Source organism: Myotis myotis, unplaced genomic scaffold (genome assembly GCF_014108235.1).
Source record: "Myotis myotis isolate mMyoMyo1 unplaced genomic scaffold, mMyoMyo1.p scaffold_m19_p_3, whole genome shotgun sequence".
In the NCBI taxonomy this organism is placed as follows: domain Eukaryota; kingdom Metazoa; phylum Chordata; class Mammalia; order Chiroptera; family Vespertilionidae; genus Myotis; species Myotis myotis.
The window spans coordinates 115,733,466-116,021,823 of record NW_023416335.1 but is presented as its reverse complement, the minus strand read 5'-3'; the positions used below and the strand labels follow the sequence as shown (position 1 = coordinate 116,021,823).

Sequence of the window (288,358 nt, the reverse complement as noted above, 5' to 3'; positions counted from 1 at the left end):
AAACATCAACAACATTATGTGCTCATCATAAAAAGACCATCCTGTTCAGTATTATTAGTTTAAAAAAATCAAGTTTTTCAATATAATTACTAGCATACAAGAAATACAGATTGGTGGGAGCGAATTTAAATGACACTCAGGGCTGTCAGGGCTGTCAGTTAGCAGAATCCGGAATGTGGGAAACTGTACATCAGGTGATCCCTGTCATAGCTGGGTGATGGGTGCCTGGCAGAGGGACGGCGTGGGTGGGTGGGGGAAGCACCGGGGGGGGGGGGGCGGTTGTATAATTTGCTTTGCTTCTGTGAATGTAAAATTTTTACAACAAAGAGTTAAAAATACTTGCACATATTTTGCATACACACACAATCCAAAAGAAGATGCAATCAGACACCTCTCCCTCACCCATTATAATGGGAGACAGTGAGGATGAAAATCTGTAGAAAGAACCAAAATGTCCACCTCACTCACTCTCGCACCTCATCTTTCTGGGCTGGCCCATCAGACTCTGAATCAGAGTCACTGCATGACTCTAGGAGACACTGAGCATGGGGACAGGGGGCGATGCCAGCCTGTATCTCAGGTCTGAGTGATTTGGAGCAAATCACTTAAACTCCCTGAGCACCAATGGTTTCCTTTATCAAAAAATGAGAGTCATGCCCTAACCGGTTTGGCTCAGTGGATAGAGCGTTGGCCTGCAGACTGAAAGACCCCAGGTTTGATTCCGGTCAAGGGCATGTACCTTGGTTGCGGGCACATCCCCAGTAGGAGGTATGCAGGAGGCAGCTGATTGATGTTTCTCTCTCATCGATGTTTCTAACTCTCTATCCGTCTCCTTTCCTCTCTGTAAAATATCAATAAAATATATTTTTTTAAAAATGAGAGTCATTAATTCAACAAACATTTGTGGTGGATGTCAAGATGAGGTAGACAACCACTCCTGCACACTAGGAACAAGAAATAAGCACAAGGAATCTATTATACAAGGTTGGATGGCCATTAGGGGCTCTGAGCTAAAGAGGGTCACTGGTCTCCGAATATCAGGGAAAGCTCCCAGGAGAAGCTGCCATTTGGGCAGGACTCTGCCAGATAGGATTTCAGCAGGCCAATGGGAAGAGGAGGGCAAGGAGGCAGAAGGAGGCAGAGCCCAGGGCATAAGAAAGAAGTGGTATTGTAACTTACATAAATGGCTATACACTATGCTGTACAGCAGAAACTAATATAATATCGAATGTCAACTGTAACTGAAAAAGAAGTAAAAACACTAAGATTGAAAATCTCTTTAATTAATAAATAAATAGTCCTTCCTCCATCTTTGTTTGGTTCAATGTGTGTATCATGTCTGCATGTACTAGATTGCAATTCTTTCTTTTTCCTGAATAAATCTTTTTCGGTGACAGGGGGAAAAACTAAGATATAAACCTGCAAGGAGGTGAGGGCCAGGCTGTGAGGCCAGGGATGTGCCCGGTGTGCTGGCGCCTGTGGACGGCAATGGGGCCATAAGAGGCTCTGAGGAGGGTGTTTTGATCAGGATGGTCCTCTAAGGAGATTATTACAAAGGGTGCACTGGGGAGAAACACTTGGTCCTCTTTGCAGCTAGAAAGAGAAAAGGCCCCACTCAGCCTCTCTATGGGCCATTGCTGATAGCAAAATAGACAAGACATGTTCTACAATGCAACAAGATTCCTTCTCCAGGGAAAAAGCACACACACACATGCACACACGCACACACACACACGCATACACGCACACACACGCACACAGTCGTGAGGCATGGGGTTTGAGCAGAACTCCATGAAAAACATGTCAGAGAAAGTACAGCTAGGAAAAGGAAAGGTACCAAATGCAGACACAGCGAAGACCGAGGCTAGCGGGGAAATGTGGCCTCTTCTCTCCCATTTCAGAGAGATCCCTGCATCATGCCCTGGCTCCTTCTGGAACCAAGGTCTCCAGGAGCCTGAGTTCAGGGCTGGTCCCCACGCCAGGTGGCGCTTCCTGAGGGGAGGTGGGAAAGAGAGGCCACCCCAGCCCCGCAGCACAGGACACTGCCCGCAATATCTTTCTAGTCTCTCTACAGCAAATTACATTGCAAAATCAAGGCGCACGCAAGTGAGAATGTAAGAGAAGTGTAATAGAGTGTGCCAGGCAGTTGATTCATACACGTGTTCATTTGCTGTTTGTGGTATTTGGCAGCTTTTTAAAATGTGTAATTTGTGAATTTTTTCTCTTCTCACTCCATAAATGAAAATAACTGGTTAACTTTTTATTCTTTTTCTTAAAATTTAGATCCCCAAAATCTTCATCGCAAGTCCTCAGGATAGAGAGCACTCTCGATTTGTACAAGCCCTGTTCCCTAAGCAAGTGAAAGTGTAGGGGATTCCCCACCCCCCCCCCCGGCCCCCGCCATGTCCCCCAGCTCAGCTTTCCTGTGATGCCCAGCGCGGTGGGACATCAGGCAGGAGCTGGGCAGCTCTAACACTGCAGGCACTGGGACTGAGGGCCAACAGGACTCGCTGCCAGGGAACTGGGGACTGATGTGAAAATGTCTGCAGGATAGAAGCTCAAGGGTGTGCCTTCTGTGGGGGTGTGTCTACTGTGGGGATGTCTGCTGTAGTGGTGTGTCTATTATGGGGGATCTCTGTTGGGGTGAACCTACTGTGGGGTGCGCCTACTGTGAGGTGTGCTTATTGTGGGGGCGTATCTTTGTGGGGGGTCTCTGTGGGGTGTGCCTACTGTGTGGGGGGTGCCTACTGTGGAGGGTGCCTACTGTGAAAGTGTGTCTATTGTGGGGGTTTCTGTAGGGGTGCGTCTCTGTGGGGTGCACCCAGTATGGGGATGTAGCTACCGTGGGGGTGCAGCTGCACCCCCTCAGCTGGGCACACAGGAGGCCTGTTTTTATACATCAGTGCTTGTTCAGCGATCATCACCAGCTTACCAAACCCCAGATTTGTTAGCAAAGATGGTCTTCCTATTTCTAAAAACAAAGACAGAAAACAAACCAGATTCTCCTTCTTACCAGGGGCGGGGAAACTTTCTCCTGCCAAGGGCCATTTGGGTATTTATAACATCTTTCGAGGGCCAAACAAAATTGTCAACTTAAAAATTAGCCTTCTACATCTGGGCAAACATTTAATTAACTCGCCCCTAATGCCTTGGCAGGGCCAGACCAAATGATTTCTCAGGCCTTATACCGCCTGCGGTTCGGGCATTCCCGCCCCTGCACATTAACGTTTTCCCAAATAGTAGGGCAGGATGCCTGTTGTAAGACGTGAAGAATCTCAGGAGCAGGGACAGGCAAATGCCTTGCCCTCCTCCACAAAGGTGAGAAGCGCCCATGGCCCTGCTGGGGAAGTGCACTGTGTGAGAAGAGGGACCGCTGGGGAGAGGTGAGTGCCCGCACCTCCCCAGGGTCCCTGCCCAGCTCTTCTGGAGCCTCTGTGCCACTCGCAGGGCTCCGGGCAGTGAGAACCAAGAAAATGGAGGTGCCAAGGAGCCAGTGGTGGAACAGCGGTGGCCCAGGAACTACACAGGGAGGAGGAGGCTGGGCGGGAGGTGGGACTGGAAAGTCCTGCGGTGCTGGACTTTGACTGGCCATTGTGATGGTGGGGATGGGGTGGGGGTGGGGGACTCAGCTGGCTGCCATCCTGGGCTGTAGGCTGTGGCCATGGGATCCCTCAGGGCATTGCCTTCCATCCCCAGGACTGTCTCCCACCCTCAAAGCCCAGCACTGTGCTTTGCAAGAGTGGATGCTCCATAAATGTTTGCTAAACGTATTAGCCTTAAAAATCAATGCACCTATTCACTTCAGAGACTGGGCTGGTGTGGTTGTAAGGACCACAGGCTCTAAGCCCCCAGGACATGCATATTAATTGTCCTCAGCAGCCCGCCCATGGGCTGGAACACGGGAATGATGGGGCCCCTCTCCCTCCAGGCCCAGCAGACAAGCCTGCCTTTCCGCAGTCACACTGCACAAGGGCTGTGCTTAGGCATCCGCATGTATGCGTGAGCATAGCCGTCAACCACGTGTCCCCAGAACCAAGCCTGTCAAGACCTCCAGAGAGGCCTCCCAGCTTCAAACCTGCTGTGAGGACAGTTGTCACCTGGGTAATCGGGACCGCTGTTTGCTCTTGGGGCTGCCAGCTGTTCAAACCTTTCCTGGTCCCGCCCCTTCGGACGCCCAGTTCCTCCTCACTCTCCCCCATGGGCTTATCATCCCTCAAGAAATCCTTTCTGAAGTTCAGATGGCAAGGCTGCCCCGCTCGGCCCTTGTTCGCAATCCCAGATTCCCACTCCTTGGGTTTTTTTTTTTTTTAAATATATTTTATTGATTTTGTACAGAGAGGAAGGGAGAGGGATAGAGAGTTAGAAACATCAATGAGAGAGAAACATCGATCAGCTGCCTCCTGCACACTCCCCACTGAGGATGTGCCCGCAACCAAGGTACATGCCCTTGACCGGAATCGAACCTGGGACCCTTGAGTCTTCAGGCCAATGCTCTATCCACTGAGCCAAACTGGCTAGGGCCCACTCCTTGGGTTTTTACAAGGATTGTCCTCTGAGCCCTCCTGGGTGGCCAAGGGTGGATGTGGGACACCTTCCTCCTGGAGGCCTCCAGAGCCTGTGGCCAGGCAGGACTCAGTCAGGTATGCAGACAGGGACCAGGATGCAGAACGCCTAGGCGGACAGAAAAGGTCAGGAAGGAGCGGGCTGGCCCCTTCACGGGAATCACTATCATCACCACAGGCCGAGAGGATAAGAAATCTTACAGCCCTTTCCAGGCCCGGAGAACCCCAGGCAGCAGCCAAGGAGGGGAGGAGAAAGAAGACATGGGCGTACAGCAAGACGATCACTGGATGTGTGATCCCAGGCTGCCCAGGAGCCTCCCGGCCTCAGCTCCCTCATCTGCAAAATGGGAACAGTAACTGCTATGTCATAGGGTTGCCCTGAGGATTAAATGAGTTCATAGAAAGCCCTGAGACACCGTAACTAACAGATGACACTTGATTTTAAAGTATTTCCTAAGCTCTTCTTCCTGCCACAGGCATGAGGGGGGCAGTTAGTTACTGATACTGTGCGATGTGTAGCACAAAAAATCAAACTCATCCTTTGGCTGGGAGCCCTGGAAAAGCAGGCAGCATGGAAACAAGTCCTGCTGCGCTTCCGGAAGGCGCCGCCACAGCCACACTCGCCACCACTCTCTTATTTCTAACGAAGTGTGTTTAAGTTAGTATATTTTTTCTTCCTATCTTCCTTAAAGCCCTAAAAGCTATTGAACGTTCAATTCATTTTCACTGCGTGCCTTGGTATAACATACTCAGGAGAAAGTGTAAAAGTTCGCTGATTACCTGGACATTTCTCTTGTGCGGGTGGGGGTGGGGAGGGGCAGGGGACACAGCTCCTACGGCGTGGGCTCTGCTTCTCTGTTCCTTTGGCGAAGTGTGGATCCCGCTCATCTCCCCAGCCAGGCAGGAGGACTCTGTCGCTGGAACAGATGGAGAGGTTACAGAATTTGCCCCCAATCACACGGTGAGGACCTGGCTGAGACCCCAAAACGTGAGCCCAGGGCCACCACTGCCCCCCTGCACCTGCCGCCTCTCTTTCTCCCCTTAGTCAGGACCAGGGAACCCGGGACTGTGCCTGCCTGAGCAGCACCATCCCTTTTTGGTCTTGATAAACCAGCCTAAGCCCTCGGGCTCCTCACTCACCCTCCGGTCCCAGGGGTCTGACAGCATTTCCTTCGCTGGAACACCTTGTAGTCACTTGGACCAAGAACTTGCAACATGGCATCCTGTCCCCAGGGAAGCAGGACAGGCCAGCGGCAGGGGCACTCATCTGCAGAGAGCCTGTACTTGGAGATGCGAATTGCCCACCCCTGCCTGGGGACCACCTGCTGAGCCCGCACTGTCAGGGAGGGGAGCACGGGCTGAGGACCGCCCTCTGTTGGTAAGAGCCAGCACCGACACTGATAAAGAATAATTAGAAATGACAGCACCAAGCAGTTTAGGATCATTGCCGCCGTTGATGTTTGTCGAAGCACATTTCTGGGTTTGCTTGTTTTGAATTCGGGCAGCTCACACTGTCCTCACTTCCTGCTGTCTCCTAATTTTTACACCCCACCCCCCAGCTGTCCCAGGGAACTAACCCACCCCCTCCCCAGAGGCTCCCATCTCTGCCCCTGTTTCTGAACCCCCAGACCAAACCTTAGCCCAGGAAGAGATGGTTGGGAGGCAGAGCCTTGCTAATGATTGAATCTGGGTGATAGGTGTAAGGGAGTTCCTTAGACTAGTCTCTAGGTTTGTGCATGCTTGAGTTTTGTAACAAAATCCTATATAATAAAACCCTAATATGCAAATTGACCAAACTGTGGAACGATCAGTCGCTATGATGTGCACTGACCACCAGGGGGCAGACGCTCAATGCAGGAGCTGCCCCCTGGTGGTCAGTGTGCTCCCACAGGGGGAGCGCTGCTCAGCCAAAAGCCAGGCTCTCCCAACTCCGAGGCAGCACTAAGGAGCAGCAAGCTCAGCATTGAGAGGGCACAGGCCAGGCTGAAGGACCCCCCCTCCTCCCAGTGCCTGAATGTCTTACATCAGGCCTCTAGTTTTAAAATAAAATGACTATTGGTGTATCTCCAGGATTATGGAGCTCAGCACAAAGCTATTAAACAGTTAGAATAATGATTCATGTTTGTTGGACACATGACTTAGGCTAGGCTGATATTTGGCATTATTTTGTGACATGTGCCTTATTTCATGTAATTAGCACCTCGGACTCACAAGGCAGGCACCCACCATTCCACAGTTTGTCGAAGGGGAACTCGTAAGGAAGTGACAAGACCATACAAGGTGCCAGTGTGGGCTAAGCCTCGGCCTCTCAGTCACTCCCGAAGGGCTCACTGTGGGCCGAGCCTCAACAGGTGACACATTATCTCCATATTCAGCCACCACCCCCTGGGGAAGGTGCAGCGACCACCCCCACATCACAGGGAGGAGCCAGGGCTCCAGGAAGGGGCTGGCCCAAGGTCACAGTGTAGGATCCACACCCTCCTCCCCCGGCTCTGCCTCTGCAGTGACCTCAGCACCTCCCCGCCTCCTCACTGCAGGCCCACAGGAGGTCTCATCAGGTCATGGCCCAGCAGGAAGCCAAGGCCCGGAGGTGGGAAAGGCCCTGTGCCTTTCGGAGGCCGGCTCTCTCAGCACCTGTGCACTGCAGAAGTCTTGGGTCCTGGCCTGGGGAGCTGTGTTTTACAAGCTCTCCAGGTGACTCTTACGAGCACTAAAGTTTGTGAGCCATAGCAGTGTAAATTGCCTTTCCAAACTGCCTGCAACGCCATTTTTCTCTGGCTGTTCACTGCCTATCAGACATAGAAGTGTGCACTGGAAGGAGATGAGAACAGACAGCCAAAATGTGCACAGGGGTTCTCTCTGGAGGGTGACTGATGGGGGCTTTCATTTTCATGTTATGTTTCTTGTAGAATATTGTTTAGCACATGAATAACTCAGAAGAACCTGAATTGTTAGAACCTCTGCCTTGCAATGGATGAAGGAAAAGCGGATGTCACCTGGAAGGAGCACGGAACAGGATGTGACAGCCAGGAGGACAGCCACGCATTATGCTGAGCACTTTCGGGCTCACAGAGCCCCACAGGACTCTCGCCTGGAGTGTGTGCAGCCAGGCTTTGCAGGCACAGAACTGGTTTGGACACATTTTTCATATTTGAAAAAGGACCAGTGTTGGTGGGTCCCCAGTGGCCAGGAAGGACTGGGTTTTGATCCTGAGGAGTTTGGGAGCAGGGAGGGACTCAGTTTCCCGAGAGGGCATTTATGTTCCTAATTCACCGAGTTTTAAGAAACTCCATACTTTGAGGCAGGGAAAAGGTGAAGTGATATTTGAGGCCTTTCCCCAGCTTTATGCCCACGGTGCCTGCACAGCCCCCAGCCCTGGAGCAGGAAGTCAACGGTCTTGCTCAAGAACCAGTGTGACGGGTGGCGAGGCCATGACATGGCTGCCCCCCAAGGCTGCAGCAGACGCCGGGCCAACGTCCACACTGGAGGTTGGAGCTGTAATACATGTGGTTGAATGATGCCGAGAACTCGAATGAGGTTGGTTCTCCTCTGAAGAGCAGGTCTCGGCCACCACTCGTCCCCACACTCTTCCGCTGACCTGGCAAAGAGGGGACACACAGCTCCCTGAGCCTCACTAGTCAGAGGATCCTTTCAGGACCAGTGACAGTCCTTGCTCAGAGTGAAGTCACCGAGCTCCATAAAACGTGGGCAAAGCTCATCCTACCACCCCAGTGGGCATTTGCTCAGGTGGGAGGAGCAGGGTCAGCCCAGACACGCAGGTGCCGAGGGCAGTGTGGGCTCCAGGGCCCTCCCCACTGCGGAGCCCTGCTCACACTAGGGACTCCCTCGGGAGCCATAATCCATTGCTCAAACTTCCTTGGTTTGTCAGTTTTTCCTATTGGCAGCCATGTTCCAGTTAGGAGAAAAGCTTTCTAGAACTTTCCTGCTCAGCTCTGGCTCTCTTCCTCTTCCGTACCTGCTCCCCTCCGCATACCTCACCTCTGGCACCTGGGAAGGCGGACAAACTCAGCCTCTGATTTTCTCCATAAAAACCATCATCATCAGCTACACGTCCTTGTTGAGAACTCAGAAGGGAAACAGCTGATGAACTTAAGGGATGCCTGGAGGCTGTGAGTGAGGAAAGACCAGGACTCAGGACACCTGAGTCCCAGGCCCTGGACCAGACCCTGCCACCCCCAGGTAGTCACCTGCCTCTTCCCGCTGTCAGGTCACCTGCCTGCCGGCCATTCCCAGCATCCCGGGTGGCACATAGAGTCCACCCTGGCCACTGCACCCACAGCCCTGCAGCATGGTGGTCAGCAATCCTATATAATAAAAGCATAATATGCAAATCAACTGAACGGCGGAATGACCAGTTGGCGGGGTGGGCAGGGCCGGCAAGCAGGCAGTGCCAGGCCAACCAAGGCGCATGCCAGCGGGAAGAGGGAGGGAACGGCAATGGGGGAGGGGGAGGGTGGCAGTGACCAGCGGCAATGGAGGGGCGATCGGCAGGGAGGGGGGGCTGCTCGCCAGCCAGCGCCGGCCCCTGATCAGCCAGCCAGTTGCCTCCCGCAGAGGGATGCCAGATTGCTGCTTAGGCTCGCTCCCTAAGCCGTCAGTTGGACATCCGTCCCCTGAGGGCTCCTGGACTGTGAGAGGGCACAGGCTGGGCTGAGGGACTCCCCCTGAGTGCATGAATTTTTGTGCACTGGGCCTCTAGTCAATTTATAATAGTCATTGCTTCCACAGAGATCTCTTCCCCCCGCCAACTTATAATTTAAATTGTCTTCACTTAGAAAAAGAACTGTGTGTTTTGGGGCCCAAAGAGAGTAGTAACATCAGCAGGATAAAAATCTAGAGGAAAGGGGTTGGCTTTGCTCTGTGCTCTCCTTACAAACGCTGCATAAACAGCACTCAGGGCCCAAGTTTTACGGAGCCTCCTGTGTGCACTTCCCGAGACGTCCCCTGCATATCACAGCCTCCACAGTTTAGCTAAAGCTGCAGAGCTAAGCAGCAGCTGGACCAACTGCCCCCACATCAACCTGGATGCCACGCGGCTGCATTCCCTGTGCTCCTGGGAGCCATAGCCCTTCAGGGAATGACAAGCAGGAGGCCACGGCACAGGCAGCTCCCGCCTCTGGCTGGGGACACTGCTCAGCCTTGTTCCAGCAGCTCCCAGTGCATTGTTTCCATTTGATATCTGTTGGTTTTCACAAAACACATTTCATCCAGACTTTCCACCTAACAGGCATTTCAAGTGAGTCTGTCCCGTAGCCATTTTTGAAGGAGTAGAACAATTCTGATGGAATCTGAGACCTCAGTAAGCAATGCCAAGCTACACCTTGGGCTCAAAAGTGGTTCCCACCACCATCTTGAATAAAATGGTGAAACCCAAAAGTGTCCAAACACTCAGACCTTCTGCAATGCTTGAAAGATTGTTGTGAAATTTGGTTTTCAAGTAGGTTTTTAAGTAGGTCTCCAAAGCACCACAAATGCCACCAGGAGATGGCCCAGTGCCAGTGGTAAAGGAAGTGAGTAGTGGGTTTTCCACACAGGTCAGGCCTGCTGGCTGGAGGCCGTCTGAGATGCCTGCACCCAGACACTGTCCCCAGTGTTTGGTGAGGAGGGAGCAGAGTTTTCAGGTGAATTGTTTTGGGGGGCCAAAGAGAAAGGGGTGCCAACTGCCTGCAGCATTCTGGTCAGTCTTGTTAGTGGCATAAAAAAATGCAAGGTCCCCAAGATACTGTCAGTAGTCTGCATTCAAAGTCCTACTGGAACCGAGGCTGTCCCCTGTACCTCCTCGGTCTCACTCCTCACAACAGCAAACCTATCGCCAGGGCTGAAGTCAGAGAAGCTGACTATTGCATAAAGCAGAGGGGCCCTGCAGGGCAACGCGTCCTCCTCACCTCTGCTTGCACAGCTAGGAGCCTCGTCCTACACACAGTCCCTTCCAGTCACATTCAGTCGTTCCCACACGTATGTGAAATAAGAATTAATCTGCAGAATAGTTTCACCAAAGTCATTTCACTGTGCTTTATGGGGTTCAAGGGAATTTCAAAGGTAATTTTGGTCAAGCATCATCTTTATGAATCTAGCGTGGGTGTAGATGCCTCCAGAGGGTACTTGGGACACTGATGAGCGTGGAGCCCTGCTTGCTCTCTTTTCCTGGGAGGCACATCCCCCCAAACCTGGAAGGTCCATCTGGTGTTTTCTGCTGCTTCTGCGGTCAAATACAGAGAAGGAAAAGGACAGGAGGAGATCGTGCCTGAACACTTAGGAGATTTTGTTTTTCTTTCTGTCCTTTGCATAAATATTTCCGGGTCAAAAAAATAAGACATCATCCTACAATGTAAAAAAAAAAAAAGAAAGAAAGAAAGAAAGAAAGAAAGAAAAGAAAAGAAAAGAAAAGAAAAGAAAGAAAAGAAAAGAAAAGAAAAAGAAAGAAAGGAAATTCAGGACTCATGACACGTCCCAGGCGCCGCTCAGTCTGCGGCTAGCCCACGGTTATCTCTGACCATCCACTGGCAGTTGGGAGCATTACAGCGCGCTGATAACCAGAGATGAGTAAGCACCATGGCCGTTCAGCATGTCACCCTGAAGCACCAATAAAAAGCTCATAAACGTCTGTGCTGGCATCGTTATGTGGCCAGCGTGCCGATGAGGGAAAGTTTACATTACACGTCTTCAGGTTACAAATGACTATTTAACCCGCACTCTCCCCGCCTAATATGGGCTGCTTGGCCCTCAGGCCAGTCCAGCTCAGAGCATTCCACACCCACTGCCAGGCCTCCGATTCCTGGAAAATGGAACTCGGTGAACTGAGATTCCTGGTAGCGGGTTTGCGCAGAGCTGAGCTCCAGGAGCATTAAATCAGAAGCTAAGTTGCCGGTGCGTCAGCGGATCCCAGGGTCTGAGAGGGCCACTCCTGTTGGAAACGAGGGCCCAGCTTGCTCCAGGGGAGGGAGAGGCTTGCAGAGGTTTGTGACCGCAGTCAGGGCAGAAACCCTGGCACCGGGAAGGCCGCCACTGCCTGGTCATCCTGACGGACAAGAGATTGTTGCCATTTAATAAAGCGATGTTTGGGGGAAATATTGTCAATTCATTTTAAAATTGAGGGACTAGAATGAGATCTCTTGAGCACTCCTCTCTCCCCTCCTACCTCCCCACCTCTTGGTGCTCACACTCCCAGACAGGGCCTCTGCCCTCGCATGTGGGGCTGTGCCATGGCCATCCCAGCAGAGTGCGGGCTTCCGAAGACTCACGCCGACCCCGAGGCTGCACGTTCTTCCACAACTTCCGCAAGTGGTCAGTAAGGAGGCTTCCCAGTGATAATCATGACCATTTTTTTCTTCTTTATTTCTCTTGGTATAATTTACAGATAATAAAGTGCATAATTCTTAAGGGCACTTTACATCTGTACACATCTGTACAACCTGCAGCTGGATGAAGAGCATTTCCAGTCCCCCAGAGGCCGCCATGCACCCCCTCCCCAGTCACCCGCCCTCTGTGCACCCAGACTGGAGGAAACACTGCTCTGACATCTGTCACCACAGATTTGGGTTGTCTGGCTGTGAACTTGGTATAAATGGAATCACACACAGGTACTCTATGTGCCTGGCTTTCCCCTCCACCTTATGCCTGTCATATTCACCCACATTGGTGTGTGTAGTGTGATGAATTCTTTTCAAGGATGACTGGTTTTTGTTTTTTAATGAATTAGGTTGGACCTTATATGGCCCTCACTTCTCTGCTATTCCTGATCCCCCTTCTCCTTCTCTCTTCACATCAGCATGTGAACTTGTCCTCACCCAGTGATTTGGTAAGGATGGAAATATGGGTCACAGGAATCCATTGTGACACGGAGAAAATCCGCGTGCGTGCACTCCCACACACACAGACATGTACCTCCGTCCTCACAGGCTTTAGTGGGGCTCTTATAAGGGCTTAGCCTCAGCTCCAGGAATGTGAGGCATTGCAGCGCGTTCCTGGAAGCCTCTTTGGAAATGCCTTCCCTGAAGGAGTCTAACAATTGGAGAGGATCCAACTTGGTCATGGAGTCTGGAGGAAGAGTTATATTTAGGTCTTAGGTCATTGAAATGCTGTCTCCCTTCTGAGGCAGGGGTTGGAGTAGCAGCCAGCAGACAACAGCGCCATGGCTTGATGTTGGCTGTGAAACAAGATGGAAAATGAATAGGAGGTAACGAAGAGCAAAAAAGAAAAGAAAGAAGAAGGAAGGAAGGAAGGAAGGAAGGAAGGAAGGAAGGAAGGAAGGAAGGAAGGAAGGAAGGAAGGAAGAAGGAAGGAGGAAGGAAGGAAGGAAGGAAGGAAGGAAGGAAGGAAGGAAGGAAGGAAGGAAGGAGGAGGAGGAGGAAGGAAGGAAGGAAGGAAGGAAGGAAGGAAGGAAGGAAGGAAGGAAGGAAGAAGGAAGGAGGAAGGAAGGAGGAAGGAAGGCAGGAAGGAAGGCAGGAAGGAAGGAAGGCAGGCAGGAAGGAAGGAAGGAAGGAAGGAAGGAAGGAAGGAAGGAAGGAAGGAAGGAAAGGATGAAGGGAGGGAGGGAAGGAGAGAAACAAAGAAGGAAAATGTGAAAAGATGCTCCCTGTGGCCAACTGCAAAGAGAGATCAATGATAAATTAAAAGAGAAAGGAAGAGAGGAAAAGTCTTACTAGTTTTTAGGGTAGAGGGGGGAGGAAATGACTAGACATGAAAGTGGGGTGGTAATAGGGAAAAACCGACTTTTTATTTATTGTTTGTTTGTTTGTTTGTTTATGTTGATTTCAGAGAGGAAGGGAGAGGGAGAGAGAGATAGAAACATCGATGATGGGAGAGAATCATTGATCAGCTGCCTCTTGCACATCCTCTACTGGGATCAAGCCCACAACCCTGGGATATGCGCTTGACCAGAATCAAACCTGGGACCCTTCATTCTACAGGCTGATGTTCTACCCACTGAGTCAAACCAGCTAGAGCAAGAAACTGACTTTTTAATTAAAAACAACCATGGGCACTGTATATACGTACAGAAACCCTTAACTATACAAAATGTAACTATAAGGTTGACCACTAGATGTCAGGAAAAGACAAGCTATTTTCTGAAGCAAAACCACCAAGGGATTAATTCCTCTGAACAGAAACTTGCAGAACGACTCAGAGGTGTGTGACCCACTTGTCAAATAAGGCAATCTACATCGTTACATTCTAATAAGCAAAGGCCCTGCAGGAAATATAACTCCTTTCTAAGCTTTTGACTCTGAATACATTTAACTAGATATTGGAAGTCAGGAAAGATATGCTAAATTAGAAAAACAGTATAGTTTGAGCTGTAGTGCTTTGGGGATTTTTTTGAAGCTAAGTAAACTAAATTGTGGGGTACTGTCTTTGCAGCACAAGACCTCCAAACATTACCTCCACTTTGTCGTCAGTAAGAAGAACTTACTGAGGCTCTTCTGTGGCCTGGCTCCCCTGGAGAGCACAGAGGCCCTGAGGCACGGTCTGCCTTCTAGCTGTGAATTCCTCACTCACAGTTCCCTAGAGCACCTAGAGCAAGGAAATTCACTATTGGGTCTCCTGCCCTGAGGATTGCTTAGCTCATGGAAGGATTTTAATAAATACGCTTTGCTTCTGTCATCTTGTACCTAAGAACCAGCTAACAAGTAGGGGATATTGCTCCAAATCCAACATCACATAATTAACCACTAAATTTGTGCAGTTCAGGCATATTACATTTTCTGTCTCCTTGTTCCCAGGTTCCTTGTACAGCTAGAACCAGGATCTTGTGATTTTTGTACCACTTCCTGAGCAGTCCTTCTGCCTGGCCCTGTGAGAAGTACAGTGTACATTCTCTCTCTTCATTTTCACAATTCAATGAAGCAGTTGTCATTTTTCCCACTATACAGATTGAAAAACTGAGGTTTGAAAAGGTTCGATTTGCCCACAGTTACAGACTATTGAGCTTGTCTTTTAAATAAGGTAAAGGCAACTGGGTGTGTCTAATGCTGCACATGGCCAATGCCTGAGCCACGCTCTGTTTTAGATGAAGATGCCTGTTTGGTTCGGCGAGTGCGGCCACCTACAAGGAATGGAGCACATCGAGTAGTGGCATGCCTCAGATGTGTAACTCTTGCCCAAAAGCCTGATGCATGGACTCCTGGGCAATAGAATCTCCCGGATGCTCGCTGTTGCCATGGCTACGAGAAGCAGGAGTATCCACTGAGCCATGCCGGCTGGGCTCCACTCCTGAATGGATTGTTCAACCTCAAGGATTCCTAGAGATGGTTAAGAGAAAGGACACCACTTAACCAAAACCCTGATAAAATTAAATAATCAGATCTTTGGTATGTCACCAGACATCTCAGCTCAAGACGGAAGTATTTGTAAAGGAGAACCTTTGAAATATGGACATTTTCTCATGTTTTCCTCCTCAAATCTCCCATATCTGTGCTCAGCCCTCTTCCTGCTCCCAATCTCTTCTCTTGTTTTATGTTTTCAAAGGAAATGTACTCAGCAAACCCCTGGATGTCCCTGGCAGCAACAGTGATACTAACTAAACCCATCCTCTGCTTTGTAAGCACTCATGGTGCCCGATGCCCCAGGCAATGAAATCAGACCCCGGGGCCAGCAGGTTTGCACAGCAGTTTGTTCAAACCCAGGCTACTGCAGGATCTGAAAGTCCAAGAGGACCGTGTCGGGCGCACTGCCTTTCCCTCTCCCTGTGCGTCCCATTTAGTCTTCAAAATGAGCTTCCTGTTAACAGACTAGCTCTCTGTGGGGCTGTAGAGATATTTAAGGCATCGAGTTGACATTGTAAAAAATATTTTTTAATTTATTTCTGAGAGGAAGGGAGAGGGAGAGATAGAAACATCAATGATGAAAGAGATTCATTGATTGGCTGCCTCCTGCAGGGCCCACACTGGCTATCGAGCCCACAACCCGGGCATGAGTTCTGACCAGGAATCGAATCATGACCTCCTGGTTCATAGGTCGATGCTCAACCATTGAGCCACACCAGCCAGGCTCGAGTTGACATCTTCAGTCACTGTAACAAGGAAATCATAGATTTGAGAGACAGGCTGTCTTTCTATGGGGTCAATTGAAAGATGTTGCAAAGTACTGTGATTAAGAGCGGGCACTTCCCTGATTCTGTTGTTGGCCTTGAACAAGTCAGTCTCCCTGTTTACCCCAGTAAAAGGGGGTGATAGTGATGGTGATAATGAGAGCGCCCTCCTTTTAGAGTTGCAAGAGAACTAAAGAATGGGCTACTGTTTGTAAAGAACTTAGGACAGTATGGCACATTCCACTCATGAATGTTCAACCGACATCAAACCTTAGTAAAAGAACCCAATTCAAACCTTATTAAAATAACACAATGCAAACCTCAGATTCCGCGTTGAACTCATGAGCCATCGCTCCCTGCAGAGTAACTGCTAAGAAGAGCACAAATTTCTGAGCACAGATTGATACTGAGCTGCACACACGTCACTAATGCAGAGGAGGCCTCTGCCCTTCACCGCCCATGAGAGGGTCAGCCTCCGTTCCCTTGAGACCTGTTGCTTCTCTGGTCTCTGCTGCTGCTCAGATATCAAGGGCACTTGTCTCTTCGGCCCCGTTTCCAATGCTCTTTGTGTTCAAGCTGCTCTTAGTTTCTCCCAGTAAGCAGTTTGCCTCCTATTCCAACCCCGTCCAGCCCAAGCCAATGAACATTTACTAAGCACCTACTGGCCCAAAGCACTAAGAGGCATGCAAAGCTGTTCTGCCCACCCTTCCTCTCAAGCAAGGTGTGTGCGGGGCTCATTGAGCTACCACGTGAAATGGAGCAAGCAACCTGGCTGAGACCCAACGTGCTGCAGGCAGGCACACAGGGGACGGAACAGCAGGTGGCCTCACCGAGGTGACCTTTGATCCCAGCCTTAAATGGTGAGCTTCCAGCTTTTGTTTTTTTATATTTAAAATGAGCATAATACCTCCCTCTGAGTCTCCTGGGGGGAGAGGGGTAAATTAAATGATGTGTGTGAAAACCCTAGTACCATATATTGCACATAGTAAGCACTAAGTAAGTTCTGTGTTCCTCCCTCCCTGCTTCTCTTTCCCCATTTTAGTTCTGCTCTAGACAGCTTGTTTCCTTGCTTTTCTGCTTTTTCTATGAGAAAGACACAGGAGAATTCTCTCTTTAAAGAAATAAGAAACATTTGTTTGGCCCAAATAGAGGCTAACAATGCAAGGTCCAACCCTTGAGAAAGCACTGAGACCATAAGGGCTTGAGGGACTGACGTCAGCCTAAGGGTCACCACGCCCAGTGGCTCTGCCAGCCATGGAAGACCTCAGCACTCCACAGGCAGGCACATCTCAACCTAGGGGTTCATTCATGTATTTTTGTATTTGTTCATCAGGGAATATTTACTGAAGGTCTGCCACCCAGGCTTGTGCCCACCAGGAATCCCTGCTCATGGGAAAAAAGATTGACACAAAAATACATAGAGCAATGCATGCAGTGTGGATGGAGCTGGGTTTAGCAGCAGCCTCAATCTGTTTTCTTTCCTTGAACTTCCTTCAGAAAGAACATTAAAAACAGCATAAAAATTATAGCCCAGCTGGCATGGCTCAGTGTTTGAGCGTCCACCTATGAACCAGGAGGTCACGGTTCAATTCCCAGTCAGGGCACATGCCCAGGTTGTGGGCTTGATCCCCAATGTGGGATATGCAGCAGGCAGCCGATCAATGATTCTCTCTCATCATTGATGTTTGTATCTCTCTCTCCCTCTCCCTTCTTCTCTGAAATCAATAAAAATGTATTTTTTAAAAATTACAAGTGAATTGAGTCCAAGTGACAGAGCTACGTGTGTCAGGCCTACTCCTATTGTGTTCAGGACCCCGGCTCAAGTGGCAGATTGTTTGGGAAAGTGCTCAATACTCTCACCGGGGCTGCGCATGAGCTTGACTATGGAGTGATCCCAGGAAATGAGCTGGTAGTTTCCTCCTCTCTGCTGCCCAGACATGAGATAAGGAGAAAACCACCATATGTGCCAATGAAGTTCAGAGGCCAGAGTCAAGCTCAAGGTCCTTCTTTGTGTTTCCTCGTCACTTGCTCTACTTAAGTCTTCGTTCTGTGAAATAATGTGTGGTCATTGTTTTGGAAACACATCTCCTGATTCTGACACAAAAGAATGTGTTTGGCACCTTGCTTCATTTCAAAGGTAAAGCCAGTAAACACGGGTGATGTATTGATGTGAGCAGGAACAACACTCCCCAGAGGCCCTTTCTTATCACTGTGGGCTATTAAATACTGTACTATACCTTGAAAGAAGGTGAATAGAGTTGCTCTGTTAAGTTAATGAACAAATTGTCCTACCTATGAGCTAACCAATAGATTATCTTATATAATCCTAATATATAAAAAGCCAGGGGCCGTTACGACCGAAACAAGTGGACGGATGACCGAACAGCAGGCTGCATGGGACGACTAGGCCGGCAAGGGGGTTAGTGAGGGACAACCAAACGACTGAGCAAGCAGACTGCATGGGGTGACCAGGCTGGCAGGGGGGAGGCAGTTGGGGGCAACCAGGCCAGCCGGGGGGGGGGCAGTTGGAGGAGACCAGGCCAGTGTGGGGGGGGGAGGTGGGGGTGACCAGGCCTGCAGTGGGGGCATTAGGGGTGATCAGGCAGGCAGGCAGGTGAGCAGTTAGGAGCCAGTGGTCCCAGATTGTGAAAGGGATGTCCCCCGAGGGGTCCCAGATTGGAGAGGGTGCAGGCTGGGCTGAGGGGACCCTCCCCCACCCCGCGCATGAATTTCGTGCACCAGGCCTCTAGTATTCTATAATACTAAACAATGAGATCATTTTTAAAAATGACTTCATATTATTCTAAATTTGAGGGAGGAAAGCTATTTACAGATTCTACAGTAACCTCGACTTTTCATCCAATACTTCAAAATATAATTCTTTTTTTTTAATCTTTATTGTTGAAAGTATTACATAGGTCCCTCTTATTCCCCCATTAACCTCTTTCAGTCCACTCCTGTCCCACCCCAGGCCCTCACCACCTCATTGTCTGTGTCCACGGGTTATGCATATATGCATACAAGTTCATTGGTTGAGCTCCTCCTATCCACCCTACCCTGTCTTCCCTCTGAGGTTCAACAGTCTGTTCATGCGTCCATGTCTCTGAGTCTATTTTTGTTCATCAGTGTATATGGTTCATTACATTCCACATCTGAGTAAATTATGTGATACTTATCTTTCTCTGACCAGCTTATTTCACTTAGCATGATACTCTCCAGGTCCATCCATGTTATTGCAAATGGTAAGAGCCCTTTCTTTTTTATTGCTGTGTAGAATTCCATTGTGTAAATGTACCCAAAATATACTTCTAATGTTTCAGATGTATTAATATACTTAAAGATATAATTTTTTCACTCACCAAATAGAAAAACCAATGCCTATAAATCATTCATAAATTCTGAGGCCATGTGAAGATGATGGGTTTACAACAAAATGTGGAGACTGAAATTTACTAAATTGTTAGTAAAACACACAGACACACAGATAGAAACACGTATACACACACAGCCCACATCCCATACCATCGCTTACAAGATATTTACTAGTAATCTGTATTCTTTGCCATATCATTCAGTTTTACATACTTAGTCAAGCTCTTAATGATGGTGAAACAAGTCTACTAACCTTAGGAAGCTTTAGAGAATTCTTCAATGTGTTTGAATTTTTAACTTCAGGAAGCACAGAGCAGCCTTGGTTCTCTTCTTTTGCTACTCACATAATAAATTCTACCCACAAAGGATTCCACATATGGTTCATCCAGCACATGTGGAAAGTGAATTGGTGTCCATGGCCAATAAAAGCAATGAGCAGCAGAGTATAAACCAATCTGGGCATCTGGATCCTGGCTACTATGCCCTTGGGAGGATGACCAGTCATCTTCCAATATGTGGGGTACTTTTCTCATAACCTAAGTTGCCATTTCAGAGTCTGAGACCCACCTGGGATAAAAAGAACCAGAGAGGTACATGAAAACTGACATGAAACAATGGCCAAAAAATGTTTTAAAATGCAAACAATTCATAGATCATCATGTGGTGTGGGCTCATTTCTGCACAATGCTTGCATGTGTTAATGTGTATATATATATATATTTGGAGAATATCACCAAAAATATATAAATTTAGAGAATATCACCAAAACGTCATACGTGGATATTTCTTTGAAGCACAATTTTAAGATACTGTAAGTGTTTATTTTACTTTGATATTTAATTTTTTTTATAATGAGCATGTACTAGTTCTGAAACAGGGGGGGGGGGGGGAACGTTTTTTTAATTTTAAAGAAAAAATATGCCAAATAAATTTAAAGCCATAATTTTTAAATGTGCTCAGACATGCTTTTATTAATGGCAGAATGAGTGACTAAAAATAAGATTATATTTCCCCAAAGAAATACAGACAGCCCTATTTATTTCCTCATATCCCCATTTTTTATGGCTCAAAGAATATATGATAGTTAATAGGGTCCTAATTTTTAAAGGTGCTGATAATTGCTTAGCCTTGATATGAAGGAACTAAGCAAATGAATCAGAAGAGTTAAATAATTTCAATGTCTAAAATTATAAATTTAATCAAAGTTTATATCAGGATTTTCACTTATTGTGAGGTTCACTGCTGGGGTCTATCTCATTTTCCTCTTATTTTTTAAAAATACTGCCTACACAGTTCTATTCTCCTATGTCATTCAATGACAAATCATAAGCGTTTCTACACACTGTTAGAAAATTTTCAGAAACAGGCTTTACTAGCTGTGCAGTAAACAACAATAATAGCTGTGGAATAAACAACTGTGTCTTGGTTGATAGAACTACTTGTCTTTTAGGTCTTACATTAGCTTTCAGATATAATCATTATTTATTCATCAGTTCATTCATTTACCAGTTCAACAAATACTTTTTGCGTACTGGCTGTGCACCGAGCACTGTGATAAGCACTGGGGATGCAGCAATCAATAAGCAGACGTCTCCCCAGTGATGGAGCTTGTGGTCTAGTGCAAGACAAATATCAACCAGCCAAGTGCCTGCATTGTCACACACTATACTGACCACTTGGACAAAGAGTAGAGTTTGATGACAGGTTACAATTGGGAACCTGAATTCTATGGGCTGAATTGTATCGTTCCCCCCTTCTCCCCCCGTCCTCCCCCCCCCCCAAAGCCATGGATATGTTGAAGCCCTAACCTCAGTGCCTCAGAATGGAACTGAAATTTGGAAATAGGGTCACTGATGTTAAGATGAGGTCATTAAGGTGCGGCTTAAAAAAGAGGGAAATTTGGACACGGCGACACACATGGGGAGAAGCTATGTGAATATGAAGATGGTCATCTCCAACCCAAGGAGAGAGAACCACCCCGGATTCTCCCTCTCAGCTCTCAGAAGGCACCAATCCTGCTGGCACCTTGATCTCAGACTTCTGGCCTCCAGAACTTAAGGGAATAAATTTCTGTTACTTCAGCCCCCCAGTCTATGGTACTTTGTTACAGATGCCACAGAAGGTGGCTTTTCTGAAGAAGTGACATTAAGTTATGATCTGACAGATGAGGAGGACTCGTCAGGAGAAGAGAAGAGGAGAGAACCGTGAGCCGAAATGAAGATGAGGGGGCTAAGGCCACTGTGGATCCCGCACCCTTAACCAGCACACAGATGTTGTCTCTTCGTCGTCAGTCATTTTTGGCCTGTCTGACCTTGGGATGTTTGCAATTCCAGAATACCGGATGCCTGCCCAATGGATCTCGGATTTCAAATAGGAACGCTCTGCCTCATTGTAGTCATCCCACTGCTAAACAGAAGCCCTGTGCGGAGTCACATCAGACTCCTTCAGTTAGGTTTTCTGCCAAATTTTGTGAGAAATGTTGAACAAAAACCAATTACAGAAGATAAATAAATTTAACATTTTTATTTTAAAAAACAAGCCTCAGATATAACTTTAATCTCCTTCCCTGGGCTAAATCCAAGGATGCTCTGAGGTGGTTAGGATAGGAAGTCAGCAGTTCCTGGCTTGGTAAGGAGCCACCAATGCATTTACTCACCAAAACCCAGGTCCTCCCGGTCACTCCGACTCCTCATCAAACCAGTCACCAAACGTTGATCATGTGTCTCCTCCATGGCTCTCAGGTCTGTCCTTCACTCCATCCCACAGCCTCAGCTAAGTCTCCCTCTTCTCACACCAGGATTGCTACCAAGCATCCCCATTGCTCTCTTCCTTCTGACCATTCTCCTGGCTTCTGAGGGAGGGATTGTGATATAGCACAAGACTGTCCCCATTCTCAACAGCACCCTTAGCACCTTTGGGTGCAAGAATGGCTTCGCAGCACGGCACCTCCCGGGCCCCCATACCTCTAGGCTCCAGACCTGCAAACAGCTCATGGAATAGACATGATTTGTTCCTGTTGGTCCGATTGCACCAGCGGCTCTCTCTGCCTGTCTTAAGTATGGGTTTTATTATTATTCAGGTCAGTCATGAAGAGATCAGGAGCCAACTGCCGTTGATAAGATACTCTGTTACTCACAGTTCCCAAGAGGAGGGGACAGGCCATGCCATGCAGGGCCACATGCAGGGCATTCGGGATGCCGCGGGCCAGAGGAAAAGGTGGGCGAGAGCCTTGAATGCTGTTTCTGTGGGAGGGAGCCGCTGAGGCAGGGCAAACAGGCTTAGGACTGGCTGGTTTGAGTAGGTTCAGCAGGCTCCTGGGCATAGAAACGGTCTCTAGTTGTCTGGTGCCTGCCCTGGGTGGATAGTGGCCCTGGATGTGAGAGCTCTGGGGGGAGGGGGGGGGGGGGGCTCTGGGCTGATTGGTTTGCATATGAAAGACAATTCCTGGACAAGTCTTTTGCTTTCCCTAGGAATCAGCTAACCCAGGAGGGCTGGTCCCCTCCTGATCAGCAAGGCTCCAGATGTCAACACATTAAGAAACTACGACCCGTGGTTAACATGGCCTGAAAAGCCGCTCCCTTCATCCCTGGCACAACTGGTGGGCAGCATTCACAGCATAAGGCTCTGGAGGTTCCCCTGTGACCTGAGGTCAGCCAGGGAGCCTCTCTGAGCCTCGGTTCCCCTTCTGTGGAGGGGTCACGGGCAAAATGTGGGTGATGCGGCCAGCGCTGAGGGTACCAATCAGCACTGAAGGGATGTCAGCTTCCTCCTCTCCAGGCTTGTCCTTCCAAGAAACAGCTCAGGCGCTCCTTCTCCAGGGCGTTCTCCAACCCCTTAGTGGGGGGGATTTGTTTCCCTTGGACCCCGTGGCTGCCTCTCAGCACTGCCACACCCGATAGGACCTGTCTGTCTTCCCGCCAGACAGGAGGTCTTTGAGGGCAGGCACAGGTCCTCCAGATCTGAATCCCAAGGGCCCACCACAGACCTTGGCTCCTGGTCCCAGGGGCTTGCTCGGCAAACGTTTGCAAAGTAAATGAACTCATTGTGGCTTTGCCATTTCCACTGCCCCCCCAAAGGCATGTTCCCTCTGGGAACAGACACTGTGCTTCCTCATCCTGAGTCCTCGGTACTTCCCTCTGCTTGAAGTCAGACCAAGCCCTTAGCGCATCTGCACATCGGGCCCCAGCTGGCGGGAGCATCTCAGCTCCGGCGTTGATTTCCCGAGCACCCGAACAGTGAGCCGCCGGCGCAGCTGGAGAGCTCCCGCTAATGAGGGAGGCCTGTGCCTGAGCCGCTGGGGAATAAACAGCGCCATCTCCCACCACCTCTGCCTTCCCAAGAGAGTCCCTGGGCTCCAGCCTGGACAGCTGGCTCCCAGCTCCATGCCTGGGAGCCCCACACTTATCCCAGAATAAAGCCAGGCTGCTTTTGCAGAAAACCTCGGTGCATAGACCCAGATGGCACTGCATTCTAGCGAGGGAGAAATATCACATTTTTAATACTTTTTTAAATGTTTTTATTGATTTCAGAGAGGAAGGGAGAGGGAGAGAGAGAAACATCAACGATGAGAGAGAATCACTAAAGGTCTGCCTCTTGCATGCCCCCTGATGGGGGTCGAGCCCACAACCCAGGCATGTGCCCTAACCGGGAATTGAACTGTGACCTCCTGGTTCATAGGTCGACGCGCAACCACTGACCCACAGCAGCCGGGCTTGATCATTTCTTAATAAGAAAGTGCCATAAACACACTTAGGTTCCATAGTCTAACTGGTAGCGTTCCATCATGGCCCCATTCCTGTCAAGTTTTATTCCCATTCTACTCGGCTTCTAAAATGACAGCCAGAGCCTGAGCTGCTGGGTTCGGTTCACAGACCCGCGCCAGTGCAGGGCGAGGGCAGGGGCCTCTCAGCTCCAGGAGCTCTTACTGTGAGGCCTTCCCTTTGCCTAAGCTGTCTGTTGCGCTGTGACATTTGTTCCTAGGGAAGAGGGAGGAGAGAAGAGGAGGGAGAGGTAGCTTCCCCCCCCCCCCCCCACGCAGCTGCTTTTGATATGTGTGTTCTCTGGAGGGCGAGGGGGTGGGATGGGAAGGAGAGGCAGCTGCTGCACCAACAGGCCTCAGAATTCTCTAATCCCACCCCTGGCGTCCTGCCCCACTAGCGCCTCAGCTGCCCAGGGCCCTTGATGCCGGTTGGCAGAGCACCATTCATTCAGTCTTAGCCGCATGCATTCAGCTGTTAGTACGTGCCAGACAGTGGGCAGCAGAGGAGGGCACAAAGCATAAAAACAGGTTTCCCTCAAGGCGCTCGGGTTCTAACTGAAGAGTCAACGTAGTAAAGATGCAAATAAAACATGACCAGTACCGGATATCAGAATACCCCGATTCAATCTGGAGGGAGTCAGGTGGTCTTACTGGTGGGAACGATGCCTTAGCTGAGTCTAGATGTAGATATGTTAGCCACATGAAAACATGAGAGGAGGGGAGAGAGACCAGACTTTCCGAAGGAACAAGCAAGAGAGAAGAGGCATTGCATGGTCAAAAAACCACATAAGCCAAATATTCACAAAATATTCATAAACCTCAGTCTGTAGATCTAAGCGAGGTCACGTCAATTGTGTCAGTATGTGCTCAGATACAAGAAAAAGAATTCAGCTGAAGTCACTCAAGCCAGGGCTTCCCAAACTTCAGTGTGCGTACAAATCACCCAGGGATCCTGTTCAAATTCAGTAATTTTTAGTGTGGTAAAAAGTGGAGTGGGAGCTACATTAAGAAATAAAATTGGCCCGGCCGGCGTGGCTCTGTGGTTGAGCATCGACCTATGAACCAGGAGGGCATGGTTTGATTCTGGTCAGGGCACATGCCCAGTTGTGGGCTCAGTCCCCAGTTGGGAGAGTATGGGAAGCAGCCAATCAATGATTCTTTCTCATCATTGATGTTTCTATCTCTCTCTCCCTCTCCCTTCCTCACTCTGAAATTAATAAAAACATTTTTTTTAAAAAAGTGGTGGTACATATATACAATGGAATATTACTTGGCCATAAAAAGAATGCAATCTTATAATTTAGGACAGCATGGATGGATCTAGTGGGTACTACGCTCATTGAAATACTAGTAAGTCAGTCAAAGGCAAATATGTCTAACTTATATGTGGGATCTAAAGAATAAAATTTAAAAAACAAACAAAAGAGATACAGGCTCATAGATTCATAGAAAAGACTGATGCTTGTTAGAGGGGTGGGAATCAGGGACTGTGTGAAAAAGTTGAAGGTATTGAAAAGTACAAATTGATAGTTATAGAATAGTCATGGGGACGTAAAATTCAGCACTGGAATATAGTCAATAATACTGTAAAAATTATGTGTGGTGCCAAGTGGGTACTGAAAATATTGGGGGAACAATTTGTAATGTATATGATTGTCTAACCACTATGCTGTACACCTGAAACTACTACAAAATAATATTAAACGTAAGAAAATATATACTTTTGATTATTTTTAAAACTGGACATTTGTACCTTTTGTCCACTTTCATCCAACTTCCCCAACCCCCACCCCTAACTCTGGTAACCACACATATGATCACTTTTTCTGATTATTGTTTCATTTTGTTTTGTTTAGGATTCCACATATAGGTGAGGTCATACAGTATTTACTTATTTCACTTAAAGTATAATACTCTCAAAGTCCATCTATGATGTTGCAAATACCACATATTTTTCAAAACCTCTCAAAATTAAAGAATAAGAGAAACTTATTTTTTAATATATTTTTATTGATTTCAGGAAGAAAAGGAGAGGGAGAGGGAGAGAGGTAGAAACATCAATGATGAGAAAGTCTCATTGGTTGGCAGCCTCCTACTGGGGATTGAGCCTGCAACCCCAGCATGTGCCAAAATTGAACCCAGGATCTTTCAGTCCACAGGCTGACACTCTATCCACTGAGCCAAACCAGCTAGGGTGAAACAAACTTATTTTTAAATAGGCAAAAGTTATACAGATGTGATGGCCAATAAACCCAGTCAAAATGTTCAACAGCATTTGCCATTATGGGGAAAGCAGTTTAAAACCACCGTTACCACCAGACATCGGTTAGAATGGCTAACAGTGAAAAGGCTGGCCATCCCAAGTGTGGCAAAGATATGGAGCAACATTTGGAAAACAGTTTGGAAGTGCCTTAAAAAGTTAAACATAAACCTATAATATGATTCAACAATTCTGCTTTTAGGTCTTTACCCAAAATAAAAGAAAGTAGATGGCCATACAAAGACCTGTATATGAATATCTGTAGGAGCTCTATTTGTAATAGCTCCAAACTAGAAACAACCCAAATTGCCCATCAACATGTGAATGGAAAAATTTTAATCATACTTTTTCATGGACTTAAAGGGAATAAACTTTTGATGCATGAAACAACATGAATGAGTTGCAAAATAATTATGCTGTATGAAAGAAGCCAGATACAAAAGTGTAAATACAAAAGTGTATGATTCCATTTATTTAAAATTCTATAAAATGGACACCATGTTATAGTCACACAAAACAGACCAAAGGGACAGAGAAAGATGGAGAGACTAAGAAGGGGCACAGTGGCACTTCTGAGGGTATAGACACATTCATTCTCTTGATTGCAGTGATGGTTCCACAGATGTAAACACATGAAAAAATGTTTTAAATACAGAATGGGGCAAGTGTAGGTTTACAGTTGTGAGTATGCAAAACACAGTTTATTCCTGTATTTTTATTCATTAATTGTTGTATTATTTTCTATACCAACCACTGTAAACCTACTTTTGCCCCTCTCTGTATGTGCACTGTATTATGTCAACTTGACCTCAATAAAAACCATTTAAAAATTTCTCAGGTTAGATACTGAAGATGATTTCCAAGATGGTGGCATAGTACTTGCTGCCTCCCACAACCACATCAACATTACAACTAAAATACAGAACAACCATCGTTCAGAACTGAAATCTGGCTGAATGGAAGTCCTACAACTAGAGAAGAAAGCACTGAGACTGATAGGAGGGGCGGAGGCATGGATCAGACTGGTCTGACGACCACATGTGGCATTGTTTTCATCGGGAGGGATATCTCCGCTGCTGAGGCCTCCCGTGAGAAGAAAGGGGCCCTGCCCCACACCAGACCCCCAGCCCAGGGTTCCAGAGCTGGAAAGAGAAGTCCCCTATAACTCTGGGCTGTGGAAACTAGCAGAAATTGTGGCTGACCAGAGTCTGCTATAGATCCACACAGTTCCTCTTAAAGGGCTGGTGCACAGACTTAGGTGGCCCCGCTTCTTCTGAGTTCCAGCGCTGGGCAGCGGCTTTGGGGGATCCAGGGACGTACAGGGAGGAACTGGATTGTCTGGCATAAGGACAGGAACTCAGGGGAAGCTCTCTCCCAGACAGAGTGCTTGCAGGGATCATTGTTCCTATGCTGAGACCTCTCCCCTCACAGAGCTGATTGGCACCATATCTGAGTTTCCATCAGCCTGGCCCACACTGTTCATTCTGCCTTGGTGATTCCCTGAGACCACACCCCATCCAATTTGCAGCCCCACCCAAGCTGTTTGCAACAGCTTTTCCATAAGAATGGCCCATCCTGGTTCAGGCTTCAGACTTTCCTAAAAGTTCCCAAACAAGCAGCAGCTGGTATCAGCATGCCCATAACCTATCAATAAGACACCCAAGACCCAGCACTAGCATCAGCCTGCCTTGCTTCACAGCTGGGCCTCACCTGGGCACTTCTAAGCCCAATACAAGTAGCAGCCACCTGAAGATCTCCCTGTAGTTCCTGCTGGGTGGCCCTAGGCAGTGGCTGACTTTGCACCTCCCGGGAGGCCCCAGGGCCAGTGCACCTGGTGGACAGCTTCAGACCATACCAGATTATAATTCTACACACCCACAAGCAACACACACAAGGGGCAGATTCAGTGAGCACCAAAGCCCCACTGAAGCAAGTCCTGCTCCATAGGGGTGTGTCTTCCATTGTAGTTGCAGCTGGTCCTCACAGCCAATTGGCCTGGAGGTCACTTCCTCCCATTGATGCCAATAGCAATCAAGGCTCAACTTCAAAAAGACTGTGCTCACAGCCCACACAGCAGTGCACCTTGTCCAGCTAGGGCTAATGGGGAGGCTGAGCCACTAGACCATGGGCAAACTACGGCCCGTGGGCCAGATCCGGCCCGTTTGAAATGAATAGAACTAAAAAAAAAAGACCGTACCCTTTTATGTAATGATGTTTACTTTGAATTTATATTAGTTCACACAAACACTCGATCCATGCTTTTGTTCCGGCCCTCCGGTCCAGTTTAAGAACCCATTGTGGCCCTCGAGTCAAAAAGTTTGCCCACCCCTGCACTAGGCCCTATAGGACACCTACTACAAGGCCACTCTACCAATTCCAGGAGACATAGCAGCTGTACCTAATTCATAGAAACAAACACAGGAAAGCAGCCAAAATGCAGAGTCAAAGAAACCTCTCACAAATGAAAATAATAGAAGCAAGCAACCTTCTGCTGAATACAGAGTTAAAAACAAAGGTTATAAGGTTACTCAAGTAACTTAATGAGAGTTTCAAGGGACCTCTGAGACTTTCAGGGATCTTCGTGAGAATGTCACAAACATAAAAAAGGACCAGTCAGAAATTAAGCATACACTAAACTGAAATAAAGATTAATTTACATACCAATAATGAATCCTGAGAAAGAGAAACTAAACAAACAATCCCATTACGATTGCAACAAAAAAATTAAGATACTTAGGAATAAACTTAACCAAGGAGGCAAAAGACCTGTTCTCGGAAAACTACAGGATGTTAAAAAAAAAAGAGATAGAAGAAGATAAAAATAAGTGGAAGACTATACTGTGTTCCATAGATTGGTAGAATCAACATCATTAAAATGTCCATACTACACAAGGCAATCTACAGATTCAATGCAATCCCTGTTAAAATATCAACAGCATATTTCACAGATCTAGAACAAACACTCCAAAAATTTAGATGGAATAAAAAAAGACCGTGAATAGCTGTAGCAATCTTAAGAAAAACAAAGTTGGAAAAATCACAATACCAGATATCAAGTTATACTACAAAGCCACCATAATCAAAACAGCCTGGTACTGGCACAAGAACAAGCATATAGATCAATGGAACAGAACAGAGACCCCAGAAATCAACTCAAGCCATTATGCTCAGTTAATATTTGACAAAGGAGTCAAGAACATACAATGGAGTCAAGACAGTCTCTTCGATAAATGGTGTTTGGGAAAATTGGACAGATACATGCAAAAAATGAAACTAGACCACCAACTTACACCATACACAAGAATAAACTAAAAATGGATAAAATACTTACATGTAACTTGGAAAACCATAAAAATCCTAGAAGAAACCATAGGCAGCAAAACCTCAGACATCTCTCATAGCATACATCTCCCAGGGCATAGAAAACTAAGGAGAAAATAAACAAGTGGGATTACATCAAAATAAAAAGCACAGCAAAAGAAACCATCAACAAAACAAAACAAAAAAAAAGAGCCCACTATATAGGATAAAATATTTGGCAAGGACACATCTGATAAAGGGTTAATATCCAAACTATATAAGGAACTCATACAACTTAACAAAAGGAAGACAAATTATCCAATTTAAAAATGGGCAAAGGACCTAAATAGACACTTCTCCAAAGTGGACATACAGATTACCAAGAGACATGTGAAAAAAAATACTCAAAGTCACTGATCATCAGAGAGATGTAAATTAAAATGACAATGAGATATCACCTCATACCTGTCAGAATGGCGTAATCAACAAATCAACAAATGACAAGTGCTGGAGAGAATGTGGAGAAAAAGGAACCTTAGTGCACTACTGGTGGGAATGCAGACTGGTGCAGCCATTATGGAAAACAGTATGGGGTTTCCTTAAAAAATTAAATACAGAACTGCCATTTGACCCAATGATCCCATTTCTAGGAATATATTCTAAGAAACCAGAAACACCAATCAGAAAGAATGTATGCACCCCTATGTTCATAGTAGCACAATTTAAAATATCTAAGATCTGGGAACAGCCCAAGTGCCCATCAGTAGATGAATGGATAAAAAATCTGTGCTGCATTTATACCATGGACTACTATGTAGCAGTAAAAAAGAAGAATCTCTTACCCTTTGAGACAGCATGGAGGGACCTGGAGAGTATCATGCTAAGTGAAATAAGTCAGTCAGAAAAAGACAAGTATCACATGATGTCACTCATATGTGGAATCTAATTAACAAAATAAACTGATGAACAGAGTGGATCCAGAGACATAGAAGCATAGAACAGTGTGTGGAATCTTGGAGGGAAGGGAGGGGAGGGTGGGTAGGTGGGTGGGAGGTAATCCACCAAAGACCTTGTATGGCTCTAGCCGGTTTGGCTCAGTGGATAGAGCGTCGGCTGCAGACTGAAGGGTCCCAGGTTCGATTCTGGCCAAGGGCACATGCACGGGTTGTGGGCTCAATCCCCAGTGGGGGGCGTGCAGGAGGCAGCTGATCAATGATTCTCTCTCATCATTGATGTTTCTCTCTCTCCCTCTCCCTCCCTCTCTGAAATCAATAAAGAAATATATTTTTTTTAAAAAAAGACCTTGTATGCATATATGCATAATCCATGGACACAGACAATAGGGTGGTGAAGCCCTAGGATGGGGTGTGGTGGTGGGATGAAGAGAGTCAGTGGGTGAAAAGGGGGGACATATGTAATACTTTCAACAATAAATGATGATAATAATAATAATAATTTACAGGGATTCAAGAGTAGAGTAGAGGATTCTGGGAATCAAATCAATGATTTGGAATATAAGGAAGAAAAAAACACCCAATCAGAAAAGGAAAAAAATAATCCAAAATATGAGAATAGTGTAAGGAGCCTCGGGGACAACTTCACACATACCAATATTCGCATTATGGAGGTGCCAGTAGGAAAAGAGAGAGAACAAGATATTGAAAACCTATTTGAAGAAATAATGACAGAAAACTTCCCCTACCTGGTGAAAGAAATAGACTTACAAGTCCAGGAAGCACAGAGTCCCAAACAAGTGGAACCCAAAGAAGCCCACATTAAGACACATTATAATTAAAATGCCAAGGGTTAAAGACAAAGAGAAAATCTTAAAAGCAGCAAGAGAAAAGAGGTTAGTTACCTACCAGGGAGTATCCATATGTTTGTCAGCTGATTTCTCAACAGAAACTATGCAGGACAGAAGGGAGTGGCAAGAAATATTCAAAGTGATGATTAGCAAGGACCTACAACAAAGATTACTCTACCCAACAAAGCTATCATTTAAAATTGAAGGTCAGATAGAGCTTCACAGTTAAGAAAAAGCTAAAGGGTTTCATCACTACCAAACCAGTATTATATGAAATGCTGAAGGGTATTCTTTAAGAAGAGGAAATAGAAGAAGAAGGAAAAAATATGAACAATAAAATGGCAATAAATACATATCTATCAGTAATTGAATCTAAAAGTCAAAATAAACAAACAAGAAATCTAACTAACAAAATAAACTGATGAATAAAATAGAATCAGAGACATTGAAACATGGAACAGACTGACGAATCTCAGAGGGAAGGGGGACAAGGGGTAGGAAGAGATTAACCAAAGATCTTATATGCATACTAGAGGCCTGGTGCATGAAATTCATGCATTGGAGGGGTGTCCCTCAGCCCAGCCTGCACCCTCTCCAATCTGGGACCCCTCAGGGGATGTCTGACTGCTGGTTCAGGGATGTAAACCAGCAGTCGGACATCCCTCTCACAATCTGGGACTGCTGGCTCCTAACCACTCACCTGCCTGCCTGCCTGATTGCCCCTAGCCGCTTCTGCCTGCCAGCCTGATCACCCTCTAAATGCTCCCCTGCTGGCCTGATCGCCCCCAACTGCCCTCCCCTGCCAGACTGATCTCACCCCCAACTGCCCTCCCCTGCCAGCCTGGTCCCCCCTAACTGCCCTCCCCCACAGGCCTGGTCGCCCCCAGTTGCCCTCTTCTGCTGGCCATCTTGTGACAACGTGGGGGCAGCCATCTTGTGATGATGCAAGGGCGTGAGGGTCAATTTGCATATTACCTCTTTATTATATAGGACTAGAGGCCCGGTGCACAAAAATTTGTGCACTGGCAGGGAGGATGTCCCTCAGCCCGGCCTGTGCCCTCTCACAGTCTTGGACCCCTCGGGGGATGACCATCTGCTGGCTGAGGCCTGCTCCCTGGGGGATTGGGCCTAAGATGGCAATCAGACATCCCTCTGGCAGCCCAGCAGCTCTGGGGGATGTCCACTTGCCAGCGGGGAGCAGACCTAAGCTGCAGTCAGACATCCTTAGCGCTGCTGAGGAGGCAGGAGAGGCTCCCACCACCACTGCTGTACTGGCAACCATCAGCCTGGCTTGTGGCTGAGCAGAGCTCCTCCATGCGGGAGCTCACTGACCACCAGGAGGCAGCTCCTGCATTGAGCAACTGCCCCCTAGTGGTCAGTGTGTGTCATAATGACCAGTCATTCTCAGTCATTCTGCTGTTAGGGTCAGTTTGCATATTACCCTTTTACTATATAGGATAGAGGCCTGGTGCACGAGTGGGGACCAGCTGGTTTGCCCTGAATGGTGTCCCAGATCAGGGTGGGGGTCCCGCTTGGGTGCCTGGCAAGCCTGGTTGAGGGTCTGATGGTTGTTTTCAGGCTGCCTGCACCCCCTTCAGGGTGGGGGTCCCCACTGGGGTGCCTGGCCAGTCTGGATGAGGAGCTGAGGGCTGTTTTCAGGTGGGCCAAGCCTGCAACTGAAGCTCCCAACCTCTCCTTTTTTTCTTTTTTTTTTTTTTATTCTGGGATTTATTTACCTTCTATAGCTGTCACTGGAGCTGAGAGCCAGCTTTAGCTCTGAGGCCTGGCTTCAGCTCTGAGACCTCGGCTGCTGAAAGCAGGTATCTGGGGTTTGTTTAGCTTCTGTAATTGCAACATTGTTTCTTAGACTGCAGCTCAGATCCCAGCTGCGGCAGGTGGGGAACCTTGGCTTCCTCCATCACTGGAGCAACCAAGCTTCATGTTCGCTTCAGCTGCCTGGCTGCCGGCCGCCATCTTGGTTGGCAGTTAATTTGCATATCGCCCTAATAAGCCAATGGGAAGCATAACGGAGGTATGGTTAATTACCATGTTTGTCTATTATTAGTTAGGATATGCACTACCTATTGACACAGACAATATGGGTCAGGGCAGGAACTGGGTGGAAGAGGGCAATTGGGTGGGGGGAGGGAGACACCTCTAATACTCTCAAAATTAAAGGTTGTTTTTTTTTTTTAACCAAAAATAAATAAAATACAAATAAAAATTTCTCAAGTTAAACATGTATGGCAAACTTTTGAGGTGATGTGTGGACTTCATACTGCCTCATGTCAACAGATTCCTAATCTCAGGGTGACTCTGTATTAGTGATGCTAAGTTTTGATAACTTAGTAAGGTGATGACTGCCAGATGTCTCCATTATAATGTGGATTCTTTTTGCAGTTAGAGAATCATTTATAGAGTGATACATTGGCACCATGCAAATAATCCTCGTCTTCAATTCCCTTTCATCAAATTACAGCAGGAGTCAGTAAGCACTTTTGTAAAGTTCCAGATACTAAACAGTTTAGGCTTTGTGGGCCATATTGCCTCCATCTCAATTACTCAAATCTGCACGTATAGCACAAACACAGTTCTAGGCAGTATGTAGATGAATGAATGTGGCTTGTTCCAATAAAACCTTATTTATGGACACTGAAATTTGACTTTATACAAATTTAATGTGTCAAGAAATATTGTTCTCCTTTGGATTTTTCAACTATCTAAATATATTAAAATGTTCTTAGCTGGTGGGATACACAAACAGAGAGTGGGCTGGACTTCACTGGTGGATGGTAGTTTGCTCACCTCTGGTTTATAGACTCCATTATTGCCTAAGTAGATTATTTCATTGAGGTTTGCAAAATGTTAATTTTTCTAATTCAGTTATTTTCTTCCACATATATTAGCTGATGTACTTCTGTAGAGAACTGCTTCTCATCAATTAGGAATGAAATGCACTTTGTCCTCAAAAGGCATGATAAATGCTTAATTCTTTCCCTTTAATTGCAAATTTTTAGAAAAAGAAATTAGTGTAACTATCATAACTCATGGTGGTAAATGATTTCCTTCTCTCTCCATAAAATTATGGAGCCATGGGTTTTTATTTATTCAGTTTTTAATAAAAAATTCATTTGTTTTTCCAATGTTCAAATTGTCCCAAATTTGGCCATTAGGAAACCCCTTTGGGTTGGTTTCTATCTGTTTTTGGTACAACCTCATTAATCTTGGCAGCTTCCTGCTTTTGGACGCATGATACACCAGGCTTACCTTATTCCTTCTCTGCCCAACTCTGGAATCAGCCATTTCTCCAAAAGTCCTGATTCCTTTAGGGAGGATCAGTATTAGATGTAATTATACAAAAACAGCAATTTCACAGGTTTCAACCTAATACCAGAAACCACGGTCTGGACCCTAAATGTGCTCATTGCTACTACGGTGTCATTGTTTCTAGGCCTTTCCGTGGACAAAGCTAGGAAATGCTTTTATTGTTTTAATGTGAATTCACACCAGTATTACCAATTTAAAATTAACACAAACTTTTTTGTTTGTTTGTTTTATTAATCCTCACCCGAGAAAATTATATTTATTTATTTATTTTAATTGATTTCAAAGAATGACCCTAAAATAGGATGTGCTCAAACCAAGATGGCTGTCACCATCATCATCATCACCAGGAATAGTGATGTAACATGTTTGAAAGCAACATGTATGTGGTTGGCCCTATCAGTGCATGGGACATGGCAGAGCACAGAGGCTGTCTCTGCCGGGAAATGTCTGAAACGTAAACAAGTCTGTGGAAATGCAAACACACGAACTTCTGCTGACAAGAGCTGGTGAGGGTCGGGAGCAAGGGCACTCAGTCCAGAACAACATGAGACAGTGGAGAAGGAGAGTGTAAACAAGCCAGTCTTAGAGGACATGCTCCTTGTTTTGCATGTGTCAGCTCTCACCAGCTGGGTCTCTAGCTGGCTTATTATTGTTTATTATCAGTCTCCCCGAAGTCCTCAGGAGTAAGGACTTTGTTTTGTTCACAGTGCTGAATCTCCAACAACTAAAAGAGAGTCTGGTCCCTAAAAGATACTCCAAAAAGATTTGCTGACTGAATATATTTAATGCTAATTCAAGTTGTACAAAGCTGAAATGGTGCCATGTAAAATATTAATGACTCCTCACTTGGTGTGCAAAATTTGAAGTGATTCGAAGGTTCCCAAATTGTAAGAATTCATCAAGATTCACACAATTTCAAAGCCAGTAGGACAGGGAAATTGTAGGCTGTGTTTTTGCTGTTAACCACGGTTAAAGGAATGCCTCTGTCTCTGTCCTCCTAACACTTTTGACACCAAGTGTGTAGGCTTTTCCACACCAAGAAACGCAGTTCCTGGAGTACACTGACGGGGTGTCCTATGGCCTCACGCAGCTCTGACCCTAACAGCCCGGTGTTAGCCCTGACCCCACAGATTAAAGGTCAGTCCCACCGCTGCCCCCCAACCTCAGACACCAATTGCATGTATTTGGTCCCAGGTTACCCACAACTTCTATCCAACTTGGCTACAAATTGGAGCTTCCCACAAACCCTTCGTCGGGTTCAATAATTTGCTAGAATAGCTCACAGAACCCCAGAAAAGCTGCTATTACCAATTTATTATAAAGGATTCAGCTCTGAAGCAGCCTGATGGGGCAGAGGCCATGTGCTCAGAAAAGTGCCTTCTTCCCGAGCCCAGGCCCCTGCTGGCCACGCCCAGGATTTAACAAGACCCGACTTGCGCCTGGCCAATCGGCAGGGCCCACAGCCGGCTCCCCTCCCCTCACTATTCTCACGGGTGGCACTCGGTTTCCGGTCGCTGCGGCGACTGGAGGCCCGGGTCGGGTTAGCTAACTCAGATTGTCAAACTGCAGCAGGAAGGCCGGGGAGGGTTGGGGGCAGGAGGTAGGGGGGTAAGAGATCAACTAAAGGACTTGTATGCATGCATATAAGCATAACCAGTGGACATAAGACATTGGGGGATAGGGGAGGCTAGGGGACTGTCTAGGGCGGGGGGATAAAATGGACACATATGTAATACCCTTTGTAATACTTTAAGCAATAAAAAAAAAAAAAAAGGACCTTCTGCTTTTGCATCGGACTGACTCCCTGGCATGGTTTCTTGGGGATCTTGAATTCTGGGCATAACACAGCCGAGTGAAGAGATGCACAGGCTAGGTGTGTGGGAAGGGGCAGAGCCTCCATGCCCCGCTTCCAGGTGTGCCACCCTCCCAGCACCCCCACCGTTCACTAGATGCTCTCCATACACTGGAGGTTGGGGTGCTGTGGAGGCTTCATTGTGTAGGCCTGCTTGATTAAATCACTGGCTATTGGTGATTGAACTCTTGAACTCGGCCTCCAGGCCATCTCGCCTCCTCAAAGTCAAGGGGTGGGACTGAAAGTTTCAACCCTTTAATCACAGGTTGGTTCCTCTGTCGGCCAGCCCCCATCCTCCAAGAGTCACCTCTTTAACACAAACTCAGCTGTGGTTGACAGGGGCTTGCTATGAAAAACAAAAGCTGTTCCATTCGCCTCTGTCACTTGGGAAATTCCGAGGGTCCTGGAGGTCTGTGCCAGAAACTTGGGACAAAGACCAAACACATATTTTTATTATATACAGTATCACAATGGTGGCACCATTTTAGCTGCTAACTCTGGATTCAGTACACCCTGAGCCAAGCTGTTATTGAACATTGGAAATCCTATGAGTGATTTTGATGACTAGTGTGCTATTATCTTATCATTTGCTAACATTATAATTTAAAGTGTTTTTGGTGCCAATGAAAATGTCATCCAAGTATTCACTATGTGCATATGGTAAAAGATTTGCCTGCAACCCATTAACTTTGGAGAAGCTAACTCACAAAACTCGCTGTAAGACTGCGTCCTGACACCGCCTGTGGTTGCAGGGGAGAGGACTCTGCCAAAGATCAGAGCCAGGCTGAGAAAACTTAAAGGCAAAACTAAACAAAGGGCTTCAGAAGTTGTCCTGCTACTTTGTATTTATTTCTTTGGCAAAATAGACCTTGAATTCTTCCAGGTAAAGCCACCCCTTGTCTAAAATGTGCCCCTCCAGCCCCCACTCAGGCTCCTTTGCAGCTCCTGACTCTCCCGAAGGAGCCTGGGGCCTCATGTCTCCACCTGGAGGGTTTGTTGCAGGAGAGCAGACAGCCATCCAGCTATGAGGATGGTCCTCGAGGCTTGGTCCCCTCGGGGCAGTTCCCCACTGTCCTTGGCCAGCCCCTTAGCATAGGTTTCTTCGCACCTTGATTGCAGGGGCTCATATCAGCTACCAGACTAAACTGTACAGGCTTCCTGAGCCAAGGCCTTTGCTTACCCAGTGGTTCTCAACCTTCCTAATGCCGCGACCCTTTAATACAGTTCCTCATGTTGTGGTGACCCCCAACCATAAAATTATTTTCGTTGCTACTTCATAACTGTAATGTTGCTACTGTTAGGAATCGTAATGTAAATATCTGATATGCAGGATTATTTAGGCGACCCCTGTGAAAGGGTCGTTCCACCCCCAAAGGGGTCGAGACCCACAGGTTGAGAACCACTGGCTTACACCAATAAATGGCTACTCTAGGCAACAAAAGCCTTCATCAGGCCCTAATTGACGAATAGGCCACTCCTTCTTCCTTTGTTCTGAAACTGCCTCTCACTGGCTCATGCTAAACTTCAGCTGCCTCTTTCAGACACAGAACAAACTGTCCATGATATGTGCCAGAAGCTCACCGAGTGCTAATCTCCCTCACCACCTGGGGCCGAACACAGGCCCACAGTGGGGAACAGAGTTACGTTCGAAACTTGAGATGCATTGGTTCTTCGTGCCTCTTGCATCTCCCTGAGGCCTTCCTTGTGCTGCCTTGGCTTCCATTCACTGACCCAGACTCCCAGGGCTGCCCCACCCCTCAGGCTGCCCATGTGCCTCTGACACCCTCCATCCACGGTAAGTCTTAATCAAAGAAGGCTTTATTGATTTCCTGGTCTTTTCTTATATGCTATCCTTGTTTCCAATCCCTTTCTACACCTTTGCTTTCTAAATGCCGTTCCTTAGAAAAATGAAATCTTGCCACCATGAGGCTCATGTCTGCCTGCCCTTCCCTCTCCCCCATGTTCATGGAAGGTCATGGCCCCTGAGCCCATTCTTCCTCCTCCCATGGGTTGTGCTGTGATCCTGGCAGGTCTAATCCACTGCTGGGGTGGCCCTTTCAACAGGCTGGTCTCACTCATGGCTCCTTAGCTCCTCTGCATCTCAGCCGCTGGCATCTGTGAGTATACCTGGGCCCCTGCAGTGTCACCCTCCTTTAAACTCTATCTGGTTACTTGGCAGTTCTGACACTTTAAACACTCTCATTCTGGTGGTAGCCACCACACTTTGCTTGGATTACCGAGATGGCCAGTTCTTCAATCCATCTGTGCCCTTTCCGCAGCCCTTCCTTTCTGGGCAGCTGGACTTCACCAGCACTCTCCACTCCCCAGCCCCATGTTCTCCTTGCAAACCTACCCTACAAACCCCAGCTCTGGATGAAATCAGCTCTCTGCTTTATGTTCTCTCTCTCTCTCTCTTTCACACACACACACACACACACACACACACACACACACACACGCTGCTTGAGCTATCAGAGACTGTGTTCCCAGCATGAATGTAGTAACACTAGACATCGGTATAAATCTGTATAAATCTGTGGCCTCCGGTCACAGGTGGCCTCATGCTGCCTGGCAGTTCTTCTCTGTCTCCAGTCCACCCTCTAATTCTCTCAGAAGTTATCTCACACTGTCTTCAATCTTCTTGTGAGCCCTTTTCTACCACTTCCCCCATGCCCACCCCTAACTCCTTTTATGAACTTGTCTGCACCCTCACACATCCTTTCCTCGTCTTCCTCCAATCCCTGCGGCTCCCAACTCAATGTTTCCACCTGCACTTTGGATCCCTCCTTCGCTCCCCATTCTTCAAGGACAGTGGGCGGCTGAATAATGGTCCCAAAGCAGCAAGTCCTTGTCCCTGGGACCTGTATGTGTTACATGATTTAGAAAGGTCTTTGCAGATGTGATGAAGTGAATGATCTTGAGATGAGATTACATTGGATTATCAGGCAAACCCTAAATGCTGTCATCTGTGCCCCAGAGTTCCCAGGGGCTGGAAGAAGCCAAGAACAGATTCCCCTCTAGAGCCATCAGAGGGAATAAGCCCTGCCAACCTTGATTTAAGATTCTGGCTCCAGAACTAGGTGAAAATCCATTTCTGTTGTGTTCAGGTGGTCAGTTTGTGGAGGTTTATTACAGCAGCCACAAAAAACACACACGGCAACTTCGTTCCAGCAACAACTCCTTGCCCCTATACTTCACGTCTTTCCCTCAGAGGGAAAAGGTACCTTCAAAGACCTGGCAGCCCGAGGAGCAGGCGTGTTGAAGGCCAGGGAGGTGGCAATGGGGGCAGTCAAGACACTGGGACGAGGGAGAAGGGCTAATGGGACTAGTGGGAGGTCAGGAGGGCGGCTCTGTCCACACTGACTCTGCATGCAGTTGAGGCTCAGCCCTGGAAGGCAAGGATGAATAAGGCAGACTCTGCCTCCAGCAGTCCACAGCCCGAGGTGCGTGCTTATGCACGAAAACGAGAGAGGTCAGAGGTACCCACGGGATCTTAAAGTTGAGGGCAGTGGCAGGTGTTCGGGCTTTCCAGGACGGCCAGAGTGTCCCTCTAAGTAAGCAAGAGCTTCTCTCCATAGCTTCTCTGCTGAGCAGGAAAAAGACCAAGAGAATGAAAAAGACAAAAGCAGTCATGGAAAACATGCTGGCTGGGAGAATGGGAGCTCATACGCCTTAGGGCCAGAAACCCGGGGGTTACCTCTCAGCTCTGCTAGTAACTGGCTACAGGTTGTGGCAGAATTCTTCAGGATCAGATGTCTCTAGCTGTGAAAGGATCTGTCTTGATTAGGATTAAGCCTCATGTGCAAAGGGCCTGACCCGAAGACACAGTCATTGAGAGGTAGCTGTCACTATTATAGTCACGAAGATCCTCGGGTTCTGCTTCGGCCCTGCTGAGTATGGGTGATGAACACTTCAAGAATTCATCCACTTTCAACTTAAAAGCCGCCGCCACCTTAGAGTTATCCCCAACAAAGATGAGCTGAACATGCTCAGCCACATCCACAAGAACATAGGAGACATCCCAGCTGGTAATGCTGGTGTCCTTTTGTACCACTGGATTGTGGGCATTGTCCCTAGAGTTCTCTCCAAAAGTGAGGAAGAATTTCAGCTTTATACAAGCTCATGGTCATGTCACTCTGATTAACAATACTTACCAGCCATTTTAAATATGAAAATTTAGCTGTGGTCAGTACCTTGCACATAATAATGTTTAGTACATGTCTTGGGGGAAAGGAAGATATCCTTCACTGACTATACTTAGCAAGTAAATGGATGTGGGAGCCAGTGCCTCTACATCTTTTAAAACGAAGGATCTGCCCTGGTCGGTTGGCTCAATTGGTGGGAGTGTCAGCCCATGCACCAAAAAGTTGCGGGTAGAACCCATGGTCAGGGCACCTATGATAGGCAACCGATTGATGTTTCTCTCTCACTTGATGTTTCTCTCTCTCTCTCTCTCTCTCTCTCTCTCTCTCTCTTTCTCTTCCTCCCTTCCTTTCTCTCTCTCTCTTTTTTTTTATTGATTAAGGTATTACATATGTGTCCTTATTCCCCTTTTGCCCCCCCCGCACACCTCCGTCCCTTCCTCTCTCTTGAAAATCAACAAAAACATATCCTTGCGTGAGGATTTAAAAATGTATAATAAAATAAATAAATAAAATGAAGGCACTATGGCAGCCTCACCCAAGGTTATGCCAAGGGGGTGACCTCAGGTAAAGCACGTGGAAGAAAAACTGGTTCTGCCACCCTGGGAAAAACACAGGCGAATGAGATGAAACTTGTACCTAATTGGCCTAAGAACTCTCACAACCTGTTTTTCTGCTCTTTTGTGTTTTATAAGCGTCTGTCAGAACTTTCTCCTGCTGTCATCACCAGCAGCCTCAGGCCTGGACGTGCCTTCTAACATTTATACTGCTCTATTTGTACAGGTCCCTGCAGACCAGTCTCAGCTCACACAAAAACCTAATGGGTGGTTGTTGTTTTATGTCAGCCTAGAGGAGTTTAGGTACTTCATCTACAAATTCAAGGCAGAGAACAAGGCCTGGGGCTAAATGCTAACCTGCCCAATAATGTCTAACCATAGAAAAAAGGCATGCAGACTCATTCTCTTCTCTAACACTTCCATCCTTCGTATGTCACTCAGTGATAGGAAGGGGAGTGGTGAGGAGGGAGGAAAGAGGGAGGAAAGAGGGAGGGAGGGAGAGAGGGAGGGAGAGAGAGCACAGTGAAAGGCATCTAGGTCCCTAGGTGGGGATGTGGTTTGGACATTCAGTGGTTCTCAACCCTCCTAATGCCACAACCCTTTAATACAGTTCCTCATGTTGTGGTGACCCCCAACCATAAAATTATTTTCGTTGCTACTTCATAACTGTAATGTTGCTACTGTTATGAATTATAATGTAAATATCTGATATGCAGGATGTATTTTCAGGGGTCGCGACCCACAGGTTGAGAACCTCTGGATAAGCTAAGGAAGATAACTATATTTACTCCTTTCTTTTCAGTTTACCAAAAGCCAGTCAAGAATGCCTGGCCATTGAGACCCCAGCATAGAGGGCCTGACTGAAGTGGTGCACGGGGGGTTTTAAGCTCCATACTAGATTTCAGATACATAAAGATTAAAAACACTCGCAATTCCCAGTAAGAGTAAGACAATGTTGGCTGATCCCAAACTAGGCAAACTTACCTGTGGGGGAACAACAATTCAAATGACTATGCTTTCTCATAAAAACACAAGGGAGCAAGAAGGTAAGCGCACATCTTCAAAGTGCTTAAAGAAAAGAATTGTTAACCTTGAATTTATATTCAATGAAAATGTCCTTTGGTAAGATGATTAAACACAGACATTCTTAGATAAAGAAAATGTAAGAGGACTCATTGCCAGCAGACATGTTCCAAAATAATTGCTAATAAGAGTTCATCAGACAGGAAGGAGGGAAGTAAGACCAGGAGGAGATCTGGAATGTCAGGAATGAAGAACAACAAATGTAGTAAATGTCTGGCTAGACAAAATAGACTATTCTTTTTCCTATTGAGTTATTTAAATATTTTGACAGTTTGACAGTGAAACCCAAAATTATAACAGTGTCTGATGGGTTTTTTAATGTATGTGTAGATGTAATATATAAGACAAGAACAGTAAGGGGGAGGGTGAAGGTATCAGAGTGGTAAAGATCCTACACTCAATTTAAGTGGTAAAATATTGATTTTAAGTGGACTGTTAAAGTTAAATATTTATATTGTAATCCTTATGGTAATAAATAAAGCTATACAAGAGATATATTCAAATAATAAATAATAAAAAGACAATGTTGAAAATAGTCAAATAACCTAAAAGAAGTCAGGAAAAAGAAAACACAAGAATACAAAACAGAGAAAACAAATAATAAATTAGTATGTCTAATTTTAAACTATTATTAACTACATTGAATATAAATGGTCTAAACACACTAACAAAAAGACAGATTAGAAAAAATGAATTTTAAAAGATATGACTCACCTATGTGCTGTCACTTAACGTATGATACAGGTAAAAGTAAAGGAATGGAAAGAGACATGACACATGAACCAAAGAAAGCTAGAGGGTCTACGGTAACATCAGACTAACTAGACTCAAGCAGAGAAAATTACAAGAGATAAAAAAGGAAATTACATAATGTTAAAAGGATCAATTAACCAAGAAGACATAATAATCTTAAATGTGTATGTACCAAAAAATAAAGTTTCAAAATACATTGAACAAAAACTGACAGAACTAACAGTGTACCAGGGTAATAAAAGGAGAAATAAATAAGTCCACAAATATAGTTGGAATATTCAATTCTTTTCCCATTCATTTATAAATAAAACTAGTAGAAATCAGCAAGGATATATAGACAAATTAAACCAATTTTTTAAAACATCATTTGTCATATTCCCAAAAAATAAATTAATTAATTGAGGTTATCAGGTTTATTATATTAAAATATAGAATTTTATTATCTATAGAATAATTTTTTAGTATAAGCATGTCCCAAGTATTACATAGGACATACTTATACTAAAAAGTCATTCATTATTTATCCAAAATTCAAATTTAACTGGACAACTTGCATTTTATCTGGCAACCCTAATTTAGGAATGTATCTAACAAAACAGCTACAGGACTTAGATGTTAAAAACTATACAACACTGATGAAAGAAATCAAAGAAGAGCTAAAGATATGAAAGACATGATGTGCTCACAAATTAGAAAACACAACATAGTGAAGTTGTCAGTTCTCCCATAATTGATTTAGAGATTTTATACAATTTCAATAAAAATTCCAGTAGGATATTTTTATAGCTATAGACAACTTAATTTTTAAATTTACATAGGAAAGCAAAGGAACTAAAATAACAAAAACAATTTTGAAAAAGAAGAATGCCATTGGAGGAATTACACTACCCAGACTTACTACAAAACTACAGTAAATACGACGATGTGATATTGCTGAAGGGATAGACACATAGATCGGTGGAACAGAATAGAGAGTTCACAAATAGACTTCCATATATATGGCCAACTGTCATTTTACAAAGATGCAAAAGCAATTAAATGCAGAAAGGACAGTCTTTTCGGCAAATGGTGCTGAAAAAAATTGGACATTAATTTTTAAAATAAATGAACCTTGACCTATACCTCATATCTTATACAAAAATTAACTGAAAAAAAGGTGAGGAACTATTCTAGGGGGACCATTCCATGGGGACCATTCTGTGGGGATCATTCTATAAAGACTATTCCATGGAAAACATTTCATGGGGACCATTCCACTGGGATCATCATTATTGCTAAACAGTTAGGATAATTTTATATTATCTGTGAAATGGCAGAATCATATAAATGATAAGATATTTGCTATGTATATGTGAGGGCCACATGAGTTGGAACAGGAAGGCATGAAAATCTTTGATCTGCCTGAAAGAGGTTTTGCATTCAAAGTATTCATAGGGACACCTTGCCCTATGTAAGAAAACTTACACTAAAAACTATACAACACTGATTGGGGCATTGAAAAGAAGGGAAGACAAGAAAAGGGAGAATACATTTTACCTGAAAATACTATATCCCTACAGATACCTTGCCCAGGCATTACCTGCCTAGACCACTGAAAAGAGAATACAGAGGGGCTCTGAGAGCAGAGGGATCACCAAGGCCTCAGGCAGAGAGCCTGGACAAATTAGAAAGCGCAGTCTTATGCAGTTCAGAACATAAAAATGGTCACAACAAATGCAAATATTCATTCAACAATATTCATTCAATAAATATGTATTGAGTACCTACTAGGGGCCTAGCTATGTCCTAGGACCTGAGGACAAAATGCAATCTGAAGGCGTTCACATTCTGGAGTGGCACAGCAGCCGGAGAGAGACAAACAGGCAAGCATATGAACTAATAAAGAAAATAGACAGGTGGTGAGGCAGTGAGGGGCTGAGGCAGGAGGCCGGGAGGGCTACTTTACCAAACCTGGTAAGGGAAGGCCTCTCAGCAGGTCACAGAGGACTCACACTCTGAGATTGTGATGGGAAGTGCTGGCCTGTGGCTCAAGGCCAGAGGAGAAACTTTGGAAACCTGAGAGCCTGGGACTAGTTGGCCAAAAGGAGAAGAAAATGCAAAGAAAGAAAATTAAAAAATGCCAATTCACCCAGCCAGGTATTGGTATAGCTTGGGGGACTGAGCCACGCACAGACCGATTCCTGCAACAAACAGGTGAGAAAACTGGGTGCTGGCCTTGCTGAACAGGGAGGAGAGAATCCATTTTGTCTGTGCAATATAATGCAGAGACAAAAAAGAATGAAAGATTAATTTTTATAAAAAGTCATCTCAGCAGTTAAGACAAAAAGCCTTAATTTTAGTGTCAGCCTGAGGATGTGAGCAAGGCTCAGGGTGTGGCAGAGGACCAGGAGTAGATCTTCAGCCTCCTGGGCCTCAATGGCAGCCCCATTGCTAACATGAGCAGCACCTGGACAGTTGATGAGAGTCAAGTGTGGTTATACATATTGTACTTTGTTCTGTATGTGTCCAAGTTCATAGTTCATTCATTCAACAGACATTTTCTGAGCACTTATTATATGTGAGGTAGAAGAATAAGAAGTAATCTGTGTCCTTAAAAAGCTCATTATGCTATGACAATGCGAAACAAATTCTATTGTTACAGACATAATGTCATGGAAGCAAGAAGTAAAAAGTACTCAGGGACACCTTTGGTAAGGGTGCTCCAGAGAAACAGGACCAATAGGAGATATAGGTATGTAGGTAGGTAGGTAGGTAGATGGATGAATAGATGATAGGTAGATAGATGTAGTTGTATTTTTTATAAGGAATTGGCTTACATGATTATGGAGGTTGAGAAGTAAAAAGATCCGCAGTCAGCAAGCTGAAGACACAGGAGAGCTGATGGTGTAAATTCCAGTCTGAGTTCAAGTCTGAAGGCAGGAGAAAACTGATGTCCCAGCTTGAAGACAGTTGGACAGAGAGAGAAAATTCTCCCTCACTCCGCTTCTTTGTCTATTCAGGTCTTCAGTGGAGTGGATGAGGCCCACCCACACAAGGGAGGGCAATCTGCTCTACTGGGGGCTACTGATTCAAATGTTAATCTCACCCAGAAACCCCCTCATAGACACACCCAAGAAAACGTCAGACCAAATATATGGGCACCCGTGGCCCAGTCAAGTTGACACATAAAATTAACAAGCACAGATGGGCAGAAGAGAAGAGCCCTAGAGCAAACTGAGGAGGAGTGGCTACAGGGGTAGAAGGAAATCAAGACAAGGTAGAATGGGGAAGCCACAGGCAGGGAGCATTTCAACGAGGAAGAACGGAGATGGACACTGGGCTGGTCATAGGTTACAAGCGTGGGGCAGGGATGGGGCAGAATGCAGCAGACTGTGGAGTGACGGGAATGGAAGGGGACAGGGAACCAGGAGAGTTTCTTTCTAGAAGCTGAGTGGTGGGAGGAGGAAGCAATGATAAAGCAGAGGTGGGTGGGCTCACGGAAGGGGGCTTTGTTTCTGTTTCTTTTTCATGGGAGACTTGAGCACAGTGCTTCTGAGGAGAAGGGCCAACAGGGAGGGAAGATAAGGCTGCAGACTGAGAGGAGAATGGTCCCCGAGGGCACCACGCTTCCTTTTTCATTAAGGGGGGAGAATGGGAATAAACAGAGGATCTTCCTTGGTGGGAGCTGGAGGACTTTTCTGTCTGACTTATCATTGTCCTTTTGTCCTGTGAGTCAAGGAAGCTGTGGTCTACCTGGTGCCACTTCCAGCAGGTCTCCCCATCAGAAATGTGGGCTAATGACCCCAACCTCAGAGGGTTATTGTGAGGATTCACTGAAGTACTACATTCAAGCATGTTCAGTGAATGTTTGCTATTCTGTCTAAAAACTATCACCATCAACACTAGTATTAGTATATCTATCTTTATTGGTCAAAATCAATTACAGAGTCTCTTCTTTTGGTCATCATTTCTAGTTTTTAGAAACAAAAAAGGGACATAAAACCTTTCCTGTTGCCCTTCCCTTGGCCCAGAGGGTCAGGTGCACCCATTCTCCACAGCCACAGGCTCTGCCGCAGGCAGCTCTCTGCCCTTGGAGGAAAATGCTGGCTTTCCCAGGACTGCTTCAAACAGATTCATCGGTTAGGTGCAAAGCCCAGCCGATCTGGAAGGCTTTCACACGTGGTCTCTACCGTACAGCTTTCAGGCAACACAGGCAGACACTGGCAGGGGGTGCTGCTTTGGCTTTGGTGCTCCCTGTGACACTGGCCCACAGATGGAAGTGATGACGCGGTGCCAGCTCCATTCCAGCCCTGCAATCAAGTCCAAATCACAGTCTATTCCTGCCCCCCTGGACCAGCCAGGAGCCTTGCTTAAAGGGCCTTAGGCTCCTGTTCACTTGTTAGCAATGGCTCATGCTCCTCCAGGACCCACACACGTCCCAGAGCCATCCAGAGCAGAGGCGCAGCCCACGGCGGCTGAGTCACTCCACTGTCATAAATGCCTCCTCATTTTCAAATATCCTCTTCTAAATATACTGTCAATAACCACATCCGGCATGGAAGCCGGTCACTGGCCTTAGAAACCGAATCTCAGAGCATGGAACTCCCCCTAAGTCATATTTCAGCAGAACGTCTATGGAGCCCAGATTCTTAACCTTCTAGAAAAATGTCCGTGTGGAGTGGAGGCCTGTGTTCCGAGTCCAGTCTTGGTGCTATTTCCTCGTGGGCCTTTCACACACATCGTTTCCATGTCCTTCCCGGCCCTGAGGTCCAGGGGGCTTTATAAAATGGCCCTGACTCCCCAGGGTTCCAACATGTTCTCCCGGTAAATGTTCTGGAACGAGAGGGCCCCTAGTCTTGGAAGATCCCTGTTGGTCAGCATGAGTTCTGGGTCGCACTCCTGGAAGGCAGAGGGGAGGAACATTTTCCGTTGCAGGTTATTTCTGAAAAACTCCATTCTACGGAGGGTGACCATATGCCTCAGTTTGCCCCAGACAGTCGTGGTTTATGGCTGTTGTTTCTTGTACATATTAACAGCACCAGTTTCACTCTGAAAAGTGTCCAGACTTATCCTCAGTCTACATGATGGCAGCTATACCTTTAGGCTTCTAGGGCCTTCCTGGTAATTGGCAGTTGTTTTTACTTGAATTGTCTGCTAGGGGGAAGCCTAAGGAAGACGTTTGCCAGTTTGGGGAGGGAGAGGGGGCATTTGGTAGCACACTCCTCTCTGCCTGTCACCCTCACCTGCAGAGCCCCAGGTGGTTTCAAAGGGCATCTCCCTGTGACCAACCTTCATGGTTCTCAGAGCAGAGCACTTCCTCAGAGCAGGAAATATCCATCACAGGTGACTGACTTGCAAGGAGAGGAGTCGGAAGGTGGGAAGCCCTTGTCTCTTGCTCTCCCCGGCTAACTGGCCAAAGCCTTCCCGGCCGCCACAGGACCCCAGGGAGCAGTGCGGGCCTTTCGAGGACAGAGCTTTGTCTAATGCCCGTAATACAATGCCTAGGAAGTTCAGAGAGAAGAGCCTGACTGCGCCCAGTGCCTGCACATGGCAGGTACTAAGTATTTGTTGACTGAGCTCAGCATTTGCTGACTGACTGAATACATAGCTGAAGAAGACAATGGCAAAGTAACCAATATCTGGAGTTCTCTTCTGAGCTGGGATGGAATGCAGCACCCTCATACAGCACCTGAGAACATAGCTTCTGCCTCTCTCCCACCCAGAGCTCAAGGAAAATCAACCCTCCAGGCAACAACCCAGGACTGGGAGGCACTGTGGGGTGATGTGAGGAGCCACATATGCACACAGCTGAGTCTCCTGTGCCCTGAGCCCAGGTCCAGCAGGTGTTCTCACGGGAAGTGGCTGTCCTCAGGACTCTGCTCCACCTCCCCTGCCTCACCCCAGCCCCCAAGAGGGAGCAAACTGAGGATCTCATTTCCCTGAATGCAGAGGGCCGGCTTCTCTCTCTCCTGCCCTCTTTGCCTCACTCTTAGCAACTTCACTCTCACTCTCTCACACTCTTTTTCTCCCCGGGTCCTGCAGGGAATAGGTTAGAAGTACAAAATAGACTTTAAAGCAGAAAGCATGAGCAGAAACAATGAAGGGTCACTTCTCAGCGATAAAATGGTAACACTGAGTTTCTCATTGGGGGTGTGGTTTGGTACTGTTGGCCACCCTATTACTATTACAAACGTTTTTGAATGTAGCTCAAAACTGTTTTGAATACAATCAATTCACCAAGAAGACGTAACAATTTCATGTATTTAATAACATAGCTTCAAAGATATAAAGCAAACAAAACAGAGAACTAAAATGATAAATAGACAAATCCACACACATAGTAGGAGATTTTGTCATACTTCTCCCTGCAATTGAAAAACAGATAAAAATCAGCAAGGACATAGATTTGGACAACCCGATTGATCTCATTGGAAGCAGTTGGTATTATCTTTAAAATTATGGCTACGCAAACCCAGAACTTCCCATTCCAGGTACGGGCAGCAGAGACACTTGCATGCTGTGCTCCGTGACTCAGATGCAAAAAAAAAATGCGTGACAGCACTGTCCACTGCCAACGAGACCAAACAGCGGCCAATTTCCCAGCCACAGTCAAATGAACAATAACTGTGACATATTCATACGAGAGAAACCTGCACCACCATGGAAATCAGAGACGAATGCTGAACATAACAGCATGATGACTCTCAAAGGGAAAAAAAGCAAGATTTTAAAAATACGGAATGATTCCATTCCTATAAAGTTTAAAGCAATCAAAGCCAAAGTTTGCTGTGTAAGATACATACGTAAGTGATCACACTACAAAGGAAAGGAAGGAGGTGGCTCTCATGAAACTGAGGCTGGTGGTCCCGGGGGGAAGGATCTGATCTACTTCCTGACTACGCAGCAATGACCCAGCTTTCCCTGCCTAATGCTGTACTGAAAACTGCACAGATGCTTTTATGCAAGTTTATGTATGCTGCTCGGATTTACCAATAAAAACAATATTTGCAAAACGTAATAAAGGCTGGGTCTTGGAGGCTGTCCTGCCCAGAGAAACTCTGCCTGTTCTCACCTGCCTTCCCCCAAACCCACCCCCCCCCCCACGCCTCACACTGCATGCCCCCACTGCCCCCCTCGCTGCCAGGGTGGCCAGTGCTACTACCGAAGGGAAGGCTCCTGGCTCCAGCCTCCTCTGCCCCCAGGCCATGCGAGGCCCTTTCTTGACAGGAATGCCTGTTTCCTCCCCCAGGAAGGTCCCGGAGGAAATGCCCACTCAGCCTGCTCTGGCCCTGGGCCCGGACCTGCAGTAAGGACACATTCACCACAGGGCCCACACTAGTCTGTAGCATCCATGTGGGGCTTTGTTGTTGTGAAAAGCATGCATTTGCCTTCACCTCCCTGTCTTGGGCACATCAAGCCGGGGGAGCACTGTGTTGGGACAGAATTCAAAGATTTAGGGTAGTCAACCCTTTGGCATCGTCTTTTTCCAAAACTCGGTACCAAGGGGTGGAGGCAGAAATGGTGGAAAGTTAAAGGCAGGCCTCTGGGGTAAAATCTCTGAACCATGCTCCTTCCTTTCCTCAGTCAGAAACACCTGGTCCCCAAACACCTGGGTACATTTCCAGTCCATGCCAGGTCCCTAGACTTCCAGGAACCACTTTTTCTCCGGTTAGATTGCTGACACCTGTATATAAAATACATTCCCATAAACAGATATTTTTCAAAAGCTTTTAAAACACCAATATCGACCTGAAGTCTGAGAAATTTAAGCCTGGAGCTCAGCTTTCCCCAATGTGTAACTTGTCCACAGCGTTCCTCACCAGTGACTGCCCCACAAACGGGCAGGACCTGCCCCACGGGCACCTGACCATCTTCCCCGACACTCTGCTGGGCCCACCATGGGCCCTGGGGCCCCAGACAGGTCCACTGCCAAGACAAGCAAAAAGCAGGCTTTTCATCTCCCAGCTCTGCCCTTCTTACTGGAAAGAGAGCAAAGCGGAACTGTAGAAGACAATGCGGAAACAGCTCCCACGTTGGGAAAACCACTCCTAATGAAGGAACTCAAGCTCTGCCTTGTTCTCACATAAACAAAGCCATCCCCGCTCTAACCCACAGGGTCCTCCATGGTCCTGAGGAAGACACAGCAGGCTGTGGGGCTCTGAGAGGCCCACCTTGTCCCTCCTGTTCCTTCCATTTCAGTGACTCGAAGGGGGCCAGACCCTGTCTGTCCCCTGCTCCTGTCTCTCCCACCCTGGGCCTCTGAGGTCTCCCCACGGGTCTGGCCAGGCTTCCAGGGCACACGGTCCCTCCATAGCACTGGATAGTCCTGCTTGCTTTCTAGGAGCCCCTCCCACTGGTCCTCCGTGGACATCTCTGCCTGTTCCTTTTCTGGCCAATTGTGACATTTTGCTTCTACTCTTGTCCCCCATCCCACTTATAGTTGGTTCTCCATACAGCAGCCAGGGTGACCGTATAGAAACAGAAATCAGACCTGGCCAGTCTCCTTCTCATACCCCCCAGTGGCCTCCCCTCATTTAGAGAACAAGATCCAAATCCTTCCAAGTGTCCCCATGCCCTTGATGACTGGCCCTGCCTGTCTCCCCATCCCCTTACCTCTTGCCTTTCAACCTGCTCCTCCCAGCAGACCAGCCTTCTTGCTGTCCTTAAGGGCATACAGGTCAGGCCGGGCCTGGGGTCTTTGCCTTGTGGTCCCTCTGCCCCGGGCCCTCCTCCCTTAGGTCATGTGGCTCCCCACTCCCCAGTGTGAGTTCCAGCTCTGCTTTAATGTCTTCTCATTAGAGAGGCCTTTTCCACCTCTGCTTCTGCATCTGCTCCCCAGTATAATTCACATATGAGCATGATATATGTTACACACGTGCTTACTGCAATCTCCTTTGGCAGAATGGACATTCTGATGGCAGGAACTTCATTGGTCTTATTATTTCTGCTTTCCCAGAACCTAGCATGCTAACACAATAGGCACCCAATAAATATGTTAATGGATGAACCAATGATAAAAAAAAAATTATTTAAATACTTTAAACATTCTATCTTAAATTAAAACAAATATATGGTCATTTATTTGCCAATATTTTTAAAAGGGCCAAAGCCTCTTCTTTACCAATATGGTGTCCTCATTGGGGATCCTTGTTGTCTCCTTTTTTGCATATGTCACATTTATAATGTGTCCATAATTTCAAATTTCAATTTCTTTTAAGCAACATGAGATCTTAAAAACTCTTGAAAAGCAATTTCAGTATAGACTCTTTCCATATTTTTATTATTTCCCCCAATCTCCACTACACTTAATTTAAAGCAAATCTTTAAGTCAACCTGCCTTATCAAGTCTTTCCAAATCATTCAACTCAGTTTTTAAAGAAGTAGCTCTTCCTTTTTACACTCATTATAGTAGTTTACATAAGATTTAATCAGTTAACATACTTGTAATTAAATTACTCAAGTTTAATAGCATGTATTATGGGTATAAGCTGGTTTAGGAACAAACACCACTCAACTCAAAGGTGTGCAGGTGAACTGGAGAGCACCTGTGTCCACTACCGCCTGCCAGTGGGTTGTTATGGCGAGTTGGCTTAGAGGAGGTGAGAAAATAGAAATTCTTCTGTACAGTAACCCCTTATCCTCCGGACCCCCAGTGGATGCCTGAAACTGCAAGTACTGCTGAATCCTATTATATACCATGCTTTTCCCGATACAGACATACCTTTTCAGTTATATTGGTACATCCTAATTGTCAACATCACTATGCTTGTGCTTTGGGGTCATTAGTAAGTAAAATAAGGGTCACTTAGACCCTGCCGAGTCTGCCCCTCAAAACCACTGCCCCTCAACAGTGAATCTGATCAGTGAGACGACTACTAAGAGACTGACAAGTAGGGAGTGCATGCAGTGCAGAGATGCTAGACAAAGGGATGGTTCACATTCAAGTGAGAGATTTCACTGCGCTACTCAGAAAAGCAATTTAAAACTCATGAACTGTTTATTTCTGGAATTTTTCATTTACTATTTCCGGACTGCACTGACCGTGGGTAACTAAAACCATGGAGAAACAAAACCACAGACAAGCAGGCACTACTGTGATATACAAACCCCTGACAGGTGGCCATTCGGATGCAAACCGTGTGGATGCCACTGAGACTAGAAAAAGCAAAATTATGTCAGCTAAATGCAATGAGGACCAACAGAACCTAGGCAATGAATTTCCTTCTTCTGGCCAAGAAAATATTCTCATGGAAAGGAACTAAAGTTAATTTAGAGCCATATGAATGTTGGATTTCAATAAATAGAATTATCCTAAACCATTGGTTAGTAAACTGAACTTAGTTCTCATTCTCTAGTGAGAATGAAGAGTCATTCTCAATTTTTTTTGTGGTACTTTAAATCCTAAGTAAATTAATCCCTTTGGGTATTTTTAAAGACAGACATCTGAACTCAGCATGAACCTAACTTCTAACTCTTGCTCTCCTCACCTGGTAACATTTTATACAACATTTTATTTTATGTCTCATCACCCTGTTCTTCTGTTCATCTGTCACCTATGTGGTGCTGGGACAACCTTGGCCTCAGTTATGGATCTTGTCCCAACAAGGCTCCCCATCCTGCCTCTCACTGAGATCCTCTTCCTATGGCCCCACTGAGGATGCTGACCCAGGGGGTTAACAGTCATGGACGTTGGTCATGGGATGTTATCATTCATCCTCCCTTCTTCTCAGGGTCATGGGCTTCAGAAGCCTAGCAACTTTTCTCTACTGAATCCTGGTCCACCATGCTGCCCTCAGCCCAGACAGGCTAGGCAACTGAGGGATCTATAATGGGCTCCAATTATCGCTTTCAAATCCTCCTTTGGAATGAGAAGGATGGAGGTCAAGGCCAAGACCCTTTCCTTTTGGGCATTCCCCCGTATGGTTATGACACTTGCTTTCCTTAAAGCATACCTAAGTCTTCCCCCTTCCTGGTGCTTGGAAAGTCATTTTGTTAAATGCAGATGTGAACTAGATCTTCTGTTTTGACTCACATCATGGAGTCCGTTTCTGAATGACGTAATCATGGTGACAAGCAAGGGAGTCTCTGAAACACACAGGAAGGGACATGCCATGGAGAGAGACTCCATTCATGAGTGAGAAGGGATTCAGGTAGGAGGACAGACAGGTGCACCCCAGCTTCCTGGGGGCACATGCCCTTCATGGGCTCTCAGACCAGATGCCAGGAGACATTCAGAGCATGAAACCACTCCTCTGTTCTGAGTCATTGCTCATCATGTGGCTTCCTGTGGAGTTTGCTTAATGGAAGAACATGCCATTCTAGCTAGTGCGCACACTTGGTCTATTTGCAAATATATTTTTTATTATAAACTAGTGGCCCGGTGCATGGATTCATGCACATAAAAAGGAAATTAATTAGAAGAAATATTTTAATATTGCGATTTGCCCTTTTTCTATAATAGAAGTGTCAACCAAATTCAAGATCGACAACGAGAGATCAAAACGCACGTGTGCAACTGGCACTAGTGAGAACTTTATATGTATTGCACATGCGCGAGTCAACTTAGCCTTTTATAGACATAGAATAAACTTGCTTAATTAGACCTGCTTTCTGATTTAGCTAAACTTTTTCCAGCCCAGTGAAGCACCCAAACTTCTCTTTCAGGTAATTGTCAGCAACACAGCAGTAAATATCAACATGAAGCAGATTATTAGTGTAGATCACGCAGGGAGAACCAAGAGTAAACTATTTAACTGCAGCAGAGTTTGACTATATTCTGTGAAGTCATTTTTAAGGTCCACCATTTCTTACTTCTTTTCAGTCAGGTCAAGTTTCTAAACTTTCTAAATCTCCATTTTCTAGCTAATGAAAAGAAAATAGGATTCCACTGAGTCTTCTATCTACTTACTCCAGGATTTCTGTGAGGATAAAATGAGATAAGGCACAGGAAAACACTTCACAGACATTTGGTTAAAGTGTGAAATGTTTGCACCTGGCTATAAAGCAAGTCGTGTTCTGGGCTGGAGAAACTGCAAGGAAGCTAGTCGTAGCTAGGGAGAGGAAGCTGGGTGTTGCTACATGATGTCATTACCCAGCTGGACACTTAGCATATTAGCCTTTTATATATATAGATGGCCTATTGCTAGGGAGAGGAATCCGGGTGTTGCTATGTTATTACCCGATGCCCATAGCCACTGTTTCTGGGCTGGGCTGGCCTGGGCTGTGGCCTGCATTTTGCGCCATGGGGGTCTCGGCAGCATCGGCTGCGTGGGCTGTCACTCCAAGGTGGTGGCGGAGCCTGTGTCCCATTTTGGGGAAGCCAAGTGTTGCTTTGTGAGCACCAGGTCCACAGTGTCGTTTCTCTGTGTGCGTCACGGCAGCCTCTGCATTGAGTGTCTGCCCCCTGGTGGTCAGTGCGCATCATAGCGACTGATCAGACTGTCGAACTCTTAGCATATTAGCCGTTTACATATATAGATTAATGAGACGACACTCAGACCTTTTCATTCCACTCTTAGTATGTGTCCATCTCTCTGAGACCAATCACCTCGAGGATTCTGACAAGATAATTTCCAAACTTTGAAGCTAAAACCAGACCCCAGAGCACACACTCCATGGGCTTCCTGATATCTGTCAGTCAGCCCAGCGAGAACGCATGGCATCCATGTCTAAAACAGCGTGGACACTAGCTTCAGGCAGGTCAGTGAAAAGCAGAATCTTTGGAGGTGAGGCTAGGACAGTGGCTATTCTTCAAGTTCTCCAAGAGACTCTAACAAGCTGCTGGAGTTGAGAATCACTGGCTTTGTGTGTGTCTCTTTCTAAGATGAAGACAGAGCCCTCGATTCTGGAAACAATCTGAACAGTCTTCCAATCTCTGTTCTACTCAGCATTTGTAATAGTATTAGTACTGAGGGCCTAATAGTGCAAGCACCATGTTATGTACCTTTATATACAGTATCTGAAAACTTAAAACAACCCTAGAAGATAGATGTCATTATCCCCATTTTAATGTTTCATTTTCTTTTATAGCTAAGAAAACAGACTCAGAAAGGTTCAGTAACTTGACCAAAACTCACACAGCTGGTTAGCAAAGAAGCCATTCCTCACTCCAGGTCTATGATTCCAAAGCCCAGGCTTTTCCCTGATGCCATGTTGTCTCTTAGCCTTGAATGAGTATAAGAACGACGATGTGAATGTTCGCATTGGTAATGCTTCTTTCCAAAATGCCTCCCTAGGAATGGGGGCCGGGAGGATGTTCCTCCAGAAGCTGTTGATGTGAAGGTAGTTGGCTGTGTTCAGCAGGCCTGACTCATTTGTTATTGTCATCTAATTGTGGAGAACAGCAAACCAGAGGATAATTTTGAGCTAAATTACATCTGTGTTTTTAATCAAGAAGCCAACATTATTGATTATGTAATAACTATCCTCTCTGTTTATTTTAATCCTTGAGAAAACAATCACTTCCCCACTACACTCATTCCACCCCGGATTTGGAGATTTACTGCAGTGCCTGAATCTAACAACACTCGGCCATGGCGTGCTGCAATTAGGTGCATAAAGTATCAAAACAGACAGTTCTTGCAATTGTTAAGTCCTGAGATACAAAGACTCCATGGCATTACCCTAAATGTGTGTGGGGAGAGGCCTTCCTTCCCTCCACTCCCCAGACCGCCCGCCCTCTGAGTCATCAGAGGATCAGCTGCACCAGCTCTTGATTCCATACTTGCTGGAGAACTGAAGAGCTGGGCTGAGTTATCCAGACACCGCCTCCCATGGCACTCCGACGAAGGCACATGCTGCTTGTGAATGGTGGTATCCTTGTATAAACTGGAGAATGACGGTCAGTGCTGGAACCAGAGCCGGGGAATGTCATCCACAGAGCAGGTGCACAGGTGTCTCACTCAGCTCTACAAGTTTGTGATGACCTCTCCATTTTGGTGCTTTTGGGGTACTCCCAGCCTGAACACTGAAATACTGTTCCATAGAAACGGATAAATTCAGTATTCAGCACGGTGCCTCAAGTTTCATGGGCGGTTCTTAACTATTGTTGAGTAAATGAGGAAGGTGAGGACCTGCATGGCATGTTCCCAGGACTTTGGTCGGGACTTCTTATACACACATTGCATTATTGCATTATATTAATCTCACAGCAGTTCCCAAGGGAGAACACTGAGCTCAGAGAGCACATAGCTAATCAGTGGTGGAACCAATTTTCTAACCAGTTCCGTCTCCTTTGACCTCATACTCTGTTCTCTCTTTTTTTTTTTAATTAAATCTTTATTGTTCAGATTATTACATTTGTTCCTCTTTTTTCCCCCCCATAACTCCCCTCCTCCCAGTTCCCGCCCCACCCTCCGCCCTCACTCCCCACCCACTGTCCTCATCCATAGGTGCACGATTTTTGTCCAGTCTCTTCCCGCATCTCCCACACCCCTTTCCCCCCCAAGAATAGTCAGTCCATTCCCTTTCTATGTCCCTGATTCTATTATAATCACCAGTTCATTCTGTTCATCAGATTATTTATTCACTTGATTCTTAGATTTACTTGATAGATGCATATTTGTTGTTCATAATTTGTATCTTTACCTTTTTCTTCCTCTTCCTCTTCTTAAAGGATACCTTTCAGCATTTCATATAATCCTGGTTTGGTGGTGATGAACTCCTTTAGCTTTTCCTTATCTGTGAAGCTCTTTATCTGACCTTCAATTCTGAATGATAGCTTTGCTGGATAAAGTAATCTTGGCTGTAGGTTCTTGGTATTCATCACTTTGAATATTTCTTGCCACTCCCTTCTGGCCTGCAAAGTTTCTGTTGAGAAATCAGCTGACAGTCGTATGAGTATTCCCTTGTAGGTAACTGAGTTTCTTTCTCTTGCTGTTTTTAAGATTCTCTCTTTATCTTTTGCTCTTGGCATTTTAATTATGATGTGTCTTGGTGTGGTCCTCTTTGGATTCCTTTTGTTTGGGGTTCTCTGTGCTTCTTGGGCCTGTAAGTCCATTTCTTTCACCAGGTGGGGGAAGTTTTCTGTCATTATTTCTTCAAATAGGTTTTCAATATCTTGCTCTCTCTCATCTTCTGGAACCCCTATAATTCTGATGTTGGTACGCTTGAAGCTGTCCCAGAGGCTCCTTACACTATCCTCGCATTTTTGGATTCTTTTTTCATTTTGCTTTTCCGGTTGGGTGTTTTTTGCTTCCTCGCATTTCAAATCATTGACTTGATTCTTGCGCTCCTCTGGTCTGCTGTCGGGAGTCTGTATAATATTCGTTATTTCAGTCCATGTATGCTTAATTTCTAGTTGGTTCCCCAATATAACATCGAGGGTCTCATTAGTTTTCTTGTAGATCTCATTAAGTTTATCGGCGGCTTCTAAACAGTTCTTGAGAGACCTTAAAAGTGTGGTTCTGAACTCTATATCTTCCATTGACAATTTTGTCCTGTTTCTTTGTCTCCGCATTTTGTTATGCTTCCTTGGTGCACCCCCTAGTGGTCTTTGTTCGCAGTTTTATAGTTAAATCTTGATTGTTGTAGCTAATTCCAGGGAGGGTTTGACCTCCAGGCCAAGTGGCTATGAGAATCAGCTGTGTCAGCAGTGAGAGAACTTCTGTCCTCTAGGGAGGTGCTAATCTGGCGTTTGCCTGAGGCTATCCGGCAAATGCCTGTGTGCAGGGCTTGGGCGGGGCGGGTTGCACAGGATCAACAGGGTGGGCCGGAGAGAGCAGTTATGGCGGCTCTCAGTCCTGTCCCCAGGGGCTCTGCCTCTCTGAGTCCCAGCACCCGCTGCAAACCTCGGAGAGAAAGCTGCACTCGCTCTGACCAAAGCCAGACAGTCCCGCTTCTCCCGTTTGAGTCTGGGTCCCTAGTGACTCGCCTGTAACTGGAGCTGAGTCTGCGACTCCCTCCCGATTAAAAACGCCAACCGCGCCCTCCGCCGCCAGCCCGCTCCGCGCACTCCGCACCTCAGACTTTGACTTCAGCACTGCGCCTCCTCTGAGTGTCCGTATGCGTTTCTCTTTCCTCCTAGTTGTAGGACTTTCACTCAGCCAGCGTTCCTGTGGTTCTGGGTGATGTCCGTTCCGTTTTTTAGTTTCACTTTTGAAGTAGTTGTTCAAGGCAGCAAACTCCGTCGTTAACCTATGCCGCCATCTTGGTTCTCCCCAAATCATCATACTCTGTTCTTTGTACCACTTACTAAGAGTAGCCCAAAAGAGGACCTGTCTGTCCCAAACAGGGGTTCCAACCTTTGCCCAACTGTTCTCCCCACGTAAGATCTTGGGCTTGACCCCTAAACAGTCAGTTCAACACATCAATAAATATCCCTTCTGTGTGCAGGGCACAGTCCACGTGCTGCCGAGGATACACCAGCCGTGGCCCCTGCCCTGCAGGAGGTGGAAGGCTGGTAGCCAGGCTAGCTTGGGTGCACCACTGCCAAGCATGGCAGGTCAGGGGAGATAGAAGCAAGTTACTCCAGCTGAGGAATGTGTAAGGCTTCCTGCCATGGCTGGCGTCTCAGGTAGGCCTCGAAGGAAGCATGAGAAATGAGGGCAAAGGAAAGGCAGAAAGTCTTGGGACCCAGGTTGTGGTCTGCTGTGCCACAATGAACTCCGAGCCTGGTTCCCCTGGATCCAAATACTAGCCTCGCCACGTTGCCAGCAGTGAGTTAGCTGACTCCTCGCACTTCCATTTGCTCACCTGTGAGGTGAGATGCAATCTAACGTCAAGGCTCCTGCACTTTCTTCCGCCGCTTATGAACAGGCTGGAGCTGCTGCAGCAGAACCACCCAGCGGTGTGAGGGCAGAGTGGGACCGCGCGCGCTCGGCTAAGCCTGGCTCCTGCACGCAGAAGTGCTCCACAAAGATTAGCTGCTGCTTTTATTACTTGGGGTCCAGCAAGCAGTCCAATTTGACTAGAGCGGAGGACGTGGGTAGAAGTATCTTTTCATCCCCAGGTCTTAGCACATTGCTTGGTACATATTAGACCCTCTTTATAACATAGTCCCTGAACCTCTCTGCCCCAGGAAAATAGAGGTTAAAACACATACTCCAAGGGTAGGTAAAAAGGATTAAATGAGATGATATACCTAAAAGCATTGGGCGCAATGCCTGGCACATGGCAGGTGCTCAGTGAATGTGAAGTGAATCTGAGTTCCTCCAGGGTCACCTTCAGGCCTGCCAGAGCTCTCTGAAGCAGCAAGGTCTGAGTTTACAATTTCTCAAACTGAAATCTAGGGACCACACACGTCCCATAGGATGCTAATAGTGTTCAGTTAAAAAAAAATCAATGCCTATATATTCCTTTCTGACATGTATTACAACAATCTCACAAGAAAACTCTGAACACCCCTATATGGTTATCTGTATTATTTTTCAATTAGGTGTGGCTACTGCACTGAGGACAACAGTGATTAAAACAGTATGGGCCTGGGCACAGGTCTAGACAGGCAGATCAGTGAAACTGGAGAGGGCCCCAAAGAACTACTAGTTCATGTGTGGTTTCAGCACATGGTAGAGATGGCATTTCATCAAATCAATGGGGAAAAGAGGATGTATTCAATGAATGACATTGGAAAAACTAGCTAGCTGTTTGATTTCCTCCTTTGTTCCTTACATCAAATACTCTATGATGGGCACAGAAAATTAATGTAATAATTTTTCTGTCATTTTAAAATCCCTACCTAATGAATATTCAAATTTTTGCACTGAGCAAAAAACTTGCTATGTTTCAGACACAGCAGTAAAGCAACTCCTGTTTAGGAATCCGAGTGAACCAGCCACACCGCCTTGCTCTGCACCCCTACCTGAATAGTGTTCAGTTAAAAAAAAAATCAATGCCTACATATTCCTTTCTGACATGTATTACAACAATCTCACAAGAAAACTCTGAACACCCCTATATGGTTATCTGTATTATTTCAGGATACACGCACTCGCCATCCACCCAGGAACTGGAAGCTCTCCACCTAGCTCTTTGCATGGCTGACCCTTCCTCATCTTCCAAGTCTAGCTCAGATGCCACCGCCTCAGAGGACTTCCCCATCCACCCTATCTATAGCGGGCCGCCCCCATTTCAGTTCCTCAGCACACAGCCCTGTTCCTTCTCTTCATGCGCATCACAGCGTCTAACAATGTTGTTGTGTCTGCACCACTGGAACGTAAGTTCCATGAAGGCAGCCAGTCTCACTCACTTTTTAGTGCCAAGCACAAATCAGCTGCCCAATAAACAGTTCTTGAATGAGTTGGTGAATAAATGACTCTTCAGTTTAAGTATCTGACCTGAATGACCCTCTTTTTCAAGGTTACGTTTTTTTCTTCTTTTAACCATAATCACTAACAAACCTGTTTCTAATCTTCCGTTTCATTTTTAAATGTCAACTCACCCATGCTTGCTTTATCTCTTCTGTATCTTGAGTTAAAAGAAATTTTCTGCCCTGGCAGCGTGACTGGATTAATTGGAGCGTCATCCCGTGCAACAAAAGGTTGGGGGTTCAATTCCCAGTCCGGACATACCTACATTGTAGGTTCGAGCTCCTGGCAGGGAATGTATGGGAGACAACTGATAGATATTTTCCTCTTATATCGATGTTTCTGTCTCTCTCTAAAAATCAATAAAAAGATATCCTCGGGTGAGGATTAAAAAAAGAAAAGGGCCCTGGCCAGTGTTGCCCTGGCTGTGGTTAGAGTGTTGGCCTGTGCACTGGAGAGCCTTGGGTTCGATTCCTGGTCAAGGGGGGAATGGTAAGAATAAGTAAAAGGGGTGATCAGGAGCCAAATTATCAGGGACTTTGTTAAGAAGTTGGATTTTACCTCAAGGAACATGAACTCATTAAAATGTTTTAAGCAGGTGAGTTCTTTCAGCATTTATTCAATAAACATGTGCCCTCAAAGAGCCCTCAAATTTTACAGTGGAGGGTGAACTTACATAGGCTAAGGCTGGAGGCGGAAATGCTGGTGGGAGGCACAAGGAGCATGGACCAGGAGTTTTAGAAAGTAGTCCTGACAGGACTGGGTGTCTGAATGTATGTGCAGGACAAAGAAAAGGAATGGAACACTATTTCCAGTTTCTGACTTGTGCACATGGGTTAATACTGGTGCCATGATGGAGACAAGGAACACTGTGGGAAGAACGGGTAGGTATTGGAGCAATTTGGTTTGAGGTGTCGGTGACATCTGGATGGTGCTGCCCAGGAGACACAACCAAATGTATGGGACTGGAACTCAAGACTAGAGGCAAAGGTTTGGTAGCCACTGGCATCAGAGGGTAACGGAAGCCATGGAGTGGATGGCTGTCCCAGAGTGAAGAGAGAACAAATGCCTAGAGCATCCTGAAGAACACCAACAAGGACTCCTTCCTCCTGCTGACTTCCTTGGCGAAGTTTTCAATCAAGGGCTATTTAAATATATTGTATTTAAGGCCTGTAGATGGAACCTCAGTGTCTCATGTCCCAATCCCACGCCTGCATTCCCAGTGCCATCACCTTGTCCGGGCTCTCGTGCTTCTCAAATGGATCACTACAGTCTTCTCACTGGTCTTCTCTTGTAGGCAGGGGGAATCTGCTTCCACACTGTTACTATGATCTTCCCAAACTTCATTCTGAGAAACCAGTCATCGACTTAAAATCCTTTAAAAATTCCCTATGCCCATCTTAGGAAAATCGAAACTGCTTAGCTTGAGAAATTAGGCCTCTTGTAATTAGAACCCTACCTACTTTCCTTGCCTCATGTTGCTAACTGTACTTTGCTCTAGCCATAAACCCATGTACTTCCCAAACATATACTTTTCATGTCACTGTGCCTTCTCACACACTGCTTTTCTACGAATCCCCCACCTCTTTCCTGGACCCAAATAACCCTTACTTGCCCTAGCTGGTTTTGCTCAGTGGACAGAGCATCAGTCTAAGGACTGAAGGGTTCGATTCTGGTCAAGGGCACATGCCCAGGTTGCAGGCTCATCCCCAGTAGGGGGCGTGCAGGAGATAACTGATCAATGATTCTCTGTCATCACTGATGTTTCTTTCGCTCCCTCTCTGAAATCAATAAAAATTTATTTAAATAACCCTTACTTCTCCTTGAAAGCTTGGATAAAGTAGTATCCCCCCTCCCCCAAGAGGCCGTCCCTGCCCAGCAAAGATTTAGATGCTCTTCCTCTGTGTTCCCACCTTATCTTATGTTCCCATTATGGCTTTCAACACTCTGCATCACTGCAATTAATTGCTGATTTGACTGTGTTTCCCTTGCTAAACTGCATATATAAAGTCTTATTCAACTTTGTGTTCTTGGGAACTGGTACACAGGAGGCACTCAATCAATATGAACAGAACTGATACCCAATGGCTAACATTTATTGGGACTGGGATGTGAAGGTGGTCTGCCTGTACAACCTGCGCTCTTAACCACAGTGAGCTGCCTCTAATAACTCCTTCTGAACTCAACATTTGACATATGTCTTGTTCTTTAAAAATTAACTTTTCTACATTGTGAGCTTCATGAAAACAGCCATCTTAGCCATCTTTATATCCCTTGCAACAATTGTTATGCTTTTCATTATGAAAAGATGATATTCAATAGGTATCAAATAATAACTACTAAATAAGTATCTAAGAAATTAGTGTTGAGTTTCAGCCTGTTTCTAGACAATGCTATTTGAGGAATTGTTGTCATGAACTGTACTAGGCATATCTTACATGTACCCCCATTTAGCTTCACAACATTCCTACAAGAGAGCAGTACTTTGCCGTTTTACAAATGAGGAATGTGGGCTCAGGTGGGCCATGCAACCAGCGCCAGGTCCCGAGAAATGCTGGCTCGCTGTCTACTTACAGTGTATGATTAGCTCGACAGGCAAAGGAGAAGGCAATAAACATTATGACCACCAACTGATCCAGTTCAGATCTGGATTGGTACTGGGAAAGATGCCAAGAGGCCTGCATCAGAGAAACGTGACACGCTGCCAAAGTGATTTCTGACAAGAAATTCCTTGGAGAGGCTGCTGGCAAATGAGGCCCGCAAGCCATCACCCACGAGGTGGGACTGAAAGGCTGCACTGAAGTCATCCTCTGTCTTATGTGACTACAACTGCTGCATCCGACATCCAGATTCTGGGAGAGTTTCATCTGATTTCATTAGTCTGGGCTTTAATCTACTTATCTAGCAGTAAATTCACTTCACAAAATTTCTCTCCAAAAATGTTCAAGTTGCCCATCACCTGCATTTTTTTAAATTCTAAAGTCTCTCCAGGGTCCTTAAAATTCATCACCTTTCTATAGATGAAAAAAATTGTATGCCAGAGCAAATGATGCAGATTCAACTAGTTTTCGGTAAAACTTTCAAAAGGCATCCACCATTCTTCAACATGAGGCTGCTATTTATCAATCTGGCCTTGGTTATTAAATGCCTCAGTTACTGCAGACACGGAGTTCATCAGTAATTATCTTAGAAGCACAACTGCCACTGCAACTTCTGTTCAGTTGTAAGTTGCAGTGTCAAAGCTTTGCACTGTGGCACGTAAGGGAGTATATCCTGAGCATATACATTCTGATTATTCACAGCCATCATGGCTACACCTCCCAAACTGCCAGGCAATGTCAGTTTATTAAAAACAAATGCTTGTGCCAGGCCAGTGTGGCTCAGTGATTGAGCATCAACCCATGAACCCAGAGGTCCCTGGTTCTGTTCTTGGTAAGGGTACATGCCCAGGGTTGAGGCTCGATCCTCAGTAGGGGGCAGCCAATAGATGTCTCCCTCTCATCGATGTTTCAATCTCTCTATCCTTCTCCCTTTCTCTTTCTCTAAAATCAATAAAAACATATTTTTAAGAAAAGCAAATGCTTGCAAACCACCTCTGGTATATTCATACCAGGGAACACTATGATCTAATCCCAAGCCTAGATTTCTTTCTGGGTTCTCAGCAAAATGCTTTTCTCTCTCCGTGTGTAAGCCAGAGAAACCTAAGAATCCTCAACACTCCCACCAACACTCCCACTCCGCTGCCTCCCCCCAGCCCACTGCCAAGTCCCATCTTTCTGAGGACTCATCACACCCACTCTGGCTCCCTCCAAACCACAGCCCAGGACTATCTTCTCGAAGTATAAATTTCCTACCCTGTCTACTTTGGCATAGAACCATAAACCTATCTCAGTTTGTAAACTTTACATTCAGTGAGATAAATTAATGTAATTTCAAACCAGTTCTAATCAACAGTTTAATATACAGCAAAAAGTAGAGTCCATATAATGTACTGGAACCCTGACTACATTGACCACTGACTTCTGGAATGATAAATATATGTAACACTGGAAAAACAGATAAGATGCTTACCTATAGTCATGTTTTCTGAAGCTTCCATTATTACATTTCATAATCTAATCCACTAATATGCAATTTTGTAAGTCTACTTTCCTCATCATTTTATAACCCCTTTTCTTCTTTAAAATAAGTATAATACTCTGGCAGGTTAAAAAACTAGTCTATAAAAGTCCAGCCAAGAAAACACTCATTTTTGCAGCCTAAAATAAATGGTTTCCACCTAAAGGGAAAAGCTACTAGCAAACAAGTTTTAGTAAGTAGGTTGAAAACAACAAAACCTATCATTGCATTTATTATCCCAAAGTGTGCACAGACCGCATATCACTGTCCTGCTCTGGGCTCTGCAGTGAATGGACGGACTTTGCAATCACAATCAAAATTCCATTTTATTCTTTTTTTTTTTTAAATATATTTTATTGATTTTTTTACAGAGAGGAAGGGAGAGAGATAGAGAGTTAGAAACATCGATGAGAAAGAAACATCGATCAGCTGCCTCCTGCACATCTCCTACTGGGGATGTGCCCGCAACCCAGGTACATGCCCTTGACCGGAATCGAACCTGGGACCTTTCAGTCCGCAGGCTGACGCTCTATCCACTGAGCCAAACCGGTTTCGGCCCATTTTATTCTTCACATTTCCCACGATGTACTGGTACAGTATTATAAATAGCACAAACATGCAAACTGAGCAGGTCGCCATTCAGTTACTTTTTAATATGTTTTCTATTAAGTTGGCCACAATTCAAAGGCTCCTAAATGTAAGGAACCTGATTTTCTTCAAAGGAAAGTGTTTCTTAGCAATGGTGCAAAGTGCTTTACTTACGTACAGTAGACTCATTCAAAGCCATCTTGCCTGTGCAAAATGAAAGCAATATAACCTCAACTTCTGCCATTTATAGCATCTTGAGACTGGTGTTTTGTTCAACACAGCTCCCTAGTCAGGGGCTGGTGATGACCTAATGACAATTTAGATTCTTCCCATAGTAAATGATAGCACTCTATGTCCCACTGTTTTAGACGATAAAGTAGAGTGATGTAGAACTATGGACTCTGGAATAGAAAATATGGCCAGATAGATACCAGCTCTGCCATTTACCCTATCTTTGCTGCCAAATCTGGGAAGAAGCTAAAGGTTATCTAGCACACTTCCTATCCAGTCTAAGAACCCACCTACCAATGGTCAAATGTCATCAGCGTATCACATCAGCATGTCAGCATCTCTCACTGCTGAAAAACCATGAGCTTCTCCTAGGACTTAGTATAGCCTCTCTGCCCTTTCCTCATCTCATCCCAATTCAGTCTTAGAAACAAAATATCCTCTGGAGGTCAACCCTTCCAGTGCCACATGTAAAGACAAGTTTCCAGCTCTCACCCACTTACGTTTCCCTTGACCATTTCTTAAATAACTTGGTTTGGGGACAATGCTTCCATCAAGTTAACTCCAGATTAGCAGTGACCTTACAGAAAAATGAGACTATAGAACTTCAGATTAAGTTCTAATCCAGGGAGTCCCCAACCTGGATAATTAGAGTTCCCTGGGAGCTTCTGAAGCCATATTTCTTATCTCCAGTTAATCAAAATCATGGGGGATAGATCTCGGGAATCTGAACATTTGTAAAATCCCCCCATGATTCTGCCAATCATTCAGATTTGGGAGTGATTCAGTAAATTAGAATAATGGGACTATTTGTCTTGATCTTTAAAAAATTTTGCTTCTTTGAAAATAATCAGGCAGTATAAAGTTTCATTACTCAGTTTAATTATAGGGCAAATCATTGACAACAGTGAGGAAATTTTTAAAAGGAAGCAATTATTAAGGTGAATTATGGTAAGTGCTATCTGATGCAGAAGAGAACTCATTTCCTCAGGAATCAGGGGTTCATAGCAGGTGCTTGAGTGAGAATTCCTGAGAGAAATATAGAGTCTTTCCTTAGGGAAACAAGGGTGGAGAGGGTGGGATAAGCATTTTGAAGCAAGCTTAGAAATTCTATTACCAAACAATATCATTAGTTAATATTCTATTTTACTTAGTGTTTCTAGTCCCTTTGACTGTTTTTGATTTCCAGCTTCTCTCTTTGGGTCTAGCAATCTGTCTGCATCTCTGTGGATGTCAATGACACCTTTCTACCCCACATTTCTCCACCTATTCAGTATTCTGCTTAAGTGTACAGCTGTTGCCTTTGACTCCTCTTAGATGACAAATCCCTCCAGGGCAAAAACTATGCCTTCAACTTTCTTAATAATGATTTAAAGGGAGCATATAAATTTTGGTTCTTTGTAAAAATCTTCTGATATTCTCAAACTCTTCCAAAATGTTGAAAAAGAAGGAACACTTCCTATCTCATTCTCTGAGGACAACATAGCCCGAATACCAAAGCCAAAGACACTACAAGAAAACTACAAACCAGGATCCCTTATATTCATGGAAAAATCAACAAATTACTAACAAGCCAAACTTAGCAGCATAGTAAAAGGATTATACACCATAACCAAATGGGATTTATTCCCAGAAAGCAAGGACGGTTCAACATATGAAAAGCAGTAACTGTAATATACCACATTAATAAAATGAAGCAAAAAACCACACACGATCAATGATAAGAGAAAGCACCTGACAAAAAGTCAACACCCTTTAGTGTTAAAAACACTCATATTAAAATAGAGAAAAACTCCAACATGATAAAGGTTATACATAAAAAACTCACAGCTCAATGGTGGAAAATTGAAAGCTTTCCTCTCAGATCAGAAACCAGGCATGGATACCTGATTTCACCACTTTTTTTTTAATACTAGAGGCCCAGTGACCGAAATCTGCACTTGGCAGGTGGGGGCAGGGGTGGCGGGGGTGGGGGGAAGGGTTTGCGGCCTTCAGCCTGGCCTGTGCCTGGGAGTCCTGCATCGATCACCCCAAAGATGTAGGCCCTGCACACCCGGCCGGGGCTCTGCAATGGATCGCCCTAAAGAGGTAGGCCCCACTTACCCGCTGCAGTGCCCCTGCCGGGTAGCCTGGGCCTCCCTCCGCAGAGGGAGGCCCCGCCCACCCGCCGGTTGGTGGCCTGGGCCTCCCTCTGTGGGTCGATCGTGGAGCCCCCGGATTGATCGCCCTGCCATGCCCTGCCAGACCATGGCCTGGGCCTCCCTCTGTGGGGTGATCATGGGGCGAAGGCTGGCCCCCGTCCAATCACATCGCACCCGCCTCGGCTGGCCTGGCACCAGTGGGTGTCATAGCGTGGTTGTCTGGGCGGTTGTTCGGCTGTTCGGTCGATTTGCATATTATGCTTTTATTATTATAGATTAGAAGTTCTAGCCACAGCAATGAGGCTAGAAAAATAATTAAAGTCATCCAAATTTGGAAAAGATGTAGTAAAATTATCTATTTGCAAATGGCATGACCTTATATGTAGAAAACCCTAGAGTCCATCAAAAACTATTAGAATAAACAAATTCACCAAAGTTGCAGAATATAAAATCAATGCACAAAAATCAGTTACGCCTCTATACATTAACAACAAATAATCCAAAAAAGAAAATTAAAAACAATCCTACTGCATCAAAAAGAATAAAACACTTTGGAATAAATTTAACCAAGGTGGTGAAACACTTATATACCAAAAACTACAGAATGCTGCTGAAAAAAAATTAAATATGACACAAATAAATGAACAGATATCCCATGTTTATGGATTGGAAGAATTAATATTGTTAAGATAACAATACTACCCAAAGTGACCTATAGATTCCACACAATCCCTATCAAAATTCCAACAGCAATTTTTGCATAAACTAAAAAACCTATCCTAAAATTTATATAAAATCTCAAGGGACTGGGAATGGCCAAAATGATCTTGAAATACAACAGCAAAGCTAAAGACCTCACATTTCCTGATTTCAAAACTTACTAAAAAGGCACGGTAATAAAAACTGTGGGCCGGCCAGAGTGGCTCAGTTGGTTGAGTGTAGTCCTGTGCATTGAAAGGTTGAAGGTCCAATCCCCTGTAGAAGGCAACCAATCAAAGTTTCTCACATTGTTGTCCCTCCCCGCCTCTAAGCAGGTCCTCAGGTGAGGATTAAAACACACACACACACACACACACACAACAACAACAACAACAACAGTGTGATACTGGCATAAGGACAGGCATATTGACCAATGGAATAGAATAGAGCCCAAAAGTAAACCATCACATATATGGTCAATTGATTTTTGACAAGGATGCCAAGAATACTCAACGGAGTAAGAATAGTTTTACAAGTGGTGATGTACCAGGTGTACTGGTGAATAATGCGGATTTTGTAATAAAAAAAAAACATGATAATTTCAAGAGAAACATCAAAAGTGCTTTATTCAAAGTAATGTCCATCGCTAGTTACACATTTCCCCCTTCTTTCAGGTAATTGGTGGGTACCGTCCCAATAGAACTTTTCTTGTTTTAAGGCAAACCATTCGGAGACCCAATTTTTCACTTCTTCGTGCTCAGAAAGTGCGTGTGCCATCAATCAGAAACAAGTGATAATGTGAAGTAGCAAGGTCTGGTGAATACAGTGGGTGGGATAATACTTCCCAGGCAAGATCTTTTAATGTGTCTTTTACTGGTTTTGAAGGGTGTGATGGTGTATCATGAAACATAATTACTTTGCCATGTCTTCTGGAACATTCTGGCCATTATACGATCAAAGCGTGGTTCAAGTTGATTATTTGTTGTTGGTATCGATCAGTATTAATGTTTCACCTGGTTTTAGAAGCTCATAATACACCACACCTTCCTAATCCCACCAAACGCAGAGCACTGGCTTCTTTCTGAAGCCATCTGGCCTTGCAGTTGATGTTTGACCTGGATCAATCCATGATTTTGTGCATTCGGCATTCTCAAAATAAATCCACTTTTCATCGCCAGTCACAATTTGATACAAAAAAGACTTTCTTTTGTGCCGCTGAAGCAACATTTTACTGTTGTTTTTTGTTTTCCATTTGTCTTTTGTTAAGTTGATGTGGCACCCATTTTCCTTCTTTTAAAATCTTCCCCATTGCTTGTAAACGATCGGAAATTGTTTGCTGAGCAACGTTTAATCTTTCTGCAAGTTGTTTTTGAGTATGACACGCATCTTCATCTAATAATGCTTGTATAATTGTTGGTCTTCAAACTTTTTCGGTTGACCTGGACAATCTTTGTCTATCACATCGAAATCATCACTTTTAAATCATTTAAACCAGCATTCACAAGTATCTTGAGATGGAGCATGTTCACCATAAGCTTCTTGAAGCATGTAACTTTAAGCAGCACTTTTCTTCAAAATAATGAATTAAAACTTCCTGCAAATGCTCTATTTTTGGCACAAAATTCAACATTTTTAAGTGTAAAAATATCTACGATGTTAACATCTTCAGAAAATTTGACATATGAAGTTTTGAAGCTTGCTGTCAATACAACACAATAGCATGCATATCAAATTGCATATATATCACATATGTGTAACTCCATCTATTGGAAAAAATCCGCATTAACTGGTACACCTGGTATTTGAAACAGGATTAATATTAAGGATGTACAAAGAACACCTATATCTCAACAACAAATAAACAGCTCAATTTAAAGAAATGGACAAAGGACTTAAGAGACATTTTTCCAAAGAAGATATACTAGTATAAATGGCCAATAAGCACATGAAAAGATGCTTGACATCACTAATAATCAAGGAAATGCAAATTAAAACCATGAGACATGGCCTCACACCAGTTGGGATGGCCACTACCAACCCTGCACACCCCCCCCCCCCCCCAACAAAACAGCAGTAAAAGCAGAAAACAACAAATGTTGGCAGGGATATGCAGGAACTGGAACCTACTGCATTATTAATGGGCATGTAAAATGGTGTAGCTTTTGTAAAACAATATGGCAGTTCCTGAAAAAAATTAAACAGGGTTACATGCGATCTAGCAATTCCTAGTATATACCCAAAAGAACTGAAATTGGGGACTCAGATACTTGTACAACAATGTTCATAACAGCATTATTCACAATAGCCAAAGATGAATACAACCCAAATGTCCATGAAGAGATGAATGGATAAACAAAGTGTGGTGTATACGCACAATGGAATATTATTCTGTCTTAAAAAGTAAGGAAGTTCTGACATGAATATACCTTGAAAATATGCTAAGTGAAATAAGCTGGACACAAAAGAACAAATATTGTATGATTCTATTTATATGAGTTACCTAGAGCAGTTAAATTCATAAAGACAGAAAGTAGGAAAGGGTTAACTAGAAGTTGGGGAGTGGGGGGCATTAATGTTTAATGGGTACACAATTTCTGTTTGAAAAGATAAAAAATTCTGGAAATAGTGGTGATGGTTGCACATTGTGACTGTACTTAATGTCACTTAATGGTACACTTAAAATGGTTAGAATGGTAAATTTTATGTTATGTGTATTTCCCACAAATAAAATCGTTTGATAATGCCAGCCATAGTTAAGAACTTGGCAGTGAGGTCATACTTATCTGAAACCTGGATCTGCTACTTTCCAGCTGAGTGACTTTGGGAAAAATACTTAACCTCTGAAGAGCTTTAGTTTCCCCTTTTGTAAAATGAGGATATCACTACCTCATAGAGGTTGTTGTCAAGATTAACATTTAAAACAAGTAAAATGCCCAGCACAGGGCCTATCGCACTATCAACTTGACAATGATGGTTTGTTACTTTAGCAGCTCTGAAGATTAAACAAAAGGTAGTAGGTTATCATAGAAAATAAATAAGTGAAAAGAAGTGGAAAAGCTTTAAAATACATGCACAGGTACCAGGTAACAAGGGAATTTTAAAAAAGGGAGGGGGAGCCTTGGCTTTTCAACAGTTCATGAAAACTTGAATATAGAGAATTTCATTAACTCAAACTTGAAGGGTGTGATATAAATGCTGAGAAAAGAAAATGCAATCTTAGATCCCCAGTGACAGTCTAGTACACCTATTATTGTGTTTATTCTAAGAACACTTTTTCAGACATATGGATAAACAAAAGTGCTTCTAGAGGTGGGTTTCCAAGAATGATGAAGGATGGATTACATATAATGGAGACATAAACAACTATTCAAGTTACTCAACAATGGAACAGGCTTCAAGTACTAAAGCACAGATTTTACAGGAGCAATTACTACACTGAAAGGGAAGAGGAGTGCTAGGAACAGTGACTTTGAAGGTACTTTGCTGTAAGATTCTATGATTCTAAATTTAAATGTTTAAACTTGGGCTTTTTGGAAAGACAATGCTACTCCATAAAGAAAAATGCAATATGGAATGCTGTTCTGGGAAATTCTCTTTGGTTAACTAAAGTAGTAACTTTTGAGCAAAAGCAGTAAGACCATTTCCGAAGTGTGTACTTCTAATTTGCAAGTACACTTCAGGCAAAAAGGAAAAAAACACACACTTAAAACCCACAAGCACAAATAAAACAACTTTAATAGATATTATTTTGTATAGCGCCTTCTTCAAGAACCTTAGATGCTTTACAGACATTTTATCTAATTAATCCCCACAACAACCCTGTGAGGTAGGTATTACTCCCATTTTACAAGATAGGGAGACTGAAGCACAGAGGTTAAGTGACTTGCCCAAGGTCACACAGTTAAATTCACTGAAGAGCCAGGACCTGAGCGCCTTAGCCTCCCAGCTCCCAGTTAAATACCTCATGAGAGAATCTTTAACGAAAAGTATCTTTAAAGAAAGTATCAAGAGAAGTATGTTATGAAAATGAGATCTTTCTACTGCCATCAAGGAAAGAAAAACCCTATACTGATGGTTAGAGACAACAAGATCCATATATTACACATTTTCTTTTCCTTCTGGAAGTCTCATGGCTCCTGTCTTAAGTAATCTTCTAAAGATAAAGTTGCCAAGACAGAAGCCATATGACTTCGAAGTGAGACTTAATTTAGAATATTTACTTTTAGCTATGATAATTTATAGAAGTTTTATTCCAATATACAAAATATGGAACAGAACAGCCATTCCCAACAATCATGTACATAGACAGCAATCAGCCATCATTTACAACTGAAGCCTACCCTTCATTTCAACCACAGTCAACCAACAGACAACCTCACAATGCCGTCTATATGGGTCACTTTTCTTACTATATCTGCATTTCCCCCCCAACCCTAACCCTATATGTTTTTAAAGTATGTTGAGTTTCTGATAAGCTTGCAAACATTCTACTTAGATGCAGCTGCACTAAGAGTAAAAAGTAAATTGAGAACCATCATCCCACAGTCCCTACCCTGACAAATCATACCAGTACTATTAAATGCAGTATAGATGTGAACAGTGTGTGACTACCATGGAACTCAACAAGAATGCTATCATTTGCTTTAATATGAAATTTAACCTTGGCTTTTACTGTTTTTAAAATGCACAATGTGAAAACAAACAAAGTATTTCAACGCTGTACCTTTATGCAAATGACTTCATCTATCTTTCTTATACATGCCGTGGCCTGACTCACATAAAAACTGACTCAGCTTCACTTTACTCACCTTCTCTGTGCTGAAAACCACAGAAACACCACTTTAAAATCCAAGACAATTTGGTTTAAGCCCTCAAAATAAAAAATGTATCCAGTTCCACTGCTATGGCCTTCTCTACATTCTCGGTTGTGATTCTCTGTGCAATGCTGGTAAATCAGCCAGGCTATATGATTTGTACAGAACAATTCCAGCCAAGATAAGGCTTCAGAAACTATACCTTAAAAAGTAATTTATCAAAATACCTCATAATTTTCTCCCAGCACATCTGTTAAACAACCCAATTAACTAAGTGACCCTGTTAAAGATATGTTCATGGAATGAATAGGTGAAGTCATTTCCTGAGCTAAAAGATACAGATAATAAATGTTAATAATAGCAGCAGACAAAAGGATTCTTTTTTGTTTTTCGTATTCAATAGTATTAATAAAATAAGTTTAGAAAATTACAGCAATTAAAAAAATTACTGCCTGAAAAGACTCTGATAAATAATATCCAAGACTTGATTGCTATTATTTTGAATATATATTCAAATACTTTCCACAAATGACATTTGGCCATTGTCAGAGAACTTACTGATGCATGAAAAAGTGTCAATTGCAAAAATTTACTTATTTTAATTACATACATTACTTCTTAAAACTCCTAACAGAAGGGAGTCTTAACAAAGTTAATTTCCAAACACTCTCCCAGTAAGATCTGTAAAGGTGGATGGAGAAAAGGACATGTTTGTGTATTCCTGGTCTACTTAATTAAAAGTTAATTTTCAAAGGTTTTTTCCGCTAGCTACTGGGGTTATGATGAACGATTCCTTCTTTCCAAGGTAAAGAATGACTCTGGAAAATAATATAACTGCTATGACATGAATCTTCCAAACACGGCCTTAATTGGAAACATTAGAATATTTAAGAATTCTAACGACTGGTATACCATCACTGCACCAGAATGTCTTTTATCATCCCAACAACTATAGGGAATTTTTTATAGTTTCTTATTTTACTGAAATTAAAGCTGAATAAAATAACTGACTTATAAACTATAACAAAAGGAAAACATTTAGCCAGAGATATCAGTTCCTCCTGAAAAAGAATATTTACCTCATCTCATTGCAATTTTTCTTACGGTATCTTACTGATTTAAATAGAGTTTAAAATTCACCTTAAAAACAGAAACAAGCAAAAGGACAAGTTAAACTGACAAAAGCTAATAAAAATTAAAAATATGCTCAAATTTACTGACAGAATCATGGGCACTTCATACAATACTTAGACTCTAGCAGTTTTAAGTAAAATAAATAAGGAAAAAAATTATATTACAAAGCCAGTCTTTCCCCTTGGGGAAACAAAAAGCCACTTTTGACCAATTGTTCCCTACATATACATATACTGTATATTATTAAAAGCTTCTTTAGAGAAGCAAAACATATTTGTCTTCCTGACACTGGATTCTAAAACCTGTTAGTTTTTTATATCAGGAAGGCAACTGCAAGTGTTGGGCCCAAAAGTATTTCTGGTTTACGGTTGAAAAGACCACCAAGTATCCTTTCTGTACACATTCAACACAGGCAAATTTAAACAGTATGTTCTCTATCATCTCCTTAAATTATCTACATAACCTGGCACAGATTCCTATTCTTTCTACTGCACCCCCAAGGAGTTAAAATCATTACTGATGCAATTAATAAAGAGAACGTGTGTGTGTCAATTACCAGAAGGCTGCTTTACAGGAGGAGCTGCTATCTCTGATGTCACTTCCTTGTAGAATGGAACTGCACAGACAGCATGATACCTGAGCAAATAAATCAACTACCATAATAGGAAGAGCTTGTTAATCCATAGTCTTTGCTTTATTGTGTGCAAAGTGTGCCACTGCCCCCTGAGCTTCCTGCATTTCTCTTTTCTTGAAAAATTAGTGCTTGATCCTTTCCATAATAACCAAAGAAGAAATGAGGCAGAAGTCTCTTCATCGCGGTTCCCCTCAGTCTCGAGACTGATAGAAAAGGATGTAACCAGACTCAGAGTTCTTTGAGATATCTGATGTCAACCCGTAGAATTCTTCAATAGCTTGTGCATCTATTTTCTGTGAGGCAAAATGTAAACATTAGTACTTAAGCTCCTTGAACTGCTTTAATCGAGTAAAACCTTTCACATTTCTTTGAAACATACCTTTCATTTTCTCATTTGTAAAATAGCTCTGCACAACCAGAACAGCGTAAATTTAAAAGACTGATAATATCAAGTGTTGGTGAAAATATGGAGCAACTACAACTCTCATACATAGCTGGGGGAAATATAAAATTGTACAGATGTATTGGAAAAATGTTTAGCATCATCTTCTAAAGCTGAACATTCAACTACCCTTTAATCCATCAATTCTTTTGTAGATATGGGCCTGAACTATATGAAACAACTAATAGTTGTTGCTTAAGATTTGTGCGCTTTGCTATAGGTATATTATAGTTTAATACAGTTCTTTTTAAAAAATATGTTTTTATTGATTTTAGAGAGGGAGAGAGAAACATCAATGATGAGAATGAGCAACTGACTGCCCCCTGCACACTCCCTGAAACCCAGGCATGTACCCGAACCAGGAATCAAACCATGACCTCCTTGTCCATGGGTCGTTGCTCAACCACTGAGCAACACCAGCCGGCAAGATACATTTCTTCTTTAAATGAAAGTTTTTTTTAAAACTAGTTCGGTCATTGAAAGCTATCCCTTGTCATATTCTAAACACCATAAAGGTTAGCCAATAATTCAAGCATTGGGACTGGATGTTAGGGAGTACAAAGCAGAAATTAGATTACAATCTGAAGACCTAGATATTTGTCTAATACTCAACCTGTCATATATGAATGAGAAGCTGGGAGAAAAAAGTGAAGAGTAAAACACATAACACTTTGGAGAAAAATAAAAAATTAAAAAATTACTTACTTCTACAATATCGTCATCAAACAACAACCAAAAGTCATGACTCTTAACTATTGCGATGTAATGGCCTCTATTAGGACCACTGAAACAAAGAGAAAGAAAAATTAACTTTATAAAATGTTTATTATTACTCTTCTATTCCTTGAATTTCATTTTCTATAGAGTAGAAAACCCAAAACTGAAAAAACTACTCCTTACCTATCTATCCCTCCACCAAATCAAGCTATATTGATTTGAACTGGCATTCAATTTTAAAATCAAATGATTAGTACTCTACTTTGAGAGGTACAACCAGTATTCCATTTATATAAAGCTATGTTATTAAAATTCTTTATTATCTTTGTAACAGTTGTAATTATTTCTAAAAATATTTTTTTCAAATTTGCTTCTATGAAAGATTTAAATAAAATTTTCTAGTATTTTTAGTGGGAGAAAGGGGGAGTTACATGCAATACATACTGAGTTAAACTACAAAACAATGCATGTAGAATTATTTCTAAGTCTTACTCCCGTGGCAACAGTTTTTCTCTAGATCCTATTCATGATGACTGAAAAGGCAAAAAGATATATCAAACTCATGGTTCTGCAATCAAGCTCAAACTTCATAAACTTCTTTAAAAACAAATGACATTTGCCCAATGATCAGTATCATTAGTGCTATTTTTAAGTTATAATTATTATAATTGCCTTTGTGTCTCATTTTAAACAAATCTGGAGTATAGAAATCTAGATATATGTAAAAATAAAGGAGATTTCTTTTAAAAGAAATTTCTTTGCTTTATATGCTGAAGATTTTAACCTCTTAGTTTAAATATAACTCATTATAAAAATGTATAATTTTATTAAATTATAAATCTATAACTGATATAGCATTTGAAATAATTTTCAATACAAATTATTCTTTATGATGAATACTATTTTTAAAAAGCAGCAAGCTCAGACATTAGAATAAGTGACCTACTACATTTCCCATGTGTTGGATCCTTAGTCATACAGATGAGATGATTATCTTAGGTGACAAAATGGCACAAACAAGAGGGCTTTTTCACTGCAGAGGAAAACACCTCAAAACGGGTGTGGTTTTATTTTTTTAATGCCTCTAATGCTAAAATAAGTCTAATTTCTCCATTTCTATAGGATTCATCTAAAAAGTCATTTTATAGTGAGAAGTAAGAAATGGGGGGTAAAAACATTTCAAGGGGGTGAAAATAAAAATAAAAAAATCACAGAAAGGTTGAGCAACAGAGCCTGAGAAGGAAGGCGTAGGTGGACTGAGGACAGGTAGGTTTCAGACTGAAAAGGTTAGACAGCTTTTTCCTTTGGCTAAGAGCTAGTTTGAAGAATGGTAGGCAAAAGTTAATTACAGAAACTAATAAGATGAAGGACTGAGGGTAAGAAATTGATGCCTAAGGAAGTGGTTAATCAGTGATTTACATTTTGAACATAAAACATGTTCAGTTCAATATGCACAGATGCCTGATATGTACCAATGACTATGCTATTTCTGTGGGGGTTAAAGACAGCAACAATGTCCTGCCCTGAAGACATTGCCAGTTCACTAGGAAACTACTCCAGAGGCATATACAGAAGAAGATATAAAAGCAGAGCCACAGGGACAGTGAAATAAAACCTCATCCAGTGAGAGAGGAAGGGAATGGGCTGAGGAATCAAGAAAGGTTAGTTACACAAAGGAGTTGGGGTTTGAGATGGGCTGAAAGATCAGCAAATATTTGTTGGAAACCTATGATATACCAGGCATTAGGGATAGAGAGCGAGCAAACTGGCTGGCACAGACATGCTGAAAATGAGATCCCCCAATAATCAAAGGTTGCAGACAAAGGCAAACCCTTTATACTGAAATGAAATGTATCTACAGATAAGTATCATAAATAAAAAAGAAAAAACTTAAAAACATGTTTAATGTTTTGTTTAATGAACGAATTATTTCCCATTTTTAAAAATGCGTATTCTTGCCCTAGCCAGTTTCTCAGTGGTTAGAGTGTTGGCCCGCGGACTGTAGGGCCGTGCATTCAATTCCTGGTCAAGGGCATGTGCCTCAGTTGTGAGCTCCATTCTGGGCCGGGTTGGGGCATGTGTGGAAGGCAACCAATCGATGTGTCTCTCTCATATCGATGTCTCTCCCCCTCCCCCCCACCCCCCTGCTTCTCCTCTGCTCTCTCTTAAGAAAAAAAAAATCAATAGAAAAAATATCCTCTAGTGAGGATTACATACATAAATAAGTAAGTAAATGAATAAATAAATAGTGCCCATTCTCATAAGGAAAAACAGATGTATAAGTGGATAAACATAACACACTACAAAGCAGTAAGTCATGACCAGCAACACACACCTAGTAGTTACAGAACACAGAGGCTCAGCACCAAACGGAGACTGAGGCTGTAGAGAAGAGCACCGAGGAAGACACACAGAGGTTTAACAGGCAGAGCAGGGGACAGGAAGAAGGCATGAGGAGACCACAGTGAAAGAAAAGGAAGAATAAGAGACTAATATGGGGAGGGGTGTGAAATAGCTTCTGTGAGGAACTCAAGCAGGAATGAGCCCCACTGCAGTCAACCGGCCCATGAGGAGTCAATGAGCATCTCTCAACTTTACAGCATTCTGACAGCTAAGTTTGGAGACATGAACAGGCAGCAGGAGAATGTCACAGTTTTTGCGACACTATGCTTTAACTAAAGACCCAGTACACAAAATTTGTGCACCGGTGAGGTCCCTAGCAGCTGCCGGCCGGGTACTTCCTCCTTTCCCCTGACCGGCCCAGCCCCCTGGTTGAACTCCCAGATGAATTCCTGGTCGAGGGGACAATTTGCATACTACGCTTTTATTATAAAGGATAACTGACTGGTGGTAAGGCTGGGAGGAGAAGCAGATGTGGCCAAGGAAAGGGTTAAAAAGAAAGATCAAGAGATAAGAGGCTGTAAGGGGAAAAGGGTGGATTAAATTTTAAAAGACAACAGTGAGGGGAGGGAGCCCAGGGCTGTGATAAGGAACCTCAGAGTTCAAGATCTTGCCAGTAGAGCAATTCCATAAGATGGAGCAGAATTTAAATGGGGTAAAACTGTCACTGAATATAAAAAAATATCAAATGGTACAGTTACGGTGTGAAAAGCTAATATTATTATTGTTGTTGTTAAAACAGTAGCAGAAGCTAAGTTATTTACATTTCCCTTTGAATCCTGATAATGCAGTAAGACAGTTGATATTATTTACCTTTTATAGAAGAGAAAACGGACATTTGGGAAGTTCTGTATGGTCACAAGGACCAGAAATGGCAAAAGGAGAACTGAGACCAAGGTTTCTTTGCCTCTAAAGCCTCTGGACTGAATAACTACAGGTTCTTTATTTCTTATTGTTTTCCTCCATTCAGATGTCATCACTCTTACTTTAGAAATGGAATGCTCCAAAAATGGAAAGATGATAGCAAAGTATACAATACAGGGAGACAGGCTAATGAAGGTAATGGTGGTTGAAGACTGTTATGACAGAGCTGACTTCCAGCTGTCATTATATATTCTGAGCAGAGAGTGGGAAGGGGACAGCTAAAGCTGGGGAGGCAGGGGCTTTCTTAGTTGGATAAAACATACTATTAGTATAATTTTCCCCAAACCTGGGAGAAAAAGATGAGTGTCTTATTTTATAATTACTACAGGAAATTCTCAACAGTCAATGAAGACTGTATGTTTCAAGTATAAATTCAATCACATGATGCTCTTATAGTTTAAGAATTTTTTTACCTATTTTACAAATTAAGATACAAAGTGAGAAATCACACTAAATTGGCTAATGGGAAATAAACACACTGAGGTAAAAAGCAGAAAACTTATCTTCCCAGATTATTTCCAAAGCCATTTTAAATGGTTTTCATGACCATTAATACAATGACCATATCCAATGAATCTAAGAAACAATTTATTTTGCAAATCTATTTAGGCACCATCATTTAAAAATAAATAAATGGAAAATAAAATAGGCCTTAATGTTTTTAGAGTAATATTTAAATAACTAGAGGCCCGATGCACGGAATTTGTGCAAAGGGCTCAGCCCTCACAGCTGCAGTGGCTTGCCTTGGCCCTAACAACCCCGGCTTTGTCTGGAAGGTAGTCTGGAAGGACATTCGGCTGTCCAGTCTAATTAGCATATTATGCTTTTATTATTATAAACTAGAGGCCCGGTGTACAAAAATTTGTGCACTCGGGGGGGTTCCTCAGCCCGGCCTGTGCCCTCTCGCAGTCTGGGACTCCTCGGGGGATGCCCACCTGCTGGCTTAGGCCCGCTCCCGGGGGGAATTGGGCCTAAGCCGGTAGTCAAACATCCCTCTGGCAGCACGGGAGCCTTCGGGGGATGTCCACTTGCCAGCGGGGAGCAGGCCTAAGCTGCAATTGGACATCCTTAGCACTGCTGCGGAGGTGGGAGAGGCTCCCACCACCACCGCTGTACTGGCAGCCATCAGCCTGGCTTGTGGCTGAGCAGAGCTCCCCCTGTGGGAGCACACTGACCACCAGGGGGCAACTCCTGCATTGAGTATCTCCCCCCGGTGGTCAGTGTGTGTCATAGTGACCAGTCATTCTCAGTCGTTCTGCTATTAGGGTCAAGTTTCATATTACCTTTTTATTATATAGGATAGAGGCCTGGTGCATGGGTGGAGGCCGGCTGGTTTGCCCTGAAGGGTGTCCCGGATCAGGATGGGGGTCCTGCTGGGGTGCCTGGCCAGCCTGGGTGAGGGGTTAAGGGCCGTTTTCAGACTGGCCACACCCCCTTCAGGGTGGGGGTCCCCACTGGAGTGCCTGGCCAACCTGGGTGAGTGGCTGATGGCTGTTTGCAGGCTGGCCACAGCCCCTTCAGGGTGGGGGTCCCCACTGGGGTGCCTGGCCAGCCTGGGTGAGGGACTGAGGGCTGTTTTCAGGCTGGCCACAGCACCTTCAGGGTGGGGGTCCCCACTGGGGTGCCTGGCCAGCCTGGGTGAGGGGCTGTTTGCAGGCTGGCCACAGCCCCTTCAGGGTGGAGGTACCCCCTGGGGTGCCTGACCAGCCTGGGTGAGGGGCTGATGGCTGTTTGCAGGCTGGCCACAGCTCCTTCAGGGTGGGGGGTCCTGCTGGGGTGCCTGGCCAGCCTCGGTGAGGGGCTAATGGTTGTTTGCAGGTTGGCCACAGTCCCCAGCCACCCAAGCTCCCAGTGGAGGTTGGCTGGAAGCAGGTATCTGGGATTTATTTATCTTCTATAGCTGAAACTTTGTTGCTTTGAGCGGAGGCCACAGCCAGCCAGGGCAGGCGGGAAGCTTGGCTTTCTCCATCGCCGGGGCAACAAAGCCTCCTGCTTGCTCCAGCTCTGTAGCTGCCGGCTGCCATCTTGGTTGGGTTAATTTGCATATAGTCACTCTGACTGGCTGGTGGGTGTGACTTGGGGCATAGCAGAGGTGTGGTCAATTTGCATGTTTCTCTTTTATTAGATTAGATAAGAAAAAAATTCAAATCCAGAGAGGGAAGAAGGTGGAGGGGAATAAAGAGGGCAAAGGGAATCAAATTTATAGAGACAGAGGGAGACATGACTTTGGGTGGTGACCACAAAACAAAGCATACAGATAATGTACTATAGATATTTATAAATATTTTCATTTATAAAAGTTTTAAGGAGGAAATGATAAAATGTATCTGGATGAGAACCTCTGAAAGGTTTACCCTGGAATCCCTCAAGAATACCCTGAATTCTCACTGTTCACCGACCCATCCTCCCACTGCCAGGCCCCACAACTGCAATTACCTTCCACAGTGAACCACAACAGCAACAAGGTCATACATTCTGTCAGGATTGGTTGCATCGCCTGAAGTGTTAAAGAGACGAAGTTCTAAAGGAAAAACTACCCGGTAAGAAAGTTTTGTGTATCGATGAAGTTGATCCATATATTTAAATCTCTTCAGGTGTAGAGCTAGAATCATGGGCAGCTTTTTAACTTTCATCCTATTAAAATAAACATGAAAACAAAATTTCATAAAAGATGGACACTATATCCTTAAAAGAATGAGCAAATTTTATGATTCAATTAGCAAACGGTTAATGGTCAGTTTTAATAGCCCAGCACTGCCCACTTTGAATATTTCTAGCAATTATTTTTATATTGAGAAAGCAATATTCTGAACATCTTAAACCAACTCCAGCCCATCCTATCCATCATCACCAAACCACATAAATTGACTGAGCACTCAACATGGCTTCAAAGCACATGGAATGGCTATGGTCTTTGTTAAGAAATCTATTTCTGAAATATGATAAGGCTAAATGCACATGGTACCTATGACTAGTGGAGAGAAAACCAGTTCTTTAAAGCCATCAATTCTTCTGGATGTGAGTGGAGACTAAAATCATTGGTTTAATCAATCTATATAATTAATAACAGATTGAGAGTTTCTGGTCAAGATGGCGGAGTAGGTAAATGTGGTAATCACACCCTCCCACAACTATGTCAAAATTACCACTAAACTATAGAACAGTGGTTCTCAACCCTTGGCTGCACATTAGAATCACCTAGGAATCTTTTTAAAATCCTGATTTCTGGTCCACCTCCAGAAAAAAAAAATCCTGATTTCTGGGTAGAATTTCCAGAGGATGAGGCCCAGAAATCAGGATTTAAAAAGATTCCCAGGTGATTCTAATGTGCAGCCAAGGTTGAGAACCACTGCTATAGAACAACTATCATTCAGAACCACCTGAAACTTGTTGGTTGAATGGAAGTCATACAACTAAGGATATAAAGCTGTGGTTGGCAAACCGCGGTTCGCGAGCCACATGCGGCTCTTTGGCCCTTGAGTGTGGCTCTTCCACAAAATACCACGTATGGGCGCGCACGTACAGTGCAATTGAAACTTCGTGGCTCATGCGCAGAAGTCGGTATTTTGTGGAAGAGCCGGTATTTTGTGGAAGAGCCAAACTCAAGGGGCCAAAGAGCCGCATGTTGCTCGCGAGCCACGGTTTGCTGAGCCACAGTTTGCCAACCACTGATATAAAGAAGCTACATCAAGACTGGCAAAAGGGGTGGAGACACAAAACGGGCTGGTCCTACACCCATGTATGGTGGATAAAAATCAGGAGGGATATCTCGACTACAGAGGTCCCCCATGAAGAGTGAGAGGTCCCCGGTCCCCAACAGACCTCCTAGCCTAGGCTTCCAGTGCTAGGAAGCGAAGTCCCCATAACTTTGGCTGTAAAAACCAGCAGGAATTGTGGCTGAGTGAGACCGAGGGCTGCTGAAATCCCAGACAGTTCCTCTTAAAGGGACTGCTCACAGACTTACTCCATCTGAGCTCCAGCACTGGGGCAGCAGCTCAAAAGGCACCAGGGATATATGGGGAGGAATTGAATTGTTAGGCATCAAAGCAAGAGCTGGGGGGTAGAGGCAGCTTTCTCCCAGACAGAAATGCTGGCAAAGGCCATTGTTCCTTTTCTGTGCTGAAAGATGGGCTCCACATCTGAGACTCCATCAACCTAGCTCATACTCTTCACCCTGCTCTGGTGATTCCCTGAGACCCCACCCAACTTGCAGACCCACCCAAGACTTCCATTCTACTTCCATATGAATGGCCTGTCTTGGCTCATGCTTCTGACTTTTCTAAAACCTCTCAAATAAGCAGCATCTGGCCACCATGTACCTATACCTCTTGCTAAATGCCCCCAGGTTTGACACTAGCAGCAACCAGACTTGGTTCCCAATTTGGCGTCTCCTGGGCACCTCCAAGCCCAGCACAAGTAGCAGCCATCTGCAGATTGCTTTGTAGCTCATGCCGGGTGGCCCCAGGCAGAACAAAAGTGGTAGCTGACCTTGGTCTGCAGCTCCAGGAAGCCCCAGAGTAAGTGCACCCAGTGGACAACTTCAGACCACATCAAAGCAAAACCCAACAACCTTCACAAGTGACACACTGAAGATGAGAACTCAGTGGGCACCAGGGCCCTGCTGAAGTAAGTCTTGCTCCATGAGGTGGTCCCTACACAGTGGTCATAGGCAGTCCTTGTAGCTGATCAGCCTAGGGGTAAATCCCTCCCACTTAAGTGCCAAAAGCAATTAAGGCTCAACTACAATAGGAAGCTGTACACAGAGCCCACATAGTGGTGGTGGTGGGGCACACCTGGAGTGCCCAGCTCAGGTAAACTGAGAGGCTGTGCCACTGAACCCTAAAGGATACCTACTATATTAGGCCACTCTACCAAGCACAGGAGACAGCAGCTCTACCTAATACATATACACAAACAAAGGGGGGGCTGCCAAAATGAAGAGACAAAGAAATATGTCCCAAATGAAAGAAGAGAACAAAAACCCAGAAAAAGAACTATACAAAATAGAGGCAAGCAATCTACTAGATGCAGAATTTAAAGCACAGGTTATAAAAATGCTCAATGAAGTTAGTGAGAACTTCAACAGCATAAAAAAGAACATGGAAACCATAAAAAAGAGCCAGTTAGAATGAAGGATACACTAACAGAAATGAAGAATAATTTAGAGGGAATCAACAGTAGTGTTGATGAAGCCGAGAATCAAATCAGTAATTGGAAAATAAGAAAGGAAAAAACACCCAATCAGAACAGCAAAAATAATCCAAAAAATGAGGATAGTGTAAAGTGCATCAAGAGTACCAACTTTTGCATCATGGGGGTGCCATGAGGGGAAAAGACAGAGCAAGGAATTGAAAACCTTTTTGAAAACATAAAGATAGACAGTCCCAAATAAAATGAACCCAAGAGGCCCACACCAAAACACATAATAATTAAAATCCCAAGGGTTAAAGACTAAGAGTCTTAAAAGCAGCAAGAGAAAAGCAGTTAGTTACCTACAAGGGAGCTCCCATAAGACCATCAGTTGATTTCTCAACAGAAACTTTGCAGGCCAGATGGAGTTGGTAAGAAATATTCAAAGTGACAAAAAGCAAGGAACTATAACCAAAATTAGTCTACTTAGCAAAGCTATCATTTAGAATCAAGGGATATATAAAGAGCTTCCCAAACAAAAAAAGCTAAAGGAGATTGTTACCACCAAACCAGTATTACATGAAATGTGATAGGGTCTTCTTTAAAAAGAAGGAAAAGATAAAAATATGAATAATAAAATGGCAACGAACACATATTTATCAACAATGGAAGCTATAAAACAAAATAAATTAACAAACAGAACAGAAACAGACTAATAGATACAAAGAACCACTTGACCATTGCCAAATGGGAGAGGATTGAGGGAATGGGTGAAAAAGGTGAAGGGATTAAGTATAAATTGGTAGTTACAGAATAGTCATGTAAATAGGAGATGTAAAGTACAGCATAGGTAATATATTCAATAATATTCTAATAACTATGTATGGTACCAGATGGGCACAAGATTTATCAGGATGATCATTTATTAAATTACATGTCTAATCACTTGGTTGTACAACTGAAACTAATATAATATTGTATGTCAACTGTAATTGAAAAATAAAAAATGATTTAAAAAACTAACAGATTTTGAATAGGAGACAATGAGAAAAGCATTAAAGATCATTCTATTAAAGGTGTTTGCAAGAAAGAAGAAATCACTCCATATTAAGAATAAGGCTACATGTATCCGAGAAAGAGAATAATCAGGAAACTTTAGAAATTGTTTTTAATTGGGAAACATAGGTTATCCTTCACATTCTAAATAATCTTTTTATTATGCCCTGGGTTACCTTTGAAATCCCACTTCACCTAACAACAGTCCACCCTTTCAAAGGCTCATCTCAAAAGTTACACCCACTGGCACAAATAAGTGCTCTCTTCAATCTTCCACCAACACTTTACAGATTCACTTTATATACCAGTATGTACTAAAGGCCCAGTGCATAAAGAATTTTAAAAGGATTCCCAGATGATTCTAATGTGCAGCCAAGATTGAGAACCACTGCTATAGAACAACTATCATTCAGAACCACCTGAAACTTGTTGGTTGAATGGAAGTCATACAACTAAGGACACGGATGGAGTCCTTCGGCCTGGCCAGCAATTGGGGCCGATCTGGGCTGTCAGCCGGGAGGAGAGACTGCAAGGAGTTGGTTGTGGGAACGCACTGACCACCCGGCCAGCTGGCCATGGGAGGTTGGCTATGGGAGTGCACTGACCACTAGGGGGCAGCTCCTGTGTTGAGTGTCTGCCCCCTGGTGGTCAGTGTGCGTCATAGCGACCAGTCACTGGGTTGACCGGTAGTAACGGTCACTTAGGCTTTTATATATATAGATAGTTTATTACACTATAAAGTATTTAGATTATTCTTCTAGTGTCTGAACTGTTGGCAGGTTGAAACAATTTCTTTCATTTTATTTCTCCTCTATTTAGCAACATGTCCGGCACATGATAGATATTTGACAAACATTGCAGAACTAAATTCTATATAAGTGCAGTGAAGCAAAACATCTCGCCCCAACGTCCTGCCTCACTTTTAATGATTAAAAATGAAATTTACTAAGCCATGATTTCTAATGAAATTAAAAAAATCACTTTACAAAATTATACTAAATCTGCATTCTACATATCTTAAATGTGGTGGGCAGGTTATTATTCTGAAAATATTTACTATTCTACTAATCTGGCCTTTGAAAAACATTAGAAAAAACAAATGTAAACAGTTTATCATTCCTGGAAAGTAATCTACCACTATGAATTAAAAGACTTTAGGGCATTTGTCTTAATCCCATTGCTAGGAATTAAATATATCACAAATAGAAGACTTCTGAGAAATATTCACTTCTGGAGTTATCATGAAAAACAGGGGGCGAGATTTAAAATGGCAGCAGAGTAAGTGGATGCTACACTGACACACTCCCAGGACCAAACTGAAATTACAGGTAAAATACAAAAATTCCACCCTGAATAACCAACTGAAGATTTGCTGGAGAGAACCCTGATAACCAAGGATGGAAAATGGAGACCTAGAGACTGAAGGAAGGGCAGAGAGGCCTAAGGGCTGGCCAGGATCCCACAGATAGCAGCTGAAGTTCTGGAGAGAGATCTCAGCTGTGGGAGGTTGCCATTGACAACTCTAAACCCCAAGCTAGGCCCCCCAACAGAGAGCACCAGACCTGAAAGAGGTGCCCACATAATATTAGGCTATGAAAAGCAGCAGGGATGCTGTCTGCCAGGAAGAGGTGGCTGGAAATGAAGGTACCCCCTTAAAGGGCCAGCACACAGAATTTTGTGTGCAGCCACTCAACTTGGGCTCCAGAGGAGGGAGAGCAGAGTGGACTGAAGCTGTGTGAGCAGAAGCCAAAGTTGGGGGCTCTGGTGTTAGAGTTCAGAAGGCAGACATCCTGGTTCCCTATGCTAAATCATTCACTTATGCTGTAGAGGGTATCTTTCTCAGGCAGACCTTTGCTATCCAGGTGGTTTTTGCCTAGGGGAAAGGCAGTTGCCCCACCCTAATGGAAAACCCCTTCTCTGACCCTGTGGAGTTTCTGAGGCCCATTAAGAGCCTGAGAATAACAACTAGCTTCCAGGCAGAAGCAATTGTCCCACCCTGTAGAAAACCTCTTGCCCTACCTATGTACAATTGCGTTAGGCTACTCAAGACAATACAATCAGTCTGCAAGCAAAGGTGGTCTCTGGAGGTTTTAAGTCTTTGCCTGACCTAATAAGTCAGAAACAGCATTTGACACTGCACTAGAGATTGTAAGGCATAGCAGATCTACCTAATACATAGTCACAAATCCAAACAGGCAGCCAAAATGGAGACCAAAAGAAAAAACCCAAAACAAAACAAATCAAAACAAACAACCACAAACAAAAGAACAAGAGAATTCTCCAGAAGAGCTAAATGAAATGGAGATAAGAAATTGATCACACATAGAGTGCAGAATAATGATAGCAAAGATGCCCAAAAGCATGAGAAAAGATATAGTAACTATGAAGAATGACATAGCACTAATAAAGAACATAGTTGAAGGAATACACAGATTAGGGAAAGATGATGATAAGTGAACTGGAAGACAGAGTAGAAAAAAATCACTCCATCAAAGAAGCAAAAACAATTAAAAAGGACAATTAAGAAGGACAGCATAAGGGAGTTGTGGGACAACATGAAACGTAATAACATTCGCATAATAGGTGAACCAGGAGAAGAAAGTGAGCAAGAGATAGAGAACTTGTTTGAAAAAATAGTGGCAGAAAACTTCCTGAACCTATTGAAGGAAAAAAATCACTTAAGTACAGGCGGCACAAAGAGTCCTAAGCAAGAAGAATTCAAACTGGCCCATGCCCAAACACATCATAATTAAAATGCCAAAAATTAAAGACGAAGACAAAAATCTCAAAAGGCAGCAACTGAAAAGCAATTTGTTACCTACAAAGGAGCTCCCATAAGGCTGTCAGCTGATTTCTCATCAGAAACTCTACAGGCATGAAATATTCAAGGTAATGAAAAGCAGGGAACTGAAACAAAAATTATTACATCCAGCAAGGCTATCATTCAAAATAGATGGTGAAATAAAATAAAATAAAATGAAAATGGAAATGAAAAAAAAAAGCTGGGCAGCAATAATATCTGACAAAATAGACTTCAAAATGAAGGCCATCATAAGAGACAACAAAGGTCACTACATAATATAAAAGGGATCAATCCAACAAGAGTATATAACCCTGGTAAACATATATGCACCCAATATAAGAGCACCTAAACATATATTAAAACTTCTACAGGGCATTAAGGGACAGATCGACAATAATAACAGTCATTTTGGGGGAGTTTAATACTCTGCTGACTTCACTGATAGATCTTCCAGACAAAAAATTAACAAGGAAACAGTGACTCTAAATGACACTGGACGAGATGTAATTAATTGACATTTATAGAATATTTAACCACAAAGCTGCAAAATATACATTCTTTTCAAGAGCACTTGAGTCATTCACAAAGCTAGAACATATGTTAGGATACAAAACAAGGCTCTAAAAGTTCAAGAAAACTGAAATCATATCAAGTATCTTCTCAGATAACAATGGAATGAAATTAGAAATCAAATACAGTAAAAACACTCAAAAACATAGAGGCTAAATAGCATATTATTAAACAATAAATGGGTTACCAATGAGATGAAAAAATCAAAAATTTCCTGAAAACAAAAGAAAATGAACACACAACCACCCAAGTTGTATGGAACAAAGCAAAAGCAGTGCTGAGAAGGAAGTTCATAGCATTACAAGACTGCCTCAAAAAACAAGAAAAATTAATAGTAAACTACATAACCCTACAACTTAAAGAATTAGAAAGAGAACTACAAGAGAAGCTCAGAGTAAGTAGAAGGAAGGAAATAAAAAAGATTAGAGCAGAAATAAAGGACACAGACAACTAAAACGAATAATACAAAAATGAAACCAAGAGCTGGTTCTTTGAAAGGATAAATAAGATTGATGAACCATTAGCCAGACTCCTCAAGAAACAAAGAGAGAAGACCCAAATAAAATCAGAAACAAAAATGGAGAAGTAACCACTGACATTACAGATATACAAAGGACTGTAAAAAAATATACTATGAACAACTTTATGCCAACATGCTAGATAATGTGGATGATGGACAAATTCCTAGAAAAATACAATTTCCCAAAACTGAATCAGGAAGAATCAGAAAACCTGAATAGGCCACTAACAACTGATGAAATAGAAACAGTAATCAAAAAAACTCCCACTAATACCTTACGCAATAAAACAAATAAATAAATAAAGCTCCCAGCAAACAAAAGCCCTGGTCCACATGGCTTCACAATGGAATTTTACCAAACATTCAAAGAAGAACTAACACCTATACTCCTCAAACTATTCCAAAAAATTCCAAGATCTTTTTATGAGGCCAGCATTATCCTAATTACAAAACCAGATAAAGACACCACAAAGAAAGAGAATTACAGGCCAATATCCCTGATGAACATAGAGTCTATGTCATAGACGCTAACATCCTCAACAAAATATTAGCAAATTGGATCCAGCAATATATTAGAAAGACCTTACACCATGACCAAGTGGGATTTATTCCAGGGATGCAAGGCTGGTACAATATTTACAAATTAATAAACGTGATACATCACATAAACAAACTGAAAGACAAAAATCACATGATCATATCCATCAATGCAGAAAATCATTCCACAAAAATCCAATACCCATTTTTGGTAAAAATTTTCAGCAAAGTGGCAACAGTGGGATCATATCTCAACATGATAAAGACCATATGTGACAAACCTACAGCAAACATCATACTCAATGGAAAAAACTAAAACCTTTTCCAGAAGAACAGGAATAAGAGATGTCCACTTTCACCACTCTTTTGGTTAATCCTCACCAGAGGGTATTTTTCCATTGCTTTTTAAAGAGAGTGGAAGAGAGAGGGAAAGACAGAGAGAAATATCGATGTGAGAGAAACACATCAATTATTTGCCTACTGCCGGAGACCCAACCAGGGCCCAGGCCGGGGAGAAGCCTGCAACCGAGGTACGTACCCTTGACCGGAATTGAACCTGGGACCTTTCAGTCCACAGGCCACAGCTCTATCCACTGAGCCAAACCATCTAGGGCCACTTTCACCAGTCTTATTCAACACGAAAGGCCCGATGCACGACATTTGTGCACTGGGGGCAGGGGATCCCTCAGCCAGGCCTGTGCCCTCTCACAGTCCGGGAACCCTCAGGGGATGTCCGCCGAAGGGTCCTTAGTGCTGCCGCAGAGGTGGGAGAGCTCCCGCCATCACCTCTGCACTTGCCAGCCATGAGCCCAGCTTCTGGCTAAGCGGCACTCCCCCTGTGGGTTCGCACTGACCACCGGGGATAGTTCCTGAGTTGAGCATCTGCCCTTGGTGGTCAGTGCGCGTCAGTGACTGGTCGTTCTGCTGTTCAGTCGATTTGCATAGTAGCCTTTTATTATATAGAATAGTACTGGAAGTTCTAGTCACAGCAATAAGACAAGAAGAAAACATAAAAGGCATCCAAATTGGAAAGGAGGAAGTAAAACTTGTATTATTTGCAGATGACATGATACTGTACATAGAAACCCTAAAGGCTTCACCAAAAAACTACTAGATTTAATAAATGAATTTAGTAAGGTAGCAGGATACAAAATTAATACCCCAAAATCGATGGTATTTTTATACATCAATAATGAATTCTCAGAAAGAGAAACTAAATCCCATTTGAGATTGCAACAAAAAACATTACGATACTTAGGAATAAACTTAACCAAGGAGGTAAAAGACTTGTACTTGGAAAACAGCAGGACATGGAAAAAGACATAGAGGAAGGTATAATCAAGTGGGAGAATATACTGTGTTCATGGATTGGTAGAATTAACATTATTAAAATGTCCATACTACCCAAAGCAATCTACAGATTCAATACAAACCCTATAAAATACCAACAGCACATTTCATAGATCTAGATTCTAGAACAAACACTCCAAAAATTTATATGTTACCAAAAAAGACCCCAAATAGCCGCAGTTATGTTGACTAAGAAGAATAAAGTTGGAGGGATCACAATACCAGATACCAAGTTAATGCTATAAAGCCATCATAATCAAAACAGCCTGGTACTGGTACAAAAACAAGCATATAGATGAATGGAACAGGACACAGACCCCAGAAATTGACCCAAGCCATTACGCTCAATTAATATTTGACAAAGAAGGGAAGAGCATACAATGGATCAAGACAGTGTCTTCAATAAATGGTGCTGGGAAAATTGGACAGGTAGATGCAAAAAATGAAACTAGACCACCAACTTACACCATACACAAGAATAAACTCAAAATGGATAAAAGACTTAAATGTAAGTCATGAAACCATAAAAATCCTAGAAGAAACCATAAGCAGCAAAATCTCAGATATTTCTAGTAACACTATGTTTTTTTGGTTTTTTGTTTGTTTTTGTTTTTTTAGTAACACTATGTTTACTGATACATCTCCTAGGGCAAAGGAAACTAACAAGAAAATAAACAAATGCAACTATATCAAAATAAAAAGCTTCTGCACAGCAAAAGAAACCATCAACAAAATGAAAAGGGAGCCTAACATATGGGAGAACAAATTTGGCAATGATACATCTGATAAAGGATCAATATACAAAATATATAAGGAACTCATACAACTTAAAAAAAAGGAAAACAAACAATCCAATTAAAAAAAATGGGCAAAGAACCTAAATAAAATCTTCTCCAAAGTGGACATACAGATGGCCAAGAGACATATGAAAAATGCTCAAAGTCACTGATCATTAGAGAGATGCAAATTAAAATGACAATGAGATATTACCTCATACCTGTCAGAATGGCTACCAACAACAAATCAACAAATGACAAGTACTGGTAAGGATGTGGAGAAAAGGGAACCCTGGTACACTGCTGGTGGGAATGCAGACTGCTGCAGCCATTATGGAAAACAGTATGGAGTTTCCTCAAAAAATTAAATACGGCCCTAACCGGTTTGGCTCAGTGGATAGAGTGTTGGCCTGCGGACTGAAGGGTCCCGGGTTCGATTCCGGTCAAGGGCATGTACCTTGGTTGTGGGCACATCTCCAATGGGAGGTGTGCAGGAGGCAGCTGATCGATGTTTCTCTTCTCATTGATGTTTCTAACTCTCTATCCCTCTCCCTTCCTCTCTGTAAAAAATCAATAAAATAGATTTTAAAAAAAATTAAATATGGAACTTCCATTTGACCAAGTGATTCCACTTCTAGAAATATATCCTAACAAACCCGAAACACCAATCAGAAAGAATGTATGCACCCCTATGTTCATAGCAGCACAGTTTATAACTAAGATCTGGAAACAGCCCAAGTGCCCATCAGTAGATGAGTGGATAAAAAAGCTGTGAAATACTATAGAATATTATGCAGCAGTAAAAAAGAGCCTCTTACCCTTTGAGACAGGATGGAGGGACCTGCAGAGTATTATGCTAAGCAAAATAAGCCAGTTGGAGAAAGACAAGTATCACATGATCTCACTCATATGTGGAATCTAATGAACAAAATAGATCCAGAGACATAGAAGCATAGAACAGATTGCGGAATCTCAGAGGGAAGGTGGGGGAGGGTGGGTGGGTGGGAAGTTATCAACCAAAGAACTTGTATGCATGTATGTATAACCCATGGACACAGACAACAGGATGGTGATGGCTTGGGGCAGGCTAGAAGGGGTCAATGGGGGGAAGAAAGGGGGTCATATGTAATACTTTCAACAATAAAGATTTAATTTAAAAAATTTAGGGAAATCCTCACTATTCAACAACAGGAAATGTTGAAATATATTACATTATAAACATAACAGAATATTATACAACTTGAAACAATGATGGTGAAAGTTTCTAAATGGCATTGGAAAATACTTCCTGAATGTAAAAAAAGACATGAAATTTTATATCTAGTAATCAATCCAACTTTATATACATCAGACCCATGTAGAGTTGCTAAAACAAGTTATTCTTTAAAAATTTCCAGTAGAACATAGATCCAGAAGAATTTTCTCAACATTATACAAATAACTTAGATGTTGGACAAACTGCTTAAAAAAAAACACCACACAATTTATCAAAACTGAAAATAAGAAAGAATAAAAAAATCTAAATACTACATTATCTATTTGTAACTAACCCCTCTCCCCTTCAAAAGAAACAACCTGACCAAAGAGCATCACTGGGGAATTCTATCAAACATTTAAGAAAGAAAGAAAATGTATCATATAAACTGTTGAATAAAAGGAGAAGGGAATGATCCCCAACTCATATTTACAGTCAGCATAAACCCAGTATCAAAATCTGACAAAGGTATTACACGAAAATAAAATCACAGACCAGTATCCCTCATTAGATATCATATATGTGAAAATCATTAACAAAACATTAGCAAATTGGATCCAGCAACATATAAACCCCACTTGGTGATGATGTTACACTAAATGAATGGATGATTTCTCCCTCAGGTTCTTTCTAAAAATCAGTAACTGTAAAAATAACATGGACAGATTCCTTTATATTCCTAAAGTAATAAAGTAATAAATATGGAAGAGGCATTTAAAATTACTACAGCATATTCTTCCTTCTAAAGAGAAGCATCCTCACCCCAATGTAAATTCTCCAGAAACTTACACTGAATCAATAGTGTGATTTTTCAAAACAAGCATGTCCTCTTCCAACCTAATCAAAGTATTTTCCATGAGACAGGAATGAGTAGATAACAGGTATTATTTTCTTAGTAAGAATTTACCGTCCACATTACATACCAGGTTATAAACTCAAATGACTGCAGCCCCTATAATAAAAGGTGGTGAGACTATGGTGAGGAGTGAGCACAACCTCCCCATTTTGGGTCCTACTGGGAGATTTATCCAGGCAGTGCTCCAGGGCAGACTGAGGGAAGGTGAGGAAGGTGAGGAAGCCGAGGAAGGGGAGAAAAACTGGGAAGGGGTAGGTCACACACAGAATACCACAGAAGGCAGGCCCCTCCAGCCCCCCCCCCCCCCCCCGGGAACCCTGGACTGAATTTCTCTCAACCACAGCAATGACAGCTGGGCTTTCATATTCTATTCTCCACATGTCACTCAGAGATGAAAGAAATTCCCAGAAACTCCCTTCTGCAGTAGCCCAAGGGAGTCCTCCAAAGAAGAGCCAGAAGTGAAATCAAGCCAGCAGAGCAGGAGGGGCAGGAGAACTGACAGAGTATGCACCCAGTCCTAACTAGAACACCAAGGACTCAACTGCAGGCAACTGAGGGCAGCGCATGGTAGAATGCAGGCCCAGTGCTGTCTGCTGTTTTGATTTTTTCAAGAATAGTGAGAAACCATATTTTTAAAGTACAATTTTCCATTTGTATAAACTGTGTGAGCCAAGCAAAGAGGTCTATAGACTGAATTTGGCCCAGGGGGCACAGTTTGCAAACTCTGACACAGAGATTTAATATCCCAGCACAGGCACATAAAAATTTACTAAATACTGTTAGTAGAGGTCTTAACCACGCAGAAAAGCTTAAAATTATACAGACATAAAATTCCACACTCTCATAAACTGTAATGTCAACAAGAACTAACTGGAGCAAATTGGGCTGAGGAATGAGAAAGGAATATGATGCTATGATTTGGTATGAGGAGGACACTGAGGAGTCAGACAAGACAGAGCCTGACCTCCAGCCTGTGTTATAAGTGAAGGGCAGGTCAGTGGATGGATGAGGTCCATGGAGTGCCCCTACCACAGGTGGAACAAAATACTGAGCACTACCTAGAGTTGCTACCAGGTACGCAGCATCAACCTGTCAAAACAGAAAGACCCAGAAAAGCACAAACACAGGTCGGATTCAGGAGAATTCTAATAGGGTGGGGTCAGAGGGCTATGGTCTGAATGTGCCCCCTCCTCAAAATTCATGTTGAAATCCAAAAGCCCAATGTGATGGTTCTAGTAAGTGAGGCCTTTGGGAGGTGCTTAGTTATGAGGGTGTAGTCCTCATGAATGGGACTCGTGTGTATGAGAGATGAGGCACCAGACAGGTTGCTGGTACCCTCCTACCATGTGAGGACACAGTGAGAGAACACCAGCTATGAACCAGGAAGAGGGTCCTCACCAGAACAAGACCATGCTGGCATCTTGACCTTGGACTTCCCAGCCTCCAGAACTGTGAGAAAGAAATTTCTGTTGTTTATAATGCACCCAGTTCATGGTGTTTTGTTAGAGCAGCCTGGAATGGACTTAAGATGAAGTGTGTGCAAGGGTAGTTCGGGATGTGGACTAAAGTAAGACAAATTCCCATTGCTGAAAAGATCCTGACTTGATGCTTACTATATAAGACCTGGACACAGAGGATTAAGATATGGATCCAGTTACAAAAATGGAGCAAAAGGGAAGGACATGACTGCAGGAATAGAGAGAATCTCAATTATGAGATCTAGGACAGATAGAGATGGACATGTGGACATGACAACTTGATGCTGAGTCACCTGGGCAGTGCAGAGCCTTCTTCAATGCCTCATAAGGACAGGTTTGGTCCTAGAAGTAGGCTAAGCCAAATTCGGGATCAAGGGATAGCACAAATAAAGAGAAAGGAAGCATGTGTAGGCAAGGAGTCAGTCAGGCTGGCTTAGCTCCCAGTCCACGGTTATTCATCATCAGAGTGAGAGAGGAGCAACAGAAATATTACTCTTTAAAATCGGCATCATTCCCACAAGGCCCAGAGGACAGGGTAGCACTAACTGAAACAAAGCCATCAAATCTTTTCTCATTCCAGTTCCCCAGGGACAGCCTCCACTTTCTCCCTGTGCTCTGTCCTCCCGCTAGACAAAGGTCTATGACTGTTACATCCCATTTACCAAACTGGCATTTTTCCTGGACTGTGCTATACACAGTTCAGTAGGTATGCTGTATAAAAGGAGTCTATGTGCAAATAAATTCTTGAAAAAGCTAGATAAAAGAAATCTTTTCTGTTATGTGAGTCTTCTCAGAGTCTACAATATGAATCATAAATAACTATCAGGAAATTTTATACAGCAAATTCATTTAATCACAGAAAACTTATTTAGGGCATATTAAAAACATGTGCAGAAATCGTTCTTCAGTGTTTCCAAATTGAATCTTTTTAAAGACACTGTCTTTATATTAATTCAAACATATTTCATGAATGAAAGTCAAACTTTACATGGTTATTTATTGTTGTAAAAACACATAACATAAACTTTACCATCTTAATCCTTTTTTTTATTACCCTTACCTGAGAATATGTTATTTACTTATTTATGTTTTAAGAGAGGAAGGGAGAAGAAAGGAACATCAATGTGAGAGAGATACACAGATCAGCTGCGTCCCATACGCACCCAGACTGGGGATGGAGCCCTCAACCTAGGTATGTGCCCTGACCAGGAATTGAACCCATAACCTTTTGGTATATAGAACGACACTCCAACCAAGTCACCCAGCCAGGGCCCATCTTAATCCTTTTTAAGTGTGCAGTACAGTAATGTTAGATACACGTATTATTATGCAATAGATCTCAAGAACTTTTTCATCTTGCAAACTGAAACTAGGCCTCCTGTACAACCCACATTCCTCTTCCCCAGACTCTGGGAATCACCACTATACTTCCTGTTTCTAAGAATTTGACTACTTTAGATTCTTCATAAAACTGGAATCATACAGAATGTCATTTTATGACTGGCTTATTTCACTTGGCATAATGCACTCAAGGTTCATCCATGTTGTAGCATGTAACAGGATTTCCTTCCTTTATAAGGCTGAATAATAATCCCATTGTATGTGCATACCACATTTTCTTTATCCACTCATCTGTCAAGGGACATTTTAAGTTGTTTTCACCACTTGGTTAGTGTGAATAGTGTAGCAAAAAACCTGGGAGTACACATTTCTTTGAAATCCTGTTTTCTATTCTTCTGGATCTATACCCAGAAGTAGCCCTGCTGAATCATATGGTAATTTTATTTAATTTTTTGAGGTTCCTCCACACTGTTTTCCGTAACTGTGGCACCATTTTACATTCCCACCAGCAGTGCACAAGGGTTCCAATTTCTCTACATCCTCACCAATACTTATTTCCTCTCTCTTTCTCTCTTTTATTGTGGCCATCCTAACTGTGAGAAGTGATATCTTACTGTGGTTTAATTTGCATTTCCCTGATGATTAGTGGTGTCGAGCATCTTTTCATATACTTGTTGGCCATTTGTGCATTTTCTTTGGAGAAATGTCTATTCAAGTCTTTGCCCATTTTGTAACTGAGTGATTTGGTTTTTTGTTGCTGAACTATAGGACTTCTTTATGTATTTTGGATATTAATCTCTTATCAGATATCTGGTTCTTAAATATTTCCTCCCATTCTGTGAATACTCTGCAAGTATTTTCTCCCATTCATTACTTTTCACTCTTATTGCTTCCTTTGTAGTGCACGAGTTTTTCAGTTTGATATAGTACCATTTGTCTACTTTTGCTTTGTTGCTTGTGCTATTGGCGTCATAGTCAAGTAATTATTGTCACATTCAATGTCATGAAGCTTTCCCCCTATTTTTGTTTCTATAAGTTTTACAGTTTTAAGTCTTATGTTTAGGTGTTAAATCCATTTAGACTTAATTTTTGTATATGCTATAGGGTAAGGGTGCAACTTCATTTTTTTGCATGCAGATATCCAGTTTTCCCAGCACCACTTGTTGAAGAGACTATCCTTTCCCTATTGTGTAGCCTTGGCACGCTTGTTGAAGCCCATCTGACAATAAAGTGAGGGTTTATTTCTGGGCTCTTTATTCTGTTCCATTGGTCTACATATCTTTATGCTAGTACCACACTGTTTTGTTGTTGTTAATCCTCACCCAAAAATATTTTTCTGTTGTTTTTTTTGTTTGTGTTTTTGAGAGTGGAAGGAAGAAGAGGGGAGAAAAGGAGGGAAAAAGAAGAAAAGGGGAAAAGAGAGAGAGACAGAGACAGAGAGATCGATGTGAGAGACGCATCAATTGGTTGCCTCCCACACGCTCCCTGACCAGGGCCTGGGGACCGAACCTGCAACTCAGGTACATGCCCTTGACTGGGGACTGAACCCGAGACCCTTCAGTGCTCAGGCCGATGCCTCAACCACTGACCCACACCGAGCAGGGCAGTACCATACTGTTTTGATTACAGTTTTGTAATATGTATTTAAAAAATCAGGAGGTATGAGCCCTCCAGCCTTGTTTTTCTTTCTCAAGATTGTTTGGCTATTCAGAGTCCTTTAAAATTTCCCATATGAATTTTGAATGTTTTTTTTTCTATTTAAAAAAAATGCCAATGTGATTTTGATAGGTATTGCTTTGAATCTATAGACTGCTTTGGGCAGTATGGCCATTTTAATAATATTGTCTTCTAATTCATGAACAGAGGATACCTTTTCATTTATTTATATGTATCTCCTTTAATTTCTTTCAGCAATATTTCACAGTTTTCACAAGTTTTTCACTTCTTTGATTAAATTTATCCCTAAGTATTTTTTGATGATTTGTAAATGGGATTTTTTTTTTTAAGTTTTTATTGATTTCAGAGAAGAAGGAAGTGGAAGAGAGACAGAAACATCAAACATCTAACAAAACCTTGTTAGAACTAAAACAAACTCAGCAAAATACAGGATACAAAATCAATAAAAATCAGTTTTTATATATTAACAACGAAAAACCTGAGTCCTAGCCGATGTGGCTCAGTGGCTGAGTGTTGACCCATGCGCCAAAAGATCACAGGTTTGATTCCTGATCAGGGTACATGCCCAGGTTGCAGGCTTGATCCCCAATAGGGGCTGTGCAGGAGGCGGCCGATTGATTATTCTTTCTCATCATTGATATTTCTATCTCTCCCTCTCCTTTCTCTCTCTGAAATCAATTTTAAAAAAACATATAAAAATATTTAGTGATTTATATATATTTAAGATCACACCATCTGTGAACAGAGATCATTTTACTTTACTTTTCAGATTTGGAAGCCTTTTCTTTTTTTCTTCCCTAATTGCTCTGGCTAGGACTTCCAATATTGTGCTGTATAAAAGTGACGAGAGCAGGCATCTCTGTCTTCTTCCTGATCTTGGAGAAAAAGCTTTTTGTTTTTGACTGTTGAATATGATGTTTGTTGTAGGCTTTTCATATATGGCTTTCATTATGTTGAGGTATGTTCCTTCTATTCCTAGTTTTATAAGTGTTTTTCTCATGAAAGGGTGTTTAATTTTGTCAAATGCTTTTTCTAGCTCCACTAATGATGTGGTTTTTGTCCTTCATCCAAATGGACACATTTTTAAGTCAAATTAATTTTTGTTTCTTTAATAAGAGCTATGATCATATATTCAATACAATCTTATCCTGAGACCAGAAACTACAGAGTTTTAGAGATGATAGGGATCTTAGAAATCAACTAATCCAACTCAGACCCAAAAAGACTTCTCCAATATCATACTGCAAGGAAGAGTTGATACTCCATCCTAGTGGAAAATACATAATTTTTGTATTGGTGCCTTTCCATGTAGTTACACATAATTTATCCTACAATACAAGAAATACTCTAAAATCTGTCTGAAAATATATGGGTGAGGAGGTGTGTACACATACAAAATATCTGCATCAAAGCATCAAAACAGTGAAAAAATGGAAACAATCTACATAGAGGATTGGTAGACAGGTATGACCATAAAAAAAATACTATGCAGCTCCTGTTAAGACTGATGTTTTCATTGACATGGCTGCAATTCAGTAAGTGAAAAAAGTAACAAAACGGTATATGAAGTTTGATTCCATTTCAAAAATTGTGTGTACATACATATGCACTTAAAATATCTAGGATTTATACAAAAATGTAGTGTTTTCATGAATAATAATTCTTATGTGATTTATACTTAGATATATTTTCTAATTTCTGTACAAAGACAATATATTCCCCATGTAATTTAATAAAAGATTAATATTAAATAATGTAGAAAAATCTCATGTATACATCTTTAAAACAAACAGCTTAACCCTGTAGATAATTCCTAATTGCTCACTCATGTATGGTTCTTTTGTCATGCTATATGAAGACCAGCTTATGCTCACAGATGGGCTTTCCTCCATTTAATCAATGAAGTTTGAGTTACATTCCTTTTAGCTGACTCTACCTTCCTTAACCAAAAGTCTTAGGCATTTTCTACAACATTTTCAGGATTAATGTAATACATCAGCGCCTATGCCTCTAGTCAAACTTATTTGAGGTATTCCAAACATCTGAAGGGGATACTGAGTAGTCTGTTTTGATTACCTGTGTCCATTACCAAAGCACTTCCCTTACCAATAAATAAAGTCTGTGTCCAAAAAACAAAAATATAATCAATTAAAAATCTAAGTTCTTTCCCTTCCCTTCATGAACATTTCAGTTTAACCATAGTAGGCCCATAAAAGATAGACATCTGTACAGGTAGGGGCAGAGAGAAGCCCCCCCAGAGTAAGCAACACATCTACATGAGAGAGAATTGTGCATGTACATACATGTGAAGGGGATAAAATTACAACAACAACAACAAAGACACAGGAGTCAGCTTGTAGGAGCTCTTACTAGCCAAATCAGGGATAATCTGAACATGAAAAGAAATAAAAATGGTAATGGATCACAACCCACTGAAAATAAATAGGAATCTTTTGAGTTCATGCTGAGATTTCAAAAAACAAAAAAAATTAAGTTTAATGAGAAATGGGGATATTTAGAATTTCAAAATACCTTCACAACAAAATATGAATTACAAATGGGAAAAAGCACAGATTACAGTGGAGAATTCTGGGAGACATCACCATAATCAAGAGTTCAAAGACAACAGCATCAGTAATGGAGTGTGAAGAAAACAGTTAATACATCAGCCCTCACACAGTCCTCGGAAGAAAGATCTGCATGCAAAGATGGTCCACTGTTAACTACTGGGAACTTGGATTTAGAGCAAGCATGTCTAACTTAAAGGCTAACACGGGCCAAATAAGCAAATTTTAAGTTTATGTGGGCCGCAAAAAAACAAAAGCTTCAATTTTCTTAGAAATGCAGGTTTATTTCAATAGAGACATGCTGAATACAAAGGGCTAAAATAAATGAGTAATCATTAACATAAAATAATAGAACATTTTAATAAAATTAGTATTTTTTCTTGAACATTAACTTACCAGACACTGAATAACTGCACAATTTAATAAGCATAATGCAAATAAACCTGCTTTTCTTGTTCTCCGGAAGTGAAATACTTCCTGTTGTGCACCCCAAACAAGTCAGTACAAGACTAGTGACATGGCAATCGGCTGCTAAAATATTCACTGCTAGCATTAATGGAGAGAAATGGTGCACCTGTACTTAAGGTGCGTAAGAGAATTGAATGCAACACAATTATAGTAATCAGTCATTAGTGAACGTTGTAGTTTGTTATTAATAATTATGTATAATAGGATATTATAAAAATTAAGTTATGAAATTTTTATTAAAACATTTCTTACAAGCCATTATACTGGCTGGGCCACAAAAATATTCGTTGTGGGCCACATGCGGTTCGTGGGCTGCGAGTTTGACATGCTTGATTTAGAGAGTAGTCCCACCATTCCCTAAATGAGAAGGGTGTTTCAATGTGAAATTGTTCAGACAAACAATATGGTTTATGCAGAACACTGGAGGGGTTAAGTGTGTCTTCAGTGTGACTCCTCTAGGGCAAAACTCTTGGGAGCTTGCCTTAGCTTTCCTTGCTGAATATGCTTTGTCACCTTACCCTATAATAAATCTTAGCTGTGAACATGATTGTTATACTGAGTCTTTCTAGCAATAGCAACTACCAAATCCAGGAATGGTCTTGGGAAAACCCAGCAGAAGACAAATCAAAACCGGGTGCTACATAATAGGATACAATAAGAAGAATACAGCATCACTTCTGTAAGATCCCCACCCCAAATACATAACCTGAACCAAATTTTACAAAACATGAGATAAACCCAAAGAGGAACTTTCTAAATAATAACTAATCTGCAATTTTGAAAAGTGCCAAGATTATTAAAGTCAGGAAAAGACTAAGAACAGTTCCAAATGTGAAAGACTAAAGGGACGTGAATACTAAATGCACTGTGCGATTCTGGACTGGATCCTCTTTTCTCAAAAGGGCATTATTGGGACAGCTGGTGATACTAAAGTCAGATCTACAATAACAGTCACATGTCAGCGTTACTTTTCCTGACTTGGATGGATAAGGTACATAGGAAAATTTCCCTATTGGTAGGAAATAGCTACTAAAATGTCCAGGATCATGAAATCACACCAGGACCTTCGTTTCAAATGGTTTAGTGTATAAAAGCATTCTTGCTACTCTTCTTGCAACTTTTCTCTGAGTCTGAGATTGTTTAAAAATACAGAGTAAAATAACAAGAATGGTGATGTGGGTACCATTCCTTGGTACCCACGCCCATCTTTAGAATGACGTACTAAGTGACGGTACAAAGTCCTATGTAGGAATTGCAGAAACTAGGTTGGGGCTGAAAAAAGACCCTTTTCCCTCACCAAGAAAAAAGTTTACATAATCAAGAAAGCTTCTAAGCCAAATACTTTAACTGTACTGGCTCATGATTATTGAACAATCACTAAGCGCAGAAAAATCACTGAGGTTAGAGTTGATTATCATTTATCTAGTAAATTACTTAATAAATCTTAACTGTTGGTGATAAAATTAAGAGTTTTTATTCAGTGTAAATTTTCATAGATCACTTTCAGCTAGAAAAGCCCATCTACAACATGTACTGCCAAAGAATGACTGAAAAATTCCAAAATCACGAAATTACCGCTTGTGTGCTTCCTGTTTGCTGCGACATTCTTCACAGTAGTATTTATATTCACTGCATAGAGTTTCTGTGTTGCTAAAACCCCTGTGTAAAATTCAAAATAAATTTATTTTGTCTATTACCAGAAAATCATGTATTCATTTAGAAATACTCTAAAGATATTCATTAAAATTCATGATGAATAACTACACTTACCTTAAACAGTGAGTAATTGATGTATTTTGTTCCACATCAACAGAAAGGTCTAAAAAATCTTCATCTTTGCTGCTTATCTGTAAAAATAGGAAATTACCTTTGATTTTTTTCAAATATCAGTAAACCACTATTCCAAAATGATATAATTAAATGCATTCTAGTATTAGTAGTAAGTATATGAAGAATCCTTTTTCCCCAAGTTCAAAAGAAAAGGACTTGATTTGGATTATTCAAAAGAACACTGAATAAATAACTCTGATTGCCTGTGAATGATTCTCTTATTGGCAAAGGCTAGTATGATATGAAATGCCATTATTTTCCAAAGTCTTGGTGTTACTGTAAAGCATGAAACAAACTGTACCATATGCACCAATTCTTAAAACAAAAGCAGGCCAAGAATGAATGAGAATGCTTGGCAAAGGACATGATACCTGTATTGTTTTACCATTTAAGAAAATAATTTAGCCCAAAATGCCAAATCCCAATCTTCATTTATGTCCTTTTATATCTCAAAATAAAACCTAATATAAAATTCTGTTTGACTTATGGGCAAATCGCCTTATAAAAATGGTTATTACTTATTCATTTGAATTGGATTAGACCAGAACTTCTGACATCAATTTTCCTTGCTATTTCCTCCTTCAGTGACTTCATGTCCAAAGTGACCATACAATAGGAGAAAAGTCTGACTCAGTTCCCCTGTGTCTCTCACCTACAATGACTATACACCCAATCCAGTAAATGCTTTTCTGTTTCAATTGCATCGTTATAAGCTCAGAGTCATTACCTTGTGACATTTTGTAACTATATATATTAGGTACTTGTGCAAATACTAGTATGAGTAAACAGAAGTATGTGTATGCACTGCAAGCTAACTCACCTGGGTATTGAAAGATTCAGTGAAAAAGAAGGGGGGTGGGAGGGAAGAAGGGGGAAGGACAAGTAACAGAGGAAAGAGAATATGATGTGTTTAAGAAAAAATAATTAGCCCGGTGTTGTAGGAACGTGGTAGGGTGGTAAGAGATAGTATGGGAGAGGTAGGATAAAGCCAGATCAGGCAGGGCTGTATATCAGATCAGCTTTGTATCAGATCAGACAGGCCCAAAGAGAAATACAGATGAAGGAGTATGGTGTTTCTCAAAATGAGTTTTGTGGTTCTCAGACACTGTCTCAAGGGTCTTCATCTTAAATTTTCATTTTTATGGCAACATAAAAAATTTGACATAAGGATGCTCTGGATCATCTGGATATATCTGAGTTACTTATGTTTCTGTTCACAATTATTTGTGTTGGTGCCAGGTGATTGCTAAATGGGGCAGTGCTTAACTTTTAAGTGTTTGTAAACATGTCTGGTTATTGTTGGGCTACTACGTCCCAATATGAGGTCAGACCCGGCATCTGGGAGATACAGGTCTAAAACTAAGTGAACAAGTCTAACTAGGAAATTGCCAGCACAGGTGGTAATGAAATGGAACATAACCCTCCCAATACAGAGTGAGAGGCAGTCCAAAATGAAACTCTGGAGGATACTTACTTTAAAAGGATAAATGAAAGAAGAAAAGCCAAGTAATGAGAGCAAGAAAGAAGCATCACAAAACAGAGAACACCAGAAGGGGGTGTTGTTACAGAAACCAGCCTCCTACCAACTAGGAGAGTGACAACTGCATCACTAAAATCTGCCATACAAACACTACCTTCTCCAGGAAGTCCATCCGAACCTTCCCAAATGCTTCCCACTCCTACCTGGATTAGGTCTACTGTTCTCTGGCTCCATGGCATCTTGTGTATGGTTCCCTAAACCATACACACTGTACTGGAACTGCTGACTAGTTGTTGAGCGGACATCAATACCCTATGAGCATCTTGAGACCAGAAATCTTCCCCCAACCTCTACCCATCTTTTACTTGGTATAGTTGGTATTTAAATATTTGTGCAAAACTAAATGAAATTTGGTACTAATGAACATCAAAATTACATTGTAGATTATGAGAAAATATTCTCAATTCCCTTAACTCATGGGAGACTATCTACAAATATATTATAGGCCACAGGAGGTCCTAGTGAAGAATGGGTAGACAGATCACTATCTACACATTACAAATCAAATTAATAAATATTTGAGCGCTAATAAGGATGGCTGATAGAACTTTCTCCCATCTCCCAATATCCCCAGTCTACAAAATAAACTTCTAAGTCCTTAGCAGAGCATCCCAAAGACCTCCACATAGATTCCCAAACCTACCTTGCCAGTCTCACCTATTACTTCATTGCTCAACATCCTAAACAAATTCAATTCTTTTCTATCTCAATGAAGAAGGTTGAATTATATATATCTTCTAACACAAACCAAGTTCTATTATACTAAACATCAAGCAACTGCCAAATTATCTAAGTAGTTGTAAATTAGATAATTTGGCAGTTGCTTGATGTTTAGTATAATAGAACTTGGTTTGTGTTAGAAATACTGCTCCAATAATCTGTCAATGTTTCCTGAAGCTTAGAATTCAGTTACGATAAAAAAAATTTCTTTATAAGATACATCAAAAAACTCATGTTAAAATAATTGAAGTTGAGAAGGAAAGGGGGCAGGCAGAAGAGGATAAAGGGGGTATAAATGTTGATGGAAGGAGACTTGACTTAGGGTGGTAAATATACAATACAACATACAGATGATGTATTATAGAATCGTACATCTGAAACTATATAATTTTATTAACCAATGTCACCCCAATTAATTCAGTAAAAAATTGAATTTGCTTAGATTGAATAAAAATGAGTATTGAATTGAATCCCCAACATCAAACATTGACCATTCAAAGCCATTACTGCAATTAACTGATGGTTGCACCAATGAACAGAGCACAACACCAAAGATACCTTTACTCTCTAACTCAAAAACATCTTCGCAGGCTGTTAATGTATTTAACCATTCAGTCATACCTCTTTAACTTGATCTGAAAGCGGCTCACCAATACAAATTTATTTAGAAAAGGAAATTTTATTTATTTACTACTATTATGTCCTTCATTAATTAAAGTCACAATACTGACAATGATCATTCTGCAAATGCCAAGTTTATAGTTTAAAAATTAATGCATAAACACTCAATATATCACTCATTGGTGTTGGTTATGATTTTTTTTTTCAAACAAATGGTGTTGGAACAACTTGACATCTACATGCAAAGGAAAAATATCTAGACATCAATCTTATACCTTTCACAAATTATAAAATGTAAACTATGAAACTCTTAAAAGATTAACATAGGAGAAAATCTAGATGACCTTGGGTTTGGTAAAAACTTGTTAGAGATACAACACCAAAAGCATTTCAAGAACACCAACAGTATTTCCATGAAGAAAAAAAAAACTGGACTTTACTAATATAAAAATCTTAAAATTGAAATATTAAAAACTTCTGATCTGCCAAAAACATTGTTAAAAGAATGAGAAGATAAGACCGCAGACTGGGAGAAAATATTTGCAAAAGACATATCTGCTAGTAATAAAGAAGTATATCCAAATTATACAAAGAACTCTTAAAACTCAACAACATGAAAACAACCCTATTTTAAAAATAGGAAAAATATGTGTGCAGACACCGCACCACAGAAGATATACAGATGGCAAATAAGCACATGAAAAGATGCTCCACATCAGCCACTGGGGTCTTGGCAACGGAGTATTTTTCCCTCTTCAAGTGTACACAGTATGCTTTAGTCTTTATTCCAACCATAAACAATAAATATAACTGTGAAAGAGGAAAAACAAAATAGTATACCTCCCTGACCTATAAGTTTCTTACGAGCTGAACTAATACATGATTTCCAGACAAGGGTCTATGGCCTTTTGAAATGAAACAAAATCAAACAGCTCACTGCAGTATTTTTCTGTCACCGCAGATGTTCACAAAAGCAGCATTATGAAAATGTGTAGAGATTCTTTCTTGCATATATGCATACAAGGTCCTTGGTTAATTACCTCCCACCCACACACCCTCCCCCACCTTCCCTCCAAGATTCCAAACTTTGTTCCATGCTTCCATGTTGAGAGATTTCTTTTCACCTAACAAGTCCATCTTTAACATTTATCCTACACCAGTGATGGCGAATCTTTTGAGCTCGGCGTGTCAGCATTTTGAAAAACCCTAACTTAACTCTGGTGCCGTGTCACATATAGAAATTTTTTGATATTTGCAACCATAATAAAGACTTATATTTTTGATATTTATTTTATATATTTAAATGCCATTTAACAAAGAAAAATCAACCAAAAAGCGTGTCAACTCTGACACGTGTGTCATAGGTTCACTATCACTGTCCTACACCTAAGAATTACAGCTTCCAAGTTTATCTCTCATACTTATTATCCTCAAAAAACTTTTACAATAATGAATTAAATTTTTTTCTATACAAAATGTTACAATATACTTACAGTTTCACATGTAAGACATCTGGTTTCATTAGTTAATGTTCCCTGAAAAATCTCATGAACCCATGTTGGGTCTGGTGTGCTGTTGTTGTTCTCACTGTCAATGTTACCATTCGGGAGACGGCCATTTTGTTTTTCCTGCTTTCTCTCTTCTTGTAAAATATCAGCAATTGTATTTAGTAGGTAATTTAAAAACTCATGGGCATCTTGCTGCATATAGTTGTCAAAAAGCTCTAAAAATAGAAATATATTAGAGAATTATTTCAGAATGAATAACTTCATTTAAAAGCTAACTTTAAAAAAGAATAGTATTCCATTAGAACTAAGTAAAAATATTTGGTAGTGTTAGTAATTTACAAGAAATAAATATCTTTCACATCTAAAAATTATGACTGAATTTGGAGAAATAAAGTTAAGATGAATTTTTTTAAAAAAATAATACTAACTGATCCATGAGAAAAGGGCAAAACCTATCCTCATACATTTAACATAATGTACTGGGAAGACAAGAAACAATTGCTTTTTATTAGCTCATCTAATTTATTATCCCACATATATTACAACATGGCAGTTTTTAAGAAGGTGGACAACCTCTTGCTGCTGTCAAGCCAAACGCATAAAAATCACACAGAACGTATGTCAAACTTACAAATGACTGGGCCATACATCCCAGAGATTTTGATTTAGTCAGTCAGTCAGAGGTGAGGCCTGCAACCTTGACTTCCCAAAGCCCTTCCAGGTGACTCTGATGTTTACTGAGTTTTAAGAAATAATGATATCAGGATTTATCTATTTAATCTAGATAATCTCCAAGGGCTCTTCCAAATGTGAGATTTTATAACTCCAGGAAATATTCCCTGCAGTTATACTGACAGTTGCTAACAATAAGTGTTTTACCCAGTGCTTGACATTATACAATCCTAAAATTGAAGAATAAGGACTTTAGAGGTAGAATCTCATTTGATCTTAACAATCCTATGAGATTGTTACTGACATTATTTTACAAATAGGGAAATGGGACCAGGGAGGATAAACTCACACTGCCAGGAAACAGCAGAGCCAATATTCAGACCAGACAGCTGAACTCCACCAAGCTGCACACAAAGCTTACAATGTGAGCCTTGCACACAGAGCACTGCAGCTTAGTCAACACTACGCATTGAGAAATTACCCAGTTAGGAAATTTCGCCTTCAGATCTTTAATGCACATTTAATGAATTCCAGAAAGACTACATTTTTTAAATGAAAGAATACAAATTTAGAAGAAAATTTAGGGAAAGTCTAAGACAGTGGTTCTCAACCTGTAGGTCGCGACCCCTTTGGGGGTGGAATGACCCTTTCACAGGGGTCGCCTAAATACATCCTGCATATCAGATATTTACATTACGATTCATAACAGTCGCAAAATTACAGTTATGAAGTAGCAATGAAAATAATTTTATGGTTGGGGGTCACCATAACATGAGGAACTGTATTGAAGGGTCGCGGCATTAGGAAGGTTGAGAACCACTGGTAAGATGAAACGAATATCAAAAATTACATTTTAGAAGAGCTACAGATATGACTGCACAAAATTAAGCGCTATGCATTAGGAATCATTTAAAAGTTAAAAATAAACAGTAAAACCTGGAAATTATTAATATTCTCTACAAATACAAAAGAAAATGCAAAATGGGCAAAGGACTTCAAATCAACAACTTATAAAAACAAAATTCAAAAGGTTAAGAAACATGATTTTCCTATCTGTAAAATGGAATAGCATCTTCCTTTGAAAGGCTACCATAAAAATAAAATGGGCACAAGTGAAAATATTTCTTGGGGAGCTATATGAAAAGAAAAGAAAGCACGAGTTTAATTTTGGTGTCAAAAAGACCAAATATCATATTTAATGTGCAAGACTGGATTCATATTATGGATCCACCTCTAATCATCACATATCATAGGCAATTTACTTAACCTTACCTTTCTGTTGGACTGCAAATCAAATACAGTAATATTAAGAACAAAACTGAAGTCACACTTCATTTCTCTGCTATAAATTTGTCCTGAGGGGTTTGATTAGCCTTAAACTCCCTAAGTTGTTTTTAACAGTTTTACAAGTTACTGCTTTAGCCTATGCAGACTAAGCATCTAACAGATCTTTAATTTGGTATGACATGTGTCCACTGGTTTTTGCCCACAAGGACAGTAAATCCAAAGCTCTATGACACTATTCCCCACCACTGCTCACAGAAGTCACTGCACTACCCCGGACACCAAGACAGCCTGCACCTCTGCAAAACCTCCTGGCCACCCCACCTCTCTGAGACCAAGCCAAGCCCTGCTTGCAACCCTCAGGTGGTTCTGCCATTGGATCAGTCTAAGCCAGCGGTTCTCAACCTGTGGGTCGCAACCCCTTTGGCAGTCGAATGACCCTTTCACAGGGGTCGCCTAAGACCATCCTGCATATCAGATATTTACATTACGATTCATAACAGTAGCAACATTACAGTTATGAAACAGCAACGAAAATAATTTTATGGTTGGGTTACAACATGAGGAACTGTATTTAAAGGGCCAGAAGGTTGAGAACCACTGGCTAAGCCAAAGTTAAAACGACAGAAGTCAATTGCCTTTAACCTTGCCTCTTACTAGAATAAACTTCCATCCCTGAAATACTACTTCACCCCCAACCCCAGTCTCCTGTTCCCTACTCCTCTCATTCCCTCTGTCCTTATTTCCTTCCTCAGCCTAGTGACTTTCTTCTTTCCTGACCCTTTATGTTGTTCCTTCTAAAAAACACTTTCTGTTCAAAACTCTCTATCTCTTCAACATATTGCAACCTTTCTAGCTCCCTGCTGCCACTTAAACAACCACACTCTCACTTGCAGGTAAAAACTCATTCTCAATCAAAAATAGCTCTTAAGATCTGGCCATACTACCTTCTCCCTCTTATCTCTGCAGTCACCTGCCAACCTCCCCTTACTCACCCACGGATGGCCTGCCTCCTGCTTTCTCTGTCCAGCCTGACTCCTGATTTCTCTGCCCAGTCTGACTCCTGCCTCCTGCTTTCTCTGTCCAGCCTGACTCCTGATTTCTCTGCCCAGTCTGACTCCTGCCTCCTGCTTTCTCTGTCCAGCCTGACTCCTGATTTCTCTGTCCAGCCTGACTCCTGCCTCCTGCTTTCTCTGTCCAGCCTGACTCCTGCTTTCTCTGTCCAGCCTGCCTCCTGCTTTCTCTGTCCAGCCTGACTCCTGCTTTCTCTGTCCAGCCTGACTCCTGCTTTCTCTGTCCAGTCTGACTCCTGACTCCTGCTTTCTCTGTCCAGCCTGACTCCTGCTTTCTCTGTCCAGCCTGCCTCCTGCTTTCTCTGTCCAGCCTGACTCCTGCTTTCTCTGTCCAGCCTGACTCCTGCTTTCTCTGTCCAGCCTGCCTCCTGCTTTCTCTGTCCAGCCTGCCTCCTGCTTTCTCTGTCCAGCCTGCCTCCTGCTTTCTCTGTCCAGCCTGACTCCTGCTTCTCTGTCCAGCCTGCCTCCTGCTTTCTCTGTCCAGCCTGACTCCTGTTCTTTCTCTGTCCAGCCTGACTCCTGTTTTCTCTGTCCAGCCTGATTCCTGCTTTCTCCGTCCAGCCTGACTCCTGCTTTCTCTGTCCAGCCTGCCTCCTGATTTTCTCTGTCCAGCCTGACTCCTGCTTTCTCTGTCCAGCCTGCCTCCTGCTTTCTCCGTCCAGCCTGACTCCTGCTTTCTCTGTCCAGCCTGCCTCCTGCTTTCTCTGTCCAGCCTGACTCCTGCTTTCTCTGTCCAGCCTGACTCCTGATTTCTCTGTCCAGCCTGACTCCTGCTTTCTCTGTCCAGCCTGACTCCTGATTTCTCTGTCCAGCCTGACTCCTGACTCTTGCTTTCTCTGTCCAGCTGGACTCCTGCACCAACCTTGCTGCTTTCAGTGTTTACGCAGCTTCCTTACTTGCACGTGAACCCCTTAAAAATCAAAAGCTTTCCTTTCTCTCACTCTCCACCCCAGGTCACAGATGCGTAACAACCCACCTCAGAAGGCCCATTAGGAAAAGTACTGAGCCCTGGCTGATGTTGCTCAGTGGTTAGAGCAGCGGCCTGAACACTGAAGGTCTCGGGTTTGATTCCCGGTCAAAACCACGTACCTGAGTTACAAGTTTGATCCCTGGCCCAGGTCAAGATGCATGCAGGAGGCAACCAATTGATGTGTCTCTCTCACATTGATGTTTCTCTCTCTCTCTCTCTCTCTCTCTCTCTCTCTCTCTCTCTCTCTCTCTCCCTCCCTCCCTCCTCCCTCCCTCCTCCCTCCCTCCCTCCCTCCCTCCTCTTCCCTTCCTTCTAGTCTCTCTAAAAAGCAATGGAAAAATCCTCAGGTGAGAATTAACAAAAGAAACAAACAAAAAAGATAAGAACTGAAAGGCTCTGGCATGGTAGCTCAGTTGGTTGGAACAGTTGTCCCTTATAACAAAAGGTTGCAGTGGAGGTAACCATCAATGTTTGTTTGTTCCTTTTCTTTTCTTTCTTTTTTCTTCCTCTCTCTCTCTCTCTCTCTCTCTCTTCCCTTCCTCCCTCTCTAAAAGAACAAAAATCAATAAAAACATACCCTCAGGTGAGGATGAAAATATATATATATATATATATATATATATATATAGACTGGAAGGAAAGTATGCTAGCGTTGACTAGGGGAATTAAGAAAAGTGGAAATAAATTGGAAAAGTCATAGAGAGATCTAAAAAAGGAGGATTATGGGAGAGGACCAGTAAGAAGATTTTATAAACACTGCCTAGTTAAGGTGAGAGCCAAATAATTCACTACGGTCGATAAAAAATATACTTTAACATATACACGTTTTTCAAAATAATTAGTTCTTTTTAAAGCAAAACTGTGCAAATGTTTTTGTTTTTTAAAAACTTGAAACACCTTTTATTGAATGTTCTTTTAACAGAGAACAATGACTTCATATTCACAGAAATACCCTGACTGACTTGAAAGAGCCAGAAATGAGATGCAAAGTAAACCAGAAAAATACTCTTTAAGTGTTTTGTTGAAATAATTAAAATACTATACAGTGTATTTTCTATAAATATAGTACGCTGAATATACCAGAATCTTGCACTATCTGAGAACAGCCACTACAGTTTTAAAAACCTCAACAAGCACTTCATTAACACCAAACATCAACTAAATGGCCTCAGGACAATCCCTGTAAACTACATTATATTTCATTTTTTAAATCATGGTTTTCTTTCTCCTGTGCTAAGTAGCCTAATGGGAAAGGTGAATTTCAAACTTGCTTTGGAAAATTAAACAAACACATTCATTCATTCATTCATCCATCCACTCATTCAACAAATATTTAGTAAGCACCTACTATGTGCCAGGAACTGGATTATGTGCTGGGAATACAATGGTGAGCAAAAACAAATGGGTTCTCTCCATCATGGAACTGATAGTCTAGTGGGAGAGACAGACAATTTCATTATTAAATAAATGTATATAAAATGTATAAACATTTATAGTCCAGATATAGCTGCAACATTAATGCCCAAAAAAGAAAACAAAGTCACTACTTATAAATAAGTTATGTTTTCTTTATAATTCAGAAATAGCAATAGCTTTCATGACACAAAATGTCCTTCAAACTCTTTTGAAGAAAAAAGACTGAAACGAATATGGGAAATTATTTACTCAAATATGTTTAATAAGTGTTATTTGTAAACAACTAATATTTCCTCATTTGAGGAAGACCAACACCTAAAAATAATATATATATACATATATATATATTTAAATTTATATTTGTATCTCTTCACAGCACCTGACATTATTATTTATATACAGGATCCTTGAGACCAGGACCCTTTCTATCTCATTTACAGCTGTATTCCCAGCACTTAGAACAGTGCCTGCCACATAGCAGATGGACTTGACAGTTTTTGAATGAATGAACCAACTAACAAGGAACAGGGATTGAAACAGCTAAAAACGACATGAGAAGACTAAACATGGCCCAAAACAACAATATGAACTATGTACAATGCCAAGATTCAATGTCAGAGCACAGCTGTAGATGCCATCTGATCTGATGCTCAAGGCCACCGTAAATGATCCCACACTCTCCAGTTGAGTCAACTCTAGCTAACATAATTAGATCACCAACCTGTTTTAATTCTTCCAAAATAATAGAAAGCCTGGAGAAAGTCACTAATTTTAAACAGATGGTTTCATTTCTTATGTAAATCACTCCAATAGTCCCCGGGAAGGTCTCCCTGCTTTTTCTCATGTTGCCCAGCCTACCCATTCCCACAAAGTGGCCACCTAGCAGCCAGAAAGCTCTTTCCCTAACACAGATCAGAACATATCACCTGCCCATCTGCCCACAACTCTCAGTGGCTTCCCGTAGCTTTCAAAATAAAACCCAAGGTCTAGGCCCTGCCGTTCTCTAACTTATCTTCATCTTACTCCACTCTAGCTACACTAATTCTCTTGATGTCCTTTTAGCACTTAGGGCAATTGCAGTTTCTGTTCTATCTGCTTAAGACTATTTTGCCTCAGACCTTCTAATGGCTTGTTTCTCACTTCAAAGCTCTAATCTAATACCACTTATCAACTCCCTCATCCTCCATCCCCTTTCCCTGGTTTATTTTTCAGCACAGTTATGACACGTTATACTACATAACTCTTTATTGTTTGACTTCCCCACTAGAATGTCAGCTCCCTCAAGGCGAGAGGCTTTGTCTTATTTCTATGTCCCTAGTTCTGCATAGTGCCAGGTACACAGTAGGAACTAAATATATGATAATTAACTCAAATATTCAGCCAGTTTCACATCATCAAAGATAAGATGTACAGAGCAGGTCTGATCATACTGCACTTAGGAGCACTGTGCCACAGTCCTCTTATGTTTTGAGTGGGGGACACAAAATTAAAAAAAAAAATTTCATTACTAAAATTAAAATAGAATCTTTCCAAAGGATATAAAAATGATTAGTATATAAGGCAACAGTAGTTTAAAAATATGAAGCTAGTATCTACTGAGACTATAAAACATGAAGTTTATAACATACATGGAAGGAAACATTTAAGAACAGAGAAACTGTGAAAGTTAGTGGAAATACTGAAATGGGCAACCTATTTTTGCACAGATTTAAAACAAACCAGCAAATAAAATCTCAGAAGGAAGTTATGCAATGGATAACCTATTAAATCCTCTTTGATTTGTATCCTCTTCTCTACATATTTATCCAGGAAAAATTCAAAAGCCAAAAATATATTTCAAAACATACTTACAAATACCACCAGCATCAAAATAATAAAAATGCTTTTCTATTAAATATTGTTTCTAAAGTACAGAAACATGAAACAAAACTTATGAGATAGGTCTGGAATATTTAATTTGGAATTAGTCTCATTCAACAAGGTATTTAAGAAGTCTATTGTGCATCAATTCACTCTGCCTATACACAAAAAATTCAGAAAATATTTAACAATTAAAACGTAATAAACATTGTTTTTAATACCAGCTTTGAGAAGCAAACATATAAAGCTATGGGTATTTGACCACACAAAACTTTCACAACACAGTAACTTGAACTCTGAGTCAATCTAAAATTTTAAAAATCATTGTACTGAAGCATAGGCACTCCATCTTGTTCTCATAACCTCTATGTTGTAAAAACTGCTGTTTGAAATTTTCCACTAAACATATATGGTCCTTTGTACTGTGAATTAACTCTGCTATTCTTGGCTTCTGTAAACACACTTGCTCAAATAATAGGGAAAATAAGCTCAATTATCTGGCCTTGCAAGCCGCTCTGCTGACATAAGGGTCTGGTCTGTCCCTGGTTACTCCCATGCCAGGTGTCTTTTAGTTATCTGAATTGTGTTGTGTTCAAGGTTACTGAATTGTGCTGTGTTCAAGGCTACAAGCTCCCTGCAAAATATCTCCCAATACATAGGGTTCTTTGTAAAGCCTGCAAAAGGTTCGGAAGCCCCATATTTAGGAGACAAAGAAACCGGGAAGGTATAAAGCAGGGGTGGGCAAACTTTTTGACTCGAGGGCCACAATGGGTTCTTAAACTGGACCGGAGGGCTGGAACAAAAGCATGGATGGAGTGTTTGTGTGAACTAATATAAATTCAAAGTAAACATCATTACATAAAAGGGTACGGTCTTTTTTTTCAATAGTTTTATTCATTTCAAACAGGCCGGATCCGGCCCGCGGGCCGTAGTTTGCCCACGGCTGGTATAAAGGGAAAGCTTCCTCCATGTTACTTTGCTCAGACTTTGAGAGGCAACTCCTCTGAGACTGCTGGAGTAATAAAGACTCCAAATTTGGCTTACTAAGGTGTCCTCTGTTCAGCTCGCTGATTTGCAATATAACAGTACTCTTACAGATCATGTTACAGACTTCATACATTGTGTCCCCGCTAAAATCATAAGTTGAAACCCTAATTCCCAGTGTGATACTATGGGAAATAGGGCCTTTGGGAGGCCATTTAGGTCTTGAGAGCTAAGATTAGTGCCCTAATCAGGAGAACCGTGAGAGCTTCTCAAGTAAAGGATTACCATTTTCTTTCCGTAATCTTGTTATGAACTTCTTGGGAGGTATTACTCCAACCTTTTTCTTCTGGGTGGCTATGCTATGGAACAGATCCGCTAAGCAGGTAAGAAGGTTCTCCTTCTTCCTAGGTTGACTCTTGTATGCTAGAACTTTTTCCCGAAATGGACGACAAAAATAAAGTGCTTGAAGAACTGAATTGCAGTAGCAGGTATTCCCAAACTAGAATAGAAAAAAAATTTTTTGGTTAAATTTAGGACAACACATTTTTAAGAGAAAGAATTTCCATGTGTATAGTTGAGAGAAGAGAAAGAGATAGGGAATTTATGATCCTCACATATTAGCAGGTATCTAAAATTAGAAATAGTTATTCTTACTGCAAACCAGCCATATTAACAATAAACAGATGCTCTAGGCATCCATTTCCGATTAAAATTGAAGGAAAATATACACAATAAATCTGGCCTTTCTGAAAACTGGTTTAAAGAACTAAATAGTTTAAATAGCAAGATTAGTAAGGGTTTCAGATTCTGGATAATTTTAAAATTCCCTTTTTTATTAATAGTATTGGTTATATACTAAGCATTTTATATATTGTACATTTAAAAATATAACTCTCAAAAATTATTTTAAAAACACAAAAGTGAGGTGTGTATTTTTTAATCAGATTCTTAAGAGCCACCCAAAACAAACAAGCAAACAAAAAAGCTAGAAAAAAAACAAGACCCTTTGAAATATTACATTAAAAATCATCAATATGAGCCTTAAAACCGCTGAAATGCTCAGTGACTTATTCTTGCTCTATCAGAAAGAAATGAACTTTAACCCAAGTTATTTCCTGAACTATGTATTATGTATGGCTCTGTCTCTTATTGGCCATGTGATCTGAATTATGTCACTACACCTTACTGAACTTCAATTTCCTCCTCTTTAGGAAAAACTATACTACCTACAGAGAAAATGACACAGAGCTTAAGAAACATCTATTGCCTTCTTTTTCCCTTCCCACTAATAGACACTGGCTCCTAAAGTCAGCTGATAAAACACCCAAAAATCAATGAATGAGGGTTTGTGGAGTACTCTGATACTGTAAAAAGGGAATGATGACAATTCTCACAGTAATGCCATGGAGTGAGAACACATATATATTAATTTTAAAAAGCTAGGCAAATGCCCTAACTGGTTTGGCTCAGTGGATAGAGCGTCAGCCTGTGGACTGAAGGGTCCCAAGTTCGAATCCGATCAAGGGCATGTACCTTGGTTGCGGGCAAATCCCCAGTAGGGGGTGTGCAGGAAGCAGCTGATCGATGTTTCTCTCTCATTGATGTTTCTAACTTTCTATCCCTCTCCCTTCCTCTCTGTAAAAAATCAATAAAATACAATTTAAAAAAAAAAAAAAGAAAGAAAAAAAAGCTAGGCAAAGCCCTAGCCAATTTAGTTCAGGGGATAGAGGGTCAGCTCACGTACTGAAGGGTTCCAGGTTCTATCCAAGTCAAGGGCACATTAACTCAGTTGTAGGCTCAATCCCTGGTAGGGGCACAGGCAGGAGGGCAATCAATCAGTGTGTCTCTCTCACGTCAATGTTTCTCTCTCTCTGTCTCTCCCCTTCCCTTCCACTCTCTCTCTAAAAAAAAAAAAAAAAAAAAAAAAAATCAATAAAAAAATGTCCTCTGGTGAAGATTAAAAAAAAAGAATTACTTCAAACAACTTTAAAACAGAATTTTTACTATACATACCACAGAAATACAGTCTAAGACTAAAGAACAAGTATAAAATAGCATTCAGTAGTCATACTGTTAGAACTAACCCACTGATATGATTTTAAAACTAGTACAGATATACTGTAGGACAAAGCAAGTGAGGAATTATGTTAATAACCTTAGGAACCAAAATTTTTAATGTAACGGGAAAAAAGATAACGATACCAGTCACAGAGTAAAAGCCCTATAAACTTACACTGGAATGGAAATATCAGTATAAGCTGGTGCCTTTTTGTAAATCTGAGAGAGCGTGTGTTTGTTCAAGGTCGGCCTACCGAAAAGGCCTAGCAGCAATGAGCTTTCCCTGAACCCACATTGTGGCCTCTAAAAAGCCTTTTCCCACAAAAAGGAACTAGGACACCTTGCAGATTGGGTTATGCAAGGTCTGGGACAGGAAATGAACAATGTACAAGATTAGCCTAGAGAATCTTTTAGTGTGGATACAAAAACCAACTTGCATCAAGAAGAATTACCACAATGAATAAAGAGCACATTAACTACATAAAAGTCTATGAATTAATAATAACATTTTAAAAACCCTGTCATTAGTCTCCAATGGAGGTTGTAAACTACATATAATAAGAAAGCACGTTTTATCTTGCCTTTCTTATAAGAATCTTATTTCAGGGGGCACTGAATAGTTGAAAAAGTAAATTCTTGTTCATAGATAATTTCAGCTAATAAATTCAGAAGAAACAGTTGTAAATAATGAATTAGGCAAAAATTATCAATTAGGTACTAAAAACATTAGGTTAAAGGTTGATAGGAAACTTTAAAATGGAGGGCTCAGACCTGAATCCCCAATGCATTCCAGCATCATTAAAAATGAACAATAAACTTTTATTCTCACGAGGTGATGCCCCAAGAAATATAGAGCATCTCCTATAAAGTATTCTTGTCTTACAAAACACAACCACTAAACTTTTGTCAAGTGGAATTACCAATTTACAAGACATTCAGGAACAGAGGAACAAGTTAAACAATACCACAAAAACAGGAATAGGGACATGAGATTCCTAGAGGATATATGAGTTCTCCATTCATAATGCTAATCAGAGCCAAGAGCTGATTTCATAAAGGCAGATGCTTTTTTTAAAAATTTATCTTTATTGTTTAAAGTATTACAGATATCCCCTTTCTCTCCTCTCCCCCCACCATTGACTCACTCTACCCCATCCATGCCCCCTCCCAGGCCTTCACCACACTATTGTCTGTATCCATAGGTTATGCATATGCTCATATAAGTTCTTTGGTTACCACTCACCCACCCCCACCCCCACCTTCCCTCTGAGATTCATCAGTCTATTCTATGCTTCTATGTCTCTGGATCTATTTTGTTCATACATTTATTTTGTTCATTAGATTCCACATATGAGTGCGCTCATGTGATACTTGTCTTTCTCCAACTGGCTTATTTTCTTAGCATAATACTCTCCAGGTCCCTCCATGCTGTCTCAAAGAATAAGAGATCCTTCTTTTTTATTGCTGCATAGTATTCCATGCTGTAAATGTACCACAACTTTATTTACTGGGCAGATACTTTAAAGGCTTTCTAGAGAAATGCTAAAAGAAGTGTGTGATGATGCTGCATTAATATTATTGTTTATATCGCCCTAACCGGTTTGGCTCAGTGGATAGAGCGTCAGCCTGCGGACTGAAAGGTCCCAGGTTCGAATCTGGTCAAGGGCATGTACCTTGGATGCAGGCACATCCCCAGTAGGGAGTGTGCAGGAGGCAGCTGATCGATGTTTTCTCTCATTGATGTTTCCAACTCTCTATCCCTTTCCCTTCCTCTCTGTAAAAAAATCAATAAAATATATTTTAAAAAATATTGTTTATAAATATAACTAGGGATATACTTCAATAAAGCTTATTCAGGGGCTAAGGACACCTGCAGTAGAATCTATAATTGTAAAGATTAATTTACCAATTACTCAGTACTAATATGAAAAATACAATGACCAGACTCTAATGACCAACAAACTATGGTTCTGTCAACTGAAGATACAATCTTCATAATTTGGATATTTTTATTAAAGAATAAGCAATAAGGTCTCTGACAACTTCCACAGAGGAGGTAGTTAAAAACAAAAGACAGCATCTCACAGTGTATTAGAAAATTTTATAATGAAGCTTGATCTGCTTATAAAAAAAATCGTAAGAAGTAAATGGAATAGACTGAGGAACTAGAGGGAATCTATATTTTGTACAGAGGGTTGAAAGTCAGCCCCTTGCTCATCTTCTGATTATAGAGCAAACGGTAACATTATAATCACTTATTTGAGGTTTCTAGTATGGTGTTCATTAACTGACCTTCATCAATCCCACCAAAGAAATACTAAAGGCTGAAATATTTCCCCAGAATATGCTAACTTTTAATCTTATTCATAACTCTGAAACTTCTTCAATTCTTTGATTTTTAATAGTAACTTTCATTCAAGTTCTTAAAACCTAAAGTTATATCCTTAAAGTAAATACTCATACAAAAAAAGTGCCTGGGATGATTTCCTCTATTCTTCTTGTTTCTGAATGCTCAATTTCTGAAAAAAAAAGACATTCTTTAGGGTTGAAATCTACCCTGTGGTTTTTTTTCAGCTGTTTCTGATGATCAATAGACTGACTAGAATTAAAATTAGGGGAAACAAATTTTAAAAGCTGCCACTCTCCTCAGGACCTGATCATTAATTTTTTTTCAATTTCATGTTGAACACAATGACCTATTCTTGCTTTCTCTAGTGACTTTTCCTTTACAGCTTAAAAAAATGCCCCCCCACATATATTTATTATATCCACATCAATAAGATCATTTAAGCATATATCCCTAACATATACAGTTTATAAATTCTGTATGTACCACATTGTATACACAAAAAATATAACAAATGTGATTTAAATGAAGTCAACATTTAAAATTTTTGTCTTACTTATACTAATTTTTTTATTTCCACTAAAAATTATTGATAATTAAGTGAGAACAATGAAACTGGAGTTTATTTGGGCTTGTTTTGTAAACTGTGGGTTATAGATTTTAATACAGTGATTTGGTAGTGTGAGTTATTTGGATATGTGGTTTGAATGGCTATCAAAGTTGAAAAAGGTATCTTCACAAAGATACATATGCAGAGCTAAATGGAAAAGTTCCCTTGATGGCATTCACTTTCTAAATTATAGTGTTAAATTTTCAATCCTTATCTACCAATTTGTTTGAATTCATTCAATAACTATCTGCCTCATGAGCAGCATAGCAAAGCAACTAAACATACCTGAAGCATGAAGCCGAACTACCGAGGTTTGCGTCTGGTTCTGCTACTTAACCGTGGAAAATTATTAAGCTGCTCAGTTCCTCAGCTTCCCACCTGAACAATGGGGTTTATGACAACACCTACCTCTTAGAATCTTGTAAAGAATTAAATGAATAATCTGCACAAAGCACTAAGGATAGTTCCTAGCACCTTATCATTCAGTTACATTTGAAACAACCTTTTAAAGCCATTTGGCCATTTTGAAGAATTAGAATAACTGAAATTAAATCATATAATCTCAAAGTCTATATTTAAATTATAATACATTGCAATGGCATACATGAATAAGAGAGTGTGATACTGTCATCTCTTTGGCACTACTGGACTTGAAGTAACAGCACACCATTTCACATAGGGCATGGATGCCAGTATCATCCACTTATTAAGAATTAGTAAAGCTTAATCTAGCTTTCATTTTTAAATAAAAATAAATCTTAGAAATTCTAATATTTTCTTCCCATTTCCCTAAGATCATCTTACATTACTTTTAGAGACTACTGGTTTTAACATTATGTCAACCATTTACAAATGTTTAAATGCTCCACTATCCCCCATGCTGGAGGTTGGTGATGGTGCCTGTCCTGTGAAAATCCCCCTCTAGGAAAGGCCCTCTTCCCTGGGACCACAGTTTCTGTTTAGGTGGCCCTGTCTGTAACACTATACTTCACATTGCCCAACCCAAAACCCTCACTGCAGCCAAGTGGACTTAATCCAAAAGTGTCCTTCCACATGCTAGTGGACATCTGTCACCTACCCCACACACTTCTCTACTGCCCCATGCTTCCTTCTACGAACTGACTTCTCTAGGCAAATTCTGTAGGGCTGCCTATCAATCACAAATCCTTTCATAGTTTGGGCACTTGGCAGTGCGGGGCACTTGATCCAATCTAGCCAGAGAACCTGGACCAGAGTTCTTTGTCAGGTCTGATGTGGATGTTCTCTGGGATTTCTGATAATGTAAATCTCAATTAGCCAATGGCCATCAAATTGATGCAAAAGAAAACAGAACTACGAGACATTTGCCTAATCAACTTCATAACCCACAAATAGAAAGTTTCATTTTTATTACTTTCTCTCATCCATAATGGCCCCTGTTCCCTGGATCCAGAATTCCAACTAATGACTACTAGCAATTCAGGCTAATTAGCCTTTTATAAGATGGTCTAGGAATACAATCATAATTTTATAACAAAGATTTGAGAGGGAAACACATTCCATGGTAACCTTACAAATAGATTTATTGAGCTCAACCTCTTCTGTGTTAGGGAGTATTGTATTAGAAAATTAATATAGAACTATACAATAAAATGCAAATAGGCTATTAAAAATGTATCAACTGCACAAAAAGTAGCAAATACACTCTACTATCAACTCTACTACAGTACTTATTAGCTACAAGAAACGGAAGAAGGCAATCTGGCTTATCAGAATAAAAAAACTTACTTTCGAAAGATTTAGCTTACTGTATAAATAGCTGGCATGCAAATAAGATATTTTTCAGCAAAAGAAAGTTTCCAGGGACAGGGAATAAAAAAAGCTGAAATGTCAATCTCTGAATTAACTAAGCCATTAACTGACCCCAAATTCTAACCTTAATTTTTAAGAAACTCCTATAGTATGATAACTCTACAAATAAAAAAGGGAGAGGGGAGCAAGAAAGAAACAGAAGTAGTAATTTAAGGACTTATAGAAAAAGGTTAAAAGTAGAAAACACAATTGCCAAGTCGCCTGAAGTATAAATCACAGAAAAGTTAATCATTATACTGGTTCTGCTGCATCTACTCTTACCATCAATTTATTTCTGAGTATAATTCAAGGTGTTCAACAATCTTTCATAGCTGGAGCGCTGACTACCTGTGATATCTCAATTCTTCATCATTAACTAGGAATAGAGATCAGAAACTATACTTCTACTCATCAAGTGTATCTGTAGAGGGGATAAAGGCAAAGCTTCCTCTGACAGTCTTATATTAACTTCACTCCCTTCTGCTTCTCTCTCATTTTTAAAACACACTGAGTGGCCAGACTATTATGACCACCCCATCAGTACTTCATTGACACTTCCAAAAATACTGAATATTGAAAACTTCCTAAGCAAATACTCTCAAGGTATTATTATTATTATTATTATTATTATTTGCATAACTAATTCACTTCATTGTACTGATGGGGTGGTTATAATAATCTGGCCGGTCATAATAATCTGGCCACTCAGTGTATATTTTTATTGATTTCAGAGAGAAAGGGAGGGGGGGAAAGAGAGAGACAGAAACATCAATGATGAAAATCATCCAGTGGCTGCCTCCTGAATGCCCCATACTGGTGATCAAGCCCACAACCTGGGCATGTGCCCTGACCGGGAATCTAATCGTGACCTCCTGGTTCATAAGTTGATGCTCAACCACCAGCCAGGCCTTTCTGCTTCCCTTGATTTCACTGAATTTCAGTTACTCAGCTTAGGGAAAAACAAAAGACTATCTTAAGCATTCAGATTGATCCACAGGCAGTAATAAAAATGGTACCTTCTGCCCTAGCCGGTTTGGCTGAGTGGATAGAGCTTTGGCCTGCGGACTGAAGGGTCCCGGGTTCGACTCCAGTCAAGGGTATGCACCTTGGTTGCAGGCTCCTCCCCAGCCTGGGCTCTGGTGGGGGATACATGCAGGAGGCAATCAATCGATGTGTTTCTCTCACATCGATATTTCTCTCTGTCTTTCCCTCTCTCTGCCACTCTCTCTGAAAATCAATGGAAAAATATCTTCAGGTAAGGATTTAAAATAAATAAATTAAAATAAAGTGGCTGTACCATTTTAAAAAAATAAAGAAGTGGTACATTTAAAAAAATGGTACCTTCTTAGAAACCCTTTTTGTATACAATTGACAGTGAAATTTTGATACTGTTATCATATTAAATTAAAAACAACAGCAGAGCCCTGACCAGTGTAGCTCAGTGGATAGAGCATCAGCCCATGCACTGAAGGGTCATGATTCGATTCCTGGTCAAGGGCATATACCTGGGTTGCAGCTCGTTCCCCATCCCCAATCAGCGCTGGTGTTGGAGGCAAGCAGTTGATGTGTCTCTCTCATATCGATGTTTCTCTCTTTCTTTCCCTCCCCTCCCCTCCTCTCTCTCTCTCTCTCTCTCTCTCTCTCTCTCTCTCCCCCCCCCCCTCCGTTCCTCCATCCCTCCCTTTTTCCCTTCCACTCTCTCTGAAAAGCAATGGAAAAAATATCCTCAGGTGAGGATTAACAACAACAACAAAAAAAAAAACCACACAAAACAAACAATACAAAAGAAGCAGAAAAAATATTATAGAATTTTAGTATTCATTTTATCTAGGATGTTCTGTTACTTGTTCTGAGGCTATCTGTAAAAAAAAGTTAGACACAAAGTTGGTGGTAAGAGTAGATACAAAGGTGCCTGGCCACTGTGGCTCAGTGGTTGAGCATCGACCTATGTACCAGCAGGTCACAGTTCGATTCCTGGTGAGGATACTTGCCCAGGTTGTGGGCTCAATCCTCAGTAGGAGATAGAGAAACCAAGAGGGCGGCATAGGTTAACGCCAGAGTTTGCTGCCTCGAACAACCACTTCCAAAATACAACTAAAAGACGGAACGGACATCATCCAGAACCACAGGAAGGCTGGCTGAGTGGAAGTTCTACAACTAGGAGGAAAGAGAATAGCATAACGACTCAGAGGAGGAGCAGTGCTGAAGTCAAATACTAAGGTGCGGAGGTGCATGCGGAGGGGGCTGGCAGCGGAGCACGGCGGAGGGCACGGTTGTCTGTTTCAATCAGGAGGGAGTCTCCAACTCTGAGCTCCAGATCCGGGCGAGTCTCTAGGGACCCAGACTCAAACGGGACTGTCTGGCTTGCGGTCGGAACTCGAAGGCAGCTTTCTCTCCGAGGTTTGCAGCAGTTGCTGGGACTCTGAGAGGCAGAGTCCCTGGGGACGGGACTGAGAGCACCCATAACTGCTCGCTCCGCCCACCCTGTAGATCCCCTGGGACCCACCCTGCACAAGCCCTGCACAGAGGCATTTGTGGGATAGCCTTAGGCAAAGGCTAGATTAGCACCGCCCTAGAGATCCAGCACAGAAGTTCTCCCACTGCAGACACAGCTGATTCTCATAGCCAGTTAGCCTGGAGGTCAAATCACCCCCAGTGATACTGACAACAATCAAGGCTTAACTACAACAAGACTGTGCACAAAGACCACTAGGGGGTGCAACAAAAAAGCATAAAAAATGCGGAGACAAAGACACATGACAGAAATGGAGGATAAAGAGCTCAAAACCGCACTTTTAAGGTCTTTCAATAATTTTCTAGAAACTGCCGATAAACTTAATGAGATCTACAAGAAATCTAATGAGACCCTCGATGTTGTGATAAAGAACCAACTAGAAATTAAGCATACACTGACTGAAATGAAGAATATTATACAGACACCCAACAGCAGACCAGAGGAGCGCAAGAATCAAGTCAAAGATTTGAAAAGCGAAGAAGCAAAAAGCACCCAACTGGAAAAGCAAAATGAAAAAAGAATCTGAAAATACGAAGATAGTGTAAGGAGCCTCTGGGACAGCTTCAAGCCTACCAACATCCGAATTATAGGGGTGCCAGAAGATGAGAGAGAGCAAGATATTAAAAACCTATTTGAAGAAATAATGACAGAAAACTTCCCCTACCTGGTGAAAGAAATAGACTTACAGGTCCAGGAAGCGCAGAGAACCCCAAACAAATGGAATCCAAAGAGGACCACACCAAGACACATCATAATTAAGATGCCAAGAGCAAAAGACAAAGAGAGAATCTTAAAAGCAGCAAGAGAAAGAAACTCAGTTACCTACAAGGGAATACCCATGCGACTGTCAGCTGATTTCTCAACAGAAACTTTGCAGGCCAGAAGGGAGTGGCAAGAAATATTCAAAGTAATGAATGCCAAGAACCTACAACCAAGATTACTTTATCCAGCAAAGCTATCATTCAGAATTGAAGGTCAGATAAAGAGCTTCACAGATCAGGAAAAGCTAAAGGAGTTCATCACCACCAAACCAGGATTATATGAAATGCTGAAAGGTATCCTTTAAGAAGAGGAAGAAGAAGAAAAAGGTAAAGATACAAACTATGAACAACAAATATGCATCTATCAACAAATGAATCTAAGAATCAAGTGAATAAATAATCTGATGAACAGAATGAACTGGTGATTATAACAGAATCAGGGACATAGAAAGGGAATGGACTGACTATTCTTGGGGGGGAAAGGGGTGTGGGAGATGCGGGAAGAGACTGGACAAAAATCGTGCACCTATGGATGAGGACAGTGGGTGGGGAGTGAGGGCGGAGGGTGGGGTGGGAACTGGGAGGAGGGGAGTTATGGGGGGAAAAAAAGAGGAACAAATGTAATAATCTGAACAATAAAGATTTAATTAAAAAAAAAATCCTCAGTAGGAGGCGTGCAGGAGGCAACCGATCAATGATTCTTTCTCGGATTGATGTTTCTCTCTCTCCCTCTCTGAAATCAACTTAAAAAAATTTTCTTAAAATAGTTAGACACAAAGTTGAAATACATGATGGGGTAAAAGTAGGTTTACAGTTATGAGTATACAAAACACAGAGTGTATTCTGTACTATTATTTATTAACTAGAGGCCCAGTGCATGAAAATTCATGCACTGGAGGGGGGTCCCTCAGCCCGGCCTGCCCCCTCTCACAGTCCGGGAGCCCTCAGGGTTGGGAGGTGACCCGGCGATCAGGGGAAGGCAATGCCCCATCACACCTATGCTTCTGCCACTGCCGGCAGCTCAAGCCTCTGCCGGCCCTGGTCACCTGAACCTCGGGCCAACCCTGAGCAGCTAGGTGGCTGAGGGGACTGGAGGATTCTGGAGGCAGGCGCACGGAGTGGCTGGGCCTGCCTGGGGACGGGCCCAGCCTTCCTGCACGCCTGCCGCCCCAGTGGGGCTGAGGGGACTGGGCCCGCCATCTTGTGGCTGTGGGCACCGCCATCTTTGAGGGCGTATCAGTCAATTAGCATATTCCCTCCTTATTGGCTGTGGGTGCCGCCATCTTTGAGGGCGGGGCAGTCAATTAGCATATTCCCTCCTTATTGGCTGTGGGTGCCGCCATCTTTGAGGGCGGGGCAGTCAATTAGCATATTCCCTCTTTATTAGCTAGGACTACGGACCCAGTGCATATATTCGTGCACCCTGAAAGGAACTGTGGGCCGCAAGGCTGTGGTGGGCACAGGGGTGGGTCTTGGCCCATCCTCTGTGCCCCCACACGGCCCCTCCTGCCGCGCCTCCTGGTCTCCTGTCTGCCAGCAGCCCTGCTCCCGCTGTCACTGCTCCCACGTGTTGATGGTGCCCGCCCTGCTCGCACCTGCTGACAGAGTGAAGTGATGGGGGCTGGCACCGTCAGCAGTGTCAGCAGCAGCTGCTGCCTCAATCGTCCCTCAGGAGCAGGGGAGGTGGAGAAGCCCTCAGGTGCAATCAGGGTGAGCAACCTCTGCTCGCAACCGCTGATGGTGCCGAGCAATCGGGACTGGCGCCAGGCGCCAGCAGTGAGTGCGAGTGGCGGCCCAGCACCATCTGCGAGTGCGAGCAGGGTCATCGCTGGCAGCGGGTGCGAGAGGCAGATGCTGGCCCAATCAGCCCCCAGGAGCAGGGGAAGGTGGAGAAGCCTTGAGGGGTGATCGGGGCCAGTAGCCACCACTTGCACCCACTGATGGCGCCAAGCGATCGGAGCTAGCGCTGGGCACCGGCAATGGGTACAAGTGGCAGCTACGGCGCCAGAAGTGGGTGCGAGTGGGGCTAGCACCAGCAACAGGTGCAAGCACTGAGCGGGACTGCGGCACGTGGGAGCAAAGAACTTTCAGTAACCACCAGAGGCTCGCCCCGATGACAGCGACCAGTGCCCCACTTTGGTCTGGTGTTCACTTGTTCCACCATCCCACCGCACCCGATGCCCACCATGATCCACGCTCTGCCACCTGCTGCCGACGCCTGCCATGTTTCGCATGTGCCCCCTGATGGGTCAGTGCACATCATAGTGACCAGTAGTTGTTTGGTTGTTCCAGTTGTTCCAGTCTATTTGCATATTAGCCTTTTATATATATAGATTATTGTATTTTTTTCCACACAAACAACTGTAAACTTACTTTTGCCCTAGCCTATATTTAAATGTGGGGCTTTTTAAAAATTGATTTTAGAAAGAAAGGGAGAGAGAAAAATCAATGAGAGAGATATGTCAACATCAACTGGCTGCCCCCTGACCAGGTATCGAACCAACAATGCTCAACCACTGAGCCACACCAGCTGGGCCCAGCCTGTATTTATACTGGCAAAGGTTAAAGCAAAACAACTTTCAATATATAATACTATTGTTCTTTAAAAAATGGGTCTTTCGGGAGACTATCAATGGGCACAACTTTACTACAATTCAATACACATATTAACATTGGAAACCAAACAAAGGTGACAGTCACCGAAGAAACTGTCATCCCCAGAATTAAAATGAGGCTTTTGATCACTAGGCAACTCCACATGTAAGCATGAACATATTAGATACTAAAAGTAGAGGCTAGACTTCTCATTAAACAAAGTATATTAAATATACTCACTTAATTCTACTCCACATGTCTAATAAAATGACAGTAAAAGAATAGATTAGGGAAAACCTCAAAAGGCCCAAGAAGACAACCACAGACTTGAGATATCAATGGACTTAGAGAAGATAAAAGGCAGATGGAGAAAAAGTAGAAGCCCAAGTGCCTGTAAGGGACAAACAAAAAAACCCAAACTGATTCACGCCTGTAAACCTGGGGATTTTGCGGGGAGGGGAAGCTGCATCTAAAATCACAAGTCTGGTATAAGTCCTTAAAAGAAGCATTTCAAGCTCAGTTGGTTAGAGCATCATCCCAATACACCAAGGTTGAAGGTTCAATCCCCAGTCAGGGCACATACAAGAATCAACCAATGAATGCATAAATAAGTGGAACAATAAATTTATTTCTCTCCCCCCCCCCCACCTTACTCTCTCTAAAAATCAACAATACATAAAGATCTTTTGTTTGTTTGTTTGTTTGTTCGTTTTTAAAAGGGCCATTTCAACCCCCAGGCACTTAACCTGTCTTTTAACTACAGGTTTAGGCTCCACAGAAGTTGACCAAGAGAACACTGGTCTATTATCTTTAAGGGCACCAGTGAGACAATGACAGGAAACAGAGGACTGAAGGCCCAACTTAAGCCACTCCTAGATGGAGACTGGAAGGGGAAACAAATAGCCCCAAAGAAAACCCTATAGCTAATAAAATTGGGGCGGGGGGCAGGGGGGAGGGAAATGGACAGGAAGCTATGTTCTTAAAAGCCTGCTTTAAGTGAAACTCATAATAGACAAGTTCTACCCATAATACCCCAATCAGCTTTTTTAGAATTTTACTTTTATATATGAATTAAATTTGAGGAAAGCTTCTAATAGAAAAAGCAAAGTTTAAAATGGGGTGGGGCAATGAACTTAGAGGTCTCAGAAACAATCCAGTAAGTATCAGAAAACTTCAGCAACAACAAAAACTATAAATACTAACCTGAGAAAAATAACAGAAAATACTGCCTTCGTGAAACAAGATTTAAAAAACACACACAAAAGTAATATTCTAAGAAATAAAAAGTGTAATGAGTTGAAAAAAGTCAAAGAAATTGTCTAAAATGCAGAATTAAAAAGGCAGATGACCAAAAATGGGGGGGGGGGGGGAGAAATATAGAGAATCAGTCTAATTGTTTCAATATGCATCTAACAGTATTATAAAAAAAGACAGAACAGAGAAATTATATTAATTGAAAAGAAATTATTCAAATAATAGTATCAGAAATGTTCCAGAACTAAGGAAAATGAAACATCAGTCTGAACAGGTACATAAATGCCCAATGAAATAATGAGAGGGAGATCAAGACACATGAAAACTCAGAACATTGTGAACAGTAGATACAGAGCATCCTAAAAGCCACACGACCAAATTTTTAAATGGGAGAAAGCCACATACAGAAGAGATCAAGAACCAGAATGGCATTAGCCCTCTCAACAGAAGTCAGAAAATAATAGAATAAGGCCTTAAAAATTCCTAAGGAAGGTTATAACCTAAAATCTGTATGTAGCTGTTACAATAACAAAAATGTTTTTAGCCCAGCCAGCATGGCTCAGTGGTTGAATGTCGACCTATGAACCAGGAGGTCAAGGTTCGATTCCCAGTCAGGGCACATGCCTGGGTTGCAGGCTCGATCCCCAGTGTGGGGCATGCAGGAAGCAGCCGATTAGTGATTCTCTCTCATCATTGATGTTTCTCTCTCCCTTCCTCTCTGAAATCAATAAAAATATATATTTTTAAAAATTTTACATGCACAAGATCTCAAACTTTATCTCCCACGTACATTTCCTAAAGAAGCTACTGTAGAATGTGCTCCACAAAGACAGGGAGAAAACTGGAAAAGAAAATAGAATCTAGAAAAGTGAAGGGAATGTCCAAGTGGTGGAAAAGGAATGGCAGGCAATGGCTGCACAAAAGGACAGAGGGCTCCAGGGAAGGAAGAGTTTGCCTGATGGACATGTTCAGTGAAAACTGATATTGAGAAATTCTTTTTGTTTTTTTTTAGCTCTGATGAAGATTAGCTGGAAGAGTAAATGGAAATTAAGGAAATGGAAAAATAAAGCAATGGTTAATTCCATATTGGTAGAATGGCAGAAAGTGAAGCAGGGAGCAGCATGGGATGGTGGCAGAAGTAAAGAACTAAATTTCTTATCTATCCTAACAGGAAGTCATAGATTTTTTTAAAAAAATAGCAGAATTTTAAAAATAGAAGTATAAACACTTTATTTATAATTTAAGGATAAATTCCAGAAAAAAATAGCCTGAGGAGTAATAAGTAGTCTTCGCTGCAGAGGGGCTAGTGAGTGGAGATTGCCGATTCTTTGTTATAAGCTTTACATTTGCAAACGTGATTCCCAGAGCAGGGGAGGGCATACATGTCACTCCAACTGCTTTTCCCAAATCACACAAGAAATCTATCTCATACATCATAATTACAGACTAGTATTTAGCGACACACCAATTTTGTTCAATTTAACTTAATTACCTATATCATCATATATAGTATATTTTTAAATACTCACCATGGATCCACCTAACAGTATAGTATAATAGTATATAAATTACCACAACAATTATATAACACAGATTTGTGGTGTTTTCTGATGTTGCAGAAGAGTTAAAAATTCTAAAGCAGGTTCTTCCAAAGTTTCAATAATGTATAATTACTAGAATTACCTCCACAAGGATTGAGGGTGTATTTTTCCCCTATACTTTGTACTTTTACATTTATACTAGAACAATGTCAGAGGTAAAATGACAAAGACCCTATCTCAACACATGGAGGAACTGACTAAACTATTTGGACCACTTATATGTAGACTTTAAATAAGTCTGAAAGAATCAAGAGATCATTTGGTCTAAGCCATATGAAATTTTGGTTATGAGAAAATTTTGACGTAAAATAGGAAACATCAGGCTTATAAGTAGAAACTATTCTATTTCTAAGGCACTTAAGTCATCAGATAATTTTGTTCCCTTCCATTAAAGATAAATTCAAAATTCAAAATCAAGTTTCTTGGCATTAAGTCTACTGATATAAATGAACATGTTTTCTTTAACAAATTATGAAATGCATTCATCATTTTTTAAAACTACTTCCAACCATAATTCTGAAGGTTAAGCATCAATGAATACTTACATTGACCAATCCAAAATAGTGCTCATTGACTGGAAACTGTTCTGGACCAATCTCTTTCTCTAATGCCGAGGCATTGGCGCCCTACAAAATGAAACACAAAAATCGTAGTATTTAGAGTATTTTCATAACTTTATCATAATTAATGTAGGCATTATGAAGACATCCTTTAAATAACTATGCTCCTTATAACTACCTAACATTACTGAAAGAAAATAAAAAAAGGATAATGAAGAATAAAGGCTTTTAATAATATTACTAAAAACTAGTTTGAAGAAACTTTCTCATATAACCAAAGCCTAGACCAAGGAATTATATCCCTAATTTGTTCCTTTTATCCAAGTAATGAATTAAAGCCCTTGCTGTATCATGTACTCTAAAGGGAGTTTGTAATCTGATAGCAGCCATCTCAGAGAGCTGAAATTTTGTGAAATTAAAATGCATATAATATTCAGTGGCCTAACAATTCTTCAGAGATATATAACTAAGAAATTCTCACATAGAACTAAAGGGGAAAAGAATGTTTACTGAAGTATTACTGATGATTGTATAGCTGACAGTAATCTACGGGGTCTATAAAATATTACAGCATAGCCCAGCCAGTGTGGCTCAGCGGTTGAGCACTGACGTAACCAAGAGGTCGCCGGTTCAATTCCCAGTCAGGGAGCACGCCCAGGTTGTGGGCTCAATCCCCAATAGGGGAGTACAGGGGGCAGCCAATCAATGTTTCCCTCTCTCCCTTCCTCTCTCTCTTAAAAAAAAATCAATAAGAATATATTTTTTAATAAGAACAGATTTATAAAAATATGATAGCATATTTTATAGTAGAGTCAGAATAAATAAACTGGATTTACATACAAAAACATGGATACTTCTCAAAAACAATGTTAAAAAAAATGATTAGCACAAAACTCCATCATATATATAACAGCACACACATTCTGCCTCAAGGGCACTGGCCTGTGGTTAACACCACCTTTAGTGTGCAGAAGCCCACCCCTGCTGTCTCCTGACAGAGGTACATTTCTGAACCTGGGAAGCCCAGACCTTTGTTAGACAACACATCCTCAACTTCTGGATGGGGCAAGCCTAAAAATAAGTACATACATTAAAGGGAACTCCTGGGTTGGTGGTCAAGTTCTACCAAAACAAGGTATTTCCTCTGATAACTTGCAGCCATCTAGCACTGTGTGTGTGTGTTTTATTTTTATATAAAATCCTGACACAATCATTAGTTTACAAACACCATTCATTTCTAAATTAGAATACCAATAACTGTTTTTATAACAATATCAAATTCAATTATTATAGCAACTTCAAGGCCCACTGATCAAAGCAGTCCTCATGGGAATGTTGCAAGCCCTACTCTCCATCCCTGCCAGCTCAAGTCTTGTCACAAAACTTCAAAACTATCAGTAAGCCCAAATGTTTACCACCTACTGTAAGAATTCAAACTGAAATTTTTTTCCCCTCAAATGAGTATAAAGTCTCTCTCTCTCTCTCTCTCTCTCTCTCTCTCTCTCTCTCTCTCTCTCTCTCTCTCTCTCTCTCTCTCTTTCTCTATCTTTCACACACACACACACACACACACACACAAAAGGTGCTATTATCCAAAATACCTCATACATCTATCTGTGTGGGATGCTGTCAGTTACACACACCTTAGGAAAGCATCTATAGCCTTAAAATGAACTAAAGACAGAACAAGATGTGAACTTTATCTTTCCAGTATTAATTCCAATTACATGCCACACACCATGCAGTCTAACCACCCCAGATGTCCCATTTGAACCCATATATACCACATACTTTCATGCACTGCTTAGAAAGCCTTTCCCCATCCCCTTATCCTCAAGTTTTGACTATGAGCCAAGTTATTAACCTCTCTGTGCCTCCAATTCCTAACTATAAAATGAAAATGTTACCAACCACTTTATAGGGTAGCTATGAGGCAGGATGGTAAGAACCGAGGAAAATTCCTTGGCAAGTGGGATGGGGAAACTGAGACAGACAGCTCATTCAAACTGGCCTTATCCAGCACCCTGACTCGCCTGCCTCCTTCTCCCTTGCACAATCATTCCCTTAAGCATTAAGTCCTTAGGACAATGAGGTTCTGATCAGCATCAAATAATCTCAGGAACAAAGTCATGGGTCTGTTGACCACAGAGATGAAACAAAGCTTTGGTCAAACTAGAGATAACATCTAGGCCTCAGTTGTGTTTCAGCTCCAGGCCCAGAAAATCAGCAAAACCAGAGGAAGCGAGGTCCTGGCTGACATCAGGACCAGATGGAATGACCAATGACCCTCTATCCCAGTGCTGACCAATCAATAGAGACTATGACCCTGACCTTTTAGCTAAAGCATGTCAAACTCAAAGGCTAACACAGGCCAAATAAACAAGGTTTAAGTTTAGGTGGGCCGCAAGAAAACAAAAGCTTCAATTTTCATAGAAACATATGTTTATTTCAATAGAGACATGCTGAATACAAAGGGCTGAAATAAATGAGTAATCGTTAACATAAAATAATACAACATTTTAATAAAAATTAGTTTTTTCTTGAACATTAACTTACCAGACGCTGAATAACTGCACAAATTAATAAGCATAACACAAATAAACCTATTTTTCTTGTTCTCCAAAAGCGAAATATTTCCTGCTGCGCACACCAAACAAGACAGTCCAAGACTAATGACGTGGCAATTGGCTGCTAAAATATTCGCTGCTAGCATTAGTGGAGAGAAATGGTACGCCTGCTCCCGTAACGTACGTAAGGGAAATGAATGCAACACAATTATAATAATCAGTCATTAGCGAACGTTGTAGTTCATTATTAATAATTATGTATAACAGGATATTGTAAAAATTAAGTTATGAAATTTTTATTAAAACGTTTCTTACATACTGTTATATTGGCTGGGCCACAAAAGTATTCGTTGTGGGCCACGACTTTGGCATGTTTGTTCTAGCTCATTCTGATGAGTCAGTATATTAAAGGACACACCTAGAACGGTGATGAATATTCTACTGAAATCCTCCCCTGAGATTTCCCCTAAAATCCTACCTTTAGAAAACAGATAAAAACCCATAAGGCAAAGAACCCAGCAAATCTCTACACCTTCCTTTTTCAGGTGCAGATATGTATCTTGGCTTTCTTTTCTCCTAAGTTCTAAAGGCCCTTCTTTTGCCTCTGTTACTTGCTTCCTGAGTCCAAGCAGCCCAGTTAGCTCACTTGTTCTTCCTCTGTGATTTTCTCTCTAAAAGGCCAAGGCAGCTCTCTGACCAGCCGAAAGTACATTAAAGCGAAGATTTCTCTTTACTGTACTTTCATTTTGCATGCTAAATAAATTTCCTCTTGTGCTGGAGTTGTTGGCTCTGAATTCTTCCTTTGCCAAACTCAAAAATCGAGGTCCATCAATCACCGCTAACAGTTACAAATAAACAAAATTAAACTTTTGAAAAGGCATCTGGCAGTGCCTAGTACATAAGCAAATGCCCCATAAATGTTGGTTCTCTTATCCCCTTTCTCTTAATCCCAAGGGGGTAAAAAGTTATTCTCATGAGTTAGTAATATTAATAATTATCATCTGCTCCATGCAACCAAAAAATAACTATATGACACTACCTACCGAGTTCAGTTATTTTGCTCCTGGACTACAGAGGACAAACTCTTAAATGCTTGAACAAGTATTATGTATGGCATCATTCGTCCTCAGGGGCCCTGCCCTTTATACCAGATTCTAGTCTACTTTTTATTCAACCACCAGATTTTTGGCTATAGAGTCTTTCATGAGCAGCTAAGTAGAAGAGGGAACTGGGGGTTAGGAACAGCAAAAGGAGTTAAGGAAGACTGCAGAAAGGAACTAAGTTGTCCCCACCCTCCTCCTTCCTGCACTGGAGCCTAGAAAAGGAAAGGAAACTGGGTGACACCTGTGCCCTCTATCCTGACCTGCATGGCCAGGACCTTGAGTTCCATGGGAACCGGGCTGTGTCTCGTTCATCTTATGTCCAGCACATGGTGGGTTCTCAATAAAATGTTTATTAAATTCTTTTTTTTTTTTAAGGCTAAGAAATAAGAGAAGGAAACAAAAGAGACAGCTCAGCTATCATTAAAAATAAAAAACAGATCTTCTCCGTCTGTCCAAGTCCACAAAGCAGCCCCTGGATGTTCCAACAATGTACTCCCCAAAAGCCTAACAAAGAGCAGAACCATAATCAAAATAAGGTTTCCACAGCTAAATGTGTTTAAAAATTAAAAGATTAAGTAATTTTGAAAGTCTCCTCTAAATCAACATTCCATCATTTCCAATCACTTTCTTCTAAGAACATTATAAAATTAAAACAAAACTCCCCAATTCAATAGTGAAGGATTATGGTTGCAGATGGAGTAAGGGTAGCAGTATGAAATGGACAGTATAAAGAGAGAATGGAGCCCTGACTGGTTTGGCTCAGTGGATAGAGCATCGGCCTGCGGATTGAAGGGTTCTAGGTTCGATTCTGGTCAAGGGTATATACCTTGGTTGTGGGCACATCCCCAGTAGGGGGTATGCAGGAGGCAGCTGATTGATGTTTCTCTCTCATTGATGTTTCTAACTCTCTATCCTTCTCCCTTCCTCTCTATTAAAAAAAATCAATAAAATAAAAAGAGAGAGAATGGAATTTACTTTATGACAGTTCTACATGAAGGCACATTGTAATAGACTATACTTTACTATAGTAATGATGCCTATCATAGATTCTGTGAATGCAGGACCATATTCTTATGCATGGATTCAGGCTTTTCTCTGCAGAAATGATCAGAGTACTTCCTATTTCTAGCCAGATGCTAACTACAAAGGAAAGAGTATACTAAGCAATCCAGTTTGTAATGAGTGTTTTTTTAATTTAAAAGTGTTTTCAAAACTTGAGTTAGATGTAACTGGTGAAAACCAACCATAAAGACAAAAACTTGCTGTGCAATTTTCAGCATCTTTGAAGTTCTCAAACACAGACATCCCTTGAAGATTTTGTTGAAGGCCAATAAACTCTGTCATGTCAAATAATGGACAATCAAGAGCCCCAAAATTTACACTGATTCTACAGCAAGTCAATATTTCCATCCCTATACTTGAGAAATATGATCCTACTAAAATTCACAATGTTTTTTTTCCAAGCAATTCTTTATTTGGAAAAAAGAATAGAGGTATGTTCAGTTAAGAATTTCTGCTCTAAGGCTTTCATAGGCACTGGGATTCACTTGTCTTTTCTGAGTACATGACATGCATAGAAGGAAGAAGACATTTCTGACTGTACTGTCTCCATTACTCTAACTTACATAAAAGGTTATTTTAGACTCAGTATCTATTACTGCATATTCATCATGAAGAAGCAATTGGATATTCCTGACCTTCCTGATTAAAACAGCCAAAAGGTGAATAAATTTCTAAATTAAAAAAATAATAATTTACTAAGCTGGTAAGAAAATGAAGAATCGACAGAAACCAAAACACATAGTGATGGGGGACCACTGGGATATAAGCAAATGTCAAAGACAGATTTCATGTTGAGGGTATTTGCCAACCCCAGTGACCTTTAGCCTCTCTTCTGACAACTGAATGAAATGAAAACAGGAAAACTAGTGCTAAAACTTAGGGCCCATCCAAGATAGGGATGATAGCAGAAGACACAGCATGACACTGTAATCCCCAAAGGGCTATGTCTTCAATGTAAGAGAGAACAAGTAATAATTCTTAAATGAGACAGAAAGGAAACTTGTCCTTGGCACTGGAGGAGGTGGGGCAATAAATATCTTCCAAACTTTCAAAACCACAAGTTGGTCCTCATGAAAGTTTGTGATTCAAATTCCCACAAGCTGTAGTTCTTTAAAGAAAAAAAAAAACTTAAGGACAGAAACCACGCCACCTTGAAGGGGAGAGCTGCTGTAACTAGGAGCCCAACCCCACCACCACCCAGAATGGCCTCAGACACCACCCCGGACACTACAGGCACTCCGGCCAAAGATCTGCTACCTCAGCTGCAGAGCCACGGACACCAGGACTCCAGCCTCCCCAGATGGGGGCTCCTGTGGGTCCCAGAGTGCACCTCCCCTCACGCCGGCCCATCGCATCATTCCTGGGCACAGCGCATCCCACTGGTGAGTCTCAAACTGCACCCCCTACCGGACAAGCCCGCGGCGTTGCCCCGACCCTGCACATCCTGCAGGCGAGCTTCTGACTGCGTTTCCCCACCTGGCAAACCTGCAGTGTTGACCCTAACCCTTTGCGTCCTGCCAGCGAGCCCCAGACCGGTGGTAGCAAGAATGGGGAGACAAAGAAACAACCCACAAAGGAAAGAAAAGGAGGAATCACCAGGAAAAGAACTAAATGAAACAGAGGCATGCAATGTGCCAGAAAAAGAATTCAGAGTAATGGTCATACAATTCATAAACCAGATGGATGAGAAAATCAACAACTTATGTAAAAATTAAGAAGAAACCAAGAATGATATAGCTACAATAAAAAACACAATGGAAGTTTTCAACAGTATACTAGAAGAAGCAGAGGACCGAATTAGTGAGTTAGAAGATAGGGTAGAGAAATGCCTAATCTGAACAATTGGAGAAAAAAAATTAGAAAGCAGAAGGAGAGCCTAAGGGAGCTTTGGGACAACATGAAACAAAGTAACATACATATAATAGGGGTGCCAGAACGACAAGAAGAGAAGGATTAGAAAACCTATTTGAAGAAATGACAGAAAACCTCCCTGATTTGGGGAAGAAAAAAGTCACACAAGCACACAGAGTCCCAAACAAGATTAATCCAAAAGGCCCACACCAGGACATGTTGTAATTACAATAGCAAACGTTAATGACAAAGAAAGAATCCTAAGGGCTGCAAGAAAGAGACAGAAAGTTACCTACAAAGGAAGTCCCATTAAACTATCAAATGATTTTCAACAGAAACACATCAGGCCAGATGGGAATGGAATGAAGTATACAAAGCATTGGAAAACAAGGGACTGAATCCAATAATATTCTATCCAGCAAGGCTATCATTCAAAATTGAAAGGGAAATCAGGAGTTTCACAAACAAACAAAAGCGAAGGAAGCTTATCATTACTAAACCAGCAATGCAAGAAATGCTAAAGGGACTGTTGTAAAAAGAAGAAACAGAAACGCAAGAAGGAACATAGGCACAAAGAATAAACATGGCTACAAACAAGTACCTATCCTATATAATAAAAGCCTAATATGCAAATCAACAGAAGGGCAGAATGACAGGTCACTATGATGCACACTGACCACCAGGGGGCAGACGCTCAACGCAGGAGCTTCCCCCTGGTGGTCAGTGCGCTCCCACAGGGGGAGCGCTGCTCAGCCAGAAGCCAGGCTCACAGCAGCGCTAAGGAGCAGCTAGCAGGTGGGCGGTAAGGAGCGAGGTCCCGGACTGCAAGAGGGCACAGGCCAGGCTGAGGGACCCAGCCCCCCCCCCCAAGTGCACAAATTTCATGCACCGGGCCTCCAGTCAATAATAACCTTAACTGTAAATGGGTTAAATGCTCCAATCAAAAGACATCGACTGGCTGAATGGATAAGAAAACATGACCCATACATACGCTGTCTACAAGAGACCTCAGAACAAGGGACTCACACAGACTGAAAGTGAAGGGATGGAAAAATATCTTTCAGGTAAATGGAAATGATAAAAAAGCTGGGGTAGCAATACTTATATCTGACAAAATAGACCTCAAAGTGAAGGCCATAACAAGAGATAAAAACGGCCACTTCATAATACTAAAGGGATCGATACAACAAGAGGATATAACTCTGGTAAACATATATGCTCCCAATGCAGGAGCACCCAAATACATACAAAAATTTCTGGAAGATATCAAAAGAGAGATTGACAGCAATACAATCATAGTAGGGAACTTTAATACACTGACATCACTGGATAAATCCTCTAGACAAAGTATCAGCAAAGAAACAGCAATCCTACCTGACTCACTAGATCAGATAGACTTAATTTACATCTTCAGAACATTTCACCCCTAAGCTACAGAATATACATTCTTCTTAAGTGCACATAAGACATTTTCAAAGATAAACCACATATTGGGACACAGGCAAAATCTCTCCAAATTTAAGAAGATTAAAATCCTATCAAGCATCTTCTCAGATCACAATAGCATAAAATTAGAAATCAATTACAATAAAAACATTGAAAAAAATAAAACACTTGGAGGCTAAATAGCATGCTATTAAACAATGATTGGGTTACCAAAGAGATGAAAGAAGAAATTAAAAACATGCTGGAAATAAATGACAATGAAGACACAACAATTCATAATCTATGGACATAATAAAAGCAGTCCTGAGAGGGAAGTTCATAGCATTACAGGCCTACCTCAAAAAACAAGAAAAACTTGTAATATATTATCTGACTCTACAACTTAAATAATTTGAAAAAGAGCAGCAAGAAAAGCCCAGAGTGAGCAGAATGAAGGAAATAATAAAGGTCAGAGCAGTAATAAATGACAAATAGACCAAAAAAAAAAAAAAAAATACAAAAGATCAATAAAACCAAGAGCTGCTTCGTTGAAAGGATAAACAAGATTGATGAACCTCTAGCCAGGCTCACCAAGAAGCAAAGAGAGAAGACTCAAATAAACAAAATCAGAAATGAAAGAGGCAAAATAACAACCTACCCCACAGAAATACAAAGGATTGTAAAAAAAAAATACTATGAACAACTCTATTTCAAGAAACTGGTCAACCTAGAAGAAATGGACATATTCCTATAAAAATACAACTTTCCAAAACTCAATCAGGAAGACTCAAAAAATCTGAATAGATGAGTAACTATGAAGGTTACTGAAGCACTCATCAAAAAAGTTCCAGCAGCCCTGACCGAGTTGGCTCAGTGGATAGAGCGTCGGCCTGTGGACTGGGGGGTCCCAGGTTCGATTCTGGTCAAGGGCATGTGCCTTGGTTGCGGACACATCCCCAGTGGGGGTTGTGCAGGAGGCAGCTGATGGATGTTTCTCTCTCATCAATGTTTCTAGCTCTCTATCTCTCTCCCTTCCTCTCTGAATCAATGAAATATATTTTTTAAAAAATCAATGAAATATATTTTTTAAAAAAACTTCCAGTAAACAAAAGCCCTGGGCCAGATGGCTTCAAGGGGAGTTTTATCAAACATTCAAAGAAAAACTAAAACCTATCCTCCTCAGATATTCCAAAAAAATTCAAGAGGAAGAAACATTTCCAAACTCTTTCTATGAAGCCAGCATTGCCCTAATCCTAGACAAAAAAAAATCAGCAAAGAAGCAGCAATTCTAAATGGCTCACTAGATCAGATGGACTTAATTGACATCTTCAGAACATTTCACTCCCAAGCTACAGAATATACATCCTTCTTATAAAGACACTACAAAGGAAAAGAATTACAGGCCATATCTCTGATGAACATAGATGCTAAAATCCTCAACAAAATCCTAGCAAATCAGATCCAGCATTACATTAGAAAGATCATACACTATGACCAAGTGGGACTTATTCCAGGGATGCAAGGATGGTACAATATCCACAAATCAATCAACATGATACATCACAGAAACAAACTGAGAGATAAAAATCACATAGTTATATCAATTGATGCAGAAAAAGCATATGACAAAATCCAACATCCTTTCATGATAAAAACCCCTCAGCAAAGTGGGAATAAAGGGATCATTCCTCAACATAATCAAAGCCTTATATGACAAACCTACAGCCAACATCATACTCAATGGGCAAAAACTAAAACCATTTCCCCTAAGAACAGGAACAAGACAAGGTTGTCCACTCTCACCACTCCTGTTTGACATAGTACTAGAAGTGCTAGCCATCGCAATTAGACAAGAAGAAAAAATAAAAAGCATCCAAATTGAAAAAGAAGTAAAACTGTCATTATTCACAGATGACATAATGTTGTACATAGAAAACCCTAAAGACTCCATCAAAAAAACTATTAGACTTAATAAATGAATTCGGCAATGTAGCAGGATACAAAATTAACACCCAAAAATCTATGACATTTTTAATACACCAATAATGAGCTTATAGAAAGAGAAATTTTAAAAAAATCCCATTTACCATTGCAACAAAAAAATTAAGATACCTAGGAATAAACTTAACCAAGATGGTAAAAGACCTGTATTCAGAAAACTACAGGACATTGAAAAAAGAGATAAGGAAGAAAGACATAAACAAATGGAAGAATATACCATGTTCATGGATTGGTAGAATCAACATCATTAAAATGTACATACTACCCAAAGCAATCTACAGATTCAATGCAATCCCCATTAAAATACCACTGGCATACTTCAAAGACCTAGAACAAACTTTCCAAAAATTCACATGGAATAAAAAAAGACCCCGAATAGCTGCAGCAACCTTGAGAAAGAACACCAAAGTAGGCGGGATATCAATACCAGATATCAAGCTATATTACAAAGCCACTGTCCTCAAAACTGTCTGGTTCTAGCACAAAAACAAACATATAGACCAATGAAACAGAGAACCCAGAAACTGACTCAAGCCAGTATGCTCAATTAATATTTGACAAAGGAGGCAAGAGCATACAATGGAGTCAAGACTGTCTCTTACATAAATGGTGTTGGGAAAATTGGACAGATACATGCAAAAAAATGAAACTTGACCACTAACTTACACCATACACAAGAATAAACTCAAAATGGATAAAAGGCTTAAACGTAAGACGGGAAACCATAAAAATCTTAGAGGAAACCACAGGCAGCAAAATATCAGACACATCTCATAGCAATATCTTTACTGATACAGCTTCTAGGGCAATGGAAATTAAACAAATGGGACTACATTAAAATAAAAAGCTTCTGCACAGCAAAAGAAACAAAACAAGAAAATCCATTGCATGGGAGAACATATATGCCAACGTTATCTCCGATAAAGGTTTAATCTTCAAAATTTACAGGGCACTCATACAACTTAACAAAAGAAAGATAAACAATCCAATCAAAAAATGAGCAAAGGACCTAAATAGACATCTTTTGAAAAAGGACATACAGAAGGCCAAGAGACATATGAAAACATGCTCAAAGTCACTAATCATCTGAGAGATGCAAATCAAAACAACATGACTATCATCAACAAATCAACAAAGGACAAATGCTGGTGAGGAAGTGGAGAAAAAGGAAACCTAGTGCACTGCTGGTGGGAATGCAGACTGGTGCAGCCACTGTGGAAAATAGTATGGAGTTTACTCAAAAAATTAAAAATGGAAAACAGAAAGAATATATGCACCCCTATGTTCATAACAGCACAATTTACAAGAGCTAAGATTTGGACACAGCCTAAGTTGCCCATCAGCAGACAAATGGATTTAAAAACTGTGGTACATCTACACAATAGAATACTATGCTGCTGTGAAAAAAGAAGGAACTCTTACCATTTGCAACAGCATGGATGGACCTGGAGAGCATTATGCTAAATGAAATAAGCCAGTTGGAGGAAGATAAATACCACATGATCTCACTCATTTGTGTAGTGAACAACATAAACTGATGAACAAAAATAGATCCAGAGATAGAGAAGCATTGAACTGACTGTCAAACCTCAGAGGGAAAAGGGGGCGGGGGGAAGGGGGGAGTAAGAGATCAACCAAAGGACTTGTATGCATGCATATAAGCATTAGCAATAGACACAAACACTGGGGGGGGGGGGGGGTGAGGGCATGTGCTGGGGGATGGGAGTGGCCAGGGAGAGGTCAATGGGGGGCAGGGGGAAATAATATTGTAATAGCTATGTATGGGCCGGAGGGGGGGGGGTACTTGAAATATCAGGGGGACCACTCTGTAGGGTATATGATTATCTAACCACTATGTTGTGCACCTGAAACTAATACAAAATAATATTGAATGTGATCTATAATTTAAAAAAAAAAAAGATGGAAAATTATATGTTTTTCATCACAATAATAAAAAAAGAAAAAAGCCGTAAGCACAAAATATAATTCAAAAAGACCCTGAGTTGACAGTGTCTCAACTAGCAGATTATAAATTCACTCTGGAAGACAAATTTAATCCACCCCACAGAGTTCCCACAGCCCTGGCTAGGTTGCTTGTTGATTGAGCATCATCCTGAACACCAAAAGGTTGTGGGTTCAATCCCCAGTTGGGGTGGGTATGGGAGGCAACAATCGATGTTTCTCCCCCCCACTCCCCTTCTTCTCTAAAATCAATAAAAACATATCCTTGGGTGAGGATATTTTTAAAAATGAGTTCCCATAAATAAAATTCAGAGAGAGTTATGTTCATAGTCAAAAAACACACACATACAGCCAGGCTGGTGTGCTCAGTGGTTGAGCATAGGCCCATGAATCAGGAGGCCACAGTTAGATTCTCGGTCAGGGCACATGCCCAGGTTGCGGGATCCATCCCCCGTATGGGATGTGCAGGAAGTAGCCTATCTATGTTTCTCTCTTATCGATATTTCTATCTCTCTATTCCTCTCCCTTTCCCTCTCTTAAATCAATAAAAATGCTTAGTTTTAAAAATACACACATCTACTTATATAAAAACCATGGGTGGTGTTCATCACGACCACAACCACCACAACCAAGTGGAAGGAAGTCAGTACTGCAGGGGTTGTCTCGGCAACGGCTGCACCCTCCCCCAAGCTGTTTCCCAGAGCTGCTTCCTGTAAGGGCGGGGTTTGAGGCAGGAGCCCACCCTGGGAGCGGGGAGGCATTATCTTTCTAAAGTGTCCCGCAGCAGCACTGCCAAGGGTGAACCTGAGTTGGGGTAGCTGAAAGGCTTAGAAAATACAAACAAGAGAATGAAAGCCGGGTTTAGGTGGGACGCTGCTTCTCTGAGAGGCAGCGACCATGCCCACAGCCATGCCTTTATTTTATAGCAGATGCTATGAGGCAAAGTAAGGGCGTGACCAAGATGTTTACAACATTCTCCTGCATTTCAATCCTACTCAACTACATGCACCTGAACTCTATCAAGCCCACATCACTCAGGCACGTGGGGCCACGTGTTCGGACCATAGGTTCAAGCTTACAACTACAGCTGTTGGCTATAATTGTGCCGGGAGGGCCCTGCCCTCCAAGCTGGGACTTGCACGTGGCAATGAGAGAACTGTGCCCTCTCATCAGTCCAAGGCTTAAACCTGTCCAAAACACTGTAGCGGCTCCCCACAATAAAGTTTTAATTCTGTTTCTTTGTTACTGATGTTGTGGCCCCACCCTATAACAAAGAAACAATTTCCGGAGGATGAGGCCCAGGAATCAGGATTTTAAAAAGATTCCCAGGTGATTCTAATGTGCAGCCAAGGTTGAGAACCACTGCTATAGATATTAAAAATTTATCTAAACGTGCAATTCTTTGTCCAAAAAATGAGCATGTACAAAAATTAAATGAAGAAAATTTGGATATACTTGATGGAGATTTTCACACATATTTGAATGATGATTCCATTGATCCCACTGATTCCACAGATGATGCTGAAAAGGAAAATTTTCCCATGGAATTTCTTAATAGTATTACTCCTTTGGGAATGCCGTGTCATAAATTAAAATTGAAAGTGGGTGCAATCATCATGCTATTGAGAAATCTCAATAGTAAATGGGGTCTTTGTAATGGTACCAGATTTATTATCCAAAGATTACAACCTAACATTATCGAAGCTGAAGTATTAATAGGATCTGCAGAGGGAGAGGCTGTTCTGATTCCAAGAATTTGTCCCCATCTGACACTGGCCTCCCATTTAAATTGATTCGACGACAGTTTCCCGTGATGCCAGCATTTGTGACGACTATTAAGAAATCACAAGGACAAACTCTAGACAAAGTAGGCATATTCCTACCTGAACCTGTTTTTGCACATGGTCAGTTATATGTTGCTTTCTCTCAAGTTTGAAGAGCATGTGATGTTACAGTTAAAGTTCTAAGTACTTCATCACAAGGGAATTAGTCAAGCACTCTGAAAGTGTTTTCACTCTTAATGTGGTGTACAGGGAGATATTAGAATAAGTTTAATCACTTTATCAGTCATTGTTTGCATCACTGTTGTTTTTATATCATGTTTTTGTTGTTTTCATATCATGTTTTTATTGTTTTCATATCATGTTGTTGTCGTTTTTATATCATGCCTCTGTTGTTGTTATATCCTTTTGTTACTGTTTATTTATTAATAAATTTATATATTATTTTCATATACATTTTACTAATTTCCTTTCATCTCTCACACTTCTATTATAGAGAAAGGGCAAATAGCTATATTAAAATATCTCTGCTAATTAATTCCCTTTTTTAAAATATATTTTATTGATTTTTTACAGAGAGGAAGGGAGAGGAATAGAGAGTTAGAAACATCGATGAAAGAGAAACATTGATCAGCTGCCTCCTGCACACTCCCCACTGGGGATGTGCCCGCAACCAAGGTACATGCCCTTGACCAGAATCGAACCCGGGACCCTTGAGTCCGCAGGCTGATCCACTGAGCCAAACCGGTTAGGGCAATTAATTCCCTTTCAATGTGCATGAATTTCGTGCACCCGGCTACTAGTATATACATAAAAACAGGAAAACAAAGTACCATAAAGAAAAGCCAGCAAAAAGACAGCCAAACTAAACTCAAAAGACATTAAATATCAGAACTAATTCAGACACAATAAAAAACAAATTTAATATGTGCCAATAAATAACACAGGCTCAATTACAAGAATGAGACTCTAAAGCGGGGATGGGGGACCTTTTCTCTGCCAAGGGCCAACTAGATATTTATAGCATCATTCACAAGACATACAAAATTATTAACTTAAAAATTAGCCAGCTGCCCTAGCTGGTTTGGCTCAGTGAATAGAGCGTTGGCCTGCGGACTGAAGGGTCCCAGGTTCGATTCCGGCCAAAAGCACATGCCCAGGTTGCGGGTTCAGTCCCCAGTGTGGGGCGTGCAGGAGGCAGCCGGTCAATGATTCTCTCTCATCATTGATGTTTCTCTCTCTCTCTCTCTCCCTCTCCCTTCCTCTCTGAAATCAATAATAAAAAAGAAAAAAAATTAGCCGGCTATATTTAGTCAAACATTTAATTAACTCACCCCCAATGCCTTGGCAGGACCAGACCAAATGATTTCAGGAGCGTATGTGGCCCACAGGCTGGACGTTCCCCACCCCTGCTCTAAAGTCAAAGCAAAATTTTTTTAAAGAACCAAATAAAACTTTTAAATGTAAAAATTACAATAATTTAAAGTAAAAACTTACTGGTAACTACAGACAATAAAAAAAAAAATCACTGGTTGCCAGGGGTCAGGTAGTGGGAGGAATAAATGTGCAGAGTACAGAGGACTTTTTAGGTCAATGAAAATTCTCTGTATGATATAATGATGGATGCGTGTTTTTATACATTTGTCCAAACCCATCGGATGCACAAAACCAAGAGTGAACATAATGTAAACTATGGATTTTTGGTGATTATGATGTGTCAGTATAAGTTCATCAACTGTAAGAAAGACACCACCACTCTTGTGAGGGATGTTGATAATGGGGGAAACTGTGCATGTGTGCAGACAGGGAACGTATGAAATTATCTCTGTATCTTCCCCCTCAATTTTGCTATAAACCTAAACTGCTCTTAAAAAAAAGTCTTAATAAAATAAATAAATAGCCCAGCTGGTGTAGCTGATCAGCCTATGAACCAGGAGGTAACATTTGGATACCTGGTCAGGGCACATACCTGGGTTGTGGGCTCGATCCCCAGCAGGGGTGTGCAGGAGGCAAATAATCAATGATTCTCTCTCATCACTGATGTTTCTTCTATCTTTCCCTCTCCCTTTCTCTCTGAAATCAATAAAAACATATTTTAAAAGATAATAAAATGAAATAAATAAAATCAAGGGGAAAAATAAACAAAATGTTTGTGCTTAAAAAACAAGGTTAATACTAAGTAATATTTTTTAGTCAATATTCCTGTCAGTATAATGTTAGCAACTAAAACTAACGTTTTATTAAAAGTAGGTAATGTTGTGGATTTTTAATTTTATTGAGATATAATTCACATATTATAATTAGATTCAGGTATAGAACATGATTTGATTAATGTATATTGCAAAATAATCACAATAAATCCAATTAACATTACCACTCACAGTTACAAATACTTTTTCTTTGAGGTGATTACTTTTAAAACCTACTCTCTTAGCAACTTCCAACCACACAATATAGTATGATTCACTTATGGTAGCATGCTGTACAGTACAACCCTAGGACTTATTATTTTTATAAATGGAAGTTGCATCTTTGGCCACTAGGAAATGTTGTTTTACAGCTGTAGAGAGACCATGGTATACTAAAGATAGCCCTGAATTAGCAAAGTTACAGACTGGAGTCTGGACTTGGCCATACCACTTCTCTGTGTAACTGGAGACAGGACCTCGGTTACCTCGTATGTAAGATATTAGTATCTATCGTACCTCTCATGCCCACATTTCTAGCAACATGTGAATCTACCAGCTCTTCCAATCTCATTAAATATTAAGGCTAAAATATTGGATAGTCTATTAAAGGTCAAACACTTAACAAAATTCTGAATAAAAATTAGGACACAGTACCAAATCCTCAGAACTAGTCATGTGATAATAAAAATTTGCAAGCTGTTGAATAAGTACCTCCTTAAAGCTACCTAGTAGAAAAGGTGAATTTCATTAAGTATCTGAATATCTAGCCCTGTGTGAGAAGTTGTAGAATGTGATTTTCAAACTGTAGCACCCAACTACCATTTTCTTTTTCAGTAAAACGGAATAAATTCTTAGAAAGCTAAAAAATGCTTCTTTTTAATGCCCCAAAAATTTATCATGCAAGTAAAAGAATAAGTTGAAACTAGAAGGACACCTTTGATCTATTATTTTTAAGATACCACCTGCAAAGAGAAAAAAAAAATAAGCTGGGAAATGGCTGCTTCCCATTACATAATTTTTACATAGTCAACCATGGAAAATGCTTATCTGACTGCCTTTCATTCTACCATTATAAGGAAGATGAAAACTGATAACCAGGAATGTTTTCAAGAAGTAAGGTAAGAAATGTCCATAATCTAAAGCTAGAATATGGCAGGGGAAAAAAAATGATATCTATGAATACATATCATTGTAGAAAGCTAATTCACATTTCAGTATATACTGTTTAAGAAACTAGAGAACTTAATATATCTTATCAAGAAATTAAAAGTGATTAAAATGTAAAAGGATGAACATCTATCTAGAAAACATCTTTATCAAGAATACTCTTTTTTATATGAATTATGGCAAACTATCAGTTCCCTGACAATCTTCTTTTTATTTAAGACAAATAAGAAAAAATACAATATATTTTTCCCACTTTTGTGTTTCAAATCCTGTTTTAGGATCCAACAGGTATCATTCCAAGATTAGTACTGAAAGAATCATATCAGGTCAGTACCTAAAAGAGAAAACTACCAAAACAGGCAGGAAAGGTTTCCCAAAGATAAGAGAAGCAAGTGACCTTCGTACACCAAAAAAAAGTTCTGGAGGCACAGAAAGAGCCAATATGAGAATGTGAACAGAAAAAGAGGAAGTGAATGAATCCAGAGCACACAAGATATGAGAAACAAGTTTCTATATCTTACACAAGAAAGAAACTCAAGGCTGAAAGCCTACACCTGATCTGGAAGACACTGTACACTGTGTCCCTGAAACTGTATCAAAGACAACAGAAATTTTTATGAAATAACAAACCATTACCATATTCTAAGTTTCAGACATCATAAAAAGTCTCAAAGCAGTAGTCTTTCAAGAAAAGGTGAATTTCATTAAGTATCTGAATATCTAGCCCTGTGTGAGAAGTTGTAGAATGTGATTTTCAAACTGTAGCACCCAACTGCCATTTTCTTTTTCAGTAAAACAGAATAAATCACAGTACATCTCTCTACTAAGAGTACACAATGGTTCATGAAACTTTTGTTCCTATATTTAAGTATGTACTACAATTATGTCTCACTGTAAAGAAATAAGTCTATTTCTCACTGTGAGTTGAAATCAATAAAGTTGTGACATACAGTGCTGTGAAAGATTTTTTTAAAAATACTATGAAAAAAATTGCAAAGTCATAATCTAATTGGGAAGTATACAGTGAATAAAAATTAGTTTTTCATAATGACACAGAGGTAGAAAATTATTTAAAATAAATGTGAAGTTATAGAGCAGAGAATAAGCACCAAACTACAACACAGCATGTATATAGGATGTCACGACAGGAATAACACTGAGAGCTAGAGGATTTGGGAAAGACTTCACAAACAGATGGAACTAAAAGAGCCAAGCCTTGAATTTTTCTTCAGAGGTGTTTTCGTTATAGCTTTTCATGTTGGCAAAATGAGAGCCCTGAAGAACATGAGTAGGCACTCAAACATTCCAGTTGTAGGCTCTGCAGTACACTGAGCAAAGGCCTTCAGATCAGGAGGCCTGCACTACTGGCCTGGTTCTAATACAACCTGCTAAAGCACAGGGTCATCTACCACAAATCACTCTCTGCCTTGCTTTCCTCAGCAGCAAGATGCCAGATTTATGGTATCTACTGCACATCTCAAATGCTACAATTCCAAAATAGCAGCAATATAGAGTCACAATCAAAGTGTGTAATTAGGACAAGATATTTCACCCCTTTGTGCTCCAGTTTCCTAATCTGTAAGGACAAACAACACCTTTATCATGGCTTGTTTCTGAAAACCACATAGATGTTTAGAACCATGCCTGGCACAGTAAGCATTAAATAAATTATTTGTCCCTTCTTACCAGCAAATGAACCCCTCAAAAGACTGAAATTCCAAAGTCACTGAGAAAGTCTGTCTAAGAATCTTGTAGTCATTCTAAGAATCTTGGTCTAGGCCCTCTGTAGTGACTTCCTCTGGTTTTAACTCTACCATCAGAGTTAAAATGGGCTCCACATATAGAGGATTCTTAGATTGACGCAGACTGAACACTGACACTGTACCATCACAGCATAGCTCAGAGAGCTGCAAACACTGAGCATCAGAGGTCAGCACAAAGCAAAGCCAGCCTTGATGAGATAGGATACAAACAGAATAGAGAGGCACCATCTCCAACACTAATGGATAATCTGTCCACATGTCTCACACTTGCATTCCTGTAAAGAAAATCACTATACAGATACAGGTATTACTAAGTTAAAGTGAAATAAAAAACATGTATATTATTGACAGACTTAATTACTCTCTTACTACTACTACAACAGAACTCATACTCCAGATTTCAGAGGCTAACTGTACTCTAGCCTCTGGTAAAATTATCATCAAATTTAAATCGTTTTGTCAAATATAGAAAAGAACGGGCTACAGTTGGCACTATAAGCGGTTATGTCCAAACATAGCCAAGGGTAAAATGACATCACAGCAATGGCAGAGTAGGAAGCTCCAGGGGCCAGTCCCTCCACCAAAACCATTAAGCTACTAGTAAAAAGTCCATCAGAATCAACTACCTCAGAACACTTACAACAAGCAGGGGAGTGGCTGGTGATGGGAGAGGCTGCTGAAGCTGGGTGAGAAAGAGGAGTGTGCAACCTAGCCACCATTTCTCTTTATCTGGAATTCCAGACATTGAAATTACTAGTCAAAGGTTTTTAATCAATTGTCTTATATATACTCAAAGAACTAAAGGAAACAAAAGAACTAAAGAAAATCAGGAGAATGCTGTATAAATAAATAAGGGACGTCAATGAAGAGATTATAATTATAATAATTCCAGATTTTTTATTTGCTTTCTTTTTAAAGTATAATAGCTGAAATAAGAAATTCAATAGAGGAGTTCAATGGCAAATTTAGGCCGGCAGGAGAAAAAAAAATCAGTGAACTCGAAAATAAGGCAGTTGAAATTATCGTCTGAAGAGCACAATGAAAAAATAATTCAGAAAAATGAACAGATACTGAGGGGCCAATTGGACACCACCAAACATATCAACATATGCATGAGAATCCCAGAGGGAAAGAAAGAAGCAAGCAACAACAACAAATAAAAAATCTGAAGAAATAATGGCCCAAAACTTCCCAAATTTTATGAAAGACCTGAATTTACACATCCAAGAAGTTCAACAAATTTGAAGCAGAAAAACTTCAACAAGATCCACACATTATAGAGAAATTGTAGAAGACAAAGAGAGAATCGAAATCTTGAAAGAAGAAACTCATCACATACAAGGGACCTGCAGCAAGATTATGAGCGGAGTTTTCATCAAAAACCACAGATGCCAGAAAGCAGAGGATAACATTTTAAGTGCTAGGAGAGAAAAACTGTCAACCAATTTCTAAAAATGGCAAAATTAATCTTCAGGAGTAAAAGAGAAATTAAGATATTCCAAAATAAATCTAAGGGGATTCATTACCAGTAGACCTGTCCTACAAGAAATACTAAAGGGAGCCCTTCCAGCTAAAACGAAAAGACACTAGGCAATAACTCAAAGTCATGTAGAAAAGTAAAGAACACGGATAAATATAAAAGTCAGTATTATTGCATTTTTGGGAGTTATTCTAGTTTTATTGAGAAGTAATTGACATACATCACTGCATAAGTTTAAGGTACACAGCATGATGGTTTGACTTACATATATTGTGAATTGATTACCACAGTAGGTTCATTAACATCCATCTATCTTCTCATACAGATACAATACAAAGAAAACAATTTTCCTTGTGATGAGAACTCTTAGGATTTACTCTAACAACTTTTTTACATATCATACAGCAGTGTCAGCTATCATCATCATGTTGTATATCACATCCCTAGTATTCACCTCTTATAACTGTACTTTTGATTTTAACCCCCCTTTTTTCATATATGACATAAAAGGAAAACACATTAAACAACTATAAAACTGTGTTAATGGGTGCACAATTAATATATGTAGAGAGACAGATATGTATAGAACCAGAGTGTTTGTGTACTATTGGTATTATTAAAAACTAGAGGCACAGAACAGGGCTGATCAGGGGGTTGGGGCGCCTTCCCCTGTCACAAACAGAGCAGGGCGGATAGGGAGGTTGTGGCCCTGCCCCGTCACACACAGAGCCGCAGGGCGATCAGGGGGTTTGGGCGCTGCCCCGTGTCACGCTGATCCTGGTGCCAGGAGGCCTCTCGGCTCCGCTGATCCTGGTGTTGGGAGGCCTCGCGGCTCCGCTGATCCCAGTGCTGGGAGGCATATTACCCTTTTACTATATAGGATAGAGGCCTGGTGCACAGGTGGGGGCCTGCTGGTTTGCCCTGAAGGGTGTCCTGGATCAGGGTGGGGGGTCCCGCTTGGGTGCCTGGCCAGCCTGGATGAGGGGATGATAGCTGTTTGCAGCTGGTCACACACCCTTCAGGGTGGGGGTCCCCACTGGGGTGCCTGCCAGTCTGGGTGAGGGGCTGAGGGCTGTTTTCAGGCTGGGACTGAAGCTCCCAACTGCTCCTTTTTTTCTTTTTTCTTTTTTCTTTTTTTATTCTGGGCCACCTTTAGCTCTGAGGCTCCAGCTCTTAGGCCTCTGCTCCTGAAAGCAGGTATCTGGTTTGTTTCAGTTCTATAATCGAAACTCTGTATCAACTCCAGCTCTGAGATCCCAGCCGGCTGAAAGCTGGTTTCTGGGGTTTTGTTTAGCTTCTATATATTACAATGTTTCTTAAACTGCAAGCTCAGAGGCCAGCAAGGCAAGCGGGGAACGTTGCAGTCCTCCATCACTGAAGCAAGCAAGCCTCATGTTCAGTGCCTGGCTGCCAGCCGCCATCTTGGCTGGCAGTTAATTTGCATATCACCCTGATTAGCCAATGGGAAGGGTAGCGGTCGTACGCCAATTACCATGTTTCTCTTTTATTAGATAGGATAGGTTGTCATCAATTTAAGATAATGGTAATCCCCAAGAAAACTAAAAAAATATACAGAAAAGGAAAAAAGGGAATCAAAATGGTACATTATAAAAAAATCAAGTAAATATCAACAGTGACTACAAGAGAATTGGAGGGGAAGGAGCCATATTATCTATGCTAATAATAGAGGACTATGCAAATTGTCCAGGACTCTGTCACAGTAACGACAGAACAGCAGGCTGCATGAGGTGACCAGGCCGGCAGGGGGGTTAGTAAGGGATGACCAAATGACTGAACAGCAGGCTGCGTGGGGCAACCAGGCTGGCGGGGGGGCCATGAGGGGTGACCAGGCCAGCAGGGAGGGGCAGTTGGGGGCGACCAGGCCAGCGGGGGTGGGGGGGGGCAGTTAGGGGTGATCATGCTGGCAGGCAGAGGTGGTTAGGAGTGATCGGGCTGGCGGGGGTGGGGGCAGTTAGGGGTGATCAGGCAGGCAGGCAGGTGAGCAGTTAGGAGCCAGTGGTCCCAGATTGTGAGAAGGTTGTCCGACTGCCAGTTTAGGCCTGATCCCGTGCACAATTTCATGCACCGGGCCTCTAGTTCTCAGATAAGATATTTTAAGTAAAAATTTGATAATAATACTATATTACATACTTAAAAGTTAAGAGAATACATCTTTTTTTAAATATATTTTATTGATTTTTTTACAGAGAGGAAGGGAGAGGGATAATTAGAAACATTGATGAGAGAGAAACATCCATCAAGTGCCTCCTGCATACCCCCTACAGGGGATGGGCCTTCAACCAAGGTACATGCCTTTACCGGAATTGAACCTGGGACCCTTCAGTCCGCAGGACAATGTTCTATCCACTGAGCCAAACCGGCTAGGGCAAGAGAATATATCTTAAATGTTATCAACACACACACACACACACACACACACACACACACACAGTTATTTATGTGAGGGAATGGAGGTGTTAAATAACCTTATGGTGGTAATCAATTTGTAATATATACATGTATCAAATAATCACATTGTATACAAACCTTAAACTTACATATGTTATATGTCAACAATATCTCACAATGCATGGAGGAGAAGTTATGAGACAAAGAAGAACATAATCCTATATAATAAAAGGCTAATATGCAAATAGACCGACTGACAGAACAATCGAACAAGTCAACAACTGGTCGCTATGACGTGCACTGACCACCAGGGGGCGTGTGCAGAACATGGTGGGCGTTGGCCACGGCAAGATGGTGGAGCAGATGAGCAGGGGTGCCAGACCAAGGCAGGGCACTGGTCGCTATCATCAGGACAAGCCTCTGGTGATTACTGAAAATTCTTTACTCCCGCGTGCCGCGATCCTGCCCGGCACTCACACCCGCTACCGGCGCTGGCCCCGCTCACACCCATTGCCGGCACCGTCCCCATTCACATCGCAGCCAGCACCGGAGCCACCGCTCACACCTGCTGCTGGTGCCCAGCACTGGTTCTGATCACTCAGCACCATCAGTAGGGGCAAGCGGCAGCTGCAGGCCCTGATCGCCTCTGAGGGCTTCTCCACCTCCCCCTGCTTCTGAGGGGTGATCGGGGCAGCAGCTGCCGCTCACACCTGCTGCTGGAGCCAGCCCAAATCGCTCTGCGCCGTCTTTTATTTTGAAGAAAAAGTTATCGTATACTTCAGGAAGCTTATGGTGAACATGCTCCATCTCAAGATACTTGTGAACGCTGGTTTAAATGCTTTAAAAGTGATGATTTCGATGTGATTGTCAAAGAACGTCCAGGTCAACCGAAAAAGTCTGAAGACCAACAATTATACAAGCATTATTGGATGAAGATGCGTATCAAACTCAAAAACAACTTGCAGAAAGATTAAACGTTGCTCAGCAAACAATTTCCGATCATTTACAAGTAATGGGAAAGATTTTAAAGGAAGGAAAATGGGTGCCACATCAACTGAACGAAAGACAAATGGAAAACCAAAAAGTCATCAGTAAAATGTTGCTTCAGCGGCACAAAAGAAAGTCTTTTTGCATTGAATTGTGACTGGCAATGAAAAGTGGATTTATTTTGAGAATCCCAAATGCACAAAATCATGGGTTGATCCAGGTCAACCATCAACATTGACTGCAAGGCCAGATGGCTTCAGAAAGAAGACAATGCTCTGCGTTTGGTGGGATCAGGAAGGTGTGGTGTATTACGAGCTTCTAAACTGTTCATACTGATCGCTACCGACAAAAAATAATTTGAACCACGCTTTGATCGTGAAACAACCAGAATGGGCCAGAAGACAGGGCAAAGTAATTTTGCTTCATGATGACACACCATCACACACTTCAAAACCAGTTAAAGACACGTTAAAAGATCTTGCCTGGGAAGTATTAACCCACCCGCTATATTCACCAGAACTTGCACCTTCAGATTACCACTTGTTCTGATCGATGGCACACATACTTTCTGAGCAGCACTTCAAAACGTACTAAGAAGTGGAAAATTGAGTCTCTGAATGGTTGCTTCGAAACAAGAGAAGTTCTATTGGAATGGTATCCACAAATTACCTGAAAGATGGGGGAAATGTGTAGATAGCAATGGACATTACTTTGAATAAAGCACTTTTGATGTTTCTCTTGAAATTATCGTGTTTTCTTTGATTACAAATCCACCATTATAAACCGGTACATCAGATACATCTCCAGCTAGATTTACCAATTTCATGTAGTATTTTTAAAATGTTCTGCTATGAAACAAAAGGAAATTAGCACATTTTTCTTTCCTTCTACATCTCGTTTCCCCCACCTCCCAATTACTTCTTTATATATCCAAGGATTATAACACTTACTTTTGCTTCTATAATTATAACTAAATCTGCCATGCTTTATTCAAAAAAACATAAGTGGAAAGAGATTACTCAAATGGTAGTGAGTGTATACAAAGGCAATTGACAAATGAGAGGGGAGGACAGAAATGTTGATAACTTCAGAAGAAAATTATAGTTATGTATGCTAAAAAGTTTATAGATAACTAGTAAAAAAAAAAAATAGGCCCCCTTTATTCAGTCAGAGAGGGGGGAAATAAGAGTTCAGAGAGTTCAAGGTGGGAGTACATATATCTACATGCACAAACAAGGTGAACTTCCACCCAAATCTCTCAAAAAAGACGGAATTACTTTCTATCCAGGTTACGTTTTATCTCAGATTACAAAAACAATACTCACAATTACCTCATTTTAAACAAAGGGTTGTCCAACGAAGTATCATGGACCTGAAACAACCTCAATAAATGATAGTTCTAGATGTCTTTACAGAAGAACTTGAACACATTGATTAATTATGCCTAGAAAAATGATCTCATTATTATACATGATGTATGTGATCATAAACACCTTTCAAATCACTTTTATAAAGGAGAGAATAGGTCAGCAATCGGTGACATATTATGTGGGAATATCAGCAAACAAGCACACAAAAAACAAACTGTCAATAAATAGAAATGCTCTCCCAAGCCACAGCATCCACTGATGCCATCAAAAACGCATGTGGGCCCTGGCTGGGTTGGAGTGTTTTCCCATACACCAAAAGGTTGGGTTTCATTCCCAGTCAAGGCACATACCTAGGTTCGATCCCTGGTTGGGGCGCGTATAGGAAGCAACCAATCAATGTTTCTCTCTCGCATCCATGTCTGTCTGTCTGTCTGTCTCTCTCTCGCTCTCAAATCAATAAAAGAAACATGTCCTTGGGTGAGGATTTTAGAAAAAAATGCATGTGAAAACTGCTGTGTAGAGATATACTTAAATAAAAAAAGATGACACGCTGACAACCTATACTAGATATCACAAAAAATAACTAGAGGTGAACAAAACACTGATGTAAAAGATATTCATGAATAATTACATGAATAAATCATACAAATAAAATATCCTATCTAATAAAAGAGAAACATGGTAATTAGCTGTACATCCGCTACCCTTCCCATTGGCTAATCAGGGCGATATGCAAACTAACTACCAGCCAAGATGGCGGCCGGCAGCCAGGCAGCTTGAAGCGAACATGAGGCTTGCTTGCTTCAGTGATGGAGGAAGCCAACGTTCCCCGCCTGCCTTGCCGGCCTCTGAGCTTGCAGTTTGAAACATTGTTACAAATACAGAAGCTAAACAAAACCCCAGAAACCTGCTTTCAGCCAGCCGGGATCTCAGAGCTGGAGTTGAAACAGTGTTTCGATTATACAACCCAAACAAACCAGATACCTGCTTTCAGCAGCAGAGGCCTCAGAGCTGGAGCCAGAGCTAAAGCTGGTTCAGAAAAAAAGGAGCGGTTGGGAGCTTCAGTCACCCGCCAGCCTGAAAACAGCCCTTAGCCCCTCACCCAGGCTGGCCAGGCACCCCTGTGGGGACCCCCACCCTGAAGGGTGTGTGATCAGCTGCAAAGAGCCATCACCCCCTCATTCAGGCTGGCCAGGCACCCAAGCGGGACCCCGACCCTGATCCAGGACACCCTTCAGGGCAAACCAGCAGGCCCCCACCCGTGCACCAGGCCTCTATCCTATATAGTAAAAGGGTAATATGCCTCCCAACACCAGGATCAGCGGAGCCGAGAGGCCTCCTGGCACCAGGATCAGCGTGACACGGGGCAGCGCCCAAACCCCCTAATCGCCCTGTGGCTCTGTGTGTGACAGGGGTCGGGGCCACAACCTCCCTATCCGCCCTGCTCTGTTTGTGACAGGGGAAGGCGCCCCAACCCCCATGATCAGCCCTGCTCTGTGCCTAATAGGGGGGAGCTCCCCAACACCCTGATCGCCCTGCGGCTCTGTGTGTGACAGGGTACGGCGCCCCAACCACCCTGCCTCCCCCACGGGCCCTGCTCTGTGTGTGACAGGGTAGAGGCATAACCTCCCCATCGGCCCTGCCCTGAGTGTGAGAGTGGCGGTGCCCCAACCCCCTGATCGGCCCTGCTCTGTAGGTGATAGAGGGCGGCGCCCCAATACCAGCCCCCCACGGGCCCTGCTCTGTGTGTGATGGGGTAGAGCCATAACCTCCCCATCGGCCCTGCCCTGAGTGTGACAGTGGCGGCGCCCCAACCCCCTGATCAGCCCTGCTCTGTGGGTGATAAAGGGCGGCGCCCCAACCCCCTGATCTGCCCTGCTCTGTGTGTGATAGGGGTGGTGCCCCAACTCCCCTATCGGCCCTAATCTGTTAATGACAGGGGGGAGCTCCTCAACCCCCTGATCAGCCCTGCTCTGTGCGTGACAGGGGGGAGCTCCCTAACCCCCTGATGGGCCCTGCTCTGTGCATGACAGGGGGGAGCTCCCCAATCCCCTAATTGATCCTGCTCTGTGCGTAACAGGGTACGGAGCCCCAACCCCCCTGATGGGCCCTGCTCTGTGCGTGACAGGGGGTGGCGCAGCAAACTCCCCATCGACCCTGCCTTGAGTGTGACAGGGGGCGGTGCCCCAACCCCCCAATTGGCCCTACCCTGAGCGTGACTGAGGGTGGCATCGCAACCTCCCAATCCGCCCTGCTCTGTGCATGACAGGGAGCGGCGCCCCAACCCCCCAATCGGCCCTGCTCTGAGCCCGACCAAGGGCTGCACCTAGGGTTTGGGCCTGCCCTCTGCCACCCGGGAGCAGGCCTAAGCCAGCAGGTCGTTATCTCCCGAGGGGTCCCAGACTGCGAGAGGGCACAGGCTGGGCTGAGGGACCCGCCCCTCCCCCCGAGTGCACAAATTTTTGTGCACTGGGCCTCTAGTTATATAATAAAAGTCTAATATGCTAAGTGTCTGGTTGACCATTCAACCAATCAAAGCGTAATATGCTAATGATATGCTAAGGTCACTCAACCGCTTGCTATGACGTGCACTGACCACCAGGGGGCAGACAGTCGACCGGCCGACCAGTCACTATGACGTGCACTGACCATCAGGGGGCAGATGCTCCGACCGGTAGGTTAGCTTACTGCTGAGGCCCGGCCAATTGGGACTGAGCGAGATGGGCTGGACACGCCCTGGAGCCCTCCCATGGTCCCTCCCCAGTTGGCCAACCTCCTGTGTCTCTCCCCGCCCCTGATCGTACAGTGGGGGGACGGGAGGGGTGTCACTCGGCCTGGCCTGCGCCCTGTCGCAATCCGGAACCCCTCAGGGGATGTCAGAGAGCCGGTTTCTGCCCGATCCCACAGGCCAGGCCAAGGGACCCCACTGGTACATGAATTCATGCACTGAGCCTCTAGTATTATCATAAAATTAATGAAAACATTTATAATTTTTAATCTCAAATCTCTAAGTATATCAAAATTTATAAGTTAAATACAAGTAACCCTTTACGATAGCGTGTGAATCCCTAAAGATTTATAATTCAAACTCTTAAATATTAAGGTCTATGACATATATATTATTAGACATCCGCTATTTTATACATAGGCATATAACCGTATATAAACATTTACTGCCAGAAGCAAGTATGAGAAGGGGTGGGGGAATGACAAAGGAAAACATGCTTTTCTTCACTTCCCAAGCTGCGTAAGAATATGCCATCTCATTTTGTCTTAGAATTCAGACAGCAACAGACCCTTTTACCACCCACTCTTCCCACTGGAGGCCTGAGCTACTGCCGTTAAGGGCCATTTCCCCAACACAGGTCAATTGTGAAAAAGCAACAAGGAAGAGTGGTCAAGTTTCCCACTGCTGCAGGATTCCAAAATGATTCCTGCTCTAAGAAGATATTTTATGCAGAACTCTAATTTTCTGCCCTACTGCTGAGGGTGAGATTGTTAAGTGATTATAATAAAGCAAACTGTTTTCCATGTTCTATTCCACCTATTGTCTTCATTTCAAAAAAACTATGACTTGCTTGAGAAGCACCAAAAAATTTAAGGCTCTTAAATCCTACTCTTATGAATAACTAGAACAAAACAGACCTTAATACAAACCCTTTGAATAGTTTAATAAGATAAAATTTTTCTTCAAGAGAGAATAAAGTAGATAAATAACTTATCCTAGATTAGTTTATAGAGTTAATTCAAACTAATTAGAGAGCACAGACTTTCTGATTTCTAAGTGTATGCATACATACTGACTACCCACAAATATGTACTGACTACCCACCAGGCACTACTAGGACAAATATGCACAATATATGGTCCTATCCTCAGGGAAGACACAATATAAAAGAGGGGGACCTAGACCAAACACATAAAAAGTCAAATCACACAACATTTAAATAATAAAATAATACATGGGATTTTCCTCAAAATAATCCAGGAAGGTTTAAAGTAGGTAGGAACAAAAAAAGACACAAGTTGGTCCACAGATGCTTTTTTGCTGCAGCTAGTACATAATACTATTCTTTCCATTTCAATACATGTTTAAGTTTTTCTATAATAAAAAAGATTAGGCATGGTTAACACAAAATACAATATATGATTAACTGCCAAATAAATGATCTGGATAGTAATTGCATTAGTTCCAAAAGAGACATCCCTGCAAATAAAATAATCACAAATAAGACACCGCACAAGGCGAGACTTAAACCTCAGTCAGACTGGGACTTTTCACTGACAAGCTACTGTGAATGCATCACTGTGGTGGACAGAAATTCAAACATTCCCCTGGAATATGGGCAGGACCTGTGATGTGCCTCTAACCAACAGATTATAACAAAGATGATGGGACATCACTTCTGTGATTGTGTTACATTACAGAAGACTCCGTATTGTTCTCTGACTCACTTACTCATGGAAGCAAGCTGCCATGCTGTGAGGGCTTACACAGAGGGCCACATGACTAGTTCCTTGGAGCTGAGGGTGGCTTCCAACCCTCACTCCATCTTACAACAAATCAAACACCCTTAGTGAGTTTGGAAACAGATCAATGGCCAGTCAAGACTCCAGATGAGAACTGAGCTCTGGTCAACACATGGGTTGAAGCCTTGCAGTGGGCACAGCTTACCCACAGAATCTATCCTATATAATAAAAGGCTAATACGCAAATTGTCCCCTCGGGTGATTGACCAGGAGTTTTATTGCTCACTATGACATGCACTGATCACCAGGGGGTGGCACGGAATGAAGGAAGGCCCATGCCGGCAGCCGAAGGACCCAATCAGCCCTGATCGCTGGCCAGGCCTAGGGACCCTACTTGTGCACGAAATTCGTGCACCGGGCCTCTAGTTATGTAATAAATGTGTGTTGGCTTAAATTGCTAAATTTGTGACAATTTGTTCCATGGCACAGAAAATTAATACAACTTTCCCTTCTATTTTCAATTCAAAAGCTCCACATTTACCATGTTTTGTGTAGTGTTTGCCCCTTTAATTGTGCTATTATTACTTCTGTTGAGTTTAAAGAAATATGAACTCTGGAACTGTAGAACAGGGCAGAGAATCCATGTAACAGGAGATCAAATGTCCCAGTCTGCCTAGAGAGTGTATGCCAGTTGTCATCATGACATAAGTAACAGCACATCTTTTCACTCCCAAAGAGCCCCAGTTTAGACAATAAATGACCATTCAGCCCTATATTCATTCACCTTCTACATATTAATCATTATCTTTCTGGAGAAAACCAAGATGGTGGCATAGGTAAACACTGGAGTTAGCTGCCTCAAACAACCACTTCAAAAATACAACTAAAAGACGGAACGGACATCGCCCAGAACCACAGGAAGACTGTCTGAGGGGAAATTCTTCAACTAGAAGGAAAGAGAACAGCATAGGAGACTCAGAGGAGGTGCAGTGCGGAAAATACAAAGGTGCGGAGGTACGCGCGGAGCGGGCTGGTAGCTGAGGGCGCGGTTGTCGTTTTCAATCGGGAGGGAGTCTCAGATTCTGAGCTCCAGTTCTGGGCGAGTCTCTAGGGACCCAGACTTGAACGGGAGAAGAGGGACTGTCTGGCATCGGTCAGAACACGAGGGCAGCTTTCTCTCAGAGGTTTGCAGCGGTTGCTGGGACTCTGAGAGGCAGAGCCTCTGGGGACGGGCCTGAGAGCAGCCATAACTGCTCCCTCCACCCGCTCTGTTGATCCCGTGCGACCCGCCCCGCCCAAGCCCTGCGAAGAGCCATTTGCCAGATAGCCTCAGGCAAAGGCTAGATTAGCACCTCCCTAGAGGACAGAAGTTTTCCCACTGCAGACACAGCTGATTCTCACAGCCAGTTGGCCTGGAGGTCAAATCCCCCTAGTATTAACTACAACGATCAAGGCTTAACTGCAACAAGACTGCGCACAAAGACCACTAGGGGGTGCACCAAGAAAGCATAAAAAATGCGGAGACAAAGAAACAGGACAAAACTGTCAATGGAGGATATTGAGTTCAGAACCACACTTTTAAGATCTCTTAAGAACTGTCTAGAAGCCACCGATAAACTTAATGAAATCCTCAAGAAATCTAATGAGACCCTTGATGTTATGATAAAGAACCAACTAGAAATTAAGCATACACAAACTGAAATAACGAATATTATACAGACACCCAACAGCAGACCAGAGGAGCACAAGAATCAAGGCAAAGATTTGAAATGCGAAGAAGCAAAAAACACCCAACCAGAAAAGCAAAATGAAAAAAGAATCCGAAAATACGAAGATAGTGTAAGGAGCCTCTGGGACAGCTTCAAGCGTACCAACATCAGAATTATAGGGGTGCCAGAAGATGAGAGAGAGAAGATATTGAAAACCTATTTGAAGAAATAATGACAGAAAACTTCCCCTACCTGGTGAAAGAAATAGACTTACAAGTCCAGGAAGCGCAGAGAACCCCAAACAAAAGGAATCCAAAGAGGACCACACCAAGACACATCATAATTAAAATGCCAAAAGCAAAAGACAAAGAGAGAATCTTAAAAGCAGCAAGAGAAAAGAAACTCAGTTACCTACAAGGGAATACCCATACGACTGTCAGCTGATTTCTCAACAGAAACTTTGCAGGCCAGAAGGGAGTGGCAAGAAATATTCAAAGTAATGAATGCCAAGAACCTACAACCAAGATTACTTTATCCAGCAAAGCTATCATTCAGAATTGAAGGTCAGATAAAGAGCTTCACAGATAAGGAAAAGCTAAAGGAGTTCATCACCACCAAACCAGTATTATATGAAATGTTGAAAGGTATCCTTTAAGAAGAGGAAGAAGAAGAAAAAGGTAAAGATACTAATTATGAACAACAAATATGCATCTATCAACAAGTGAATCTAAGAATCAAGTGAATAAATAATCTGATGAACAGAATGAACTGGTGATTATAATAGAATCAGGGACATAGAAAGGGAATGGACTCACTATTCTTGGGGGGGAAAGGGGTGTGGGAGATGCGGGAAGAGACTGGACAAAAATTGTGCACCTAGGGATGAGGACAGTGGGGGCGGGGGGGTAAGGGCAGAGTGTGGGTTGGGAACTGGGTGGAGGGGAGCTATGGGGGGAAAAAAAGAGGAACAATTGTAATAATCTGAACAATAAAGATTTAATAAAAAAAAAATCATTATCTTTCCAGACAAGATCATCTTATTCTTTTCATTTGCTCCAATTGCATTCATATCTCTAATCATTACAGTTAACATTTTGCTAAATTTTTCCCAGATTGATGATTTCTATGGCAAAGATGTTCAGCATACAGATCAAAACACAATACTTACGTGCAAATACACTTAATAGAGTTTGCCTTACCCTACCTCTGAATGGAGTATTTTCAGTTCCTATAATATTACATTCCTACAACTATGAGAAGTTTCCTACAGTTTATGCTACATACTTGTATAAAATTACTTCAAAAATAGTCATTCATATAAACTGGTAATACCTGAAATTTCTTTAGAAATAGAGAGCTCTCTCTTATAGCAATTTCACATATTCAAGTCCCACTTTAATTATTTTACATAGGTAGGATAAAAATAAATGTAGATAAAGTCACTCTGGCTGGGTGGTTCAATTGGTTGGAGCATCCTTCCATACAATTGTGGGTTCAATTCCCAGTCAGGGCACATACCTAGGCTGCAGGTTTGATCTCTAGTCGGGGCACATGCAGGAGGCAGCCAATTGATGTTTCTCTCTCTAAAATCAATAAAATCATATCCTTGGGTGAGGATTTTAAAAAATGTAGGTGAAGTCATATATATAAGTACTTGCCTATACTGATTCATGTATTTACAGGGTGGGGCAAAAGTAGGTCTACAGTTGTTCATATGAAAAATAACACAATAATAATACAAGAATATACTGTTTTGAGTACTCACAACTGTAAACCTACTTTTGCTCCACCTTGTATTTTAAAAGCATTATCTTCTATGTACTAGGTACTATGCTAAGGATATGGGATACAAAGTCAGCTTACTTCTACAGAAAAGGAAATTGAGGTTCTGCCTTTGTTGTTCACAGACTACTTGCTGATTACCCTGTAATAAGGTAATACAAATTATTTTCCACTTGCAAATATATTACTAGTGTAGATACATTAAAAATCACAATATGCAATATAAAAGCTTTTTACAAAACCTATTTGAAGTTTCTCATCTAATACAATTCTAATCTCAAAAATTGAGTTCTTTTATGTTTTGTGTGGGGCATAATAGAGAAAAAGTAGAAAAATTCACGTACTGTCCCTTAAAATTAAAGACAGTGGGAGTGACTTGGAGGGAACATAATAGTAGCTTCAGAAGTGCTGATAATATTGTATCTTAATATTGGAGCTGGTTGCATAGGTGTATTTAGTCTGAAAATTCATTGAGGTTTTCACTTAATGTTAAGCAAATCAATATTTATATATATAAGAGCCTAAGCGACCATTATGACGGAATAACCAGAACAATCAATGACCGGCTGGTAGCTATGACGCGCACTGACCCAAACCTTGCTTCTGGGGTCGTGACAGCTCCGAATCTGATTCACCCACACCCCGGACCCAGAAAGGAGGACCCCACCCATGCACGAATTTGTGCACCGGGCCTCTAGTTATGAAAACACAAAAAGTCCAAAGTTTAGAATATGAAATCTTAGATCTACATCAACAAGGACTATTAATCAAATAATTTTTAATGCTTATTATGTACTTATAGGCCAAATAGGCTCAACAACAATAATAGGTACCATTTAAAAGTATCTATCATGGGCAAAATACTATACCAGGTACTTTACATACATGATCTATTTTAATTTCAAAACAACCCTTTTAGATATTATCCTAATTTGACAGATAACAAAATTAGCTATTTGAATCCTTAAAAGATTGAAAACTTAATTAATGCTATTCAGTCTTCATATGTAAATAAAGTAATATCTAAATATAATAAACTCACTTTAAAAGATTTTTTAACTTGAGCCCTAGCCGGTTTTGCTCAGTGAGTAGAGCTTCAGTCTGTGGACTGGAGGTTCCCAGGTTCGATTCTGATCAAGAGCACATGCCCGGGGTTGCGGGCTCAATCCCCAGTAGGGGGTGTGCAGGAGGCTAAATCAAGGAAGAGAAAAGTATAATTCAAGACTACAAAGAGAAGGCTCTTAATCCCTAGAGAGGAGAAATACATTTATCAGAAGTTTCCAGTCCCTGACTATCCTTGTCTTAAAGTGACACTACTACTGTGTTGGCCAGACCTTTCCCAGCCTTTTCCCTCCCCTTTCCACTCACCCTGAAACTGTCCTAAATTCTGACTAGGGATTTTCACCTGTAGTAAGAAGAGAATGTATAGGCAAATCAAGAGAGGTACTATGTTACTGAAACTCATTCTGCTGATATAGGGAATTTCATACCTTGTGATTATGAGTTTAGTCAGCCATGAAAATAAATACAGGGTTCCCAGCAGACACCTAAAGAATTGAAGAAGGGAACTAACATTTACTGAACTGGATACCTGATATGCACTATCTTATTTACTCCTATCAACAAACCTTAAAGCAGTATTTCTAGACAAGCAGCTGAGTATGATAGTTATAAATCAAGACTCTGAATCCAAATCTCAGGGACCTGGATCCCCACTCTAACAGTTTCATTGCCATATGATGTGGGGGGAAAAATCCTTCAGCTATTTGTGCCTCAGTTTTCTTATCCATAAAAGATAACAACAGTTCCAACCTCACAGTGTTGTTGTGGAAACTGAGTGAGTTGATATGGGTAAAGAGCTGAAAATAATGCCAGGCAGACAGTAAGTACTGCCTAATTTTTACACATTATTTTTGGCCCATATAATAGACAGAACTCAAGAATTTAAAGTAATTTGCCCCCAGCTGTAACTAATAAATGGCAGTGGGGAAACCTAAACACAGGTCTCTGGTCAAATGCAGAGTTCCCACTCTTAACTACACCTACCTTCCCCTTCCTCCCCAAATATGGGGCTCTCCTCAAATAACTATGAAAGTATAAGGTATTTCCCAGTGAGTTTCCTTCTTGAAGAATGACAGGTGGCAAAAGATATGAAATTCTGAGCCACACTCTTCTCCATATGGCGACAGTAGCCCTATGAATGAACTATTTGCCATAATATTACTGACCTATAATAACCATCAGTGCTGAACCATTTGGCTAAGAAACTGAATTTATGGGAAAATGAATGATGAGCTCCAATCAACTAACATAAACTGGCTCCTACATAACTTCAATTTAATTACTATGTTGAACCAATTCATTTAGAATCTGCTCATCACTGTGAAATATCATGATCTTAGATTAGTTCCCCTACAGTACTTATCACTTTAAAGGGCTAGTTGTCCTAAGGTCCCTTTTAACTCCAAAACTCTATAAACCTGTAACATCAAACTTTTGTTATCAATAAAGAAAATGAGAAACAATGAAAATAAATTGGCCCTCAAGAGGTTACAGAATAAAAGGAGATAGGATGGGGGAAAAAAATCTGTTGAGAGCACTAGCATTAATAACTAATTCAATCACCCACAGAACAGTTAAAAGGGTATTTACTAGTAATGACTCAAATTTTGTTTTAAAAATGTTTGCCATATATTCTAAAGGCCAGGATAACATACACAAACATGTTATCAATTACTAGTAACTAATGTATTATAGTTGACTTTTAGTATTTTTTACACATTTCTATCCATTTCAAACATATATTCCTTTTATAACCAATAAACAATTAAATTTCTTATTAAGTACCCATGTAAGTAAAAAAAAGAAAATTACATTGTTGTAAAAGGTTGGAGGGTAGAGGTAGGGAGGGGATTGAGCAGGTACAAAGATGGAAAAGGGGGAACAAAATCAATCAGTTAGTTAACTACATCCACTACTGGAAAATGTCAGCCATTATTAGATTAATACAAAATTAAGTATAAATTCCATCACTGTGGAGGTCTGATACTGACTTATAAGTGAGGTTATAGAAACTAGTTAAAAAGATAACTAACCAATTGCTACTCCCCTTTAAAAAGTCAGTACCTTAGGTCCTTACCTTGTTTCTGAAAGGACTTAAGATGACAATATTTCTTTAACCTACCATCTGGTATGGGTTGAACTGTGCCCACCCCCTAAAAAAAGGATATACTGAAGTTATAACTCCCAGTAGCTCAGAATGTGACCTTATTTAGAAATAGGGTCTTCACAGAAATTATGAATTTAAAATGTGGATATTAAGGTGAGCCCTAATCTAATGAGTGGTGTCCTTATAAAAAGGGATAATTTAGACACAGACACAAAGGAGAGACAATGTGAAAAGATACAAGGAAAGATGGTCATCTACAAGCCAAGGAATCCCTGAGGCTGTTAGAAGCTGGGAGAGAAGCCTAGAATAGATCTCTCTTTAGTACGTTCAGAGAGGGCATAGCCCTGCCAACACCTTGAATTTGGACTTCAGGCCTCCAGAACTGTACGACAATAAATTTCCCTTGTTCTAAGCCACCTAGTTTGTAGTACCTGTTTCATAAGCCCTTAGGAAACTAATACACCATCCTATAAACTCTATGCAGCTGAACAGCCTCATGTTGACTGCCTTTTAAAAGAGCTAGCAGTGAACAATTTTGTTTGTAGAATAAACCCACATATAACTTTTGACTCCCCAAAAACGTAACTACACTTGTCCTTCTGTGTCCACAGGAAATTGGTTCCAGGATCCACCCTGGATACCCAAATCCGTGGATAGTCAAGTCCCTTATATAAAACTAGAGGCCCAGTGCACGAGATTCATGCACTCAAGGAGGGGGGAGGAGGCCCCTCAGCCCGGCCTGTGCCCTCTTGCAGTCCGGGAGCCCTCGGGGGATATCCAACTGACGGCTTAGGCACCGTCCCCATGAGCCGTGAGCCCGGCTTCTGGCTGAGCGGCGCTCCCCTTGTGGGAGTGCACTGACCACCAGGGGGAAGCTTCTGCATTGAGCATTTGCCCCCTGGTGGTCAGTGCGCATCATAGCTACCAGTCAGCCAGTCAACCGGTAGGCTGGTCACTTAGGCTTCTATATATATATATATATATATAGATGGCACAGAACAACGCATATAGTCAGCCTCCACATCCTCAGATTCCCAACCACGGACTTAGAATACTGGTTTTAATCCACAGTTGGTAGAATTCAGAGATGTGAAACCTAGAAATAGGGAGGGCTGCTTAGGTAGTTATTAAAAAAAATGTGCATGTAAGTGAGGCAGCACAGTTCAAACCAGTGTTGTTCAAGGGTGAACTGTACAGCACAACTACTAATCTGCAGGTACAATATACTAGTATAACTTATGTAAGGAATTTGTACTGTTATTTCATTTTAGTTTGAGTCCAATTTTCTTATGAATGTCTTCTATGAAAATGTTTGTAATATTTAACTATAGTAATATATTCTCAGTTAAGACATAACAAACCTAAATTAATGTAATCATTCTAACGTATAAAGTTGATATATTATGCTATAACTGAAATGTCAAAACAAAAACAATACTTCGAACTAAAAGGTATAGGTTTAACATAAGCTAGAATTTAATATATGTGATGAGAACAAAGAGACCCACAAACAGACACATGATAATAAAAATGCTGAACATCAAAAACAAATAGAAAACCTTGAAGCAACAAGAAAGAAAGGGTAAGTCACTTATAAGGGACTACCAATAACTGACTTCTCAGCAGAAATAATGCAGTTAAAGGAAGTGGGGTAACATATTCAAAGTACTCACAGAAAAAAAAACTGTCAACCAAGAATACTAAATCCATGAAAGCTTTCAAACTAAATGTGAAATAAATAAAATAAAATAAAATAAAATAAAACACCTGACAATTTTTTGCTAGCAGACACATCTTATAAGAAATACTAAAGGAGGTTATTCAGGCTGAAAGCAGGTGATCTCGGCAGTAATTCAAGTCCATTTGAACAACAACTAAAAGAGAACCTGTAATGATAATTATTTCCCTAAAAAGAACACTATCAATACTTTTTCCCCTTCTTTCCTCTCTTAACCAATTTAAAAAGAAACTGTGCAACATTATATGTGTGTATATAAGGTATTACTCAGCCTATAACATATATAAATGTAATTTATATGTAACATATTTACTGATAACAACACATGAGATGATTAAGAACAAAGCTGTATTGGGCTTAGGAAACAGAGATGGTAAATTACTAATTACAACAATGTATTGCTTGTTTTCTAACATTAGCAGGTGTAATATGAATAAAAATGCCACAAAAGGGGGGGGGGAGCTTATAGTATTCAAACCTCAAGTTCACTTTTATAGTCTTCAATATAAATGATAGTTGTGTAGATAAAATGGACATATATTCGTGTAAATATATAGTGACAGCATGTAACTATTGTGTTGTTTCAAATAAAATATTTTCTGTAAAATCTAGTAACAATAAACTACTACAAAAATGAAAATGGCAAGAGTGAATAACTCACCTGTGTAAGAGCAGAAAGTTGTACTACAATCTGTTAACTGGTACAGTAGAGTTACAATTTTTATGTTTGAGGATTCAACAGACAACCTTCCCCTTTCTAGAGACAATCCTTGCAAAGCTCATATACCCACGTTTCTGATATTTCAATGCCATGAATTTAAGTCTCATCTCCCCAGTAAGACCAAATCTTCTTTAAGAAACTGCTCTTGTGCTCTGGCCAGTATGGCTCAGTTGTGAGGATTGCCCCATGCACTCACTGGTTGGAGCACAGGGGCAGAAGGCAGTCAATGGATGTTTCTCTCTCGCAACCCTCTCCCTCCCTCTTTCTCTAAAATCAATAAAAACATATTTTTAAAAAAGAAAGAAACTGCTCTTGTGCCCAATTCACCTAGCACAGTACTAAATAGATTTACTGGTTCTTCTCTTTAGCATGTCTCTTCTTAATCTTCCCTATTCTCTTGATTTTCCTCTAAACTCATAAGCAAAATGTGAAAAATAAAATTCCTAAATGTCCAGGTTTTTGTTTCAATCTACTTCTCTTAAATTTACTGAGCTATCAAATCTAATGATGAAAGTTGTTTAATAACTGCAAAACAAAAATCATTTGAGAGCTGGCAATCCTAAAGTTAGAATTTCTTCTAATAATTATCTTTAAACATGAAAAATCTCACATCCTACAAGAATCTCCCTATCTTTCCACTTTGCATAAGAAATATCCCAAGTAACCTTTCCCATCCTTTCTTCCTGAGGAAGCACAAAGTCTGAGGACAAACATTACTGAGACATTAAACTACATAAGCAATTTTAATAACTAAACTCTTAAATATTTGCTAGTTGTTTCATTCACAATCTCACCTCCTCTCCAAAACCCTTTCTCCTTCTTCATCTTCCATAAAATACTTTTCAAATCCCACCCAGCTCCCTCTCCACCACTCCCAAAAGCCCTCTTCTCCAATGGGCCCAGACTTCCAAGTGTCATCCTGTCTTCCATGTAAGCATCATTAGCACTTAGCTATCAAGTCTGCATCACTCACTGCTCACTTTGTTATGTACAAGCCTGGTCTTTCCAAATAGATTGCCTTTAAGGACAAAAACTGAAAAACCTTTGCATATCTAGTGTCTGGTACAGATCCCTATTTACTGAACATTAATTGATACTGATTGTAAAAATGGACCTGATTGCTCCATTGATGTGATGGGATGACTTGTAAAGATATTTGAAGTCCTAACCCCCAGAACCTCAATTATTTGGAAACAGTAATCAAGTTAAAAGGTCATGCTGGGCCCTATGTAAAGGGTCTTCAGCTCGCCGAAACCGGTTTGGCTCAGTGGATAGAGCGTCAGCCTGCGGACTGAAAGGTCCCAAGTTCGATTCCGGTCAAGGGCATGTATCTGGGTTGCGGGCATATCCCCAGTAGGAGATGTACAGGAGGCAGCTGATCGATGTTTCTCTCTCATCGATGTTTCTAACTCTCTATCTCTCTCCCTTCCTCTCTGTAAAAAATCAATAAAATATATTTTAAAAAAAAAAGGGTCTTCAGCTCACTTTGCCACATCTACTGCAAGAATGAAGACCATTCTCAGCAATCAGACTGTGGACATCTCAGACAATATCAATATCACTCTGAAGGGACATACAGTTATTGGGAAGGGCCCCAGAGGGACCCTGTGGGGGGACTTCAACCACATCAATGTAGAACTCAGTCTCCTTGGAAAGAAAGAGGCTCCGGTTAACCAATGGTGGGGAAAAAGGAAAGAAAGGGCCACCATTTGCACTATCTGCAGTCATGTACAAAACATAATCAAGGGTGTTCCATGGAGCTTTCATTACAAGATGAGATCCGTGTATGCTCACTTCCCCATCAAAGCCATTGTTCGCTTGTTGAAATCAGAAATTGGGCGAAAAATACATCCACAGAGTTCAGGTGTTGCTTGTTCAACTTAACATGTATCATATGTTGCTTGTTCAACATAATATATATCAAGCCCAGATATATTTCACTTAACATATATCAAGCCCAGAAAGTTGAGTGGATTTTTGAAGGAAATGACATTGAACTTGTATCAAATTCAGCTGCCGAAACAAGGATATCAGGAAATTTGGAGATAGTTCCTATTGTTTCTGAAAAAGGAATAGTTCAGTAGGCTCATGAATAAGATATAAGTTGTCCAAAAAAAAAAAAAAAAGAAGACATGTTGTCCAGCTATAGAAACAGCAAGATGTTGAATGATTCCTTAGATTCATTTGCAATATTTAAAAGATGCAGTAAAAGCCATGTATTGATTGGGAGAGGGAGAGGGGTCCTTAAAAAAGGAGGAAATTTGGACACAGAGACAGACATGCACAGACAGAAAACAATGTAAATCCAAAGAGACACAACAGAGGCAGAAGATGGAGTGATACATCTAAATGCCTAAGATTGCTAGCAAACCACCAGAAGCTAGGAGAAAGGCAGAGAACAGACTCTTCTTAGAGGACCTTCAAAGGAACCAACTCTGCCAACTCCTTCATTTTGAACTTCTGGACTCCAGAATTGTGAGACAATAAACTTCTGTTATTTTAAACTACACAGTTTTTGCTACTTTGTTTTGGAGCCCTGGGAAATTAATATAATTGATGTTTATGAAAGTGAAACAGTATTACAAAATCAAACCTTCCTAATATGATAGATACTAAAGATAATAGAGAATTAAAATGAGCCCAGTCTGACCTAGAATGAAGCAGCATAAGGACAAAGGAAAATGTCCATGACACATTAAGTGAAAGAGTAAGTTGCCAATAAATTTGCAGATTTTATTTGGGGGTAGGAGGAATAGCAAACCCATAATATCAAGTTTGCATTATACACAGGAAATGTCTAACCACACAAACACATACATACAAACTCTTAACAAGCAATTCATTCTTTAAAAGTCTTTGTAGTAGGAGGATTTTTCTTACTTCCCATAATTTTGTACTTTTAGAAAAATAAGTGGTTGATTTTTTTAACTTTTTTAAAATGTAGAATTCAAAGAAACTGTTTCCAAAAGGTAATCAGATGTTGTATTATTTTTTAACAATACATGCAGTTAAACCTGAGTGATTTAATTCATTTTTTTTGTAGGAAAATAGTGTTTTATTTATTTTTTAAAATTTATCTTTATTGTTGAATGTATTAAAGATGTCCCTTTTTTCCGCCCCATTGATCCTCTCCCTCCCCACTCCTGTCCCTTCCCCAGGCCTTCCCCCCACTATTATCTTGTCCATGGGTTATGCGTATAAGTTCTTTGGTTGATCTCTTCCCTGCACCCCACCCCACCCCACTCCCGCCTTCCCTCCGAGAATTCTCAGTCTGTTGCATGTTTCCATGTCTCTGAATTTATTTTGTTTGTAAGATTATCTTGTTCGTTAGATTTCACGTATAAGTGAGATCATGTGATACTTGTCTTTCTCTGACTGGCTTATTTCACTTAACATAATACTCTCCAGGTCCCTCCATGCTGTTGCAAAAGTTAAGAAAGCCTTCTTTTTTACAGCTGCATAGTATTCCATTGCGTAAATGTACCACAGATTTTTTATCCATCCATCTACTGATGGGCACTTGGGCTGTTTCCAGATCTTAGCGATCTATATATATAAAAGGCTAATATGATAAGTGTCCCTCTGACCGTCCGATCAGTCGCTATGATGCTCACTGACCACCAGGGGCAGACGCTCAACGCAGGAGCTGCCATGACGCACACTGGCCATTTTACAAAGAAACGGAACCGCAGACCTGGCGCCAACAAAGCAACACTCGGCTTCCCCCAAGTAGGACACAGGTCCCACCACCACCCCGGAGCAACAGCCCACCAAATCGCAGCCAATGCTGCTGAAACCCCATGGCACAAAATGCGGCCCACAGCCCAGCCCAGCCTGGAAACGGTCACTGTGGGCACCGGGTAATGACATCACATAGCAACGCCCGGCTTCTTCTCCCTAGTGACCAGCCTCCTTGGAGTTTCTTCAGCCCAGGAACACAACTTGCTTTATAGCCAGGTGCAAACATTTTACACTTTAACCAAATGTCTGTGAAGCATTTTCCCATGCCTCATCTCATTTGATCCTCACAGAAGTCCTGGAGTAGGTAGAAAGGAGACTCGGTAGAGTCCTGTATTTTCTTTTCATTAGCTAGAAAATGGAGATTTAGAAAGTTTAGAAACTTGACCCGACTGAAAAGAAGTAAGAAATGGTGGACCTTGAAAATGACTTCAGGTTTTCTCACTGCACAGAATATAGTCAAACACTGCTGCAGTTAAATATTTCACCCTTTGTTCTCCCTGCGAGATTTACAATAATAATCTGCTTCGTGTTGATATTTACTGCTGTGTTGCTGACAATTACCTGAAAGAGAAGTTCGGGTGCTTCACTGAGCTGGCTGGAAAAAGTTTAGCTAAATCAGAAAGCAGGTCTAATTAAGCAAGTTTATTCTATATCTATAAAAGGCTAAGTTGACTGGCACATGCATGATACATATAAAGCTCTCACTGGCGCCAACCACATGCGTGTGTTTCGATCTGTCATTGTTGATTGTGAATTTGGTTGACACCTCTATTACAGAGAAAGGACGAATTGCGATATTAAAATATTTCTAATTAATTTCCTTTCAATGTGCACAAATCCATGCACCGGGCCACTAGTTGTAAATAACGCTGATATTTCAAGTCCTCAATTTGATAATTCAAAGCAATTCATTAATTGCTGAACTATAAAGGCATATCTAGCACTCCACTTCTAATAGCAACCATGTTATTGTATTTCAGAGGCAGTATTAAACATACAGTTTTCAAAATGACAGAAGGAAAATAATATAACATTTACCAACCATATCTGTCAGACATATAATTCTGGAGGTTTTACAAATGTTCCATCATTGAATTTCATTTCTCTACTGAGCCACATTTATTCATTCAGCCTTCTCTTTGTTCCAGTCATGCAACATTTACAAAGGGTCTTATTAACTTTGATGTCAACCAAAAATGTCCTCAAATATCTGAATTCTCTGTAATAATCCACTCTACATTTATCATCTACAAATTTACCTAACTCCAAACCCTTCTACAACTTAATTTTTGAGATATCAATTTGTAAAGTACCTCACAAATGCACAAAGCAGGCACTCAATAAATGTCAGATCTCTATATAAGATCCTTGAGAAAGCTGAAATTACAGAAGTCACATTTAATTGTACAAAGTCTGCTAAGATGACCCAAGTCATCATTAACACAGAATAGCAAAAAAACATCACAATAAAGCCAGGCTCTTAGCACTAAAACGGCGTAATAACTACAACTCGGTTCCAGGAGTGAAAAAAGATGGTTAGTAATTAAAGCAACTAATGTCTGGGGTAGAAAAGTGCAACAAGCAGAAAAAAGGCTTTAAGTACACAAGGAAGCAAAAACCACTCAAAGGGCAGGGCCACGAAATGCCGGGAAGGAGCAGTGACCTGAGCAAAGGCAACCACACATCCACTAGAGATGAGGTCCTCATTTCTTTACTCCCAAATTCATGAAAACATCTACAAGCCAATGTGTTGCAGCTTTTGTTTTTTTCTTCCATTTTATACAAAAAAATATGGAGATTTTATTTTCTTCCTAACTTCTAAGCTTTCTGTGTGTTTGTGTGGCTTTGAGTCACACACAGTTACTTCACTTACTAATTATTTGTACTTGGCTAGACCAGGTACCTGATTTCTACTATGAAGTGGAATAATAATTTCCACATTAGATGAAATGAGAGAATACATGTGAAAGTCTTTTGTACCGCACATATAAATTAAAACCATTCTTATATGATTACTAGAGACCCAGTGCGCAAAATTTGTGCACAGATAGGGTCCCTAGGCCTGGCCGGCGATCAGGGCCAATTGGGGCCTTCCTTCATTCTGGTGGTCAGCGTACGTCATAACAAGCGATCGAACTCCCAGGCTCCCAGTCGAACTCCCAAGGGGACACTTTACATATTAGCCTTTTAGGTATATAGATTATTGGCAGAATTCCTGGTCCACATTAGGAAAGGATAGAGGTACATTAAGATACTATGAACTGTGGAAGTTATAACAGGACTCACAAGTTACCTTTGTCACTTACGTAGTCATTTAAAGGTTTGAAAATAAGTATTTTAGTGATCCTGGTCTTAAGATGCTCTGGTCATTAATGAAGCTAAGTTTAGGATTACTTCTTTTTTAATCTAATGTGTTAGGAATTTATGGTTAATGGAACTTTTTTTCCAATCTGTGAAAGTGGGCTATTACCTGAGCTCCCCTAGCTCTAAATGGATCATGGCGATGACAGACATGAGAAAAAGATTATGAGACTAACAACCAAAAGGGACTAAGTGCTTTTGAAGTATCTCAAAAAGTAATCTACATATGTACAGTATTTTTCATTTTCTTAGGTGAGATAACTGTATTGTGTTGTTATATATACAGCATCCTTTTGTTTTAGGCAGGTTTCTTGTTAAGCAATATTTTGCTTTTTTATCAATCTGATAGTTCTATTAATATAGTACAGATAAATTTGACCCATTTTGACTTACTATAATTAATAAAATAAAGCTTATTCCTTCCAAATTATTTTGGTTTTCTATTCTTATCCTTTCCTTTTTCATCTTGTTTTTCCTATTTTCCTGCCCTCAAAGTTTGAATGATAAGTTTAAGTTTCTGCTGGTTTGAAGCAAAAATATCCATTTATCGTGTAGTGCAAACATGTCAAACTCGCGGCCCACAACGGATATTTTTGCAACCCATCCAATATAACGGTATGTAAGAAACATTTTAATAAAAATTTCATAATTTAATTTTTACAATATTCTGTTATACATAATTATTAATAACAAACTACAACGTTCACTAATGACTGATTACTATAATTGTATTGCATTCATTTCCCTATGTGCCTTACGTGCAGGTGCACCATTTCTTTCCACTAATACTAGCAGCGAATATTTTAATAGCCGATTGCCACGTCATTAATCTTGGACTGACTTGTTTGGTGTGCGCAACAGGAAATATTTCGCTTTCGGAGAAGAAGAAAAATAGGTTTATTTGCGTTATGCTTATTAATTTGTGCACTTATTCAGTGTCTGGTAAGTTAATGTTCAAAAAAATACTAATTTTTATTAAAATGTTCTATTATTTTATGTTAACGATTACTCATTTATTTCAGCCCTTTCTATTCAGCATGTCTCTATCGAAATAAACCTACTTTTCTATGAAAATTGAAGCTTTTTTTTTTGTGGCCCACCTAAACTTAAACCTTGTTTATTTGGCCTGTGTTAGCCTTTGAGTTTGACATGCTTAGTGTAGTGTGTATTTATCCTTTACTTTTAACATATATACATAGATTTAAGCTTTCTAATATTAGGGCTTTTGGGCAACAAGGCCTTTAATAGGTTTTAACTACCCACTGAATAGTCCTCCTACTTCACCCATCTTGTTATGGTCATCATTTTAGCTTTTTTCTTTTTTTGATACAAGTAACTTTTTAACAATCAATGTAATGAAAGTTACCAACATATTTTTAGCAATTCCATTATTTCTTTATCCCCACAACTTTCCTCTGAACTTACATTTCCTACAGCTAAATACATGTTTTATTGATATTTTAATGAGAGTCAAGAGTTGGTAAACTTTCTTGGGACTTCTTGATTTGGCCCATTCCTCCTCTCCAGCCTATTTCTCCCAAAACCCCTTCCATGCCAATCCAGCTATAGAATCTAAAAATAACACATTACTCCATGATTCTATACCTTTGCTCACATCTGAAATTCCATCTCCTCCTGTCCATACAATAGATGACTTCATTTCATAAAGTTAAAGTCTATTCAGTTTTTTTCCCTGGAAACCCTTTTAACTCTCCCAGAAAAAAAGTAACCACTTTCTCTTCCACATACACTTATTACACTAACAGGAAGAAAACCATTTCATTATATTCATTTGTACTATATGTCTACCCTCCTTCCAAATTTTTCCTCATCATGGAACACAGAAAATAGCTGTAGAGCCCACAAGACTATACAGATAAGACTCTTCTCACCTGGATGTGACTGGTCAAGAGTCTTTGGTCAACCTAGATACCTCCTGGCTGCCCAGAGGCCAAAATGATTAGATTACATTCTCAGCAAAATTATACCCCATGCAGGACACGCAAAATAGGGAGCTCCATAAAACCAGAGTTATCATAGCCATCCCTGTATTCTCGGAACCCACATATACCCTAATATAATGTAGGGCTCCATTTTCTTCCAGTAAGTACTTACTAAAGAAAAGGTATTCTTTAAAAAAAAAAAAAAAAAAAAAGTCACTATTAGTTTAAAAAAAAAAAAATCCTGCCCCTCATCCCATGAAAAACAGTTATTCACTATCAGGCAGAAGGCTCAGTAGGGCTCAAAAATAAAACCGAATGAAACAATACTCAGACACCACTAAAATATCCCATTACTTAAACACTATTCACAAATAGGAAATGTATATAGATGGTTCCTGGACCTATAAAGTATTTCATTAAGAATTTCTGTCAGTTGTCACTGAAATCAATACCACTTATTTTAAGCTGGAAATAAATTGTTATAGGTTTGCAGCTTTAGACATGTGGATTACTAGAAACAGATGCTAAGCAAGTTTATACATCACTCTGTAGTCACAACACAATTTTTAGAAAAAGCTAATAGTCTTTCTTACAGAGAAGCAACAGAAAAACACAACCAGTGAACATACTGGATTATGAGGAACTACAGAATCTCACTCAATCATGTTCTCTATTAAATACTAGAGGACTGGTGCACAATTCATACACCAGTGGGGTCCCTCGGCCTGGCCTGCAGGATCGGGCCAAAACTGGCTCTCCAACATCCCCCGAGGGGTCTCGGACTGCAAGAGGACACAGGCCAGGCCGAGGGACCCCACCGGTGCACAATTGGGGCTGGGGAGAGACACGGGAGGTTTGCCAGCTAGGGAGGGACCGTGAGATGGCTCCAGGGCATGTCCAGCCCATCTCGCTCAGTCCCGATCAGCCGGACCCCAGCAGCAAGCTAACCTACCAGTTGGAGCGTCTGCCCCCTAGTGGTCAGTGCACACCATAGCAAGCGGTTGAGCAGCCTTAGCATATCATTAGCATATTATGCTTTGATTGGTTGAACAGCCAACCAGTCGACCGGCCACTTAGCATATTAGGCTTTTATTATATAGGATTCTGTACTTTACACTATCATACAATTCTTCATTGGGTACTTCTGTGAAAACAGTCTAAGACTTAATAGTTTTTCTTCCAAAATAAATTATGTATATAAACTGTCTCTTTCATCTCCTTATAATACAAATTTTGTGCACGAGATTTTAAATGATCAAATCTTATAAATAGATATTTTCAACAATCCTGGGTCTGAGTTTTTAGTTCAGCAGCCCATAACTCTTCATAATCGCTAGCATTTACCCTTTTCTTCCAACACCTTAAAGTACTTTACAGATACTTAAATAATCCTCTTCCAGCTCACAAGATAGGGAGAACAGATTTTACTAGTAGACAGATGTCTAAAAGCAAGTTGGGTAACTGCACTGTAGGCCAACAAGAGTAAAGGACAAAGGCAAGAGGGAATTAAGTCCAATAATATGGCCCCAGTAAACAGAGAAAATTCTGAAAGGAACTAAGGCCTGAAGCCGACTTTTAACAGACATATACCTCATTCTAACGACAAAAAAGTTGTGGTTTTCTTTAGTATAACAAATATGGTAAGGTTGCCTGAACCAGTTTGGCTCAGTGGATAGAGTATCGGCCTGTGGACTGAAGGGTCCCAGGTTTGACTGCGGTCAAGGGCATGTATCTTGGTTGTGGGCCACATCCCCAGGAGGGAGTGTGAAGGAGGCAGTTGATTGATGTTTCTCTCTCATCAATGTTTTTAACTCTCTATCCCTCTCCACTCCTCTCTGTAAAAAATCAATAAAATATATAAAAATATATATATACTAAAGGCCTGGTGCATGAAATTCATGCACTTGGGGGGGGGGGGATGTTGTCCCTCAGCCCAGCCTGCACCCTCTCCAATCTGGGACCCCTCATGGGATGTCCAACTGCCGGTTTACCAACCACTTGCCTGCCTGCCTGCCTGATTGCCCCTAACCGCTTCTGCCTGCCAGCCTGATCACCCCCTAACCACTCCCCTGCCGGCCCGATTGCCACAACTGCCCTCCCCTGCTGGCCTGATTGCCCACAACTGCCCTCCCCTGCCGGCCATCTTGTGCAAGTGCCTGATGGTTAATTTGCATATTATCTTTTTATTATATAGGATATGTTAAGGTTTTATTTTAAAAGTAGTATTCCCAACTTATCTAAACTTGTAAAACATGTTTAAGAATGTCACAAATTAGATCAGTTTTACCCCCTGACAGAATAAAATCTCTTCCTACAAACTATTCAACACAGAGATAAGATGATCTATATTTTTATTTTATATCATAATCTAATCCACTTAACTTCAAAGTAAATTTGTGTTTTCTCAGAGGCATATATTACTAGTAAACTAATGTTTCTTATTATGAAAATGGGCTGAAATAACTGCATTTCATAAAACAAATTTCAATTTTAGTTACTAGCATTTTTTGAGCTAACGTTAATTAGTGCTGCCAATGAGTCCTCTAACCACATGAGGGGAGCAAATCCATTTAGAATAATCATAGTAATAATAACAACAATAATAACCACCACCACAGTGATTACCATGGCCCAGGGACTACTCTATAACCTTATGAACTAAGATATTATTTTACCCCAATTTAAAGACAAGAAACTGTAGTACAGAGAAGTAACTTGTTCAAGATCTCACTCACGGCTAAGGAAATGAGGGTTGGAAAAAAAGGAAACCAATTCTAATCTTTTTTCATTTTTGTTATTTTTCTTTCTTTTTTCTTTTTTAAAATCTTTTCTAATGGCACTGGAAAAGAAAAAAATGTCAAAAGTGAGTAAATAGCTATGTGAATTAGCCTGATAATGAATAAAATGGTGATATCACTAACCTCCACTAAATGCTTTTAAAGGAAGAGAAATATATTTACTTTGGATTGTAACTTTCTATAAATTTAATAACATTAAAAAGAAAACTGGGAAGCTAGTCATAATTCATATTTAACTATGTCTAATTCCATACTCCTCACATTGTCTAAAACATGATTAGAGCTCCCAAAATGATGATGAAGATATCAATAATCATTTCTAACCTCTCAAAAGATCATAGAGTTCTGAGTTTTAAATCTAAAAGGAAACAAACATATAAGGAATATTTATTAAAGAGTGTCTAGTCCAATCCTTTTATTTTACAAATGAGAAAAATCAACTCAAAGTTTTAAAAGACTTTCCCATATAGATCTAAATGTCAAAATCTGGAGTAGAATTTACCTTCTGGTTCAACTGCTCTTTTTAATATGCCATGCTGTAGGATACATAAAATACTATATAAAGTTTCTGAAATTGAATTACTAAAAAGGAAATCAGAACAAAATTAAATTATTTAAATCTGAAAAATAAAGGTTTCTGGAGAGGGATTAATTCCTAAGTAAACAAATGCTTCAATAATCTCCTGAAACAGTAAGTTTCTTAGGAGAGCAAGAACAGATATGACTTTAAAGGAAAAAAGAACTCGAGATAAAAAGGAAGTAAACTCAATCTCTGGGGGCTTGGTCAAAAGCCTAGAATTAAATAAGATAACACATGTTGTGATAAAGTCTGGGTGAGAGTGGCTACATGGTTCATAATAAATTAGATAATTAACCTACTTTAAGATCTATTATGAAAAGACTAGAGGCCGGGTGCATGAATTCGTGCATGGGTGGGGTCCCTTGGCCTGGCAGGCGATCGAGAAGATTGGGGCAGCGGGAGGTTGGCCGGTGGGGGGAGAGTCCGCGGGAAGTTGGCTGTGGAAGCACACTGACCACCAGGGGCAGCTCCTGCATTGAGCGTCTGCCCCCTGGTGGTCAGTCTGCATCATAGGGACCAGTCATTCGGTCACTTAGGCTTTTATAAATATAGATAGATTAGCCAGAGGTGTAAAGAGAAAACCACCAGCAAGCAGATACACAAAGCCACATGATATAAAAGAAGACCAGAGCATTTATACACATTGCACATAACTGAATATGGTATTTAACTGGATAAAGAGGTTGAAGGGATTAGCTACAAAACATATATGTATATCAAATGGACAGGAACAATAATGTGGTGAGAGCCAAGAGAGGGGGAATTGGGGATAGGAGGAGGTGGGGAAAGCAGAGGTTGGGGGGAGTCTCCAATAATGTCAACATTAAAATTATTTTTTTTAATTTTTAAATAAAATTTTAAAAATAAAATACGTAAAACTAAATTTAAAGCATATTAAAAGTTTCAAATCCTGGTGGTCATACCTTTTTTTGTAATAACTAATAAGTGCCTAAGATTAGAATAAACCCACCATCTCTTATAAAATTCAATTTCTACTTCCTGTATAATTTTATCCTATCTAATAAAAGAGAAACATGGTAATTAGCCATAACTTCGCTACCCTTCCCAGGGTGATATGCAAATTAACTGCCAACCAAGAAGGCGGCCGGCGGCCAGGCAACTGACGCAAACAGGAGGCTTGCTTGCTTCAGTGATGGAGGAAGCCAACGTTCCCCACCTGCCACTGCTGGGCTCTGAGCTGCTCTCTAAGAAACATTGTTACAAATATAGAAGCTAAACAAAACCCCAGAAACTTGCTTTCAGTCAGCAGGATCTCAGAGCTGGAGTTGCAACAAAGTTTCAAATACAGAAAGTAAACAAAGCCCAGAAACCTACTTTTAGCAGCCGATGGTCTCACAGCTAAAGCCAGCTCTCAGCTCCAGTGACAGCCATAGAAGATAAATAAATACCATAATTTAAAAAAAAAAAAAAAAGGAAAAAAGGAGAGGTTGGGAGCTTCAGTCACCCGCCAGCCTGAAAACGGCCCTCAGCCCCTCACCCAGACTAGCCAGGCACCCCAGTGAAGACCCTCACCCTGAAGGGGCTGTAACCAGATGCAAACAGCCATCATCCCCTCATCTAGGCTGGCCAGGCACCCAAACGGGACCCCCACCCTGAAGGGGGTGTGACCAGCTGCAAACAGCCATCATCCCCTCACCCAAGATGGCCAGGCACCCAAGCGGGACCCCCACCCTGATCCAGGACACCCTTCAGGGCAAACCATCCGGCCCCCACCTGTGCACCAGGCCTCTATCCTATATAGTAAAAGGGTAATATTCCCTCCAGCACCAGGATCAGCGGAGCCGTGAGGCCTCCCGAACCCGAGATCAGCGGAGCTGTGAGGCCTCCCAGCATCAGGATCAGCAGAGCAGCGAGGCCTCCCAGCACCGGGATCAGCAGAGCCATGAGGCCTCCCAGCACCGGGATCAGCGGAGCAGCAAGGCCTCCCGGCCTGGGATCAGCGGAGCCACGAGGCCTCCTGGCACCGGGATCAGCAGAGCCGCGAGGCCTCCCAGCACCGGGATCAGCAGAGCCATGAGGCCTCCCAGCACCAGGATCAGTGGAGCAGTGAGGCCTCCTAGCACTGGGATCAGCGGAGCCACAAGGCCTCCTGGCCCCTGGAGCAGTGTGACGGGGTCAGCGCCCAAACCCCCTGATCACCCTGCGGCTCTTGTGTGTGACAGAGGGTGGGGTCACAACCTCCCTATCCGCTCTGCTCTGTTCATGAAAGGGGAAGGCGCCCCAACCCCCTGATCGGCCCTGCTCTGTGCCTGATAAGGGGGAGCTCCCCAACCCCCTGATCAGCCCCGCTCTGTGTGTGACAGGATGCGGCGCCCCAACCCCCCCATCAGCCCTGCTCTGTGTGTGATGGGGTGGAGCCGCAACCTCCCCATCGGCCCTGCCCTGAGTGTGACAGGGGGCAGCGCCCCAACCCCGATTGGCCCTGCTCTGTGGGTGACAGGGGGCGGCGCCCAACCTCGCCATCGACCCTGCCTTGAGTATGACAGGGCGCGGCGCCCCAACCCCCCAATCGGCCCTACCCTGAGCGTGATTGAGGGTGGCATCGCAACCCCCTGATGGGCCCTGCTCTGTGCGTGGCAGGGGGCAGCGCCCCAACCCCCTGATCGGCCAGCTCTGTACGTGACAGGGGTGGCACCACAACCCCCTGATCCGCCCTGCTCTGTGTGTGACAAGGGGTGACGCCACAACCTCCCCATCGACCCTGCCTTGAGTGTGACAGGGGGCGACGCCCCAACCCCCCAATCGGCCCTACCCTGAGCGTGACTGAGGGTGGCATTGCAACCTCCTGATCCGCCCTGCTCTGTGCATGACAGGGGGCGGCGCCCCAACTCCCTGATCGGCCCTGCTCTAAGCCCGACCAGGGGCTGCACCTAGGGAGTGGGCCTAAGCCAGCAGGTGGTTATCTCCCGAGGGATCCCAGACTGTGAGAGGGCACAAGTGGGGCTGAGGGACAACCCTCCCACAGCCAGTGCACAAATTTTTGTGCACCAGGCCTCTAGTCCTCTAATAATCATGAAATAACCTGTGAAGGACTCGGTAGGCTATCACTGTGCCTTTTTTGTTATATCATCATTTTATAACATTTAACTCTCCACTAATTCTGAAACTGTACAGATTTTAAAACCAGTAAGACAATTATTTATGGGGCAAACTAAAAAGCAAAATTTTATCTAGGTATAAACTCAATGAAGTTTTACTTATCTTTATTTTATTTTTTCCATCGCTTTTTACCGCCCCCTACCTTCCTCCACTCCACCCCCCAATGAAGTTTTCTAAAAAAGACAAAATATGCTCTGAGAGGTAAAATAAGTTATTTTTTTTTTTTTGCTTCTTTAAGAATTTCCAAACTCTTTCTTATAGAATATTTTCCAAATTTTCTATAAAAATGTAAAATTTTTAATGTCCAATATGTATTTTAACCAAATTCAAAATATCAGCAGGCTTAAATAAAACATTTGTAATATTTATGCTAAATGTTCTCCCCACTAAGCCTACTCAAATGCATGCTCAAACATTCCTTATCAGTATGTATATAATAGAAGACTCCTTACTTTTGAAGTTTTCATCCCTCTTAAATTAATATTTACCGTAAAAACAGCAAAAATTAGTAAAACAATGGCAACTCACTTTGAATGTTCCTATCATTGAAGCACTATTTTATTAATAAAATATTTTTTTTTAAATATATTTTTTTATTGATTAAGATATTACATATGTGTCCTTGTCCCCACGTTACCCTCTATCCCCCACCCCACCCCACCCCCCCGCTCATGCCCTCACCCCCCCGTTGTCCATGTCCATTGATTAGGCCTATATGCTTGCATATAAGTCCTTTGGTTGATCTTTCCCCCTTACCCCCACCCTCCCCTACCTTCCCTCCAAGTCCCGACAGTCCAATCAATGCCTCTCCGTCTCTGGATCAGTCCTTGTTCATCAGTTTATGTTGTTCATTATATTCCACAAATGAGTGAGATCCTGTGGTGTTTATCCGCTCTCAAGTTCCATCCATGCTGTGGCAAATGGTAAGAGTTCCTTTTTCTTCTTCCTCTTCTTAAAGAATACCTTTCAGCATTTCATATAATGCTGGTTTGGTGGTGATGAACTCCTTTAGCTTTTTCTTATCCGTGAAGCTCTTTATCTGACCTTCTATTCTGAATGATAGCTTTGCTGGATAAAGTAATCTTGGTTGCAGGTTCTTGCTATTCATCACTTTGAATATTTCTTGCCAGTCTCTTCTGGCCTGCATGGTTTCTGTTGAGAAATCAGCTGACAGTCGTATGGGTACTCCCTTGTAGGTAACTGACTGTCTTTCTCTTGCTGCTTTTAAGATTCTCTCTTTATCTTTTGCCCTTGGCATTTTAATTATGATGTGTCTTGGTGTGGTCCTCCTTGGATTCCTTTTGTTTGGGGTTCTCTGCGCTTCCTGGACTTGTAAGCCCATTTCTTTCACCAGGTAGGGGAAGTTTTCTGTCATTATTTCTTCAAAAAGGTTTTCAATATCTTGCCCTCTCTCTCCTTCTGGTACCCCTATAATTCTGATGTTGGTACGCTTGAAGTTGTCCCAGAGGTTCCTTACACTATCTTCATATTTTTGGAATCTTTTTTCTTTTTTCTTTTTCGGTTGGGTATTTTTTGTTTCTTTGTATTTCAAATCTTTGACTTGATTCTTGGGATCCTCTTTTCTGCTGCTGGATCTCTGTAAATTATTCTTTATTTCAGTCAGTGTATGCTTAATTTCTAGTTGGTCCTTTTTCATGTCCTCCATGGTCTCCCTATACTTATTGAGGGATTCATTAAATTTATCGGCGGTTTCCATAAAATTCTTGAAAAACCTTATAACCGTGGCCTTAAACTCTATATCCAATCGTTTGCTTTCCTCCATTTCTGCCATTTGTGACCTGTTTCTTTGTCTCCGCATTTTGGCAGCTTCCCTGTGTTGATAGAGTGGCCCTGTGCGCCAGGTGTCCTGTAGGGCCCAGTAGCTCAGCCTCCCCAGTTACCTGGGGTGGACACTCTTGGTGCACTCTTGGTGCCTTGGTTGTTGTAGAATCACTGGGAGGAATTGACCTCCAGGCCAATTGGCTGTGAGAATCAGCTGTGTCTAAAGTGGGAGAACTTCTGTGCTGAAGACACCCTTCTGGGGCAAGACTTGCTTCAGTGGGGCTTTGGTGCTCACTGAGTCTGCTCCCTGAGTGCGTCCCTTATGGATCTGAGGAGTTGCAATCTGGATGGACCCCCTCTGACCACTGGGTACAGTGGCTCCTGGATCTAAGGAGGTGCTAATTCAGCCTCTGCCTGAGGCCACACAGCAGGAGCCACGAAGAGGCTCAGCTGTGAAGCAATGCAAGCCGCTGCGGGGCCTTGGGCCTTCTCTTGGAAGTTCCAGGTCTGCCTGGTTTGGCTGCAGTTAGGTACATTCACATGCAAAAGCCTCTGCCGCAGCCTGGGTGGGGCGGGGTCTCAGGGAGTCAGAGGGCGGAGAAAGCAGCCATGGCCGATTCTCCGCCCGGAGTCGCGCGTCTCAGTGTTCCGGTAACGGCTGCAAGCACCTCTGAGGGAAAGCCGCCCTCAAGTTCGCTCGCTGCCGGACAGACCAGCCTCTCCCCGTATGAGTCCTGGGTCCCCAGAGACTTCCCGGAACCGGAGTTCAGAGCAGTCAGGAGCTTGTGACTCAAAAAGTCAGCCGCGTCCTCAGGTGCCTCCCCCTTTCCTCGCGCGCGCGCGCCGCCGTACCTCTGCACTTCACCTCCGCAGCGCCTCTGGCTCTCAGCGTGCTTTTCTTTCCTTCTAGTTGTGGAATTTACACTCAGCCAGCCTTCCTGTTGTTCTGGATGATGTTTGCTCAGTCCTTTGCGGTAATTTTCAATTGTTGTGTGAGGCGATAATTTCCCGGTGTTTACCTATGCCGCCATCTTAGTTGCTCCGACCCACCATTAATAAAATATTAATAAAAATTAAATATTTTACTAACAAAAAATTTCATTGGCCCTATTTCTTGGGACAATATAAGGAATTTTATTATCTAACTAGAGGCCCGGTGCATGAATTCATGCACTGGTGGGGTCCCTTGGCTGGAACCAGTTCTCTGACATCCCCCGAGGGGTCCTGGATTTTGAGAGGGTGAAGGCCAGGCCAAGGGACCCCACTGGTGCATGATCGGGGCTGAGGAGGGACGCAGAAAGTTGGCCAACTGGGTGGAGGGGGGTACCGCAGGAGTGCTCTAGGGAGTGTCCGGCCCGTCTCACTCAGTCCCAATCGGCTGGACCCCAGCAGCTAGCTAACCTACCAGTCAGAGTGTCTGCCCCCTGGTGGTCAGTGCGCATCAAAGCAACTGGCTGAATGGTTGAACGAACGGTCATACACTTAGCATATTGGGCTTTTATTATATAGGATACTTGGGGCCCAGTGCATGAACTCGTGCACCTTGAAAGGAACTGTGGGCCGTGAGGCTGCGGTAGGCACAGGGGTGGGTCTTGGCCCATCCTCCGCACCCCTGCCTGGCCCCTCCCACCGCAGACCCCTGTCCCCTGTCCACCAGCAGCCCCACTCCAGCAGCCCCACTCCCGCCGCCGCCGCTCCCACGCGCTGACAGCACCAGCCCTGCTTGCACCCACTGAAAGTGTGGAGCTATTGAGGCCAGCACCAACAGTGGCTGCAAACGGGGCCAGCGCTGTCAGTGGGTGCAAGCGGCAGCTGCTGCCCCAATCGCCCCCGAAGAGCAGGGGGAGGTGGAGAAGCCCTCAGGGGCTATCAGGGCCAGCAGCCACCACTCGCACCTGCTGATGGCGCCGAGCGATCAGGACCAGCGCCGGGCACAGGCAGCAGTTGCGAGCAGCCACTGTGGCACCCTCTGCAGGTGCGAGCAGGGCTGGCACTGGCAGTGGGTGCGAGTGGCAGCTCCAGCGCCAGCAGCAGGTGTGAGTGCCAGGTGGGACCATGGCACGCGGGAAAAAGAATTTTCAGTAACCACCAGAGGCTCGCCCCAATGACAGCAAATTATGTGCCACCTTGGTCTGGCACCCCTGCTCACCTGCTCCACCATCCCGCTGCGGCTGACGCCCGTCATGTTCCACGCACACCCCCTGGTGGTCAGCGCACGCCATAGTGACCGGTTGTTCGGCTGTTCCGCCATTCGGTCTATTTGCATATTAGCCTTTTATTATATAGGATTATTATATAGGGTAATATTCTGACTACATAAAAAGGTGACTATCAAACCACCCCCTTAACAAAGCATGAGCCTGGAGGTTTTTCTTCCCTTCCTTTCTTTCTGGAGTGCTATGACCACACAACACAGCTTACTCTTACTGAATGATGCCAGTGAGACTGAAGAAAAGACAAATAGCAGCTTCACCTGGGAATAGTTCAAAGAGTAGTTGAAAGTTAAACATGGGCAGGGTGCTGTGCTAGATACAGGCTTGCTCAAGGTAAACCTGTTAGATCCACTGGGCAGCTAACTTGTGGCCTTGGCCTCACTGACACCACGTTGTAACAGACCTATCTCACCCTATGGATGCAGGTGAGCAAGCAGCCAGGCCAGTGCCACCTCATGATCTACCTACCTTCCACTGCAGCATTTCTCCTTTTATCCAATCCCTCCCCCAACAATCCCTCCCCAACCATGACGCCTACTACCACTGCATAGGAAGGGACAATAATTATCACAGTGGGAGCTAGTCAGGATTAACAGTCAGGATCCATACTATCACTCTCCAGTCCTAGGCCACCAAAAACAGCTCTAGAACTTCCACCTCAATTTCAAAACATAGGCCTCTCTATGGTTTTGGCCACTTTTCCCATTATTTCATCATTATTAAGTACAATATTAAAAATTGGATAGCTATTCTGTGCCAGGCCCTGAAAGTCTCAAAACTACTTCAGAGGCAAAATAACACCATGTGATACTGAAAACGTATTTTTCACGGACAAATAACAAGAGTCATTTCTACAGATATCTTTGCAAATTTATTCAGGGCAATCTAAACATAACCACTCATTTGAGTCAGGCTAACAAGAAAAGCAAACTAATTTTCACATGTAAGCAGAACAATAGTGATCTAAAAAAGACATATCTGAAAGATTTGCTTTTAACACAGTTATTTAACCCAATTAAGGTGCTGCCAATTTGCCCAGGCACCTTATGTTGACAAATGAAAAAATTATGTGAACTTTATTATTTATAGAATAAAATTTTAATTCATCATAAATGTTTCCACAGCTGCTGATTCTCTGAGAACTATCATTCTCTTTAGGTCCAGCCCCTCTTCTCTCCACCACTCCACACACACCTCCAATCTCATCCATGTTTAACCAAACTCACTTCGCTCAGGTATAAAGGAGTCTGGAAACTGTTTTATTATATGCAAAAGTTAGCGCTCCACCAAAGGGCAGAAATAAATGACAGCCCCTCCCCTTAAACCTTCACAATCTAAAAAGCAGATAAGAGGAAAATGTACAACACATTACATATGATAAGTGCTATTGAGATAACAAAAATGCAGTTAAGTTATATGAGGGGGATGAAGGATGGCGACAGACAGGGGTACGATTATTCAAGTAAGGCTATCTGCTTGACAGACAGTTATGAATTCACCAGACAAGGGGGGAAGCGGAGTGTTCAAAGCCTAGAAAAATAGCATTTATAAAAGCACAAGGGTAAATATCTTCATTTTCCTTGATTATTAATTTTAAAATTCTCAGAACGTAAATTACAGTTTTCTTTAAAGGATAAAATTGCAAATTACTTTGAGATATTTAGCATTACTTTGGAAGCACATCAAAATATAAATATAGACACAATTTTAACATTACTTTTGAAACATTCTCATTTGGCCAGGCACTGGTGTTTTTGTATTTGCCAACAATACACACACACCACATGCAATTAATGCCCCAGAGTGGAAGCCCTAGGAAGAGCTTCAGAGTCTGCATTCTTGAGATCAGAATCCCACTTACTCATGTTTGACTTGGCAAATCTCTCTGTGCCTCATTTTCCTAATCTGATTATAGTATACCAGTGGCCTGGTGCACAGATTTGTGCACACTGAAAGGAAATTAATTAGAAGAAATATTTTAATATCACTATTTGCCCTCTCTATAATAAAAGTGTCAACCAAATTCGCCATCGACAATGACAGATGGAAACACACATGTGCAACTGGTACCAGAGAGTTTTATGTGTATCGCACATGCGCGAATCAATTTAGCCTTTTATATATATAGATTTTACATTTACTAATATGTTCATTTGAATATTGTGTGTTTCCCTCAACTACATTGTAAACACCATGAAAGCAGAGGCTGTCTTGATCACTGCTCTTTAACACTCAGCAGTATCTAGCCCTTAGTGGGTGCCAAATGTACTAGTATACCTAATATACCTGAGTAAATGAATGGTTAGTAAAGAGTAACACATCACTCCTGAAGAACTAGACTTTGATAATGAACTATGACCCAAAAATCTGTGTAGCTCAGCAATCTGGCAAGATTATCACTCTCAAAGACTTAATTATCATATTCCTTCTGAAATAGAATAACTGGAATATCTAAAAATAACCTAAATGACCCTCAAAAATCATGTTAATATAGTTCCTTTAGTATCAATACCTCCTAAAATATAAATTGTGAGAAAAACAAATATCTATTTGAGGAAATGAATTCACCAATGATTCATGCTTCAATATGATTTCTGATATCCTGTAGATCAATGATTTTCAACCGGTGTGCCACAAGAATTTTTAAAACACACAATATCTAATTATTTAGTCAGGGGCATTGACCTCTTTTCCCTTAGACTGTCAAATAAAAAAAATGATAACAGCCACCACAACAACAGCCATCAGTGTAAATGAATTAAAAGTATATCTTTTTGTCAGACCAACAAAAAAATATATTTTTGATGTGCCACAGAATTTTAGTAATTAGTTTACGTGTGCAATGAGATGAAAAGGTTGAAAAGCACTGCTGTAGATTTTAATCCCACCTGATTTCAGCCATTTTTTAATACTGTTCATCAGCATCCAGTATAGAATCTGCTTCTAAAGCATCTTGCGGACCTGATTCACCACTCCTCTAAAAAAAAAGTATATAAAATATACCACCCTTAAATCGAAGATTGCTTGGGGATCTCCTATAAAAAGGCTAGTAAGACAAAACACAAGGAAAGATTTCAAAATTCTTTTAAAACATAATTACCAGGCTCGTGTTGAAAAGAGTAACTTTTTTCTGTGGTGGCCCATAATTATGACTCTCAGATGTAAGCTCATAAAAAGCTTGAAACGAATTTGCCCCATCAGGTGGGAAATTGTGGTCCTCCTGGCTAAGCACAAAAATCACCAAGATTTACATGCACCCACGTTTTGCTTCACTTGGGACTTTTCAACAGGCATTAGCACTTTGCCCTTCAAGTCTATTTAGAAACCCCAAGAGAACACAGACCATAATTTTGCAGTCAGTCCCTGCACAGAACTACATCAAGCCACACACAGATGTGCCCCTAGTATATTCAAGTAAACAAACGACAGGAAAGCTTAAGCGGTTTGCAACATTAACGCAGATTCCCAAAGACAAGACTGCCACCTGGGCACAAGGTTGGGTAAGGGAAAGCTCGTTACTCTCGAAAGAGCAGTAATGGAGAAAATTTCCACAGCACTTATTTAAAGTTTCCATCTTCATACACACACACCCCTTCCCCTAAGCACCGGCGGGGGGGACTCGGCCTCCCGGGGCGCCGGGAGGGAACCCTCACTGGACTTCCGTCCTCTCCAGGGCAGGCATGAGACCCCGCCTTCCCGCCCGCGGACCCCCGCCGCCGGCAGGGCCACCTCCCCGCTCCGCACGCTGCCAGACGGCCGCGGAGTGCGCCTGCCGGAGACCTCCCACCTCCGACCCCGGCCGGGGCCGCGCTCCAGCCCGGGTGCGCCCGCCGCCGGCCCCCGCGCCTCGGGAAGCCTTCAGCAGTTGAGCCCCAGGACGCTGAAGACCGGGGCCCGCCCCCCGCCACAACCGGCACGGGCGCCCCCTCTGTCACCCTCGCGCCGCCCCGTCCACCGGGCCGCTAATCCCCGCGCTCCCCGCCCGCCGCCGTCCAACTGCCCCCGCTGCCCACCACCCCCACCCGGGCCCCGCGGACGGCCAGAGGGCGGGGACGGCTCCCGCCGCCAGCCCGCCCCAGAAGTCCCGGGCCGCCCCCCGCCGCACCTACCATGGTACAGATGGAGGCGAATTTGGAGACTGTCATTAGGATTTCCATCCGCCCAGCGCCATCTTCCACCCAATCACAGCGGCGGCGGCGGCGGGCGGGAGAGAAGGGGAGCCGGGCCGCCCTCTCGCACCGCAGCCCGCGGGCGGACCCCGATCCGCCACGGACCCACGCACTGAGCTTGCTCTGCCAACGCTGCTGTCGTCGCCGCCGGCGCTCCGGCACTTGCCACCTCGGGCCCCAGCCCCCTCCTGCTGGCCGCCCGCCCGCCCCCGGCTCCTCCCCAGCACAGGGCGCAGCCGCTGCCTCGGGGTCCGCGCCGGCCCGCGAAGCTGCCCGACACGCACCCCGCCCAGCGCGCTGGGAAGCGGGCTCCGCCGAGGCCCTAAAGCCCCGCCCGCTCCGCGGCTGCGCGGCCCAGCGGCGCGCCCCGCCCACCCGCCGCGCGCCGGGACCTCCTCGCGCGCAGCCCCGCCCACTTCCCCGCGCACGCCCCTCCCTCCCGGAGCGCGCCTGTGGGGGAACTCCCGAGCCGGCCCTGCCCGGCGCTCGGCCTGGCGCCGCTTCCTGCCGGCGTCCCTCGCGGTCCTAGAGCCTGCTCCCGTCCGCGCGAGCTCCAGGTGCAGCTAAGGGCTGCTGGGGAGGTGCGCGTCGCTGGGGCTGGGGGTGGGGAAGGGGTGTGCAAATCCCAGAGGGACTGACCCGCAGCCTCCACCGAGGGCGAGAGGACAGCTATTTCTCACTGCTGAAGCAGAAAATGGGGCAGTGATGTGGATAATTCTGAGTGGGATATCAGTAAACCTGCCTCTGTACATTTAAAATAACCCAGGTAATCTAACGTTCCAAGCACTAAACAAAATGTAAGGTGGTTTGTTTCTTTGGTGAATCGCCTGAGTCAAAACTCCCTAACTTAGCAAAAGGCCAATTGCATAAAAATGAAAGAGGCAAAAAAGAAACTATGTTTGACTCTTTGAATTAAGAAGAAAGGTAAGTAATGGTAAGGGGTCGGAAAAGGGGGCGAAGCTGCCTTATGCCTGCCTGTTGGCCATAAATTCAGAATTTGTTTATAAATATAGTTTCTAAACATATTCATCCTGAAAGTTGAATTGCAAAATGGAGAAGATCTTAGCCCAATAATGATGATGATGTTACCAGGACCAGACATCTCTCAAATGAGAAGTGTCCGGTGAGAAACATTTAAGCAGTATTAGCTATCGGTATAGTTCCTCTTTTCTACGATTATAAAATTCATTTTACCCTGTTCGTGTCAAGCAACTCAGCTTTATTTCTTTCTATTTGAGAAAGTAGTTCAAGTGTGTAGCATAACTTTATAAATTATTATATTAGAAAGCTTGTGATATGTTTTGATTGGTGAAACGTACTAATGGGGTGCTTTCCTGGGTTCCCCCATTTCAGTGGGGCTGATGAACTGAATTCAGACAAACTTATAAAATCAGATATGCTTTACACCATAGTTCAAAGTATTCAAAACATAAAACAAAGCATTCAAAGAAAATATTAGGTGAAAAATAGATTTCTGGTACATGAATTCTGTTTCTATAATGATTTTCATTATAAGCTTGTTTGGAGAAAAAAAAAATGCAAATAGGATATAGCTGAGTCCCACAGTATCTGGCTTGGTTCTCCAGGCACCTGCCTCCATGTTAGTTGGGGCCCTCCCTCTTTGCCTGATACGCAAGCCAGTGCCTAGGACCCTGTTTATCACCACCCATTCAGATTCAGGTATGTGGGTGTTTACCTCCTTTTTCCTGCCTAGTGTCTCCCACCTGAATTCTGTTTGCTGTGTTCCATTCTACTTAGACCTCCAGGGCCTGCCTGGGCCTCCTACCACTGTCACAATGCTCCTGGATCCTTGGATAAATGTCCATTGTCATTCTGTCCTACCCACTTGCTTTTCTGTTCCAGCACACAGGTCTAATGTAACAGAATTTAAGCCCCACCTCCATCTACAGTGCTCACCACCATGTCACCTTGTCCATGAATCCTAAACGTCACAGGAACAGAGGCAACCAGCCCTATACATAAGTTTATGGAAAAACAAGACCTTTTAAAAATGAATTTCTGATAGAATCTTCTGGAGTTGTGCTTGATGTTATAGCCATCTAAATTTGCAGGTGATATCATAGAACCTAATTGCACAACCTCACCTTGCCTTGTCTCCCCAGCTTAAGGTTAATCAGAGAGGCACAACAAAAAAGGATTCTTCTATGTGCTATGCGCTGCCCTGGGGTGTTTTTTTTAACTATATATAATGCAGTTGAACATAATATTTGGCTAAAATGCCACACTTTTGCACCTAGAGCTCGGGGGGGGGGGGGGGGCGGCGGGGCGCATCTGGGCTTAGAACACAGTTTTTACCTACGACTGTATCAGTTTTACAAAGTGCTTGATTATGCCTAGAGAAAGATGAGTTTGAGTACGTCTGACTTCTTTGGGGCCTTCATGAGAGTATATGCTACAAAACAGACCCAGATAACCTCAAGGACCAAGCAAGTAAATGAACTAGAGCCATCCTTAATCCTTTGGTCGGCACAACGGATTTTAAAACAATTTAAAAATTTGTTTCATTTGAATACTTTTACACAATCATATACTGTCCAGTTCCTTGCAAGCCACCCATATTTCTCTTACTTATCTTGTCTCCCTCAAACCAAATGTCCCTCATATATTTCTGCCACTTCTCTTCCTCTTCTCCCTAAAGGCATTTGGGTTTGCACCAGTTAACATACTAGTAAATGAGTGAAATGCTGCCTGTGACAGGGTGGGGAGTGGTGTGTGAGGGGGGAGGGGGGGAATACAGGGGATATAAGACATTCATAACAACAGGTAGTACTTATTAAGGAGTTTTCTGTACACCAAGCATTTTATTTTTTATTTTTTAAATATATTTTTATTGATTTCAGAGAGGAAGAGATAGAAACATCAATGATGAGAGAGAACCATTGATTGGCTGCCTCCTGCACACCCTCTGCACACTGGGTGTGTGCCCCTGACTGGAATCAAACCCAGGACCCTTCAGTCTACAGGCCAACGCTCTATCCACTGAGCCAAACCAGCTAGAGCTACACCACGCATTTTATCAAATCCTCATAAAGCCATGAAAGTGGTGCTATTATTACCCCATTTTCTAGGAAACTAAGGCACACAGGTAACTTTCCCAAGTGAGAGGGTGCAGAATATGCTATCCCCAAACATACTACTTTGTCATATTGATTATTTTGAATTAAAGTTACTTGAGAAAAAGCCAGCATAAGAAGGACACTCAACTCCTTCATCTCTCTGTAAGCAGGAGATAAATCTTCCATGTGAAAGGTTCCCTCCCTGTAGCAGGAGGGTAGAGAAACAGCCTTATCACTAGAGATAGGGAACTCAGGGCTGAGAAAGCTGTATAAAAAACTGTGATACTTCTCCACTCATTAGCTACCCCCAGCCCACACCCATTTGTCAGCTCTTTACAAGTGTGTTTCTTTGTCTAAAATGTATAAAGCTGCCTGCTTTGGTCAGTTCTTTTGAGTCTCATATTTCTATGAGCTCTTGTAGATACCAAATTAATTTTTTTTCTCCTGTTAATCTGTCATGTCAATTATTAAACCAGCCAAAAAATCTAGAAGGGAAGAAGGGAAAAGTTGTCTTCCCCTGCACAAGGTTGCACAACTAGTAAGCAATGGAGCTAGGTTCTGAACCTGGCTCCAGAAGCCACCCTTGCATCCACTCTGCTGCTTCGCCAGCTCCGTAAAAGTGCCCCATTCGGATTCTAGTAGGATGAACCTGAGAGGCACTGACTCCTTTGGGATTCACATGAAGGTTTTAGCTACATAATCAAAGACATATTTCTTTATCTTACTCTCTTCCTCTGGAAAATAAGGGTAATGGTTATGTCTACTTCTGAGGACAAAATATGGAGCATATTTAGAATAGCCTGACCCTCAATACAAGCTGGAGAACTCACAATGGCTATTCAAAGTTAACATTTTAAAAGCCAAGGTGGGCAAATACAGCCCTCAGGATGCCAGTTTACTTCCTCAGATTTAATGAGCCTCTGCTGTGTGCCAGACGCCTAGTTCTCAGATGCATTTTCTAATGGAACCCTTCCAATGCCCTTGGAGTTCAGTCACTTGCTGCTCATTTTATCACAGTCAGCATGGTGCTGGCCCGGCAGGGCAGAGCCAGGTCCACACCAAGACACTGACTGGAAACCCATGATCTCTCTCCTCCTCTACCCTGCCCATTGACAGTTTAATGAATGAACCTTCCTGGTGGCATGAATTAACATCATCCAGCTGCTCAAAGGTAGATGTTACTCAAAACAGTGATGTTAAAAAACAACAACAACAAAAACCAGTGATGTTCTTTTGTTGGTTCGAATCACAAGTCAGCCACTCATTTTTCAAGGCTTACTCCTAATGCAAATGAGCAAAGTCCAGTCATCTGCACAGTGGGCACATGACTGCTTTGCTGGGCGGGATGGCATATAATTAATATATCTAAAACTTGTCTTTATTAAAATCTAGGTTTAAAAGAGAACCAAAAGCACAGCCCCAGTATACTCTATGTAAAACTGAAATTCAAGTTCATTCATTAAAACTATTCTTATTGATCATCTACAGATGACTAAGAAATCTTTCCCCTCAGGAAACACACAGTCTATTGGGGTAGACAGATGATTTGTATGGAAAATGAGCTAAGAAAATGAACCAACTGCTGTCAGCTGGGGATGGGAGAGAGAGGGACTAGCTCTGCCTGAGGGGGGATAAGCTGAGGACAACTGTTCATCAGGAGAGCATGAACAGTGAGGGGGGAGTGGAAGGCAGCGGTCTCTTAGGTAGAGGGAAAGTTGCCTACAGGGACCCTGAAAGAGTATGGGATGTGTAAAGGCTGCCTCATGAGGAGTTTTGCAGGGAGTTTATAGAGATGAGTAGGATGTTAAGTGGACAATCCAACCCATAGTGACACCAGCAAAGGTTATGGGCTCTGGGATCTCTGCTGTCATATCCATCAGTAAGTGGTAAAATCAGCCTGCCTTAAACCTTCTTCTTTGTTCTTCATAGTATCAGTTTGGATTCCTAATCCTGAAGTTTGTTGAGACTAAACATGGCAGAAGGAGAAATGCATGAGGCCAGAGTGGTGAGGGATTACGAATTTATTCGATCATCCGCACACCAGGTGGCTGAGCCTGGATGGCTCCAGCACCCAGTGACAGAAGTCAGCGGCTTTTAAAGGACTTTTGGCGGGATTTTTCTGGGCGGGGATTTCTGTATGCATACCCAGAGGGGAGAAAATGGAATGTGGTCACCACAAATGAAATGTGGTCTTCAGCAAGGGAATGTCCATAGTGAAATGATCTGAAAGCCAGTTCCCGGGGGAGGGTTATCAGTTCAATTGCTCCATCAAACCTAACAACTAACAGGTCTATATACTGGAGAGATAAACCTTGACTTGTGGTGAGCAGAGAAGTAAACCAGAATATTTTCTTTGTGACCTTGGATTCTCTTTAAGCAGGGCCTTTCCAGAGGAGACTACTCAGATGCTGGGGAGGATGACATAATCATGAAAGCACTGGGGGAGGTATCCCCTCCTCAAGTAAAGTTTGCTGAACTTTACTGGATACCTCCCCCAGTGCTTTCATTAGTTACCTCTTTCTTCTGTGAAAAGAGGAAGACAGACAGATAGAGGCATAAAATGTAGACCCCACTGACAACCTCATGTGAAAACATGATCCATTCTGGTCACACAAGCATTCAGCCATGTATATCTGAATCGCATTTTTTTAGTCAACTTGTCTGTTGAGTACCTCCTGCTTATTGGTAGACACTTAAAGAACAAGAGTCCTGCCTTCAAAAAGTCTGCCATTTGATTGAGAGAGAAACGTATATGCAAAAAATTTTAAATTAGGTAGGTGCCAGTTGTGTAATTTATGCTTTTAAAAGGGCTAAGAGAAGAGAGTAATTGTTTCTTCTTTTTTTTTTTTTTACAAATTGATTTCAGTGAAGGAGGAAGGGAGACAGAGAGAGAGACAGAAACACTGATTTGTTGTTACACTTATTTATGCATTCATTGGTTGATTCTTGTACGTGCCCTGGCCAGGGATAGAGCCCACAATCTTGGGGTATTGGGACAATGCTCTAACCAATGGAGCTACCCATCCAGGGATTGTTTCTTCTTTAGGCATCAAAAATGATACCACATACTAAATCCTGCTACACAGGGGAAAGTGGAAAAATCTGAAAGAGTAACATAATTATATCTTTAAGAACAGATATATCTGTTGTTGTTGTCTCCTCCTCCTCCTCTTTCCTGTCTTTCTAGCTTCATCTCATCCTCTTCCTGCTTCAATCACCATGTTCATATTACACTTGCTTCCAACAAGCTCCATGCCTCCTTTGAGCATTTGTACATGCCGTCCCTTCTCCCTGGAACACTCTTACCGGTTCACAAGGAGGCCTGCCCTGACTCCCGATCCACTCCTTTCAGCAGAAGCTCTATGAGAACTAAAACCTTGTCTATTTGTGGAGCTCTATCCCCAATGCCTGGGAGAGAATAGTTAGTGCTCAGTAAATACTTGCTACTGAATGAACTTAACCAATAAACATTTACACTATAAGTATGCCCAACCCTAGAACAAATAAAAAAACTAAAAGAATTCTGATAGAGGTGTTTCATCTTGACTATTCAACACAATAAATTTGAAGGTTCCTAAAATAGTGGCAGATACTCTGTTGCTTCTCAACCCTCTTCAGGTTGGAGTTCCCCATTTTCACCTCAGCATTTGCTCAGCTCTCAGGAAAATTCATCTGGACTCCAAAAGGTCTCCAGTACCTATGTCTAACTTCCCCAATCATAACTCTGATTTTCTTTACTGTGTTTTGTTTTTGTTTTGTTTTGTTTTTTGGGGAGGGGGGGCGGTTGTGTGTTGTTGTTGTGGTTGTGTGTTGTTGTTGTTTTCCTATAGAGACAGCTCCTTCCTTCACCCTGCCCTCTACCTATTACCTACTTCTCAAATGTTTCAGGGTGGTTTTTCTATATGCTTTCAAGAGTTCAAGCATAGGTTCAGAGTTTGTATTGTAAGAATTTGGCTCTATCTTGTGATTTTACTGTCAAGTGTGCATGTTAGCAAAGACCCAGCAGACCTCCTTGCCACTTGGCCTAATTCACCTCCCTGGGGCACCTAGTGAGAGGCAGTGCACCACCTGGGGCTTTCCTGAAACATTCAAACATCAGTTAAGGGAAATAGGCATGGCTTCCACTTCTTCTTTTTAAAAAATACTCTATTAAAATAGTTAAGCATAGTAGCATTAAACAAAAGCAAAAATTCCAAAATATATTTCACATCAATTCCTGTCAGATATACAAGAAACTGTTAATGGTAAGTTCCTGGGATTGAGGATGTAGGAATGAGGAAATTAGAGACAAGAGGAAAGAGGGAATTTTTACTGTACACTTTTAATGCTTTTTGAGTTTTGAACCATGCAAATATTTAATTATTTCAAAAATTAAATTGAATTAAATGTTTAACTATTTCAAAAAGTAAGTTGAACATTTTAAAGCTTAAATAAAAGACATTTATGACAATAAATGACAGTAGTTTTCAATTACAAGGCACATTCTCAAGTTTTTTCTTTTTAAAGGTGACTTCTCAGTGTGAGCCTAGTTTAAATCTGAGTAGAATATGAACTTGAACTCTGACACTTCCTTCCCTAGTGAGACAGCCAGTGGAATAGGGAACCTGAGACAGAGAGCTAAATGAACTTCATAGCCATTTACAGCAGATGCAGAAGGTCACCCCCCTAGAAATAACATCTGGGCCTCAGTTGTATTCCTAGCTCCAGACCCAGAAAAGCAGCAAAACCAGGTAGGCTACACCAGGACCAGCTGCAATGACTAAGGACCTCCTGTACTGACGCTGACCAATCAGTGGATACCAAGGCCTTGGAGGAGCACACCTAGAAAACTGATGAATATTCTACTAAAACTGTCCCCATGAGACCTCCCCTAAGATTCTCCTGTGAGGAAGAGAGAAAGTCTCAAGACAAAGTACCCAGCAATGCTCTCCCTCTGGGGAGCAGCCCCCACTAACCCCTCTTCTTCTCCCACTTCTTCCCCCACAGGCATGCCTCTCCTAAACCCTAAAGGACCCCAGGAGGCTTGCAACCAGGGGAGCAACGGGCAGCAGCAGCTCATCCTAGGCTAAATTCTGAACCTGATCCCAAAGCCCCCTTTACTCTGACTTCACAGAGATCTAGGGCAGCCTAGCCTCGGCTCTCCTGTTGCTCCTTCTATGCTAAGCCCTTTCTTGTTTTATGTCCCCAGCTTTAATAAATGTTCCCTCATAGTCACCTGGACTCATGCTGTGAAATTTTTCCTGCACAAAGTCAAGAACCTACACACCACAGCTGGCCCTAGGCAGACCCACCATGGGCCAGGTCCCCCTTCCAGTAATACTAAGACTCTCTTACAGCTCTTATCTTCTGCCTTCATTGGCTCAGATTCTCCTAGTAAAGAAAGCCACAGTTTCTTTACACATGAATTAAAGGGCAAGCTTTTATTTGCCTGCTTCAAGAGAGCTGTCCATGGGTTGTTTTCTTCCTCTGTCAAAAGGCAGAAGTTGTGGGGTGAGAGATGGGAAGGGAAGTGAACCCAGAAATTCCTTTATATTCTCATATTCCTAGCATTCCACCCTCAAGGCCCAAATGGAAAAACAAGCAATGTTCACAGTCCATCACTTGATCATATGATTACATAATCAGATGCCAGTGGCTGTTCGCAGAGCAGTCCTGTAGCTGGCTCTTCCCCATCATAGGAAGCACCCTCATCTTCGCAGGCACTTTTACATCTTAACCTTTTCTGGGTTTTTGGGTAGAGTTTGTGTTTTTGTTTATTTTTTGCTTTAGCCTTTCCCATTTCCTTCTGGTCAATTCTACCAGGCATGGTATAAACTGAAATTTACTTTAAAAAAAAAAAAACAAAAAACAGCAATTATGCACAGGAGCAGATATATCTGCTTCCTGGAACAAACCTTGAGGAGCCACAAATAATAGATTATACCAGAATTTCTTTTTAAAAAGCTTCCAGGTAACAGGGAAATGCACACCCATCTTTCCACAGCTTAAGCCCATGGCCGCTTCTCCTGACAACCTGGCACACAATGTTCTCAGAGCTGCCGCTTCCTCTCTTTTCTGCCTGTAAGCAGCAAGGAATTTGTTTAGTTTAAAGATTCTGTTGTTAATTTGTTAATTATTGCATGGGAAGTAGGAAATAGACAACAAAAATAATGAATAAGGAAAAGTCAAATTTTATAAAGCTCTAAAGTAGTGGTTGGCCTGTGAAATACTACAGGGTCTCAAGGATTAGGGTGTCAAAAGGCTTGGTTGAATCTCCCCTCTTTTCCTCCTAGGATGTCCAGTTGGTGATCCTGAACAGCTCTTAACCCTCTAAGTTTCAGTTTCCTCATTATACAAAGGGAAACACCCCTACTATTGTTGGAAGGATTAAATGAGATACTGTGCATAAGTACACAGAACCTCAGTGGACCCCAGGATGAATAATATAAGAGGAAAGCATGGTTATTCACTTAGAATCTTTCCTCTCCCCTCCTCAACAAGATAATTCAGTCAGAATACTGTGTGCTTCCATGATTCAAAAGTAATGAATGCACAATAGCAATGTGGAAACAACCTGGGTTATGGGCTCAATCCCCAGTAGGGGGTGTGTAAGAGGCAGCCAATCCATGATTCTCTCTCATCATTGATCTTTCTATCTCTCTCCCTCTCCCTTCCTCTAACTGAAATAAATAAAAACATTTTTAATATGGTAAATACAGATAAGGGAATATTAATCAGCCTGAAAAAGGAAGGAAATTCTGATACATACCACAGCATGGTTGAACCTTGAAAACATGACGCTAACTGAAGTCAATCAGTGACAAAGGGACAAATATTGTATGTTTTCACTTATATGAGGTACTTAGAACAGTGGAATTCACAGAGACAAAATAGGATGGTGGTTGCTAGGGGCTGGGAGAAGGGAAAGGGGAGTTAATGCTTAATGGAGACAGAATTTCTGTTGAGGATGATGATAAAGTTTTGGGTATAAATGTTGATGATGGTTGTAAATAATGTGAATGTATTTAATGCCATTGAACTGTATACTTAATGATGGTTAAAATGGCAAATATTGTTATATACATTTACCACAATAAAAAAAAAAACAAGGAATCATAGACAAAACAGAATGCCAGTTTGTTCATTGATACAGGGTTCCTTCCTCCTCTGGGCACCCAGAGCACCCACTGCTTATTACATTGACTTGCCTACTGACATACCTCTTCTGCCATCCAGTCCACTCCATTCTTAGGACACATATCTTACTTTCATGGCTCTGCACAGGGATACCTGCTGCAGTCTGAATCATGACTAGGGGGTATAGAGGATACAAATGCATGGGGCATGCCTGTGGCTCAACATATAACCAGGCCTTGGGTACCTGCTTTTCCCATCTGCTTCATTGCTTTTCCTTCAGAGGTATCCTTGGTTCCCGCAAGACATTCTGACCCCTTTTCCATCCACCCTGACCCCTTTGAGTTTAGTAACTCAGCTTGGCACTTGGCCCCTGCAAGAGTCAGCTTTCTCTATATGCTCCCTGTTAGCTCTCAGAGTCTGCCAAGCAGCTGAGGACATTCTCTGCTTGTCACCACCCTATGGGAAATGAGAGCAGAAGCCACCATCATCCATTTTCTGGAAACGTTAGCATCACGCATTTCTCTTTCCCCACATCTCCTGCCCCTCCCTGCAGCCCAGCCAATTCCACATCAGAGGGGCCTGTTGTATGTGTTTCCTTCTGAACCCACCCTTGTAAACTGCTTAAGATTAGGGGCCCATCAGCCCCTAATGAGCCACTGTACCAGCCTCCTGTCTAGTCTCTCTCCTGTGGTCTGTGCCCCTCCAGACCTTTCTCCAACTGGCTGCTAGAGCTGTTTTCCGGTTGGTGCTCTCCTGCTGAGAAAGCTCCACAGGTGCCCAATGCTGGAGGAACTAGTTGGCATTCTTTGCATGCCACAATAAGTCCCTGACCCTCTAGCCACACACCAGTCCCAGCCCCTCCTTGGGCTGCGCTATACTCCTTACAACATCATACAGAAGTGCAGGTTTTTCCCCAGGTGCTCCCACCATCCTCTGTGTTCCCCCACCGTGCTCCTTCTACCAAGAGTGACCACAGTCTCTGTTTACACCTGTTGTTCAGTATAATTATTAATAGCTTCCCTTTTTACTCTTTAAAGTGTCAGGGTTTGGGCACCAAGTTATGTGGTTACACTACATATGCCCTAATTCTTCTTTTTTAAATATACTTTTATTGATTTTAGAGAAAGAAGAGAGAGAGAGAGAGAGAGAGAGAGAGAGAGAGAGAGAGAGAGAGAGAAACATTGATGAGAGAGAAACATCGATAGGCTGCCTCCTATACTTCCCCACTAGGGATTAAGCCCACAACCCGGGCATGTGGCCTGACTGGGAATCAAACTGTGACCTCCTGGTTCATGGTCCAATGCTCAACCTCTGAGCCACACCAGCCAGCATATGCCCTAATTCTTAACCTGGGAAATCTCTGCTCATCTTCCAGGACCTGCTCACTGTCAGTGCTGGAAAGCTTTGCCCAAGTCCCACAAAGGAAATCCATGGCTCCTTCAGTGCTCACTCAGCCTTTTATGTGTAACTTCTTGACAGTGTTTACCATGACAACACGGTGTATTATTATTATTATGCCTGTCTTCCCTGCTAGAATTCTTGAGTCTTACATATTTTTGCATCTCCATCACTCAGAAAAGTCCACGACATGTAGTAGCTATTCAATTTAAGTTTGCTAAAGAGAAATAAAAAACTGAATTCATTAAATATTTATTAAGAATTATGTGTCACACCCTAGCTGGTTTAATTCAGTGGATAGAACATCCGCCTGCGGACTGAAGAGTCCTGGGTTCAATTCCAGTCAAGGGCACATGCCTGGGTGGCGGGCTTGTTCCTCAGTAGAGGGCATGCAGGAGGCAGCTGATCGATGATTCTCTCTCATCATTGATGTTTCTATTTCTCTCTCCCTCTCTGAAATCAATAAAAAATATATATATTTTTAAAAAGAATTATGTGTCAGGAACTGTTCTAGGCTCTCAGCAAAATAGGTGAACATCATGTTGATACATTCTGATGGAGTTCACATTTAAGTGGAGGAAACAGACATAAGCGCATTTCTGTACAAATCACTGGTGAGAGTACAGGCGTGGGATTTCCCTTGATGAAACAGGCTCTCTCCTGGAGCTGGGGCTGAGGGTCAGCTCCTGCTGAGGCATGAGGCTATCTGAGGGATGAGGGCCACCCTGGCCAACAAGCACTGTCAGAAGGGAAAAAGCAAAATGTAATGATGAAACCGGATCAGAGAGATGCTACCATGCTGGCTTTGGAGATGGAGGAAGGAGCCACGAGCGAGGAATGTGGGTGGCTTCTCAAAGCTGAAGAAAAGGAAATGAATCTTTCTAGAGTTTCCAGAAAAGAATACAGCCCCATCGATACCTTCATTTTAGCCTAGCTAATAGCTGGGAATCAGTAGTGAGCAAGTAAACATAGTTCCTGCCCTCAGGGAGACAATGGCATCTTCCCCTCTCTACCTGTTGGAATCCTATGGACTTCGAGGTAAAGTCCAAATGTCATCTCCTCTATGTAGTCAGCCCTGATCTCTATAGACAGAAATATTATCTCACTCCTTAAAACTACTGTTTTGCTTCATTTGCACTCCTCCTAAAGTATATATACATAAGGAATGTGAACATAAGCCATGTGGAGTTCATTACTTCATCTTTGTAATACCTTCAACATCTAATGGGAACACAGTGAGTGAATGAATGAATGAATGAATGAATGAGTCTGTTAAGAGCAATTATTTTTTTAAAAATCATCCCTCAGGACATTCTGAATCCTTTTCCATCTACCCTGACCCCTTTGGATTTGTTCAGAAATTCACTTATGCCTGTTTCCTTCACTTAAATGTAAACTCCATCAGAATGTATCAACATAATGTTCACCTGTTTTTCACAGAGCCTAGAACAGTTCCTGAAACATAATTCTTAATAAATATTTAATGATTAAGTTTTTCATTTCTCTTTAGCAAACTTAAACCAAGTGTTTAGCAAACCTGAACCAACTGTTTAAGAAAACACATATTTGAGACATTCTCAACTCAGTGTAAGTGATTGCAAGGCCTTGAGGACACATGGAGGGGAGGAAGTTTATTTCTAAAGCAATGGGGAATTGGCCTAGAGATTCAGAAGCTATATCTTGAAGTCTTTTCCATCTTTTAATTATTTTATTCCATTATTGTATGTTTCTTAACCTGGCACATGGAATTAAAGTGCTGATTTTTTACAGTCAGAAATCCTTTAAAATACTTCTCTACCATTATACAAATCTGAAAACATGCAAAGGCATAAAGAAGGAAATTAGATTCACCCATAATCCATCACTCCGATAAAAATCACTATTAACATTTTTTAATTAAATCTTTATTGTTCAGATTATTACAGTTGTTCCTCTTTTTTCCCCCCATAGCTCCCCTCCACCCGGTTCCCACCCCACCCTCCGCCCTCACCCCCGCCCCACTGTCCTCATCCATAGGTGCACGATTTTTGTCCAGTCTCTTCCCGCATCGCCCATACCCCTTTTCCCGTCAAGAATAGTCAGTCCACTCCCTTTCTATGCCCCTGATTCTATGATAATCACCAGTTTATTCTGTTCATCAGATTATTCACTTGATTTTTAGATTTACTTGTTGATAGATGTGTATTTGTTGTTCATAATTTGTATCTTTACCTTTTTCTTCTTCTTCCTCTTCTTAAAGGATACCTTTCAGCATTTCATATAATACTGGTTTGGTGGTGATGAACTCCTTTAGCTTTTTCTTATCTGTGAAGTTCTTTATCTGACCTTCAATTCTGAATGATAGCTTTGCTGGATAAAGTAATCTTGGTTGTAGGTTCTTGGCATTCATCACTTTGAATATTTCTTGCCACTCCCTTCTGGCCTGTAAAGTTTCTGTTGAGAAATCAGCTGACAGTCATATGGGTACTCCCTTGTAGGTAATTGACTGTCTTTCTCTTGCTGCTTTTAAGATTCTCTCTTTGTCTTTTGCTCTTGGCATTTTAATTATAATGTGTCATGATGTGGTCCTCTTTGGATTCCTTTTGTTTGGGGTTCTCTGTGCTTCCTGGACTTGTAAGTCTCTTTCTTTCACCAGGTAGGGGAAGTTTTCTGTCATTTCTTCAAATAGGTTTTCAATATCTTGCTCTCTCTCTTCTTCTGGCACCCCTATAATTCGGATGTTGGTACGCTTGAAGCTGTCCCAGAGTCTCCTTACACTATCTTCGTGTATATCTTCTTTTGGATTCTTTTTTCATTTTGCTTTTCTGGTTGGGTGCTTTTTGCTTCTTCGTATTTCAAATCTTTGACTTGATTCTTGTGATCCTCTAGTCTGCTGTTGAAATTCTGCATAATATTCTTTATTTCAGTCAGTGTATGCTTAATTTCTAGTTGGTCCTTTTTCATACCTTCGAGGGTCTCTCTAGATTTCTTGAGGGTCTCACTACATTTATCGGCGGTCTCACCAGTCTTTTTGAGGGTCTTACTAAATTTATCAGCGGTTTCTAGAAAGTTCTTAAAAAACCTTAAAAGTGTGGTTTTGAACTCTATATCCAGTCATTTGCTTTCCTCCATTTCTGTCGTTTGTGTCCTATTTCTTTGTCTCCACATTTTTTATGCTTCCTTGTGTTGGTAGAGTGGCTTTGTGTGCTAGGTGTCGTATAGGGCCAGTGGCTCAGCCTTCCCAATTACCTGAGGTGGACACTCTTGGTGCACCCCTTTGTGGGCTTTGTGCACAGTCTTGTTGTAGTTAAGCCTTGATTGTTGTAGGTATCACTGGGAGGAATTGACCTCCAGGCCAATTGGCTATGAGAATCAGCTGTGTCTATGGTGGGAGAACTTCTGTGCTGAAGACACCCTTATGGGGCAAGACTTGCTTCAGTGGGGCTTTGGTGCTCACTGAGTCTTCCCCCTGAGTATGTCCCTTATGGATCTGAGGAGTTGTAATCTGGATGGTCCCACTCTGACCACTGGGTACACTGGCTCTTGGATCTAAGGAGGTGCTAATTTAGTCTCTGCCTGAGGCTACCTAGCAGGAGCTATGAAGAGATCTGCAGATTCCCCTTCCTTGTTTAGGGTTTGGAGGTGCCCAGATGAGGCTCAGCTGTGAAGCAATGCAAGCTGCTGTGGAGCCTTGGGCCTTCTCTCGGAAGTTCTGGGTCTGTCTGGCCCAGCTGCAGTTTGTTAGGTAATTTTCATATTGCAAGGGGCCAGGGCATTCATATGCAAAAACCTCTGCCACAGCTTGGGTGGGGTGGGGTCTCAGGGGATCAACAGGGCGGAGCAAGCAGCTATGGCTGATCCTCAGCCCTGCCCTAAGGGGCCCCGAGTCTCAGTGTCCCGGTAATCGCTGCAAGCACCTCTGAGAGTTCTGCCCCCTGCCAGACAGTCCAGTTTCTCCCCGTATGAGTCTGAGTCCCCAGAGACTCACCCGGAACTGGAGTTCAGAGCAGTCAGAGGCTTGTGACACCCTCCCGATTCAAAAAGACAGCGATGCCCTAACTGGCTTGGCTCAGCGGATAGAATGTCAGCCTGCGGACCCAAGGGTCCCAGGTTCGACTCTGGTCAAGGGCATGTACCTTGGTTGCGAGCACATCCCCCAGTAGGGAGCGTGCAGGAGGCAGCTGATCAATGTTTCTCTCTCATCGATGTTTCTAACTCTCTATCCCTCTCCCTTTCTCTCTGTAAAAAATCAATAAAATATATTTAAAAAAAAAAAAAAAGACAGCCGCGTCCTCAGTTGCCAGCCCTTGCTGCGTGCGCCTCCGTACCTCTGCACTTTACTTTCACACCTCCTCTGAGTCTCAGTGTGCTTTTCTCTTTCCTTCTAGTTGTAGAATTTCCACTCAGCCAGCCTTCCTGTAGTTCTGGATGATGTCTGTTTTGTCTTTTAGTTGTATTTTTGAAGTTGTTGTGGGAGGCAGCAATTTCTGGTGTTTACCTATGCTGTCATCTTGGTTTCTCCTCTCACTATTAACATTCTGTGTATTTCCTTCCAGTCTTTTTTGTCTCTGCAGATAGAAAGCAACTGCTCTGGAGTTCTGGGTTTCGCATTGGTGCTGAGATGAGTGGACTTACATAAGAATAACACTTTGCTTTCCATATTAAAGTAGTGTGGTCTTTGTTTTCTTTCTGTTTTGCCTGTGCTCAGTGATGGCTCTCCCTCTTTTTTCTCATATTTTGTTATAGCCCTTCTCCCATTGAATTTGGAGTTCAGGAGTTGCTCTATTAGTTCAAATTGGTCCTTCTCAGCATTAGTTTCTTTTAAATGTCTTATGAGTTTAATTCATGTGGCTTATGAATGATGGGGTATATTGATTTTTATAAAGCTACCGGAGCTTCCTTTATAAATGGATAGGCCTGTTTACCCAGAGGCCTCTCCCTCACCCTACTCTCACCCTCCACCCCCATCAGAATAGAAGGTGAGAAATCTCTGTGTAAATGAATGTGTCCTCCCACAGGCAAAAGTCTCAGAATTGCCAAAATAAATAAATCTCCTCTGAAAATGGAGTCCTTTGCCTGTGGCTTCTTATGGGGGACCTGAGTCTCTCAATGCTGCTCCACCTCAATCTGAAGCCCCCATACTTTCATGGAGGCATCTCCCCAGACATAGCTTTGACTTTGCTGGAGGAGGGATACACGGGGCTGCCACTGGGCCAATGGTGCTGCTCCAAATATGTAATGGATTGGGAGGACCTAAGTGACAGACTCATTCTGTAGATGGTCCTTCCATTCATCACTCCTTCTCTCCAAACTTGCTGACTCAAAAAAAGTCTTGAAATTTCTCCAGAGCTTTGACAAGAGCAACAGCTACTCTGTCCATGGTGCCTGTGGTTACCATTTTGTCCTGTCGTGATCCCATCTACTTTCTATCAATTTTTCACGGTCTTGTCCATGGCTGGTGCTTTCTTGTTTTCAAGGCCCCATGTCTTTCCACTGTTTTTCTATACTCTTTTCACTTTCAGTGGGATCTGCTTAGCTCTGGGCTTACAACTGGGAAGAAGACAGACACAGTCCCCTCTTCGTGGAGTTTATGTTCTTCAATAGTAAACAAGAAAAAAAATAGTAAACAAGCACTTGAAGTTTAACAGACAATTCTGCCATTAGCACAATGAGTGTTCAGGAGGGACTCTCTAATGAGATTTATAGGTGAGAAAAGGCTGCAAAAGGAAAGGGGTGTCTAAACTGAGATATGAAGAGTGAACAGAGATTATGTCAGGGCAAGAGGAAGTGGTGGCCAAGATAGAAAGAAGGGAGGAAAAAGCCTTCCAGCCTGAAGGAATGGCCTGTGAAATGTGTAATCCATGCAGGTAAAAGTGGCTAGCCGCATAAAGGATTGAAAACATCCTTATGCTTATGCCTCATGGGACAGGAAGGGCACCAACAAGCTGCCTCTGAAAGCTGCCCACCCTGCTCACTTAAAACATTCTCTGTCCTATGTTTTTATTTCAAAGGAGGAAGAGAATCAGCATCTATAAAGAGCTTCTGCTGGAAGTGTTTATGTACATTTTCTCAGTAATCCAGTGATAGCCATTGCCATTTTAGAAATAAGGAAATTGAGACTCCAAGTGGTTAAGTAACAAGGCCGCACAGCCAGTAGGTGCTAATGCTGGGATTTTAATAAGCTGGGCCATCTCTAAAGGCCACATGCTTTTCTACATTAGGTGCCAATATCTATTTTTAGTATGTGTGGTAAAACACACATAACAAAATTTATCATCTTAACCATTTTTAAGCGTTACAACTCAGTGGTGTTAAGTACATGCATATTCTTGTGCAACTATTACTGCCATCCATCTCCAGAACTCTTTTCATTTTGTAAAACAACACTCTATTCCTAGTAAACTGCAGTTCCCCAGTTCCTCATCCCCAACACATGACAACCACCCTTCTACTCTCTTTCTCTATGAGATTGACTACTCTGGGGACATCATATCATTAGAATCATGTAGTTTGTCTTATCATGACCAATTTATTTCACTTAACATGTCCTCAAGCTTTGTCCATAGGTGCCAATATCTTTTTAATGCCCTGTACCTCCTGAGAGCTTCCAAAAGGAAGAATGTGCCCCAGCCTGAGCTAAAAAAGGGGAAGAATTAAGTTGTGATAAAACTCCACATTAATGAGACTCTTGAACCATGATGAATCAGCAGAGGACACTAGAATTTTCAAAATCTCAAATCCTGCACTCACTACTGCTATCGATATCACTAGCATACATGATCGCTGTCTCCATTTTACATTAAATAGTCAGAAAGTGCATCATGTAGTGGCAGAAAAGTTGAATAAACTTGGCCCAGAGAGCTTCCTGCCCAGAGACATGACTCCTAACTAATTTTATGCCTGAGAAAGGAAGTTTCCCTTAACATGGGAGCAGAAGTCATTTATTCATTCTTTTGTCAGACAAGCACTATGTCATGTGCGGTGCATGGTTTCCATTTGCATCTTCAGACCCAGTCTTCATGTTCTTCACTCTGCTTTGGGTCCCAAAGGCTGAACTGTAGGGTTGGCTTGCAGCTGGGTTTGGCTATTTGGCGGGGACTAGAGTGTGGGAGTGTGGATGGCATATTTATTACCCTGGCTTTCTCTCAGCAGTATTGCTGTGAGTTGGCTGCTCCAAAGGCAACACTTCCTGCCACCTAGAATGCAGCTAATGACCTAGAAAATGCTTTCACTACCCTCTCCTCCATCAGCAAAAATAACTAAAAGTAGTTTGCCTTCATGTGTGAAGGTCAGTATTATATTAAAACTATCCTGCCTCAGGGCTAAATCAAACCCCACTATCATACTATCTGGAGGGACCTTGTTTGTCTTGATAGTCCACAGAATATTACTCTGGGCCATTACCAATGCATTATGCCAACTGGATCCAGGGAACACAGCTGGCAGGCACCTTAAGCACATTGGTCACACACATGCATGCCAAGGAGTTGGGAGATAATCCCTTGGATGTTCAGGGGCTGCTATGTCAGTGAGGGTTCTGGGGTCCAGTAATCCTGGGCATGTTGGACTATCTCTTTGCACAAGTGAGACACAGTTGTTACACCTTGCCCCACATACCAGATAGGAAAGGCAACATTTCGTGAGTTTCTTTTGGATTTTAGAGGTAACTTGAACCATATTCTGGTGTATTGTTCAGATCTAATTACTGCGTGACTTACAAGACTACCAGTTGAGAATGGGCACAGGCTATGAAGAAGGTCAGAAACAAATCCAAGCTGCATTACAGGCAGTCTAACCAGCAGACCCAATAGAGTGGAAGAATCTGTGACAAACAGATGCCATAGACGGCCCTGGCAAGACCCAAGGAGGCCCAAGTAAAGTCAACTCTTGATAACTTTTTTACTTGAAAAACAGCTCATGGACTATTTGAGAGACTGACCATCTGACCTTGAATTACAAATGACTATGTGAGTTAAACTGACCATCATGAGATGGGCATGCTCAGTAGCACTCATTGGAAAGTGTAAATGATATGTCTGAGACCAAGTCCTGCAGACCTGGAAACCACAAATAAACTTCAGGGTCAGATGATATAGGCTCCCATGCTACCTCTTCCTACTGCTTCATAACCCTCTCTCAACACACACCAATGACCTAATAGGGAGTTCCCTAGGGCCACTTATAGAGGAAGTAGTGGGGGCTAGATTTATTAATAGATTTACATGGTATGATGGAACCAGATGGAAGTGATGAGCTGCTCAACTAGAGCCCCACTCTGGGATGGCCTGTAAGAAAGGGATGAAAGACAAGCCTCTCAGTGGGTAGAGCTTCAGGTATGACAGCTGGCTTACTTTGTATCGAAAGAAAATGGTCTGAGGCATGACCACCTAATTCATGGGCAGTGGTTAACAGGTTCACCAGGTTGTTCAGAGACTTGGAAAAAATAAAGTGTATGTTTGGTGACAAAGAGGGCAGGGAGAGAGGTATGTGGATAGACTTTTAGAATGTGAAGCTAGTGATATCTCATGTAAATGTCCACCAAGGCATCCACTGTGAAGGAAGCTCTCAATAATCCCATTAGTCAGCTCAGGCTGCCATAATAAAATTCCACAGGCTTGGTGGCCTAAACAGTAGACATTTATTTTCTCACAGTTGTGAAGACTGGTGAGACCTCTCTTCCTGACCTGTAGATGGCCACCTCCTCTCTGTGTCCTCACATGGCCTTTTCTAGGTGCATGCATGTAGAACGCTCTCTGATGTCTCTTCCTCTTTTGTCTTTTCCCACAATTCCTCATTTTTATTTACTTATTTTAAAAATTTCCTCAGCTTTATTAAGATATTACTGCCACATAATCTTCCTTTTCTAATAAGACCAACCTATTGGATTAGGGTCCCTACTACATGGCCTCTTTTCTCCAAATACAGAAACATTGGGGTAGAGGATTTCAACATATGAATTTTGGGGGACACAATTCAGCACATAACAATAATCTCATGGCCAAGATAATCCATCCTGTGCAAATCTGTCTGTCTCTTTCCCTCACCTCCATAGGCCTATGTACACAGTACGCATGAGGTAGGGATGGAAACTATGCACAGGCTCAATAACCTATCTTTTTCTCACCAAGGTTGATCTGGCTCCTTCCAGAGCTGAAAGTCCAATCTGCTGGCAGTTGATCAACATTGAGAACCTGAAATGGCACCATTCCCCAAAGGGACCAACCAGAGACATGGACGCAGGTAGATGACAATGGGTGCTTTTCATCAGGGAGGGTCCAGAATTAGTCTCAGATTGGTATTTGCTCTAAGTGTGTATTTGTGTTCCCTGTCCCCAGAACTTCTGCCAGCACCAACATTCACAGACTTAGAGAATGTTGTACCTGTCACTATGCTGTTACAACTCAACAACTCCCCCCAAAGGAGCCACACTTCTCAGAGATGGTATTGTAACAGTGGGTTCTTGACCACAGAATTCACTGATTTTATCACATGCTTCATTCCCTAGAAAGAGATGACTGAATAGAATTGTGGAATGGCATGTGGAAGATACAGATCGTTATAGCTGGGAGGTATAATACCCAACAAGGTAAATTGCTCAAACCAGCTGCCAGCATCTCCCCCATAACCAGATTACATCAGTCTGGGAATCAAGGGATAGAGGTAGCAGTGGCCTCTCTCACTATGACACAAAATAACCACTGATAGAAATCTTGCTTCCTGTTTGAGCTTGGGCTTAGAGACCTAGGAGGAATGTTTCTGTCAGAGAACGCACAGTTCCATCCAAGTGGAAGTTAAAACAGTCTGACCCTCAGCCATTTGCATCTCACTGACGCACCTCTGTTCTAGTACTCAATGCAAAATGATGGCAACCCAAGAAGATAGGTTTATCGAGGTCTCAGAGCCTGTATGAATGAAGATTTGGTCTACCCTACCAAGTAGCAAAGCCCCACTCAGCCCAGCAGAAGGTAAGACAAATGTGGAATGGGTGGTGTAAGAAGAAAGCTGTGTTTACCCATTTGGGTTTTGTGGCATACTACAGAAACAGGTTTGGTAGCCGTTATGCAGTTACGTTTTATGTTGATTAGTTTAATTGTTTTCCTCCCTCCCACTTACTCCTAAACCCCTCCCCATACTTTATATGAAGGGCACTAGCAATGGCTAACATTTAAACTTCAGGTAGGACTATGACTGAATTGAAATCACACTGCAATGATACAACAGTTAGTAGACCTTATGAGATACCATGTGCTGGGAAAAGATAAGAGTGGATGCAGAGAGCTCCTGTACCAGATCTCTTCCATTTGCCCCAGCCAGCTCTCTGCAGACCTGAGGGGGTGGGGGTGCTGACCTGTATGGCCTGCAGCAGTAGGCTCTCCTGACCTCAAGGTTCTTGTTATATTCAGCCAATGGGAGGCATGAGCAAAAGATCAAAGGATGGGAGAAAAGTGAAGTTGAGGTAGTTATTCCCCTGATTCTCCTCTTGCTGAGTCCCTATGGATTGACTGTCCCTCCATTATGAGCTCCATACAGCCCTCTGTCTGAGTTTTGGTAGCCATTCCCTCCCTTTGCCCATTCACCAAGCCCTGTTGTTATTAACTCTAGAGTAATGCAGCATTCCATGTTGCTTTCACTAAACCCTGCCTACACCTTTGTCCCTTTGTTAAACTGTCCTGAAGTACCTAGTTTGAGAGTGCCCTCTGTTTCCTGCCAGGAACTTGACTGATACAACCAGGTCCTGTGTACAGCGCCGGAGTGACAAAAATAAAGAACACATAGTTCTCAACCTCGAGGAACTCATGTGTCTTAAAGGAAACATGTGAGGTACACTGTCGGCTTAATTGGATAATTCTGGTTCAGTGTCTCTTATGATACGGTAGTTACGGTGCAGACCAGGGCAGCAGTCATCTGAAGGTTTCACTCAGCTAAGGATTGGGTGTCATTTTTTTTAAAGTTTTCCATATATTATTGATTCCTTAGATGAATATTTTTAGAACAAAATGACATACTTGATTATTTCTAACTCATTAATGATGCATTTTTAATTGACTTCATTCAATCATTCATTCATTTATTCAATTTCCAACTCTGATGATTGAATGTTCTATTTTAGAGAAATTATGTCTATGAATTCTTTGTTTTTCATAGAGGTTTTAGAATCTTCTAGAAATATCTACATTCTTCCTGCTGGATTTTCATTGGGCTTCTACATAATGAAATTCAACTCTGATTAGCATTCTCCCCACAAATTTCACACCAGACTGCTTCTTTTGGAACTAGAAATAGCAAAGGAGAACAAAATGAAGTAGTCTAGACCAGGAAGAAAAACATATATTTTCAGCTTATATTTTATTAGAGGTGACTTGCCAGTCAGATGATATGTTAAAATTATCCAGGATAAAAAGAAGAATGAGTAGTTTTATGAAAACATTCTTTGTTTGTTGAAGCACTTCCCTGAGGAATTATGCACAAAACTAAAATTCTAGATGACTTCAGCCATGAGCCAGAGATATAGATCTTTGAGAAAGAAGATAATTACCAAGAAGGTCCCTTGGTGGCTAACTGGGCTCAAGTTTTAAAACAGAATCTAGAGCAGTGTTTTTTGCTGCTCACCAAAGGTTCTTGGGAGCTACTGAGCTGGCACCAAGGACCTGCTGATCAAACTGTGGCACCTTTAGAAGCAGAGTTAATCACAAGACAGACAAATGGCTGAAAATGCTAGAAAAATAAACTAAATGGAACACCATTCTTAGCTCATCTCTTAAGAGTTGTGAAGTTGCAACTACCCTAAAAATTGAAGCCTCAGGTTCAGTATTCAGATTCAATGGAAAATGGATCGATTATGTTTTCTTTTCCTGGAGTTGAATTTTTATTGATAAAGGCTTAAGAATGCATTATGTCAGTTGAAGAAATATTTCTAGCTAAAGTTGAGAAGTTTATTAACGTTCACCAATATAGTTTTTTGGTTCTCTCTGTTGTCCTCCATGGACCTGAGGAATGGAAACTGATGTCCAGGATTCAGCAGAGATTCCTGGGTAGTACCTTACAGATACTTCCAGGGCGCAACATAGAAAAGCTATTAATCTTATGTGCACTATAGCTAAGATTACCTCCAAACTACACAGAGAGTAGCCTCATTTCTGTTCTACAGAATAATAACAACTAAAGCTGACATCCTTGAGCAAAGTCCTGTTTGGAAAACACTTCAAAAGATAAATATGAGTGATCCATTTAAACCAAATTAGAATATCAATTACAAATGTTCTTTTGGAAGAATCCTAATCCTATCTAATAAAAGAGAAACATGGTAATTAGCCGTACGTCTGCTACCCTTCCCATTGGCTAATCAGGGTGATATGCAAATTAACTGCCAGCCAAGATGGCGGCCGGCAGCCAGGCAGCTTGAAGCAAACATGAGGTTTGCTTGCTTCAATGACGGAGGAAACCAACATTCCCCGCCTGCTGCTGCTGGCCTCTGAGCTTGCAGTTTGAAACATTGTTACAAATATAGAAGCTAAACAAAACCCCAGAAACCTGCTTTCAGCCAGCTGGGATCTCAGAGCTGGAGTTGAAACAGTGTTTCGATTATAGAACCCAAACAAACCAGATACCTGCTTTCAGCAGCCGAGGCCTAAGAGCTGGAGCCAAGCCTCAGAGCTAAAGCTGGCCCAGAATTAAAAAAAAGAAAAAAAGGAGTGGTTGGGAGCATCAGTCACCCGCCAGCCTGAAAACAGCCCTCAGCCCCTCACCCAGACTGGCCAGGCACCCCAGTGGGGACCCCCACCCTGAAGGGTGTGTGACCAGCTGCAAACAGCCATCAGCCCCTCACCCAGGCTGGCCAGGCATCCAAGAGGGACCCCCACCCTGATCCAGGACACCCTTCAGGGCAAACCCACAGGTCCCCACCCGTGCACCAGGCCTCTATCCTATATAGTAAAAGGGTAATATGCCTCCCAGCACAGGGATCAGCAGAGCTGCGAGGCCTCCCGGCACCAGGATCAGCGTGACAGGGGGCAGTGCCCAAACCCCCTGATCGCCCTGCGGCTCTGTGTGTGATGGGGCGGGGCCACAACCTCCCTATTCGCCCTGCTCTGTTCATGACAGGGTGCGGCGCCCCAACCCCCTGATCGACCCTGCTCTGTGTGTGACAGGGTGCGGCGCCCCAACCCCTCCCCCCCCCCCATGGGCCCTGCTCTGTGTGTGATGGGGTAGAGCCATAACCTCCCCATCGGCCCTGCCCTGAGTGTGACAGTGGCAGCGCCCCAACCCCCTGAGTGGCCCTGCTCTGTGCGTGACAGGGTAAGGAGCCCCACCCCCCCTGATGGGCCCTGCTCTGTGAGTGACAGGGGGCAGCACCCCAACCCCCTGATTGGCCCTGCTCTGTGCGTGACAGGGGGTGGCACCGCAACCTCCCCATCGACCCTGCCTTGAGTGTGACAGGGGGCTGTGCCCCAACCCCCCAATCGGCCCTACCCTGAGCGTGACTGAGGGTGGCATTGCAACCTCCCAATCCGCCCTGCTCTGTGCATGACAGGGGGCAGCGCCCCAAATCCCCAATCAGCCCTGCTCTGAGCCTGACCAGGGGCTGCACCTAGGGATTGGGCCTGCCCTCTGCCACCCGGGAGCAGACCTAAGCCAGCAGGTCGTTATCTCCCGAGGGGTCCCAGACTGTGAGAGGGCACAGGCCAGGCTGAGGGACCCTCCTCCCCCCCTAGTGCACAAATTTTTGTGCACTGGGCCTCTAGTCCTAATATATAAAAAGTCAGGGGCCATCACAACTGAAACAACTGTATGGATGACCAAACAGCAGGTTACATGGGGCAACTAAGCCAGCAGGGGGGTTAGTGAGGGATGACCAAACGACTGAACAGCAGGCTGCGTGGGGCAACCAGGCTGGCATGGGGGGCAATTAGGGGCGATCAGGCAGGCAGACAGGTAAGCAGTTAGAACCAGTTGTCCTGGATTGTGAGGGGGATGTCCGATTGCTAGTTTAGGCTCGATCCTGGGAATTGGGCCTAAACCAGCAGTTGGACATCCCCCAAGGGGTCCCAGATCAGAGAGGGCGCAGGCTGGGCTGAAGGGACCCTCCCTCCGGTGCACAAATTTCACGCCAGCTTTCTTCCAGCTTAGAGAATGCACTTTCCCTTTCTACTAAACAGTGAAGACTGCATTTACCCAGCTGGATATGAAGCACCAAAGATGTCTCATTGGACCACAGCAGAGCAGAGCAGAGCGGAGCTGTTTAACCAGAGAGGGCCTGAGGGCTGCCTTACCCCCAGGGCCACCTCACAGCCATGCTGTTCCACCACCTGCTGCCTCATAATTGAGCTATAACACTATTGAGCTGTTCCACAGCCATGTTGTTTCACAATTGTGCTGCATCACAATTGAGCTGTCAGCACTGAATAAATTTTCTTTCTTCACTGCACTCCAAATTGGAAATTCCTGTTGGGGTTGAATTGGCACCAACAACCATCAGTTGATATGTCTATTCAATGCTTTCAGAAAAGAAAGTAGAAATATGAAGTTTCAATCTTGCTATGAATGTCCTTGCTTGTCTCCTTATGTACATGTGCAGAAGTTATTGTAAGGGTACATTCTAGTGGAACTGCTGGGTTACAAAGTATGTGAATGTTGAACTACTAAGATATTACAAATTGAGTCCAAAGTGGTTATATACTAATATATTTATCATCCCACCAGCAGTAAGAGTGTCTATTGACTTTTGAAATTCAGTTTTACGTGGTATTTCTTTATTGTCTTAACTTGCATTTCCTTAATTACTAATGAAGTTGAGCAATTTTTCATGTTTATTCACCATCTATGTTTTTTCTCCTTGTGAAATCTGTTTTCATGTGTTGAGGCAGTTTTTCCATTGGCTGTTTGTCTTTTTCTGCTTTTTAAAAAGGCATAATCTGAACATTACTTTCTTTGTTAGTGATATGTGTTGCAAATATCTTCTCTGTTTGTAGTTTGTTTTTGTATTTTCTTATTGGTGTCTTTTGATAAACAGAGTTCTTAATTTTAATCTAGTTAGTTGTATCAATCTTTCCAATTAGAGCTATTTGTGTCTTATTTAAGTCCTTTCTCTTTTTTTTAAAATTAGATCTTTATTGTTCAGATTATTACATTTGTTCCTCTTTTTTTCCCCATAACTCCCCTCCACCCAGTTCCCACCCCACCCTCAACCCTCACTCCCCACCCACTGTCCTCATCCATAGGTGCACGATCTTTGTCCAGTCTCTTCCCGCATCCCCCACACCCCTTTCCCCGCCAAGAATAGTCCGTCCACTCCCTTTCTATGCCCCTGATTCTATGATAATCACCAGTTTATTCTGTTCATCAGATTATTCACTTGATTTTTAGATTCACTTGTTGATAGATGTGTATTTGTTGTTCATAATTTGTATCTTTACCATTTTCTTCTTCTTCCTCTTCGTAAAGGATACCTTTCAGCATTTCATATAATACTGGTTTGGTGGTGATGAACTCCTTTAGCTTTTCCTTATCTGTGAAGCTCTTTATCTGACCTTCAATTCTGAATGATAGCTTTGCTGGATAAAGTAATCTTGGTTGTAGGTTCTTGGAATTCATCACTTTGAATATTTCTTGCCACTCCCTTCTGGCCTGTAAAGTTTCTGTTGAGAAATCAGCTGACAGTCATATGGGTACTCCCTTGTAGGTAACTGACTGTCTTTCTCTTGCTGCTTTTAAGATTCTCTCTTTGTCTTTTGCTCTTGGCATTTTAATTATGATGTGTCTTGGTGTGGTCCTCTTTGGATTCCTTTTGTTCGGGGTTCTCTGTGCTTCCTGGACTTGTAAGTCTCTTTCTTTCACCAGGTAGGGGAAGTTTTCTGTCATTATTTCTTCAAATAGGTTTTCAATATCTTGCTCTCTCTCTTCTTCTGGCACCCCTATAATTCGGATGTTGGTACGCTTGAAGCTATCCCAGAGGCTCCTTACAATGTCTTCGTATTTTTGGATTCTTTTTTCATTTTGCTTTTCTGGTTGGGTGCTTTTTGCTTCTTCGTATTTCAAATCTTTGACTTGATTCTTGTGATCCTCTGGTCTGCTGTTGGGAGTCTGTATAATATCCTCCATTTTAGTCAGTGTATGCTTAATTTCCAGTTGATCCTTTATCATAACATCGAGGGTCTGATTAGATTTCTTGAAGATCTCACTATATTTATCAGCAGTCTCACCAGTCTTTTCGAGGGTCTTACTAAATTTATCGGCGGCTTCTAGAAAGTTCTTGAAAAACCTTAAAAGTGTGGTTTTGAACTCTATATCCAGTCGTTTGCTTTCTTCCATTTCTGTCATTTGTGTCCTATTTCTTTGTCTCCGCATTTTTTGTGCTTCCCTGGGTTGATGGAGTGGCTTTCTGTGCTAGGTGTCCTATAGGGCCCAGTGGCTCAGCCTCCCCAATTACCTGAGGAGGACACTCTTGGTGCACCCCCTTGTGGGCTTTGTGCACAGTCTTGTTGTAGTTAAGCCTAGATCAGGGGTCGGCAAACTTTTTGACTCGAGGGCCACAATGGGTTCTTAAACTGGACCGGAGGGCTGGAACAAAAGCATGGATGGAGTGTTTATGTGAACTAATATAAATTCAAAGTAAACATCATTACATAAAAGGGTAGGGTCTTTTTTTTCAATAGTTTTATTCATTTCAAACGGGCCAGATCCGGCCTGCGGGCCGTAGTTTGCCCACAGCTGGCCTAGATTGTTGTAGGTATCACTAGGAGGAATTGACCTCCAGGCCAATTGGCTGTGAGAATCAGCTGTGTCTGCAGTGGGAGAACTTTTGTGCTGGAGACATCCCTCCGGGGCAAGACTTGCTTCAATGGGGCTTTGGTGCTCACTGAGTCTGCCCCTTGAGTGTGTCCCTTATGGGTCCAAGGGGCTGCAATCTGGATGGTCCCACTCTGACCACCGGGTATACTGGCTCCTGGATCTTTCAGGAGGTGCTAATCTAGCCTTTGCCTGAGGCTACTCAGCAGGAGCTCAGCTGTGAAGGAATGCAAGTTGCCCTGGGGCCTTGGGCCAGCTGCAAGTTTGTTAGGTAATTTTCAGGCTGCAAAAGACTCTGTTCACAGCTTGGGCAGGGCAGGGTCCCAGGGGATCAATAGGGCGTAGCAAACAGCTATGGCTGATCATCAGTCCTTCCCTAAGAGGCCCCGAGTCTCAGTGTCCGGGTAATCACTGCAAGCACCTCTGAGAGAAAGCTGCCCTCGAGATGTGAGTGATGCCAGACACTCTAGCCTCTCCCCGTATCAGTCAGGGTCCCCAAAGACTCACCCGGAACTAGAGTTCAGAGCAGTCAGGAGCTTGAGACTCCCTCCCGATTGAAAAAGCCAACCGTGTCCTCAGCCGCCAGCCCTTTCCACGTCCGACTCCGTACCTGTGCACTTAACTCCGCACCGCAGCTCCTCTGAGTCTCGGTATGCTTTTCTCTTTCCTTCTAGTTGTAGTATTTCCACTCAGCCAGCCTTCCTGTGGTTCTGAAAGATGCCCGTTCTGTCTTTTAGTTGTATTATTGAAGTGGTTGTGCGAGGCAGCAATCTCCGGTGTTTACCTATGCCACCATCTTGGTTTCCATCCTTAAGTCCTTTCTTATGCAAAGATTTTTTAAAAAGATAGTCTCATTTCTAAATGCTAAAAGGTCTTATCTTTATACATTTAAGTGTTCAATACTTCTGGAATTAAGTATCATAAACCCATTCTTAAAGTCTGATTTATTTATTTAACTTTCTTTTTTTAAAATAATTCTTTATCATTGAAAATATTACATATGTCTCCCTTCCCTCCCCCCCCCCGTGACCCCTTATAGCCCACCCTCACCCCCCACCCCCGGCCTTCTGTATGTCCACTTTGAAGAAGTGTCTACTTAGGTTCTTTGCCCATTTTTTAATTGGATTGTTTGTCTTCCTTTTGTTAAGTTGTATGAGTTCCTTATATATTTTGGATGTTAATCCCTTATCAGATGTATCATTGCCAAATTTGTACTCCCATACAGTGGGCTCCCTTTTCATTTTGTTGATGGTTTCTTTTGCTGTGCAAAAGATTTTTATTTTGATGTAGTCCCATCTGTTTATTTTCTCCTTAGTTTCCTTTGCCTTACATGTATCCGTAAACATATTGCTGTGAGAGATGTCTGAGACTTAGCTGCCTATGGTTTCTTCTAGGAATTTTATGGTTTCATGGGTTACATTTAAGTCTTTTATCCACTTTGAGTTTATTCTTGTGTATGGTGTAAGTTGGTGGTCTACTTTCATTGTTTTGCATGTAGCTGTCCAATTTTTCCAACACCATTTATTGAAGAGACTGCCTTGACTCCATTGTATGTTCTTGCCTCCTTTATCAAATATTAATTGAGCATAATGGCTTGGGTCGATTTCTGGAGTCTCTGTTCTGTTCCATTGATCTATATGCCTGTGCTTGTGCCAATACCAGGCTGTTTTGATTATGGTGGCTTTGTAGTAAAACTTGAAATCTGGTATTGCGATTCCTCCAACTTTGTTTTTCTTTCTCAAGATTGCTGCAGCTATTCAGGTTTTTGTTGTTGTTGTTGTTGTTCCATATAAATTTTTGGAGTATTTGTTCTAGCTCTGTGAAATATTCCATTGGTATTTTAATGGAGATTATATTGAATCTATAGATTGCTTTGAGTAATATGGACATTTTAATGATGTTGATTCTACCAATCCATGAACACAGTATATTCTTTCACTTGTTTATATCTTCTATCTCTTTTTTCAATGTCCTACAGTTTTCTGACAAAGGTCTTTTGCTTCCTTGGTTAAGTTTATTCATAAGTATCTTAATTTTTTCAGTGCAATGGTAAATGGGATTGTTTCTTTAGTTTCTCTTTCTGAGAATTTATTATTGGAGTATAAAAAAGCCATTGATTTTTGGGTGTTGATTTTGTATCCTGCTACACTACCAAATTCATTTATTAAATCTAATAGTTTTTTGGTAGTGTCTTTAGAGTTTTCTATGTACAATAGCATGTCCTCAGTGAATAATGAGAGTTTTACTTCCTCTTTTCCAATTTGAATGCCTTTTATTTCTTCTTCTTGTCTGATCACTATGGCTAGGACTTCCAGTACTATGGTGAATAAGAGTGGTGAAAGTGGACATCCTGATCTTGTTCCTGTTCTTAGAGGAAATAGTTTTATTTTTTGCCCATTGAGTATGCTGTTGGCTGTAGGTTTGTCATATATGGCTTTTATCATGTTGAGATATGCTCCCTCTATTACCACTTTGCTGAGAGTTTTTATCAAAATGGGCATTGGATTTTGTCAGATGCTTTTTCTGCATCTATTGATATGATCCTGTGATTTTTGTCTCTCAGTTTGTTTATGTGACGTATCACATTTATTGATTTGCGAATACTGTACCAGCCTTGCATACCTGGAATAAATCCCACTTGATCATGGTGTATGATCTTTTTAATATGTTGCTGGATCCGATTTGCTAGGATTTTGTTGAAGATTTTAATCTCTATGTTCATCAGGGATATTGGCCTGTAATTCTCTTTCTTTGTAGTGTTTTTAATTGGTTTTGGAATTAGGATAATGCTGGCCTCATAAAAACAGTTGGGAAGTGTTCTTTCCTCTTGGATTTTTTAAAAATAGTTTGAGGAATATAGGTGTTAGTTCTTGTTTGAATGCTTGGTAAAACTACCCTGTGAAGCCGTCTGGACCTGGGTTTTTGTTTGCTGGGAATTTTTTTGATTATTGATTCTATTTCATCAGTTGTTATTGGCCTATTCAGGTTTTCTGATTCTTCCTGATTCAGTTTTGGGTTATTATATTTTTCTATGAATTTTTCCACTTCATCCACATTGTCCAAGTTGTTGGCATATAGTTGTTCATAGTAGTATAGTATTTTTTTTTTTTTTACAATCCTTTGTATTTCTGTGGTGTCAGTAGTTACTTCTCCAGTTTTGTTTCTGATTTTATTTATTTGGGTCCTCTCTTTTTGTTTCTTGATGAGTCTGGCTAACAGTTCATCAATTTTGTTTATCCTTTCAAAGAACCAGCTCTTGGTTCCATTGACTTTTTATATTTTTTTTCAGTCTTTATGTTATTTCTGCTCAAATCTTTAAGGTCTGATTTACATGTGGAAATAATATCCACAAATTCCTTCCAGCAAAACTTGCCTGTGTATGCTCTGTGGCTTATGAAACCTTCCTCTTACCCATATTTTGAGTTTGTCACGTCCTTGTAGGCCAGGGACAGTACAAACATGGTGACCCTTACAGTCATTATTACTTCAGACCAACCTTATAGAGTAACATAGTCTCCCGTTTCCAATTCTAACAGATCTTATACGGGCAGTAAAATACAAACATAAAAGGAAGTTATAACCCTAAGGGCTGGATAAAATCTCCTCTCCCACCCCCAAAAAAGTGTACTTTTAAGCCTCCATAATATATGACTGTATTTTTTTTAATCATGAAAAGGATTTTCTAGGAAAACAACCCTAGCTATTCCTATTAGTCAAATAACACAAAATGCTGTTTAATGATACTGATTTTTAAAACAACTACAAGCCAACTCTGCAGTCAAATCTACATCTTAATGGCAGGAACTTGACCAAAAGAGGCTACGCAGGAAGCCAACACTGACGCCCTGCTCTATTTCCAAAATTACTGAGCACTTCACAGAAACAACCAGGAAAAAAGTAAAGGAAATTTCCCTCTGAGATAAAACAAAAATAACAGGGTCACTCTAACTTGTTTGGGTCTCCAAGATATTAAAATATAGAATATCCTATATACCTGGAATTCTGAACAAAAACCGTTTTATTTCTGATTTTGCTATGTTGATGTCTGAGAATATATCTTGGTCTTTATGACCATAATCATGTGAGGAAGTTGTCTACTGCCACCATTATACACTAATATAAACTTTGGAATCTAGTTAACTTTTTGGTCTATGTGATTAAATACTAGGTAGGTTCTCTCTTTGGGGAGTGAGTTCTCCTGAAGTCTTACTTCCTTGTTCTCTTTTCAACTACTTTCTGCTTTACAATCTTCTGTCTTGCCCTGCTGGTGTGGCTCGGTGGTTGAGTGTTGACCTGTGAACTAGGAGGTCACAGTTCGATTCCCAGTCAGGGCACATGCCTGGGTTGCAGGCTCGATCCCCAGTGTGGGGCATGCAGGAGTCAGCCAACCGATCATTTTCTGTCATCGTTGATGTCTCTATCTCTCTCTCCCTCTCCCTTCTTCTCTGAAATCAATAAAAAATATATGAAAGTAAAATAAAATCTTCTGTCTCTAAGTCTTCCTTTGCCCAAAGAAATAAAGGACACCAGTAAAGGTAACTACATAAGTAAATACAAAAGCCAGCATTATAGTAGTTTTGGTTTGTAACTCCTTGGGTTTTTTTTTTTCCCCCTATATGATTTAAAAGACAAATGTATAATCTAACAAACAAAATAAACCAACAAACAAAAGGGATCCAGAGTCATGGAAGCATGGCACAGACTGATGGAAACCAGAGGGAAGGGGGAAAAGGGGCAGGCAGAGTTTAACCAAAGAACTTATGTCCATATATGCATAATCTATGGATATAGACAATAAAGAGGTGACAGCCTGAGGTGGAGCAGGAACTGGGAGGAGGGGGACAATGGAGGAAAAATGGGAGACATCTGTAATACTCTCAACAATAAAGATTTTTTAAAAGACAAATAGATAAAAACACTATGTATATATGTTAATCACCACACAATGTAGAAAGATGTTAATCTGTGACAACAACATAAAAGGGAGGACATAATAACATATATGGAGTTATATAGGAGCAAAGCTTTGTATATTATTAAAACTAACTTGGTATAAGTTCAAACTAGACTGTTAACAATAATAATATTAATTGTAATCCCCAGGATAATCACTAAGAAAATAACTAAAACTTATAAGGTAAAAGAAATAAGAAGAGAAAACAGTACAGTGGGAAAAAGTTAAACACAAAAGAAGCTATGAATGAGGCATTGAGGAACAAAAGGGATATAAGACATGAACAAAGGAAATAGAAAAATGGCCAGAGTAAATCCTTCCTTAACAATAATTACTTTGAGTGAAAATGCATTAAACTCTCCAAAGAGGAAGTAGAAATTACCATAATAGATTTAAAAACATGATCCAACTATATACTGTCTATAAAAGATTCATTTTAGTGCCAAATACACAAATAGTTTGAAAGTGAAAAATGGAAAATGTTTCTATTGTAAATATTAAACAAAAGAAATCTGGGTGGCTATTCTAATATTAGCTAAAATAGACTTTAAGAAAAATATTGTTACAACAGACAAAGACACTATATACATTATTGACAAAAAGAATCAAACCATCAGGAAGTTATAATAATTATATCTAATAAAGGAGCCACAAATAAAAAATCTTCAAAATATATAAGGAGCTCTGAATATAAAACCTAATAAAATAATTACAAAATATATGAAGTACCTAATTTTAAAAATCCAATAAAAGAACTCCAAGATAAACAGCCTAAGTGCCCATCAGCAGATGAGTGGATTAGAAAACTGTGGTACATATACACAGTGGAATACTATGCTGCGGTAAAAAAAAAAAGGAACTCTTGCCTTTTGCAACAGCATGGATGGAACTGGAGAGCATTATGCTAAGTGAAATAAGCCAGTCAGAGAAAGATAAATACCACATGATCTCACTCACTTGTGGATTATAGAGAACAACATAGACTGATGAAAAGGGACAGACCCAAAGGCTATCAATCCCCAGAAGGAAAGTAGGGGAGGGCGGGGGTAAGGGGAAGAGATCAACCGAAGGACTTGTATATATGTATATAAGCCAAACCAATGGACATGGACAACAGGGGGATGGGAGCATGAGTTTGTGTGTGTGTGGGGGGGAGGATGGGGGTTAATGGGGGGGATGAGGACACATTTGTAATACCTTAACTAAAAAAAAAAAAAAAACTCCAAGATATATGAAGCAAAAATAGACAAAATTAAATGGAGAAATAGACAATGCTGCAATTATAGTTAGAGATTTCAAGCCACCATTTTCAATGATGAATAGACCAACTAGAAAAAAGATCACCAAAGATATAGAGGACTTGAACAACACTAGAACTAACTGACATATACATAGTGATTATTCTAGGGGTTACAATTACAGAATTCACATTCTTCTTAAGTGCACATGGAACATTCTCCAGAATAAACAATATATTAAACCACAAAACAAATCTTAATCAATTGAAACAAGACTGAAATCAAACAAAGTATCTTCTTATCTGGTCATAATAGAATGAAACTAGAAATCAATTAACAGAAGAAAATCTGGAGAATTAAAAATATATGAAAACTAAACAACACGTTATTTTTTAAAAATCTTTACCCAAGAATATGTTTATTGGTTTTAGAGAAGGAAGGGAGGAGGGGAGTGAGGGAGGGAAGAAGGAAGGGAGGGAGGGAGGGAGGGAGGGAGGGAGGGAGGGAGGGAGGGAGAGGGAGAGAGAAACATCTAAGTGCGAGAGAAACACTGATCAGTTGACCCTCCCATGCGCCCTGACTGGTAATAAAACCTGAAACTGAGGCATGTGCCCTGACGGAGAATTGAACCCGCAAACCTTTAGTGCACAAAACGACGCTCCTACTGAGCCACCAGGCCAGGGCTAACCAATACATTCTTAAACAGCAATTGGGTCAATGAAGAAATCACAAGATAAATTAGAAAACACTACACTTTGAGTTGAGTGAAAATGAAAACACAACATACCAAAATCTATGGGATGCAGCTCACCAGTGTGCAGAGGAAAACTTATAGCTGTAAATGACTATATTAAGAAAAAAAAAAATCTCAAATCAATAACCATACACCTTAATAAACTAGAGAAATGAGAGCAAACTAAATTCAAAGTTAGAAGGAAAGAAATAATGACGGCTAGAGTGGAGATAAACAAAATTAAGAACAGAAAAACAATTTTTAAAAAATCAAGGAAACCAAACATTGGTTCTTTAAGAAATCAACAAAATAGATAAACCTTTAGCTAGAAGACAGACAGAAAGAAAGAAAGAAAAAGAAAGTAGGTTCAAATTACTAAATTGAGAAATAAAAGTGGGGGCATTACTACTGACATTACAGAAATGAAAATCAGCTTCTAAAAAAATACTATGAACAGTTAAAATCCAACAAAGTAGAGAACCTACATGAAATGCACAAATTCCTTGAAATATCCCAAGTACCAAAACTGATTCAAAGAGAAATAGAAAATTTTAATAAGTCTGTAATAATTGAAGAGATTCAAACAGTGTTCCAAAATTGCCAAGAAAAGGCCAGGAATAGAAAGTTTCACTGGTGAACTGTATGAAATATTTAAAGAAAACTTGACACCATTCTTTCTTAAAGTCTCCCCTCCCCCCCCCCCAAAAAAATCGTGTTTAAGGGAACACTTTCTAAAACCTTCTATGAGGCCAGGATTACCCAAATACCAAAGCCAGACAAAGACATTACAAGGAAATGAAACTACAGCCCAATACCTTTTATGAATATAGACACAAAAATTCTCCATAAAATACTAGCAAACAGAATCCAAATGGAACCTTGGATTTTACCCAGGATTGCAAAAGTAGCTCATCATTCAAAAATCAATCAATAAAATACAGCACATTAATATAATGAAAAGAGGAAAAGACCCACATGATTATCTCGGTTGACAAAGAAAAATCATTTAACACAATTCAACACCCTTTCATGATAAAAGTACTTAAAACTAAGAATAGAAGACAACTTCCTCATTGTGTTAAACAGCATGTTTGAAAACTCATAGCTAACATACTTTATGGTGAAAGTCTAAAAGCTTTCCCCACATCATCAGGAGCAAGACAAAAATGCCCACTTTCACTACTTTCTTCTCAACATTGTTCTGGAGGTCCTAGCCAGAGCAATAAGGAAAGAAAAAAAGGCATCCAAATAGAAAAAGAGAAATTAGTACTACTCATAGACAATATAATCTTTTATATTGTATCTACTAAAGAATCCACAAGAAAAGTTTAGAGCTAATAAATGACTTCAGAAAAGTTACAAAATACAATGTCAACATACAAAAAAATTATGTATTTCTATACATTAATAATGAAGAATCAGAAAAGTAATGAAATAAATCCATTTATAAAACCATCAAAAAGAGTAAGATATTTAGGATTAAATTTAACCACGGAAGTTCAAGACTTCTACACTACAAAATTACAAAACATTGTTGAAAGAAGTAAAAGAAGACCTAAATAAATGGAAAGATGTCTTATGTGCATAGATGGGAGGACTTAATATTGTTAGTGACAATAATCTCCCAAGTGATAAACAAAATCAGTGCAATCCTTATCAAATTCCAACTGCCTTTTTCCCAATCCTACAATTTATGTACAGGGACTCTAAATAATGAAAGAAATCTTGAAAAAACAAGGCCAAAGTAGAACTCCCATCTTCCTATTTCAACTAACTACGAAGTCACAGTGATCAAAAACAGTGTGATACTGGTGTAAGTATAAACATATAGATCAATGGAAACGAACTGACGGTACAAAAATAAACCCATATATCTACAGTCAACTGAATGCTTAAAGGGAATGCTAAGATCATTTTGTAGGGAGCAGCTATAAGGTTAAGCCTGGGACTGACCTGTTGGCAAAGCCACAAACAAGTCCCAGTTTAGAGGGCACAGCCCTCCTAGCATAATTAGGCTTGACCTTATGATGCTCCCTAGATCTTATCTGGGTAGCTAATGGGCTGAGAGAGATGCAGCAAGTGCTGCCAAAACAAGTGAAACTCACAAGAAATTGTAACTATGGCGACCACTACCTTGTTTACCTCTGGCTATAAAATACAGGCTCAGCTTGCTGTCTGGGTCTCTCTCTCTGTGGCCTCAGCCAGGCACAGGAAGTGCACCCAGTGATGGCGAACCTTTTGAGCTCGGCGTGTCAGCATTTTGAAAAACGCTAACTTAACTCTGGTGCCGTGTCACATATAGAAATGTTTTGATCTTTGCAACCATAGTAAAACAAAGATTTATATTTTTGATATTTATTTTCTATATTTAAATGCCATTTAACAAAGAAAAATCAACCAAAAAAATGAGTTCGCGTGTTACCTCTCACACGCGTGTGATAGGTTCGCCATCACTGACCTAGACCCAGCTTATTCTCTGTCTGTCTTTTCTAAATCCTTCGCCACTGCCCCCCACCTCCCCTCAGGTTCCCCAAACCCCTGGCTGAGCTGGCCCGGCACACATTTAATAAGAAGAGAATCATCTTTTCAACAAATGATGCTGGGAAAATTGGATATTCATATGCAAAGAAATGAATTTGGATCCTTACCTCATACTATATACAAAAATTATCCCTAAATATATCAAAGTCCTAAATGTTCTAAATGTAGCTAAAACTATAAAGCTGTTAGAAAACATAGAGATAAATTCTCATGATCTTGGATTTGGCAATGGGTTCTTACATATAAAACCAAAGGCATAAGCAACAAAAGAAAAAACAGATAAATTGGACTTTATCCAAATTAATACTTTTGTACATCTAAGGGCACTATTAAGAAAGTGAAAAGACAATCCAATTGAATGTTAGAAAATATTTGTAAATCATATATGTGATGAGGATCTGGTATCCAGAGTATATAAAAAAATCTTTACCATGTAACAAAAGATAAACCAAATTTAAAATAAGCAAAGGACGTCATTAGATATTTTTTCCAAGTAAGATATACCAATGGCCAGTAAACACATGGAAAGATCTTCAACATCATTAGTTTTGGGGGAAATGAAAACCAAAATGGAAAAAAAAATTGTTGGCAAAGATATAGAAAATTGGAACACTTGTACATTGCTGTTGAGAATGTAAAATGATGCAGCACCTGTGGAAAACAATTTGGTGGTTCCTCAAAAACTTAAGGATTTAACAAATGCCCCAGCAATTCCCCTCCTACATGGAATTCCAAAAATAACTGAAAACAGGAATTTTAACAGATACTTGTATGACAGTGTTCACTGCAGCATTATTCACATTAGCCAAAAGATAAAAATAACCCAAATGTTCATCAACTGATGAATGAATAAACAAAATGGAATGGAATTTTAGGCATAAAAAGAATTGAAATTCTTACTGTAGTTGCAATATAGATAGACCTTGAAAACATTATGATAAGTGAAATTCCTTAATTTTTTGTAATAGGCTAAAGACAATTCTTTGATCACTAAAATAAAATGCCATCCACTTAAAATTGTAACAGAAATTTTTTTCCCTTTGAAATGTGGATAAGAAGAAAATAAAAAAGAAAACAAAAAAAAAGAAAAAAAATGAATGTGGATAAGACAGGTACTGCTAAAAATTCTATAATGCCTTTTCTAAGCTTTTCGTAAGAATTAATTAAATTATTTAAGGGGGGGAGGCAATGCTGATATCCATTATCCTACTATCATAACATTCAGTCAGTCTCCATGGTTTCAGTGGGCCTATTCTACCTCAGTATTATCTCACAGTCACTCAGGGCAAAGACTTTCCTGGGCAAGAGCCAGTATTTGTTTTAAATAGCTTTTTTGAGGTATAACTTACATTCTACAAAATTAACCCATTTTAGTGGTTTTTACTATATTCACAGAGTTGTGCAGCCATTAGTACAATCTAATTTTTACCCTTTCCATCATCCTCAACAAAAAACTTGTGCTCAATTCTTCTTTCCCCTCAGCTTTAGGCAACCACAGATCTACTTCCTATCTCTCTATAGGTTTGCCTATTCTGGACTTTTCATTTAAATAGATTCATACAATATGTGTTTTTTTGTGTCTAGCTTCTTTCAATGAGCATAATGTTTTTGAAGTTCATTCATATTGTAGCATGTATCAATATTTCATTCCTTTCCCCTGTCAAATAATATCCTATTATATGGATGTACATTTTGTTTACCCATTCAGCAATTGATAGACATTTGAGTGGTTTCTATTTTTTTGCTACTGTGAATATTGCTATTCTGAATATTCAACATAAAAATCTTTATATGAACATATGATTTTATTTCTCCTTGGCAGATACCTAGGTGTAGAATTGCTAGGTCATATGGTTATTTTATACTAGAGGCCTCTCGCAATCTAGGACCATTTGGGGGATATTGGAGAGCTGGTTTCGGCCTGATCCCTGCAGGCCAGGCCGAGGGACCCCACCGGTGCACGAATCCATGCACCTGGCCTCTAGTATGCATATAAGATCTTTGGTTAATCTCTTCCCACCCTTCCCCCACCCCCTTCCCTCTGAGATTCATCTCTCTGTTCCATGTTTCCATGCCTGTGGCTTCTGCTCCTGGTGGTCAGTGCATGTCATAGCTACATAGATTGAACTTTTTTTTTTTGAAAATATTTTATTGATTTTTTACAGAGAGGAAAGGAGAGGGATAGAGTTAGAAACATCGATGAGAGAGAAACATCAACCAGCTGCCTCCTGCACAACCCCACTGGGGATGTGCCCGCAACCAAGGAACATGCCCTTGACTGGAATCGAACCCAGGACCCTTGAGTCCGCAGGCCGGCGCTCCATCCACTGAGCCAAACCGGTCAGGGCAGATTGAACTTTTTGAGGAACTGCCAAACTATTTTCCAAACTGGTTGCACTATTTTACATTCTCATCAGCAGTGTCTTGAGGGTTCTATTACCTCCATATCCTTGCCAACCCTTGTTAATATCTATTTTTTATTTTTATTGATTTCAGAGAAGAAGGGAGAGGGAGAGAGAGATGAAACATCCATGATGAGAGAGAAAAATTGATCAGCTGTCTTTGGCACGCCCACTAGGGATTGAGCCCACAACCCAGGCATGTGCCCTGACTGGGAATTGAACCATGATTTCCTGGTTCTTAGGTTGACACTCAACCACTAAGCCATGCTGACCGGGCAATAGCAGTCTTTTTTATTATAACCACTAGAGTGCATGCAAAGCAATATCCCATTGTGGTCTTGATTTGCATTTCCTTAGTTACTATTAATAACATCTTTTCATATGCTAATTGACCACCTATATATCACTTTTTAGGAATATGTATTCAAATCATTTGCCCTTTGATTAGACATTTTACTAAAGAAGATACAATATGACAAATAAGCACATGAAAAGATGAGGCACTACTACATATCTATACAGACAGTTCTTGGGTTATGTTAAACTCAACGTACATCGTTTCATGGTTACGTCGCTATCTCCCATTTATTTATAAAAAAAAGTTCTGTCATTTTGACGTATGTACATATGTGCTTTTTTGGTTTTTTATTATTTACTTACCACAAGTAAAGGTCAGGAATTGTTATCTTTCTTTTTAAATTTTTTTTACTGTTTCACTTCATTACTGCTGTGTATGTGCTCCATGTGAGTGACGTAGGTGCTTATGTAGATGAATTCCTACTTATGGCAAAAATCGCGTTATGTCTCGCCGTAGGAATGGATCTCTGACGTAAGTCCAGGACCTACTGTATATATTAAAGCCTAAGAGACCATTACAACAGAATAACCAGAACAACTGGTTGCTATGATACGCACTAACCACCAGGGGGCAGACGCTCAACGCAGGAGCTTCCCGCCGGTGGTCAGTGTGCTCTCACAGCAGGAGCATCACTCAGCCAGAAGCCAGGCTCACAGCTGGCAAGCACTAAGGAGCAAAAGTGAGCGGCAAGCAGTGAGGAGCAAGCAGCAAACAATAAGGGGTAAGTGGTAACGGGTGAGCAGTTAGGGCTGAGCCGTTAGGTGTGAGGTAGGAGCGCCGAGTGCCAAGTGCCAAGCCGGCTCAAGCTCCTCCCCTACCGCCTGCTGTTTTGTGCGCTGCTACATCCCTTGGGGGATGTCGGACTGCTGGTTTTGGCCTGATCCCCACAGGACTGCTGGGCCGAAACTGGCAGTCCGACATCCCCCGCGAGGTCCTGGATTGCGAGAGGGTGCAGTCTAGGTTGAGGGACCCAAATCGGTGCACAAATCCATGAACTGGGCCTCTAGTCTATTTTGATGACAAATTAAATACTGACCCTACCACATGCTGACAAGGATGTGGAGCAACTGGAATCTTCATCCACTGTTTGTGGAAATTCTAAATGATACAACCACTTTGGAAAACAGTTCTCAGTTTCTTAAATAGTTAAATATATAGCCCACCATGTGATCTAGCCTTTCTATTCCTAGATGTCTACCCAAGAGATATGAAAGCATGTGTCCATACAAGGATTTGTACAGAGAGGTTCATAAGCAGCTTTATTTCTAACAGCCAGAAACTAGGTGTAACCCAAATGTCAACCAACAGAGAAATGGATAAACAAACTCTGATGTAGCTATACAATGAAATACTATTTAACAATCAAAAGGAACAGACTAGTAATATATGCAACAACATGGGTGACTTTCAAAAGGATCATTCCAAAAGAAGCCAGATGTTTAAAAAAGGAATTCATAGTGTATTATTCTAGGGATCATACATTGTAAGAATTGCAAACTAATTTATAGTGATAGCAGATCTGTGGTTGCTTGGGCACAGGATAAAGGTATTACCAACAGGCACAAGGGAACTTTTGGGCTAATAAATGTGCTCACTATCTTTATTTTGATGACGAATTCAGATATGCTGAAATGTGTTAATTGTACACTTTAACATGTGCAGTGTAAATTATACTTCAATAAAGAAAAAAAATTTGCCCTTGAAATAAATTGGATCTGTTTGAGTAGTTGAGTTCTTTATATTCTCTAGATAGAAGTCCCTTACAGAATACAACATTTACAAATATTTCTCCTATTCTGCAGGTTTTTTTCTCTTTCTGGAAAGTGTTTTGGAAAGCAAAAGTTTTAATTTTAAAAAGTCTTATTTATTATACTTTCTTTTACTACTGTGCTTTCTGTATTATTTCTAAGAAATCATTGCCTAACCAAAGATTACAAAGACCTTGTTTTGTCCTAAAATTTACAGTTTTAGCTCTTACATTTAAATCAGTGATCCATTTTGAGTTAATATTTTTGGGTATGGTGTGAGATTGAGGTCTGAATTCTTTTTCTTGGTACATTTGACAAAAATCAATTGACCATAAATGTAAAAGTTTATTGGTGGGCTGCTTCTTCTTTTTTTTTTTTTTTAAAGAACATGTTTTTAATTGATTTTAGAGAGAGAGGAAAGGAGAAGGGGTGGGGGAGAGAGAGAAAGAGTAAGAGAGAATATAAGAGAAACATCCATGTGAGTGAGAAACACCAATCAGCTGCCTCCTACACAACCCCTACTGAGGAATGAGCCTGCAACCCAAGCAGGAATTAACCCAGCTACGTCTTGGTGCATAGAGCAATGCTCAATCAAATGAGCCACACCAGCCAGGACTTGGTGGTGGGCTTCTTCATTCTCCTTTGATCTGTATTCTATCCTTATGCCAGCATCACAATGTCCTGATTACTGTAATTTTGTATTAAGTTTTAAAATCAGAAAGTGTAGGTTCTCAAACTTTATTCTTTTTCAAAATTGTTGTGACTACTCTGGGTCCTTTGCATTTCCGTAAGAATTTAGTTTGTTAATATCTGCCCCCCACCCCCCAAAAAAGCCAACAGAGATTTTAATAAGTTTTGCATTGAATATGCAGACCATTGACTTTGGGGGGATGGGTTGTGTTTTTGTTTTGTTTTTGCTATCTAACAATACTAAGTCTTTCAATCTATGCACATATAATGTTCTTCCATTTATTTACACCTTCTTTAATTCCTTTCAGCAATATTTTGTAGTTTAAGTGTAGAAGTCTTATGCTTTTGCTACACTTATTCTAAAGTATGTTATTTTCTTTGATGTTATTGAGAAATTTTAGGAAAGTCTGAGGCATGAGACAAGATAGGCCATTCCTATGGAAAAGCCTATGGAAAAAGCTTGGGTGGGTCCACAAGTTGGGTGGGGCAGGGTCTCAGGGAATCATCAAGGCAGGGCAAACAGTGATAGCCAGTTTTATAGAGACTCAAGCAAGGCTCCTACCCACTTGCTCTGTGGAGAAAAGGCCCTGCAATGAAACAATGACCTCTGTCAGCACTTCTGTCTGGGAGAACACCCCTCCAGCCCTTGCCTTGATGTCAGACAATTCAATTCCTATTTATCTGTCCCTAGTGCCCTTCAAGCTGCTGCCCCTATGATGGGTCTCAGAGCGAATGAGTCTGAGTAAGTCAATGCCTGGGCTCTTTAAGAGGAACACCTGGGACACTGGCTGCCCTCTGTCTCACTTAGCCACAATCCCTGCTGGTTTTTACAGCCAAAAGTTGTCAGGACTTGTCTTTCTGGCACTAGAACCCTGGGCTGGGGTTTCTGGTGTGGGGCTAAGAGTCCTTCCTCCTCAGGGGGGACCTCCACAACCAAGATATCCCTCCTGATTTTTATCCTTCACACATGGGTGTGGGACCAGCCTATTCTGAGTCTCCATCCCTTTTACCAGTCCGATAGGCTTCTTCAAGGTATTCTTAGTTGTAGGACTTCTGTTCATCTAGATTTGAGGCAATTCTGAATGATAGTTGTTCTGTAGTTTAGTTGTAATTTTGATGTAGGAGGATGCAAGTAACACATTTACACATACCGCTATCTTAACAGGAAACCTCCCTCAACTTTAATTTTTTTCTTGATCTCATTGTTAACCCATTTATTGTTTAGTAATAAACGTGTTTATGTGTTTTCAGATTTTTTCTTTTAATTGATTTGTAGTTTCATGCCATCATGGTGTGTATTTATTAACACTTTACTCTTAATAGCTATGTTTCTCTTGTTTTTTCTTTTTTAAAATCTTCACCTGAAGATATTTTTTCATTGATTTTTAGAGACAGTGGAAGAGAGGGGGAAAGACAAAGAGAAATATCAGTGTTAGAGATACACATCGATTGGTTGCCTCCTGAATGCACCCTGACCAGGGCCTGGCAGGGGAGGAGCCTGCAACCAAGGTACGTGATCTTGACTGAAATTGAACTCTGGACCCTTTGGTCCACATGCTGATGCTCTATCCACTGAGCAAAACCAGTTAGGGCTCTTTCTTCTTTTTTGTAAAGAAGTCCTTTCCACATTTTTAAAAATATATTTTTTTATTGATTTCAGAGAGGAAAGGAGAGAGAGAGAGAGAGAGAGAGAGAGAGAGAGAGAGAGAGAGAGAGAGAAACATCAATGATGACAGAGAATCATCGATCGGCTGCCTCCTACACACCCCCTACTGGGGATCAAGCTCGCAACCTAGGCATGCGCCCCTGACTGGAATTGAACCCAGGATCCTTCAGTCTGCAGGCCAACGCTCTATCCACTAAGCAAAACCAGCTAGGGTCCTTTCACATTTTTTGTAATACTGGTCTGGGGGAAATTAACTCCTTTAGCTTTTTCTTGTCTGGGAAGCTCTTTATTTCTCTTTCAATTTTAAGTGATAGCCTTGCTAGGTATAGTAGTTTTGGTTGAAAATTCCTTGCTTTTTATCACTTTGAATATTTCTTGCCAATCTATTCTGGCCTGCAAAGTTTCTGTTGAGAAATCTGCTGACAATCTTATGGGAGCTCCTTTGTAGATTTCTAACTGTCTTTCTCTTGCTGCTTTTAAGATTCTCTCTTTGTCTCTAACCTTTGCCATTTTTTAAAAAAAATATATATTTTATTGATTTTTTACAGAGAGGAAGGGAGAGGGATAGAGAGTCAGAAACATCGATGAGAGAGAAACATCGATCAGCTGCCTCCTGCACACCTCCCACTGGGGGTGTGCCCGCAACCAAGGTACATGCCCTTGACCAGAACCGAACCTGGGACCTTTCAGTCCGCAGGCCGATGCTCTATCCACTGAGCCAAACCGGTTAGGGCAACCTTTGCCATTTTAATTATGATGTATCTTGGTGTGGGCCTCTTTGGGTTCATCTTATTTGGGACTCTCTTTGCTTCCTGGACTTGTATGTCTTTTCCTTCACCAGGTTAGGGAAGTTTTCAGTCATTATTTATTCAGATAGGTTCTTGATCCCTTGTTCTCTCTCTTCTCCTTCTGGAACCCCTATGATGTGGACATTGTTACAATTAATGGTGTCTTAGAGGTCCCTTAAACTATACTTATTTTTTTTCTTTTTACTACTTTGATTGGGTGTTTTCTGCTACTTTGTATCCCAAATTACTAATTCAGTCTTTTGCTTCATGTAACCTACTATTGATTCTTCTAGTGTATTCCTCATTTCAGATACTATATTCTTCATTTTTGACTGTTATTTTTTTATGGTTTCTATGCCTTTTTTCATTCTGTTGATGTTCTAAGTTAATTGATCATCCTATAACCATTGGTTTGAACTTTATATCTGGTAGATTGCTTGCCTTTATTTCATTTAGTTCCTTTTTTTGAGATTTCTCCTGTTCTTCCACTTAGGGCATGTCTCTTTGTTTCCTTATTTTTGGTTCAATTCCATGTTTGTTTCTGTGTATTAAGTAGATTTGCTATGTCTCTCAGTCTTGGTAGGGTGTCCTTATGTAGTAGGTGTCCTGTGAGACCCAGTGATATGCTCTCTGATCGCCTGAGCTGGATGCTCCTGGACTGTCCCTTATGTGGCTTATATAAGCCCTCCTGTTGTAGTTGAGTTTTAATTGCTGTTGGGTTGTCTGTGCGTGAGAGTCAATCTTCAGGTTGGTTGACTGTAAGGATAGACCTCAACCACAGTGTACAGGCTGCTGTGTGAGTGGTGACCACACAAAGCACAATTTGCTTCAGCAGGATCTGGTGCTTGCCAAGCTCTCCCTTTAGATGTACTGCTTGTGGAGCCAATTGGATCCTGTTCTGATGTTGTCTTATGTGTGTTCATTCTGGGGCCTCTTGAGAGGGTCACCAGTGCAGGTCAATGTCAGACAGTGCCTGCGACTGGCTCTGGGCAACCTGTTTGGAACTACAAAGCAATCCATAATTTGTGGTTGCCTCTGCTGAGCCTGACTGTGCATGGGAAGGACCAAGCTATGCACCAAGGCTGGCTTCCCCCATCACTGAGCCTGGGGCGTAGGTTAGCAAAAGGGCTAAGGCACACTGAGATCTTCATCTTCCTGTCTCCATCTGCTGGCTGCCTGTTAGATTCAGTCATGAAAGATCCTTGCCCTAGCTTGTTTGGCTCAGTGGAGCATCGGCCTGCCGACTGAAGGGTCCTGGGTTCTATTCTGGTCAAGAGCACATGCCTGGGTTGCCAGCTTGATCCCTAGAAGGGCATGTGCAGGAGACAGCTAATCGATGATTCTCTCTCATCATTGAGGTTTCTATCTCACTCTCCCTTTCCCTCTGAAATCAATAAAAATGTATTTTTTTAAAAAAGAAAGAAAGACCCTCTGGTGGTACTCGAGTTTCATGAGATAGGTCTTCAGTGAGTCACCAGGTAGGAGCAAGTAGTATTCACCAGATTGCTGCAGATTCAAACTTTGTGCCAGTGTTGGCTCTGAGACGACTCAGGAAAAGTCCCAGGGCATACCAAGGCCAGCTGCCACTCCCCATAAGCCCACAGTCCTTTGTAGTGGCAGCAGGGTCTCAGGGAGTCATCAGGGTGAGGCCAGCAATGTTTATCAGGCCCAAATAGACCAAGATTTGGCTGTGTGCAGGTAGAGCTCTGCATTGTTCGGACATGTGAGGGAAAAATGGTCCTTGCCCTTGAGCCACACAACTCAGTCTGTCCCAGATGCTGCCTCAAGAGCCCAAGCTTGGCAGGATAGGGCCACTGGGGAGTTGGAAGGGTGGGGCTAGTGGATTTCCTGAGGGTAGTTGAGGGAGCACCAGTCAGGTTCACAGGAAGGGGACAAAATGGCCTCTGCCCAGAGCCACATGGCTCAGTCTCTGACACCCCCTGAGTCTGCCTGGACATCTGCACCATTGCCCAGGCACGTGACTACTCTGCAGAGTGTGAGCTCCTCAGGGCAGGGCGACAAGGTGTCAGATGTTGAGGCTATTGCATTCCATATTGACACCATATGGAGGGGAGTGCTTGACCCAAGTGTGGGCACTGTGGAAGAGGAACTCAGCATAGGGACTCTGGCAGCTGTCCCTTCAGCTCTCTCCCCAGAGCCACACAACTCAGTACCTCCTTGCATGATTTTAGTCAGCTCCAAGCCACCCTCCCCCTGCCAGAGCCCATGTGAGTGACTGCAAACAAAGTTTTGTGCACTGGCCCTTTAAGAGGGCACCTGAGTTTCTAGCAGACGCCTGTCTCTCCCAGGTGGACAAAATCCCTGCTGGTTATGTGGTAATGTGGGCTCCTCTTCCTTGCTCTGGTGCTCTTATCAGCACTGTGTTGAGAGCCCACACTCCTCAAAGGGGACCTCTGGAGCTGAGATATCCTTCTGGATTCACAGCGGCAGCACGTGGTTGTGGGGCCAGCCCTTGTAGCTTCTCTGTCCTTCCTAACAGTCTCTATGTGGCTTCTACTGTAAATCCTTGGTGATAAGACTTCTGTTCAGTAGTCTTCAATTGGTTAGTCAGGTTGATTGCTCTGTATTTTAGTTGTAATTCCAGTTTGGTCCTGGCAGGAGGTGAGTGTAACTTCCCTCTACTCTGTCGCCATCTTGGATCCACTCTATTTCTTCTTGAGTCAGTTTCAGTAATCTGCAGCTTCCTAGCAATTTATTCATTTAATGTAAAATCTAATTTGTTGGCATTCCTTTATAATCCCTGTAACTTCTGTAGTCAGTAGTGATACCCCTCTTTCATTCCTAATTTTAATAACTAAGTTTTCATTTTTATTTCTTGGTCAGTGTAACTAAGTTTGCTATTATGTTGATCTTTTCCAAAAACCAACTTTTGGTTTCATTTATTTCCTCTGTTGTTTTTCTGCTTTCTATTTCATTTGTTTCATCTCTTTTTTTATTATTTCTTTCCTTCTGCTTACTTTGGGTGTTGTTTGCACTTCTTTTTCTACATTTTAACAATGTAAAGTTAAATTACTTGTTGGGAGGATAAGGACACATATGTAATACCTTAATCAATAAAGAAAAAATTATATAAAAAAGTTAAATTACTTGAGGTTTTTTTTTTTCTAATATGAGATTTACAGGGGGTAGGGATGAGCAAAATGGACAAAGAGAGAAAAATGTACAAACTTCTAATTTTAAAAGAAGTCATGGGGATTTAATGTACAGCATGGTGACTATAGTTAATTATATTTGAAAGTTGCTAAGAAGTAGATCTTAAAAAGTTTTCATCACAAGAAAAAAATTTTTTAGTATATATGGTGATGGTTGTTAATGTGACTTATTGTGGTGATCATTCTGCAATATCAAATCATTGTTGTACACTTGAAACTAGTATTATGTGTCAATTATCCTCAATAAAGAATTTACAGTTATAAATTTCCCTGTAAGCACTGCTTTCACTGCATCCCATAAATATTAGTATATTTTATCTTCAATCGTCTCAAAGTATTTTCTAATTTCTATTAAGATTTCTTCTATGATCCATTAATAACTTACGTGTTATTTAATTTCCATGTTTGTGGTTTCCATCGTGTTCTGAGAACATACTCTGTATAAATCCAATTATTTTAAATTTTCTGAGGCTTGTTTTGTGACCTGGTATATGGTATATCCTGGAGAATGTTCCATGTGCACATGAGAAGATACCTATTCTGATATTGTTGTTTGAATGTTCCATAGATGTCAGTTTTGTCTAGTTGGTTGATAGTATTGTTCAAGTGTTCTTTTTTTTTAAATTAAATCTTTATTGTTCAGATTATTACATTTGTTCCTCTTTTTTCCCCCCATAACTCCCCTCCTCCCAGTTCCTGCCCCACCCTCCGCCCTCACTCCCCACCCACTGTCCTCATCCATAGGTGCACGATTTTTGTCCAGTCTCTTCCCGCATCTCCCACACCCCTTTCCCCCCCAAGAATAGTCAGTCCATTCCCTTTCTATGTCCCTGATTCTATTATGATCACCAGATTATTTGTTCACTTGATTCTTAGATTCACTTGTTGATAGATGCATGTTTGTTGTTCATAATTTGTATCTTTACCTTTTTCTTCTTCTTCCTCTTCTTAAAGGATACCTTTCAGCATTTCATATAATACTGGTTTGGTGGTGATGAACTCCTTTAGCTTTTCCTTATCTGTGAAGCTCTTTATCTGACCTTCAGTTCTGAATGATAGCTTTGCTGGATAAAGTAATCTTGGTTGTAGGTTCTTGGTATTCATCACTTTGAATATTTCTTGCCATTCCCTTCTGGCCTGCAAAGTTTCTGTTGAGAAATCAGCTGACAGTCGTATGGGTATTCCCTTGTAGGTAACTGAGTTTCTTTCTCTTGCTGCTTTTAGGATTTTCTCTTTGTCTTTTGCTCTTGGCATTTTAATTATGATGTGTCTTGGTGTGGTCCTCTTTGGATTCCTTTTGTTTGGGGTTCTCTGCGCTTCCTGGACCTGTAAGTCTATTTCTTTCACCAGGTGGGGGAAGTGTTCTGTCATTATTTCTTCAAATAGGTTTTCAATATCTTGCTCTCTCTCATCTTCCGGCACCCCTATAATTCTGATGTTGTTACGCTTGAAGCTGTCCCAGAGGCTCCTTACACTATCTTCGTATTTTTGGATTCTTTTTTCATTTTGCTTTTCCAGTTGGGTGTTTTTTGCTTCTTCGCATTTTGAATCTTTGACTTGATTCTTGCGCTCCTCTGGTCTGCTGTTGGGTGTCTGTACAATATTCTTTATTTCAGTCAGTATATGCTTAATTTCTAGTTGGTTCTTTATCACAATATCGAGGGTCTCATTAGATTTCTTGAGGATCTCACTACATTTATCGGCGGTCTCACCAGTCTCTTCAAGGGCCTTACTAAGTTTATCGGCAGCTTCTAGACAGTTCTTGAGAGACCTTAAAAGTGTGGTTTTGAGCTCTATATCTTCCATTTCTGACATTTGCGTCCTGTTTCTTTGTCTCCGCATTTTTTTTATCTTTTCTTGGTGCACCCCCTAGTGGTCTTTGTGCGCAGTCTTGTTGTAGTTAAGCCTTGATTGTTGTCGGCAATACCGGGGGTGATTTGACCTCCAGGCTAACTGGCTATGAGAGTCCTCAAGTGTTCTATATTCTTTTTTCTTTTTAATCTTCACCCAAAGATATTTTTCCATTGTTTTTTAAAAAGAGTGGAAGGGAGGGAAGTGTTGTGGGGGTGAGAGAGAAAGAAAAAAACATCAATGTGAGAGAGACACATTGATTGGATGCCTTCTGCATGTGCTCTGACCAGGACCGAAGATGAACCTGCAACCCGGGTACATGCCCTTGACTGGGAATTGAACCCGTGACCCTTTAGTGTGAGGGCCGACGCTCTAGCTGCTGAGCAACACCGGCCAGGGTAAGTGTTCTACATTCTTGCTAACTTTCTGTCTGGCTGTTCTATCTTTGTCTGGGGTATTGACATCCTCAATTGTTAATTCTGAATCTGTAATTTCTCCCTTCAATTACTTTCTGTTTAATCTTAACACTAACCTCAGGTTGATCTTTTACAAAAATAAGTCAGATATGTCACTCCTCTTCAAAATCCTCTAATGCAGTGGTTCTCAACCTGTGGGTCACCAACCTGTGGGTTGCGACCCCTTTGGGGGTTGAACGACCCTTTCACAGGGGTCGCCTAAGACCATCAGAAAACACATATATAATTACATATTGTTTTTGTGATTAATCACTATGCTTTAATTATGTTCAATTTGTAACAATGAAAATACATCCTGCATATCAGATATTTAGATATTTACATTACGAGTCATAACAGTAGCAAAATTACAGTTATGAAGTAGCAACGAAAATAATTTTATGGTTGGGGGTCACCACAACATGAGGAACTGTATTAAAGGGTTGCAGCATTAGGAAGGTTGAGAACTGTATATGCCTTCCCACCTCATCCTATCTAATAAAGAGGGAATACACTAATTGACACTCATGCCATTGCAAAGATGGCAGTGCCCACAGCCAATAAGGAGGGAATATGCTAATTGACTGCCCCACCCTCAAAGGTGGCGGCGTCCATAGCCAATAAGGAGGGAATATGCTAATTGACTGCCACACCCTCAAAGATGGTGGCACCCACCGCCACAAGATGGCCGGCAGTTGTGGGCAATCAGGCCACCAGGGGTGGACAGTTAGGGGCGACCAGGCCAGCAGGGGAGGGCAGTTGGGGGTGACTGGGCCAGCAGGGGAGGGCAGTTGGGGGCAATTGGGCCGGCAGGGGAGCAGTTAGGCATTGATCAGGCTGGCAGGGGAATGGTTACGGGGTGATCAGGCTGGCAGGCGACGGGTTAGGAGCCAGCAGTCTGGATTGTGAGAGGGATGTCCGACTGCCAGTTTTGGCCAGATCCCACAGTGATTGGAGAGAGTGCAGGCTGGGCTGGGGGACACACACCCCATGCACTAATTTCATGCAGTGGGCCTCTAGTTCAGAATATAAACCAATACTTTGGTATATGCAATGCCTAAAAATCCAACAAAATGTTTTCCATTACCTCTTACTGCATTCCATACCATCCTCCAACTTCTCTTCTTTGAATCAGTCCATTGCCAACACCCCACCCTCAAGAGTCCTTAAATATGCCAGGCACTCTGTACACAGGACCTTTACACTTGCTGTTTTCTTTGCTTGAAATGCTTTTCTTTCAGATTTCGGCATGACTTGCTTCCTCACTTTCTTCAGACTTTTGCTCAAATATCCTTCTTAGTGAAGTATTCTCTAATCACTCTATTTTAAATTGTAATGTCTCCTTATTCCCCCTTTCCTGCTTGATTTTTTTCTCCATAGCATTGGTGTTCATCTTTCATAAAGTATAAATTGTAACATAATAATGCAAGTCGTGTATTATTTATAATCTTTCTTTTCCCACTGGAATGTAAACTTCAAGAACACCGGGATTTTTGTTTTATTCCTATTTCCAGCACTAGATCAATGCCTGTCACAAAGTAGGTACTCAATAAATGTATGTTCTGTGAAGGAATGGATGCTCTGGGCACTGCTTGAGAAAACTAGTCAGCTGGGCAGCAGACTAAGTTGTATTCATTGTCAATCAATGTATTTATGTGGATCCTAAATACAGATTTATTCTGTTAACATAAGACTCTACAACTGTGAACAATCATTTTCTTAAAATTCCATTAATGCTATTAAAATTACCAATATTAATACTGATCCAGTTGGGGTTAATACTGATCTCTGTTTCCAACTATTTTTTGAGCATTTACTATATGCTAAGCATCCTATATAATAAAAGGGTAATATGCAAATTGACCCTAACAGCAGAATGACCAGAAAGACTGCTCGGCCAGTCACTATGCGACACACTGACCACCTCTTGGTTTCTTCTCCAGCCAGCAGGCTCCAATCACCTGATGGTGAATGGGGAGCCAGGGGTGGGTGGCAGGGGACATGGGGTGCACCAGGCCAAGGCCCCTGCCCTGCCAGTTGCCCCCCACACAAAGGGCAAGCCATGGCAAGGACAGGGCTGGAAAGCGGGTGGGAATGGTTGACGTCTTGGTCCCTTCCCCCGGCCATCAGGCTCCGATCACCTGATGATGAACAGGGAACCAGGGTGGGTGGTGGCAGGGGGTAAGGCTGCAGCCAGGGGAGGTATCCCTGATCGCAGGCCAGGCCTAGGGACCGTAAACGTGCATGAATTTAGTGTGCTGGGCCTCTAGTTGAATATAAAGTAGTATACCTATAGTGACAAAGTCCTTACCTTTATGAAGCTTACATTATAATTGTCTGAAATTCACTGTGCAAACTTCACCAAACCATTATTCCTAGAAGTTCCCGATCCAGTTTACTATTCAGTTTCAGGTTATTTTATCATCAATCATCTAAAATTAAATTGAATTCTAGCAAATGATTTAAATTGAACCTTATCAACTTCATGCACATAAATCATCTTTCAATTACTGCAGAAACCAAGTTTTAAGCATCACAAATATTTGAAGAATAGTTTGAAGAAAATAGTTGGCATTAGAAATGCATTTATAAAAATTGAAAGCTGAGTGCAAATTATCAGCATTAATCTAAGTCAACATTAAAACTTTTTCATTAAAAAAAAACAACAACAACTGTCTTACAAAGGTTCTTCACACAACATTTATACTTCAGCTACAAATCCTCGTGCTGAAACTTTTAAAAGCATTTTGTACAAATTATTTTGTAGGAATATTTTTATGTCATTGTGGTTCATTATAATGGTTAAAGTTATTGTCAATTTTCCAAAAAAATCTATTTCAGTAATTCCTGGCATATATGAAACTGTAGCCACAGTAATTTTTCTAATGGCTAAAAAGGTTTTAGTCTTGTGTCAGCAAGTACTATAGTTAAGGTATTTCAACCACAGATTCTTCTTACTTCATCAGAGTACAGTCAAGTACCTGAATGAGAGCTGAGAGACAGAGAAAGGACACTGTGCTGGTTACCAGAAAATTCTGAATCTACTCATAGGGCATTTGCTCCCCTCTTTCATTTGACAGCCAGAAAGACTGTTTTGAGAAAGCTTTTGTGGGCTTCTTTTTAAAGTGTCTCCAAGATAAAATTTAACAGGCATAACCAAGTGCTAGTTTCCTATCTGATTTTCCCACAAAATTTGACCTGTTTGACTAATAAGCAGCTTCGCTAGAAATCTAAGGACATGACAGAATAACAGTGAAGCAAAAGCAGCCCAATTACAGGATAAATTAAAAATGGAAGTCCTAAGCAATTCAGAAGAGTTGTACTGAGATTTGTCCAGAATTCATAAAGCAAAATGGAAATAACCCCATGTGTCCGTGTTCCTGAATAACTTTGCAGAAGCAAGATCACTATGGAAACATGCATATTTTGACCTAGGACTCACCCGAATTGCATTAGTCAAAGTTTGTGTCAAATAGAGGTTATTTCAGGAACTTGCAGTGACATTCCTGGCTCTCCTTCTGCGAGTCAAAGCACATCCAGCAGAAGTAGGGAACTAGGACAGTGTTCTTAAACTTTTTAGTCTCACAACCCCTTTATCTCTAAAAAATTACTGGGACCAATTAGAACTTTTGTTTACATGGTTTTATCTATCAATATTTACCATATTAGAAATTAAAATAAAGAATTTTTAGGTATGTCCATGAATTTATATAAAAACTAGAGGCCTGGTGAATGAAATTTGTGCACAGGGGCGAGGGGTTCGTACCTCAGCCTAGGCTGAACCCTCTCTAATCCAGGACCCCTTGGGGGATGTCCAACTGCTGCAGTCAGACATGCCTCTCACAATCTGGGTCCACAGGCTCCTAACCACTCACCTGCCTGCCTGCCTGATCGCCCCTAACCCCTCTGCCTGCCTGCCTGATTGCCCCCAACCCCTGTGCCTGCCTGATCACCCCTAACCAGCTCTGCTTACCTGATCACCCCTAACCGCCTCTGCCTTGGCCCCATACCCAGAACCCAGGCTTCCCTCCTCTGGCTGGCCACAGGAACCCGGGACCCGGGCTTCCCTCCCTCTGGCAGGTCACAGGCACCTTGGACTCAGGCCAGCCACAGCCACAGGCGGCCAGGGGCAGGCGGCTTCTCCCAGACTGCAGCCGCAGCAGCTGACGCCGGCGCCTGGGATCGCAGGCGGGTGGCTTCTCCCAGGCCCAGCTTTGTCAGGAAGGACGTCCGGAAGATGTCCAGTCTAATTAGCATATTGCCCTTTTATTAGTATAGATAATAAAAGCCCCACTACATGTTAACATAACAGCTTTTTTAAAAAAATATATTTTTTATTGATTATTTACAGAGAGGAAGGGAGAGGGATAGAGAGTTAGAAACATCGATGAGAGAGAAACATCGATTAGCTGCCTCCCGCACACCTCCTACTGGGGATGTGCCTGCAACCAAGGTACACGCCCTTGACCAGAATTGAACTCGGGATCCTTCAGTCTGAAGGCCGACGCTCTATCCACTGAGCCAAACCAGTCAGGGCAGTGACAGCTTTTTATGACAAAGAATTATATCTCTCCCCAAATGGTGAGAAGTGTGCATTGTTTTACATTTTTGCAATATCCTTAATGTTTAGCTTAGTCGAAGGCAGCTGGACACTCATATCTGCTTCTGCATCAAATCTAGTGCATATGTTATTTGATTGAAGTATATGAAGAATATCCAGACTCATACGGATGTGTTCTAAAAGAAAAGAGTATTTTAATACCTTTTTCAGGTAATTGAGGTTATTCTTAGTTGACACTACCTCAACACTCAATAAGTGGCAGATTTTTTAAAAGAGTAGTTGGAATGTGAAATCTGAAATGCTATCAGTGAAGTTTCTCACTGATATAGTAAAATTTATTGGTTTACCTTACATTTCAAATGATCTCTTCCTATTCTTTATTTTGTAACATATGCTAACTGAAGTAAGACAAACGGAGAAAGGCAAATACCATGATTTTTATTTCTATGTAAAGCCAAAAAAACAAAATAAATAAACAAAGCAGAAACAAACTCAGATACAAAGAACAAACTGATGGTCACCAAATGAGAGGGGAGTTGGGGGAATGAATTAAAAAAGTGAAAGGGATTAAGAAGTACGAATTGCTAGTTACTAAAATAATCATGAGCATGTAAAGTACAGCATAGGGAGTATAGATAATATTGTAATAACTTTGTATGGTATTTGATGGGTACAAGACTTATTGTGGTGCTCACTTCATAAGGCATATAAATCTAATCACTATGTTGCACACCTGAAACTAACATATGTCAACTATAATGGAAAAATAAATTAAAAAAACAATACATACAGTTATGAAAAAATAAGACAAATTCTATTAGGACTTCCTACAAAATACCTGATCAGTAGTCTTCCAAAACTGTCAAGGTTATAAAAGACACAGAAAGTCTGAGAAACTGCCATAACATAAGGAGACATGATAACAACCTGGAATGTGGTATCCTAGATGGGATCCTGGAATAGAAAGAGGGTATTATAAAAGTGAAAGAAGTCTGAATAAACTGTGAACTTTAGTTAACAATAATGTACAATACTGGTTCATTAGTTTTTACAAATGTGTCATACTAATGTTAAGATGTTAATAACAGGGGAAACTAGGTGCTGAGATGAGAATTTTCTGTACTATCTCCAATTTTTATAAATCTAAATCTACCCTGAAAAATAAACTCTGTTAAGAAAATAAGGGCCTTCCGTACATTCAATATCCAGCTTTAAAATGGTGAACAGTTAAAGCCTCCCTTATGCCTCTTCCGTTATAGTCCCCCATCTTTTTTCAAAACTTTTTTTTATGTCTTTGTATTCCTTGACTTTCACTACAGAAGTATATGTACCTACACAATATATAGTATTGTTTTGTTTTAAAATTGTGTACATATAAATTGTCATACTACATTTAATCTACATCATCCTCTTTTGCCTGGTCCTATTTCTGGGTTCACTCTTAACTTATTGGAGTATAATATTCCATCATATGACTATCCTATAATGTGTTTGCTTCTACTCACAGTGCTGTTATGCACATCATTGTCTACACATCAAAGTTTCTGTAAGATAACATACGTTGGACGGAATGCTGGGATTTACTACTTAAATATTTTCAGTGCCACTAGATTTTGCCAAACTGCTTTTCAAAGTGGTTGTATCATGTATGCACATACCAGCAGTATGTTCTGACGCATTTGGCGAAAACAACTTTTGAGAGACAAACTGGATAATATGACGTTTGTGCTCACGTAATCACTTCTACAAACAGCAGTTACAGTAGTTCTCAACCTGTGGGTCGCGACCCCCTTTGGCGGTGGAAGGACCCTTTCCCAGGGGTCGCCTAAGACCATCCTGCATATCAGATATTTACATTATGATTCATAACAGCAGCAACATTACAGTTATGAAGTAGCAACGAAAATAATTTTATGGTTGGGTCACAACATGAGAAACTGTATTTAAACGGCCAGAAGGTTGAGAACCACTGAGTTAGAAGCGCTGCTACAGCTCCGGTGCAGGAAAAACTCCCGCCGTCTGCTTCCGGCGTGGCTTCTGACGTAGGGCCGCCGCAGGCGCTCTCGGAGGCGGCGTGTGTTTGACGCTCTGGAAAGCCCCCTTCCGGGCTGTCTGGCAAGATCCAAGTATCAGCTCATGTTGGTCGATTGTTGCTTTTTCATAAGAAAGGAAAATATCCTGACAGGCTCTTCTTATTGTCGGAGACGATTCCCTAATCCCAGAAGAGACGCTCTCGGCTGGCGTTTCTTTCCGGCAGCGCCGCGGGCAGCCCTCGGGCCCTTGTAAGACGCGCGCCGCGGCCCCGCCTCCTTCCTTTCGGCCGGAACCGCCATCTTCCAGGTAGGCCCTCCGCGTGGCTCCCCGCGACCGTGGTCGCACAGACGTGAGTCTTAACCCAGAGACCTCGGAGGCCGCGTATTGGGGCCCTGGAGGGACCGTGCAGACTGTCTGGGTCCCTCTGGCCTGGGTGTCGGAGCTGTGCCTCCCCGGCCCGGTAGCGGCGTGCGGCCAGCGGCGCCGGGCTCGGGTCGGGCGCGGAGGGCCCCCCGGGTGCCGCGGCCTAGCAGGGGCCGGGCTCGGGAACAGCGAGGCCGCATGACCTGCCTGAGGCGACTCGGGTTGGTCTGGAAAGGAACTCAAAATTTGTGTCCCCACGGCTTCGCTCCGCCGTCCTGGGCCTTCTCGGACCGGCTTTGTGGGGTCGGGCCGCGTGGTGTGATGCCTTTTAAACTTTTCAACGCGGTGTTTCCCCCTCATCTATTAACCCTGTAACGCCGTCGGGTTGGGGCTGCGGGATGGTAGGAACGGGTTTAACTCCGGTGAGGCCTGGTTGTGTGTGGAAGCCTCGTGGCCGGCGGACGAAATAGGCTCGAACTGTGTCGACCTGGATAGTGAATCCCAGACCACTCGTTTTTGGTGCATGAAATGACTTTCCGTTTTTTAATTTTGGACCCGGGTCGCAGTTGGACGAAAGGAAAACATTTTGTTCCAGACTTTGTTTTGTTAATATTGGGGCATCTTGTGTTGAATGAATGAACTCCCGAATAACTGTCTGATTTAGAAGTTTGGGGTAAAGGTTACTGAGAACCCGCTAGTCAGTGGTTCTCAACCTCTGGCCCTTTAAATACAGTTCCTCATGTTGTGACCCAACCATAAAATTATTTTCGTTGCTTTTTCATAACTGTAATGTTGCTACTGTTATGAATCATATCGTAAATATCTGATATGCAGGATGGTCTTAGGCGACCCCTGTGAAAGGGTCGTTCGACCGCCAAAGGGGTCGCGACCCAAATAATTTCTTGTCTGGTTTGTAGGTAGTAGCTGCCGGCTACCAGAGGTGAGCAAACTGCAGGGTGCACCCCGTAGTGGGTTCCAGTTTTGGAACTTGGGTGTATTGGGCCGTGATGTAAAATGGATTTCTTACGCGGGAAGACGAGTCTGGTGCAGGCAGCATGGGCTTGAATCAGATATCACTCCCATGACTGATTCTGCCACTTTGAGTATCTTTCCTTGTTGATGAATTTAACACAAGTTTATGTGAACTTAATATTTTGAAAATGAAAACCCGGTACCTGTCACTTATACTTAGTTGCTTTTTAAAGTTAAAGGGTGCGTTTGTTGTAACACTGGTTTGTTTGGCTTTGGTGGTTGGGTTAACTATTTTGGATCTCCTGGCCCCACGAAGGGGTCCTCTGGTGGAGTCGTTTATCTTTAGGATTGAGGAGTGTTAAGAGACCAGTTTGTGTTAGAACTCTGTCAACAAGTGAAACCGGACTTGGGCCTATTTTGCCTGCAGTCATTGTCAGCAATGGTAACTCTGTCCTTAGATGACCTGAAACAATTGACATCTTTTGGGAAACAAAGTGAAAGGTTCCATTCTAATGCCTATAGAGGAATTCTTAGACTGATGAGTTAACTACCATTTTATAGTAAGCACTTTGCATGTGTTGGGAATTGCTGAGTGCTTTGTAGCCATTACCTCAATTCCTTGTCAAAATAATATTAGCCCATGTTAAAAGCGGGAACCAGGGAGTAAATGTAGGTCTCCCAGAAAGTAGGTGGCAGAACCTTTGTCAAAATTAGGTCATTGGTTATAAAATCTATTTTTCTCCCGTACATAAATTACCTAGTAAGCAATTGTGTGAACAGTCAGAAATATGGAGAGGAAGATTTTGGGCAGCGAATAGATTTTGTACAAGAGGTACAGTCACACAAAGATTAGGTTTGCTGTAAGAGGGGTTTAATTCACAACGTAAAAATGCAAGGCTGAGTTGTTATGCTTTCCAACAATAAACTATCTTGTAGTTAACAATTCCAACGCCCTTGGCATTCTAGGCTGGGTTCTACAGGTAATAGTGTGGTAGAGGTCATGTTGTGTTTTTATATTTTTTTAACAAGCAAAGTACTGCTTTATTTCCTAAAATCCAGTTCTGCTACTTAAAGAGTTTTAATGTTACAGAACTTAGGCAGATTTGGCAAAGATCTTACTTGCTAAAATGGTGGTTTTTACCTTTGTAAGAAATACTTGTTCGTGAGCCAGCTTTTTAGATCATTTTCCAATTCTGGCATTGCTACTGAGATGCAACCATTTAAAATTACGGGGTTTTTGGTTAAAGGGGCTAGTAACAATTTTGCAGTTATATTTGACTATTTTGTTCTTTCCGGTTTCAGTAATTCGCCAAAATGACTAACACAAAGGGGAAGAGGAGAGGCACCCGCTATATGTTCTCTAGGCCTTTTAGAAAACATGGTAAGTAGATTTGTCCTCTTTGAAATCAACCATGGTGGTATACATTTGTGCTATGTTAACACACTTGAGATGCAGATAATATAATGTGTTTTAGTAGCAATTAACCACCTATACCTACCTTAATTTTGTAATAAAAAGCATGAATTTTATATAGCAGTTCTCACATTGCCAACTAGCAAGATTTAAAAAATGTATATATGCCCTAGAGCAGCAGTCGCCAACCTTTCAGACATCACGGATCACCAGTGGTCCACGGACCACTGGTTGGTAACCACTGCTCTAGTGGGTTTTGCTCAGTGGATAAGAGCCTTGGCCTGTGGACTGAAGGGTCCCAGGTTCAATTCCGGTCAAGGGCACATGCCCAGGTTGCAGGCTTGATCCCCAGTAGGGTGTGTGCAGGAGGCAGCTGATTAATGAAATCAACAAAAATATATTTTAAAATAAAAATGTACATAACTGCCCGGCTGGAGTGGCTCAGTGGATTGAGCATCCTCCCATGCATCAAGTGGTCGCTGGTTCAATACCTAGTCAGCACACGCCCAGGTTGCAGGCTTGATCCCCGGTAATGGGGTGCAGGAGGCAGCCAATGGAAGTTTCTCTCCCATCAATGTTTCTGTCTCTTCCTCTCTAAAATCAATTAAAAAAATATATATATTTAAAATAAAATTTACACTGTCAAAGATGGGAGTGTGTTGAAAACTAGTGAGGTTATATTTCTTTGACTTGACTTTTTAATCTTGATATCACTATTTTTAGGAGTTGTTCCTTTGGCCACATACATGCGAATCTACAAGAAAGGTGATATTGTGGACATCAAGGTAAAATTGGGGAAATACCATTAAAAGTGGATTTAGTCTAACATAAGAACAAATACTAGTGTATAGTACACCTGTTGGCTCTTTTTATCCTCCTAAATGGGGGAAAATCCATTGCCTTTGAACAACTAATTTAATTTTACTTTTAAAGCCAGTTTTTTTATTTGTTAACAGCAAGTAGAAAAATATAGGAGATATAATCATGAGAATTTATTGAGGTGAAAAGGGATACCTTAGTGCAGAGTTTAATTATTAATGGGGATTACTAATAAAACCAGCGAAAGCTATGTTCTTTTGAGAGCCATATTTGAATGTATTCTGGCACTCTGGAGCTTGATGATGATTGTCTTTTTGATTGCTCAAAGCAACGTGAAAAATGCATTTCACCGGCTCTGAAAGCTCTTGAGTTGCCATTTAAAAGAGAAAAATCTTTTAGTTACTTTAATAAAAGTCAGGGTTTAAAAGGAGGAGGCACTTGCTGAGGTGACGTTTATCTCCTTTCTTAACAGGGAATGGGCACTGTTCAAAAAGGAATGCCCCACAAATGTTACCATGGCAAAACTGGAAGAGTCTACAATGTCACCCAGCATGCAGTGGGCATTATTGTGAACAAGCAAGTTAAGTAAGTAATTCTTTGATTCGTATTCCCTCACACCCCTTTTTCACTTTGCCAATTGGACTTATGTCTTACTGGTCATTCAAGTGGGGCAAAGGAAATGTCCTTTTAAAACTCAAGCAAACGGGGTGTTTGTTTTGTATCCTGTCAGAGGAAACAAAATAGACTTACAGGATTTGGTATTAGGCAGTTCTAGATTCCAAAATATAAAAAGTTACAAATTTTATTAGCGATCTGGTTTTGGTTAAGTTATTTAGTGTTTTGGGGTTTGTTAACTTATCCTATCTGTGGGTAAAGGGTTCATGGTTTATTTCATAAATGAAACTGCCAAAAGGTTTTTTTTAATTTGGTTATATTTTTTATGAAGAATTTATAAGAATTTGTTTTCTCCAGGGGCAAGATTCTTGCCAAGAGAATTAATGTACGTATTGAGCATATTAAGCACTCTAAGAGCCGAGATAGCTTCCTGAAACGTGTGAAGGAAAATGATCAGAAAAAGAAGGAAGCCAAAGAGAAAGGTACCTGGGTTCAACTGAAGCGTCAGGTGAGTGCTTGACAAAGGGTTTTTTGGTTGATCATGACAACTGAAATTTGCTCAGTGATAATTTTCTTTTATATGAAAGTTAGTAAAGTTAAAGCATTGAGTAGATACGTTACCTCATTGGTTCTGAGAGAACTTTGAAATTGAATTACAGTTCTTAACATAATTATTCCATTGCCTTGTTTTTATTTGTTTTTAATAGCCTGCTCCACCCAGAGAAGCACACTTTGTGAGAACCAATGGAAAGGAGCCTGAGCTGCTGGAACCCATTCCCTATGAATTCATGGCATGATAAGTGGGAAAAAATAAAAAAGACTTATGTGCTGATAAAAATGTTTCTCTTAATTGAGTAGAAGTGTGGCATCCCTTCCCCCCAAAGAATAATTGAAAACTTTGTGTCACCCTAACTGGTTTGGCTCAGTGGATAGACAGTCAGCCTGCGAACCTAAGGGTCCCGGTTTCGATTCCAGTCAAGGGCACATGCCTGGGTTGTGGGCTCAATTCCCAGTAGGGGGCGTGCAGGAGGCAGCCAATCAATAAACACAAACAAACTTTGTGTCCTGATTCATTGGGTGATGTCTTTACTATTTGAATTTAGTGGGGGTTTTTGCTGAAAGATGTGAGGTGGTTTACTTTGCAACAAAGAATGTACTCCATTGGTTAGGAAGCTGCATCTGTTGCATTATAGTTAAGCTCAAGGAAAATTGGTTACTTAGAGAATTATCTAAGTACCCTATGTTCAGGATTAGAAACTTGCCTTTGAAGTCTGCTACTTAGAAATAGATGGTTTCAAATTACCCTCTTCATTGTGAGTTACATACTAGTTGTGAGTTGCTTCCACTTTTCATGAAACTTGGCTCAGAAAAAATAGTGTCTGATAATTTGGAACTAGAATCCCTTTTTTTATTTCATCTGAAGATAAACATTTATGTAGCAGTTATTAATGTGTTGCATTCTAAGCACTTCACATGTTTTGCCCAATTTCCACAGAAGAAAGCTGAGGCACAACTTGCCCAAGGCTGCAGGTTCAAACCTAGGCAGCCTGGCTCCGTTACCCGGTCTTAATCTCTGGTGTTACATTGCTTCATATTAATGGGAACATTTTAAAGCTACTTTGTGTAGTTGGAGCACATTTAAGTTAATTCTGTTTCTTCCTAGATATTTACTTGGATATGGCAAACATCCAAAAAAGAATTGATGACATCCTATCCTAGCTGCCTTCAGTATTCTGTGATCCCTATAGCAATAGTATCAGTTTATTTGACATGGAAACCTTGACGTTCCTCTTCCCTACTAATAGACTCAATGACAAGAACCTATTCTCTTCCCTACTAATAGACTCAATGACAAGAACCTATTCTCTTCCCTACTAATAGACTCAATGACAAGAACCTATTCATTTGTATAACTTAAGTCAGTGCTATAAGTGGGTAGTAAGCCCAATATTAGCAGCCTTCAGTTTTCTCCAGTGAAGTGTGGTGGTAATGGGTCTACTTTGGAATCCAGCAAACCTGGTTTTGAATTTCGTTGAATATCTAACATAAGTCAAATGGGTATTTGCCTTAAACAGGTTTACATCTATGAGTAGGAAGTTGTGCTTAAACATGCTTATATTGGTCACCAATTCACTATCACAGAAAGCAACCAGGAACATTATGAATTGCTTCAATTGTCATTCCTGTTTAATGTTTTCCAATCTTTTTTTAAAAAATGTATTGATTTAAGAGAGGGAGAGAGAAACATTAATAATGAGAGAGAATCATGGATTGGTTGCCTGCTGCATGCCCCCTACTGGGGATCAAGCCTGCAATTTGGGCATGTGCCCTTAACCGGGATCGAACCCAGAACCTTTCAGTCTGCAGGCTGATGCCCTTACCCACTGAGCCAAACCAGCTAGGGCTGTTTCCCAATCTTTGATGGCACTACTGTGTCCAGTTAAAATCATTTTTAACTCTAATGTGTCTCACTTTGCATATTTTAAAATTGCATTTCCTGAATATCTTGTCTAGCCATTTCAAGGCAAAATAAGGTATCAAGGAGTGTAGGACAGCAGAGGGAAGAGTTGGTACTAATAGGCTTCTTGTTTCTGCCTTATGTTTTCACTGATTATTTCTGATCTCTGGTGTCTGACCCTTTCCATTTGCTGCTTTCTTAACTTTAGCATACAGACTTTTGAAAAGCAGCAAATAAAATGAGCAGTTTTTCCTGTGCTTTTCTCTGGTATCTTAATTTCCTAGTCCCACTGCAAATATGGCTCTGCTTCCACCACTCCCATGAAACTATTACTCAAAAGTGTATCAACCACTTGCTAGCTTTTTAATTTGACTTTATCCCTAAATATTTGCCAATTTTTTCCCCCTCTTCCAGAGTTCCACAGGTTTCTGCCATACTTCTTCCCAGTTCTTAAATATGTCTCACTTCCCTCTCTGGATTCTTAATGTTTCACATCTGTCTATAATTTCGTTACGAGTAGAGTTCTAAGCCAGTGGTTCACAAAGTATGGGTCCCCAACTGGCTGCATAAACATGCAGACCTGTATCAGAACAACTTGAGTCAAATTCTGGGGTTGGGGCCCAGCACTTAAGTTCTGGGTGATTAAGATGCATATTCCAGTTTGAGAACCACTGACTTCTGTTATAGTCATCCCTAATACACTTGACACTCAGATTTCAGAGCTCACTCTCTGAAGGTCGATTGATATTTACAACTCTTGGGCAGCTACATCTGAATGTCCTGCAAATAAAGAGATTAGTTTGCAAAGTTTTATTAGATGAATTAAGTTAAAATCCCTGAGTTTTGAGTAATGTATGTGTGTGCTAGGATTATGTACCTTGCCTTGAAATTCAGGTTTTTTTAAATGAGTAATCATTACAGATTGTAAATTTATAAATCCTGTAGTGTACAATTCCGTTTTCTTAAACTTGTTGAGAATGAAGAAAAGTATTCTAACTATAGAACTTTTCACCCAGTTCTAAGAGTCAAGACTGTAAAGGAAGTTGCATGGCTACTTGAACTTTTAATTCTGATCTTGCCAGGTATCTTTTAAGGCCTTCTGTTTTCAAGTTGAACCCAATTCCAAGGGTTGAATAAAATATAGCACACTCTTCTTGAAGTCCTCTAAAAATTGTGGCTAAACAATATCAACTTGATTTCCTATCTCTAATATATTCCCACTAATGTACATTAGCATTTCCTCTGGACTGGGATGGAAAAAATGCTAAAATATAAAACATTGCTAAATAGCAATAAGAATTGCTAAGATATAAACAAGGTAGGCTTTTCATTCTTTTAGCATGAGAATTTTAAGTTGACTTTAATTTATTTGAAATATGCATGTTTATAGCATTTCTTCAACTCAGTCCCACTTAAAGGGGACAAAAAAATTGGTGTTCATGCAAAACACCTAATCTGTTAGACAAATTGCTTGGTTATGAATAACAACAATGAGGCAGCATCTGCAGCTATTCCTGTTGAGGTGGAAAGTGTAACGAGGAATGGATAAGCATCTAGCCAAGTTTCTGCATTGTAATGCTTTTCAAACAGCAAAAGTGTGGAATGAGGAGCAATTGACAGGAGCAATCTCCTGTCAAAAGTGTGGAATGAGGAGCAATCTCACAAAGCCCCAAATGCAAAAAGGCTGGGAAATGTGTAGGGAAATGCTTTCATACCCACTTTCCTAGCAAGAATAGAATTTATGGAAATCATTTGGATTGGAAAAGAAATGGCAAAAGGGTACTCTTTACTGTCTCTACCAAGTGAGGCGATGGCTTAGCTTAAGTGAAGATGTGATTGGATATTTTGCTCCTGAGAGACTAGGTTCAGATTAAGTTCAACCTGCTTTGTCATTCCATTTACATGACCAGAGTGCTTTCCATGTTGGATTTCAAGTCTTGGACAGCATCAAGATTTGAAATCGGGTTGGATTGTCTACTACTAAATGACTCTGACTTTGGATTGTCTACTACTAAATGACTCTGACTTTGGATAAGCTTGTCTGAACCTCAATTTAGAAGATATTTCACCAATTTCATAGGGTTAATTAAGATTAAGGAAGAATTAAGATTTTTTTGTTAATTCAACTAATTTATGAATGATAATAAACTTTATGGGGATGTCTGTGATGGCAGGGGTATCTTATGTACTTTATTGTCCTTTCAGTAAATGTTTTATAATAGAAACTTAGCTGTTCTTTGTGTTTTGTACCAGCACTTAACAGCCTTACAGAGTAGTTTTTCAATTATTTTGACAGTTGAAATAAAGTAGGGAGTTGGTACAAGACAGAAGCATAATTCCTATTCCGGGGAAAGTACCAAAAGATAGTCTCTGAGTCTCCTGTAAGCATAGTAATATTCAAGGATTTAGGCTATACAGGAAAGGTAATTGATACTGAATTCTACAGATGGTGGTTAGAGGGACTTTTCTTCTTCTTCTTTTTTTTTTTTTAACCCTCACCTGAGGATATGTTGAGAGAAAGAGAGAAACATCGTTGCCTTTCTTAAGCACCCTGAAAGGAGATCAAACCTGAAACCTAGGTTTGTGCCCTGATCAGGAATCAAACTCACAACCTTTTGTGTGTACAGGATTATGCTTCAACCAACTTAGCCACCCAACCAGGGCTGGGGGGAAGGGATGTTCTTGAACTAATAGAGGACAGACCTTGGCAAAGTTTTGCCTGAGGTCTAGAAATCAAGCTTATTTAGCTGGTAAAGGGTTAATAACTTTCTAAGCCTAGTGATGTTTGCATATTCCAAATTCTGTCCTTCACACTCACTCTAAACACCCATGGACTTGTGTATTCATGTCTGCCTACACATTTCTATTATCTTTCTAAAACCACTTCAGCATGCCTGTTATGTTACTCACACAATTTACATAGCTAGACAAATCCAAATGAAAAACAAGCAGAACAATTTACACAAGGCTATTTATAATTTCACAGTTCAGTAATGTATTATCTGCATTAAAACGTCATGGATTATTACTTGCAAATGCAAAGAGCTTTTCGAGGAAAGTGGAATAACATTTTGAGCTCACCTAGCAAAGTTGCCAGGTAAATGCAAAATGGGATGCAATTATCACCTGGGCAGAGAACAGTCTTAGGACTCTTCCTTATTGAGTGACCTTAAACTTAAATGATTTTATTCCTTACTGGGAATGTATAACGGAATGAAGTGAAGAGATAAGCCCAAGATTCAGCCAAGAAATGGCTTTTCCCTAGAAAGGTCTGCATTTAGACTCCAGGAATGTGAAGTATTTGTGGCAGATCACATTGACGGCTGCTCAACATAGATCCCCTGTCTATTCCTTGAATTTTAACAGGTAGCAACTGTCTAGTCTAGCCCCTGGGGAAGAACTATGATTGTTCAAGTTAGTCAGCAATTTCAGTCTTTTTTGCTAGATACTTGTATGAACTTCCAGCTTCTTAGTTCTGGTCATTGGGATATGAGAAAGTCTACTGGGTTCTTAGGATTATTTCACAATAAGAAAAGTCAGACAGAGAGGCCCTCCCTCCCTGTTTGAATGAGGACTTAATGTTTGGGGAAGCAGGAGCCATTTTGTGTCCAAGAAGGAAAGGCCAAGAGAATCGGAGAGACAACAAATCAGACCCCTATCACTGAACTGCTCAAGGACCCCTGGGAGCTAATAGTTTCAAAGTTCTATAAATAGTAACTCTCTTTATGGGTGCCTTTTCCCGAGTCAGGGAAGGGGGTGCTCTGCTTCAAGTCTTTCCAGTTAAACTGAAGTTTAACAGAAGGGGATTGCCTTGTGAACAGCCAAACGTTAGTACAACTGAAATATGGCAGTTCATCCCAGGACATTTCCTGGAACACTAACTCCTGCGAACAGGTTACTCTCAAAACTAAGGTACTGGGATAATGATTTCTGTCTTTTCCAGTTCATACAGTGAAGACACCATTTGTTCAGAAAGTTAATCAGTGAACAATTATTCAAGAGCATGTAAGTCCCAGGTACCACTATGTGCTTGATACTAAAGACACAAGCTAGAGTCCCTGCCCTCCTGGAGACAGACATGAAGCAAATATTCCATCAGAAAGTAGTGACACTTGAGTGAGCCCTGAGAGTAACTGGGCAATAAGCGTATGAGTGGTAGCCGTGGTCAGAGGAAGCTTCCCCAACGGAGGAACAAGTAAACTACTCACAATCAGTTCCTTCAAGATTATTCAGGATTCTTTAATTGGGAAATGAAGAGAGCAGTAGGGGTGGAGAGGAGGAGACACCAAGAAATGGAGGCAGTAGAAATTATGGAAGTTGGCAATTGATGTGGAAGTGACAGTCAAGGATGGGCTACTGGGTGATGGAGGCACATTCATTAGTGTGGTCAACTGCAAAAAATGGATCCACTGTTTACCCCTCCTTGCATCCCAGTCTTTTCAAATGTGCCTTTGCACCTCCCTCCATCAAGGAGTGGAGTCTTTCTCCCTACCTCTTGAATTTGAGCTGGCATTGTGACTTGCTTTGGCCAACAAAAAGCAGAGGTGATGGGTTCCCCTCTGAGCCTAGGTCTCAATGGGCCTTTTCCACTTCTAATCCCTCTCTTGGAACTCTTCTCAGCCACCATGAGAACAAGCCCTGGCCAGCCTGCTTGACAAGCAGAAACATGTGACTCAATTATTGTCCCTCCCTCATCACAGCTGACTGACAGCCAGCTGCAGGATGATGCCAGTTCAAGCCCTGTCAGCTCTCTGCAGATGCCTGAAAGAGCCAACCAAGATAAGCTGAGCCTGGCGTAGTGTAGGATAACCACCCCATTGGTCTTTAGACATGTGAGCAAATATGAGGGGTCATTATTTTAAGCCAGCTTTTTTTTTTTTTTTAATGCAGCAAAAGCTAATACAAGCAGGATAGAAGGAGGGGTGAGTAAGGGTGTCTAATAGGCAATTGGACATAAGAAGTTGGAATGCAGGAGGCCAGAAGCATAAGGTCTTACATCCTGCAAGGATAAACTCCCACAGCTCTGCCTTGACAGGGTGGGCCCAGAAACCCATAATCAGGCCATATTTCTCTTTTGTGTTCTCTTCCTTCCACTCTCCACCTCACCCTAAACTCTCCACTTCACACTTGGAAGTCAGTACTGGAATGAATAGTGAAGCACATGCATGACTCAAGTGCATAGGTCCTGAGCTAGAGCTTCCAGCCTCCCAGCCCAGTGGTCGGCAAACTCAGTCAACAGAGCCAAAGATCAACAGTACAACGATTGAAATTTCTTTTGAGAGCTAAATTTTTTAAACTTAAACTATATAGGTAGGTACACTGTTATTAATTCGGGTACTCCAAAGGCTTAGGAAGAGCCACACGCAAGGGGCCAAAGAGCCGCATGTGGCTCGCCTGCCGCAGTTTGCCAACCACTGTCCTAGCCCATGGAATGCTTATGGAGTGTTCGCTGATGAGTCAATGCAACTCGTGCCAGCTGAGGTGCAAACAACTACTGCCTCCAGGGCCTTCACAGATCTGGAGCCTGGTCAAAGTGACTACAGCTCCCTTGTACTGCTACTAACAGCTCTCCCCATCCCCTTTTCCCTAATGTTGTCACCCCTCATCACCAAAAAGGCAACATTTGGCAGGAATTTCCCTCCCACACTGTTGCAGAAAGATCCTACTGATTGCAGTTTTCCCTCTTCCTTTCGTCCCCCAGCTCCTAACTTTGATCTCAGGTTCACTCCTCTATTGACTCAGGGTCTCCTCTGCAGGGTGGAGGAGGGTTCAGGCATAGCCCGGCGAGAGGCTCCCTGCACACTCGGGATAGTGCCTGCATTTCCAGCGTCTGGGGGCCGTGAAACGCGCAGGTCCCGGCAGAGAGCGTCAGGCGGCGAGGAGTGCGCAAGCCGGCTGCGTTGGTCTCCAGCTCACTGCTCCCGCCCTGGCCGCCACCGCGGGGAGGGTGAGCAAGAGGAGGAGCCTGAGGCGGCCGCTGCGCCCGGGTGCGCGCGGAGTCCTTTAAAAGCCACCGGCGGTGACAGCTCGGCGGTCCGCCTGGCCCCCAATACCCCGAGTCCTTGCGCTGCCGGCTCGCCAGCCACCCCGCTGCGGCCGAGTCCTCGCTGGGTAGGCTTGTGCTCTGGCGGCCGGACGCTCCATGCGGCCGCCCAGCATGTCCGGGCACTTTCTGCTCGCGCCCATCCCCGAGTCCTCCTCCGACTACCTCCTGCCCCGGGACATCAAACTGGCCGTGCTGGGCGCCGGCCGCGTGGGCAAGAGCGGTGAGTGCCTAGGGAACCTCACGGGGCGGAGCCCACCCCGGGCCTGGTCCGAACAACGGGGTATGGGGAAGAGCCGGGGCTCACAGCCCGGGAAGGAGGACCGGGCATAGGGAGGAAGCGGACATCCCCTCCCTCCTGGCTTCCCCGCTGCTTCCCGAGCAACCTTCTGTGGGCTGTCGCTGGGTTTGGCACCGTTGGAGGGCAGGTGCAGCAGGTCGAGTACCTGCAGTCGTCCCCGCCACCAAAGGCACGGGGACCACGACGGCCGCCCCGGGTTTGCAGAGTCCGCAGCCCGTTCCTCCCTCCTTCTCCCGGAGGGTGTTGTGTTTGACGGTCCTGTCCGAGCCCTTCACCTGATTTTCCTATTTCACTTTCAGCAATGATTGTGCGCTTCCTGACCAAGAGATTCATTGGCGATTATGAACCGAATACAGGTTAGAATAATTATGTGCCCCCTGCTTATGTGGCTGCATGCTTCGATTTTCTTTGTCCTGCTGAGAGTAAGAATGTAAAAGCAGACTCTCCTTCATTCTCCAGGCAAGCTGTACTCACGGCTTGTGTGTGTCGAGGGAGACCAGCTGTCCCTGCAGATCCAGGACACCCCCGGCGGAATCCAGGTAAGGACTGGCGGACTTCCCTTCCGACACCCACACCGACGGAGCTCGGGAGCATGAGCAAGACTCTAAACGGGCCTGATGTACATTTAGATGGAGTAGTGGGCTGTCCCAGGAGGGGCCGGTCAGTGAGCCGTTAGGAACCCTCCAAGGGGGCGAGGACTGGATGGTTGGAGGCAGCTTCCTCCTATGTGCCACCTCTGAGAGGGGGAGAGGTGCTTGACTTCTCTTTACAAGCTGCGACGGCAAGGCTACCGGCAAGGGTCTCACCACCTCTTTCAGGGCTGGCCGCGGAACCATTAACAAAACTGACTGGCTGGGGCCCTGGAGAGGGTCTTCTGCCCAGCAGGGACTGCGGAAGTGCTTCTGTTTCTAGCTGTTCCCGCAAGTCACTAATTGCAGTCAGACGCTCTTGGCGCCTACTCAGGAATGTAACTTGATTAAGTTAATTGCTCTCCCTTCTAGGGAGGAAAGGTCTCGTGGAAGAACTGAAAGAAAGAATTTGTTTCTGGAACATTCTCAAGAAGGACATGCTAAAAATATTTTTATGGGTTTTGGGAATAGATGTTTATCTTGGCTTATTTTCAAAGTTTTGCTTTTTCTGAGTTAGTTCCTTAAAAATTGTGACATTCTGATTTGAAAGTTCTCATTGAAGTCATTCCTCAGTCAGCCTAGGTTCACCACAGACTACCTGCCCAGCAAGGAGGTTAAAAACAATGCATTGGTAACAGCTAATAAAATAAGCCAGGCAGGGAACTTGCCTGAGAATTTGCTCTTTCTACATCAAAAACTGCCTTCTGCAGAAGCAGGGCAGAATCTGAAAACTATATTTAGTGATTTCCTTTTCAACCATTGCTCAGAGTTTACTTTGATGATATTTTGAGTCCTCTCCCACTGAGGGCTTCCTTGATCAGACTCCCTTTGATCTTCTCAGGTCCAAGACAATCTCATGCAGGTGGTGGACTCCCTGTCCAAATGCGTGCAGTGGGCAGAGGGCTTTCTGCTGGTCTACTCCATCACAGACTACGACAGCTACCAGTCGATCCGCCCCCTTTACCAGCACATCCGGAAGGTCCACCCTGACTCAAAGGCCCCTATCATCATCGTGGGCAACAAGGGGGACCTTCTGCATGCCCGGCAGGTGCAGACTGATGATGGTGTTCAGCTAGCCAACGAGCTGGGCAGCCTGTTCCTTGAAATCTCCACCAGTGAAAACTATGAAGATGTCTGTGATGTGTTTCAGCATCTCTGCAAAGAAGTGAGCAAGCTGCATGGCCTCAGTGGGGAGAGGAGAAGGGCCTCCATCATTCCTCGGCCACGCTCTCCCAACATGCAAGACCTGAAGAGGCGCTTCAAGCAGGCTCTGTCTCCCAAAGTCAAAGCCCCCTCCTCACTGGGGTAAACTCACCTCAGACAGACTGCCTCCATTTTAGTGTGCATTTGTGCAGCTGAAAAGACTGGGGAGGGGGGCAGGGAGGTCTCCTTTATAATCACACATTCAGAGTTTATTTTTATACAAACTATTGGTTTGCAATTGTATGTGTATTTCTGAAAATTCAGTGATTGCCTAGAAGTTGAAGAGTTGTTTTTTTAAATAAAACTTTTTTTTTACTGTAACTGCTAGCCACCTTTCCATTAAAGGCAAAATGGCAACATTTCGCCTTGTTTCTTAAATGTCTTTTTATAGAAATCATACTTGCACCAGAGCCCAGAACTGCTCCATGCTTGCCCTTAGTCTGAACTCTGATTGGTGTCTCTCTGTTGGGAGGGGTTTAAGTGGAGGGAATGTGTTGTGGGAGAAAGAAAAATATGTGGAGGAGGAAAGAGATTTGAATAACTGCAGGATGTCTTTAATTAGGGCACTTTGCCACAGGCATGAAATTGACATCATTTGATTTCCACTGTGCAATAATGTTAAAAATTACATCAGTGCAAATGGTGTTTTGTTTTTTAAATAAGGGTGGGAGAATAAACTTCCACTTGTACCAATAAATAATAATGTTATGCTGCAAATAACAAGTGACAAAAACAAAAAAAACATTTTACAGTATTTATGTCAGTAAGTGCACTCTACCATCCAGGAGTTGCTTAAAACTTCTTTCCTCTCTGTTTCCCTGACCCTCACATTCAATAGGGTATCTGATCTGTTAATTTTTTATTTTTCCGCTAAATCAGCGGTTCTCAACCTGTGGGTCGCGACCCCTTTGGGGGTCGAACGACCCTTTCACAGGGGTCACCTAAGACCATCGGAAAACATATAGAATTACATATTGTTTTTGTGATTAATCACTATGCTTTAATTATGTTCAATTTGTAACAATGAAAATACATCCTGCATATAAGATATTTAAATTATGATTCATAACAGTAGCAAAATTACAGTTATGAAGTAGCAACGAAAATAATTTTATGGTTGTGGGTCACCACAACATGAGGAGCTGTATTAAAGGGTCGCGGCATTAGAAGGTTGAGAACCACAGCTCTAAATCATCAGTCACTCTGTCTACCTTAATTCAGGCCTTTACCAGTGTAGGCAAGGGTCCAGGCAAGACTCTGGTTTCTTGGCTTATGGAATGCCACCTGTCTAATTCTTTCTTTATACCAGAACAACCTTACTAAAGCCAACCCTAACCATTTTATTTCCATGATTGAAAAACAGCTGGTTTCCCCTTATTTAGTGGATAAAATATAAATGAGACATGGCATCAAGGTTATTCACCACCTCTCCAGCCTCATCATCACCTTCTGTCAACACACACACACACACACACACACACACACACACACCTCCATTCCAATAGACCGGTCTGCCTTTCTCAGTATACACGAGGTTCTTCCACACCTCTTTGCCTTGGCATGAACTATTCCCTCTGCCTTGAATATTTTTCTGTCTTCTCCACCTCCGATATGGCCAACTCATCTTCCAAGACCCAAGTCACATGCTACTTTCAGCCTCTGGGTGCCTTCTCTGAGTCTCCTATTTTCATTGCATTTGTGTTATAACCCAACCATGTCATGTAGCTATTTACCACCTTCTTTGGAAGGAGCACTGCTCAAGGGTAGTAACTGCATTTTATGACTATTCCAAGCTTCTAGTCCAGTGCTTGCACGTGAAGTGATAGGTTTTCAGTAAAAATTTGATGAATAAATGACAATGTGTTATTTATTGGTGCCAAGGGACAATAATGGGAGATTACAATGACATAACTTGTCACTTTTGCAGAACAAGGATAGAGACATTCTGAGTAGTTAAAAGTTCTTTATTAGCATTGACAGAAAGTGACACATATGCAGCTTCTGGCCATTGCAGACCATTGCCCTTCCTTCCAAGGACACCTCTGTCCAGACCTCTGACAGTAACACCAACTTCCCTATACTTGAGGGGCATTTACCTATGCAAAATAACATGAATGATTTAGAAAATTAGATAATTTATATATAAAGGAATGTTCAACTATTTAAGAAGAAATATTGTTTTAGCCCGACTAGTATGGCTCAGTGGTTGAGGGTTGACCTATGACCCAGGAGGTCATGGTTTCATTCCCTATCTGGGCACATGCCTGGGTTTGCAGGCTCTGTCTCCAGTGGGGGGTGTGCAGGAAGCAACTGATTAATGATTCGCATCATTGATGTTTCTATCTCTCTACCCCTCCCCTTCTCTGAAAACAATAAAAAGATATTTTTTAAAAATACTGTTTTAGATTCCATTACCCTAAAAAAAGGACTCAATTCTCCTTGCTCATTTGCATAACCTCAGAACAAAAGGAGTTCTATCATCTCCATTCCTGCTTCCTACCATACCTAAGCATGGACACAAGAACAACTGATCCTCCTAATCATGGTTATGCTCACAGCATGCCCAGATTGCCACCCAGTGCCAGGGGGCCCCCTCTCTACATTCAGGAAGCTAAAATCAAACATCCCATGGGAAAAAGTTAAATCATAACTTTACAGCTAAAGGAAAATACAAGAGATGTCCCAATGCAGCCTATGATCCAATTCCAAGTGAGAACAGGAAGTACCCTTGTGCTCTCCAAGCGAGCACACTGTGGACCAGAGGGGTCAAAGATGAGTCACAGGTTAGTTCCAAAGGGAGTCACAGCCTCCAGGGGCCCCAGGAAGCTGGGGGTCAGGCAGAAAGCACCCTCCCCAGTATTTTTCCTGTCCTCAGCATCACAAATATCTGACCTCTAGGGCCCCGTAGCTTCCTTTATTTTCTTGTCCCAGAACTAGCCTAGCACAGGACCTGGCTCCCTGTTGCTTGCTGTCTCTTTCCTGGCAGTCTCTTGGGGAATCAGGTGCTTGGGAACATCTGGAAAGGACCTGGGATCATAGCCCTGGAGATGGAAGAGGGGAGCAGGGAGTTATCAGGTGGTAGTTAGGGCGGGAATTTGTCAGATTTGTGGGTAGGGAAGAGGAGGCCCTTATTGGGGAAGCTGAGCCTGGAGCCCACCTTCCTTCCCCTCAGGAATGGGGAGGACAGGGTTGTGGGAGCACTGGGTGTCATTATGTTCCTGAGGGGAGCAGAACTCCTGAAACATTGGGCAGAACACTGAAAACTTGGGTGGGTGTGGAGAGGCCAGAGTGTACACATTTCCCCTGGAAGTTATGCCTTAGCTCTGAGTGTCCTCATCAGCGTGCCTATCACTTGTCGCCCTCAGGAGGGAGGTGGGGCCATAGCGTCCCTGCTCCTCTTCGCTCCCCCTTGCCAACCAGAGCCTCTGTTTTTGAACTCCGCAGGCTTCCATTGGTCATGTCTCCTCCTTTAGTCAAGGCTTGGTCTAATTGTGCTCCAAAACTGCAGAATGATCTAATCAACATGCCTATCAGCCTGGTCCTGGAGAAATGGGCAGGATCCAAAGGCTAAATTATACATCCTGCAAACATTCTTCTTTCACATGCGACTCATGAAAAGTGGACTTGAATAATGGAAAAATACATTAATTCTAACAGAAGAAAATAAATATGTTTTGCTTGTATTGAGGTGAAGGGTTCAACGGAAGATCTAAAGTTTATTAATACCCATATGGAGAAATGGATTAATATAAATAGTTGTGGAAGGTGGCAGTGAACAAAACAGCAAATAGGAAAGACAAGATAATGAGTTGGGGGCTTCAGTAGCTTCCCCTCCGCCATGTATGTGTTGTAGTTTCAACTCATTATGTAAAGTTACTAATTCAAATTTATGATGCAAAGATATTTTATGATTAATAATTTATTCTTAGCATTTCATCTGTCTCCAAAAGGTAATATATATATATATATATAATATATATATATATATATATATATATATGATTTCAGAGAGTGAAGAAGGGAGAAGGAGAGAGAGAGAAAGAGAGACAGAAACATCAATGATGAGAGAGACTCATCAATGGGCTGCCTCCTGCATGCCCCACACTGGGGATTGAGCCTGCAACCTGGGTATGTGCCCTGACCAGGAATTGAACTGTGACCTCCTGGTTTATCGGTTGACACTCAACCACTGAACCACACCAATCGGGCCAAAAGGTGAAATATTTTGAAAGACAGTTTGTCTCAAACTGCTTTGATACTCAATAAGAAAGATGTAATATAGAAACAAGCTAACTCCAAAATGATTATTTTCCAAACACCATTAAGTTAGCTAGGGTGCTAAGAAGTATTAACTGATGTGAGCAATGATTAGTTTGCAATAGCAGAACAGTTTTCAGCATACACAGTGGAAATTTGTATATCCTAGAAAAAATGTAATTCACCCTCATGTACTTCCCTCTACCCAGTAGAAAATGAGCTCCATTAAGGTGGGATGGGTCTCATTCTTCTTGGCTCCACAGCACCTGTTAGAGTGTCCGGTACAAAACAGGATCCTCAGAACTATTTGCTATACTGAGCCATTAGAGAAATTAAGGAGTCCATAACGTCACTTCTGTATAGCTCACATGTGCAGGGTGGATATCTATATTCTGGGTTTCCACTGTCAAATGGTCAGAGATGGCCCTTTCCCTATTCTCAAAAGCAGGGCTACTTGAACAAGCAGGTGTCCACCATAGTGATTTGCATGATTTCAACTCACATTTATTGAGAGCCTGCCTTGTGCTTAATGTTGTGGCTGAGACAGCATTCCTCGTCTAGGAGCTCAGGCCGCTGGGAGTTCTGGAGGCCTGGCCTGGCCAGCGGGACTCTGTGGAGTGAAAAGTGAACTAAGACTTTGATCCAAATCTGAGGGTGTTGGCAAAATCAGAGGAGGGTGCAGAGCAGAGCAGAGCAGGGAGTAGAGGCAAATACCGCACGGAGTGTGAAACTGCCCTTATGAAGAAAATGATGTTTCTTACTTTATAAATTGTAAAGCATCATTTCCTTTGAGTGTGCTTATATTCATTGAGGATTAATGAGTTAAATTTGTAATTTCCTGCCATTTCTTACTGGCATTCTCTATTTAAATTAGAACATTGTTAACTATAAGGCTTACTTGTGTAAAAAAGATTTTGCCTGGAAATACATGGATTTATAACCTGGAGAAATAGGGATGTTTCGGGAGCTCCTGCTGATGAACAGTTACCCACCAGCTTTCAGGAGGCAACATCCCACGGGTTCTGGGTGAGATCAAGGTTAGACCCCATTTTGCTCTTGAAGGACATGTGACCTTGGGCACAGCACACTGGAAGTTTCCTTACCTTAAAGTGGAGATAAATACCACGGGGCGGAATTATTGGCAGAGCCTGACACAGATGAAAACTTAGGACACTAAGGCTCAAAGATGGCCTAACGTCACATAAGCCAGGAAACCAGGAGGCCTGGCTCCAGGAAGGGACAGGAATCCCTTCAGCGCAGGGCTGTTTCCCCTGGGCAGGTCTGTGCAGGCCTGCATCTTTTCAGAAACTTGTAAACATGAAGGCTCTGATGCTCTGTGTTTGAGCCGTGGAGGAGGAATCGTATTTAAGGAGCTCCCCCAACGCCTCATGTGCAGAGCTTTTGAATGAGATCATAGTCTGAGCTCAACCCATGCTTCCTGTTGACCCAGGGGGAGTCAGACATGCAAGGAGAGCAGGAATACCACATAGTCGGGGGGTGGGGTGGGGTGGTGGGGGGAGCCCCTGCGTTTCTCCCAGTGCTGTTGCTGGTGAGGCTGGGTGTGGGGTGGGTTGACCTCACTGAGTTTCATCCAGTCTCCTCAGAACCCCTGATAGAGTCGTGTCCTACTCCAGTTTGGGGTCTTCCCCACCACTTTGTAAGTCAGGGTGAGGTGGAGGCAGTGCGTGATGGCAAACCTCTGACACGCATTTTTTTGGTTGATTTTTCTTTGTTAAGTGGCATTTAAATATATAAAATAAATATCAAAAATATAAGTCTTTGTTTTACTATGGTTGCAAATATCAAAAAAATTCTATATGTGACCTGGCACCAGAGTTAAGTTAGGGTTTTTCAAAATGCTGACACGCCGAGCTCAAAAGGTTCGCCATCACTGGCATAGGGGGTGGGGGTAGCGGACATTATCAAAGTCAGCATGCCCAGGGACCCCCTCCCCCTGGCCAAGTCTCTCCTCAGACTCTTCTCTGACCAGCATCCTGAGAAGCAGCCTGCACCCAGGCCCCATCCCACTTCACCCCTTTCAAGCCTGTTCTTTTCTCCTGGAGGCAGGAGGTTAACACCTTGCAGGGTTTGGGGGTCGGGGAGTTGTTGAAAGTCAGTGTGGTGAGGGGGCTAAGGCAGTGAATGATTTACCACAATGGGAAGCAGAAATTCACAATACACATTTGGGAGCTAAAAGTGCCTTCCCATCCCAACTCAGTCTGGTCCAGGATGGCAGTGTGTGTGTGTGTGTGTGTGTGTGTGTGTGTGTGTGTGTGTGTACGCGCGCACTTTATAGTACATATTTTATTTTCTTTTTCATATATTTTATTGATTTTTTACAGAGAGGAAGGTAGAGGGATAGAGAGTTAGAAACATCGATGAGAGAGAAACATCGATCAGCTGCCTCCTGCACATCTCCCACTGGGGATGTGCCCGCAACCCAGGCACATGCCCTTGACCGGAATCGAACCTGGGACCCTTCAGTCCGCAGGCCGACGCTCTGTCCACTGAGCCAAACCGGTTTCGGCTATAGTACATATTTTCCCAGATGGGGAAAATATGAGGATGCCGACACCATGTTTGAGGGGCTGTCTCCAAGGACTATGTGCTAGTCACACCATTTGTAGCATGATAACAAAACTAATGAGATACTATAATTACCAAATATGCATGTATTTTTCAGTTTTCCAGAAAAATGGAACCAACAGGATGTACTTATATACAAAGAGATTTGTTATAAGGAATTAGCTCACGTGATTACGGAGGCTCAGAAGTCCCAGTATCTGCAGTCTACAAATTGGAAACACAGGAGGCCGATGCCACAATTCCAGTTCAAAAGCTGGCATGCTGGAGGCTCAGGAGAGCTGAAGTGCGAGCTGGACTCCAAGGGCAGGAAGAGACTGAGTCCCGCTCCAGGCAGGCTGGCGGAGCGCCCTCGCCGGAGGGGTGGCCTGCCTTCCTGCCCTATGCAGCCCCTCACCCGCATGTGGGAGGGCAATCTGCTTTATTTGCTCAGTTAACTGACATGAATGTTAATCGCATGCAGAAGAATGACACACCCAGAAGGATATTTGACCAGCACAAATCACAGCGAGATCCTCTGCCCTGGGGGACGTGGTGGGACACAACAACAATTTGATGGTTGGGGCCATCCTTATTTGTGAACTTGAGGAGCTTAGAATGGATGAAATAAAAGAAATAGCAATTCATAGGGTGGGTCCTCTCACTGCTGATATGAAAGGAAGTGGGTGTAGTGGCACAAACTGGACTTCACAGACAGGAAGTGGGCTCTGGTCCCCTTCCTCTAGGCTGCCCATGAGACAAAGACCCCTGGGGCAAAAGGTATCTGAAAATCAAACTTGGTTGGTGCTGTTTGAGCTTGTTCAAGTTTGTGAATGATTAAAGGTGGATTATGCAAGTCCTTTTTGAACTTGGCTGTCATTTCACCTCCCTGGTCCTCAAGCTCCTCATTGATAAGACAAGAGATTCAGATGACACTAGTGGTCCACAATACCTAGTGTGCAGCAGAATCGCCTGGGGGGGGGGGGAGGGGCGAACCAGTTTAAAAAGTAGAGTCCTGGGCCCACTTCCAGAGACTCTGGAACAGCAATGCCAGGTGGGGCCCAAGAATAATATTACCGGAGAACCAAGATGGCGGCATAAGTATAAACCTGTGCGTGCTGCCCCCCACAACAACATCGAAACTACAACTATAAGACAAAACAGCTATCATCCAGAACCACGGGAAAGCTGGCTGAGTGGAAGTTCTACAACTAGAAGGAAAGAAAGAAGCGCATTGAGACTGGGTAGGAGGTGCAGAGGTGCCAAGAACAGAGGTACAAAGGCACAGGCGAGGCGGGCTGCACCTGGATGCGCGGTTTTTTTCAATTGGAAGGAGATACAAGCTCTCAAATGCACTGAGCTCCTTCAAGGCAAGATTCTGGGGTCACAGACTCCTACGGGGAGAAACTGGACTGTATTGCAGTAGTTTGGAAAGTGAGGGGGGGTTTCTCGAAGAGCTGCTTGCAGGGATCATTGTTGCTGTTGGGACGCGGGACTGCAGAGACACAGAGACATGGAGATGCGGAGTTGCGGAGATGCTGACGACAGCCATTGCTGTTTGCTTCACCCTGGTGATTCTCTGAGACCCCGCCCCACTCAAATTACATCCCCTCCCAAGCTGTGCTCAGCGGCGCAAAGGAATCACCTCGGCTTTTGCAGCCTAATCTAACTGCAGCTGGGTCAGAGAGCTCCAAAACTTCCAAATCCCAAACAAAAAGGAGAAACCTGCTGATATCGCTGTAGCTCCTGCTGGGTGGACTCACACAGTGGTTGACTTGGAAATCCAGGAGCCAGGGTACCCCTGATCAGATACTAGATTTCAACTCCTCACATCCGTAAGGGACACACTCAGGGCACAGACTCAGTGAGCCCCAAAGCCCCACTGAAGCAAGTCCTGCCCCATAATGGTGTCTCCAGCACAGCAGTTCTTCTTATAGACACAGTGGGCCCTTGCAGTCAGCCAAAAATGCGAAGACAAAGGAACATGTCACAAATGAAAGAAATGGAGGAAAGCAAACTAATGGAGGACATAGAGTTCAGAACCACAGTTATAAGGTTACTCAAGAATCTTCTATGAACCTCCGGGGAACTTAGTGAGACCTTCAAGGATCTTAATGAGAATGCCAAAAAAAATGGAAAAGGACCAGTCAGAAATTAAACATACACTGACTGAAATAAAGAATAATATACAGAGATCCAACAGCAGATGAGAGGATCCCAAAAATCAAGTCAAAGATTTGAAATACGAAGAAGCAAAAAACACCCAACCGGAAAAGCAAAATGAAAAAAGAATCCAAAAATATGAAGATAGTGTAAGAAGCCTCTGGGACAACTTCAAACATACCAACATCTGAATTATCAGGGTGCCAGAAGAACAGAGAGAGCAAGATACTGAAAGCCTATTAGAAGAAATCATGACAGAAAACTTCCCCTACCTGATGAAAGAAATAGACTTACAAGTCCAGGAAGCGAAGAGAACCCCAAACAAGAGGAATCCAAAGAGGACCACACCAAGACACATCATAATTAAAATGCCAAGCACTAAAGACAAAGAGAGAATCTTAAAAGCAGCAAGAGAAAAACAGTTAGTTACCTACAAAGGAGTACCCATATGACTGTCAGCTGATTTCTCAACAGAAACCATGCAGGCCAGAAGAGAGTGGCAAGAAATATTCAAAGTGATGAATAGCAAGAACCTACAACCAAGATTACTCTACCCAGCAAAGCTATCATGTAGAAGGTCAGATAAAGAGCTTCCCAGACAAGAAAAAGCTAAAGGAGTTCATCACCACCAAACCAGTATTATATGAAACGCTGAAGGATATTCTTTAAGAAGAGGAAGAAGAAGAAAAAGGTAAAGATAAAATCTATGAACAATAAAGTGACAACAAATAAATACCTATCAACAAGTGAACCTAAAAATTAAGTCAGAATAAACTAGTGAATATAATAGAAGCAGGGGCATAGAAAGGGAGTGAACTGACAATTCTTGGGGGGACACAACAACACAAATTGTTGTTGTGTCCCACCACGTCCCCCAGTCCAGTTTCTCCCCGTAGGAGTGTGCAGCCTACTTCCCCGGGGAAGTGTGGGGGGTGCGGGAAGAGATTAGACAAAAATCTTACACCTATGGATGAGGACAGTGGCGGGGGGTAAGGGCATGGGGTGGGGTGGGAACCAGGTGGAGGGGAGCTATGGGGGAAAAAAAGAGGAACATCTGTAATAATCTGAACAATAAAGATTTATTAATTAAAAAAAGAATAATATTACCTAAAATCCATTGAGTACGTTGCATGTGCTGGATGGACACTATTCTGAAGAGTTTTTTGTGGATTAACTCATTTTATCCTGCAATCACCCTGTGAGGCATGTAGTATTATTAGCCCCATGTTAGAGATGTGTAAAGTGAGGCACACAGCAGCTGAGAGACTTGTCTCAGGTCACACAGTTGGGAGAGGCAGAGCTGAGACCCAGGCCAGGCCTTGGCTGCAGATCCTGTGCTCTCAACTACTGTCTCACCCAGAGGCTGTTGTAAACTACAAGCCAGCTATTCCGCTGGTTGCTTAAATAAACAGTTGTCCCTAAGGAACTGGCATTTTAGTCAAGAAGCTAAGACCCACATCACAGAGTACGAGGCAAACACAGACAGAAGCCAGGAGAAAGGGACAGCAAAGTGCTCTGGGAGCAGAGTCGGGGGTGGGTGAAGGGATTCGGTCTTCCTGACAGGAGGGGTTAAGGTAAGCATCAGAGAGGCAGGCAGCTCAATTGAGGAACTTGTCAAGGGCAGAGGCAGGCAGAGCTTCCAGCCTGGGGAGGGGCTGGAGCACAGCGTTCCTGGTGCAGAGGTGACAGCCTTCTCCAAGGAGCAGGTCCTTATGTGGGGCTGGTGTGTGGGGTTCAAGCAAGAGGGTTCCAGGGGGAGGGGAGGGGTGTCAGCCACAATCGGATTGGGAAGAGCCTAATGGCCTGACAGGAAGGGGAGGCTCTGTTGTACAGGCCACAGGAGCCCTCAGAGGGGCCCGAGGGAGCACAGGCAGCAGCTGCAGTAGGAGCTGGAGACCAGGAGGCTGTGGCCATCTCAGGGGTCCCCTGGACAGAGCAATGTCAGGGGATGGACAGGAGGTGGTGGGTGCAGGAGGAATAGCTCAAAAGCAGAGCCCACAGAAACGAGGTGGCTTGGAGATTTAATAAGAGGAAATTGAGGTGCTGAAGGTGACCCAGCCTTCTTAGTGCAGGAGAACTAGAGGAAAAGAAGCCCCAAGAGAGGGCTGGGTAGAGGAGGAAGTTGAATTGAGATACAAAGGCGCCCTCAACTCAGAAGATAACTCAGGATTCAAGGAGTGCAACCCACCTGAACAGCATCACCTGACCTTTCTAATGAGGTAGTACCTTACCCACTCTTTTGGCACAAGCAGACCACGCCATTTTTTCATGCTCCAGAAGGGAAATGATATTTTACAAAGTTCCTTTTACTGTTCCTTGAGTGCACTGAAAACTTGGAGTCCTATGAGTAAGCAAGAAGTATACAGACTGACAATTTTGGACAGGAAGGCCCTTGCTTATTTAAACGGCCCAGCTGTGTTGAACAGTTTAGACTGGCAGCCAAGTCCCCATCAGTCTTCTCAAACTTCCTGCAGAAGGCACAGTTTAGCAGGGCACAGATACCTCTCTCTCTTTTTTGTTTTTTTTAAAATAGATTTTATTGATTTTTTACAGAGAGGAAGGGAGAGGGTTAGAGAGTTAGAAACATCGATGAGAGAGAAACATCGATCAGCTGCCTCCTGCACACTCCCCACTGGGGATGTGCCTGCAACCAAGGTACATGCCCTTGACCGGAATAGAACCTGGGACCTTTGAGTCCACAGGCCAATGCTCTATCCACTGAGCCAAACCGGTTAGGGCCAGATCCCTCCCTTTATTGTCCCTACACCCAGTATACTTTAGGAAGCCAACATGTTCACTGGGGACTTTATTTCAGGGGCACCGTGGGGTGGGGGAGTCTTGCCATAGGCACTAACTCTGGTCTCAGAGGCTAGTCAGGGCCCCACCATCAGCTTCTCTTGACTCCCACCATCCTGCTTTGAAAGGAAGTACCTGCATGAACAATAATACTCATCCTGTGAATAATACATAAACAAATTCATTCAACTAGTGGCAGATTTAGATGCTCAAAAATAGACAATTAAGCCACTTTCCCATACTGACATGCAAATCGGAACGCCCACTAGAACGGTCAGAATCCAGAGTTGTAGTACATTCCAGCTGAAGAATACCTGTGTTGTTTATAGTCAAAGCACATTGTCATCATTTCCTTCCTCTCTCCGTCCTTTCCTGGAAAGAATGATCTGCCTTCCTCTGGTTCTTCCGCCCCTTCTCCTTGATCTCTGCAGGTTGACGTCAAGCCTGTAGGAGGTGAAGGGCAAATGGCCAGGTGAAGTGCTCCCTCTCAGGCACAATCAATCTTACCTACCCACTAGACTGGCAGCTCATGTTTCCCTGGCACAATCCTCTCTAGGTTCCTACCAGACCTTATCTATTCATTATTCCTACTAGTAAATATGGTTAGTTTCTCCTGTCTCCTGGCCTTTATTCATGTCTTCCTTCCACCTGGAATTCCTTCTGCTCATCAAGAGCTTAGCCTTAGCCTGTCAGCAAGGTTAAACACAAATGCCACTTTCTTCACGAAGCCTCCTCTCACCTCTTCACCCTTCCGTCCTGAGCACCCAGCACGTAGTAGGTACTTGATTAATACTTGTTGCGTGAGTGAATGAGTGAAAGCAACAAGGAGGCATTCATTGCTTCTGTTGCTTTTTGTGACACTAACTAGAGTCAGAACATATGAGCACAAATGGTCTTGGGGGACATCCAGTCCATAGGATGTCAGAGGTCAGACTAAATTAATTTGAATTTTACACGTTTTTATTCTGTCTGTGCTAGGTAGCTGGAGACTGAGATGTGCTGCACAAGGCCATTTGTCTTTGACTCTTCTGATTTATGCAGACAAGGTTGTAGTCTTGCTGATGCTGAGTTTTTTGGGGGAACCAGAAGTCTCGTGTTTGTTGTAAATATTCTTTAAATGGATGCATTAAGTGTAGAGGTTGTTTGGGTAAGTTCTTCCTGAAGAGTGTTGAAAGCCCAAGTGTATCATGACTATGGCAGAGGGCAAAACCAAGCTTCTCAGATCCAGTAAGACCTATCTTGCATGGTCAATATCACTGGCAACCATGCCCACCTCCTGCCTCCACATGCGTTCCCTACCCCAGCCACCACACTGCTATGGAGGGTTATGCCCATGATGTGCTGTTTCCTTAGCTTATATTGGATACATATAGCAATGCGGATGTGTTCTCCGAAAATAATGCCCTCTGTTATGGGGCTGAATTATGTCCCCCTCAAACTCAAATATTCAAGTCTTAACCCCCAGTACCTCAGAATGTGAGTACTTAGACATAGGGCCTTTAAAGAGGTAGCTAAGTTAAATAAGATCATATAGTTGGGCCCTAATCCAATCTGATTAATGGCCTTATAAGAAGAGGAAATTTGGACATAAACATATACAGAGGAAAGACGATGGGGGAAACAGCTCTCTACAAGCCAAGAGGAGAGACCTCAGAAGAAACTAACCCTACTAATACCTTGATCTCAGACTTCCAGCCTCCAGGGCTATGAGAAAATTTCTGTTGCTTAAGTCCCCCATGTGGTACTTGGTTATGGTGGCCTAGGTAGACTAGTGCCACTTCTATGGGTTTATTGTGGAGAGTTGCATATGTGCTATCTCCTCAATAAGACTGACAGACCGGCACTCTCTCTTCCCATACCTTGAGGTCAAAATCTGGAAAACCTCATGAGTATGAAAGCACCCTGTTAGCTGTGGAGGGTCATACAAACCTAAGTGTACACTGGTGGAGATCAAAATCCATGCCTAAACATTATTGTAATACTCTTAGCACCTCCTAGAGCAGTGGTTCTCAACCTTCTGGCTCTTTAAATACAGTTCCTCATCTTGTGACCCAACCATAAAATTATTTTTGTTGCTACTTCATAACTGTAATGTTGCTACTGTTATGAATCTTAATGTAAATATCTGACATGCAGGATGGTCTTAGGCAACCCCTGTGAAAGGGTTGTTCGACTGCCAAAGGGGTCGCGACCCACAGGTTGAGAACCGCTGTCCTAGAGGATGAGGCTTATAGTAGGTACCTGGTAAATTCTCCTTGGTTAACTGAAAAGCATTAACAGTAAGTAGATTATCACTAATTTTCTTGTACTACCTCGGTTGTGTGGCACAATTCACCTCCTTCCTGGGTGTGGCCAACCGACACAGTCCTTAGCTGGGTATCAGTCCTGACTCCAGTCTCGCTGGATAGGGAGCTCCATTTAGGATTTGTGTCATAGCTCCTGCAGAGCAGTGAGGGGGACGAGCACTGCTTCTCAGGCACTGCATTTCTGTGGGCAAATCACCAACCTGACTGACCTCTGTTTCCTCACCTGCAAATGAGGAAGCTGGGTTAGATGGGCTCTACAATTTATTCCAGCTCTTGTATCAGTTAGCATGCATTTGGCTAAAAACTTGATTCCAGCTACCTTTGACAATAGAAACACTTATAGTCTCACACAATAGCAAGTCCTGAAGGTCCTTCCATTTCTCCATTCTGTCCTTGGGTTTAACTTCATTCTAAGGCTGTTCCTCATCTTGGTCACAAGATGAGGAGACAGGCCCGGAGAAGTTAAATAACTTGCCCAAAGTTGCACAGCTGATAAGAGGCAAACAGAATTCACACCTATGCTGTCTGACTTCAGACTCCTAATTGCCAAGCTATACTGCGTCTTTTTTTTTTTTTTTCTTTTTTTTTTTTTATACTGTGTCTTGTAAAGATCCTTTGCTGTGGTCAGGGACATATGCAGGCCATGAAGGTTGCTACTTGCCACCCCTCACTACTTCTTGGAGAGGAAGGGAGCATTACAGGACCTCAGGGAAGGAGTGAGTGCTCATTAATAGACTCAGACACTAGAATTCTTCAGTTGCCTTCCCTCCCACTAGGATCGGTTGTTCTTGTGTCTCTCCATCTGGTGTGGCTTGGCTTAGTGTTCCCAACACAGTGAGCACTTGGTCAGCAACAGCGAGAGCGGGTGGCCTGAGCTTCCTGCTTCCTCTTACTCCCTGAGCCATCTGGTCTGCTACTGAGAACAAGATCTTCCAATGCTGCTGAAAGGCTCAGCTGACAAGCACGGTGATTCAGGCTCATTTCCTCGAGGCTTAGAACAGGCTGAGTGCATCTTCATGGTTCTGTCTGCTTTGCATTTTTGTGTGTCAGAGACTGTTGATGTGTTGGTGAGGTTTTATCAGCTCACAGAAACAGTTGTTGATGGATCTCCAGTTGTTCTCAGAACAGAATTGCACTCATCAGAAGGGACAGGGCCCTGTGTGGCTGGGGACAGGGCTCTTAGGAGGCAAGCGGGAACCTGGAGTATGCCAGGCCCTTTAAGCAAATGGCCACTGGGCAGAGAACAGGAGAGAAAGAGCTTGGATGTCAAGTTAAACAGGCATGTTTCAAACCCTTGGTCCTCACCACCTATATGACCCTCATCTATGGTAATAACAATAGCATTTATGGCTCAAGGCCCTATCCTGAGCATTTTACATGTATTATCTCATTCAACTTTCAAACAACCATGATTTGGTGCCTCCTTTTACAGATGAGGACATGGAGGCTTAGAGACAGGGAAGCTGAGTTATTTGCCCAAAATCATATATTTATTTGGGTTTTGAATGAAGATCGTTTCTTTCTTTGTTCTCCTTATCCCCTGCTCCCCCATCCTCTTTATCTTTCTCCTTTCCTCCTTCTCTTTCTTCCTCTCAACAAACAGATAGGTGTTAGGTGCTATGTAAGCTGTGAGTGATACAGTGGTAAATACAACACATAGATTCCTATCTTACTCTAACCCATGATATCTTGTCTTCCAAGTCATTTAAGTCTGGTCCAGCACAGCCCCAGACAGGGAAGCTTCCTCCATGTGGCCCAAAAAGTCTTCCCTTGGCTTTTAGATACACTCAAAGGTGGGCACATTGAGACTGAGAAGCCTGAAGGGCATATGAGCTGAGATATTGGGGCATTTGGGTATATATTTTGAAATTTGGGGAGAGACTTGAGAGTGAATGCATTTGTCCAAAATGAGGTGTGCAGTGGGAGGACAGCCAAGGATGAAGTCGGGGTCGATGACAGAGCTGTAGGTGAAGAGAGGGCCATGACAGGGCCAAAAAGGAACATCAGAGGTGGGAGATGAGCCAGTCCTGGAAGTCAAGAAGGCCAAGGTGTAGGGTGTGGTCAACAGTATCACTTGTCAGCAGAGTTCAGCCATTCTTCAGTAGCATTTGTTTGTTTGTTGTTGTTCGCTAGGATACATAATTCCTCCTCCCATTTACTTTGAAATCATTTTCCTTTATGGTACAAATAGAAAGGTAAGTCTCTCTCCTAAGTCTGACTCTCTAGCCACCTGGACCCACTTTCCCGAAGCCAACAACCTGTTCCTTGTATCTCCTTCTAGAGATGTTTTCTCCAGTGAGTTTGTTTCTGAAAAGCAAAATTATCAATTCACCTGCCCAATACAATTGTGTTCAGCTTCCATTAGCACAAAAGTACCCCCACATTCTAGTTTTTGTAATATTTGCATTATTCTGCACATACTGTTTTATTTATATATTTTTATTGAGTTTAGAAAAGGGGGGAGAGAGAGAGAGAGAGAGAGAGAGAGATCAATGTGAGAGAGAGACATCGATTGGTTGCCTCCTTCCCCCCTGAGAACTGCCCCTAAGTTCTTATTCTTGTTCTGGGGACAGTCCCGATTCACAGAATGAGAGGCTGAAACCAATGGACAATCTAGGTAATAGCTCTGCCTCTTCCTTCACAGGAACCTCTCACGCAGATTCTTTCTCCAGGGAAGTGCCCTTTTTATGATGGCAGTGTTCAATATTAATACATTTTAAACACATGAACACTTTACCTGGCACACTTTTCAACTTTTATATTTGAAGATATGTATTTTTATATGGGTCAGAAAATTTTAAAAAGCATGAAAAGGCATAAGGTGAAATCTTCACTTCCTCCCATCTTTATCCACTCTGTTTTCATCTTCTTCTCTTCCCGCACTGCACCTCAAGAGAAACTCTAGTTTCGTTATTTCAAATATGTTGCATTCTGGCCATGCTTGATTTTTATTTGCGTCTTCCCCTCTGGAATATGGATTCATTTGACAATGTCAAGTAGTTTAGTGAAAACACACACACACACACACACACACACCCCAACCCCCCCACCCCCCCCCCCACCCCCACTGAGGCTAAATTTTGGCTGAAATTCAAACCAAGGACCTTATTGTAAAAACGGTGAGTGTATTTTTCTGTGAGAATTGGGTTCCTCCTCTTACTCTGCTAGGAAAGCAGTTCCAAAATGTTCAAGTGTTCATAATGTCCAAACAGCCTTTCAAACAAACTAAATTCACTGAAGGAATAGTTATACCTCCTGAATTAGTACCATGGGGGATTTGACCTAGTAGGTAATCTTCCAATTGGATTACAATTCCTCCTTTGCCAAGGGACATTTCATGTGCATGTTAGGATTCAATAAAAGGCAGGATGAAACATTGTGCATTAGCTCCAAGCTGGTTGGAGCCAGGTGTCACTGTCCCAGTGCAATAAGAAAGTAATGGGGCACACAGTGAAATTAGAGGCTGGTGACAGGTGGCCAATAGACATTATGAAAAGATGCTCAATGTCACTAATCATCAGAGAAATGCAAATTAAAACCACCATGAGGTATCACCTCACACCCTTCATAATGGCCATCATCAATAAATCCCACAAACAACAAGTGTTAGTGAGGATGTGGAGTAAAGGGTGCCCTTGTGCACTGTTGGTGGGAATGCAGATTTGGGCAGCCACTATGAAAAACTGTATGGAGCTTTCTCAAAAAATTAAAAATTATGACCCAGCAATTCCACTTGTGGATATATGTCTGAAGAAACCCCAAACAGTAATTTGAAAGAATATATGTACCCCTATATTCACTGCAGCATTATTTACAATAGCCAAGCTATGGAAGCAGCCCAAGTACCTATCAATAGAAGAGTGACTAAGAAAAGCAGTGGTACCGATATGAGGGAATATTACCTGGCCATAGGAAAGAACACAATCTTACCATTTGCGACAGCATGGAAGAACCTAGAGAATATTATGCTGATGAAATAAGTCACAAGAGAAAGACAAATACCATATGATTTCACTTATATGTGGAATCTAAGGAACAATGTAAATGAACAAACAAAATGGAAACAGACTCAAGATACAGAGAATAGACTGACGGTTGTCAAAGGGGAGAGGGCTTGGGAAGCTGGGTGGAAAAGGTGAAGGGACTGAGAAGTACAGCTTCGTAGTTACAGAATAGTCAAGGGGTGTGAAGTACAGCAGAGGGAATATAGTCAATAATATGGTGCCAGGTGGGTACTGGAAATGTTAGGAAGAACACTTTGTAAAATGCATGATTATCTAACTACTATGCCGTATACCTGAAACTAATACAAGATAATATTGAATACAAACTGTAATTGAAAAAAATGAAAATTAAAGGAAAATTACAAAAAAGGACTAGTGGCAAAATGCCTTCCTTGGCCCCAGATCAATGCCTGTGCCATGAGCACCTCAGATAATTTAATTTGGTAATATAATTGATATTAGAGTATCAACTCTACTGGCTTTCTTTTTGAAGTAAACACTCCAGGACTCTTAAATCAGAGTGAGTTGTGGCTTTCAAAGTGGTTCCCAAGAAATAATACACTTTTCCCAAAGATGTCAGCATTCTCTAAAGTGTTTTTGAACTTTTCTTTTATTGTGGCTCTCAGAGACAGTTTACAAACTGTGTAATAAAATCAGTCTTATTATATTTATGACAGATTCACAAATCAAACTGGTGTTTCCTTATCGGGAAATAAAATTAAATTACATCCTATTCAACCTCACACCGAAATAAAAAACAGATAAAATATTAAACATTACAAAATAAACCATAAAAAGTGTGAAAAGAATATATGAGAGAAAATTGTTTTAATAATCTTAGAATAAAGAAAGTCTTTTTTTGTTGTTGTTAATCCTCACCTGAGATATTTTTTCTGTTGACTTTTAGAGAGAGGGAGGGGGGAAAGAAAGAGGGAAACATCAATGTGAAAGGGACACATTGATTGGTTGCTTCCCACACATGCCCTGACCAGGGGATGGAAACTGCAACCTAGGTACATGACCTTGACCAGGAATCGAACCCTCGACCCTTTGGTGCACGGGCTGACGCTCTAACCGCTTAGCAACACCAGTTAGGGTGAGAAGGTCTTTTTAAGTATGACACACAGCACATGTATTAGGGTTTTCCAGAGAAACACAATCAATGGGATATATATGTATGTATATGTATATATATATATAATCATATATACATATAATTATATAATGCATGCGCGTGCGCGTGTGTGTATGTGAGAGAGAGAGAGAGAGAAGAAAGAAAGAAAGCATGTAAGTGTGACAGAGAGGTATTTATTTTAAGGAATTGGCTCATGTGATTGTGGAGACAAACATGTTCAAATTCAACATTTGTAGGGCAAGCCAGCAATCTAGAGATTCAGGTAAGAGTTGGTGTTGTAGTCTTGAGTCAGAAGGCTGGGAACTCAGGCAGGACTTTCATATGGTAGCCTTGAGAAAAATTCCTTCTTTGGAGAACCTCAGTTTTTCTCTGAAGGCCTTCAACTGATTGCATGAGGCCCACGCACATGATGGAAGATCCTCTGCTTTACTCAAAGTCTACTGATTTAAGTGTCAATCACCCCTAAAAAATATTTTCACAGCAACATCCAGACTGGTGTTTGCCCGAACAACTGGGCGCCATAGCCCAGCCACATTGACACATAGCATTAGCCATCACAACACAGAAGATGTAAAAGAAAAGACTGACACATCTGACTGAAGTTACCAAAGTGACAGCAGCGCTGCCCTCACAGGGCTTGCATTCTTGTGGCATTGCTGTCCGTGTGTCTGCCCGTATAACCTTTTCTACCCGTCCAAGTGGCAGATTGAAATGAACCTCAAACTTGGAAATGCCATATTTTTTTCCTAAAGGTGGTTTTAAAGAGGGATTCGTAGGTTGAAACTAGAACATAGTGATTCCTCAGGAGTGAAATGACTGACATGTTTGGCACATGGAGTTGCTGTTGTTACATCTTGGTATAGTGTGTTTTTGGAAATTTTTTGAATGAGAAACCTCTGCTAGCCCAGATGTTACTTTGTATTTAACATTAACTTTTCAGGAAAACAAAATAAACAAGCGGGACTACATCAAACTAGAGAGTTTTGGCTCAGCAAAGGAAATGATCAACAAAATGAGAATACAACCCACTGAATGGGAGAACATATTCACCAATGATGCATCTGATATGGGGTTAATAGCCAAAATGTATAAAAAACTTATAAAACTCAACACCAAAAAATGAACAATCCAATTAAAAAATGGACAAAGACCTGAATAGACACTTGTCCAAAGTGGACATGCAGAACGCCTATACACATATGAAAAGATGCTCAACATCACTAATAATCAGAGAAATACAAATTAAAACCACAATGAGATATCACGTCACACCTGTCAGAATGGCTGTCATCAATAAGTCAACAAACACAAGTGCTGGCGAGGACGTGGAGAAAAGGGAACTCTCGTGCACTGCTGGTGGGAATGCAGACGGGTGCAGCCACTGTGGAAGACAGTATGGAGTTACCTCAAAAAGCTAAAAATAGAGCTGCCTTATGAACCAGTGATTCCACTTCTGGAAATTTATCGGAAGAAACCCGAAACACTAATTTGAAAGAATATATGCACCCCTATGTTCATTGCAGCATTATTTACAATAGCCAAGCTATGGAAGCAGCCCAAGTGTCCATAAGTAGGTGAGTGGATAACAAAACGGTGGTGCACTTACACAATGGAACACTGCTCTGCCATCAAAAGGAAGAAAATCTTACCCTTCGCGACAGCATGGATAGACCTGGAGAACATTTTGCTAAGTGAAATAGCCAGTGAGAGAAAGACAAGTACCATATGATTTTACTCATATGTACAATTTAATGAACAAACTGAACTGCCAAGCAAAATAGAGACAGATTCATAGAGAGCAGGTAGGCAGCTCTGGTGGGGGTGGGGGTGGGGGTTGGGGGTGATTGAGCAAAAAAGGAAAAAAGAGAACTCATGGACATGGACAACAGTGTGGTGACTGCAGGGAGGAGGTGGAGGTGGAAGAAGGCATAGAGGGGATAAATGGTGATGAAAAAAAAAATAAAATAAATTTTACAAAATTAACTTTTCAAAGAAACTTGAAACTGGCATTTTCTTATTAAAAGGGGTTTCTTTTTTCTTTTTGAGTGACTGCTTTTAATGGAATTTAAAGGCTTTCCATGAGAAAACGTCCTGCTTTGTGTGGCTTTCTTTTGTAACACTGAAGTACTTGTGAATTTCTACTGGGCAGTTATTGCTATTTATGGTAAAAGAAGTTATAGTAGCAAAACAATTGTGGAAAAAAGTAATAATTACAATAGTGGTTTCAAATTGCAAACTGCTGAGGAGATGGCCAGTAGGTCTTTTTGAGAAGGTTGACTTGCGTCAGTCTTTTTCAAGAAGTTTGGACACTCGTTTGGACGTAGGAATGTGCTTATCTAAAAGATCCCAACTTCTCATGAAAGAAGCTGGTGGCTCAAGCGCTGCAGATGGGAGAAGTGGGGGTGTCCAGCTCTGTCACTGAGCTTGTGCAGGTTAATTTGTCCTGGGCCTCAAATGGAGGCCACACTCTATGCCACCCATGC

The 288,358-nt window shown here is 42.1% G+C and overlaps 3 protein-coding genes, 1 long non-coding RNA gene, 2 other non-coding genes and 1 pseudogene across 14 annotated transcripts; 5 read left to right on the top strand and 2 right to left on the bottom strand.

Annotated features, from left to right (window-relative positions):
- Window positions 1-72,534: 72,534 nt before the first annotated feature.
- USP12 (ubiquitin specific peptidase 12) lies at window positions 72,535-194,504 on the bottom strand. 6 transcript variants are annotated; one of them, XR_004966407.1, is made up of 10 exons: window positions 194,229-194,502; window positions 132,861-132,941; window positions 117,030-117,243; window positions 108,471-108,700; window positions 104,037-104,113; window positions 103,842-103,925; window positions 82,319-82,516; window positions 76,547-76,625; window positions 75,322-75,692; window positions 72,535-74,771 (listed from the first exon to the last, which is right to left on the bottom strand). XR_004966407.1 is itself a non-coding variant. In XM_036301800.1 (9 exons), exons 1-9 carry the CDS (start codon window positions 194,274-194,276, stop codon window positions 75,591-75,593), a joined length of 1,113 nt encoding a protein of 370 aa, XP_036157693.1. In that variant the 5' UTR covers window positions 194,277-194,502; the 3' UTR covers window positions 72,535-75,590. The 6 variants fall into 6 exon arrangements, 5 of the variants coding, with proteins under 5 accessions (XP_036157693.1, XP_036157694.1, XP_036157696.1 ...); XM_036301800.1 differs by having other exon boundaries at window positions 72,535-75,692; XM_036301801.1 differs by lacking the exon at window positions 103,842-103,925 and having other exon boundaries at window positions 72,535-75,692; window positions 194,229-194,504.
- LOC118652019 lies at window positions 167,099-184,210 on the bottom strand. Of its 3 annotated transcripts, none has more exons than XR_004966409.1 (4): window positions 182,927-184,210; window positions 169,093-169,168; window positions 167,444-167,500; window positions 167,099-167,144 (listed from the first exon to the last, which is right to left on the bottom strand). It is a non-coding gene; the product is annotated as an uncharacterized LOC118652019 (long non-coding RNA). The 3 variants fall into 3 exon arrangements; XR_004966410.1 differs by lacking the exon at window positions 182,927-184,210 and adding an exon at window positions 170,890-172,914; XR_004966408.1 differs by lacking the exon at window positions 182,927-184,210 and having other exon boundaries at window positions 169,093-169,847.
- Window positions 194,505-217,591: 23,087 nt separating the features above from the next.
- LOC118650209 lies at window positions 217,592-218,100 on the top strand (annotated as a pseudogene).
- Window positions 218,101-252,001: 33,901 nt separating this feature from the next.
- Window positions 252,002-256,856, top strand: RPL21 (ribosomal protein L21). Of its 2 annotated transcripts, none has more exons than XM_036297013.1 (6): window positions 252,002-252,141; window positions 254,473-254,551; window positions 255,308-255,369; window positions 255,876-255,988; window positions 256,376-256,526; window positions 256,726-256,856. In XM_036297013.1, exons 2-6 carry the CDS (start codon window positions 254,485-254,487, stop codon window positions 256,813-256,815), a joined length of 483 nt encoding a protein of 160 aa, XP_036152906.1. In that variant the 5' UTR covers window positions 252,002-252,141; window positions 254,473-254,484; the 3' UTR covers window positions 256,816-256,856. The 2 variants fall into 2 exon arrangements, with proteins under 2 accessions (XP_036152906.1, XP_036152907.1); XM_036297014.1 differs by lacking the exon at window positions 252,002-252,141 and adding an exon at window positions 252,149-252,184.
- Window positions 255,697-255,767, top strand: LOC118652304. The gene has a single exon (XR_004966555.1). It is a non-coding gene; the product is annotated as a small nucleolar RNA SNORD102 (small nucleolar RNA).
- Window positions 256,019-256,144, top strand: LOC118652358. Its single transcript, XR_004966599.1, has one exon. It is a non-coding gene; the product is annotated as a small nucleolar RNA SNORA27 (small nucleolar RNA).
- Window positions 256,857-258,312: 1,456 nt separating the features above from the next.
- Window positions 258,313-267,014, top strand: RASL11A (RAS like family 11 member A). Its single transcript, XM_036297012.1, has 4 exons — window positions 258,313-264,742; window positions 265,120-265,176; window positions 265,280-265,359; window positions 266,291-267,014. The coding sequence occupies exons 1-4, from the start codon at window positions 264,619-264,621 to the stop codon at window positions 266,756-266,758; spliced, it is 729 nt and encodes a 242-aa protein (XP_036152905.1). The 5' UTR covers window positions 258,313-264,618; the 3' UTR covers window positions 266,759-267,014.
- Window positions 267,015-288,358: the final 21,344 nt, after the last annotated feature.

What these genes read in the sequence shown, in the direction of transcription:
- RASL11A (XM_036297012.1), top strand. Translation starts at nt 264,619, where the DNA reads ATGCGGCCGCCCAGCATGTCCGGGCACTTTCTGCTCGCGCCCATCCCC. An exon ending in CGGCCGCGTGGGCAAGAGCG is followed by an intron (nt 264,743 to 265,119) that starts GTGAGTGCCTAG and finishes TTTCACTTTCAG; the next exon opens with CAATGATTGTGCGCTTCCTG. An exon ending in CGATTATGAACCGAATACAG is followed by an intron (nt 265,177 to 265,279) that starts GTTAGAATAATT and finishes TTCATTCTCCAG; the next exon opens with GCAAGCTGTACTCACGGCTT.
- USP12 (XM_036301800.1), bottom strand. Translation starts at nt 194,276, where the DNA reads ATGGAAATCCTAATGACAGTCTCCAAATTCGCCTCCATCTGTACCATG. An exon ending in ACTATTTTGGATTGGTCAAT is followed by an intron (nt 117,244 to 132,860) that starts GTAAGTATTCAT and finishes TTTCTATTCTAG; the next exon opens with TTTGGGAATACCTGCTACTG. An exon ending in GTTGTGGTTCACTGTGGAAG is followed by an intron (nt 76,626 to 82,318) that starts GTAATTGCAGTT and finishes TCTTTGTTTCAG; the next exon opens with TGGTCCTAATAGAGGCCATT.
- RPL21 (XM_036297013.1), top strand. Translation starts at nt 254,485, where the DNA reads ATGACTAACACAAAGGGGAAGAGGAGAGGCACCCGCTATATGTTCTCT. An exon ending in TAGGCCTTTTAGAAAACATG is followed by an intron (nt 254,552 to 255,307) that starts GTAAGTAGATTT and finishes CACTATTTTTAG; the next exon opens with GAGTTGTTCCTTTGGCCACA. An exon ending in GTGATATTGTGGACATCAAG is followed by an intron (nt 255,370 to 255,875) that starts GTAAAATTGGGG and finishes CTTTCTTAACAG; the next exon opens with GGAATGGGCACTGTTCAAAA.